The 243,793-nt window shown below is 44.8% G+C and overlaps 1 protein-coding gene and 1 pseudogene across 1 annotated transcript; one reads left to right on the forward strand and one right to left on the reverse strand.

The window, feature by feature from the left end:
* Positions 1 to 12,747: 12,747 nt before the first annotated feature.
* LOC136125653 (histone H3.3 pseudogene) lies at positions 12,748 to 13,109 on the reverse strand (annotated as a pseudogene).
* Positions 13,110 to 19,007: 5,898 nt separating this feature from the next.
* MGAT5 (alpha-1,6-mannosylglycoprotein 6-beta-N-acetylglucosaminyltransferase) lies at positions 19,008 to 243,551 on the forward strand. Its single transcript, XM_065880603.1, has 16 exons — positions 19,008 to 19,248; positions 34,170 to 34,334; positions 92,159 to 92,235; positions 93,262 to 93,351; positions 108,463 to 108,534; positions 110,503 to 110,664; positions 114,028 to 114,197; positions 117,830 to 117,964; positions 131,651 to 131,784; positions 147,323 to 147,456; positions 197,454 to 197,603; positions 206,950 to 207,096; positions 216,232 to 216,348; positions 223,734 to 223,808; positions 236,771 to 236,928; positions 243,353 to 243,551. The coding sequence occupies exons 1-16, from the start codon at positions 19,008 to 19,010 to the stop codon at positions 243,549 to 243,551; spliced, it is 2,226 nt and encodes a 741-aa protein (XP_065736675.1).
* The last annotated feature ends 242 nt before the right edge of the window (positions 243,552 to 243,793 follow it).

Consider the following 243,793-nt stretch of genomic DNA (forward strand, 5'->3'; position numbering starts at 1 on the left):
GGACTTAGATTACCCCCTGTTTCTGTGGCTTCCTTTTTAGGGGCAGACAAAAACAAACTGAGATGTTAAGTGACTCATTCAAAACTGTCCCGAGTCCTGGAACTCTGTGCCTCAGGGTCCCCTCCCTCTGGTTTACAGCTACTCTCCCCAGGTCCCCAGGACTGCAGAGAAACTGGGTATCTCTCTTGCTGTGTACCCTTCCTCAAGCTTGCAGCTTGCAGTCAGCAGCTTCCAGAACTTCTATTCATCCTTTATCCCCCGATGCCTAGCCTGGAGCCTGGCATTAGTTGGAGCTTAAGAAATGAGGGGAAATGAAGGGAAGAGACCCAGTTTACATCACAGGGTCTCTGAAACCTCTGGGGGGCTTCTTTCTCTCCATCTCCTGAGCCCCTGGGACCCCCTGGTGTGGTGCCCTGGAGAGAGCCCTGAGTTCGCGTGTTCTGCACGGCTGTGTGGGAGGGTTGGTGGAGAAGGCACTTGTCTCTAAGGGCAGGGACCATCTCTTGAACCTTCGGTGTCTTCTCCACAACGTGTGGAACCACAGAGGGCACACCGCGTGCTCCTTCTGTGCATGTCTGTCTGACGGAGGTGTTAGTAATCTGCCATTTTCCTCCGGATAGCCTCTGCAGTGTAAGGTATGCGTGTGTTTTTACGCCCTTGCTATATACCTGGATGCCCAGCTCTAATATTTGGAATTATTTTGCTGATCACATAAATTTTAGTTGTGCGTCCTCATAACCTTTGAAATGAAGTCTCCACCGCGAGGCTCCACACTCAGCCCATTCTGGGTTCCCTCCCTGTCGTGAGAGCCAAGACACCTCGTAGCAGAGATGCTTTGCTGGGTGGGAGTGGGGTGGGGATAGGAGTGAGTGTTTGCAGGATCAGCCGGGAAGTTGTTTTCTTTTCTAATCCCCAAATTGAAGCCCAACTAGGATGACTAAAGCAAACTTAGGGGAGGAGGATGAGGGAGGGCTCTGCTCAGGGCTAAATGTTTTGAAAATTTTCCAGATGATTATTATATATCTCCCCAGCTCCTCATTTGAAAAGAGCTGCCTTACAGGGTTTCCTTGAAATTGGGGGAAAACCCTAACGCTCGGTGGAAAGCAGCTGATAATTGATTAAGTGCTTATTGTCGTGGGCCGAGCAAGTGATTTAATCCCTTTGGTTTTTTGCAGACTCACTCCATTTATTCATCAGTGAGATACCTTCGAGGTATGAGGCTCTCTGTTAGATGCTGAGGCATCCGAGAACCATGGTTAAGCCTGACGGCCGGGGGTCTTCAACAGCTCTGCCACCTGGTAGCTGTGTGGCCTTGACTGCTTGGTCGTTCATGCCTCAGTTTCCCCGCTCTAAATGGGGACCTCATCAGCTGAGAGGATGTGTGTTAACAGTGATACCGGCCAGCTCTTACTGCAGTGAGGATGAGGACAGCCCTGCTTTCAGAGAGTGGATAGTTGGGTAGCAACCAGGGTCCAGCAGGGAAGCAGCGTGGTCAGCACATGGTGACATTTGACCCCGTCTGTGCTTTTCACATCTCACCATACAGTCTTCCCTCCCTCTGCACCCCCCATCCATGCCTCATTTGTCTATAAATGAGGAACTCAGCTATATGAATTTATCGAGAAATATCCCCGAATTCTGTATTACATCTTGTTAATGAGTGAAGTGGTGCAGTGTCATTATCGTGAAGATCAGTTCTGGTCAGAATCATAGAGTGATGCTCCCAGGCCCTCCTGAGAGGCTGCTGGCACTTCTACCAAATGGCCCTAAACTGTGGTCCTTTCCTGCAGTTAGTTTCTGTGCTGTCATCTTCATTCACGCCCTCCTGACTTCTAAAATTCCTAATCTCTCACCACTAGAGTAGAACCAAAGGTCACCAGGAGAAACCAAATGACTAGACTTGTTACATCAATATGCTTGGCTTTGTGCAAACAACTTACGACACAGTCTGAGAGTTCTTGAGGAGAGACTGTTGTATCCTTCTGACCTACCCTCTGTCTCCCTTTTCTACTTTTAAGGATCCTTTGATTACAGTGAGCCCACCGGGATAAGCCAGGATCATCTCCCTATTTTAAGGTCATCTGATTAGCAACCTTAATTCTATCGATACCATAATCCCCCTTTGCCATGTAATGTAACAGGTTCTGGGGATGAGAATGTGGACATATTTGGAGGACCATTATTCTATGTGCTATAGTTTTGTTCCTTTTTGTTTAACTAATTACTTACAATATGTTACAAAAAGGATTAAAATGTGTAATACAGGAAGATAAAAATACATTTAAAATTAAGGGGAGGGCTTCCCTGGTGGCGCAGTGGTTGAGAGTCCACCTGCCGATGCAGGGGACCACGGGTTCGTGCCCCGGTCCGGGAAGATCCCACATGCTGCGGAGCGGCTGGGCCCGTGAGCCACAACTACTGAGCCTGTGCATCCGGAGCCTGTGCTCCGCAACGGGAGAGGCCACGACAGTGAGAGGCCTGCGTACCGCCAAAAAAAAAAAAAAAAAAAAAAAAAAAGTTAAAGGGAAACAGATGAGGCAGGGAGAAAATAAGAGGACATTTAGAGTCAGGAATGAGGTTTAAACACAAAATAGACACCAATTTACTTCCTGGAAGTGGACTGTGATTTGGCTTTGAGCTTTTCCTAGCTAGCCACTCTCTTGAAGGGGGAAGCAATGTCAGTTATATTTTACCGTGTCATTGAGTAAGATCCAACCAGTTGTTTAGATGCCCAGATGATACTAAGATGAAAGGGAACTTTCTTCTCTAGGTCCTTCTGAATACAAGAAGAATAATGAGAAAAACCTTTGTCAGGTTTACAGTAAACCCAGAGATATGTTTTATCTGGCCATTTCCTTTTTTACTTTTCTTTTTTTTTTGTGCGGTACGCGGGCCTCTCACTGTTGTGGCCTCTCCCATTGCGGAGCACAGGCTCCGGACGCGCAGGCTCAGCGGCCATGGCTCACGGGCCCAGTCGCTCTGCGGCATGTGGGATGTTCCCGGACCGGGGCACGAACCCTTGTCCCCTGCATCGGCAGGCGGACTCTCAACCACTGCACCACCAGGGAAGCCCTGGCCATTTCCTTTTTTACTGCCTTCTATTTTAGGTCAAATACATACATTGCTTTGAAGATTTCTTCCAAGACATGTCCACTGGGGTCAGGCCAAATCCAGAGATTGGAAATGTCTAGAGCAGCAGTTGCCATGTGATGGTTCTCATGCCCTGGGGGTTCTTGAGGTGTCCTGGGCTTTCATTCTGAATGCTGGTGATGTCCTTTTCACCATTTCTATTTTTCAAAGTCATTAAATAAAATAGATATTTACATATATGAGCTCCGATCCCACTTTAAGATGGAAGAGTTTGAAAGCCTGCCAGCATTTATCAAGAGCTTGCATTGTGGTTAGTAGTTCTGTACCAGCAACCCAGGAAGTTTTTGGAAATGCTATGTTATAAAAATATGTATATCCCCAATGGACTGTTGGTTACAGGCACGAGGCATTAGGAACACTCAGGGCAAAGTATAAATTATTGAGCATTTTACTGATAATTCTGCCGATTTTCCTCCAGATTATCTTCCCTTCTAGCCACAAGTTGGATTCATCTGATCAGAAATGTTTTGGCATATCTTACAGTATTTTTTAAAAAATCAATATTTAGAGAAAATATTTTGACCGTGATAGTCGTTTTGTCTTTTAATTTATTAGAATTAAAGACTCATACACCTGGAATTTGTTATTTGTGGAGAAATGCTTTCAAATAGCTGCCGGAAACCACCTGTCTTATCCTGATACTTAGAAACAAAACATGGAAAACTTAGAAAATAAACTTACGGGGGATTGGAGATGCCAGTTAATCACACCCTTCCTCCCTTCTGGGTTCTGAAGTAGAGAGAATAGTAGAAGCCAGATGAAGATTACAGAACCAGCTTTATTAGAGCAAAGCTGAGTTGGAAGATGGGTCTTGGGTGCAAGACTTCTGATCCATCCTAGATAGAAATCTACACAGCTCCCCTGGTGATTGCCAGGAAGCCTTGGGTGGACTCAGCTGGGTAGGGAAGCCCCGCCTCTTTAACTCCTGCGGGCAGGCAAAGGGGAAGTGCACCTCCTGAGGGCAGGAAGCCCAGCAGTCATGCCTCGCTTCCCGCGCCTCGGCTGAGATGCTGTCCTTCCTCCCCAAGAAGACCTGTGAACACTGATGAAAGAGCAGTAATAGTCTCCTCTGTGGTTCTTTCTGCGAAATGGAGCACACGTTCTGCATGAAAATGTGTCCCGAGGAAGTAAAGAGTCCTCCCTTTATAAACCATTTGATTTGTTTTCAAATTCAGATACAAGAAATCCAAACATTGGGCTGTTTCCTGTCTAGTTTTGATGCTGGGGCCGGTAATTAGATTGCTCTCTGGTTTTGAATAGACGTTGGGTCCCCACGCAAAATGTATACTAATAAGACTGTAATTGTGAAATTGATTTTGTTGACCAGTCATACTTTTTTCTTACATAATTAGATGCTGTGTGTTACATGCTAAATGAGTAAAAGGTAATTTGTCATTAATCATTTTGCACATGAACAAAGATGTTATCAAAATGAATGAACTTCATAAAACTAACATCTCGTTTCAAAAATGAAATAGGAGTTAAGAAAGGATTAGAAAGTTCCTATGGTAGGTGTGCCTATGCGTATGTGTGTGAGAGAAAGAAAGACTGTTAAAGGAGCTTGTTTGTTACAAAAGGTTGGGCAAAGTCGATCAAGAACATTAGATGGATTAAGTCATCCTTCAAATAGTTTCTTTCAGAAAGAACTTAAGTCATCTTTCAAAAATAGTTTCTTTCAGCAAAGCTTTGAAAGGCTTTGCGTGGCCATAAAGTCAGTTAGTTATATGCCCTGGAAGATATCAGAATTAGACGCATTTCTAGAAACTTAAATATTGGTTCACATCATCTTAGGCAAAATTAAGGCCCTGATAAAGGATGCTTACCTGAGTTGAAGGCTGTTTCACTTTGAAGTCCTGTAGGACAATAGTCAGGTTCCTTAAGCAGGTTTTCTAAACTGTGCACTTGAGCAATTAAAAGACAACAAAAGCCCAGTAACCCCCTGCTGATACCTGACTTTGAGCAGCACGGAGTATAAGATGGGTAGTATAAGCACTCCTAATTCACAAGGATAAAACCCTGCTCTCTGCAGATGTCTTTCTCATCTCAGCGGGATGCATCTTACAGTAACTCAAAGAGTGTCTATAAGACAGCCGGTCTTCCTGACATGGCTCCAGTTTATTCAGAAGTAATACCAAATCATTAAGTTCTTTGCACATTATGAAAAGGAGAAGAATTGTGCCGCATTCTCCATCACACACACCCCCACCCCCCCTGGAAAGTAGTGTCCGATTGGCCCTCATTCTTAGTATCCTGGATGAGATAAAAAACAATGCGTCTGGGCTTCCCTGGTGGTGCAGTGGTTGAGAGTCCGCCTGCCGATGCAGGGGACACGGGTTCGTGCCCCGGTCCGGGAAGATCCCACGTGCCGCGGAGCGGCTGGGCCTGTGAGCCACGGCCACTGAGCCTGCGCGTCTGGAGGCTGTGCTCCGTGACAGGAGAGGCCACAACAGTGAGAGGCCCGCGTACCGCAAAAACCAAAAAAAAAAAAACAAACCCCAATGCGTCTCTAAACTTTAATGTGCAAACAAATACCTGAGGATCGCGTTCTTAAATACCAGTTCTGATTCAGTTGGTCTGGGATTGGGCCTTAGATTTCTAACAGTCTACCAGCTTATCTCAGTACTGCTGGTCTGCAGGCCAGGTTTTGTTTGTTTTGTTTTGTTTTTTATGCGGTATGCGGGCCTCTCACTGCTGTGGCCTCTCCCGTTGCGGAGCGCAGGCTCAGCGGCCATGCCTCTCGGGCACAGCCGCTCCGCGGCATGTGGGATCTTCGCAGACCGGGGGAAAAACCCGCGTTCCCTGCATCGGCAGGTGGACTCTCAACCACTGCGTCACCAGGGAAGCCCCTCGCAGGCCAGGTTTTGAGTAGCAAGGTTATAGAGGTGCTGGTTACTAGATGCATTGGTACACATTGAGGCCATTAGTTTAGCCTCAGATAATCTCTCATCTTTGGAGCCAAATGCCAAGGAGAGGTTAATAAAAACCCTAACAGTCCAACAAGTCCTTCCATGGTGTAGAGGTCTAACAGGGCTCTATAGTGGACTAGCTTTTCCTGAAAGACTGCCTCCTTGGGCAGGGCTTCTTGGGCATTGGTCTGAGAAGAGCAGCACGTGATTCTTTAAGGAGAAAACCAGAGTGCCTTGCATGTAGATTGTCTAATAAGCCAGTTCGACTGCATTTGTCCAGAGTAGAGAGTTTATCATTTTAAATACCGGGCTAGACCATGTTCTGGATCCCACTAGGTAGGATCCATAGACATGATAGAAAAGACATCTTTCCAAGAATGTAATAGTTATCATGTTTGCCTATGTATTAAATAAAAATACCCCAGCTTGGGCCACACCTCAGACCAAGTTAATCAGAATCTTGAGGTGTGAGACCTGGCAGCTGTCTTTTTTTTTTTTTTAAAAAAAAAGGAGCCCCGGTGATTCTTAAGTGTATCACGGTTGGGAGGCCTGGATTTCGGCAATCCTTACCTCTGAGGGCAGGGAACTCTCCTGAGGTGCTCCGTTTTAGCTTTGACCTTCATTTATAAATTCAGGGACAAGTAGGCATCTGGTGGTTGAGTTCTTCCCTAAGAAAATTCAGACTGGGGGCATTTGTGACCCAGGTTCTGCCAGAGCCTGGGCTTTGCGTTCCATGGGGATTTGCTATAACCCCGTTTTAGAAGTGATGGGAAATTCATTAAACCATTGACGTTTGATAAGCCTCTGAGTGGCCACTTTCGCTGATGGTGTGTGCATGTTCGCGTGTGTGCACTCATCTTCTCACTCACCAGCTAGTTTTTATTTATTTATTTATTGGCTGCGTGGGTCTTTGTTGCTGTGTGCAGGCGTTCTCTAGTTGGGGCAAGCGGGGGCTACTCTTCATTGTGGTGGGTGGGCTTCTCATTGCGGTGGCTTCTCTTGCGGAGCACGGGCTCTAGGCCCGCGGGCTTCAGTAGTTGTGGCTCGCAGGATCAGTAGTTGTGGCTCATGGGCTCTAGAGCGCAGGCTCAGTAGTTGTGGCCCATGGGCTTAGTTGCTCCGTGGCCTCTGGGATCTTCCCAGACCAGGGCTCGAACCCGTGTCCCCTGCATTGGCAGGCGCATTCCCAACCACTGCACCACCAGGGAAGTCCCTGCCAGCTAGTTTTTAAAATCTTTTAACCTGCTGGTCTTTATCAGATCCCGTGCTTGAAAGGCTGTCCCGTTCCTGCAGACAGTGCGCACTCTTGAGCCAGCCCCAGCGTGTGCTGCTCTCCAGGTGGAGGAGTGGGGTCCTGGGGTGATTGACTTGTAGGGTTCGGGGAGCACTTGTTGAATAATGAGCTTTATCTTCAGGGCATTGTCCTAGTTTTTGGAAGTAATTTTGCTGATTTTTGTGACTCTGGTTTTCTTGATTACCGGGGCCATCTGGGGCCTGTTGTCATTCGTGGGTGTTTTTTTCTACGTATAAGGAGTTGCCGGAAGTCTGATCCTCAGAGGAAAAAAGTGCATTTTGTACTCTTACCATAAAATTCCTTTGTGGCTTTACTGTCCTTTGGCTCTGAGTGGAAGCGAATCTTTGAGTTTCTCATCCAACATCAAGGAGACCTACCTAACGAATATACACACCATGTGATCTTTACACAGACCATTCCTTTTTTCTTCCTAGAGAGTCATCATCGACCTGTCACAATGTGTGTTCATGGTTTCCTGGGCTGGAAGCCAGATGACAGTCCTTTTCTATTTAAGACTGTCGGATGTAGCATCATCCAGCTTTTGTCTTCTCAAAGCCTTCTTCCCCGTACCTTGATTTGTAGACTAGGATCTTTGTGGAGTGGAGCGTCAATGACATATACTAATTAGTACATGGGGGCATAGCCAGCCCAGGCAGGAACTCCGTGGCGGGTGCCAGGATAGTGTTGGCACCGAGGGATGTGGAAGAAAATGAGACTCATGGTCAGTCACCTTGGGACAGCGTCAGGAATCCGCCCTCCTCTCCTCTCTCTGTGGCCTCCAGTCTTAGTTCAGGGCTCTGAGCCTGCGCATCTTCAGGGCTGGTGACTGGCTCCTGAGTTTACTTGGTTTGCTTCTCCTTGCCCTGCGATCTAGTCCTATGGGCTGCCCTTCCCTGAGCCTCATCCTATGGGGCGGGTAAGGTCCTGCTGATGGGCTAAAGCACTGGTTATCAACCTGGGTGCTTTTATCCTTTAGGGAACATTTGACAATGTCAGGAGACATTTATGTTGTCACAGTTGGTGGTGGCGGGTTCTAATGGCATCTATCTCTAACGGTGTGTAGTAGTTAGAGGACAGGGATGCTGCCTAACATCCTACAACACGCAGGACAGCCCCCTGTGACAAAGAATGCTCTGGCCTCAAACGTCAATTGTGCCAAGAATCGAGACACCCTGGATTAAATGGATTTATTTTATTTTTCAGGGACCCGTGCTTTTTTTTTTTTTTGGCAGTACGCGGGCCTCTCACTGTTGTGACCTCTCCCGTTGCGGAGCACAGGCTCCAGACACGCAGGCTCAGAGACCATGGCTCACGGGCCCAGCCGCGCCGCGGCACGTGGGATCTTCCCGGACCGGGGCACGAACCCGTGTCCCCTGCATCTCAACCAGTGCGCCACCAGGGAAGCCCAACCCGTGCTTTTTGTTTTGGTTTAGTAGATGTTTTCAGAATTCTTAGCATTGCTGTGGTTTCATTTTTTTTTGTTGATGGGAAATGCTGTCAACTGTGAACAACCTGTGAGCCTGGTAAATGAAACTTAGAGAACATGGGAAGATTCTTATCCAGAAGTGACAGCTTCCTTCTCACTCCTTTGTCCACCTGCCAATAATGTGCACACCTCCTGCCTGAGAGGCAGAGTGAGAATACAATTCATCCATGTGTGCATCTAACTGTTTTCCCTGCCCCTCTGCTCCCCCTAGTGGACATGACCACATGCACAGTGGCCAGAGGACAGTTGGGAGTGGAGGGTGGGATGGAACAGAGGGGGCGGGAAGGAAGGCCTGTTCTGGATACAGAGTCATTAGCCTTATTACAGTGTTTGAAAATTTACTTAGCTGTTGATGCCAGTTATGGAGCCCTGAACTACACTTAGCAAGCAGTGTAGCTGCAAGGCCGATCCTGCTTCAGGTGGGCAGGGCTGGCTGTTTCCCTTCCCCGCCCACACCAAGAATGCAAGTGCAGCCTAATAAATGCACACTGGGCACAGGACTGTCTTGGTTTGATCCCTTCAAAGGTAAAAGGGATGAGCCGACGACCCAGCAATCCCACTACTGGGCATATACCCAGAGAACACCATAATTCAAAAAGACACATGCACCCCAATGTTCACTGCAGCATTATTTACAATAGCCAGGACATGGAAGCAACCTAAATGCCCATCGACAGACGAATGGATAAAGAAGATGTGGCACATATGTACAATGGAATATTACTCAGCCATAAAAAGGAACGAAATTGGGTCATTTGTAGAGACGTGGATGGATCTAGAGACTGTCATACAGAGTGAAGTAAGTCAGAAAGGGAGAAATGAATATCGTATATTAACGCATATATGTGGAATCTACAAAAATGGTACAGATGAACCGGTTTGCAGGGCAGAAATTGAGACACAGATGCAGAGAACAAACGTATGGACACCAAGGGGGGAAAGTGGCAGGGGGTGGGATGGTGGTGGGATGAATTGGGAGATTGGGATTGACATGTATACACTGATGTGTATAAAATGGTTGACTAATAAGAACCTGCTGTATAAAAAAATAAATCAAACAGAATTCAAAAAATAAAAAAAAATGAAGTAAAAGGGACGGGCCGTGTTAAGACCCAGGCATCAGAAAGTAGCCACCCCTCTCCCCCCGTTTCGAGAATAGCAAAGGTGTGTTGCTTTAGCGGGTGTCTTTTGGTTAGTGACTCAAGATAAGACTTGTTTAGCTGGTTCTAAAAAGAACACGCTGTTTTCACTTCAGATGTGTTTTTCCTGTTTATAAAGGCCCAGAATTTGTTAGAGAACCGAGTCAGGAAAGTGGAAGAGAAAGGGCCCGTCCATACGTGTTCCAGCAGTATCCCCACCACCGATGGTTCCTGGGCTCCTTTGCTCCACAGCTTGGGAGGAGAGCTCGTGGCTAGCTGTCCAGGACTCACACCTTATATTGGGGCTGGCTTCAGTTTGGTGGCACCGAGCCGTCCAGGGAGTGAGCATCTAGCCTCGGAGCATCTTCCCAGGAATTTGGGCTTATTTTGGAAGAAAAGGCTGCTTTGCTTGTCCTTCCCTCCTGCTCAGTTTCTCCTTTTAACAACAGAACACACCATATTTAGAGCTAGACTCCCACCCCAGCCTAGGCCATCTGCCTGCCTTGCACCAGTAATTCCGTGAATGTATGTTTTTCTTCCTTTCATCTGCTGATTCTCCCAGCTAGCTCCTCGAGGTTGAGGGGACATCGCAGTAGACTCACAGTACCTTATTGTCACCAGACTGTGGTTTCTGGTTGGTGTTCCATATTGATACGTCTCTTCCATTTTGAGTTTCTGCAGGCAGCTGAGAGACGCAGCTTGGTGTGGTGGAGACCAAATCGGATCAGGAAGCAGAACTTGAGTTATGGTCTGATTCTGACTCCAGTTGGAAACATAACGTTTTCGGGACCTCAGTGTCCTTCTCTGTGAATCAAGAGTTTGTGCTTGGTTATTATGTTCCTAAGCAAGATCTCATGTAGTGTCCCAGTCTGCATGAAGGTACTTTATACATTTTAATTTATCCTACTTCCTTTTAAAGTCGATGACTAGGCCAGTGAGCTGCTCTGGTGAGCAGAGTTGGGAGTGCTGTGCACTCATGTCAGGGTTAGCACACAGTTGATTTCTGTGCCGCATTTTGGTTGCAAAATAGTGGAAGTCCAGGTTCACCCTGATAGCAGATGTTAATGGCTAGTGTTTTTGTTTTAACACAGTTTTCCAAGCACTCTAAGTTGCTCTTAATGTAAATTTGTACTGAGGCTGGAAAGAGAAGTAGTAGGAAATTGTTTCAGAGTTGAGTCATTAGCATTCTCTAAAGACTTTTATTGCAACTTATAATTAGGAGTGATCAGACACATGTCTTTGAAACTTACAGTTTAGGACTGACCCTCGTCTAGCATTTAATCGGGGTCTCATAGTGTTTTGCTGTTGTGCAGTTTTACATGAGTAGATATGTGGACCTGAATTTTATAAAAAAATTAGCAAACAAGACCACTGCCAAGCGTTAATTTTCCTGAGCAAATTAACGTAGGATTTCAAAGTTCAAACTCCACATACAGAGGTATGTGGAAGTTTTGTTGAAAATCTCTATAGTATAAGACTTTTTCTAACCAGTTGTTCTAAGAGAAGATACTTTAAACAATGGGGAGTTCATTCAGTTACCCCTCATCACCCTTCTGATCTTTTCCTGTCACCATCTCGGATACCCAGTGACGAAACCAACAGCCTCCCCCAGAGTTCCCCTCAACTTGTTTCCCCTCTCATCCCTTGTCTTGGACATCATTTTGGTCCCACAGTCACTGCCCCTTCTAGAATGATCTTCTGAAGCTGTTTTTCCTTTCCTTCCCCCCTTACTAGTACCCATCTACCACCATATCCCCTTTAGTTTAACCCCATCTAGTCAAGGGCATAATGATCCTTCACTGCTATGTGACAGATCCTCGGGTTAAAAACTCCCAAAAGGTGAGGTCAACTTACAGTCTCAGAGTGCCTGGCTTCTTTGTGCTTCACACCAGGAGGTGGCCCTGGAGGTCACTGCTCATTTGTGTTTCATCATCTCATCCCCATCATCCTGTTTTTTCATCTGGCAAACACATAATGACCATCCCCCGTGTGCAAGGCAGTCCCATTCCTGGCACTTCCTGTCTTTAGAGAACTTATGGAGAAATGAAAGAAAAGATCATCTGACAGAGCAGTAGGTAAGCTCTTTAGAAAGAGCACGTACTGCTGGGAGTGCTCCAAGTAGGATGCGCCCTCCTCAGTCCAGGGAGCCAGGGGAGGTTTTAGGCAGGATGTGGGGTTCAGTTGTGAAACAGGGGCGGGGTTTCCAGGGCAACGTGGATGAACACAGCAGACTCAGAATTTCTTTCTTTTTTATAGTTTAACGTATATTAATAGCAAACTTACAGGAACAGCACGGAAGACAGACAGCATTAAAAATATGTACCTGCATGTAGGACACCTCAGTTAGAAAAGTATAGTGAACGGTTGGAATCCACTGTGTGATAAAAACGCTACAAACACCATTTAGTTTCAGTCAACGAGAAATTTACCTGTTTTAAAAAAAATCCAAATGCTGGCACTGTCCAGAAAAATTTAACAGGTTTATTTATAATTGTTACAAGGTTGAACTGCTGAAACTTGTTCGCGGAAACATTTTGACTTGCATTAATGCTTCATGTCCCCGCATTGATATTAAAAATTCACACACACATGAAAATGGAAAAACTGCCAATACCTGATTTCTGTCGCCCCCCGTTTTTCCACTTACAGTCATATACTTAGGTACCTTTTGACCCCATGGGAAAAAAATATCTAACGTTCAGAACTACCAATAGCAGGAAGAAGAGAATATATTTTTTTAAAGAATGAAATGTTTCCCGTCAGAGTGGATTCTTAAGCACGTTGTCCATGTATGCGGCGCGCTAGCTGGATGTCTTTTGGCATAATTGTTGCACATTTGGCATGGATAGCTCCTAGGTTGGTGTCTTCAAAACGGCTAGCCAGAGAGGCCTCGCCTGCCTCCTGCAAAGCACCAAGAGCTGTACTCTGGAAGCGCAGATGTGCTTTGAAATCCTGAGCAACTTCCCGCGCCAGACGCTGGAAGGGGAGTTTGCCAATCAGCAGGGCCTGTAATGGTGAGGTTTCTTCACCCCTCCAGTAGAGGGCGCACTCTTGCGAGCAGCTTTCGTACCCAGTTGCTTCCTCGGTGTTTTACCACCGGTGGATTTGCGGGCAGTCGGCTCTGTACGAGCCATGGTGTATAGAGACCTCCTCCCTTACCCTGTTCCCCTTCGGCTGGAGCTCGGCGAGCTAGACCAGGCGGCGCTGGCGTTGGAGAGCGACCACCGCACGGCGGCAGCTGCGAACACAATTAGGATTTCTTGAATGTTGCCGAGGGTGAGGCGAGAGGTAGGCCCTGACAGCCACCACTAAAGACAGGTGGGAAGATGGGGTGGTCCGTAGTAGGACAGCAGAGGTGTGTGAATGACAGTTCAAGCAGTGCCACCCATAGGAATGTGGGACCGGCAAGCTATGTCGAGATTGTCCTGTGGGCAGTGAGGAAAAGATCACATCTCTCTGGTTGGGGCTGACATCGCTCCTGAAGGGTCGGGCATTTCCAGCCTCATCCACCCTCCGACGACACAGGTCCTGATGTAAGAAGTGGTCCTCCAAGGATGGTGGATGGGCCTCTGAAGGAACTTCACTGCTTCATCAGTCTGGCTTTGACCCCATTGGCATGGGGCTGTTTTTGAGAGCGCCCTCAAGTGGTTTGAGAAATTGGCATCCGGCAGGCAAAGCAGGTCTTGCCTCAGAGGGTGGCCCGGGAGGTTGATCCAGAGCTGGGAAGGACAGCTGTGTCTTATAAACGGGGTGGCACATTTCTCTGTACTTTCCTTCTGGTGCTGGGCCTGTGGTCAGCCCTTAGTAAGGGCACAGCCTTACCTTGGCTGTGCTGTGGGCAGTGGGGGAAGGGTGGCTCCTTGCTGGGGCCACAGTGCGCCCCCGAGGCTTATCTGCCTGTCTTCAAATGCAGCTTCTACCCCAACTTTGGAGGTGGGCTTGCTTGCTTGCTTTTGTTTTCATAACAGCTTTATTGAGATATGTTTCACATATCATCCAATTCTCCCATTTAAAGTATATAATTCAGTGTTGGTTTTTTTTTTTTTAAGAATATCCACAGAATTGTGCGTCCATCACCACAGTCCATTTTAGAACATTTTCATTACCACCCAGAATAAACCTGGCAGGCCTTAGTTGTCACCTCCCAGATCCCCCATCCTCTCAAGCCCTAAGAAACTACTCTTGTAAGTTCTACTTCTAGAGATGTGCCTATTCGAGACATTTCATATAAATGCAGTCATACAATATGTTGTGTTTTGTGACTGCCTTTTTTCACTTAGCATGGTGTTTTCAGGGATCGTCCATGTTGTAACATGTATCAGTGCTTCATTTCTTTTTATTGACGAATAGAACTCCGTTGTATGGGTTTGCCCCATTTTGGTCATCCACTTGTCAGTTGATGACCATTTGGGTTGTTTCATTTTTTGTCTATTATGAATAATGTTGCCGTGAACGTTCATGTATACGTTTTTGTGTGGGCACATGCTTTTATTTCCTTCGGGAGAATTCCTAGGAGTGGAGTTAGCTGGGTCTTATGATAACTGTCTGTTTAATCATTTGAGGAAGTGCCAGACGGTTGTCCATACCAGCTGCACCATTGTACAGTCCCACCCACAGGATATATAGGGTTCTCATTTCTCTGCATCCGCACCAACACTTGCTCTTCTCTGTCTTGTTTGACTATAGTCATCCTAATGCATGGGAATTGGTATTTCATTGTGCTTCTGATTTGGGTTTCCCTAATGGCTAATGATGTTGAGTGTCTTTTCATATACTTTTATTTTTGAAATTAAGTTGCATTTCCTTGCCACAGATCTTTTTTTTTTTTTTTTTTTTTTTGTTTGCTGTACGCGGGCCTCTCACCGTTGTGGCCTCTCCCGTTGCGGAGCGCAGGCTCAGTGGCCATGGCTCACGGGCCCAGCCACTCCTCGGCATGTGGGATCTTCCCAGACCGGGGCACGAACGCGCGTCCCCTGCATCGTCCTTGCCACAGATCTTTGATCACACATTTCATTGAGGAGTGAATGGGAAGGGAGGAAGTGCACGCTGATCACAAGTACTAGAGGAGATGCACATTAGGGTGATTAGTGTCCGTGATGAATCTAGAAGTGTAACATATTAGGAACAGACTTGGTACAAACTTCTTTCTGGAGGAGGATAGATGAAGCCATGGCCCTGGGCTGTCACTACTCTGGTTGGCAACAAGACCTTTTGAGATATACTGTGTAGCCCTTTTTGTGCCTTACTGAATCCAGTTTGGGAGAGGATCCAGCTGTTTGTTAGGAGATCAGGAGGCAGGTAGATTTTTAGCCCGACTGACATCATTTTGATGGCTGTTGTTCTGTGGCCTCTTGATTAATATCATAGCCATGACTGATAATTATCATGAAGTCCTTTCATGGCACCAACGCCCTCTGGTATGGATTGCTGTCCTATTATTGTCCTGTTACTGTTGCAGTTAGGGATGTCTCCCTAATGATGATTTTGAAGAGTCTTTTTAAATTCTTTCTTTCTGGTAGGAATTGTAGAGATGGATTCCAATTTAATTCTGTGTGTGTGTGTGCTGATATAGATGCTGTTATTTCAAACTCTGGATTTCATCGGAGAAAGGAATATTTCTGGCAGTTCTGTAGTCACTTAAAATCTGGGCCCTCAATAGTCAGAACTGTGCTCTGAACTTAGAGATTTTCACTCCAAATTTTTATGTCTCTGAGCTGGAAAAATTTAACCACGACTGGGTTTCTTGACCATCCTTTTGCCCCTCAAATGCATCACCTGGGTGGTCCTGACTGTCCCCAAGGTCAAGGCAGAGAAGCACGCCACCTTGTACTGGGTCCTTGCTTAGTTCTTTTTTTTTTTTTGGTACGCGGGCCTCTCACTGTTGTGGCCTCTCCCGTTGCAGAGCACAGGCTCCGGACGCGCAGCCTCAGCGGCCATGGCTCACGGGCCCAGCCGCTCCGCGGCATGTGGGATCCTCCCGGACCGGGGCACGAACCCGTGTCCCCTGCATCGGCAGGCGGACTCCCAACCACTGCACCACCAGGGAAGCCCCTTGCTCAGTTCTTGAGCCTGGTCTTTCCTTTGATTAAACTTTGCAGCCTTGAGCAGCTTCTTCAGGGGGCGTTCATCGAGGAAGCGGAGCAGGGCTTCCTATCTGAAAGCTGACAGGTAATTCCTGTCTGCACGTGAGGCTGTCTCCTAAAATAGCAAAAGAAAATTACCAAAGACTGTCTTTCTTGGTACAGCACCTCGTTTACTTGCTCTGGGAAAATCCCTTCAGCCCTGGGGTAACATCGGGTAACTGGCGTGGGTTATCGAAAAGGAAGTGCAGACATTTCCTGGGGAACTAAGGGCAGCACCGGTTAGAAGGGTGGCTTCTAAAGCGTCAGCCCCTTGAGGTTGGGAGCCCTGTCTCGTTCCCAGTTCAGTCCCCGGGGCCTGATGACAACAAGTGGGTCCTTGCTCAGTGTATCCTTGTAGAAGGAGTGGATGGCAGGTGCCTTTCATCTGGCCCACGTTAGAGGGGCTGAATGAAGTGCCACAGTGCCTGGGTGACAAGCTCATTCAGTCAACAGGTATTTTATTTGTGCCCCTTGGGTCACTCTCTGTCTCTGAGAACATAAGCGGGGGAGTCTCTTAAAGGATGTCATGGATCCTACACAGAAACTGGTAAAAAAAAAAAGCAAGGTAGACAAGTGTTTTACAACTTCAGACTGGGGAGGAGCATCACAGTGGAGAGCGGTGGACCAGAGGAACTTATGTGATAAAGGGGGGCCCAGAGGGAGCTCCCGCCGCATTGATTGCCAGTGCGGTGGTGTGGCCTCGTGACGGCATCCGTCTGCCTGCATGCAGGCCTCTCAAACTGGAGTGGTCGTCAAAATCACCTGGACGGGCTTCCCTGGTGGTGCAGTGGTTAAGAATCCGCCTGCCAGTGCAGGGAACATGGGTTCGAGCCCCGGTTCGGGAAGATCCCACATGCTGTGGAGCAACTAAGCCCGTGAGCCACAACTACTGAGCCTGTGCCCTAGAGCCCGCGAGCCACAACTGCTGAGCCCGAGAGCCCCAACTACTGAAGCCCGTTGCACCTAGAGCCCGTGCTCCGCAACAAGAGAAGCCACCGCCGCAATGAGAAGCCCACGCACCACAACGAAGAGCAGCCCCCACTCGCCGCAACTAGAGAAAGCCCGCGCGCAGCAACGAAGACCCAACACAGCCAAAAAAACAACAAAAAAAAATCGCCTGGATGGCTGACTGAAACACAGGATGCTGGACACCCCTCCCTGACAGCGTTGCTGATTCAGTTGGTCTGCGGTGGGGCCTGAGGATTGGCATCTCTCACTGATGTTCCTGCTGTTGCTGAGTTAGGGACCACACTTTGAGAACCACTGGCCTAGAATTCAGCAGTTGGTAAACTTTTTCTGTAAAGGGCCAAGAGTGAATGTTCTAGGCTTTTGAGCTACATTACATTTCAGTCACATAGTCTTTGTTGCTTTTCACAGCCCTTTAAGCATGTACAGACCATTCTTGGTCATAAAGAAACTGGGGAGGAAGGATGGCCTTGGAAGGCAGGGTGTGGTTTACTGACTCCTGGGCTGGCTTATCCCTAGATTATCCCTCCTCTGCCACATAGCTGGCTGACCTTTGCCAAGTTAATCTCCCTGTGTCCCTGTTCTTTCATCTATAAAACAGACATGATAACTTTAATAGTTCTTACCGTATAGGACTCTTTCAAGAATTCAATGAACTAAGGCACAAACAGCATCTATCACAGTGCCTGGGACATAACTAGAATTTATTTATCATTTACTATCAGTAGAGGTACTACCAGGTACTGATGACTCTGTTGATAGGCGAGGAAAAGAGTGAGAGAGGAAGACCAAGACAGATCCGCTGCATCGCAGCTGCTGAAAGCTAATTGTCCCAGGATCCCGTTGTCATTTCTTCTTAGGCTGCTTAGGAAGAAGAATCCTTTGATCTGAAACATAGGCGCGCTCTGAACACATCCTGGGTTAGTCCCTCGTAGGAGGTCATGCTCAGCCTTTGCTTAAAAAACGGTGCCATTTGTTGTCCAGCCTGTGCTGGTACCAGGTAGGATCCGGCTGCATTCGTATTGAAACGATGGCTTTTAACCTCGCATTTTGTCCCACGGTGTGAGTGAAAACGAGAACCACAAAAAAGCAGGCCATCGTGTGCCCCGCATTTCCTGTGCTCAAGTGAGCAAGTGAGGAGTGTGGTGCAGCTTTCACTCGTGGTAGCTAGCATGGAAAGACGGCTGGGTACCCCTGGCACAACCTCTCTGTGCTGGTGCCTAGGGCGAGGCCACCTGGTGGCCCCGAGGCATTCAGCTCAGCTGTGGACACTGCTACTGAAAGCTGCCCGTGCTTAAGTAATACGGGGGGCTGTCTCCCCTTTCCTTGTCTGATTACCCGCCAGGGGCGTCCACTTTCTGGCTCACCTCTCCAGCTGCGGGCTCTTGTCCTTGCTAGAGCACATAATGATGACTTTGTAAGTTCAAGTTTCAGAGGCACAGAAGTGCTGGGTGGTGATGAGACTCCACCCTCCACTTGGGTTTTTGCTGACATTCAGTGAAATATCCTTCCATCTCCTCCACCTTGCAGAACAAGCTTCCTGTTTTGAACTTGGTCCAGACTGGAACAGCCCTGCTACACCTGTGAACACGTGCAGACACACATTTCCCTCCTCCGTATTTGTACAGCTTTTCATCACCCAGCCAGATTTCCCCTCTCCATTTACAGATCTCGAATCATAACATAGGATAGGGAACTGGCAGATTAAGAAAAAAGGAAGTTCACGTTTTAGAGCTATTTGGGTGAAAACAAGGGTCTGGTTTATTTCACCGTGTTTTGCTAACTTTCCCCCTTCTTCACAGCAGGATGGAAACGAGGAAAGGAAATCGGCTGACGCAGGAGCCCGAGTGAGACGGAGAAACCCACAAGCCCAGCCTACACCATGAACTTGTGTCTCCTTTCCACACTGTAAGAGCCCAGGGCAGGTGAAGTTGCCAGAGAGCAATGGCTCTCTTTACTCCGTGGAAGCTGTCCTCTCAGAAGCTGGGCTTTTTCCTCGTGACTTTTGGCTTTATTTGGGGTATGATGCTCTTGCATTTTACCATCCAGCAGAGAACTCAGCCCGAGAGCAGCTCCATGCTTCGGGAACAGATCCTGGACCTCAGCAAGAGGTACATCAAGGCGCTGGCAGAAGAAAACAGAAATGTGGTGGATGGGCCCTACGCGGGGGTCATGACAGCTTACGGTAAGCACCACACTGCCGGGGCTCCTCCGTCGAGTGTGGCTTTGCCTCCAAGGGACCCAGAGGCTCTCAGACTTGGTCATGGATTGAGTATATCCCTCGCCGCTACCTTCATGGCGATAAACTGCCCACAGAGGGACACTTTTAGAAAGTTAAAGCTACGCCCTTTGGGAGATTCTGACCCTCTTGTGCACGCTGACACTTAGCGCCAGGAGCAGTGGGGCTTACTAGTTGGTGCTCTGTCGGTTGTATTTGCAGCTGCCTCCTCGTCCCTGGACACATTGCTGGACTGCATGATCTCATCTGGGAGGATGATCAGGGAATGTAGAAAAATCTTCTCATTATCGTTCCCTAAACAAACCTTAATTAGGACTGGTGGGCGTGAGGTAAGGAGGGTGGGGAAGAATGTCCTACGGACGCCAAGAAACTCAGAGCCGAACGTGTGCCTCCCTCTGGCCAGTATGCAGGGACATCAGGGCTTACGTGCTGACTGATAGTTTTAACCTTTGGCTTCCTTAGAGTTTACCGCTGTTGTGTCTTGCTCTGGTCTCTGGTTGCCCTCGCTTTGAAAGAAATCTTTCTGTACTCGTTGCTTTTTTTGTCAGGTGCTTGAAATCCGTTTTGAAATGAGGTTGAGTGAAAAAAAATACACATACGGAGTATTACTTATTTTTCTTTCAGCAAAAGTTAGGCTTAATATAGAAAAGTTGGAAGCTGTAGACAAGCAAAAAAAAAATCAAGTAGAAAAAGGAAAATCACATATAAATCTACTGTAGAAAGTAATCACAATTAACATTTCAGTGTATATCTTTCTGAAATATGTGTATACACACTATATATATATACACATAAACATATGTATATATATGTTTGTGTAAATAAAATATTTACAAAAACATACACACACAAATACAAAACGAAAGTTGCAAATGAAATTTAGATCAGACTGTATTTTGGAGAATCCAAGTCCCAGCCCTCCTGTGGTCACCGAGTATTGGAGTGGACTTAATCCACAGAAGATGACCTTGGTTACTGTGCAGTGACAGTTCTGGTCATTGCAGGGAGACTTCAGTGGCCTCACGGTTTGAGATCTGAGGTATACTATAAATCAGATAGAAGAGTGGGGTTGGGCAGGGTGGGAAAGTTCGATGTTCTACTTTGTGACCCATTCAAGGTCTTTGAAGTATGTAGAGGTCAAATGATGATTCCTGAAAATGTGTAGCCACAGGTTGAAGCTTGAGTTTAAACATAGGAAATCATGCTCAATGTTACATATACATGTTTTCTTTTCTGAAGGATCCAGGAAACTCGGTTATTTTTAAATTATATATATGTATATAATTAATTTAATTTTATAAATATATAGATATAAAAATTATATACATATATTTTTTTTTTCTGGTAAGGAGAAAATGGTTACTTTTAACATACAATGTGGACATTCTTTTTCAGTGCCTACTATTTGAATGATCACACAGTCTGCTTTTAATCTATTCCTTCAAGATTTGTAGGCACTGGTTTTTAATACGTCTAAATAAAATGTCACCTTTTTCAATCTAATGGATCAAAAAATGAGCCTTCTTTGAGAGCTGACCTTGAAAAACAGCTAGGTAGTCTTTCAGAGGGTGCGTTTTAAATTACTCATTGACTTCGATCTTCTGTAATAATTCCCAAATGTTATAGGTAAACCGTCAGAAAAAGACAAAGCAAACTATCATCGTTGGTGTTACCAGTGGGTTACAAGTAAATGTCACAAGTAAAACTGATGCTGTGTTTCAGTTTCTGGTTCAGTGCATTCCACGTTAACATTTGGAGGGAAAGAGGTCTAGTCCTGTAGTAACTTCCTCCTTCTGTTTATCTCGGTCTCTCTCAAACCTTTAACGTGGGAAGCAAGAAGCCACATGAATGGTAAATTTATAGACTTTATTTTTTCTAGTTGTTTCGACCAGTTTTATTTCTTGTGTACTGCTAAACATCTCATAGGGTAGGTTTCCTCCACACTCTTAAAGAGCAAGGATCTGGTGTTAGCTTTTCAGCCTGACCGAGACAGTATGTTTTTTAGAAAGATATCAACAACCCCAGAGTAGTCTGTTAGAATATGAACCACTGTATATGCTTGTAATCAAAGGACTTTGGAGCTCAGAGAAACTACAGAAATTTATTTCAACTTCCTCCGTTTACAGACGAACCTTAGCAAAATAATAATTCTCCTCAAAAACAACAAAGAAACAACCAAACGGCCCCATCGGCACCTCTAACGTATTTTTCTCTTTCATCTCATCAACTCGACATGCCAATGAAAGTGGTCTTTGGAGCTGAGTTTCGGGAATTTAATTGGACTGTGCATTAGTGCTTGAGGTTTGGGGATCGTCATGTGATGAGATCTTACCCAGACATAGGTTTTCATCTCAGCACTATTGATGTTTGGAGCCAGATAGTTCTGAGTGGGGGACTGTTTGTACCTTGTAGGATGTTTAGCAGCATCTCTGGTGCCTCTACCCACTATATGCCAGTAGCATCAAAAATGTCTCCGGGCTTGGGGGGCAAAATTTCCCTCCTCCGCACCTTGGAGAACTATTTGCACGAGGACTGGAAACAGCAGACCCCATCTAACAGCATCTTCTTATGGAAGTCCTTTAGCAGATAACTGGATTTTATTGTTTAAAATTTGCCAGGCTAGTTCTCCCTGGTTCTCAGCTCTTGGTATCAGCAACTGGGATTGAGGCAGATGGTATAGTCCAGAGCCAGTCCTGGAAAGCTGGAGAGCCATTCTGATGATGTGTGCTTCCCCTGGAATCCATCACTAGCAGTTGTGGGCATGTCAATTGCCAGGCAGCCCTGGTGGGTGATGTTACGTGTCAGATGGAAGTATGGAGACTGCCAGATGTACAGTGGTTTAGCTGGGCTGGTGGAGTGGGGATGAGGATGCATGAGCCATTGGTTTGCAGTCTCTTTTTCTGCCATAGATGCAGTCCATGTACAGAGCACTGCCTCGATGTCTGCTCTGGACCAGTGAACAGCTAACCCTCTGTGGCTGGGACCTGTGTCTGGTTTGAATGAATCCAGTTAATAGACCCAAAAAAAAAAAACAAAAAACCCTCTTCCTTCTCCCAACCCATACTGGTATAATCAGAGGCTCTTAATGTGCTACAAATTTGTCTTAAGTAGCTGTGGCAGGTGTTTGAAGAATCGTAGTAGCTGATTTTAGATTAAAATTCCTGACTTGAGATGCTAGGGCAGAAGTGTTTAGCAAACCATGACCTGTGGGTCATATTTGGAGCTCTGCCTGTCTGTGTAAATAAAGTTTCATTAAAACACAAACAGTGCCATTTGTTTATAACAACTGTAATAACAGAGCAACGTGGCAGTACCAGTATTTATTTCACATAACATCTAAGGTGTGATGACTCCATCTTTCAGTAGTCCCCATAGTTCATTCTAAAACACTCGTGCGATCGTGTCCCTCCTTGACTCAACAATTTCCCAGGACTCCCATGGCCTTGGGCCGGATCCTCCTGTTTTCATATGGGTTTGGAACCCAGCACCCCGTGGTTTATGTGTTGCCTGTGGCTGCCTTTGTGCTGCAATCCCAGAGCTGAGTAGTTGCTGCAGAGAGGGCAAAGCCTAAGATGTTTACTGTCTGGTCCTTTGCCAAAAATGTTTGTCAGTCTCTGACATGCAGTTGGTTGTTCGTTTGACTGGTTCTTAAACAACAGCAGAAGAACTTTCAAATGGTGTCCCCCCCGCTCCTCCATCCTCGTTCTGGTGATTTGAAGAGAGACTTCTGACTTTCTTTTGGGATATGGTCTTCAGAAGTAGTGCCTGGAAGATATCCGGGGCAGCCTGTGTGAAACAGTCGCAGCATTCATTCCTGGCGTGTGGAGGGCGTTTCTGGGTGCTTCTCTATCACTGCGGGGAGGAGCATGTGGGGCCAGAGCCGTCTGTAGCTCAGCCTCCGCTGCATCTCCCAGGCCCGCGTGGCAGGGCCATGCCTGTCTGTGATTTCTCGGGAGTTGCGTCCCGAATGGTGTCACTCGCCCAGTCAATGCTGTGCTTGTTTCTGAGGTGAATTGGTCTCTGTCTCCAATGGCCTGACCCAAATTCTGATGCCCAGTGATCACCTCTTATCTAACAGGCCAGGCCTGGTCCACTTGTGTTCTCAAAGTAGCAGGAATAGAAATCTAGGGTGATGAGAGACACCCCTCCCCCCCCCAGGGGTACATCCGCACCTTATTAACCTTGACTTTTCTCACCTACTTGATTCTCTGGGCGCTGGGACGCTCTGCCCTGGGCTGGTCACCAGCTCAGGCTGAAGCAGCCATGAGCCCTCAGCTTCTCTGCCAGCCCCCCACCAATATTCTGTTTCCCTGCTGCCTGGTTCCCCCTTGTCCTCCAGGTCTGTACACCTGCTCTGCCTTACCTCCTGTCTCCTGGTTCCCTGAACTCCTTGGGCCTAGACTGTCCCCGGGATTGGCTCTTATCCTTCCAGCCTGGCACTTTGGGCAATGTCTGCGCCGTGGGCTCGTGTCTGTCAGTGCAGTCGATGCTTTGTGTGTACAGCTGGGAAAAGACTGACAGGGTCTTCTGCTCTCACAGAGGCTGCACTCATTTGGGGGGAGAAATAATAAACAAGAGAATGACAGATAGCAGTAAATTCCAGGAAGAAAAACGACACAGGGAGATGGGATTTTTAAAAAAGTACTTGAGGAGCTACTTTGGAGGAGAAGGTCAAAGAAGGCCTCTCCCAGGAGGTGTCTTTTATTTTTTATTTATTTTATTTTATTTGTTTTTGGCTGCGTCGGGTCTTCATTGCTGCGCACGGGCTTTTCTCTAGTTGTGGCGAGCGGGGTCTACTCCTCGTTGCGGTGCGCGGGCTTCTCATTGCGGTGGCTTCTCTTGTTGCGGAGCATGGGCTCTAGGCGTGTGGCGCACGGGTTTAGCCGCCCCGCGGCACGTGGGATCTTCCCGGACCGGGGCTCGAACCCGTGTCCCCTGCATCGGCAGGTGGATTCTTCACCACTGCGCCATCAGGGAAGCCCAGGAGGTGTGTTTTAGCCCAAATGATGCTCAGGAGCTGGCGGGTGGGGTGGGAGGCGGGAGGTTGAGGTGAAGCAGGGTGTGTGCCAGGTCCTAAGGCCTCACGCACACTCCAAGAGCAGAGCAGAGGCTGCTGCGGCTAGAACAAGGTGAGCACAGGGCAGTGTGGCCGGTGCTGATGTGGGAGAATCAGGAAGAAGGCATGGGTACCGAGGCCCTGAAGGCTGTGGTCTCAGTGTGATGGAAGCAGCAGAGGAGATGAGGAAGACAGATACTCTTGCAAGGGAGCCTGGCCTGGCTTGCCCCTACCTGGCGCCGGCCGTGACCCTGACCTGTTGTCCACTGTCACCTCCACAGGGAGCTCAAGAGGAAGGAAGTTCTTTCTGTTTCCTTAAGGACATAGGGGTGGAGAACCAGAGGAGAGTTTTTAGTTGCTGGCGAGGGGGTAGCAGCTTTGGGCTTCTGTGGCCCTTGTCGGCCTGGCGATGTCCATTGCCAAGACATAAATACCGCTTAGGGTTGGTTCAAAAGTCAGTGGGGGGCCCTCACTGTGATGCTGGCGTGGCTGCCTGAGGCTGCTCCAAAAACGTAGCCCCCATCCTGCGTTGCAGACCTAGGTAACGATCTGAGAGTCGGACAAGAGCTTGTCTGTGTGTTTCGTTCCACCTCTCCTATGAAAAAGAAGAAAACACTTACACTGGATAAGCTTGTGAAGGTTTATTGTTTAAATTTTTTCTTTTTGCCTCTGTTCCTCCAAATCTGATCAAGGGACTGTTTTTTGGAGGGCTGCGTGATGTGGAAAACCACCATCACCTAAGCAGAACCCTTGAGGGAAAAACACTGTTCTTGGAGCGAAACGGGGGGAAAAAAGAGCTGGCCCCTTTCTTTGGTGTGTCTCAGGAGGTTACTTGGTTACCCTACAGTGACGTGACTGGTGTGATTCTGGAAAGGGCTCTCTGCTTTCAAAAGCTTGGACCTACAAATGGGCCTCTTTGGGGCTTGGGGCTTTTCCAGTGATCCTGTGGTAGAAGACCCCCACCCAGCATCCCTGTCAGAGCCAGGCCAAGTTCACGGGCACACTCAGCCCAGTTTGGATGTCTGAGGAGGACCTCGGGTGTGTTTGAGACAGGAGTGCAGTCGGAATCTGGGTCTCCGGGAGGAACTGGAGGCTCTTGCTTGTACTCTCTGTGTTCTCAAGCCCTTTCCTTGCACACCACACCACTGCTTCCGGTCCTGGTGGGAGGAGGGGATACAGGTGTAAAGGGGTTTGCCTCAGAGTCTTGCCCTGAAGTAGGTCCCTCATCTTCCCTGCAGCGCCTCCCCTTCCCAGCGGTGTCCTGGTGCTCTTTCTGCCAGAACTGCTTGGGCAGAGCTCACGGCCACCCTGAAGAGCTGTCCACCCTTCTCATCCTGCCTGGCAGTGCAGCTGTTTTCTGCCACCAGCTTTTGGACAATGGCTGGGCATCTTCCTGCCTCTGAGCTCTGCATTTGCTGTTCCCTCCACCTGCATGCCCTTCCTCCAGAGAGATCTCTCCCTCCCCTCCTTCGGGTCCCTATCAGAAGTAGGGCCGCACCCCTAATTCAGTCTCATTCTTCATGACACTTAAACTACCTATCATGTCGCTGTCTTTATCATCTCTCTCCCCCATTAGAATGGAAGCTTCCAGAGAGCAGGGAGTCCTGTCTCTCCTGTTCCCTGCTGTGCCCCAGGGCCTTAGCACGTACCTGGCACATAGTAGGAACCATGAGTGAATAGCAGCAGTGTTCCCTCCACCCTGACTCTGTCTACTACAGTTATAGCTGAGGTTAGTTTGAAAATCACAGTGGAAACTCCCTGGCGGTCCAGTGGTTAGGGCTCTGCACTTCCACTGCAAGGGGCTCAGGTTCGATCCCTGGTCGGGGAACTAAGATCCTGCAAGCCGAGAGGTGTGGCTAAAAAAAAAACAAAAAGAAAATCACAGTAACACAGTAATGTTTTTAGTGAGACAGGAAACAAGAAGAGATTCCCTATGGACTTGGTGTCCAGGTGGCTCGAAGTAGCTATTATGCACGATCCTGACGTGGGAACCGTTGTTTCTTCTGGAAAGCAGCTGGAGCGTGTTTAGTTGTGGCTTGTGGAAGGTCTCCTTACTAGATGTGTGACCTTGGGCAAGTCACTGATGTTTTAAAAGACTGCCTCCTCTTTTGTCCAATAGAGGCTATAATATCACTGACCTCAGAGGCTTGTTGACCTCATAGGATTGCACGTGACCGAGCTTATCAAAGCACTTAGCTTAGTAATAAGCTGTGGACTGGAGGAGGGCAGGCTCGCCACCCACTGCTAATGAAACAAGATGCCCAAGGCTTGTGCACCAGAATCCCCTGGACTGCTGTGACAGCACCGATGCTGGGCTCCACCCCAGCCGGGCTTGAGACCTGCTGCTCAGAACTCCAGGGAGGTGCTGTTCGGCTCTTCCCTGGATCCCTTTCCGAAGGTGTGTTAGCTCCAGAGTGACCTTGGCATCATAGAAACGGGACATGTGATTGTCATTCTCCTCCCGTTCAAAAGATAAAGCTTGTCCTTTGTGGTGTGGGATAAGTGGGGCGTGGCCGAGCTCACTTCGTCTCTGAAGTGGGCACCACTGGGGCACAGTTTCTGGTGTGGGTAGTGAGCAGGGAGGGCTGTGCTATGGCTGCCCTTTCCCGACAGGGAAGATGCCCTGGAGTCAGTGGGGACTACCGGTGTCAGTGGACTTGACCGTTCAGAGCCTGAGTCCTTTTCTACACAGAGGGCTAAGTCGGCTTGAGTCCTGTTCCATGCAGCTGGCGAAGTGTTAGGAAGATGGAGAGAGCAGCCCAAGAACTCTGTCTGGATGTTTACAGATTCCGTAAAGCAGTTCACTATCCTGCACAGGCCTAGATAGGATTCTTTCTCAGATTCTGCTGCCTAGAAGTTCCTTGAAATACTAGCGAGCCTTCCCCCAGCACAGGAATAGCATTTACTTGCAGGTGCAAATTCAAGTCAAAGCTTAATTCCGTACAGCTAACCCAGAAGAGCACGGCAGTCAGTGCCTCTGAGCTGCTCTTTCACTGGGTGATGATTGTTCCCTTTGTGACCTGGACGGCCTGTGACAGCTGCAGGGGGAAGGGCATATTTGTGAGTTTAGGGGCTGGTGAGTTGTCCACTGGGGGGGCTTGAAGAACCCAGCTGAGATGAGACAGTGAGGGTCAGTGACTGAGATGCTTCTTGGGAGAGGGGAGGGGACATCAGGGTACCTGTGGCCAGTATCCTTGAGTTCCGAGGGTAGAATACACAGTACTGATTGCATTTTCAGGTAGCATTTCGTGCCTTTGTGATTGTCAGAATGATGTGAAAGTTTATAGAAAATTCAGAGCTTTTGGAATATGAGGCTGTCGAAACCTGGGACCCTCCAGGCACCTTTCCTGGGCTGACTTCTTTTTTCTCCCCATGTGAAAGGGAAAAAAAAATCATTTTCAATTCCAGCAGCTGTTTGAGTCACTGTTTCAAAGCTGTTCAACACACGATAAAAGATATTGTCCGTAAAACGCGCAAGGGCAGAGATGATCCCTTGCCCAGCTTTGCATTCTTACAAATAAAGAGATAAAACACTCTTTACCCCCAAACCAGGTAAATTTGATTTTTCTCCATCCTTTATTTAAATGCAGATATATATGTGTGTGTATGCTCATTTTAAAAAACTGGAATATTTTACATAGAGCTTTTTGAACTCATCTTTATTTTATTTCCCCGTCCATTATATTTTTTTAACGGCCATACACTTTTCCTTTTTCATCCAACCATTCAATAAACATTTATTGAGCTCCTGAGGTCAATAGCTTGTGGCAGTAAACAGAGATGACAGAACAGACCTGCTCTCTGGCCTCCAGTCTAGCGATTTATTCCCTTTTAGGAATAGATGGACACCATACGATGTAACCTTTTTGTTGGGTATTTGGGTAGTGTCCACTGCTTATCTATAATAAACAGCACTGTTCTCTTTTATAACTAACACTGTCTCGAATGTCCTTGTACATAATGAATGGACTGTATTTTGGTCATTACTCTAACCGTATTATCGTTCTGTGGAAAGGTCACTTTAAAATTAATTTTCAAACATGTAACTGATGAAACTTGACATTCCTGGCAGTCGGTGGGAATGAGAGGTTGGGGTTAATTCTTTTTTCATTAGCACCTTCCTTTCTCATTAGCACCTTCCTTTCTCATTAGCGCCCTGTCTTTTGCTGGCTTCTCTGGAGCAGCAAGTGAATCTGCTCTGTGGTCCTGCTGTTCCAGCTCTGCTCTGGACTGGGGGGCGGGGAAACACGACCACGGTAGAGAAGGAATTGCATTAGGAACAAGCACAGATGTAAATGATCTCTGGCAGTTCCGCTGTAAGTCCTTGCTTACTGCTTCTGTGCCAGTGAATCGTGGCGGCTGCATCTTCAATGTAGTTCTCGATTGTGTGTGCCCAGAATCCTTGACGTGCAGGTTCTGAAAGTTCCGACCGAGCAGCTTGAGGATGGGACCTGGTACCTCTGACTCCACAGCCAAGCCTGATGGACAGCAGGCTGGAGAACCACTGCTTTGGGAAGCGTGTCCCAGGGGAATGGGGTGGGACCAGCCTTGAGGCACTGCCCTCAAGCACTGACCTTTCTCAGTTGACTTGCTGATCTGGGCAATCAGGGTTTACCACCCAGTCTCACAGTTTTAGCTGATAGACTTATAAACTGACAGATCTTCTTCCACCAGCAGGACCCCCCTTTCTCCTGATATTTCATCTCCTTGGACTCCAGCTAAGGGGGAAGGTGTAGCTGGCAGTGATATCTCCTTGACTGTCCTGCTCAAGGATGCGGCAGCATCTTCCAGCCCCTCTTATCCTTAATGTCATGGCTTTCAGGAAATGAAACTCTACAGAAGCTGCCAGAGCACCTGTTCTGAGATTTTGTTGATCTCACCCTTTATCAGAGAACTCCTGGCATGATAGAAACGAAAAGCTTCCTTTCCCCAGAGGGACATTTTAAATGTTTTTACCTACTTTGATCTCATCTTTATCACGGACAGTAAGTTTGCGGAATGCAGAATTGCAGTAGTAATGTTGGGATTAAATTTTTATTACTGAGGCTTTGAAGCACAAACAAAACTTTAAAAGCCCATTAGTAATTGGGAATTGTAATCCTGCAGAGGATACAGTTTATGGCTGTAATAACTTTAAAACACAATGATAAATATGAAAATATTATACTAGAATTTGGAGGAATGTTTTCACCTTCATTTCTTTATTAAACTGTATAGAAATTATTCTTGGGTGTTCAGTCTTATCAAATATATGGGTTAACATTAAGGTGAAAATATACAAAAATACTCTGGTATTAGTTTAAAATTGCAGTAAAGCTCTTAACAATTTTTGCAGGTTTAGCTGTGAAATACAAAGGTGAGAAACAATTTCATCACTTACAAAGCTATAGTTTATTTAGCCTTCTTTGTGGGAAGACTAAGTGTAGTTCATTTAGTTGTTGGTTCATTCATTCACTCAGTTATTCATTTAGGTAACACACACTTCCTGATTACTGTGTCAGGCACTGTGCCAGTTGGTAAGGATACAAAGATGGGCTTGGGGTCATCTTTGCCCTTGTGTGTTTTATTGACACAGTATCTTTTATCTTGTGTTGGACTGCCTTGAAATTGTGACTCAAGTAGCTGCTTGAGTTGAAAATGAACTTTTTTTTTTTTCCCCCACATTGGGAGAGAAACCATGCCAACTCAGGTAGAGTGTCTAAGGTTTTGATAGTCTTATATTCCATTTTCATTTTAAGGGAGACGATATAGAAAGATAAGTTCTTCATTACGTTGTAGTGTTGGAGCTGCTCGCGGCACAGTGGTGTCACGAGTCTTGAGGGCGGCTGGGATATGGTTTAACAGAAACACGTGGCAGAAGCTCAGGAGTTAATCCCTGCTAAGTGTGTTCAGAAGTAGCAGGTCAGAGATGCTTGCTGGCCGGCAGGTCCATAGTGGTCCTCAAGAGGCATTGTAGCATAGTGGGTAAGAGCTGTTGGGTCTGGAACCCGATTATCTGGGTTTGGACACTGGATCTGCAGACGCGTGGGACAAGCTAGTTAACCTCTGTGTACTGTGGTTTACTCATTTGTGAAATGGAGGTGGGAACGACAGCACGTTTCTCATATTGTCTTGGCAGGATCAGGTGAGTTAATCCGTGGAAAGTGCTTAGGACAGCAGCTGACGCATAGGGCTCAGTACATAGTGACGCTGGTGGTGCTGCTGGAGGAGCAGCGGCAACAATGCAGTAATAATAGTAGCGATAGTAGTAGCGGCAGTAGTAGCAACCTTAGCGATAGTAGCAGCCGTGGTAGTACTGGGGCAGTAGTGGTGATGGGGACCAGCAACACCTTATCATCATCATGAATTCCTTTATTCGCACCATGTCGCAGTCGCAAAAGGTCCATCTATGTAGGGGAGATCAACAAGAGATAGGGGGTCACATTTATTGATGGACTGTATTTTTTTTTTTTTTTTTTTTTTTGCGGTACCCGGGCCTCTCACCGTTGCGGCCTCTCCCGTTGCGGAGCACAGGCTGCGGACGCGCAGGCTCGGTGGCCATGGCTCACGGGCCCAGCCGCTCCGCGGCACATGGGATCTTCCCGGACCGGGGCACGAACCTGTGTCCTCTGCATCGGCAGGCGGACTCTCAACCACTGCGCCACCAGGGAAGCCCGATGGACTGTATTTTAAGAATCAAGGAAGAATGTCTTCTTAACACTGATGTGACAACTTTGTGTTCTACCTAAGCTGTGTGCCATCAGTGACTATCACCAAAAACTGTGGGCTGGGGACTCTGTCCAGTAGTCCTGTTACCTTTTAACAAAAGGGCAAAAGGTTACCAGCCCTTAAGAGACCTGCAGCATGGGCTAGGCTGCTGTCCGCTCCCACCTTCCCTCATTGTAGTTTCCATCATAGTTGTAGCAGTGCCACCATGGAAGTCACACAGAATGCCAGTTTAGTGACTGTGTTCTCACACCTCATTCCCTCTCCCGTAACCCTTCTGCCCGGATTCTCTCTGGACATCTACACAGAAGGGGGCAGCAGGGAAGACAAAGGTTGGGGGAGTGTGCTTAATTCAGTGGTTCTCAAATGGGGTGCAGTCTGGAGGCATTTCTGATTGTCACATGGGGGGATTGCTACTGTCATTTTGTGGCTGGAGTCCAGGGATGCTGCCAAACACCTTAAATGCATAGAATAGCCTCTTCCATCCCCTGCCCCACCCCCGGCAAAGAATTATCTGGTCCCAAGTGTCAGTGGTGTCAAAGTTGAGAAACCCTGAGTTAACCCAAACTGGAGGGTCAGGGCCTCTGCGTCTGGCTAATGACAATTGCTGGTAAGAGTTAAATGCCATTTTTACACGTGGACTCCTTGGCTGATAATTCAGGCTCTGGGCAAAGAGGCTGGAGATGGGGGAGATTGATATCATTTATCTGAGGAGTGGTTTCTTTACAGCCCCCGAGTGGCACCATTGCCCCCGTCTGTGTGACTGTCCTCTGGCAATCTTCAGAGCTCTGGAGAAGGGGTCAGTGCTTTAGCTTCAGTGTAAGAGCAGAGCCGGTGGCTGACTCCTGCTGTCCACGCCAGCCAATGATGTGTCAGGGACAGGCTGTGAGTCATGCTGACTGTGGGACTGCAGCCCCTGGAGGAGAATGATCTCATGACCCTTTGGATAAAACAGTAAAGCTTTGCATCACTCAGGGAGAGATTTCTCTAGGAAGGATGAGAGCATTTTCCAAAGGTTTTATTTTTTATTTATCTATGTAACAGACAGTTATGTAGTGCTTATTGTGTGCCAGGCAGTGTTCAAAACATATTAACTCATTAAGTCCTCATTACAACCCCGAAGAGGTAGGCTTATTCTTTCAACTCGTACAAATAAGGATGCAAAAATGGAGAGAGACGACTCAAACCTAGGAAGTGATTGGAGTCTAATAAGCCCTTAATCGTTATGCTGTGGATGAAAGTCACTGAATTTCATGCTTGGTTTCTTTTTTCAGCCAGGCTCTCGACTTCTGGCTGGTCACACTGAGATGTCAGGGAATTAGGCAGACCTGAGTAGAGTCTGCGTTGCACTTTTGTATCTCTTTAACCATGAGCATATTACTTTCTGTCTGTGAACCTCAGTTTTCTCTTCTGTAAAATGAAGTCATACCTGCTTCATGGAGAATGTGAAGATACATGGAATTCCTTATAAGTGTGCATGGCACGTGATAGGCGTTCAGGAACTCTTAGTTCCCTTCTAACCTTCTTTGTTATAGTCATATTTTTAGCCAATTGCTCTAATGTTATGGCCAGCTTGTCTTACTACCTGTGGGTAAGGTACACACTGAAGAGCCAAAAATAGACCTGGTCGGATGTTTGTTAGAGTGAGTGAATGAACAATCTGCTATAGATCTTAACGTGGTGAAGAAGTCTGATGTTTGGTGTTGGGTGTTGGGTGTGGTGGAACGATTGACATTATGCTAATTTAGCACATAGAACCAGACTTTCAGGATGAAGATGTGGGTTCTGTTTCTGTTCGTAGTTTTTAGTCAGCTTCAGTGAAGCTGTCTGTAAACCACCAAGGATGCAAAATTCCATGTCAATTACAACACACACCTTTGTTTCTGTTCAGATGAGAGTCTCTCTTGGCCTGGCAAAGTAGGAGGCCTGCATGCCTGTTGGTGGAGGGTCATGGGCTGTGCTCTGGGGTTGGTGGATTGATCCAGTGTGTGTTTCTTTCCTGGCCGGATCAGAGCACCTCTTCGGCGCTAGTGTGCTCTGTTCCCAGCAGAATAGAAGGTGACAACTTCCCATTTGTCTCAGTTCAGGACTTTTCTGCATCCTGTTCCCTCCACTTATGTCCTACTCCCCTGGCCCACTCCCAATTCATAAGCGAGTCTGAATTCTCTTCACCTAGATGGCTATCCTGTGGTCCTCCTGCTTTTATCACATGTACAAGTCAGACTATCTTTCTTTGATTATGAGTTTCCACAGGAGAGGGGGCTAACTTAATTTCTCTCTCTCTGTGTGTAGAATACCTTGTATACAAACTTAGTAAATACTTACGTAGGCATGAAGATAATGTGTCTGTAATTTATCCAGAGGGAAGAACACTTCTCTATAACCCACAGCCAGATACATAAGAAAGAGAATCAACTCTTAAATGTAAGCACCAGAAAAGAACAGCGTCCCAGCGTCTAGAACAATGCCTGGCGCATAGTAGTTGTTTAATAAATACGTCTCGAATGAATCTGGTCTTTATTTTAAGTGTCTTCCTAAATTGCATTATAGTTAACTCTGGGTTATCCAGCATGTCTGGAGTCTGGAACTGTAGCTTTTATTAAGTATTACCATGTGTAACCAACAGCAGTAAAGACTTTGCAAAAAATTTGGACATGCGAGAGTCTACAGCACTAAAAAAACTAACAATAAACTTGATCCGGAAGTTACTTCAGGGCCTTGCTACACTTTGGGCTTGTCATTCAGTGTGTCAGTAACCACCGTGCTAGAACGAGGAAGAATTTAACAGAGTGTTCTGGTAGGATGCTGAGTAACGGAGTTTTCTCTCTCAACCTAGTAGCCAGGAATAATTTTAATGTTACTTACCGCGAAAGTTGTCTTACCAGAGCGAACTGATTTGTTTTGTACTCTTTGGGCCACTTGAATGTGGCTCTCCGTCATCTTAAAGAGGTGGTTTGTTAGGACAGGTCTTCAAGTGGTACTTTTTGATTTGCCGCCTTTTGTTCTTCGTGTCAGAGAGAGAAACAAAGGGAGGGTGAGCGTGTGCGCACCAGGCAAATGTGCGGGGACCAAAGGATTTTCAAACTATGTACGTTTTCTTTTACAGATTTGAAGAAGACTCTTGCTGTGTTGTTGGATAACATTTTGCAGCGCATTGGCAAGTTAGAGTCAAAGGTGGACAACCTCGTAATCAATGGCACAGGGACGAACTTGACCAACTCCACCACAGCTGTTCCCAGCTTGGTAGCACTTGAGAAAATTAATGTGGCAGGTAAGGACTGCAATTCTATGCCCTGACGTGAAGTCAAAGCCTGCTTCGAACTCGGAAGAGAATACAGGAGCACAGTGTTCTTATTGGCATAAGATAAATCCCATAAACTTGGTATGGCCCCTGTAAAGCTCATTTTTAATTTATTTTTGAATAACACATTCAAATGCTTTTATAGTCTCTTCATGATGTGTAATATCTGGTGGTCTCCATGGCATATTTCCCATAATGCGCTCCTGGAATTACTTTTTTTTTTTTTTTTTTTTTTTTTTGCGGTACGTGGGCCTCTCACTGTTGTGGCCTCTTCCTCTGTGGAACGCAGGCTCAGCGGCCATGGCTCACGGGCCCAGCCGCTCTGCGGCATGTGGGATCCTCCCGGACTGGGGCACTGTGTCCCCTGCATCGGCAGGCGGACACTCAACCACTGTGCCACCAGGGAAGCCCTTGAGTGCCCTTTTTGGCTTTTCTTTCCCTCTTTCTTATAGGAAATTCACAGCCTTAAGTAGGAGAGAGATTCTTTTCCTTTCCCACCTCCCAGTGTCAAAACGTTTAATTGTTTCACATTAGGCAAGCTTGTTGTATTATGTTTCTGCTGTGTTCTTTGCCCTTTAGCAAGTTTTAAATTGCAAAATATCTTTTTAATAATCCAAAGTATCCCACCAAACAGGTATTAAAAATAACTTTTAATTACAACACAGAGGCAGTGTCGTCTAGGCCATAAATCCTGTCTTCCCTTGCAGTTTCCAGCAGCTTCTGTAATTAGACAAGAAAACCTCCCACTGTGCTGAGCTACTGATTAATAAATGGAACCCATGCCTCTCCAGCCTCCACTCCTCCACCCCTGTTCCCAGTAGGAGATGCTGTTGAGAAGGTCCTGTCTGATTTCATGGCAGCTCTGCTGGACCCTATATCGGGGGGGGGCGTTTGGTGAAGATTGCTCTGCCTCTAACACTGCTGCCTCCCAGCGCCTCTGTCCTGTAGGGCCTGTGTCAACATGTCTGCTGTCATTCTCTTCCTGATAAGGGATCTAGCTGCCTCTGACTGTCTGGTTTGTGTGCCGGGCTCACAGGGAGACTTGGTGCCTGAGCTCCAAGTCTCAGGGTACAAAACTGTGGAATGAAATGGAAGGCAGGTGGTGGCTACTTATTTCAAGTGGGATCCCAGCCCTGTGTATGGAGCTAGTTTACTTGGCTAACACATATCTCTGAGCACATTCTGAAAGTCATTGGCTCTGACTAGGGCTCCTTTAGAGGTGCCACTGGTACTGTGTTTTTACTGATATTTATAGAACCAGAGTATTTTATTTTGTTTCCTTTTGGGAAAAAGGGAGCAAATTTAAAGTTATGCCTTTGATAATTAACCTCATTCTTACTCGTTTGCATCTCTCGTGTGTGTGACACACTCCATACCTTCGGGAGTTTTACTTGGCCAATTAGTAAAATAATACACATGCTTAGAATAACACAAATTATGGTCGTTCTAAGCAGGGGTGACTGTGGAAGGCTTCTGACATAGTCAGAAGGTAAACTTTGAAGGTGGGTAGGATTGAGGCGATTGAGAAAGAGACACAGACTAGAAACGGATTGTGACACGGGTAGAAAGTTGTTAGTTTCCTCTCCTTCCTTCCAGCTAGCAACCATTCAGTAAATACCAGTACAGTTCCGGAGCCTTGGAGGCAACGTGATTTTGTTTACTCTTCTCAGCATCTCAGAGAAGTGGTTTCACACAGGTTTTGTGACTTTAAGCATTTGGGATGGGGTGAGGCTTTGTTGCTGAGCTCAGCTGAAGACCTCCTCGTGCCAAGTAGAGAAGACATTGTGTTTGCTCTTTCTTTCTTGCTTCCACTTATAAATCATCCCAAATGGGTGAGCCTAGAAAAAAATGTGCAACCATTTTCCTAGATGTTCCTAAAGAGCTGACAGTTTCCTGGAGTACTTAATATCCTGTCTAATAAGGAAGTTCTTTATGACTGAGGGTCTGTTTCTTTGGCTGACCTGTGTGTTAGAAAACAAAAAAACTTGTTCCTCTGTGCATGTGGGTGCATATGCATTCCCTGCCCAGACACTGCGTTAGCCACAGTGGCTATAGATGTGGAATGAAGAACGCGGGCATCCTCCTTTATTTCCCCCAGAGGTTGGAGGGTCCTTTATATCTTGTCAAATAACCCACATATTTTTTTTTTTTTTTATTTGCCAGGTCTATAGCTTAGGGTGCCAAAAAGAAGGACAAGCACTTAAGTTCCTAGTCCGAGCTCATGGTCAACCCTTTATGGCTTTTTTTTGTCCTTTTCCTGATCCATGGCTGTACTGGCAGTCATCACAACCCTCCTGTCATAGCAGGAGTGGCTCTTGAGCTGTGAGAGAGGTCGTTTTAATAGGGTTCCAATACTAGTTGAGTGAAGTTTTTCTTTCTTCCTTTCTGCATTAAGACATGTGGTAGTTGCTCAGAAATGTTCTCCCTGGTGTGACTTTACTGCTTACTCTGGTGTCTTATTGCTAACTGATGTTTCTGACTGCTTACTGTTGTGTCTTACTGCTCACTGATAGATCTTCTGGTTGGCTATAAACTGCATCTAAATTGGGTACCATAGCAGTTGAAGAAGAATTCTCTAAATTTATTTTCTTTTTAGGGATGTGTGTGTGTGTGTGTGTGTGTGTGTCCCCTTTTTCTTTCTCTCTTTAGCTGTGTTCTATGTGGCTTTTATTGAAAATGGCTTGTCTTACCAAATTTATTATTGCTCTTGGGCTTTTTTATTATGTGAAAATGAATGTTCTCCTAGATAAATTTAGGTGGAAATGAACTTTATGAAAATCAAGAATCAGATTGAACTGCATGTTTTTTTTAAACATCTTTCTTAGTGTATAATTACTTTACAACGTTGTGTTAGTTTCTGCTGTATAACAAAGTGAATCAGCTATATGTATACATCTAACCCCATATCTCCTCCCTCTAGCGTCTCCCTCCCTCCCACCCTCCCTATCCCACCCCCCTAGGTGGTCACAAAGCACCGAGCTGATCTGCCTGTGCTACGTGGCTGCTTCCCACTAGCTGTCTATTTTACATTTGGTAGTGTATATATGTCCATGCCACTCTCTCACTTCGTCCCAGCTTACCCTTCCACCTCCCCGTGTCCTCAGGTCCATTCTCTACATCTGCATCTTTATTCCTGTCCTGCCCCTAGGTTCCAGAACTATTTATTTATTTATTAGATTCTATATACATATTAGCATACGGTATTTTTTTCTTTCTGACTTACTTCACTCTGTATGATAGACTCTAGGTCCATCCATCTCACTACAAATAACTCTATTTCCTTTCTTTTTATGGCTGAGTAATATTCCATTGTATATATGTGCCACATCTTCTTTATCCATTCATCTGCTGATGGACACTTAGGTTGCTTCCATGTCCTGGCTATTGTAAATAGAGCTGCAATGAACATTGTGGTACATGTCTTTTTTTGAATTACGGTTTTCTGAGGGTATATGCCCAGTAGTGGGATTACTGGGTCATATAGTAGTTCTAGTTTTAGTTTCGTACGGAACCTCCATACTGTTCTCCATAGAGGCTGTAATCAATTTACATTCCCACCAACAGTGCAAGAGGGTTCTCTTTTCTCCACACCCTCTCCAGCATTTACTATTTGTAGATTTTTTTTTGCGGTACGTGGGCCTCTCACTGTTGTGGCCTCTCCCGTTGTGGAGCACAGGCTCCGGACACTCAGGCTCAGCGGCCACGGCTCACGGGCCCAGCCGCTCCTCGGCATGTGGGATCTTCGCGGACCCGGGGCACGAACCCGTGTCCCCTGCATCGGCAGGCGGACTCTCAGCCACTGCGCCACCAGAGAAAGCCCTGTTTGTAGATTTTTTGATGATGGCCATTCTGACTGGTGTGAGATGATATCTCATTGTAGTTTTGATTTGCATTTCTCTAATGATTAGTGATGTTGAGCATTCTTTCATGTGTTTGTTGGCCATCTGTATATCTTCTTTGGAGAAATGTCTGTTTAGGTCTTCAGCCCATTTTTGGATTGGGTTGTTTGTTTTTTTTTATATTGAGCTGCATGAGCTGCTTGTATATTGGAGATTAATCCTTTGTCAGTTTCTTCGTTTGCAAATATTTTCTCCCATTATGAGGGTTGTCTTTTCGTCATGTTTATGGTTTCCTTTGCTGTGCAAAAGCTTTGAAGTTTCATTAAGTCCCCTTTGTTTATTTTTATTTCCATTTCTGTAGGAGTTGGACCAAAAAGGATCTTGCTGTGATTTATGTCAAAGAGTGTTCTTCCTATGTTTTCCTCTAAGAGTTTTATCGTGTCAGGCCTTACATTTAGGTCTTTAATCCATTTTGAATTTATTTTTGTGTATGGTGTTAGGAAGTGTTCTAATTTCATTCTTTTACACGTAGCTGTCCAGTTTTCCCAGCACCTCTTATTGAAGAGGCTGTCTTTTCTCCACTGTATATTCTTGCCTCCTTTATCAAAGATAAGGTGACCATATGTGCATGGGTTTATCTCTGGGCTTTCTATCCTTTTCCATTGATCTATATTTCTGTTTTTGTGCCAGTACCATACTGTCTTGATTACTATAGCTTTGTAGTATAGTCTGAAGTCAGGGAGCCTGATTCCTCCAGCTCCGTTTTTATTTCTCAAGATTGCTTTGGCTGTTCAGTGTCTTTTGTGTTTCCATACATATTGTGAAATTTTTTGTTCTACTTCTGTGAGAAATGCCTTTGGTAGTTTGATAGGGATTGCATTGAATCTGTAGATTGCTTTGAGTACTATAGTCATTTTCACAATGTTGATTCTTCCAATCCAAGAACATGGTATATCTCTCCATCTGTTGGTATCATCTTTAATTTCTTTCATTAATGTCTTATAGTTTTCTGCATACAGGTCTTTTGTCTCCCTAGATAGGTTTATTCCTAGGTATTTTATTCTTTTTGTTGCAGTGGTAAGTGGGAGTATTTCCTTAATTTCTCTTTCAGATTTTTCATCATTAGTGTATAGGAATGCAAGAGATTTCTGTGCATTAATTTTGTATCCTGCTACTTTACCAGACTCATTAATGAGCTCTAGTAGTTTTCTGGTAGCATCTTTAGGATTCTCTATGTATAATATCATGTCATCTGCAAACAGCTGACAGTTTTACTTCTTCTTTTCCAATTTGGATTAATTTTATTTCTTTTTCTTCTCTGATTGCTGTGGCAAAAACTTCCAAAACTATGTTGAATAATAGCAGTGAGAGTGGGCAACCTTGTCTTGTTCTTGATCTTAGAGGAAATGGTTTCAGTTTTCCACCATTGAGAATGACATTGGCTGTGGGTTTGTCATATATGGCCTTTATTATTTTGAGGTAGGTTCCTTCTATGCCTACTTTATGGAGAGTGTTTATAATAAATGGGTGTTGAATTTTGTTGAAAGCTTTTTTGCATCTATTGAGATTATCATATGTTTATTCTCCTTCAGATTGTTAATATGGTGTATCACACTGATTTGCGTATATTGAAGAACCCTTGCATTCCTGGGATAAACCCCACTTGATCATGGTGTACGATCCTTTTAATGTGCTGTTGGATTCTGTTTGCTAGTGTTTTATTGAGGATTTTTGCATCTATGTTCATTAGTGATATTGGCCTGTCGCTTTCTTTTTGTATGACATCTTTGGTTTTGGTATCAGGGTGATGGTGGCCTCGTAGAATGAGTTTGGGAGTGTTCCTCCCTCTGCTATAATTTGGAAGAGTTTGAGAAGGATAGGTGTTAGCTCTTCTCTAAATGTTTGATAGAATTTTCCTGTGAAGCCATCTGGTCCTGGGCTTTTGTTTGTTGGAAGAGTTTTAATCACAGTTTCAATTTCAGTGCATGAGATTGGTCTGTTTATGTTATCTATTTCTTCTTGATTCAGTATCAGAAGGTTGTGCAGTTTCTAAGAATTTGTCCTTTTCTTCCAGGTTGTCCATTTTATTGGCATACACTTGCTTGTAGTAATCTCTTATGATCCTTTGTATTTCTGCAGTGTCAGTTGTTACTTCTCCTTTTCATTTCTAATTCTGTGGATTTGAGTCTTCTCCCTTTTTTTTCTTGATGAGTCTGGCTAATGGTTTATCAGTTTTGTTTATCTTCTCAAAGAAACAGCTTTTAGTTTTATTGATCTTTGCTGTTTTTTCCTTCATTTCTTTTTCATTTATTTCTGATCTGAGCTTTATGATTTCTTCCTTCTGCTAACTTTGGGGGTTTTTTGTTCTTCTTTCTCTAATTGCTTTAGGCGTAAGGTTAGGTTGTTTATTTGAGATGTTTCTTGAGATAGGATTGTATTGCTATAAACTACTCTCTTTGAACTACTTCTGCTGTATCCCTTAGGTTTTGGGTCATCATGTGTTCATTGTCATTTGTTTCTAGGTATCTTTTGATTTCCTCTTTGATTTCTTCAGTGATCTGTTGGTTCTTTAGTGACATATTGTTTAGCCTCCGTGTGTTTGCAGTTCTTAGAGTGTTTTTCCTGTAATTGATATCTAGTCTCATAGTGTTGTGTTCGGAAAAGATACTTGATACGATTTCAAGTTTTCAGAGTTTACCAAGGCTTGATTTGTGACCCAATGAACTGCATTTCTGAGCTCTGTTTATCTTACGGAAGAGGACAGTGAATCAAAGAAATGAAAAAAAAAAATAGATTGAAAAGAACAAAAACCACGTTTTAACCAATTATGATTTCTCCAGGCTTAATCCCTGAAGGGACTTGAGTGTGCCTTTTTCAAAATTATTTATTTTCGGAATGATACTTTGATTTTTTTGAAAGACCGATTCTGCTGTTCTCTAGAGTTGTGATATTAAATTATGAAGTGGAGTGAGTAGGATGGGGTCTGCACTTCTTGGCCATGTACTGACATGGGGGAAAGGTAAAAAGCTACAGGTGTGTGATGTGACAGTGCTGGCCTCCTGAGGACAGTCGGTGTCTGCTTTTATCCTCGTTTTGTCCACTGTGTTGTTCAAAGCATGGCTGTTGAAGGTGTTTAATAAATACTGTCCACGTGGGTTGGATTATGCTGGAGGTGGGTGGCATTTGGTTTCACTTCTGCAAGGGTTTCTCCTTGTTGCTCCTCTTTTCCATTTATATGTATGAGGATTTGCTTGGAATTGGGACTTGGCATTCGTGGTCCTTTCTCGGACTTGAGCAGCAGACACTGCCTAAGAAATAGGAGTTTTTGTCGGTCGTGACTGAGCTTCCCATGGGTGATTTGGTGCTGTGGAGCCTTCCTAGAATGTGATGGTTCCAACTGTAGATTGTAATATTTGAGGGGAATGGGGATATTGTGCAGCTCTCTGTGGTGTGGGGGAGGGGAGGGAGGAACGTGGGCGCATGTGTGTTTGCAAATTTATTCATTTATACTCTCAAGAACTTCTTGTCATTCAGCAGCAGCTGAATAACTGGCCAACATTGATGGTTCACTACAAGGCTGAACATCATGATAGCATCCCCTTCTGTTTTGATTGCTTACAATTGCAAGGTGAATTGGGAAACAGAGCACAACCCAAGAGGATGCTTTGTGTTATTGAGTTCAAACTGAACATGAGGCAACCCTGCATTTTCCACACGTCAGTTTCAGCGTGTAACATATTCTCGTATTTGGGGTTGAAGTGCAGTGTATTTGAACTTGGGTATTGTTCTCAATAAAAGAACCATAATTGTTATTCTTAGCATTGGAAAATTGATAATGAAAAATGTCCCTGCTGAGTCCCAGGGCCTGTATTTGGAAGTGCAGTTTCCCCCCTTTGGCGCTGCTAATGGACCTTGAAATGAAGTTGCCCCTGTGCTGACTCCTTGCTTGTGTCCTCAAGTTTTCAGATGCGTTGGTGTGGCACCTGAAGTGTCCCAGCCCCACCCAGACAGGAGCTTAGCAGGTGACTTTCCCAGGGTCAGGTATTGGCCTGTCAGTGGCACCCCAGATGCTGCCCGAGAGACAGGAGAGAGGTGAGACTGCAGGGGGCTTTTTAAAAATTATTATTATTAATCTGAGCAAGAAACAAATGAGTTCCTTCTATCTATGTGTCCCTTTCTGTTTCATTCTTTGCAAAGGCAGCAATAAGTATTTGGCTGCTTGTGAGAAACAGTCCCTTTGGTATCTTCACAGAAAATGTATGCCATTGTTGGTGTGGTTTTCACTTTGTGTGGTCAAGGGCACTTTTATTTTTATCACAAAGGAGGAGGAAGAGGAAGAAAATCCAGTTCAGAGGAGTGGTGCTGACCTGTGTGCCTGGGTATTTATAGCATTGAATCTCAACTGCCTGCAATTTTGTCGGCCAGGCAACGCTTGGCAATATCTGGAGACATTTCTTGGTTGTGACAACGGAGGAGGTGCTAGTGACATTTACTAGGTAGAGGCCAGGGATGCCGCTAAACGGCTTGCGGTGCACAGGCCAGCCCCACAGCAGAGAATTATCTAGCCCCAAATGTCAGTTGCGCGCAGTGGTTCAGAAGCCCTGATCTATAAAGTATTGTTGGAAACTGGTTTTCCCACTTATGATCAATGCAGAATGATGTTTGAGACATTGAGGCTTCCTGATCAGCCAGCTGGGATCTTCGGTCTCCTTCCCCTTTCCGAGCAAGGCTGTTTGCAAACCTCCCAGTCATCACCGCTTCTGGCTTTGCAACTGGTCTTTGAAAGCTTTAAGAGATTTTATAAACTCCCAGAACACTCTTCTGGAGTTCTGACCTTAAGAAACCTCTTTCCTGGACACAAACCAGTAAAATTTTGGCAATCTGCATTTTACTCTGGCTTATGTAGAAGGTAATTATTTCTTTTCATGAAAGAGCCACTAATTCAGAATAAGGATGGCAAAGTAGTTGGAGAGAGTGGATTTAAATTACCAGAATGTTTTAGAAGAGATTCCATTTTATTAATTTTTAAGCAGAGTATTTAATTATCGAGATATGAGCAAGTAAATAAGTTAAGGAAAATGAGAGGTCCCCAAAGATCTACTTCACAGCGTGAAATACCCTCCAGACCTTATCTGGAGGAACATCAAAGGAGATGAGACTGGAAAGGTGGGTTGGGGGATCTGTGAAGAGTTTTCAGTGTAACACTAAGGAGTTTCTATTTTGTTCTGTAGGCAGTGACAGCTGATGAGGGTTTGAAGCAGGAGGATGATTAGATGAGGTCTGTATTTTCAGAGGAAAAATAATGGCCATGTGGACGCAGGATGCTTGCGAAGGGGATCACACTGAGCCAGATGAGAGTTTAGTTGACTCGTGTAGAAGGATTGAAAGCCATGTGCGTGAGGCCAGGGAGAAGGGGAGGATTTGAGACCCACGTGGGTGGAGCTCATGTGCCGGGGATGCTGGTGGACCGTGGGAGGGGGCGAGGGAGGGGCCGTCATATGATTCCCAAGGATGGAGCTTGAAAGATGACTGGGGTGGTGCTTTTATGGAGGAGGCAAGCCAGCAAAGGCAGGAGTTGGGGAGGACAGTAGCCATGTGTTAATGTGGATTTAAGGAGTGTAAATTGCCTTGCCGCAAGTCATTTGTTTAGGAATATCAGTTTAAAGGAAGTTGGAACATTGATTCTCAGGAGATGAGGGGCAGTGAAAGGCACTGTTTGTAGAGCTACGCTGCCCAGGTTCAAATCCAGGCTCCACCACTTCATACCTGTGTGACCTTGGGTGTGTTGCTTAACCTTCCAATGCCTGCGTTGCCTCTTCTGTAAAATGGGGGAGATAATAGTAGTGCCCATTTCATGGGGGTTGTTTATGAGGATTAAGTGAGATCAGTATACTACGTAGAAACGTGCCTGGTGCAAAGTCAGCACTAAATGAGCATTTGTTAATTACAGTTTAAAGGCTACACATTTAGAATATTGATATAAGAATGAAAATTGGATTGACTAATTATTATTAATATTTATATGCAATATAATATTGACTAGTTATTGATAGCACCATGGTGAAACTAATATTTCTATAGTGTTTTCTGGATTAGAAAATAGTTTCGTACATGTATATTACTTCTTTTGAGTGCCTTAAACTTGAAGTTCCCAAATTGACCTTTTTGTCAGTACGTGGAGACCTTTATTATCAATATTAGAGGCTTAACGGGAATTCCACGTATTTGTCAGTAATCTCTTGGTTGCAAGAGGCAAAAATACTCAAACAGAAATGGAATTTGGGGCCCATGTAATTGGAGAGTTCAGAAGATGAGGCTGAGCTTGTGTTGCTAGATACAGACACAGGAACCGTCTCCAAGAACCTCAGCGGTACTGCCGTGGGCATTGGCTTCATTCTTAGGCCATCTTCCCAGGGTGGTGGCAGAAGTAGCCGCAGGAGGCTCTGGGTTTCTGGCAACACCCTTTGGGAGCTTTCTGTTGGCTTGGCTTGCAGTGTGAGCCTCTCCATAACCCAGTGACAGTGCCCAGTGACCTCCTGATTGGCTAGGCCTGTATCACGTAGGTCACCCCGAGATTTCATGATGGGGGAGGGTCCCTAAAGAGATTCCAAGCAAGCAGATAAAAGAGATAAAGTGATCAGAGACCCTCATCACATTATGGTTTGGATTTCCAGAGTCATCCTAAGCCTGACTCCAACTTTTCTTTCCAGGAGAGTTCAGAGGGCAAAGCTTCTGGAACGCTAACATTTCTGCCCCCATCTTATTTATTTATTTATTTATTTGCGGTACGCGGGCCTCTCACTGCTGTGGCCTCTCCCGTTGCAGAGCACAGGCTCCGGACGCACAGGCCCAGCGGCCATGGCTCACGGGCCCAGCCGCTCTGCGGCATGTGCGATCTTCCCAGACTGGGGCACGAACCCGTGTCCCCTGCACCGGCAGGCGGTCTCTCGACCACTGCGCCACCACGGAAGCCCTCTGCCCCCATTTCAAATGCTGCTGTGGCTGAGTGTGCCCCAGCCCTGCCAGGAACTAGCCCAGCCCACAGCATGCTGTTCATGTATGCCCTGACGCATTGCCATGTTTTTGTCCTCAGCCTGGAATGCCCTCCATTTTTCTGGCTTACCCTTATTTATCATCTGTTCCAAGACTCACCTGAAGCACTCTCTCCAATAAGAAGCCTTCCTTGATGTCCTTCGTACCCCAGAGGTTTCCGGTGCCCTTGCTTTATGTTCCCATGACTGCTGTGTGCATCTTTGGACCTTTCACAGCCAGGCTCTAAGCTCTTCAAAGGCATGGACCAAGTCCCCTACATTTTTCTTTTCATCCCAATACCTAGCTGGGAGCCTGGCAGATAGCAGGTTCTCCATAAGTGTTTGTCCAGCTGAACGCATGCTTCCCTCTCCTGGCCACACAGCAGGGCAGCCACTGTCCTGAAACCTCTAGCACAACCGTGAAAGCCACACGCTCAGTTCTGCATTGCAGTGTCTGCTGCTCGCCTGCTTTGGTAGTTTCCTAAATATTTTAGGAATTCCTGAAAGCACCTAGGAAGTTGACTGCTACGTTGATCAAAAGGGAAATGCCTTTTTTTGCTTTCCTACGCCTTCTGAAAACTAAGCTTCCATAATAAGATAATTTACTTTGTTATTTCTTCACGGCTAATTGTAAAAATGTAAGTAGGATTAAAAAAAAATTCTCACCAGCTACACTCTATTAGGGATTGCTCTGAATGAAGAGTTCTTGCAGAAAAGAGGCAGGGGCCCCACCAATCTCAATGCCTTTGGACTCATTACTGATCCTGCAAGGAATCCGTGGCTGTTTTCATTTGAAAAAGTGAGAGTGAGTATCCCTCTAGGGGACGCTGTGCTTCCCCAGCTGTGTGAGGGGAGCCATCAGGAAGAACAGCCTTTAGGAATGTGCATGGTGGTGTTGGCCTTGGGAACTTGTGTGGGCGTTAGTGTTATTTGTGAAAATGCCTCCGCGCGGGGTGCTTCTGTGGATCGGAGATAGGACATACTGAAATTAGACGTGTTTGTTTTAATCAGAAGGCGACAGATCCCACTTGCTCTAATTTGGCTTTAATGAGGTATGTGTATACAGTTGTGCTATCAGCTTATATACGGTATTGATTCAAAAGACATTCCACAGTGACAGCTCAGCATATGCTTTCCTGAAGACATTCCTCTTTCTTCGCCGTTTCATCCTCTACCTGTTTGCATTGACACGTTCTTTCAATAGAAGCGTTCTAGAGCCTGAGATTTTAAAAATTCAGAAATATCTTAGAATGAAAGCTGTTTAGATGGAAGCAGGGAACTGTCTGTGTCTCCACGTTGTTGAAGAGGAATCTTAGGTTCAGAGGCTTTTGGGGTTTTGAGGAATTTTCTTTCTTTCTTTTTTTTTTTTTTTTTTTTGCGGTACACGGGCCTCTCACCGTTGTGGCCTCTCCCGTTGCGGAGCGCAGGCTCAGCGGCCATGGCTCACGGGCCCAGCCGCTCCGCGGCATGTGGGATCTTCCCGGACCGGGGCATGAACCCGTGTCCCCTGCATCGGCAGGCGGACTCTCAACCACTGCGCCACCGGGGAAGCCCGAGGAATTTTCTTTTAAGCTGTGCTTTTGGCTTTGCATATCCCTAGCTTCTAAAATTAGGCGGCCTCAATGAAAATCAGTTGCTAGTTTGTTTTTCCCATCCTCACTGGATCTCAGAAAAAGAAGAGATGGAGCATATATGGTAAAGGTGGTCTGAAGTTCTTGGCTGAGTTTAGAAATGAAGGAAAGAGGTGTTCAATTCGATAACATGAGGAAGAGAGTTTGAGCTGCCCCACAGTTCGGCCTGCAGACATCATCTCCTGGTGGTCTCCTTTTCCTGTCCCTCCTTTGCTTTTGGACATCAGGCACATCTCACATGCATGATCACAGCCCCCGAGTCCATTTATGTCAGACTGAGGGCCTGTAGCATCAGCAGGGCCAGCCTCGGGGCTCCCGTCGGAGGTCGACAGAGGGTGCATTTTGATGTGCCTTGTCAGAGGTGACCAGCTACGCTCTGAACTGCTTTTTTTTTTTTTTTTTTTTAATTTATTTTATTGTCATTATAGTTGATTTGCAATGTTGTGTTAATTTCTGCTGTACAGCAAAGTGATTCTGTTAGACATATATGTACATTCTTGTTCTTTTCCATTATGGTTTGTGACAGAATATTGAATATAGTTCCCTGTGCTATACAGTAGGACCTTGTTGTTTATCCATCCTCTATATAATGGTTTGTATCTGCTAATCCCAAACTCCCAGACCTTCCCTCCCTCTCCCTTCCTCCCCCTTGGCAACCACAAGTCTTGAACCGCTTTTAAGCTGTCTTGATGTTTCATGTTGGTGAACTTTTCAAGTCAACATCTACAGTGGGGACTTCCTCTCTACTTGGATGCAGCTGGAGATGGGCTCTTGAAATGGAAGAACCGTGGTGAACATCAAGTGAAGGGCTTGAGCTAATGCTTGCCCTGTCTGGCGGGTGTGATCTAACAGCAGCCATAGGTTCTGGCTCAGACTCTGAGCCCTGACTGCCTGGGCTCAAATCCCCACTCTGCCACCTTCTAGCCATGTGTCCTTGGAGAATCCCAGTCAGCTTCCTCATCAGTACTCTGGGATTAAAGTACCTGGGCTGTGGTGCTATGGTGATGACTGTGAGTTAATACATGGAAAACAAAAAATAAGAGCTCAGTAAGTTTTGGCCACTGGGACATGCACTTCTTTTTTTTTTTTGCGGTACGCGGGCCTCTCACTGTTGTGGCCTCTCCCGTTGTGGAACACAGGCTCCGGACGCGCAGGCTTAGCGGCCATGGCTCACGGGCCCAGCCGCTCCGCAGCATGTGGGATCCTCCCGGACCGGGGCACGAACCCATGTCCCCTGCATCTGCAGGTGGACTCTCAACCACTGCGCCACCAGGGAAGCCCGGGACATGCACTTCTTAAGGATGCAGCTCAGGCTTCGACCTGTGACCAGGCGTGTAGCAGATGATCAGTGCTTGTGAGTGTGTAAACTACCCAGTTCTGATGCTGTATTTCCTAGAGGAAACTGGACCTGGGGAAAGGGACTCCTGGAAGCTCTTGGCACTCACAGGCTGGACCATTGGTATCAGATAATCTTAAGCAGAACTCCCAGCCCCCCTTACTTACCCGCTGTTGGCGTTTTGTCACTATCGCTGAGCCTCAGCTTCATTGTGCAAGAGAGATAGTGATACCAACGTTCTGCCCAAGAGCGGTGAGGGTGTGTGAGATAAAGGTGTGCTGAGAGCCTGCACCACGTCTTGTTGCCACATACCGGCAGACCCCGCCCTTTGTGGTTAGTACCCTGTTAGAAGGGAGGGGCCCGAAGATAATACAGCAAGCACTGATGTGCCCTTTATACACCCAGCACTGCCTGGATGGTGCCAGGCCTTGTATCAGGCAGTGGGGACGCAGCCGGGTCAGAAGCTCGGGCTCCTGCTGGGAACGTAGGGCTCGTCGTGTAGCGGAGGAGAAGGAAGCCAGGATCAGCAATGCTCAGAGTACCTTCCTTGACCTTCAACCTCGAGCTTCTTTCACTCTAGTCTGGGAGGACCTGTTGGCTCTGCCTGGGAAATGACCTTCAAACTCTGTAGCCATCTGGGGATAGGGCTTGGAATAACCTACAGGATTTGGCACAGAAGGAATGTCCGCTGTCCCACGGTGGTTGTCATATGGGCTTTGTGACAGCAAACTCAAGCATTCTGGAAACTGTGCCTGACCCCTCGCTACACCATCTCACTCCAAAGCAGGGTGGGGAGTTCCTGTGCTGTAGAGGTCAGCTCTCAAGGGAAGGCAGTCATTAACCTGTCTAAACTTTATGCTAATAGAACTTTCTCAATAATTGCTCTCATTAAGTATTAAGTTAATAGGAGCAGTACACATTATAGCGAGATGAGCTGAAGAGCGGAGTAAATATTTAAGACTTTATTTCAAGGTGCAGTTGGCTTGGGGTAAAGAGAAGATGAGTAAAAGCTGAATCTGATGGTATCCGAGATGGAGATACAGTGGACCACTTGGCTGCGGTTCCGGTGGTTTCTCTTCAGTGGCGCTCCTGAGCTGAGGTCTGGGGCCGCCCATGGGTATCCTCCAGAGGACTGTTATGACCTCCGTTCTCTCCTTCCATTTCTGGCCCCCGTGAGACGGAGTAACGTGGTGACGAGGAGAAACTGCCTAACTGCCTTCCCTGCACTCCCAGGAACGCTCGGAGGGCTAGGCAGAGGCTCTGGCACACATGTCTGGGCCAGGTGGGGGGGACCGCTGTTCACTGAAGACAGGGCCATTAGCAGCTGAGTTGGCCAGCAAAGCCTGTGATGAGTGCCTGCCCGTGGCTGGCCATGCTGACCTGTCATCTGAGGGCACCAGGGGATTCGCTTAGCGTGGTTTTCATGCCTCCAGGCTACCAGTGACCAAAAGCAGCCATGATCTCCATGTTTGAGTTTATGTAATAAGAGGTGGTATTCTCTAAAGGAAGGGCTTTGTAAATAGAACTTGACTTCTGTATTACAAAAAAGGATAACATTTGCCTGCTAGAAATTTAGAAATTACAGCTAAGCACGAAGATGAAAGTACAAAGCAGCAGTTATTCTGTCACCCAGAGAGTGATTGATTTGCTGCTTTCCTAGCAGATACTGGAAGCATGTGTTCTGTGCCAGGTACTTTCTAGGTGCTGGAGATAGAGGGGTGAGCAAAACCAAGTGTCTTCTTTCCTGGAGATTACAGCCCAGCAGTGAAAGCAGATAATCAACAAATACCCAAGCATATACTATGCCCAGTGGTGATAAATGCTATAGGAAACTACGAAGCAGAATGAGGAGACAGCAGGGAAGCGGGGACTGCTTCAGGTTTGGGTGGGTTGGCAGGGCAAACCTCTCTGAAGAAGTGACATCGATGGAGACCCAGATGGGTGAGGAAGGAAGCCATGAGGCCATCTGGGGAAGGTTGGTCCACACACACGGATCGCTTGCACATTCTTCCTGGGTGTATTCAAGAAACACTACTGCACCCTTTTAATCTTTTGCTGCAGAAGATGGTCTATTAGAACCCCAAAAGAGAACATTTACTACCAAACTATATCACTTGTGATTGATGCTAGACTCAGGCCGGGTATTTGAGAGATGGTATCGGAACCATGGCCAAGTATTGTGTTAATGCAGTGGTTCGGTGTGTGATGATCCTAAGTGTGTATAGCAGCCAAGAGTACAGGCTCCATGCTCAGGCTGCTGGCATTTAAATCTGACTTCCACCTGTGGCTCTGGCTAAGTCATTTAGAGAGATCAAGTCTCAGTTTCCTCATCTGTACTGCAGAAATCAGTTCATGGGGACCTTGTGAGGACCTGTGAGAAAGTGTGTACGAAGGGCTGGGAAACAGAAAGTGCTCAGAAAACACTGGTGATTATTATAACGATCAACAAGTGGTTTTGGCAAATGGTAGGTGACTTTGTTCCATAGACGTTTTAGCCAAATTTAACAAGCTTCAAAAGTTGTATTAAAGGGTCGGGGAGGGATGGATTGGGAGTTTGGGATTAGCAGATGCAAACTATTATTTATAGAATGTATAAACAACAAGGTCTTACTGTATAGCACAGGGAACTATATTCAATATCCTGTGATAAACCATAATGGAAAAGAATATGAAAAATGATGTATATACATGTATAACTGAATCACTTTGCTGTACAGTAGAAATTAACACAAATTGTAAATGAGCTATACTTTGATGAAATAAATTTTTTAAAACTTGTATTTAAGGCACCAAAGTGAGGGCAAATTCTATTCGTTTGCCAAGTAGGCTAGATATAATCAAGTCTTTAGCAGAAGGGTCACACATTTGGGGTAGGGTTGGGCTTTTGGTCAGGAAGTGGAGATCAACTTCTTGTCTGCTTTTGCCTGTCTCTCTTCAGATTTAAAACCATTGTTGAAGAATGTAGTGTTTGTTTTTCAGAAACCATTTCGGATTTGGGGATGTGGGTGTGTGACAGCAAGTCTTCAGAAGGCCACAGTGAAATCATCATTGGTCCTATATGGTATTTGTGTGCCTTGACCTACATTGGGTTCTTGCTTTCAGCTTAATGCTTCCTGAAAGACGGTACTTGGATTAGAAGTCATCAGGGTTTATCTGGGTCCAAGATGCAGATTTTCTCACTGGTTCAGTCATCTCCTCTGCTCCCCTTGACTCAAGATGAAATCTTGGACACACGGAGTCATGAGGTGAAAGTCTGGCCCTGCTTCCCAGGCTCCACAAGAAACTCTTCTACAGGTGACATTCAGTCTCTGCCTACTCTGTCCTTGGTCTCCGAAGGAGAGAATCGCACGGATTCTCCTGGCCACTGGGTTCTCTCTGTGTGATATCAGGGATGCAAAGACATGGGCATCAATGCAAGAAGGTTTCTGAGAATACGTGACTGGCTGCCCTTTAGAAGATTTCTGAGTGTAAGCTGGCCACAAGTTGAGGAATGCCAGGCTTGGAACTGTGTGCCACGGCGAAGGAGTATAGGACCAGGGATACAGGAGGTCTGGGTTCTAGACCTACTGCTATCAGAACTAACTGTGAGATCATCTGATTTTTCTGTTTTTTCTTTCATAGCCAGATTTTCGTGGACTTTTAGAAGTAGAAGAGACTTGGATGTCCTAACCTTTCCCCCAAATTGAGGGACTGCAACCTTCTGAAACCCTTGGTGGATGATCTTCTAGCCTAGATCTGACACAATGTCAATGGACCTCATAGTCTATATAAGGGGGTTAGCAGACTGTGGTCCATTCTAAAGTGTTAGAATCCAATTATTTCCATATATGGCTGCTTTTGTGCTACAAATATAGAATTGAGAAGTTGTGGTGGAGACCATATGATCCACAGAGCTGAGAATATTTACTGTCTAGCTCTTTACAGAAAAAGCTTGCTGCCCATTGCTCTAAATGAATGGTGCTCCCTGGAGTGCAGTGCACCACCGGCGCCCCATGAGCTCTGGCCCTGGTAGGGCTCAACCACCGTAGAGGATAACCAGCTGGGCTTGGGGCAGCTTAGTTTGGTATTTTCACTTGCTGATCTTGGCTTCGCCTTCTAGAACAACTCCTGTTCTTTGGAGACTTGTGTCATGTGTTTGCAGAGTGTTCCTTTTCAGGCAGTACATCCTCACCGTCTCAGGTCTGTCACCAGTCCATTCCTGGTGTGTGGTGTCTCCATCCCTTGCCCCAGTGCCCTCCTCTGAGCATGCTCCAGTTTGCCAAGACTCTCCACTTATGGTGGGATGCCACAGCTGTGTTCATTCCTCCAGAAAGTAGCTGAGTAGTCTGGAGCTTGGAAGAAAAGAGGGACCTTACCCTCCTTTTGACTCTTTAAAGTTTTTGTTGTCTTCTGAATTATTAGTTTTTTCTTCCAGGTGGGTCATCAGTATTTCCACTTTGGCTTTCAGTCAGTGAGTTGAAGAGCAGAGGCATGGCGATTGCACTAGAGGCAACTTCTGGGTTGACGTGGGTCCATTGATCAATATCGCTCTGGTGTAATTGCTGGACCAGGTACAAATACAACCAGTTAGTCACTTTCCAATCTTATTCACAAGGCTATCATTAAAAGACTAACGTCAAGATGTCACGTCAGAGGACATTTCACCCTTCCCTCCTTTCCTGATCTGGTACCCCTTTAAAAAGGGGGAGGGAGAGAGTTGTGGATAATGATAGTTTAGTTGGTATTCTAATTACTCTTATCTGTGTAGTAATCTCTAGAATTTTGCCAGGAATGAACAGGAAGCTTATTCTTACTTTTTATAATCTTATTCGTCTACCACATTTGAATGGAGGAGAAACATTCGCTCATCCCTGGTCTTCTCAACAGTTTCTTGATAATGGTGCCAATTTTCCCCATCTTTCAAATCTACATCATACTCATACTTTGACACCCTACAGATTTCGGCGCTAGAAACTACAAGCAGAGTCATTGAAAACACTATTAAAAATATTTAAAGCCCTGATGCAAATAATCACCAAGGTATGCCTTATGTGGATGTAACACCCTGACCTTGGTAAAGGTCAGTCTAACTAATAATGCTCTGATTGATTTAATTTCCAAAGGTACAGCTTTTTGTTATTCACACTGCACATCTCTTGTACCTCTTGAACCTTCATCTGTGATTTGTAAAAAGAGCTCACAAATCCTTTGCAAGTTGATCAAGTTCCCTTGGAGATAGACACTTTCTTAATAAAGGATGAAATTGTAAAAATTTGACACGGTGAGCTAGTCACTGCTGTGTAGCTCTTTGAAATCAGTCTGTCCCTTTGCCTGTTCTCAAACTGAGCACACATGGCCCATAGTTAAGTCTGGGAGAAGGAGTCGGTGAGTGGATGAGTGTGTACTTTCTATCAGTGACTACTGCTAAACAGATTTAATTTGTGAGGTGTTTATAAAATAGAACAAAAAAAATAGCCACCATTTATTGATGGATTACTATGTCCCAGACACAAATAATCTTTTTTTTTTTTTTGCGGTATGCGGACCTCTCACTGTTGTGGCCTCTCCTGTTGCGGAGCACAGACTCCGGACACGCAGGCTCAGCGGCCATGGCTCACGGGCCTAGCCACTCCGCGGCATGTGGGATCTTCACAGACCGGGACACGAACCCGTGTCCCCTGCATCGGCAGGCGGACTCTCAACCGCTGCGCCACCAGGGAAGCCCTACAAATAATCATTTTAAAGTACTTTACTAGTTCTTTGCTCAGAGCAAACCTGCAAAATAATTAACCCAATTTAATAGACAAGGAATAGCAGTGTAGGAGAGAGTGTATAATCTGCCCACATTGGTGAAAGCCTGAGCTGGGACTCAGATCCTGGTTGGCTTGGATCTAAACTTCACATCCAGAGATGCTGCCCACAGCTGGGACAATAGGATTTCACTGACCCTCAAGCCAAAAGGTCACATCCAGGGTGTTTTAAAAGATGAGACCGGTTTAAGGCTCAACAATGGAAGGTAATCGAAGAGACAGGACCTTTATTTGGCGATTCCAATGTGATTGTGTTTCAGGCACCAGACGTACTTTATTTTGTGGGTTTTGATTTTTGATTTTTGTCTTTTTGCCCTTGTGCATTGATTACCCTTTTATTTTTTTCTTAACAATTAAGTATTTCAAGTGAGGTCATTTTCTCTAGAAAAATACCAAGAATTGTTTTCCAGTTTTTATTTTTTTTTCCTGCTTTATAAATTAAAAACACTGTAAAAGTGTTTGACCAAGTGATACAAATTCACTGTAGGAAATTTAGAAGATATGGAAAAGTATAAATAAGAAAGAAAAATGACCTGTAATCTTACTATCTAGAACACATAGCTGTTAACATATACTTGCTTTTTTCTTTTTTCTATGCATATGGAAACTATCCTTGTACTCTGTATAGTTTCTAAATCCTGATTTTTAAAGGCACATTCTATTATTTTTTTATTATTCTTCAAAAGCTTGATTATTTAAGTAACAACATAGTATTTCATTCTTATTTCATTAACTAAATCCCTAATACTTTCTATTGTGAAAGAAATAATAGATCCCCCCTTTTTTTTCTATTAAGAAGATTGTTGCAGTGTACATAGGTCTTTGCACATCTGATTATTCTCCTGGGAGACTTTCTTAGCTATCAAATGGCTAGGCCTAAAGTGTAAGCCTTTTCTTAGGTTTAATTTTTATTTTTATCAAATTAGGCCATGCACCTTTTTTTTTTTTTTTGCGGTATGCGGGCCTCTCACTGTTGTGGCCTCTCCCGTTGTGGAACACAGGCTCCGGACGCGCAGGCTCAGCGGCCATGACTCACGGGCCTAACCGCTCCGCGGCATGTGGGATCCTCCCAGACCGGGGCACGAACCCATATCCCCTGCATCGGCAGGCAGACTCTCAACCACTGCGCCACCAGGGAAACCGCATGCATCTAATTTTAAAAGTCAAATAATACAAGACTTCTACAAAACCAGTCGCCTGTCTTGTATTTATTCATTTTCCCTCCCCCTGACAAATGTAAATACCTTTAACTCTATTTTGTTGTTTCTTCCAATATATATCTTTATATTTCTCATTAACACATATATGCTGCTTTTCCTCATCTTGTAGTTTTCAACGTTATCTACTGGTTTTCTGTTGTGGAAGATGGGAATATAGCTTTCCAACACTACATACCACAGTGGCCAAGAACCCCTTCCACACACAGTTCTCTCCCCATCCTCTAGAATCCTATTGTCTTGATTTTTTTTTTTTTAGAGTTAAATCAGCTGTCAGTGCTTAAGCTATAAAGATACTGAATAGCTCTCCAGTAAAGTGGTATGATACTGAATTGCCTTCCTGATACATCTTTTTGTTTTTCCCAGTTAATAGTTTACTTTTTATATTTGTTTCATTTTAATAGGTACAGTAAATATTTACTAATTACTTTCAGGGTCCTGGGAATACATCATTGAACAAAACCAACAAAAATTCTTACCCTCATCAAAATTCGCCCTAAACTTTCCATCAGAATCCCTCTTAATTTGGGTAGCAGATCAGATAGTGTCTTGGATGCATTTTTATTCAGCACCTTTCTTCCTGGAGCCTCCTGCCCTCCTGTTGCAGTCTGGCCTGGTCTTTCTGGGCCTCCTATTCGGTTGTTGTCTTGGGGCTGCCTTATTTCTAACACCCTGGGGAAGACTCTTTCCCTCTCTTTTGTGCTGGGTCTTCTATTTCTTGGATTCAGTGTCTTTCTAAAATTGGTTTATTACCTCATCCAGGCAAAGCTCAACTTCAGGTAGTTTACTGAGGAGAAGAGGGTACGTAGGGAGAAGATTTTTGACTGTTGGAAAATATACTTTTTTAGTTGACATGTAACTGACATATAACATTAGTTTCAACTGTACAGTGTCATGATTTGATATTTGCATATATTGCCTAATGATCACCACAGTAAGTCTCAGTAAATGGAAAATATCTTCCTTGGACCTTGAATGATAAATTAGTTGAATGTAAAATTAGTTGAATATAAGATTCTAACTTTGAAAATTATTTTTCTTAAAAATTTGAAGACCTCATTCCTTTGTGTTATTTTTGAGAAGTTTGGTGGCATTCTCATACCTGGGTGTGACCTGCGGCCCCTCTGGAAGCTTGTGGGATTAGCTTTCTGCCCTGTTCTCTGCGTTTCCTATGCCTGGTGTGGGCTGTATCTCATCATGATTCCGAGTCTTTCCATTGGGATATTTATGTTTTTCTTGTTTGAGAACTTTTCTTAAACTATTATATTTATAGTCCCTCGTCCTCCCTGCCCCGCTCCCCATTTCCCCCTACTTTTTCTTCTAGAACATTAGTTGGAATTTGCATTTGTGGTTGATTTCCCCTCTCCTCACTTCGAATTTTTCTCTCCTATTATCCTTCTGTTCATCTTTTTGCTCTATTTTCTGGAAGATTTCCTCAACTTTATATCCAGCTCCTTTACTAAATGTGTTAATTCTTCTATTCAGTCTTCGTTTCCAAGAGTGCTTGTTCTCTCAACGTTCCTCTTTTTAAGAAAAAAAAAAAAAAAAAAGCATCCTGGGCTTCCCTGGTGGCGCAGTGGTTGAGAGTCCGCCTGCCAATGCAACGGAACACGGGTTCGTGCCCCAGTCTGGGAAGATCCCACATGCCGCGGAGCGGCTGCGCCTGTGAGTCATGGTTGCTGAGCCTGCGCGTCCGGAGCCTGTGCTCCACAACGGGAGAGGCCACAACAGTGAGAGGCCTGCGTACCGCAAAAAAGAAAAAAAAAAAGCATCCTGTTCTTGTTTCCTGAATCAATATATTTCTTGGTATCTGTCAGATATTTATTATATTTTAAAAATATTGTTAAATCGTTTTCTGTGTCATCTCTATTTCCTCTGAGTTCTTTTTCTGTCCCTTTCTTTCTATTTATGCGTTTGTTTTGGTTTCTTTCACGTTAGAATGTTTTCTCAAATGTCAGGTAACCTGTGCATGTTTTTTCATACTGGAGGGGGAAGCTATGGGGAGCACAGGGCTTGGTGATGGTTGAGGATTGACAGCGGCTGGACCCCTCACAGGAACTCTAGAGGACATTACAAGACGACCCCAGACAAATGGATTAGTCTTTTCTCTCTCTGGTTACTTTCCTCAGAGATGAATCCTTCAGTGCCCAGGGGACCAAAAGCATCACTGCTAAAACTCTGTCACAGAGCTGGAGACTGGGGCCTTTTAAAACTTGGAGTAGGGACTTTATCCCCACTTCTCTACCCTTTCTGCTGTTCTAGATCCAGAACCTTTTTTGGTTCCAGGGAGCAAACCATTGCTGTTTCTGACTGGAAATCTCTAATATGAGCATCTGAAGTATAGCCATTACAAATTACACTCTCACCAATAATGTCTGAATATTCCTGTTTTACATTCTCTGTCTAAATACTTGGTATTTTCCTTTAAAAAAAAACGTTGCCAGCATAATAAATAGAAAATGATATTTTACATGTGTTTCTCTGATTACTAGAGAGGTTGGATGTTTTCCATATGTTTCATGAGACTTGTATATTTCATATATATCCTGTTCATGTCCTTTTTGGGTTTTATTCTCTTGAGCACTCACTGAAGTTTGAATCCTGGTGTGTGGAAGTGAAGGCCTCCTTTATATTTGTTGGCTTTGTGGGATTCTGTCTCCATGACATGGCCCTAGTAGTCTCTTGTGAGGATAGAGGGACCTGAAATGCTCTATATGCATTTCTTATCAGATAGGTCAACAGCAGTTCAACTAAAAACCTAAATGGCCATCCAAGACCTGTTTCTGCCTCTCACAAGTTCTATATATAAATTAGACCAGTGGTCAGCAAATGACGATGGCCTGTGGGCAAAATCTAGCTCACGTCCTGTTATGTAAATACAGAGTTTTACTGGTACACAGTCGTGCTTATTTCTTTATGTGTTGCCTATGGCTACTTTCTTGCTGCTTTCATGGCAGAAGTTGAGAAGTTGTGACAGAGACCATTAAAGTGTAGAATATTTATGATATGGCTCTTCTAAAGAAAAGTTCACAAACCCTTGAACTAGATGTTTGTTAGTTGCTTTGTACTATATAAGTATTTGCAAAGGCTCAGGATGATGGATGGTTCCTTGTTCTTATGAATAAAAACTAATAAGTGGGATTGTCATGCCTTCTGCAAAAACAAATAAGATGACAGTGGCAGTCATCTTTCTTCAAATGGTGTATGTGAGTGTAATACCTGGTCAGTCCACCCTTCTGTGAATTTCCCAGATAACTGGTTTCCAGGAATATTGCTTTTTTTTTTCTTTATTGAAGCATAGTTGATTTGCAATGTTGTGTTAGTTTCAGGTATCCAGCACAGTGATTCAGTTACATATATACATATATATATACACACACATATATGTATGTTCTTATTCAGACTCTTTTCCAGTATAGGTTATTACAAGATGTTGAATATAGTTCCCTGTGCTATACAGTAGGTCCTTGTTGTTTACTTTATATATAGTAATGTGTATCTGTTAATCCCAAACTCCTAATTTATCCTCCCCCTTTCCCCTTTGGTAACCATAAGTTTGTTTTCTATGTCTATGAGTCTGTTTTGTAAATAAGTTCATTGTATCATTTTTTAAAGATTCCACAAGTATGTGATATCATATGGTATTTGTCTTTCTCTGTCTGACTTGCTTCACTTAGTATGATAATCTCTAGGTCCATCCATGTTGCTGCAAATGGCATTATTTCATTTTCATGGCTGTGTAATATTCCATTGTATATATGTACTACATCTTCTTTATCCACTTATCTGTTGATGGACATTTGGGTTGCTTCCCTGTCTGTGGTATTGTAAATAGTGCTAATGTGAACATTGGGGTGCATGTGTTTTTTAAAATTTGAGTTTTCATCTTTTCTAGATATATGCCCAGGAATGGGATTGCTGGGTCACATGGTAGTTCTATTTTTAGTTTTTTAAGGAACCTGCATACTGTTCTCTGTAGTGGCTGCACCAATTTACATTCCCACCAACAGTGCAGGAGGGTTCCAGAATATTGCTTTTATAGCCACATGCTACCTGAAAGCCACCCCAGTTCCCTTTCCACTCTTTTCCCCTACTCCCCGTGCCTCTGGAAATATCACATGTACAGCATGGGCTTAACCTGCTCAAACCTCATTTTGTCACTATTTTCAAAGCATTGCAAAGACAACCAGCAGATGGATGGATGCCAGTGGTTAGCATGTGGAAGCTGACAGCCTCTCTGTATGTTTCAACCACCAGTCTTTTTTGGATGCCCTTCATCTCTCTTGTCTGCAGGGCCCCAGTGTTCCTTCTGTGACTTCTCCACATCTGCCCCTGTGGCTGTCACCTCCACCCACTTCTCCAGGGCTGTGCTTGCACTGGGGGCTGAGCGACCCATGTGGCTGGCCCCCCACTGCACGGCCTGTGCTCGGTGGGACTGCTCTTCTGCAGTGCGCCCCGCCTCTCCCTCTCTGACTTTGGGCGGAGAGCTACTGCTGGTCTCTGTGCACTGGGAGACCTCCTCTCTCTTCCTGGGTGCTGATAACTCCTCTGTGGCTCTTCCAGAGTCCCTGCCAACGACAGTGCCTGGGTAGTGGCCCGGACACAAGGCTGCCAGCTGCTGCTTCCCACCCACAATCCTGCACGTTATGTGAGGCAGGGCATCTTGGCAGCAGTGCCCTGTGTGTCATGCGTGTATAGAGGTGACAGACTTGGGTATGGTGTAGGGCTGTCTATGCAGAAAGGATTCACATTATGCTCCCGAGGCTGTTGTCCTTAGAAAGGCCTGCTTGCAGGGTTGGCCCACGGCTGGCATCTGAGGACTTGGATTTCGGGAGGGTTCTTACCATGTCCTGATAGGAGTGGCTCTCTGTGCCTAAATGACCTGTGCAAACAATGTAGTTTTTGCCAAACACCTGCTTCCCTTCTGGGAGTCTCAAGTCTTGGCTTCTGCTAGGCGGAGGGTCCCTGTGTGACCAGCCCCCAATAAAAACCCAGGGCATCGAGTCTCTAACGAGCTAGACGACATTTCTCACGTGTTGTCGCAACCTGTGGCTGGAGGAATCAACTGAATCTTGCGTGACTCCACCAGGAGAGGACTCGTAAGCTTGTGCCTCATTTCCTTTGACTCAGCCCCCTGCACTCTTTCCCTTTGCTGGTTTTGCTTTTGCTGTAATAGATGTTAGCTGTGTCTTCCTAGCGAATCGCCAAACTTGGGAGCGGTGTTGGATACTGACCCCCAATAAAACGGCTTATTCTCAGGGCTGGCTCTCAAAACGTTCGGAACCTTGCAGGCTATGCAAATTCAAGACAGGCTATCTGGTGTCGGATCATTCTAAACACGCATTCTCATGTTTGCCCACTCTTTCAGAAAGCGTACACTTGAACCAATGAGGTGAAACCAAGAAGAGCTGCTCCCACCAGCTTTACCTTGGCCACTTGATGCACTGTGGAGTGTTTTGAGCTTCGGCTCTTATCGTTTCTAGCAGGAGCTGTCTCCTTCGTATTTCTCTGATTGTGTTGCCTTGGTGTTTTTCTGAGGGTTGTGTGGGAGATTGAAGCAGGTGACAGATCAATTCTACTTGCAGTGCAATAAATATGGGGCCAGTGGTTTGCTCACCCCCCCTCCTCTGACACTCTTCCTTCCTGTTTTCGCTCCACACACGAACGAGGCATCCTTTCCTGTCTTAGTCATGTAATGTTGGGTTTGTACTGATTTCTGACCCACCCCCCCGCCGCCACGGTGTTGGCCAAAACGTTCGTTCGGATTTCCCCATAACATCCTACGAAAACCCCAAACGAACATTTTGGCCAACCCAATAAATTGTTTTTTAAAACCTCTCCCCCTCACCCTTCGGTTTTCCACTGGACATGCATCCGCTGTGGCTGGTTTTGCATTGAAAGGGGTGCCCCCCCCCGAAAATGGGCACCAGCGGGCCGGTCATGCATAGTCAATCACTGTGACAGAGGAATTTGCTGATTCTGTGGCTTCTTCTCTATTTAGTATCTGTTGCTAGCAGAGAAAAATATACTAGAGAGACCAAACTGCAAAGCAAAACCAGTTTCTTCAGCACTTTACAGTGGTGGTAGAAAAGCATAGCAGAGAACACTTCATCAGAGGAACCACGCAGGGCGAGACCAGTTCACGCTTAGATTGGGTACGTGGAGTCTGAAAATTTATTACGTAACTCAATAAGTGTTTGTGCAGCGTCTTCTAGGTACTGGGACATGATGCAAAATGAAATGGACAGGAACCTCCCTTCAGGGAACTTACATGCTAGCAAGTGAGGCAGGCAGTAGATGAACAAGTTTGCATATAATAATGTCACGTAGTGATAAGTGTGATAAAAAATATAAAGCAAGTTTAAGAGAGAGCAAATGACCTGAGGCTGATTGAGAGTGTATTTAGATTGGGTGGGGACGGTCTCGGAGCCAAAATCTGAATGAAGTAAGGGAGCCACTCACTGTCTGGAAGGGCACTGGAGACGGAGGAAACAGCAGGGAGAGAGTCTAGGAGTCGGGATGTTCCTTAGCGTTTCTGTAGGTCCAGGTGAGGCCAGTGCAGCCGCAGGGCAGTGAGTGCGTAAGGGGGAGAGGGATACAGGCTGAGGTTTGAGGGGCCCTGCAGGCCAAATTGGGGTCGTTCACTGGCTGCTGGGAGAATATATTGATGCTAATTGTGATAGCAGCTGCTATGATTACTTGTCTAGTCGATTGTTCCTAACAGCTTATAAAACTTGGGCCCTGCTAGAATCTGTGGATGTTCTGTATTTGGTGGTTGCTCAGGCTTCATTAAGCATGGTGCTTTGTCTCTGCCTGTTTATCAGCAGTCATAGAGTTTCCTCCATTCTGGGACCTTCCATGACTGTTTATCTAGAAGGTTCCCCTCTCAAATTCATTCACCCAGCAGGCTGGGTCAGGCCAGGCTGGGTTGACGTACATACATATCATATTTTTTTGTCTGGAGTTTGACATTTTTAATATGTTGAAAGGGTTGGGCCCCCTTAGAATGAATGAGTAAGATGGAAACCTTCCACTACCGCGGCAGGGAAACATGGCCTCCTTTAGTGACGAGTTTTCGGATCGTGCCTGTGTCTTCACAGAACAGAGTGTACCTCAGGAAGCAGTCCTAGAATATTCCTCCTAGTTCTGTTTTGGAGGACAGCAGGGAGGAGTGTCCTTTGCTCAAGATCTCCCACTCTTTTTTTTTTTTTTTTTTTTTTTTTGCGGTACGCGGGCCTCTCACTACTGCGGGCTCAGCGGCTCCGCGGCATGTGGGATCTTCCCGGACCGGGGCACGAACCCGCGTCCTCTGCATCAGCAGGCAGACTCTCAACCACTGCGCCACCAGGGAAGCCCAAGTTCTCCCACTCTTAACTGGAACACCTGCGACCCGACTCCAAGCTCTTTCTAGTCCATTATCTTGTATCCGGCCACAGGAGAGTTTGCTTCTCTTGCCAGCTCTGCTAAATGGAGTTTTAACTCGAGGATAAGCCAGATTCTGCTTTGTTTACTTTTGGAGTTAGATGATTTGGGTTCTCTCTAAGGTCTTCCAACTACAAAATTCTGTGATTTTAATAGAATTTAGGTTTATCTCCTCCCACCCCCCTACCCCGACCATTCCAGGATCCCAGATATCACTTAGTGTTTTTTTCCCCCATTAGGATCTATTTTCCTCATTATTCTTGGCCTTGGACCATAGCTGGTGGCTGAATTTCTCTTTGGAGTTTCCATGGGCAACTCTAGTACCCACTGGTTGTGCTGTAGGCTCTCCATGCCATGCAGGGGGTCTTTATCAAAGCATATGACCCCCTGTTCTTGCAGCTCTTTGAAAAGCTACTGCAGTTGGCCCAGATACCTAAGTTGATAAGAACAGACAGGTACCTGGAAGGCCGTGTTTCAAGGTGGGTTCCCCAAATAGCTTTCAGGTGAGAGGTCATGAGTCTCCAATCACCCCTTCCCAGATAGGTGCCTGGCTCAGGACAAACCCAGTGTTGTCACTGGTAGAAATAGCAAGCAAGCATGTCTCCAGGGGAGCTCAGGTCCTTAGCAAACCTTCGCACAGGAGAGGTAGCCTCTTCTCATTTAATTACAATTCATTTTGGGTACCACTGTGCACCCTGGCCTCTCCTGCCTGTTTTTATAACATGTATATGATAATAAGTGTTACTATTCATTGAGTGGAAAATATGAAAATTGAAAATGGCTGGTAGATTCATTAAATTGCAAATGAATCCATTATCAGCGGGCACTTGGTTCCAAGCACTAGGCTGGTTACTTGTGCTGTGATTTTAGGATAATAAGTATGCGGGGAAATTACACGAGCCTGTAGATGTTGATGCGAGTAAGTAAGTGCTCTGCTCCCTTCTTTTTCTTCCCTCTTCTTCCACATATCTACCCTTTACTTCCTCCCTCCCTTCCTCTTTTTATTTCTCCTTCTCTCTCCTCCTTTCAACTGAAAAAGAGCCAAGCTGGAAGAGTGTCTATTTTGATAGTGGCTGAGCCCTTGGAAGCTAGGCTGACACGTGGATATGCAGCCACTCCCAGGTCTGTGATCGTGGCTTTGCTGTAATAAGGTGAGGCCCCTTCTGTCCATACTCTCTGTCCCTTCTCGCACGTGATGCCACAAGTGAGAAAGATGGTGGGGAGGTGGGAGGGTTGGACCACACGCTCTGGCAGGTAACTCACTCCCTTTGTTCCCCTCCCAGATTCCTGTCTGCTTGTTCTCTGGGTGTTTCAGTGTCCAAATGGATGGAAGGTACATCTAGCAGGGACTAGTCCTTGGACTGCTTCACACAGCATTTCCCATCCAGCAGAGAGATCCTATGCATTTTTCTGGTCGCCGCAATCCTTTTGCCTCTGAGTGAGGGACACAGAAGAGAGATGCAATTGTGTTCTGCCTTCTTTCATGGTGGCTGGTCTGCACTATTTCAGGCCGTGGTTAAGGGCTGCACCCGCTGTCTAGCCCCATAGACCTTATAAGTAGTGGGAAGATCTCCATGCTGGCAGTAAAGTAACTGTCTTCATTTTAATTTTTTCATTTGTAGTTTCATCTGTTTCCAAGTCTTAACATAGGGTCTCAACATAAGGATTTTATTGGGATGCTGGGTGACTTTGCCTGAGAAACCACTAGGATGGAGTACTCAGGGTAGGGTGCTCATATTTCTGAGACAGCTTAGAAATATATAGTCTAACAAAGGATTTTTAGCCCACGTACATCCCACTGCAGGTCGGCTTCTATGTAAACGGATTGTAATCCTGCGTGCTGAAGGCTGTGGTTTTATAAAAGGCAGGTCCAGATGTATAGTTATGGGTGCCCATACATTGATTGACATTTGGTGGCCCTTAAGGTCTTTGAAGATGCCAGAAAAGAAGAATTGGAGACTTGGAGTGGCCAGAAAATGTAGAAATTATGGATATAAGTTGAATATAGTCACAGGAGAGCCAGACTGTGCTAGAAGTATCTGCTGGAGTCTTGCGGGAGTGGGGGTGGGGATGGAGGTCGGTGGGCCCAAGTCAGTTACGTGGCTCTCTTCAGTCAGGCAGAGAAGATGCAGTCATTTGGGGATCCTCTTTCAGTAATTTCCAAACATGAGAGCTATGAAATAGGATGTAATTGGAAAGAAATCTTCATGGCATTGAAAATATTTGTCCCTCTGTTGGCCTTCTCTTTTATTCTCACTCTTCTCCGCCTTGATTTTGGCAGGTAGTTTTATGATCATTTTACCAAGCGTATTCATTCCATTTTGATACATCACATAGATTCTCTCCAAGTATTATAGGAGCAGCAGTAGTGGCCTGACAGTGGTTCGTTGATGATGTCACTGGCTTCAGTCGAACAGGAAAGGGCCGTTCAGAGTTTCTGTTGGAAGCATCCAGGATGGCTGTTTGGGCAGTTTTGAGACCCCGCAGAGTAATTTCAGGAAGCTTGAGTTACAACAAGGTACTGTTTGTCTTTCAGCTCAGTCTCTTAACCTTAATGCAACAAATATTCCTCTGTCTTAATGTAAATTCTGCCTCAGGATAGGGGGGATGGTTAGATGGTTTCACAGCATTCTTTCCAAATCATAGAAATCTATGGGTTTATGGTTTGTAGTGGGACCCAAAAATGACTGCAAGTGATTTGGGAGGTAGAAAGTAAGGTGAAATCCTTTGGAGGTGAAGAATGGTTCATCTAGTAGTATTTGGTAGCCTCAAGCACACATGTTTGTTCTTATTTGAATTTTGACTCTTTGGACAAAGAAATACTATGTTCTTGGCCATTTAGGCAAAGAGGTGGGGTGGAGGAAAAAAGCGTGGGGAACAGACTAAATTCATTAAATTTTGTGTAGCATGGTAGGCAGAGCCAGTTGTCTTTGAGTTGCTGTGTTCTTCACATATCTGTGTTTCCGGGAATTGGGGATGGACACCTGGTACTCAAAAAACCGTACACAATTTAAAACCATATATAACTGGCTGAACCTGAGAGTCATTTTCTGGAATTTGTGGGCACTAAATAAACACCAAATATTAAATTACTTGGTTTGGTATTGAGGGAGAGTCTGGCTCATTGAGTTTTTCTGAATTTCCTGTTCTTAATATCCTTGGCTTCAAATTTTTGTCGGTAGAAGTTTAAATATTCTTTTTTATTTCTTCTTCTTTGTAGCATAGGACTAGAACTTAAGGTTCTTTTGCTTCTCCTTTCCTTTTGCATTGTTTCTCCTTCTCCCTTTCATCGTTTGGAGTTAATTTTAATACTTGAAAGAAAAACCTACTTTTCTTATTCCTTACAGAGTATGTACGAGAGACAGTCAAAAATAGAGAATCTTTTTACAACTGACCTTATTCTGCAGATGTAACCTATCTATTTCATGTAACCTCTCTTTCTTCTGTCATTTTACTTCGCTAAAATAGATTTGCTATTTGATGAGGACAAGAAAACAAAAATCTGTATTCAAATGATAAGAGCTATAGAATCCAGAAAAGGGAAGATAGATGAAAGTTGATTTCCCAAACTAGTTAATAGGAAGAAATTGCACTTTTATGTTGCATAATATTTGTAGTTCTTTCTGAAGACACCATGTGTATTGGGGTCAGAACTTCCAATATGGTGGAAGGTGTAGCTTGGCAGATCCTAAAAGCAATAATAAAACTGGACAAACTTGTCAAATATAATCATTTCACGGCTTTGGAAACTGGCAAAAGGCATACATCAATTTGAGAAGCAATGACTCGTGAGAAACTCAGGAATTTTGCATTAGAACAATGGGAGTTGATAGCCTTTTGCCTGGAGTTGCTGTTGTTTTCTACCCCAGCTCAGCCTACCAGGGAAAGGCAATGTGAGAAAACCAACAGCTTGATTGATAGAGCGGGGATTGACTTGATTTGAAGCAGAGCAGAGAAAAATCCCATGTCCAGTCAGTAACAGTAGTGATCTTGGCAAATGAATGGGAACACCACTGGCTCAGCTGGATGGAGGTTGCTTCCTGGGTTGGGGCAAGCAGTGAACCAGAAGACTAGCCAGATATGGAGATCTGGGAAATAAGACAGTCATAAGATTTTATGAGCTTTCCACAAATTTGCTCAGGAGAGACCAGAGAGGGCTCAAGCTGCCTACTCATCCTTAGCTGACCATAAACTTGTGTGCACGTACAGGGGAAACACAAGGGGATGTGGCAGAAAATAAAAGCCTGGATGGATTTAAATACAACTGAATATGGAATGCCCTACCAACAGACCAATCTCTGAACAATGTTTGGCCGACTACTAAGCTGTGCAGACACGGGGTGATCCCTAGGACTCTAGGCTTAAAAAATAAAAACCAGATATCAAAAAACAAAAACACCTGAGCAGAAACGTCACAGCCAAATACCAAGGAGGAAACAGATTCCAGATTAAGTCTAGGCAAATTGCTAAACAAACGAAATACTAGCAACAACAACTCCCAGCAGGGGTGAGGTAGGGGGGTGGACAGAATCTAAAGCTGCTACAACATATATCCAAAATATCGAGCTATGCAAAGAAACAGGAAGTGAGGCTATACTTAGGGAGGGAAAAGCAGTTAATAGAGACTCTCTGTTAGTGGGCATAGATCTTGAACTTATCAGAAAAAGACTTCTTAGCAGTTGTTATAAGAACTAAAGGAAACTACGTTTTAAAAATTAAAGGAGAGGTTTCCCTGGTGGTACAGTAGTTAAGAATCCACCTGCCAATGCAGGAGACACGGGTTCAAGCCCTGGTCCGGGAAGATCCCACATGCCATGGAGCAACTAAGTCCATGCACCACAACTTACTGAGCCTGCACTCTAGAGCCCGCAAGCCACAACTGCTGAGCCCATGTGCCACAACTGCTGAAGCCTGCGCACCTAGAGCCCGTGCTTCACGAGAAGCCACTGCAATGAGAAGCCCATGAACCGCAACAAAGAGTAGCCCCCCGCCACAACTAGAGAAAGCCTGCACGCAGCAACGAAGACCCAACACAGCCAAAAATAAATAAATACATTTTTAAAAAAATTAAAGGAAAGCATGATGACAATAACTCATAAATTAGAATCACAACAAAGAGAAAAACTATAAAAAACGAACCAAATGGAAGTTCTGGAGTTTTAACGTGAAATAACTGGAATGAAAAATTCACCAAAGGGACTCATGACAATATCTGAGATGTCAAAAGAAATAATTAGTGGACCTAAAGATAGGTAAATAGAAATGATCCAATCTGAAGAACAAAGTGTAAAAGAATGATGAAAAGTAGTCTCAGAGACCTGTCTGAAATCAAGCATACTAATATACGTTTAATAGGAGCCCCAACAGGATAGAGAGGAAAAGAGGTCAGAAACAACATTTGAAGAAATAATGGCTGGTAGTGAGGTGGATGGACCTAGAGTCTGTCATAAAAGTCATGAAGAACCTAGGGGCAGGATGGGAATAAAGACGCAGACCTACTAGAGAATGGACTTGAGGATATGGGGAGGGGGAAGGGTAAGCTGGGACAAAGTGAGAGAGTGGCATGGACATATATACACTACCAAATGTAAAACCGATAGCTAGTGGGAAGCAGCCTCATAGCACAGGGAGATCAGCTCGGTGCTTTGTGACCATCTAGAGGGGTGGAATAGGGAGGGTGGGAGGGAGGCAGACGCAAGAGGGAAGAGATATGGGGATATATGTATATGTATAGCTGATTCAGTTTGTTATAAAGCAGAAGCTAACACACCATTGTAAAGCAATTATACTCCAATAAAGATGTTTTTTTAAAAAAAGAAAGAATGGCTGAAAACTTCCAAAAATTGATAAAGAACATTAATCTAGTGACCAAGATGCTCAGTGAACCCAAAATAGTATAGACACAAAGAGATTCACACGTAGACAAATCATAGGCAAACTGTTGGAAAATAAAGAGAAATTTTTGAAAGCAGTAAGTGGAAAATAACTCACCCATCAGAAACAGTGGCACTATTGAAGACACTGTTGAACAGAGTGCTGAAAGAGAAAAACTAGCAATTAATTTTCTTTCCAGCAAAACTGTCCTTCAAAATGAAGACATCCCCAGACAAATAAAGACTCAGATTTGTTGCTAAGACCTGCCTTACAAGAAAAGCTAAAATTGTCCTTTATGCTAAAAGGAAATGACACCACATGGTAACTCGAATCTACACAAAGAAATGAAGAACACCAGAGAAAGTAAATGTTTGGGTAAATATGATAGATTTACCTATAGATAGATATACGTATGTTTTTTTCTTTTCTTCAAGATTTTATAAAATAATTATAATATTGTTTATAACATGTTAATGTGATTTATAAGTTGGAATCCTTATATTAGAAAAGAAGGAATGTTCCAATCAATAACTTGTGCCTCTATACCAAGAAATGAGAAAAAGAAGAGCAAAGTGAACCGAAAGCAAGCAGGAATCAAGAAATACTAAAGATGAGAGTAAAAGTCAGTGAAATAGAAATCAAAGCAATGGAGGAAATCAGTGAAACCAAAAGTTGGTTCTTTGGAAAGATCAAGAAAATTGACAAATCCTTAGCTAGACTGATGAAAAAGAAAAGAGTAATGTATTAGTAAATTACCAAAATCATAAATGAGAAAAGGAACATCACTAATGACCTCACAGAAATTAGAAAGGTTATAAGGAAATACTATGAATAAGTTTATGCCATCAAATTTGACAATTTTGATGAAACTGGACAAATTTCTAGAAAGGTACAAATAATCCATACTGACTCAGAATCATCTGACTAGCTCTGCAACAAATGAGGAAGTTGAGTTAGTAGTTAAAGCTCTTCCCACAAAGAGAAATACAGGCTCATATGGCTTCATTGGTGAATTCTATCAATATTCAAAGAGGAAATAATACCAATCTTCACAAACTATTCCATAAAATGTAGGAGGAAGGAATACCTCCCAACACATTCTATCAGTCCAGTGTTACCCAGACACTAAAGATTAGACAAAGATATCACAAATAAAGCAACTACAAATCATGAATTCCTATGAACACAGGCACAAAAATTCTTAAAATACTAGGAACCTAAATCTAGCAATATATTAAAAGCATTAAATATCGTGACTTATTGAAATGTAACCCAGGAATGCAAGGTTGGTTTAACAGAGATTATTAATATAATACACCATATTAATAGAACAAAGGTCAGAGATTACGTATCATCTTAATAAATGCAGGAAACCATTTGAGAAAATCTGACTGATTCATGAAAAAATTCTCAACAAACTAGGGAAAAACCTACAGGTAACATCTTAATAGAGAAGAACTGAATGCTTTTCCCCGAAGGTCAGGCAAAAGGCAAGACTGTCTACTCTTGTCACTTCTATTCAACAATATATTGTTAATTGTTGAAGCTCAGTGATGGGTAGTAAAGGTTTATTGTATCATTCTTTCTACTGTTGTGTATATTTCAAACTTTTACTAATAGAAACATAAAAAAATAACCTAGGTTATATAAAAAAAAACAGCTTTTAAGTCCTTAAGTCTGCTGTGTTTTCTGTTTATCCAAATTGTAAGGTAATGTAAGCAATTTTTTTCTTTTGGAGTATAAATGTGTATATCTTTGTATTAACACTGAATTCCTTGTATAAATAATATAATTGAAAATTTAGAGTTAGAACATTATTTCTATTTGTAGAAATTCATGTCAATTTTTTCTTTCCAGCCCTAAGAATGTGATCAGATAATTGGAGGAGTTATTTATAATGGGAACTGGGCATATAAATCAAATCCTGTAGTTACAGATCCTTGTTTATCAAAAATTAATGTCAACTAAATATAGTTTTCAAGTTTCCAGGTGCTGGAAGCTATTTTCAGTATGACATAAATCAGGAGCACACATGATTTTGGGTAGTCCCTTAGAGTCTCTTTGATTGGATGTTATTGGAAGTATACCAAAGAACTGAATCTAGGCTGGAGATGGGGGAAGGGATGGCTTTTCTTGGTGGTAGTGGTGGTGATGGTGGTCGAGTGTATATGTGTGCCTGGGGGCGGTTTTTGTTGGTTGGCTGGGGCCGTGGGTTGAAATTGGGGCTCGTTGGGTGTAATGTGTAAAGCTGAGATGATTTCACAGCAACAAACATGAAGGCAGGTTAAGACTCTGACTTCCTTCTGAATGAAGAAGGCAACAGAAGAACGGAAGAAGACAGTGACATTTAGCGAAAGATTCTTCCTCTTTCTTCTGAAAGAGTGATGTCTTTATCTGAGAATAATATTTTTGCCTAGGTCTTTCTGACAGCACTCTTCCATCTTGCCCAGAAACACATGAGCTTATCATTTTTTCTTCTCCCCTAAGGTTCATAGCTGACCTTTCCAAGTACCAACACTATCATCACCATCTTTAATTCATAAAACCTGTATCAATTGTGTGAGCCCTTGTTGTTCTCTTGTTCTGGAGAACAGTGAAAGAAGCTGATACGTAGTCACTGACATTGCAGAAGTTAGTCTTACTGACTTTGCAGTATTTTGGGGTTGTGTACACACAAACACACCCCAATTAGAGGACAAAACGAACACAAGACAGAGTTGTAGACTGCACAATATGGAGTGAAAATTTTATAGACATTCACGAGCAGCCTAAGGTATCTCTTTGAGTGGAAGTACTGTTGCAAAGCTTTGCAGATAAGGGAGAGTTTGAGCTCGACCTGCAGGCTGGCTAAGATTTCGAAAGCTACTTGCATGAACTTCATACATTGAATAAATGGAAACAGGATTTACATTTAAGGTTTTGTAGCTCTTTGATTTTTAAAATTCGAGTGTGTCTGCATCAGGATCTTCTTTATTTCAGCAAGCTGAATGTCAAGCGTTGATAAGGGTAGGTACACCCTCTGTTCTGATTCCACAGTGGGAGGACCCAGACAAACAGGAATACCTAAAAGAACTCCTGGAAATTCTCTTCCTCTCTTATCTAGTATTTAGATAATATTTAGATAAATATCAAGTATTTTTCCCATCTCAATCTTTTATTACTCAAGAACTTCAGACTTGATATGTACCGTCTCCAGCCCAAAAAAAAAAAAACTTTTCACTTCAAAGCTGTCTTTCTTTAATCCCAAAGGCCTCCTTGGGCAATGTCCCCTTCCTGTAGCAACCACTCACCCCTGGAACACATAACTTTGCTTCTTCCCAATGGGCTGCTCCCTGGCTTTCTCCTTACCTTGCACTGAACTTGCCTGGAACTCTGTGAATACCTCCAAGCTCATATCCTGCGGTTTTGTCAGATAGTTATAGAAATCATTAGTGGTTACTAGTTGATCAGCAGTTCTGTGGCACAAGTTACTATTAAGTTAGTTTCTGTGTTCTAGTGAACAGAATGGAAGTTAAGTGAGATTCATTCCTTACAGTACTGGTTGTTCGCTGTAACTTTTGCAAGAAGCAATGCTTCTCCAGTCCTTTGGTTTATTACCTCTGCATGATATTGAAGAATGAAAAATTCCTAATCACTCCTCCCGTTTCCCTCACTTAGACCATCTTCCCTTCTCAGTACTTACTTAGAAGCTTATTTTGACAGGCAGAACATCACATGTTACAAATAGGCTGAGCAATCAGGGTTGCATATTGCAAATTGAAGTCAAGTGATTTCTGTCAAAGGCTGCAGTCAGGAGGAGTGAAATCACAGCCTTTCTTCTGCTGAGTGTCTTTCGGCTGATTATTTCCTGGGACTGGTGACTCTTCACTCTTCACGTGTGCCAGATACATTTTAGAGCTAAGGATATTATTTAAACCCCAAGCACCCTAAATACACAATTAACTAGTCTACTGCAAATAAGGGACACCGAGATGCAGTCAGTGACCGAAAAAAACACCGTCCCAACAGATTGTTTTTAACTCCGAGATTGTAATTTCTAGAAGAAAGGTTAAACGTCAGTTCTCTCTGTGCTTTTGTAACCAACCCAAATGAGGGACCCCTTATTATGGCCAGCCATGGTGAAACATGTAATATTAGAGGCCATGGAAGGCACTGTCATTTTGAGATGCATATGAGCTCATTGGAGAGTACATCTTTTCCTCTGAAGGTGGTTGCAAAGGATTAATAAATGGAGATTAGCAAAGGAAAATAGTGTTCCTTCATCTGTGTTCCTATTCATAGAGGGAGCATGCATTTTTAAAAGGAACTTAGCTTAATTTTTATGTGAGAACAAAATTACATATGATGCAAGACACAGATCTTAAGTGTACCATCTGAGTTTTAATAAATGTGTACATCCATAAAACCAGCACTGCAGGCGAGGTATCGAACATATTCCTCAGCCCAAATGTTCCCTCATGCCTCCTTCCATTTAATCTCCCTCCCCTGCAGGCGACCATTGTTCTGATTTCTATCATCATAGATTAATTTTGCTTATTCTTGAGCATCATAAAAATGGAATTGTACAGTATAAACATATTTTGTGTCTGGCTTCTTTCTTCCAGGATAATATTTTTGGATTCATCCATGGTGTTGCATTTATCAGTTTGTTCTTTTTTTAAATCACCAAATGATTTTCTATTTTATGAGTATAAACGTAATTGATAATATCTATTTTCCTGATAATGGACATATGAGTTATTTCCAGTTTTGGACTCTTAGAAATACTGCTGGAAATACACGAGCCCATCATTTTTTCTAAATAGTAAACCCTGTTGCCATAAGTTGTTCATATTCTCTTATGCTCTGAATATCTGTAGGATTTGTAGTGACAGTCCTCTTTTAAGTCATAATATTTGCTCATTTAAATTTTCTCTTTTTGATCACTCTTGCTAGGAATTCTAATTTTTTTTTTTTTTTTTTTGCGGTACGCGGACCTCTCACTGTTGTGGCCTCTCCCGTTGCGGAGCACAGGCTCAGCGGCCGTGGCTCACAGGCTCAGCCGCTCAGCGGCATGTGGGATCCTCCCGGACCGGGGCAAGAACCCGTGTCCCCTGCATCTCAACCACTGCGCCACCAGGGAAGCCCATGGAATTCTAAATTTTATTCATCTTTCCAAAGAACCAAATTTGGCTTGCTTTATCTCTCAGTCAGGATTAAATCAGAAGCAGAACCACTGGAGGTATTTGTGTGTGTGTGTGTGCGTGCGTGCGCGCACACACAAGCATGTGCTTACATGCGTGCATGTGTATTAAGGGATTTGTTGAAGGGTTTTGACCTTACACAGTTGTGGGAGCTGGTTTAACAGTTTCTGTAAGGTATTGACTTTGTGTTTGACACTGGAGCTTGAAATCCATAAGTCAGACAGCCAGGAGGGGAAGATGACTGTTAAGCAGAGGAGAATAATAACGTGCTGGAATCCACAAGTATGAGCTGGAGCCCATGTTGACAGAGTAACACCCATTGTCTTTTTTTTTTTTCCTGCCTCTGACCTTGGGATGTGGATGTTCTGCAGAAGGTTGGTCCCTTTGTCTTGAAATGAAAGAGACTTGGTGGAAGCAAATCATTACTATTCCACCTCCTAGATACCCCCCAGAATTCTCTTAAGTAGTAAGACTGACCGAAGGACTCTGTAAGAAAGGGATTACCAAACTATTTATGTAAAGCACCAGATAGTAAATATTTTAGCTTTGTGATGATCTCTGTTGCAGCTATTTAATTCTGAGGTTGTAGTGCAAAAGCAGCCATAGACAACACGTAAATGAATGGCATGGCTGTATTACAGTAAAGTTTATTTAAAGAAATAAGCAGTGGACCAGATTTGACCTCTAAGCTGTAGTTTGCTGTTCCCTGTTCTAGAGATTTCAATATACCTTCTTACCTTACCACAGTCTACTCAGGGGTTAACATTACAAACTTCATGTTTAATTCTGTTAATCCTGCATGTTTATCCTGTGTACTGTTGTTGTTAAATATCTTACATCTACGTATATTTTAAACCTCACTATAACCTACTATGATTTTTGCATTAGACAGTCAATTGACAAAGAAATTAAGGGAAGGAAGAAGCAATAGTCTTTCGTATTTACCCACGTATTAACATTTCTGATGATTTTCATTCTTTTCTGTAGTTCCAAGTTTCCATCTGATGGCATTTCCCTTTCAGTGCAAATAACTACTTTTGTTTATTTCTTGCCATGCAGGTCTGCAGGTGGTAAAGTTTCTCATTATTCATTTATCTTGAAATGGCTTTTTGGGGACCAGCATTTTTCAAGGACAAAGATACAGATATCTGGTAGAGAATTCTAGGTCGACAGTAGTTTTCTTTCAGTACTTTAAAAATACTATTTCCTTGTTTTTTAGCCTCCATCCTTTTCTGATGAGAAGTCAGGCGACATTTCTATCTTTGGGCTCTCTTATATAATGTGTCTCATTTTTCTCTGGCTGCTTTCAACATTTCCTCTTCATCTTTGGCTTTTAGCATTTTGATGATGGTAAATGTAATTGTATTTATCTTACTTGTAATTCATTGAGATATTGGACCTGAAGTTAATGTTTTTCACCAGATTTGGAAAATGTTCAGCCATTATTTCTTCAAGTATTTTTTCCCCATTTTTTTCTCTTTTCTACCTCTAGGTATCCATTTGTACAGAGTTTAGCCTACCTGATGTTGTCCCACAGGTCACTGAGGCTCTGCTCTATTTTTCTCTCCAATCTTTATTGTCTCTGTTTTTCAGATTGAATAATTTTATTTTTTCAAGTTCATTGATCCTTTCTTTTGCCACCTTCAAACTGTCATTAGTTCCATTTGTTGACTTTTCAGTTTATTTCCAGAATTTCTACTTTTAAAAAAAAGTGTCCATTTCTTTGTCTTCAGTCATATTTATAATAGCTACTTTAAATTCTTTGTCAATTCCAATGTTTCATCATCTTGGGATATGTTTTTGCTGACTGCTTTTCTTGACTCTGGTCCACATTTTCCTGTTTTTCCACATGCCTAGTAATTGTCTGTTATATATTGGGCATTATAATATGTTGTTGAGTGTATGTATTCCGTTATTATCCTCTGAAGAGTTGATTTTTTTGTTCTAGCAAGCAGTTAATTTACTAACTTAACACCTTGAGCCTAAGAAGTTTTGATTTTGTGGTTTGTGGGGTGTGTCTGTTTCAGTTTTTGCCCTAGTCTTAGGAAGTCTTAAGTCCTGGGCCTGATGCAAGGCCTTTCTGTGATTTCAGTGGAAAGCTTGAAATGTTGGCCAAACCCCTCTGATTGGTCAAGATTGAAACTCTCATTACCTACCCCACAGTGAACAGCAGCTGAACCTCTGAACACCTTTAGAGCTTTCCTTGGAGTGTCCCCTACGAAGGCTTGGTTATGGAGTCATTCAAGGATTTTAAGGTAGTTTATATGCAGATCTGGGGGCTCCCCTTCTTTGGTTTCCTCTTTATGGGAGTACCCTACCTCAGTTTCTTGTCATCCTGATGGCCCAAATTTCATCCTAAGACTGTAGTCTTTTGCTTACCTTCTAGTGATCTCCCACCACCCAGAGAGTCCCCTGAAGGGCAAAGCCATTTAATGTGGGTCTTATCCACTGTAGTTCCTTTTTTTTTTTGCCGTACGCGGGCCCCCGCACTGCTGCGGCCTCCCCCACCGCGGAGCACAGTCTCCGGACACACAGGCCCAGCGGCCACGGCCCGCGGGACCCTCCCGGACCAGGGCATGAACCCGCGTCCCCCGCATCGGCAGGCGGACCCCCAACCACTGCGCCACCAGGGAAGCCCAGTTCCTTTCTTTTAAGGTTCAAACTCCTTCTCATTTTGCCCCTTTTCCTTACTCTTCATTATAAGTATCAATACCTGTGGGAAGATTATTCCAATATGAGCTTCTCTGCCATTGCCAATATATATCAATAATTTCTCAGCTTTGCTTTATAAAGAATTCCAAGTTAAATTGATCACACAGTTCTTACACAAGGAAGAACTCTAAAGGAAAGCTCTAAAGGTGTTCAGAGGTTCAGCTGCTGTTCACTGTGGGGTAGTGCAGTTCCGGAGTCTGCCCTGGCCAAGAAACCATCGAGTTATTTCTTATCACTGCTCTGACCTTCTCCTGCCTTTTGGTATATATGCCGGCTCTCTCTTGCTTTCAGCACAATAACCACCATTTCTAGGTTGGCAAAGAGAGTGTTTTTTTTGTTTTGTTTTTTTGCTGTACGTGGGCTTCTCAGTGTTGTGGCCTCTCCCGTTGCGGCGCACAGGCTCTGGACGCGCAGGCGCAGCGGCCATGGCTCACGGGCCCAGCCGCTCCGCGGCATGTGAGAGCTTCCCGGACCGGGGCACGAACCCGTGTCCCCTGCATCGGCAGGCGGACTCTCAACCACTGCGCCACCAGGGAAGCCTGAGAGTGTTTTTTTTTTGTTTGTTTTTGTTTTTTTTGTGGTACGCGGGCCGCTCACTGCCGTGGCTTCTCCCGTCGCGGAGCACAGGCTCTGGAGGCGCAGGCCCAGCGGCCATGGCTCACGGGCCCAGCCGCTCCGCGGCACGTGGGATCCCCCCACACCGGGGCACGAACCCGCGTCCCCCGCATCGGCAGGCGGACTCTCAACCACTGCGCCACCAGGGAAGCCCCGAGAGTGTATTTTTAATGAGGGCTCTCCCTCTCCTGGACACCATGGCTAGAGAGTGAGTGGGTGAGTGCAGTTTGCCCTGGATACTGGCACAGTGGCATGGGTCTTCAGGTGAAGACCTCCAGGTGGTAATCCCACCGCCAGAGGACCAGCGCTGTCGAAGAACTGATTCAAAAACCAGCTTCCCATCTGAGAGCAGATTACTTCCTGTAACAGATTCCTAGGCAGTTGAAAACCTTTGTTTTTCATACTGGAAAGAACTTGTGTTCACATATTTACTAACATTTTCTATTGAGTAGATGAATAGCATTCCAGGGTAAGACAAACATTTAAGTATATGCACATTACTCTCTCAGCCTCGCAAGCTGAGTATCATTGTCCAAATTTACATGTTCTTAAGCAGACATGTTTCCTTTCCACAGGAAGAAGAACCTGCTAAGGGCTGGGAGAGATAAAAGGAATTAAGTTATAAGGCAACCTGGTTTTTGAGAGACATCGCTAGCCAAGGACGTATCTAGCAGGCATAGCATGTATGTGTTACGCCAGTGGGCTTGCAGATTTCGTGAAACTCCAGATAAATCAAATGGAACTAAAAATTAAGTAGCTCTCAGCCTTTCTTCAGACTTGTACCCAAGCGTTTGATGTACTTGGGGGTGTTCTCAATATTGTAGGCCTTAAGCTTCTTTTTTTGTTGTTGTGTTTTATTCTCACTCTGCTTCTTTTTGTAGTACCAAAAACTTATTATCAGGGTGTCATCTTAATTCTAAATTAACTTACAGTTTATTTTTCCATGCTAAAAAGGGAGGAGGGAGACTATAACCAAGCAACCAAAACAAAATGAAAAACTCAGTTCATATGAGTGAGTGAAAACAAAAATTTATCTTGATCTCCCATTAAAAGAATAATCAAAGTACTTCCTCAGTGCCCATAGATGTCTTGATGTCTAATCAGAATCCCTGTCCTTCACCAACAGCGACAAAAAAGTTTGTGACAGGTGATTCAAAAAGGGGCATCGTCCGCATGCCACAATGAAGACCCAGTGTGGCCAACATTAAATAAATGTATGTATGTATGTATGTTGTTGGGAATTCGCTGGCGGTCCAGTGATTAGGACTTGGCTTTTTCACTGCTGTGGCCCAGGTTTAATCCCTGGTCGGGGAACTAAGATCCTGCAAGCCGTGCAGCCAAAAAAAAAAAAAAATGCGGAGGGCATTGTATGATGGGGAGAGAAAACACCTATTTTTGGCAGTTTGTACAATCAAGATAGCCTAGGGATATAGCCAGTCTTCTACAGTTACTAACTCTTCATTGCTTGCTTTTCTTCTTTAGTTTCAACAAAGAAATACAAACAGATGTTCATAAACTGGGTATATATTTCTTTTTCTTTTAATTAATTAATTTTATTTATTTCTGGCTGAGTTGGGTATTTGTTGCTGCGCGTGGACTTTCTCTAGTTGCAGCGATCGGGGGCTACTCTTTGTTGCAGTGCGCGTGCTTCTCATTGCGGTGGCTTCTCTTGTTGCAGAGCACGGGCTCTAGGCACGCGGGCTTCAGTAGTTGTGGCACGCAGGCTCAGTAGTTGTGGCTCGCAGGCTCTAGGGCTCAGGCTCAGTAGTTGTGGCGCACGGGCTTAGTTGCTCCGTGGCATGTGGGATCTTCCCGGACCAGGGATCGAACCCGTGTCCCCTGCATTGGAGGTGGATTCTTAACCACTGCGCCACAAGGGAAGTCCCTCTTTCTTTTTCTTAACAAAATCCAAATCCCAAACGCTTTGACAGTCTGATAAGAATAGTCAGAAATGTGTGAGCTGTGCTTAACCATGTTTTAGAAGAAAAATTGAACCATTTGTTGTTGGAGGGGAGTAGGGAGATGTGTGTGCTCCACGTTCTAGGGGATGTGGCTGTTACAGTATGATAGCTGCAGTAAACTGCATGCGAACAGAGGGAAGTTATGAAAGGCCCTCCCTTGTTTATTGGACAAGGAGAATAGGTGTGAAAATCGCTTTAGGCTCCCAACTTGAGAATATCATGTCGTTTTGCAAGTATAATCTTGAATTTTTAATGTCCGCCATCTACTTCCCAGTATCTTTTCTTAAATCTAAATTGACAGCTGAGGATGCATTAAAATCTGTCAGTACTATATCTTATTTGTTTTATTTGAATGTCTGTATCAATTTTTATTTACTTTTTATTGGCGTATAGTTGATTTATAACTATATATATTCTTCTTCAGATTCTCTTCCCTTATAGGTTATTACAAAATATTGAGTTGAGTTCCCAGTGCTATACAGTAGGTCTTGTTGATTATCTGTTTTTTATACAGTAGTGTGTATAAAACTCATAATTGTTCCCCCACCTTCCCCTTCGGTAGCCGTAAGTTTGTTTTCTATGTCTGTGAGTCTCTTTCTGTTTTGGAAATAAGTTCTTTTGTATCTTTTATATCTTTCTTTCTTTTTTTAGATTCTACATATAAACGATATCATACGATATTTATCTTTGTCTGGCTTACTTCACTTAGTATGATAATCTCTGGGTCCATCCTTGTTGCTGCAAATGGCATATATCTTATTTTTTAAAATATTAAAAACTTTTTAAAACTTTTTTTCTGGAAATACGATACCATTATAACTTTTTATTTTGTTTTTGATGCATAAAACTAGCATTCTCCCAATTTAGGGACTGTTATGTCCATTTATTATAACTGGATACATAAGATAGTAGCCACATCTTATGTTTTATGTCCCTTACATTGTTACTTAAAATGCTGAAGAACATTTTGTTGTAGAAGAAATGGTAACAGGAATTAAGTATGAACTTATATGAATAGAATAGGGGTATATCAGTAGAATATATATATATATATATGATATATATATATATATCTCAATAGAATTTGGGAGAATATATTTCCCATACAGATGAATACATGTAGATTTATGCATGAAAAGAACTCTGATTACCTAAATCATATTGTTCATGCAGTTTTATCTTCCATTCCCAGAGCTATTAGAATATACAGCAGATGCCTTTGTGCTATTCATTTAAAAAGACTTGAACTTTTTTCCTTCCGTAAATTCAAAGCATTTTAGTCACCGGCTGTATCTCACACCTTAGTCACCGGCTGTATCTCACACTCCATACAGTGCTGTGGCATAAAATGAATCAGAGATGGGTAACACACACACAGAGATAGACGGACAGCAGGACAAGTATATTGAACAAATAGGCGAATTGAGTGAACGAGAGCTAGTGTGTAATATTTCAGTGTGACATAGGCATCTCTCTTTCTTACAGCTTTATCTCCCTCAGCATTTCTTATTTGACTTTGAAGGCTGAGGCTGACATGAGGCAGTAAATGAGTGCCAGGTGTGGTACCTGGCACAGAAAGGATAATTCAGATGTTGGAAAATTTTACTGACTCCATCTATTGCATGAAGAAACAGGCTCTGGAAGGTCCAGTAACCTGCCCAGGTTGTCCCCTGGTGAGCAGCAGAGAGGGAATCCCAGTTGAGATCTCTTAGACACCCTGCCCTTTCCAGCACATAATCTTTTTTGGGGGGGGGGGCGGTTGGGAAGAAGTAAAAATATGTTTACTTTCCAATTACATGATCTTGTATATAAGAAATACACCCCCCGACACACAACTAGAACTAATAAATGAATTCAGAAACATTTCAGGAAACATGATCAATGTAAAAAATGAGTTATATTTCTATACACTAGTAATTAACAATCCAAAAATAAATTAATAACTTACAATAACATCAAAAAGAATAAAATACTTAGCAATAAATCCAGCAAAGAAATCCAGTGCATAATGTGTACTCACCTTTTCTCCTGTTTCCACTGCTGGAGTGGAATGTGGTCAGGTACTCAAATACCAGGGCACAGAGGGCTGCTTTCTCTTGGAGCATTTTACAGTGTCAATTCCAGGAGCAGGTCGCTTCATAATGAGCAGGCAGGTAGCATGGTGGCCGAGGAGGGAAGATGGCATTTCATGAGAGGATTCATCTACTATTTGAAGCACGGACAAGACAGACATTTTTCCTTTGTTTTATTGAGATAGGATCAACATACAGTGCTATGTCCGTTTAAGGTGTACAGCATAATGGCTTGACTTACATATATTGTGAAATGATTGCCACAGTAAGTTTAGTTAACATCCATCCATCATTTCAAATAGATATTAAAAAAAAGGGCAGGGGTGAAAAAAATGGTTTTTTTCTTGTCATGAGAAGTTTTAGGATCTCCCTTAGCAACTTTGAGATAAACCATACAGCAGTGTTAACTACAGTCAGAAGACAGATTTTTATAGTTTTACAACTTTAGAGGCTTATGCTGTGCCAGTTTGGAAGTAAATTTGAAAAGAATATACCTATTACCTGCCAAGTAGGCATCAGTGAGAGCTTAATTAAATGTAAATGGATGAAAGAGGGTATTAGAAGCTGCTGTAAATCAAAGAAGGGGTTAAACATTCATAGTTATCTTTAGAGACCCCGTGTTGGAAAAATAACATGGGCTACCTTACTGGTGAAAGACAGCTTTCTGCTCCTTGACAATTTACAACTTTAGGTGTAAACTCTATTCAGCTGTAAAGACTTGATGCATCAGTATCTTTGGAAGTCCACAGGTCAAATTTTCATCCTCATAATGTAGCTGTCACTCTCCTTTTCCTTGGATTTCACGTTTTTCAGCACGGTGCTTCTCTCCTCAAAGACTCTGTTTCTTCCCCAGCGTCATAGCACCCAGCTGCCCGAGTGTACGCAGTGACCTTCGTATTCCCGCACTAGGTGATGGTGTTCTCTGCCTGGAATTTGCAGCTCTCCAGGGTGTGGTGTCAGCTAACCTTTCCAAGCTGTTTCCTCCTTCCCTGCTCTGAGTCTGCTGCTTTCGCCACATTGATCCTCTCCCCTCTCCCACACCCGCTCAGACGTTGATGTTTGATTGGTTGCTCTTACCCACTGGAGGTAGATTTCCTTTCTCAGTAGGACACTCGGGGTTTTAAAACATAGGATAAAAGATCTGTTTTCCATCTCTGGCCTCAAAAAGGATTCTGTACCTACTATTAGCAATCATTAACCCCCTTTCAACCTCCCTTTCCCCCAGCCCGAAGCAGCCACTAACCTACTTTCTGTCTCTATGGATTTGCCTGTTCTGGACATTTTATATAATATGTGGTCTTTTGTGACTGACTCCTTTCACTTAGCTTAATTTCTTCAAGGTTTATCCATGTTGTGGGATGAATCAGTACTTCATTCCCAGTATGGCTGAGGAATACCCCGTTGTGTGGATGTACCACATTTTGTCTGTCCATTCATCCACTGATGAACATTTGGATTGTTTCCAGTGTTCACCTTTTGGCTCTCATGAATAATGCTGCCATGAACTTTTGTGTGGGTCTAGGTTTTCATTTGTCTTGGGTATCTACCTAGGAGTGGAATTGCTGGGTCAAAGGGCAACTCTATGTTTAATTTGTTAAGGAACTGCTAGACTGTTTTCCAAAATAGCTGCATTATTTTCTCTTCCTGCCAGCAGTGCTTGAGGGTTCTGATTTCTCTACATTCTTGCCAACACTTGTTATGACCTGAATTTTTGATTATAGCCGTTTCAGTGGATGAAGTGATATATCATGGTGGTTTTCATTTGCGTTTCCCTGATTGCTAATGATGATGAACTTTTTTTTTTCATGTCACTGTCAGGTGTTTAACCCCGGCTGTTTTCTGCCCACTACACATATGTGTTCCTAGGTGTGTGATGACCAACCTTTTCTGCCTGAATATTCTAAGGAATGTGACATGCTTGTATCAGTAGCAGTACCTGGGGGCCTATCAGAATGGAGGGTGTGTGTGTGTGTGTGTGTGTGTGTGTGTGTGTGTCTGTGCGCGCACAACATTCTTACGGACCCTGCCCCTCCTACTGAGAATCCCTTTTAATTAATTTATTTTGTTTTATTGAATTATATGTAGTTGATTTACAGTGTTGTGTTTCAGGTGTACAGCACAGTGATTCAGTTTTATATATATCTATATATGTATGTATATATATTCTTTTCCCTTATAGATTATTACAAAAGATTGAGTATAGTTCCCTGTGCCATACAATAGTTCCTTATTGGTTATCTATTTTATGTATAGTCGTGTGTATATGGTAATCCCAATCTCCTAATTTATCCCTCCCCCGCTTTCCTCTTTCGTAACCGTAAGTTTGTTTTCTAAGTCTGTGAGTCTATTTCTGTTCCGTAAATAAATGCATTTGTATCCTTTTTTTTTAGATTCCATATATAAGCGATATCATATCAATATGATATTTATCTTGCTCTATCTGGCTTAACTTCACTTAGTGTGATAATTTCTAGGTCCATTCATGTTGGTGCAAATGGCATTATTTCATTCTTTTTTATGGCTGAGGAATAGTCCATCGTATACATATACCACATCACCTTTATTCTTTCATCTGTCAATGGACATTTAGGTTGCTTCCATGTCTTGGCTGTTGTAAATAGTGCTGCAGTGAACATTGGGGTGCATGTATCTTTTTGAATTAGAGTTTTCTTTGGATAAAGGCCCAGGAGTGGGATTGTAGGACCATATGGTAGCTCTATTTTTAGTTTTCTGAGGAACCTCCATACTGTTCTCCATAGTGGCTGTATCAATTTACATTCCCACAAACAGTGTAGGAGGGTTCCTTTCTCTCCACACCCTCTCCAGAATTTATTATTTGTAGACATTTTAATGATGGCCATTCTGACCGGCGTGAGGTGATACCTCATTGTACTGAGAATCTTAATCCTAGATATTCTTTTTAATTCTGTTTTACCCATGAAAGGTAAAACGGTATTAATGTTAGCATCAAAGCTTAATGAGGTGGAAATTCTGCAAAAATCAATGAACAAACAAATGACCCCGGGTATAACAGAAGAAAGCATAAATAATCTAGGGTTATTTGGCTGTTACTGTGGTTTGAAATTTTTGACGTTGATTATACTTGGCGCTGTGTTTTCATAGTCCTCACAACTTCATTTTTTTTACACATTAACGTCATCCTTGAAAAGCTGTGCATGATTCAACAACCGTTCATTGAATATGATTTTCCTGTTGACTTCCATTATGCCTATAGTGTTTGCTTATGGGCAATACTGTAGCTCCAGGTTTTTAGCAAGTTCCTGAGGCCCTTGGAGTGCTTCTTCAGAGACAAGTAAAAACTGATCATTTTATTCTTCAGGGTTGACTCTTTGGATTTCTGGTATAGAGTGTGAATATGGTGATGATGGTGGTCGTGTGCCTTTTAATACCAAGAGCTAGAGTAGTGGAAACAGTCTTGACCCAGAAGACAGAAGCCTGGGTTGAACGTGCAGAATGTGTTGTGCATGAGAGGTAACTAGTGAATTTTATTAAACCACTGAATGCAGAAGGCAGTTCATCTCTCTAGGCCTTATTATGAATCAGGAGAAGTCAACAGCTTACTAATATGGCTTCAGGAGTCCTCTGCAGCTCTGAAATTCTTTGGTACAGTGATTTCATTTCTAGCTTCTTACATTGAAAAACAAAACAAAACCAACAAAATGCAAACAACTCCTTTCAAGGTGCCCAGTGTCCATCCCTGGGAGTCCGTGAGTGTGTCGTGCCCATTACCCGTCATGACTCCCCAGCTCCTTCAGTGGGCAGAGAACTTCCTGTTCCTGTGGGCCCTGGGTCTGGAATATGTGTACATGATTCAGTTATGGAAATTAAATCACTTTTTCATAATGCAAATGTAAAAAGTGGCCCTAAATGAATATTTGCCAACTGAGAATGACTGGTGAGGTCATTCATAATGGGAGATTGTATTTCACCATGGCTGATTTCTGGCCGATTTATTGCTGGTAACTCCTGACATGAGGCCAGCTGATGGATGCGCTGGCAAGAGCATGGTCTCCAGGCTGAGCACAGAGGTGAAGTCAGCTCCCGGCTGGTGCAGTGCTCACGTGGGCACCCTGCAGGGGCCATCTGATAACTGGGGCAGTGTGTTCCTATCGGGTGTTCGGAGAGAAACACTACCTTATCCTACACAAAAAACAGAATTGCTGGAGACCCTTTATCTTTTGAGAGGAAATATGCTTGGGGTACCTCACTCATGAAGATGGTTATCTTAGCTGCTGGCAAAGGAACTGGACCAGGAGATTGAACTCGGTTTCCTAAAACTTCCAGGGGTAGACAGATGGTCACGTTTTTTGAGATTTCTGAGAGATTTTTAAATTTCCTTTTTCATCTTCCATTAAAATAGCAATGGTGAAGAAATCAGGCACCCTTAACCCATCTGATGCCTGTTCAGTTCTAGATAAAAAATTAATGGCACTGTGTTTTACAAGTTCTTAAAAAGAAGTGCCATTTCAAACACGTCGTCTTTGCTATAATTAATATTCAGATACATCGTCTTGGCTATAATTAATTTTCAAACACGTCATCTTTGCAATAATTAATATTCAGACACGTCGTTTTTGCTGTAATTAATATTCAGACACGTCATCTTTGCTGTAATTAATATTCAGACACGTCGTCTTTGCTATGATTACTATTCAGACACGTCGTCTTTGCTGTAATTAATATTCAGAAAAGTGAACCTTGCCAAAGGAGGCTCTCTTGGGAGGGTCAACTTTCATTCTAAAATAACTATCTTCTTTCTGTGTAAGGCTCACAAAACACCTCTCCCCCTCTCCACCGCCTCCCCCTTGCCTCCCACTTGCCTCCCACTAACCACCACACACATCCACTCCCCTCCTCTCCCCTCATGTCCTCACTTTATCATCACCACCCGGGAGCATGTAGCCGAGTTTCTTACAGGTGATGCCACCCACAAGTATTTATAGAATCGGATTAAGGGTGACACCTGGCTGCCAGCCTTGTTTGTTGTGAGCCTCTTTTTATAACCATATTTCTGGAGCTCTTTTGTTCAACAGAGTCAGGAAAGGTTATCATTAACTTGAAATAAGTTTGTAGTAGGTGAGTGTTTTATGGTGCTGCATAGTTGACAGTTGATGACTTTAAAAACAGACAGCATCTCCATGTATATGTATTGAACTTGGCAGCTAAAACTAAAGGTATCCTTGTATGGTACCCAGTGGATCTTGTGTTTGATTTGTAAATGCATCAGGACAGTTAACATACGAGTCATTAAGATCATCTCTCACAAAACTGCAAGCCTCTCTTTCTAAATACGAATAAGGTATGAATATCAGTCATTCACATGGGGGATAGGCCACTTCCTCCCTCCCTGCATTGGCAATGAGTCTTCTTTTTTTTTACATCTTTATTGGAGTATAATTGCCTTACAATGGTGTGTTTGTTTCTGCTTTATAACAAAGTGAATCAGTTATACATATATCCCCATATCCCCTCCCTCTTGCGTCTCCCTCCCACCCTCCCTATCCCACCCCTCTAGGTGGTCACAAAGCACCGAGCTGATCTCCCTGTGCTATGCGGCTGCTTCCCACTAGCTATCTATTTTACATTTGGCAGTGTATATATGTCCATGCCTCTCTCTCGCTTTGTCACAGCTTACCCTTCCCCCTCCCCGTGTCCTCAAGTCCATTCTCTAGTAGGTCTGTGTCTTTATTCCCGTCTTAGCCCTAGGTTCTTCATGACATTTTTTTTCTTAGATTCCATATATATGTGTTAGCACGCGGTATTTGTCTTGCGGCAGTGAGTCTTCTTTCACTGCTCCTCCTTGTGACATTTTTCCTTGTGTGGAGCCCAGATTCCTTTGGCTTGTTTAGTGTGTGGTCCGGAACTCTTGCGTTTCTTTTTCAGAGATTCCCAGTGAGGACCGCCCACCCCCTTTCTTCCGTGGCTCTTTCTTCTCCCTGTGCTTCTCTGAAACTGGGGCTCTTAATCCCTTTGTTACATTTGTTCATCTGTCTAAAAAAATACAATGGAGTTGCCAGGGTGCCAGGCAGTAGGTTGGGTGCTGGGCCACAGCCCTGAGGGTGGGTGGCCCGCCTTCCAGGAGGCTATACCCGAGGAGGGGGCTCTGCTGTATGTGGTCCCTCCCCCTAGTCCTGGGGAGCTCCTCCAGGGTATGGACCATGTCTTTCAAGGAAGGATGCAGCTTTTTTTTTTTTTTTTTTGCGGTACGCGGGCCCCTCACTGTTGTGACCTCTCCCACTGCGGAGCACAGGCTCCGGATGCACTGGCTCAGAGGCCATGGCTTAAGGGCCCAGCCGCTCCACGGCATGTGGGATCTTCCCGGACCGGGGCACGAACCCGTGTCCCCTGTATCGGCAGGCAGACTCTCAACCACTGCCCCACCAGGGAAGCCCAAGGATGTAGCTTTCACATGGAAGCACATGGCCAGCAGCAGGCTTTTGAGAGATGTTCCAGGTGGCTGTGGGCTGAGTTTGGCGGTAGCCGCTGAGGATTTTGAAGCGTCTCCTTTCCAAACTATAAGATGAGGTAATTGTCTTCCTTGTTCAGGAGGATGTGGTGAGTATAAAATGTGCTAACGTGTGTGCCAGCACTTTAGAAAGACTGGTACTGTATCAAGGGAGGTCATGTTGTCCACCTCTGTTTCCTCTATCACCCTTTTCAATTCTCACAGTCCCTCTGAGACTGTCTTTACCATTTACTTCTGCCCTGTACTCTCCCACTTTCCTTCCTTCCTTGGGCAGAGGAAGCCATGAGTTAAAAACAGCTGTGTGTCTGGTTCCATATCTCTTTGTCTCTGTCACTTCCAGATATGTATTTGAAATGCTGTTGTGTCTGTCTCAATCTGTGTATGCATGTTAGGACCGTCGGGGAGAATATGGCTCCACGCTTGATGGGAACACGCTGCTCTGGGTGTGTTCATGGCATCTTTCGTCACTTCTCCTGCTGTACATGTGCTCTTCCTGAGTTGTAAGCATTTTTGATAATAAGAAAAATGTTCTCTTAGATTAAACCTAATATTTGACCTCCTACTACCCTGATAAAACAACAGAGTTTTTGCACCTAGGGTACCCTGCCTTTTTTCTAATAACCTGGTTGACGGTACCATAGAATCAGTTCAGAGGTGAAGTTTTCAGTGCAAGATGCCACTTGGGCTGGTGTATGAGGGTAAGAGATGAAACTGAATTCTAAACAGTAGAAGAGCTGAGCTTCTTTGCTTACATTAACATCTTCCTTTTCCTTTGCCCTTTCACAGTTAAAAAAAAAAGATGACCTGTGTGAGAGGGTGGGGTGAACAGCAGGGAGAGCCTTCTAGTAATGTATCTTGGCGGAATCCTGACACCTTTTGTGGGGAGGGGCCTCATTAAGTTAAGTGTCCCCTGAAAAGCCGTCACGTTAACCTCTTTTGGCCTGATTTTTTGTGGGTTTTTTAACCAACCTTAGGTTGGAGGCTCTTGCAAAGGTAAATGTCTTCTGTGGACACAAAGGAATGAAAACATGATTCATTGAGTTTTTGTCATTGTGATGGAAACAAGGCAGGGAGCTGTCCTGTGGGATGTGCTGAAACTCCTCAGGGCCTGGGAGGTAATGGAGGGTCTCGTTCAGATTACTTACTGGGGGTTGGATTCTGTGAGCAGCTCGGCCCCATGGCACTTCCCGTGTCTCCCTTTCACAGATCCCTTCCACCCCAGAGCCTCAAGTCATCCAACTACACTTTTGGAAGCCACTGTCTATTCAAACCCATCACTGTGTAACAAAATAATGAGAAAATTCCTCATTAGATCATGGAAATGCAGAGGAGCCCCTGTTGGATTAGCTGACACACTGCTGCTTGGAAGAGGAGCAAAAAATGCTGGTCTAGCTGGGGTCTCAGCTCAGTCTCATTCTCCCTGAGCCCAAGGGTCAGGCCGCGGATGGTGGGGAGGCAGGCAGAACATGCGTGTGTTTATTCAGCCCAGCCAACACTCGCTGAGTGCCTGGTGATGGAGCAGAAAGATGTAACCTTCCCACCTCCTAGGAGGGGAGGTGAACAGATGTGAACAAGAGAACAGGATTGCTCGCTGTGGTGGGAGGGCCAGAAGCCGCAGGGCAGCACTCAGCCCTGACTCGGTCCTGACTCAGCCTGGGGATGGAGAAGAAGGATCAGGGCTCTCTTCACGTGGGGATGCTCGAGCTAGGTCTTAAAGGAGGAGGGGCTTTAAATGGGAGGAGGGAACCGGGAAGGGTGACAGGAAGGGCACGCCGGACAGGGGAGTGCCTGCAGATGTCCTTTAAAAAGTCAGTTCAGGGCTTCCCTGGTGGCGCAGTGGTTGAGAGTCTGCCTGCCGACGCAGGGGACACGGGTTCGTGCCGCGGTCCGGGAGGATCCCACATGCCGTGGAGTGGCTGGGCCCGTGAGCCATGGCCGCTGAGCCTGCGCGTCCGGAGCCTGTGCTCCGCAACGGGAGAGGTCACAACAGTGAGAGGCCCGCGTACCGCAGGTCTTTGCAGAAGCAAAGGATCCTCATTTGGGGAGTCTCTTAGCATGGCCAACATCGGGGTCTGTGCCTGTTTTTGTAAATAAAGTTTTATTGGAACACAGCCACACCCATCCACCCCCTGTCGTCTGTGGCTGCTTTCCTGCTACATCCCAGACAGAGACCATGTGGCCTGCCCAGACTAAAATATTTATTGTCCAGCCCTTTACGGAAAAAGTTTGCTGACTCTTAGCATAACATTTTTTTATTTCTTGAAACTCTTAAATGAAGAGGACCCACACTGCCAGCAACTAGGCTTTGCCTGCAGCCTTCACGGACCTGCTGGTTTATTTTAACACTCGGCGATTTCTCTTCGTCCCGCACTGCCATACCTCCAACTCACCTCATTTCAATAACTTCTGGCTCTGAACATCTGGAACTAGAGTAATACCTGTTGTGTGTAAAGAAAGGGGAGTAATTTACCCCTGAGTATCTCAGATGTCTGATTACCCCAACCCTCGGCTGTTTTGGACTCTGCTTAATTTCTCGGAACCTCTGCTGCGTCTTACTTGCTTAAGTAGTAAACAAAATTGGAATTTAAAATAGTGATAGGAGCAGTAGTCATTGGAAAGCACTTCTTTTCTTTGTTGAGGGAGCCCGTCTGTTAGTGGACTCTGGAGCTGGCTGTCCCCGTACACATGAGAGAGAAGGGGAGCTTTAGGGAGAGCCACCATTCAAGCCTGCATTTATTTTAAAAACGAAGAGAATGCATTTCCAGAAGCATGTGCATTTGAAATATTGCTTTCCTGGGTATAGTGAGTGAAAGTTGCGTGGAATTATACAGCAAATGCCAACTTTTAAGCACCTGCCATGGTCTGTGGTATCATGTGATGGGAGTGCCAGACCAGGCTTTTTACAAATATTTGTTATTAAATATTAACTTAAATATTTAATAAGACCTGGATGAAATAGAGGTGCAGTTACTCCGATTTTACAGATGGGGAAACAAAGCCTCCAACAAACTGTCTTCCATGTTAACAACTAACAGACACTGCCTCCGACCTATGATAAGGAGGATATTGATTTTACACTCTAGTTATCCTTAGGTTGATATGTAGTTTGGGATCTCATTTCCGATTAGTACTTGGTGTAGGAAACTGTCAGCAGTGAATAATTGGGACATCCAAGCATGTGCAGAAAATATAGTTGGTCCAAAAACAGAAGCATGTAGGTTTAGGGTTGTCGCCCTTTCCAGCTGTAATGATTGTTCCTAAACAAAAAACTGATCCTAACTATCTTCTCCTTAAAACTTTTCAGTGCTCCGCCACCCAGACCCTTAGTACAAAGACCAGAGTCTTTATTTTGGTGCTTGAGGCCTTTCTGGTTGGGCGCTGCCTCTCAGTACCTCGTACTAATTCACTCCAGTCAGACCAGGTCCTGCATTTGGATGTTTTCCTGAACACCATCTCTACCTTGTCCCTCTACCTGGCTCGCTCCTTCATCTTCACATCTCAGCTGACATGTCACTGGATCCAGGGAAGCCGCGTGTCCTTCCCTTGCCCCGCCCTAACATAAGGCCTTTTACAGTGCTGTTCAGTTGTTTACTGGTTTGTCTGTTGTCCATCACTAAAGCTTCTGGGAGGCATTCTTTTCAGTTTTGACTCTGTAGTTACAAGGAATAGGAATCTACTCTAGCTTGCTAATACAAAGGGAGTTTATTGGGAGGAAACAGTGGAAGAATAAGGAGATCTTGGTGGAAATTTAAGAACCGGGTCTAAGAAGGTACACCTTGCAGATGCATCTTGTGGCTTTCTGAGCACATGGTTCTCTTCGCCTTTCTCTCTCCTGTGGGCTGCCTCAGCTCAAGCGCATGTCTGTTTTGTTTTATTGAAGTATAGTTGATTTACAGTGTTGTGTTAGTTTCAGGTGTACAGCAAAGTAGTTTCGGTTATTTATATATATATATATATATATATGTACACACACACACACATACACATATATATCTATTTTCATCAGATGCTTTTCCCTTATAGGTTATTACAAAATATTGAGTAGAGTTCCCTGTGCTATACAGCAGGTCCTTATCGTTTATCTATTTTATATATAGTAGTGTGTATCTGTTAATCCCAGACTCCTAATTGATCCCCCCCGCTTCTCCTTCAGTAGCCATAGGTTTGTTTTCTACGTCTGTGTGTCTGTTTCTGTTTTGGAAATAAGTTCATTTGTACCACTTTTTTAGATTCCGTAAGTGATAAGCACACGTGTTCAGGAAGCTGCTCATGGCCTCAGTTTGTCCTCATAGCCTAGCCTGGCCTCGCCGGCCCCGTGACCCTCCTAATCTCATGACTTCATTTCCTGCCCCCCACTCGTATGGTTTCTCAGTTTCCCAGTTGCAGATTTTCAGGCAAGCACTCTGGTTGGCCCGGCTCAACCTTTGCGGCTGGGCCATGCATGTCACAGGTCTCTGGCCATGCTGGAGGTGGGCTCTGGTTGGGTCAGGTCCTCCCTGCAGACCAGTCAGAACTGTCGTCAGCTGGAGGGGCTCCCAGGGTAGACTTCTCTTTTCCTTTTCTCTCTCTGACCCTCACTTGCAATAAACTTGATAGTATCCTTTGTTGTTTTTCCTCCTTTTCAGATATCATTAATGGAGCTCAAGAAAAATGCGTATTGCCTCCTATGGATGGCTACCCCCACTGCGAGGGGAAAATTAAGGTAAGGCAGAAGGGATCTCCATTCGTCCCCATCCTCCTTAATCTGCACGAACAGACCCTTGCTTCCCCCACCCTCCCTTCTTCTCCCCAGCAATACACATGGGCAAGCGAGCCCTTTAAGGGAGTCATTTAAGGGGCGCCTCAGTCCTGCCAGTTAAGGGCTGTGGCCATGACAACCCTTCCCTGCTTATGCCAGCTGTGTGGGGTTAGTCAACAATGACTAAGTGGTCAGACTGAAACGGCTGGGCCATTGCAGGCACCTGCGGTGGCTTTGAAGCTATCACTACCACCCCCTTCCCATCCTCCAGCAGGTGATCCTTCAAGGGCCAAAGACAAGGGGCTGCCATTATTTGGTATCCACCTTCCCTCTGCCCCAGGCCTCTGCTGTGAGGTCTCCAGCTCGAGATTTCATTGTCACATTTGCATGTGCTGTCGAGTACCCAGACACTCTTGGCCACTCTTTGACTCTTAACATTTTTTTTTTCATCCCATTTATACGGTCAGCCCTTGGGGAGACCACTCTCCTTCGCAGTAGTTTGCAGAGAACAGTTAGCGTTCAAGCGCCACGTAGGATGGTGAGACCAAACCACAGAGTGTTTACCTAGCCTCCATTTGGGACTCACCGCACGCTGAGCTCCTGCCCTCGTCCGTGCGCTCTCTTCCAGGCGCTGTGCCGAGGCTTGTGAAACTGCAGTTCTCCGGGGAGGGGACTCTGATGCCGGGGCACTGCATTAGGCACTTGGTCTTGATAAAACGCTCCTTGCCGTTGCTTCTCCCGGGCTGCACTGCAGGGTGTGTCTTACGGCCTCTGTCCACTCCAAAGGCCTCTGCTAAGGCCCAGCTCAAGCCACGATCGTCCAAGAGCTGAGCATCTGGTCCTGACCTCAGCCCAGGGATCCTGAGCTTCAGGCCACGGTTTGAGCCACCCCCCTCCCCCTCCGAGCCCTCGCCGTCTCTGTTGGCAGGTGTGCCTGGCCGCAGAGATCAGGCTGCTCATCAGCGTTCTCACCTTCTCTGGTTGTTTCAGTGGATGAAAGATATGTGGCGCTCGGATCCCTGCTACGCAGAATACGGAGTGGATGGGTCCACCTGCTCTTTTTTTATTTACCTCAGTGAGGTGAGTAGCTTCTTGTGGCTTTGTGGGGTGGGGGTGGACGGTCTGTTCTGTAGCTGAGCCTGGAATCTGAAAGGCTGAAAAACGGGTATTATTTTCCCACGAAGGGCCTGTGATTCCCTTCTGCGTGACTCTCCTCTGTCCCCAAGTAGCGTGACTTTTTTTTTTCCCCCCTTGAGGGAAAAATAGTCTGAGTTCACTGTTTAATTTTTTCCCGATTAAAAAAAAAAAGGTAGTAAAATACACCTAACAAAAAAATGTAGTAAAACTTCTTAACCATAAAGTGTAAAGTTCAGCGGTCTTAAGTCCATTTCACACTGCGACCGTCACCACCATCCGTCCATCTCCAGAATGCTTCATCTTGCCAACCTGAGACTCTGTTCCCGTTAAACTGTAACTCCACATTCCCTCCCTTCTCCCAGCCCCGGCCAACACCCTTCTCCTTTCTGCCTCTGCCTCTGACTACTCCAAGTACTCCTATAAGTGCAGTGTACAGTATTTGTCTTTTTGTGATGGGCTGATTTCACTTCGCATAGTGTACTCAAGGTTCATCCATGTTGTACATGTGTCAGTATGTCCTTCCTTTGTAAGGCTTAATAATATGTTCCATTGTGTGTATAGACCACATTTTGTTACCCATTCATCTGTCAAATGGACCCTTGCATTGCTTCCACCTTTCAGGTATTGTGAATAATGTTGTTATGAACGTAGGTGTACACCTAACTCTTTGAGACTCTGCTTTCAATGCTTTTGGGTATAGATCCAGAAGCAGAGTTGCTGCATTATATGGTAATTAAATTTTTAATTTTTTGAGGAACCACCAAACTATTTTCCACAGCGGCTGCACCATTTTACATTCCCACCAACAGTACACAAGGGTTCTAACTTCTCCACATCCTTGCCAGCACTTGTTATTTTCTGGTTTTTTTTTTTTTTTTTTTTTTTTTTAGTGGCCCTCTGAATGGGTTTGAGGGGGTATCTCACTCTGGTTGTGGTTTGCATTTCCTTAATGATTAGTGATGTGGAGCATATTTTCATATGCTTATTGGCTGAGTTAGCTATTTACTTACAGGCTGAATTATTTACTTTTTTCCCCCTTTTTATCTGAACTTCATTTGTACCCTTGAATTTAAATAGCAGCTTTTTTTCCCTTTTTTTTTTAAGGGCTACAGGGCATTTTACAGACCACATGGAATTTGTTACATGCTTTAGGGATCTCCATTTCACCTTTAGAAAGGTTAAGGGGATAGGATGGGGTTAAGACTTTATCAAGCACCAATTACTGGCAGAGAACTGAGTAGGGAATGAAAACTCACCGGCTGCCCACCCCCATTATGGGCAGGGGCAGCAGCCCCAGGGGCTTGTGAAACAGACGCCAGCTAATTTCTGAGGATGTGCACTTGGCAGGCTGTTGACTGCCTTTTTTTTTTTTGATTCGCACCCCCTGGTTTTGGTTCTCTTGCTGTTTAACCAGTAGTTTAATTACAGCTCCCTGGTGATGCCATGCAGAAAGGAGAATGCCTCCATTTTGAAGCTAAATGAAATGTTTTTGCCATAGTTTCCCTTGTGGGATTCAGGTACCTCTTCTCTCTGGTATAAGGTGACAGGGACAGTTTTGGGGATGGAGGCCAAGCCAGTATTGCTATAGGGCATGTGGCCCTGGAGTCTGTGGGGTTTGTCCCTCTTCCGCACCCTTACTTCTCTTTCTTCTGTAAGATCCAGTCAGACTTTTTTTTGCCGAGGTTTGCTCCACGGCCACCCCAGGGCCATCATGGGAACCGTCAGAGTTAGTGACAGTTAAAATGCCTCTTGGAAGCGAAAAGCACTGAGAGGTTGGGTGTGTGATGTACTTCATTAGGTGGCTGCTGGCCAGTTGACTTTGTAGCATGTATTTGAGTGTGTTTGGAGCTTGGGTGGCCTGGGGCTGGCCTCATTTTCTTCTCCAGAGGAGGAGGGCCTGGGGCTATGGGTGAACCTTCACTCTAGTGAGAAGTCAGTTAGAGGCACCTTTCCTGCCCTGAGGAAAAAGTTCCTCATTTAGTTCAATTTTCAAAAGTTTTATTCCCATTTCCATTTGATAGAATTTAGCCAGAGTCTAACCGGGCTCCCTGATGGACAAGCTGAGCTAATTTCATGCCTTCCAGCATCTCGGGGAGGATTGCCGAGGTGAAGGGAGATTGACGTGCTCACTCCAGCCTGGGTCTCCATCTCCCAAGCCACAGCTGGGGAGGTGTGGGAGAATGGTCCAGGTGGACAGGGGCTGTAATTATATATGACCGGATTCCCTTCCTTTGAAACTGCCACCCTACCCCTACCGACAGGGAAGGAAGGACCTAGTTAAATGAGAGAAAAGGGAGATTCTGGTGCAGGTAAACTGAGAGGAGTGTGGGATAGATGGGGCCGCATAAAGATGTGATGGATCATGTAGACTTAATATTGGAGCCTGGGTGTTTCACTGCAGAACCTTTAACTATTATTTCTCCTTTCGAGATGTGGAAGGGTACTTCATTTGCCTCTTCTACTCCCTTCTTATGCAAACGATCAGACCTTTCTTTCTGCAACGCTGAATTCAGTTCAGTGAGCACTTACTGAACATCTATTGTATTCATTGATTGTCAACAATTACTGAGGACTCGTTTGCTTGGCAGCATGCTTCGCATTCATTATCTTTCAAGTCTAATGGAAGAGGAAGCATGGATCCAGGTAATTAAGCCAGGAAGGGGTCCTGGGAAAGAACTAGGAACTTCTTTTTCAAAGTTTTAATCTGAAAATTACCTTGAAACTCTGGCCTTTTAAAAAAATTTTCCATTTTATCAAAGCACCTTAATAGGGACCCTATAAGAGAAGAAAATTTAACCAACATGGCCACTTGAATAGGCAGTACTGCCTTAGAGCCTCGTAGCTGACTTAAGCTTCTGTTTCTAATGCTTTCTAAACACTGTGCTCTTGGAAAAGTTGTCCTCTTTGTGCCTCAGGTTCTTCCTTTATCATATGTTTTAATTTTGTTTTTAAAGGATCCTGCCATGAGAATTCCTGAGCCTATATGGGAGAATGCTTAGAGTAGAACCTGGCAAATAAATGATACTCAATTTGTAAAACTGACACTTTTATGATAGGTTTTTTGGGTTTTGTTTTTGTTTTTACTTCTTTGTGCGGAGTGGTTATTTATTTATTTTTATTGAAATAAAGTTGATTTACAATGTTGTGTTAGTTTCAGGTGTACAGCGAAATGATTCAGTTGTATATAGTTATATATTCTTTTCCAGATTCTTTTCCCATGTAGGTTATTACAAAATATCAAGTATAGTTCCCTGTGCTATACAGTAGGTCCTTGTTTATTATCTATTTTATATATAGTAGTGTGTATATGTTAATCCCAAATTCCTTATTTATTCCTCTCCCTCACCTTTCCCCTTTGGTAACCATAAGCTTGTTTTCTGTGTCTATACATGATAGGTTTTTGATATTGCCATTATCTGAGTACAGTTGTGGGGTGTCACTTAGCCTGTGACGTTTTGTGTGGGACCTTGATTCTGTCTTAGAATTGGAATCAATTTCTGGTTCGCATTCACCAGTCTCATTTCATTTTAGATCCCTAGGCTTCTGGTAACAGAAATTCAGCTGTTCCCCTTGACTTCCTTTGTCAGGATGTGCAACTTGCTCACAGTTAAATCGTGAACCGGATGCATGGAACAGCAGTACCCCTCTGCCGTTGCCTACATGAAATTATTAGAGATGTTTCCTAAAGCCAGTTAATTGTGTTCTAGTATTCTGTAAATCCTGGACAACATCTGTGGCTTTGTGGTAATGTATTTTGTCTAGTTTTTTTTTTTTTCCTCTTGCTTTCTTTCCATCTTTTGTTACTTGATTTAACCTGTATTGTATGCCTGGTTACTCTTGCAATTGGTAAAATGATTGAGAGAGACATCTTCATTTGATTTGTTTACTTGATCAGTGGATGTTACTGGTGACTTTCTTTTCTTAACCCTCACTGAAGAGCCAATTCTTGTTTCCATCTATGTTTAACTGCAGAGCTTTGACAGATATAAAAGAGGACATGAAATAAAATGTCTCCTCTATAGTCAATCACGGGTTGAACTGAGGCATTTAGATTCAGACCAGTCTTAGGAGATAGCGCTCTTCCTGCATTTTTCTTTCCCCCAGTTGTCTCAGTGTGCCAACTCTGCTGAATTACGGGAGTATAAACTTGTGCTTTTACCTTCACCAACTTGTAGTCTCCCAGCCTTTTATGGGAAATCCCAGGAGGTAAAGCCATCAGTGTTTCCCCTTCCATTATCCCCACGGATGCTTGTCGTATGTCTGATGTTGTGTTAGGGACCGGGTGTGATGCTAACAGTCTCGTCATTGCCCTTGTTGAGTGGCAGACAATAAGAATGAAACATGGCTGAGGTGCACTGTGTGCCTGACACCTCAAATACACAGCGTCATTTCAACCTCTCCCCGGCTCTGAGTAGTAGAGAGCCGCATCCTAGAGGCTCCGAGAGGTTAAGTTGCTTAGTGCTTTTGCATTGACCATTCCTGTTTCCCTTTCATGTCAAACGAAAGCTGAACTCAAGTGAAGTCGTTTGTCACCATCGCCTTTGCATTCAGTTCTATGCTCAAATCCACCTGTGTTTGAAATATGGCTCTAAGTTAGCTGGTTTCCATTAATCAGTCTTCATTGCTAGTTTAATATTCATAATTTTAATACTTTATCTCCCCTGCCAAAAAAAAGGTGCCAATCCTCCTGAACATATAACTCATGGAAACCAGGTACTTAGCCACTGCAAGTGGTGAGGGCTGAAAGACTGATACATTAAGCAGCCTTGCATTTCCAGATCATCGAGCAGTTCATTTTCTGTGTCTGTTTTTGTGAGCCATGTAACTAACTACTCCCGTTATAGACACAAGACCCTATAAAGTAATTACTCTAAATGTCATTGTTTCAGGTATTATTAACTTAGCCCTCTGCAGAGCCTTTTACTGCTATCAGCTTTTACAAAATTGAGAATAAATTTCTTTACCCCTATTGATATTATGTTGATAGATGGTGCTGATATATTTGACTCCCACAGATTTTTGCTATTTACACAATTATTCTAGCAACTAGCAACCGTCATACCCTGCCAGACTTCTTAATTTGTTTGTACTGTTTTTTCTAAGCACTTGTGTTGCCACTGGAAGTATAGTTGCTCTGAAATAATCAAATTGCTCAGTGATTGATTGCTAGATCTCAGGATGTGTACAAGCTGTTGCTTCTAATGCCAATTTGGACTGGTTGAGTGAGTGTGTGTGTGTGTGTGTGTGCGCGCGCCTGCCTGTGTGTGTGACTCCCTCATAAAGGAACAAAAGAAGCAATTTCATGCCTTGCTCATGAATCTGTTTCTTATATTTCAGAAACAACAGGCATAGAGTTCTCTTCCTCTTTCTGTTCGCCCTTGGCAATATGTAAAACTAATATTGGCTGAGCGTGCTATTAACCTTGAGTTTAAATTCAGCGTACTTAATCCCTTGATTAATACCAAGATTAATGTCCAGCAGCAAAGGTTGAAAGCTTAAATGTTTGTGAATGTGAGCATGAAATGAAATCCTAATAACCAGTACAATGATTTGGATTTATGGGCTGTGTTGGCTGCTAAAGATATCTTGGAAATGGTGTTGCACAAACTAATTTGTCAAAGTGGGCAGCAGTAAAGAATTGACTGTTTAGGTTGCAGGAAGAAATCCGAATGAGAAAATATAACTAACATTTGGGACGGGTCAGGGAGTACTTTAAAAATGCCACTAGACTGTTGCCTGAGAATACCCACACACACCTTTCAAATGTCTAGCCCTTGACATAGGAAATTCACTTTCTGTGAGATAATAGTTTTTGGTGGTACCGGAGGTGACAGAGATTTATGATCGTGTTCTTTGCACTTCTTGAATTCAGCCTTTACTTTTATCTTTTTCATCTGTGTGTTTTCGTGGCTCTTATTACCTGAATTCTAAGACACATTTAGAAAAAGGATTTTTTAAAAACAATCCCAAGTTTACAGCACAGCATTTCTCATCAGCCTGATTGATCTCTCAATTTCGCCCAACCTCTTCCTTCTCCCAAGTTCATCCTCTTGTGACACCTCCTCTTTGTCCGTAGTTTCATGTACTACAACATTTAGTTTTATATCTTTTTATTTCTTTTTTTTTTTCACCTATTACAACATTTAGATTGAGATTTCTTACTCTGACCTCTACCTTAAACAGAAATTTAAGGGTAAATGGCTGGATTTGCCAAACCCCAAACCAACACCTCTTTGCTGCTTGGAATCTTTGATGCAGTCATCTCCAATTTGTTCTTTTACAAACTTTTAAATATTTTCTCTGATCATTTATTTCTATTATATACCAATAAAATATTTCTAAAGTTTTATGTTTTAAACTGTTTTTAATATGGAAAATTTCAAGCATATGTAAAAGAGATGGGTGTAAGGAACCCCCCCCATGTGCCCATGACTCACGTTCAATAATTGTCAATTCGTGGCCAATCTCATTCACTGACACCTCTCCCAGTTCATTATTGTTGTTTTTTTTTTTTGCGGCATGCGGGCCTCTCACTGTTGTGGCCTCTTCCGTTGCGGAGCACAGGCTCCTGACGCGCAGGCTCAGCGGCCATGGCTCTCGGCCCCAGCCGCTCCGCGGCACGTGGGATCCTCCCGGACCGGGGCACGAACCCGCGTGCCCTGCATCGGCAGGCGGACTCTCAACCACTGCGCCACCAGGGAAGCCCCCAGTTCATTATTTTGAAGCAAATCCCAAAGATCTCATCGTCTGTGAATGTTTCACTACGTACTTTTAAAAGAGGCTCTTTTAAAACTTATAGCTCCTAATACCATTCCATATTTAAAAAATTACGGAATTCCTTAATATCATCAAATATCAGGTTAGTATTCACATTTCTTGTAAATTAAAGTTTATTTATTTGAACAGAGTTTCAAGCAAGGACCATAAATAACTATTGTTGGTGTCTCTTAAGTCCCTTTAATTTAGGTTTCCTTTCATCTCTTATTTTTTTCCTCTTGTGATTTTTCGCTGAAGAAACTTTGCCTTAGAAGAGTTTGTTGTCCTCTGAATTTTGACGATTATATCCCCGTGTTGTTGTATAACCTGTTTCCCTGCCCCTTGTACTTCCTGTAAATTGATAGTAGAGCTGAGGTTTGATCAGAGTCAGGCTTAATATTTTTTTCAAAACTGTTTCATGGGTGGTATTAAATACGTCTATTAAGAGGCAAGTAAATGCCTGGTTCTCTCTCTTTGGGGGATGTTAGCAGCCATTGATAATCACTGCCTGGATTCATCAGGGATTCCTTTGTAATATGTCAGGAATACCCTGTATAGAGAAATGAGTCCTCATCTGATATTTGGTTACCCTGCGGAACAGTTCCTAAGAGAAATCTTGAGTTCTCTGTTGATTTCCTAGCATCCTCCACTGATGACTAGCAGTTTGTTTGTCTGCTTGTTTGTCTGCTTGTTGGTTTTTACCATCATTATGAACTCATTGATTGAAACATATTTGATATGTTTGATCCATTCCAATTATTTTCTTACTAGTTCTCGTATTATACCTTCTTTGACCAGTGGGGGCCAATTCATGTTGTCTTCTGAGTCCTTTTGACATAACCTAGGAGTTTTTAATAGTTTTGATCTTGTCTGGTATGACAAGAGCTTCCCGGTTCATCTTATATAATTTCTGCCCTAGACCTAGAATCAGCCTTTTCTCTAAGTACCCTTGGTTCCTCTTAGTGGGAAATGACACTTAGAGACCAGCATCTGGGTACCAGGGGAATTCATTGCTATTGTTATTTTCTGGGTGCTGGGGATATGACAGTGAACAAAAAGACAAACATTTCTTAAAGTTATGTTTTGTAGGAGGAGACAGGCAACAAAAAGTAAGATACATATCTTGTAGATTACAATAGAGCTATGGAGAAAAATGAAACTGAGAGGGGCCTCATGGAGTGATGGTGTCAGCTTTAGACAGCGTGTTCAGAATATGCCCTACTGAGCAGATGAGAGGAGGACATGTGAGCACCAAATTAGAGGTGAGAGAGTAAGAGGTGCAGATGTCTGGCACAGGTATTTAACAGGCAGGGGGAACAATTCAGTGCAAAGGTCCTGGGGTGACCATCAATATCCAACGTTAAGAGCAAGTATGTGGAAAGTCATCTCCAGAGAGATTTTTTTGTCTGTTTTGTTCACAGGAATAATAGTGCCTGGCACACATATTTGTTGAATGAATAACTCTATTTAAAGCATTTTTAAAAATAGTCAATAGCTTTTTTGTCTCTTTGTTCTAAGTGGGTGACTTCCCCAGCTATCACCTTTCTAATCTTGAAGAAAACGTTATTGTAAATTTGTAACATTAAAATCTGCTAGGAACATTAAATTTGAGACATGAAGCAAGGGCATTTTGAGCACTTATTAACAATTTTAATATAATGCTCTCTAGTATTTTATCTATAAGGGAATGCAGGGGATCAGGTTAGACTATTAGAATGGAACGAGCCAATTATATTGGAAGGCACAGTTTTCTCGCCCAGCTTTTATTCTTACTGTCACTCTGCGTTATTTGCCTGGATCTACGCTTCTGGCAAAGTTGCACGTTACCACAAAAGAGGAACTCTGTCCTTGGTCACTGGAATGTGACTACCTTTATAAGTGGGGTGACTGTGGCTCTTGTGTGCTCAGTGTGGATGTAGGCCCAGTGAGGCCGGTTCTTCCACTGTACAGTGTAAGAAGCATCTCTCTGTATTATCTATGTGATTCACGACCGAGGAATTCGTTTGCTCCCTCTCCTGTGTAAAGGAAATTGACAGGTCTCACCCCGCAGAGATTTGGGATGGATTTTTGAAACTCTGACATCCTGTCGTTAGAACCCCACTGGTTTGTGGTATGTTGAAAACTTACAGCGATTTCTCTTGAAGTCCTGCCCCTTCCCTAACATCCTGAGTAGCCCTGTATCGGATCTCCCCAGCCCTCGGGTCTCTCATGCACACGATCAGTTCCATACTCTGTGATATTCTTGCCACCCCTCCCCTGGTAGGGGGCAGCATTACATATTATAGAAAATATATGGATAGATTGGGAGTTTGGGGTTGACATGTACAAACTGCTATATTTAAAATAAAATGCCTTACATGGAAAAAAGAAAAGAAAAGACATGGGCCTGATTGCCTATCTGGATCCAACTCCTACCTGTGTGGCCTAGAACATTCCCTTGAGTTTTCAGACTGGTTTCTCCCCACTGAAGTCAAGGTAAAGCCTGCCCTGCTTCCCTCAGGGTATTTTGAAAGGTTCTAATGAAACAATAGATATGTGTCATTTAAATGGAAAAGAGTATCCTTATCATGAATATCTTAAGTACTCAAGTCATGTCTTTGATTTTTTTTGTTTTTGTTTACTGTGTAACAAGTAACGATTGAGGACCTGTTGTGTGCCAGGGCCTCCACTGGGGGCTGAGGAAACACGCCTGCTGAAGTTTCTGTCCTCAAGGAACTTACATTCGGATGGGACAGCAATTAGCAGCCAACCCATGGGTCAGATAATTTCCACATGTGGTAGGTGTGCCGAGGAAAAACAGAGTCAGGAGGTAGAGTGGCAGGGAAGGCTTCTCAGAGGAAAAGTTGGAGTATAGTGTGGCAGGGAGGGAGGGAGGGAGGGAGGGAGGCAGGCACGGGAGCTCTGGAAGGAAAAGTGTTTCAGGTAGAGAGAGAGCAGATGCAGAAGCGCTGAGGTATGGGGTTACCAGGTAAAATACAAGATACCCAATGATAATGAATTTCAGGGAAAGAGTGTTTTATTTAATTTTTAACTGCGAGTATATGACAAATACTGCATGCAACATACCAAAAAGAAAATTCATCCTTTGTCTGAAATTCGAATTTAACTGAGCATCTTTTCCCCTCCCCTCACAAACCTGGCCACCCTCCAGAGGTAAGAATGGTCCTGACGTGTGTTTGGACTTGGAAGGGAGTTCTTTGGGGGACGGGGGTAGTGAGGCAGGCAGCGTAAGGTTGAGGATAGATTCTGGGCTTTATTCTGAGGGCGAGGAGAAGCCACTGAAGGGTCTGAGTTAGTGTAGGATGTAATCCACTTTAGGCTTTGAAGCAATCACCCCTGCTGCGCGGAAGAGACATCAGGGGCGAGGGCTGCAGGCAGGGAGTTACCATCACTTTCATGGCCCTTCCAGCACTGCCCTGCAATAGGAGCAGAGTAAACCCTTTCTGAAGGATTTTGTAGAGAAGATCTAGGCAATCATACTCTAATATCAAAGGCTGGACTGTGCTCGTGGGACTGCAGGAACCACCCGTCTGGCTTTTCTGCTAAGTGTACGGCCGTGTGCAGGACAGATAGCACTTCCGTCCCCAGCTGTGGGGCTGCCCTGCACCTCTGTCTTTATCTGTCACGATGGGCCTTGCCCAGAGGATTATGTGGAGACCGAAGGACATGATGTGTGTGAAGCGCTTTTCCTAGTGCTTGGCTCCTAGCATATTGTCGCTTTTCTTCCTCGTCTTCTACTCACCCCACAGGCACAACCTTTCCTAATAAGCAATTTGGCCCAAATATTCATCATCTCAGGTGTTTGATGGAGACAATGAGCCCAGATAGCAGAGCTACTCACATGTGTGGACATCCTTTACCATGTGCATTTCCTGTTCAAAACTTGAGACAGGGGAGTAGGCCAGGGAGGGGAGTGGCGTGGGGTAAATAAGTCTTTTAAAAGCATGCCCCTTAATGAGTAACTACATTTGATATGTCATCAGTTCAACAAATCTGTGTGGATGTATATATGTGTGTATCATCAGTGGATCAAATGAATAGATAGAGTCAATGGTATCCTTTTGGTATGTAACCAACTAGCCTGACAGGGTGATGTCCAATCATCTTTTTCAGATCTTAAAGCTAATAGAATTACTAAGAGGTCACCCAAGGCAGCACCTTCGTTTTGTAGATGGGAAAACTTGAAAGTCAAATGGTTTAAGGCTATCCCCCTCGTTGTTTGTGGAGGTGGGCATAGAATTCATTTTGGTGGATTCCACATTGAGCAGCTCTCTCATCCTCGCCCTTCACTGAGCTTGGCCTTTAAGGTGGCTCTGACTCGTCCTGGTCCAGGAACCGACAGATCTCAGTCATCACCCAGCCCTGCTGCTCACTAGTGAGTGGACCTCGGCAAGTTCTCAGCCCCTTTAAGCCTTGCTTTCCTCACTTGTAACCTGGCAATGGTACCCACGTCATAGGGCACTTCAGGGGATTAAAATGACGGGATGCAGTCAAGTTCATCCTTCAGTAAATGACTGTATGCTTATATAATGTAATGCCTTGAAAACTTATTTGATTAAGAAATGTACATTGTAAAAAAAAAAAAGTCATAATATGAAGATTCACATACAGAAGAAAATGCAAAGCACCCATGACGCCAATATCCAGAGATAACCTCAGACTTTTCTTAGGCATTTTGCGCATTTAGTTTTGATTGCACTTACTCTAGGAAAAGAACAGCATGAAATTCTATGTCAGTGATCCATTAAAGCAAAACCTTTCACATTAAGCATGAGAGAAGAGGCCATAATGGAGTCTGATTATTATTCTTTCAAAAGAACAGAACATTACTACAGAGTTAGGCCAGTTACACCGAAGGACACGCATATATACGTTAAATCTCCTACTCATTTTTGCTATAATTTTCTTCTTTTCCCCCTTTAAATTCCAACTTGACCTGTAGGCATCTCTATAAGCAGTTTCTTTTTCCTTAAATGTAATGAATTGTCCATCCTACGGAACTTGAAAGTAAGGTTGAGGTCTGTTTAGGAATTTTGCTTTGATTCATATCGTATGTGATGAAGCTGCAAAACCTTCTCAGATCAAAGAAGTTTAAATCATTGGGAGGAGGAATGTCAAAAATAAAATTGGCTAATTTTAGATCTCCTTGCTCAAGAAAAGTGATTCATCGTGCCCTCTCTGTGGAAGACGCCTTAATGTTCCAAAGGTCTAGCCTGGCTGGTCTTTTCTGTTTCTGCTGCCTCTTCGTTTTGTAGCCTGAGTCTAGTTCACTAAAAAGATTAGTTCCTGTAGAAGTTTTGCCTTCAGCTCGAAGGTTAATAGAGTCATGGTTCTGCTCCTCTATCGATTGTTGTGTGCGTATTGCCGTGAACTCGGATGGTTTTCAATTTTTAGACTTACTGTGGAGATTTGTGGACTATTTTAAGGCTGTCCAGTCCCTTCCCTGGCAGAGGGCTTGATGGAGGACTTGCCAGCTTGCAGGAGTCTGGTAGAGGTCAGGGTAGACAGTGGGAGGGTCCGGTGCCACAGATCCTGTCCCAAGGAGAGCACCAAGGCACAGCTGGAAAAAAGCATAACCAAGGCAGTAGATGAAGGAAGATGACCACAGGCAGACCTAGGACACTAGGGTTCTGAGAGCCAGGAAAAGAGATGGTAAGAATGAGTTGAAATAGAAGAGCTTCCAGATCAGGAAGACAGTGGGCTCATTCTGGGGTCCAGCTTTCTTGGTAGGATGCTGTGCTGGGTGGTTAGACTCACTGAAGGAGCCAAGGTAGATCAGACAAAACAGCTAGGGATGAGGAGGGTGAATTATTAGCCCTGAGCAAGATTCTCCCTGAGTGTTATTAACGATGTTCTTATTTAGGAATATGTTGCTCATTTGAAGGCTCTTTGTTTCAGTAGGTGGAGTTATTGCAGGTGCTGGCTTTCTTCCAATCCTGGTAACCCTCCGAGGTTTCAGAAAGAAATGTGTTTGTTTTTTCCCCCTCTCCCTGTGGAGTAATTGGTTTATGTATAATTTAATTATTTCGTTCACCAGTTATCCTATCACTGTGTACAAAAACAGCCACCCTAAAAACCCACTGTACCCCTGTGTCAAGATGTTCAGAATTGGTTTCTCCTCCATTATGAGTGAATGTGTAACGCTAAGATTTCTTGCTAAAAGCTAAAATAGGCAGACTCCATTTCCCATTCTTTCAGGGCTGCCCTTGAAATCTTGCCCAGTATTATCCAGTGATTTAAAGTAAGAAGAACTGAGATAAAGATCAGTTTCAAAGAGGAATTAAAGTCTTGAGTATTCTGTAGGGAAGCCATGTTTTAGAAGATCACCTCGGACTGTATTTTCCTGAGAGTAAATTTCAGAAGATTCTTCTAAGGGCAGAGGAGTGAATGTACTCTCCTTTACCTGACCTCACTAATGTCTCTCCTTTGGGTTGGTTTGCTTTATTCATAGTCGTGTTTCATCTTTCCCTATCGTGCTTTTCATGAGGACGTTTTTGATCCTGACATGCTGCTGTGTACCTATTGTTATTTATTTAGTGTGGGGTTGACTACAAATCTGTACCCTGCTTGCGCCTCCTCATGCTTTTTTCTGTGCGGTGGAAGGTCTCACAATCAGGTCTACAATCCATTTGAAGCCTTCATGTTACAAATATGCTTTAAAGCACTGTCTTATTGAGTCCATTTACAAAAATTTAATTTGAATTAAATAATTCAGTCCGGTCTGAGAACACAAGGCACACATGTGTGTAGTGTGTAGGCTGCTGGGACCAGCTGAGGCTTCGTCCCCTTGGCGGCTTCTTTTCTGCTGCTTCTCTCTCACTTTTCTCATTGGTGTCAATAGAGTGCTTTTCCTTGGTGATTTTGCCTTTCATGGTGATGTTGCTGTATAAGGGCTCAGTATTTAGACATAGGCATTCCAGGCAAGTTAGTATTTTCTTTTTTTTTTTTTTATGAGTAAAAACCACGGCAACTTTTCTTATGAGGAGTCCTTTTGAGTCTCTGAAGTCATTCACAAATATGGTCAAGTCTGATTTCACTCCACAAAAAGAAAACAGAATATTGTGTACTTTTCCTATCCAGGAATTCCACCCTGCCCCAAGCTTTTGCCCTCTGCTTGTTACTTTGAGATCATTTGTAGTGGCAGAGGGCTTTATGCAGATTGCCCAATTATTTCGGATCCTAGTCAAAATCACCTTGCTTTAAGAGATATTTCTAGAGTAGTAAAACTGCTTTGTTTCTTTGAAAACTCACCAGGAGCTGGAGGGCCAACCAGCTTGTGTGACTGTGCATTGCTGACCCAGGAGCTCTGACCTCACACACCTCCTTGCCTCCCCCGTGACGCTCCAAGGATGCCCCTGCCCTCTTGTACTCTTCATTTTCATAGGTCCACCTGGCCCCAGAAACATTATTTTCAGCACCTGTTTATTAGCCATCTTTAATAACCTCATATATTAATAAATGGGTGACATGCTATCTTGGAATTATATGGCGAGTTTTGGCAAAGAGGTCAGACATCAGTATTGTTCAGTGCATTTTTCATTTACTAGAAAGTATGAATTTGCCTAATTTTCTTTGTTAACCTTTGTCGAAGTCATTCCTGTAAATTTCCTCCTCCCCCAGCTCTCTAAACTCCAGTGCATTGACAGAACAGTCCATCTTCCAGAATGGCTCTCACAAGATTGCTGAGGCATTTTTTTTTCTTTCATCTCTGTTTCCAATAGGTTTTATCACCCTGTTCCTTGAGTTAGTGTGAAGTGAACAGCCAGAAAATGAGGGGAAGCCTTGATCAGTTAGCCTTAAACTCTCGGTTGCATTCCTAATTTGGAGATACATGATGGAGTTCTGTGGCTCATTTGCCTTGATGTTTCTGTGCCCGCCACACCACAGGAGATAACGAGTCATTCCTGTCCTCTTGCTAAATAGTACAGAGGCACCTTTGCATTCCCATTCCCTGGCAGCAGTGTTCAAGTCTTTTAACTTTCTGCTGCAAGACCCCCTCTCCTTCTGTGTAGAAGTTCGAGGATTAAATAATTAAGGAATCAGTCACTGTGAAGTCTTTGAAGGACAGATGTGAAGTGTCATGATACACTCCTTTGGACCTTGGCTAATTATTGTTTCATCTGAGAGGGGCCTTGCCTCTGGATGGCTAGCTAAAAGTGTGGGAGTCTGACCGATAATAGTAATAACCCACTTAACCCACTTCCTGTGTACCAGGAACTGTGCTTGGAACTTTGCACAGACATTAATTCATTTACAGATGCACCAGCATACTTAGTGTCTCTGATTTCTGTTTTTCAGGTTGAAAATTGGTGTCCTCATTTACCTTGGAGAGCAAAAAATCCCTACGAAGAAGCTGATCGTAATTCATTGGTAAGTGATTTTGGAAACCTCTTACTAGGCTTTTGATTTGAGTATGATGTCAAGTGATACATGTGGAGTCTTCTGCCAGCTGTAATCTGAAATAACGGTAAACGGAAGAACTTCTATCCCCAGCCCTGTGGAAGTCTGAGTGACCAAATCAGTCAACCGGTTAGCATATGTTTATTTATTGAGCAGTTCGCTGAGGGTTCCTACGTGATGGGCTACTGATACGAATAAGACCTGGTGCCAGACGTGGAGGCGCCCAGTGATTTAATAATGAGGGTGATGGTTGTAAATAATGACTGTGTCAACACTGAAACATAGGCCCATGGAAATTAATAAAGAAGTGGCGATCTCAGCCTGCATGGGTCAGGAGAGCATGTAAAGAGAAGATGACCTTGGAGTTGAATTTAAAGCACTGAATGAGTTTATACCAGGTCAAGGAGAGAAAGATGTCTCTGGTGGCAGGGGGACAGGTGCCTGTACGAGAGCATGGCATTTTCAGGGAGTAGAGCCTGGTTCAGTGGGACAAGGCCATAGGGGTTTGGATGAGCTGGAATGAAGATGAAATGGGAAAGGTAGGTAGGGGCTGGAAAAGCTTTGTATTAAAAGCTCAAGTCTTTATTCTTCACCCCAGGGATCAGCTAATTTTTTTCTGTGACAGGCCAGATAGTAAATATTTTCATCTTTGCAGGCCAGATCTCTGTTGCAACTATTCAGTTCTGACCGGTGGCACAGGGCAGCCCTAGGCAATGTGTAAATGAGTGGGCTTGACTGTGTTCTGATAAAACTTTACGTAGCGAGGGGGATTTGGTCCAAGAGCCAGAGTTTGCCGAGCCTCGCTTAGACCATGGGATTCTTGGGAAACTGTTGAGTCAAGGACATTGTCAGATGAGTGTTAGAATGAACTATGGTAACTGCTGAAAGATGGATTTAGTGAATGTTTTATTTAGATGTTATATGAAAAAAATACTAGTGTTATTATTTTTCTCTGTTATTTCAATTGCTGGTTGCATCCAGCTATCTTAGAAAAGTAGTCTTCCTGACTTTTAAGTTATTTTGGCTTGAATTTTTTTTTGTTTAATTTTTGACTGTGTTGGGTCTTGGCTGCTGCACGTGGGCTTTCTCTAGTTGCGGTGAGCGGGGGCGACTCTTCGTTGTGGTGCACGGGCTTCTCGTTGCGGTGGCTTCTCTCGTTACGGAGCATGGGCTCTAGGTGTGTGGGCTTCAGTAGTTGTGGCACACGGGCTTCAGTAGCTGTGGCTCGCGGGCTCTAGAGCACAGGCTTAGTAGTTGTGGCGCACGGGCTTAGTTGCTCCCGGACCGGGGCTTGAACCCGTGTCCCCTGCATTGGCAGGTGGATTCTTAACCACTGCACCACCAGGGAAGCCCTTTTGGCTTGAATTTGAAATTTTATTCAGTTACTGTAGGAAAATGGTATTCCTGGCTTTTAAATTCCTTAGAAAATAATAAACTTCTGTTTGTTTGGATTGGGACAAAACTAGAAGATGAGCATTTATTTCCCTACTTAACTTTGTGGACAGAATGAGGCTTTTTGGCAGCCTGCACAATGGCAGGTAGCCTGTTAATAATTGACTTTAGTTTTCCCAGGAGTCTGCTACCCTGCAGTAGATCAAGGGGCCAGTAAATTCGGGTGCAGAGAATTTCAAGTTGTATCAAGAGCATTCACTGTAAAATATGCATTTTGGACGTAGCTCAGGGCTTTGCACGTCTGTGCTGCTTTTCTCCACTTCTGATTTTTTAATGATGTCCCGTATAGCCGCGCAGCAGTCAAGAGGCCTTTGCCTCAATTTGCAGTCCTGGGCGCTTCAAGCAAAGCTGTTCAGCAGACCAGACTTTTGAAGCCCTGTGTTTAATTGACTATGTCTTTCAAGTTTTCAAATGTCACATCATGAAAACCATTATGCTTTTGGACCTCTTATCTTCTACTCATTTTTATTAAATTTCTGTTTCTAGGCAGAAATTCGTACGGATTTTAATATTCTGTACAGTATGATGAAAAAGCATGAAGAATTCCGATGGATGAGACTACGGATCCGGCGAATGGCTGATGCGTGGATCCAGGCAATCAAGTCCTTGGCAGAGAAGCAGAATCTGGAAAAGAGAAAGCGGAAGAAAGTGAGTTTCTGATTAATTCACTTCAGTTGGGTGCCAGTTTTCTTGAAAATTTGATTTTCGTGGAGACAGACTAAGAGAAATGTCATGTCTCAAATGATATTCCCTCAGGGTGAATCTGTGCAGTCTCTTCTTGTACAGCCATTTTTTGGGGTGTCCTTTTCCCCGGTTACAGTAATTATACTTAGCAGGAACTGGTACACATGTTTCTTGGGTGAAGCCAGGCAGAATATCTGCTTGTAAGATTTTGCTATGAACCCTCTGACTCTGTGTCAGTGGCATGAGGAAATTTAATTCTCTCTTCTTTACCGGAATACAATCTGGAAGAACTTCCTGTTTACATCATCATGACAATTTCATATTCTTGGTATGTGTCAGCTCTGGGATTTGGGCAACTAACTGGTGAGTTTCATTGCTGTTCTCTTTGGTGGTGCTTCTGCTTATGTTCCTATTAGTTATACATCAAGTGGCCATGAGGTTAGATGAACTATTCTGATGAAGAATAAACGAGAAAAGTAAACAATCTGTTCCCATGTCTAAAAATAAATGAAAAATGAGTTTAGTATTCCTAATTTGACTAATTTGATACCTTTGGGGCAAAAATACAGATACACTTGCAGAACCCCAAGTCACAGTTTAATGAGTCAGTTTTGCTTAGATCCCTTGAGTTTATGAGACAGCAGGACCAGACATCCTGGCATCAAAGAGTCCTCCAGGAAAGAGTATGTGGTCATAGATCCAGGTGAGCTATGAAAAGAAAGAGTAATTTCTATATAATCCTCTGCAGTTATCTCCAGGATATATTGTTATGTGAAGACATGGTAGGTGGAGAATAGTGAACATTATTTTTAAAAGGAAGAAGGAATTTATCTATATATCTGTATCTACACCTACATGTGTACCTATAGATATATACATATACACACACATATATAATGTATATATGATATACATATATGCTTCTTGCTCAGATTTTTGTAAATGGAATAGCAAAGCATGCAATTAAAAATAAAGGAGATGGATGGTGGTAATGGTTGCACGACAATGTGAATGTACTTAATGCCACTGAACTGTACACTTAAAAATGGTTAAAATGGTAAAGCTTATGTTATGTATGTTTCATCACAATAAAAAGATGTCTAATAAGGGGAGTCAGAGGGGGTAGTGTGGAGGCAACAAGTATAGAAACTAGACTTCTCTGAATATATCTTGCTTTGTATATTTGACACTGGAATCATTTTACTTAAGTGTAAAACAATTTAATTACAAAACAAAATCATAAGGAAAAAATAAAGCAAATGAACTGACCACGTGTCCACTTTTACTCTAAGCACACGGAGAAGGGCTATTCTTAGTGACTTCAGAGCACAGTACTTTGAACGTTTCTGATGGGATATCACACATGATAAAAAAAAAAATCTGCAAAAATATCTTAAAACAATTTTTCTAATCCTGTAAAAGGTGGTGGTGGTGGTGATATTCTCCTTCCGAATCCATTATGTGTCTTGGAATAAAGCAAATTAGCAATTATGTTAGTGTCCTGGAGAAGTGGAATTTTCAATGTGGGAGAGAGGAAGTAACAGATGTGAGATGGATAATGTTATAAAAATTGATAAAGCTGCTGTAATCCTGGGTTTGAATTGGAAAAACCATTGTGAACGCATGATTATTTTTATCCTTGAGGAGAAATAAATTTTCTAGCTATGTCCACTGAAAAGGCCTGTAAACAGTGATCATCTAGAGTATGCTAGGCACCAGGCTTTGATCTTTAAATACCATTTTCACTAAATGGTCTAAAAGGTTCTTGGAAAAATGGCTGATTAAAGCCTGAGACAGACGTTGTACAAGATGAGCTTGGAACGCCTTGTCGTGTCAGAGAGCAAAGAAACTACTGAAGACTACTAGGGTTTTGTCAAAGAACTTAGAAGCCAACTTTAATAGTCTCCCATTGCCCAAGATGGCACAATTTGGTAATCAGTAAGAAAAATAACTGCAGTTATTGAAACACATCAAATATACTTATATTCATGATTTTATAATATATATATATATTTTAAATCCTCATTGGTCATCATTAGAGTATGCTAAAGATCAAATTAGTTATTTTGAAAACTGTCAAGTAAAAAGTCAAGTATTTGCCAGGTTTTTTCCATGTAAGCTGTCCTTCGTGAGGGGTAGTTTCTCTTTATAGAAGTGTTGCGGCTAATAAATGCAGAAGGAGTGATAGAATATCACCATTTGCAACCCCTAATGGATTATTGCATCTGGTTAGTGATCATCAGTAGCTGCTAACATCACAAAACAGAAACACCCAGATTTTGTTCTCACCGCTGGAAGTACACGGCACCACCTGTGAAGTAGTATTGCCCCAAAAATCAAATACAAATTTGATCATGGCTGCAGATCTGATTACTAATTTACCATAAACACAAGGGACAGAAGAATCTGTTACACAGTCAGCAAAATCTAGAGTGTGAGAGACTCTATTGGAAATACAACCCAATTTCTTTGACAAATAAATTACAAGCCTCTATCCCCCCCAAAAGGATAATCGGGCACCACTGTAGGTTAAAGAAGAGATGTATGAGGCATTACAATTTGTGCATTTTATTTGACTTGACTCAACCAACTGCTCTTGACAAAAGTAAGTGACAATTGAGCAAGTGTATAGACTAACTGGATATTGGGTAATACTAAGGATTTAATAGCTATGTCAGGGGCGTTGGGGTGATGTTACGGTTCTGTTTTTTAAGTGAAAGTTTGTTTCTTTTAGAAATGCCAACTGAACTATTTACAGGTGAAAGGTTGGGCTGTCTAGGATTTGCTGTAAGATAAGCTAGAGGGGTTGGGAGAAAATGAGGTATGTACATTAAATAAGACTTGTCAGGAGTTAATCATTGTTGAAGTTAATAATTGTTGAGTACAGTGGAATTGACTATATCGTCATGTCAGCTTTTGTTAGTGTTGGAAATTTTCCGTGTTAAAAGCTTAAACGTGTTCCAGCTGTGGAGAAAAAGCCCAATAGAGTTAAAAGATACTTTATCGTCCTGCTTGACTCCCCTTTGATTCCAGTTTTCCAAATGTACCCCACTTTTGGAGATTATCTGTCCCTACCTCATACTCATAGCCATACCAAATGCGTGATGACTTTATTTCTCTAAAACAACAATGAAAAATCATGTCCTTCCTTTCTCTGTACCTTCTAGAGAAATTGTTTACCCCCTGTTGAGATTTCATTAGAACGTAAACATGACTTTGGGATTGGTGGTGGCTTTTGGGTAGGTTACTGTGGAGTTTGTACTTTGTCTGACGGGAATCAGTATGTACCTCTTTTTTTTTTTTCTTTCTTTTTTTTTTTTTTTCCAGGTCCTTGTTCACCTGGGCCTCCTGACTAAGGAATCTGGATTTAAGATTGCAGAGACAGCTTTCAGTGGTGGCCCTCTTGGTGAATTAGTTCAGTGGAGTGATTTAATTACATCTCTGTACTTACTGGGCCATGACATTAGGATTTCAGCTTCACTGGCGGAGCTCAAGGAGTAAGGAGATTATTTTTCAATTTTAAAATCAGAATACAAAAAAGAAATTGTAAACTCTTAAAGCCCTCTCTTGGTGTGTAATTTCTTGTGGAGGAAAATGAAAGTGATAATTCACGAAACAGGAGATAAGAAGATTATTTTCAGAAGCTAAATACATACACTGTGAAAAGGCTAATATGTTTTCATTGTAGCTGCAGGCTCCAGAGGCTTGATAAATGAATGCCAGAAAATTCAAACTAAGGAGCTTATTCTTTGCTGTTAGAGGTGCTTCCAGCATCTGCAGCAGGCAACATTATTGACTTTCCTAATTCCCTGTCTCTTGCTGAAACTCATACCCTTCCCCACTCAACAGCAAGCTTTCTAAATCTTCAAACGGGGCAGGTTCCGGTTTGCAATTTAATTTGGATAGAATGAGTTTCTCGAAAGCCCCGATCCAATCCTATTTCAGTTAGCCCACTTTCAACTCTGCCTGGGTTTTCTGATTTCACTGAAATGTGCTTCTAGCTCAAGCCCTCTCTTAATCCCTTTTAGATTGACACGACTGGCTAAGCAGAAATGCTTAGAGCCCCTTCCCTCCTTCTTGAATAACTGCCCATGGAGACTCTCTACCCAACAGCCAAGTTAACATCTAGCAATATGTCAACTGTTCCAAGAGAAATGGTTTGAAGGAACATTCTAGAAATAGAAGAGGTGTTTAGACAATGTATGTCTCACCCTGCTCCTACTTTATTGTCTAAAACATTGATGCCCAGAGAGGTCACTTGTGTTAAGTCTGAGGTCCACATCGGATTAGATGCAGTATCGGGATGAAAGCAGTAATATCCGTAAAATAATGTCAGCTCTCTTTTTGTTAAATGGTTTCCATACACTGAAACCATGAGCCGGGCTTTAGTTACAGTGGTGGTATCAACAGTTACGACAACCATAACAGTGATGATGCCTATTAAGAGCCAACATTTGGGGGTTTTCCCTGGTGGTCCAGTGGGTAAGACTCCACGCTTCCAACGCAAGGGACCCGGCTTCGATTCCTGGTCGGGGAACTAGAACCCGCATGCATGCCGCAACTAGGAATCTGCATGCCGCAACTAAGGATCCTGCATGCTTCACCGAAGATCCCATGTGCTGCAACTAAGACCCGCAGCAGCCAAAATAAATATTTAAAAAAAAAAAAAGCCAACATTTGTTGAGCGCTTCCCGTGCACCAGTTACTAAGTGTTTTACATGTTTTATGTTACTTAGTCCTTAGTGCAAACCTGGAAGTAGGCACTGTTGCTTTCTGCATTTTAAAGATGAGGAAACTGAGATTCAGACCAAAAAAGATTTCCTCAAAGTCCCATGGAGAGTACATGGAAGAGCCAGGATTTGAGCCCTCTGTCTGACCTCAAAGCCTGTGCTCTTGACCACCGGAGCGCAGTGCTCCGTTCAGAACTCGATAAACCTGAGGTCTTCTGAGCTCTTCACCACTTTTGTCCCTTTAACAGCTGCCTCCTGTTGCCTTCCTCCCGCTTCTTTTAAAACACACTGGGGAACACAACGTACGAAGTGGGTGCCTTCATACGTTGAGCGTTCATTCCTTCTGTGCTCTCTGTGGGCTGCTTCTTGGTATGGGACATACAGAGATGACCAGCGTGTGGCCAAGGAGATGCCAACCTTTTGATAATTACCACTGATACGTTGCACAATATTGACACTAATTGCAATGGGATTAGTTCTAATTGAGGTGAGGGTGCTCAGTACAGGGAGTGCGGAATCTGTGAATATTGCTCACCACTGTGTATTGAGCACCTAGAACAGTGCCTGGCACACAGTGGGTGCCCATAACTATTTACTGAACAAATGAGTGAAGGGATGAATGAATGAGTCGGGGGTGAAGAAATGGAGTACAATGGGAGCTCTGGGGATAGGCGCTCCCCAGGGAGCTCCGAAAAGGCGTATTAGGGATCTACCAGGCAGAGACTTAATTTGCTGGTCGAGAAGATGATGGAGGTCTTTAGGCCCTGGTGACAGGGCCAGATGTGTTTTATTTGAGTAGATACTTGTGGAAGCAACATGGAGCAGTGGTTCCCAAACATGCCTGCACGTTAGAATCACCTGGGGATCTTTTTAGGCTCCCTAAGCCCAGACCATATCCCAGACTAATTAAATGACAACCTATGGGGGTAGGACTCAGGCATAAGTATCTGTTGGTGCTTCCAGGTAATTCCAAAGTGCAGGCAGGTTTGGGAACCACTGAATACAGGGTGGACCAGGAGTCAGCAACGATGGCTGAGCAGGCCAAATGCAGCCCTGTGCGTTTTTTGTTAATCAAGTATCTCGGGCCCAAAGCCACACCCGTGGCTGCTTTCCTTCTCCAAGAGCAGAGCTGAATAGCTGTGACGGAGAATGTGTGGCCTGCAGAGATGCAAGTGTTTACTACCTGGGCCTTTACAGAAAAAATTTTCAAATCGTTGGGAAGAAATTGGTTATATGGAACCTACCTCTTTCAGAAGCCCAGTGGAGAAAAGGGTGCCTGGGGCAGTGTCAGTATGGAGCTCTAGGGCAGAGCCCTATTGATGACTCTTGCCCTTTGGAGCAGGGTGTCCATAATCTGGTGAAGGACTGTTACGGGGTGTGAGCAGGGATACAAAGGCCAATGATGACTGACTTCTGGGTGAATGGCAGTATGGGTAGCACTTATTTGCCCCACCCATGTGAAATTGATGTACGATCAAGCATGTTGGCTCAGTAAGGGTGGGTTTGGATGGATGGGTGGGTTTGGATGGGTGGGTGGATGGAAGGAAGGATAATGAAAAGTATAAACTATAGTGTCAGTTCTGTGATTCATTCTAGTCAGAAGGAAAAATTAGACATAAAAAAAATTTGCAAACAGTACAGGACAGTACAGAAAGAAGTTTATATTGTAGAGGCTAGAGATGGAAGACATTTAGGAGGTCAGTAAGGGCTGTATGATAAGAACAGTCTCTGGGTGAAACTAATAGGTACTGAGTATCTAGTATGCATAGGTACTTTCCACTGAATACCTAATTTAACTACCTGAAGAATTCCTGAGGTTGCTGTCCTACAGTCTTCTCTGTATCCAATCCTGTTTTGCGTGTGTGTGTGTGTGTTTTAAATGAGGACAGATTCAGAGAAGTTAAGTTACTTTCTAAGATCTCACAGCTGCTAGACAGTGGAGTGTGATTTAATTAGTCTGGGATATGGTCTGGGCTTGGGAAGTTGGAAAAGATCCCCAGGTGATTCTAATGTGCAGGCATGTTTGGGAGGCACTGCTTCATGTTGCTTCTGCAATGATCTGTTTAAATAAAACACATCGGGCCCTGTCACCGGTACTTAAAGACCTCCCTAATCTTCTTGACCAGCAAATTAAATGGAGACAGATTGAGACCCAGATCTCCCTTGGTTTCCAAGGCTGTGTTCGTATACAACCATTTACTTTTGCAAGAGTCAGAATTGAGGCTTTGGATGGACGTGATGAGTGGGCAGAACTTGGATAGGCAGCTGATTGGGAAAGGCCATGCCATCCTCCCTGATAAGGATTCTTGGGATGTTTATTTACCTATTAAAGTTGCTAAGTGCAGTACCTTGCAGTAAATTGTATTTTTTTTTCCCCTCTCTTCTTGTCCTTTCTCTAGAATAATGAAGAAGGTTGTAGGAAACCGATCTGGCTGCCCAACTGTAGGAGACAGAATTGTTGAGCTCATTTATATTGATATTGTAGGACTCGCTCAATTCAAGAAAACTCTTGGACCATCCTGGGTTCATTACCAGTAAGTGCTACATACTGTTCTTAAGTTTTTAGAGCTTTTTATTTAACAAGGGTTGCATGGTTGCTGGTAGAAAAAGCTTATCAAATATTACCTTTTTTTTCTTTTTTTTAATAATTGTCTCTATTTTTAACATCTTTATTGGAGTATAATTGCTTTACAACAGTGTATTAGTTTCTGCTGTATAATGAAGTGAAAGAGCTATACGTATACATATATCCCCATATCTCCTCCCTCTTGTGTCTCCCTCCCACCCTCCCTGTCCCACCCCTCTAGGTGGTCACAAAGCACGGAGCTGATCCCCCTGTGCTATGCAGCTGCTTCCCTGTGTAGAGTGTTTCTCATTCCTAATTGAAGTTCAGATTCTCCTCGGTGCCTTTTGACTTTCAAGTGCTATTCATTATTTTCATTGATTTCTTTTAAAAATAGAAAACAAATATCCAACCTCCTTTTTACCTTCCCTAACACTTAGCTTGCCTCTGTCAGTCTGTCTACACTAATCTCATCTGTTTAATCAAATAATGATTTCGATAAACTATGGACAGGGTCATTTCTTGTGTTCCTTAGGTTTGAGTTGATGACGTATTTCTCTGTCCCTCTCCCCTATCGGTATTCTTGTCATTCTTAGAAGAGAAATCTGGGCGTAGCTTGTCTGAATGCTGGGGTCTTGTACTTTTAAAGATAAGCCTCGTGCTTAGTATCACCAGAGTGCATGTGTTACTCTGTGTACAGTTTTTATTAGTAGAAGATCTCACTGTTTCCCTCTTGTGGGTTTGAGACCATGGTTTAGTATTTGAAACAATTTTACATGGAACAACATTTGAAACAATTTTACGAGCATGACACTAAATAACATTGAATTATATAATGAAGTTTTTTAATTTTTTCAATTTCCTTTCAATCTTTCTAAAAAAGGCTTCGTTTGATACTACTGTATCTCCAACACTACTTTTAACACTTGCATGAGAGTAGCTGTAAGTCTCAATGCTCAGCAGGCAAAAAAAGTACCTAGTTTGAGTTTAGTAATTCTTATTAAAGAAGAGTAATATGGAGGATTGATCAAGATGGCCCAGGAGGACGATGTGGGACTCACCCCCCCCATGTACACATCCAGAATACATCTAACTGTGGAGCAATTCTCATTGAAAACCAACTGGAAACTGGCAGAAAGACTCCTGTACCACCAAGACCGTAAGAAAGATTCACATGTAATCGGGTAGGAAGGGAAGAAAAGGGATCAGGTAGGGACCCCTGGGAGGGCACTCAGAGGAAAAGGGAGATTGCGCAAGTGGAGACCTGCCCTGGGAAGTGAGCGGTGAGAGCCACAGATTGGGCACCTGAGTCGTGGGGTTATACACAGGGGAAACAAGCCCCCCTTTTAGGTTGGAGGACCACTAGCACCAACAGGAGGGCTGTAGAAGGCCTAGACCCTGCTTGTGAGGAGCATGTGTGCCCTGGCTTGCCCCTGAGGCAGGGCAGAGAGGACGGACAGAGGTTTCCTGCAGCTGTCTCAGCACGTGCCCGCCCTAGCCCAGCAAGTGCTCTAGCCCCACTTACTCCATGTCACAAGATGGCACCGGAGCTGGGGTGGCCACAACGAGAGAGGAGACTGTGGGACACAGAGGCGACCTGTTCCCAGGATGGAGCCTGGGCAGTGGGGGAGGCGGTGGCCATTGTTGGCACTTACTCAAGCAGTGCATCAGAAGCAGCCCAGACCTCTCACGGCAGCCACTCAACCACAACTCACCCTCCGGTACACGCTGAGAGGTCACGCAGGCTCCAACTGCCAAGGGTGCCGCAGCAAGGCAGGGGTGGAGGAGATTGGGGGCAATGAATGACTGTGAGGGGCAAAAGGGTACTTGGACCCAAGGCTGCATCTGAGCAGAGCGAGGGAAACAATTCTCAACATAGAACCCCATGGTAATCACAAATCCCAAACCTACAATAGATACACAAAACATATAAAGAAAGGAACAGAAGCATACTACTAAAGAAAATCATCAAACCACAAGGGAAGAAACAAAAAGAAGAAGAAATGAACAGAAAACTACAAAAAAAACAACCAGAAAACAAGTAATAAAATGGCAGTAAGTACATATCTATCAATAGTTACTTTAAATGCCATTGAACTAAATGGCCCAATCAAAACACATAGGGTGGCTGATTGGATTTAAAAAAGATCTATCTAAATGCTGCCTACAAGATACTCACTTTAAAGCTAAAGACACGCACAGACTGAAAGTGAGGGGATGGAAAAAGATATTTCATGCAAACAGAAATGGCAAGAAATTGGGGTAGCAGTATTCATGTCAGACAAAATAGACTTTTAAAACAAAGCCTATAATAAAAGAAAAAGAAGAGCATTATATAACGATAAAGGGATTGATACAAGACGAAGGTAGTACACCGGTTAACATGTATGCATCCAGTACAGGAGCACCCAAATACATAAAGCAAATACTAACGGACATAAAGGGAGAAATTGACAATAATAGTAGGGGACTTTAACACCCCATTTACATCAATGGACAGATCAGTAAGGCAACAGTGATCTTAAATGACACAATAGAGCAGTTGGGCTTAATAGATATCTACAGGTCATCACATCTGAAAACAGTAGAATACACATTCTTTTCAAGTGTACGTGGAACATCTCCAGGATAAATCACATGCTAGGCCACAAAACAAGTCTCAACAAGTTCAAGAGGATAGAAATCATATCAAGCATTTTTTCTGACCCCAATGGTATGAAACTAGAAATCAATTGCAGAAAGAAAAATGGGAAAAGAACAAACACATGGGACTAAACAACATGCTACTGAAAAAAACAATGGATCAAAGAAAAAAGAGGAAGTCAGAAAATACCTTGAGACAAATGAAAATGGAAATACAGTCTCTAAAATGTATGGGATGCAGCAAAAGCAGTTTGAAGAGGGAAGTTTATGGTGATATGAGCCTTCCTCAAGGAACAAGAAAATTCTCAAACAACCCCACTTACCACCTAAAAGGATTAGAAAAAGGAGAACAAAGCCCAGAGTCAGCAGAAGTTGGAAAATAATAAAGATCAGAGAGGAAATAAATAAAAGAGAGACCAAAAAAATAGAAAAGATCAATGAAACCAAGAGCTAGTTTTTTTGAAAAGTTAAATAAAATTGATAAACCTTTATCCAGGCTCACCAAGAAGAAAAGAGAGAGGACCCAAATAAACAAAAGAAGAAATGAAAGAGGAGGAATAACCATTACAGCAGGGATCCAAAATATCATAAGAGTACTACGGACAGTGAAATGCCAACAAAGTGAACAACCTATAAGAAACGGACACATTTCTAGAAACATACAACACGCCAAGACTGAATCAAGAAGAAACAGACCATTTGAACAGACCGATCACTGGTAGTGAAATTGAATTTGGAAAACAAACAAAAAAAAACTCCCAGCAAACAAAAGTCTAGGACTAGGCAGCCTCACAGGGGAATTCTACCAAACACATAAAGAAAAACTAATACCTACCCTTCTCAAACTATTTCAAAAACAAAATTGAAGAGGAGGGAACACTCCCAAATTCATTCTATAATTCCACCATTACCCTGATACAAAAACCAGAAAAGACACTACAAAAAAAGAAAATCACAGGCCAATACCTTTGATGAATATAGATGCAAAAATCCTCAACAGTATATTAGCAAACCAAATCCAACATTATATAAAAAGAATCATACACCATGATCAAGTGAGATTTATTCCAGGGACACAAGGATGGTTCAATATTCACAAATCATTCAATGTGATATATACCACATTAACAAACAGAAGGATAAAAATCACATCATCATCTCACTAGAAGTAGAAAAAGCAGCTGACAAAACAACATCCATTTATGGTAAAAACACACATCAAATTGGTTAGAGATGTAACATAGCATAATAAAGGCCATTTATGACAAACCCACAGCTAACATCATACTCAGTGTTGAAAAGGTAAAAGCCTTTCCTCTAAATTTAGGAACAAGACAAGGATGCCCCCTCTCGCCACTTCAATTTAACGTAGTATTAGAAGTCCTAGCCACAATAGACAAAAAAAAAAAAAAAAAGAAAAGCATCCAAACTGGAAGGAAAAAAGTAAAACTGTCACTATTTGCAGATGACATAATACTTTATGTAGAAAATCCTTAAGTCTCCACCAAAAAACTATTAGAGCTAATAAATTCAGAGAAGTTTTAGGATATAATATCAATATACAGAAATCTGTTGCTTTTCTATACATTAATAATGAACTATCAGAAAGAGAAAGTAAAAAAAACAATCCTGTTTAAAATCGCTTCAAAAAGTATAAAATTCCTAGGAATAAACTTAACCAAGGAGGTGAAAAACCTATACTCTGAAAACTGTAAAACATTGATGAAGGAAAATGAAGATGATACAAAGAAATGGAAAGATACCCTGCACTCTTGGATTAGAAGAATTACTATTTTTAACATGGCCATGCCACTCAAAGCAATCTACAGATTTAATGTGATCCCTGTCAAAATACCCATAACATTTTTCACAGAACTAGAACAAATATTCGTAAAATTTATGTGTAACCACAAAAGAACCTGAATTGCCAAGCAGTCCAAGGAAAAAGAACAAAGCTGGAGGTATTTCGCTTCCTGACTTCATTCAGTCTATACCACGGGTCCCCGACCCCCAGGCTGCGGACCAGTCCTGGTCTGCAACCTGCTAGGAGCCAGGCCACACAGCAGGAGGTGAGCGGCAGGCAGGTGAGTGAGTGAAGCTTCATCTGCCACTCCCATCACTTGCATTACAGCCTGAACCATCCCCATCCCTGATCCGTGGAAAAATTGTCTTCCACGAAACCGGTCCCTGGTGTCAAGTCAAAAAGGTTGGGGACTGCTGGTCTATACTACAAAGCTTTAGTAACCCAAGCAGCATGGTGGGAAAGTAAATGGGTGTAGCTGCTATGAAAACAGTACGAAGGTTCCTCAAAAACCTAAAAAAGAGCTACCATATGATGCAGCAATTCCACTGCTGTGGTGTATATCCAAAAAAGTTGAAAACACTAATTCAGAAAGATATGTGCACCCCAGTGTTCATATCAGCACTATTTTCAATAGCCAAGGTATGGAAACAACCTAAGGGTCTTTCAATAGACAAATTGATAAAGAAGAAGTGGCATATATATACAGTGGAATACTACTCAGTGATAAAAAAGAAAGAATGAAATTCTTCCATTTGCAGCAATATCAGTGGACCTAGAGAATATTATGCTTAGTGAAGTAAGTCAGACAGAGAAAGACACATGTGGTATGATATCGGTTATATACCATATCTAAAAAATAAAATGAACATATTCAGCAAAAGAGAAACAGACTCACAGATACAGAAAACAAACTAGTGGTTACCAGTGGGGAGAGGAAAGGGGCATGGGGCAAGATAGGGGTATTGTATTGAGATACAAATGACTATGTATAAAATAGATAAGCACAGGGAATTATTTTGTAGTAACTTTTAACGGAGTATAGTCTAAAAAAATAATCACAAAAGGGAAGAATAGTAATGTGCTTTTTTGTGTCTTCCATTTATTACAGTTGATACTGTCTTTTATTTGTGGTCTATAAAAGTTTCCAATAAATTTTAAAAGGTGAATACATTTAACTAAACATCATAATTATTTTTGTTTTTGTTTTGCGGTACGCGGGCCTCTCACTGTTGTGGCCTCTCTCGTTGCGGAGCACAGGCTCTGGACGCACAGGCTCAGTGGCCATGGCTCACGGGCCCAGCCGTTCCGCGGCATATGGTATCTTCCCGGACCGGGGCACGAACCCGTGTCCCCTGCATCGGCAGGCGGACTCTCAATCACTGCGCCACCAGGGAAGCCCCATAATTATTTAATAGTGTCAATGGTCATGAATTTGGGTAAAAATCATGAAATTAGTACCAGCTTTACCAACTGGTAGTATGTATTGACCTACGTTTTATTTTGAATCACCTTCCTAAGAGAGCACTCGGAAATCTTTCAGTTAGTACAACTTGGAAGTCCCTTCATATGTTTCTTTTTTATTGTTATTCTGTAAAGAGATGTTTTGATGTGTTCTTTAACTTAACCAATAAATGCATCTTTAGTGGCCTGACCTAGTTTTCTCCATTTCAGGTTAGTTTATAGTTTAGTACTATTAACTTTAATGTCCAAGGTTATTCCAGATTGGAAGTCCTCTAGAATTGAAAGAAATGAAAATTCATAATATTGTTAAAATGACCATAATACCCAAAGCAATCTACAGATTTAATTTGATCCGTATGAAATAACCGATGACAGTTTTCACATAACTAGAACAAACAATCCTAGAATTTATATGGAGACATAAAATACCCAGAATTGTCAAAGCAATCCTAAGGAAAGAGAACAAAGCAGGAGGCATAACCCTCCCAGACTTCAGACAATACTAGAAGGCTACAGTAATCAAATCAGCATGGTATTGGCACAAAAACAGACATATGGATCAGTGGAACAGAACAGAGAGCCCAGAAATAAACCTGCACACCTACGGTTAATTAATCTTCAACAAAGGAGGCAAGAATCTACAGTGGGGAAAAGACAGTCTCTTCAGCAAGTGGTGTTGGAAAAGTTGGACAGCTGCATGTAAATCAGTGAAGCTAGAACACACCCTCACACCATACACGAAAATAAATTCAAAGTGGCTTAAAGGCTTAAATATAAGGCATGATACCATTAAACTCCTGGAAGAGAACATAGGCAAAACATTCTCTGACATAAATCGTAGCAATGTTTTCTTAGGTCAGTCTCCCAAGGCAATAGAAATAAAAGCAAAAATAAACAAATGGGACCTAATTTAACTTATAAGCTTTTGCACAGCAAAGGAAACCATGAACAAAATGAAAAGACAACCTATCGACTGGGAGAAAATACTTGCAAATGGTGTGTTCAATAAGGGATTAATCTAGTAACCCAAACAAAAAGTGGGCAAAAGACCTGAATAGACATTTCTCCAAAGAAGACATACAGATGGCCAGTAGGCACCTGAAAGGATGCTCAACATCACTAATTATTAGAGAAATGCAAATGAAAACAACAGTGAGGTACCACCTCACACCAGTCAGAATGGCCATCGTTAAAAAGTCTATAAATAACAAATGCTGGAGAGGGTGTGGAGAAAAGGGAACCCTCTTACACTGAGGGTGGGGATGTAATTTAGTGCAGCCACTATGGAGAACAGTATGGAGATTCCTCAGAAAACTAAAACTAGAGCTGCCACACGATCCGACAACCCCACTCCTGAGCATGTATCTGGACAAAACTCAAATTCGAAAAGATACCTGCACCCCTATATTCATAGCAGCACTATTTACAATAGCCAAGACATGGAAACAACCTAAACGTCCATCGACGTATGAATGGATAAAGAAGAAGTGGTATATATTTAAATGGAATATCACTCAGCCATGAAGAAGAATGAAATACAGTAAGTCCACTACATACCAACGAGTTCCATTCCGAGAGTGCATTCATAAGTCCAACAAAGTTAGCCTAGGTACCCAACTAACTCAATCGGCTATATAATACTGTACTGTAATAGGTTTATAATATGTTCTCATCTCTGAAAGTTTGCAACTTGAAGGTTTGTATGTTGGGCACTTAATGGTAATGCATTTTGCAGCTATATGGATGGATTTAGAGATTATCATCAAATCTAAGCAAAGTAAGTGAGAAAGAGAAAGACAAATACCATATGATATCACTTATATGTGGAATCTAAAATATGACACGGGGGCTTCCCTGGTGGCACAGTGGTTAGGAATGCACCTGCCAATGCAGGGGACACGGGTTTGAGCCATGGTCCAGGAAGATCCCACATGCCACAGAGCAACGAAGCCTGTGTGCCACAACTACTGAGCCTGCGCTGTAGAGCCCGCAAGCCACAACTACTGAGCCGGCACGCCACAACTACTGAAGCCCGCGTGCCTAGAGCCCATGCTCCGCAACAAGAGAAGCCACAGCGAGAAGCCTGCACACCACAACGAAGAGTAGCCCCCGCTCGCCACAACTAGAGAAAGCCCGCGCACAGCAATGAAGATCCAATGCAGCCAAAAATAAGTTAATTTTTTAAAATAAGTAAATAAATTAAAATATGATACAAATGAACTTATCTACAAAACAGACTTACAGACATAGAGAACACACTTGTGGTTGCTGGGGGTTGTGGGGTGAGGGTGGGGGAGGGATGGACTGGGAGTTTGGGATGAGCAGATGCAAACTATTATATATAGAATGGATAAACCACAGGTCCTGTTTTATAGCACAGGAAAGTATATTCAACATCCTATAATAAACCATAATAGAAAAGAAAACAATGAAAATTCAAAATATTAAGAATCTTCTCAAAAACAGAGTGGGGGGGGGAACACCCATTGTTGTGGAATTTCTTTGCAGTGGCAGTGATTTTCTCACTGGGCAGTGAAATGGTCTTGGGCAGAGTAAAGGGATTCATTGAGAGGAGACTACCCACTTTTCATTGCCTTTTGGATACACAGGCAGACCTCAAAGATACTGAGGGTTTGACTCCTGGCCACTACAATAAAGCGAGTATCACAATAAAGTGAGTCACACAATATGTTTGGTTTCCCAGTGCACATAAAAGTTATGTTTATACTATACTGTAGTCTATTGTATGCAACAGCATTATGTATTAAAAAAAATACATACATTTATTTATTTATTCGAACATAATTGCTTTACAATTTTGTGTTAGTTTCTGGTGTACAGTGAAGTGAATCAGCTATATGTATACCTGTATCCCCTCCCTCTTGGACCTCCCTCCCACCCACCCCCACCCACCCATTCCACCCATCTACGTTGTCACACAGCACCGAGCTGAGCTCCCTGTGCTATGCAGCATGTTCCCGCTATCTGTTTTACACATGGTAGTGTATTTATGTCAAACCTAATCTCCCAGTTCGTCCCACCCTCCCCTTCCCCCATGTGTCCACAGGTCCGTTCTCTACGTCTACATCTCTATTCCTGCCCTACAAGTAGGTTCATCTATACCATTTTTCTAGATTCCACATATATGCATTAATATATGATATTTGTTTTTCTCTTTCTGGCTTACTTCACTCTCTATGACAGACTCTAGGTCCATCCACATCTCTACAAATGACCCAGTTTTGTTCCTTTTTATGGCTGAGTAATATTCCATTGTATAAAGGACATGTATCCCAAAGTACATACCTTAATTTTAAAAATCCTTTCACAGGTATGAACTGCACAGAGAATATAATCAATAATATTGTAATATCTTTGTGTGGTGACAGGTGGTAACTGGGCTTATCATGGTGATCGTTTTGTAATGTACAGAAATACGGAATCACTGTACTACACACCAGGAACTGGCATAGTGCTATAGGTCAGTTATACTTCGAAAACAAAGACAAACTCATGGAAAAAGAGATCAGATTTGTGGTTACCAGAGGAAGGTGGCGGGGGCAGGGGGAGTTGGGGGAGTGGTAGTCAAAAGGTATAAACTTGCAGCTCTAAGATAAGTAAGTACAACCCAAGAGCTCTTATCACAAGGAAAACAAATTTTATTTTGTATCTCTACGATGATGGTTGTTCACTAAACTTGTGGTAGTCATTCCATGTTGTATATAAATCAAATCATTATGCTGTACACCTGAAACATATTCTGTGCTGTGTGTCAATTATATTTCAGTATAAAACTGGAAAGGGAAAAAAAGGTTTATATACTTTGTTGCTAAAAAATGCTAACCAACCTCTGATGATGCAGGGTTGCCACAAACCTTTAATTCGTAAAAAGTGTAGTATCTGCGAAGCGCAAAAGCGTGAAGCACGATAAAATGAGGTGTGCCTGCAGTTTCATGAAAAAGCAAGCTAAAAATCTGGGTTTGGTCGAGGATAGCACCATACCTTCTGCATCAGGTTTGTCCTGTTTTTTGGTTTGTTGCTTTTTTGAAATCTTCATGAATCATGGGCCACCATAAATGTTCTCTGCTCTATGGGAGTAGCCATATTTCTTGTTGCTAATAGGCCTTGTAAATAAACTTTTTTTTTCTTTTTAGCTACAGCACTGAAAAAAAGAAAGAGCTGTTTTTCTCTGGCGTTTTGTGACTGACAGGCATCTGATAAATGTGCAAAAGGAACTGAGCGTCCCTAGACTTACATATTCTCATGATTAAGAACGGCTGTTTGGGTGGAAATATGTTCTCAGTGGTAGCGTTTAGGTCAATTAAAACGGATGATTTTATTATTAAAATGGTCACCATTGATTGGTATTTGGTTCTTGTTGGATGAAAAGGCATATTTTCTCTGAGGGGATTTTATGGAAGAGTGTTTTATCCCTCCTTTCTTTAATAAATCATCTGTGTTAGTGATATTAGCTGGCAGGAGGTCTGTTAGGACTTCAGTGCTGCCGTCTTTGTGGTCTCATGCAGCCTAAGATCTCCTCCAGAGGCCAAGCAGGTCCTCTAGAAAGTTTCTTGCCCATTTCTTTCCCTTTTAAAGATTAGAAATTGTCGGCGCTCTCTGTATTCATCTTGGGTGATGGAAGATGATAAGAATTCTATTAAATGTAAAGGTATCATTGGGTTTTTTTATTTAGGAGCAAATCTATGATTCCTGTTGATCTTGGGAAAATATTTATAAATTCTGTCCAACTTATATAGGGACCCAGGACATTCGATGAAACATTTATTAAATACCTAAATGCGACTGGTATTCTGCTAGGTACTGCAAAACTCATCCATTTTGCTTCATGTGAGGCCTTTGCTGAGCATGGATAACACACAGGAAAGTGAGATGCAAATAGTCCAAGACATACCATGTTTTACATCAAACTCCAAATTAGGAAGTAGGTCCTGGCAAGGAGGTTGTGAGCGTCCATCTCGTAATAGTGTGGCTTAGTGCAGAGAGAATGTTCCAGAAATCCTTTGCCGTTGCTGCAGCCAGCCCTGTTAGGAGGCCAGCTGCCTCGGGCAGCGAGGCAAATATCTTTTTAAGTCATCAGTCTGTTCTTGATGCTCCAGACACACAGAAGACATTAGAGGAACAGCATCAATACTACCGGCACACACCCAATTCCAAAACACACAGGTGTAGAAAGTGATTGAAGAGGGAAGACTATAATTGTTCAGCCTCCTCTGTCCTAGACAGAGATCAGTCTCCTGCCTTGGGTTTATAAGACAAACCCAGATAAGCTAAAAAAAACCAGACAACTCCCAAACCAAAGCTTCAAGTATAAGCATGTAGAGTTATAAGTATCTCACGCATCCCATCATTCATTCTGTAGCCTTCCGTTGAGTAGAAGCCAGCCTCACGTAGCATACATATAGGCCCCATGTAATAAAAGTCCAAGATTTCAGGAGTTAGGCTCCTGCCAGGCATCTTTACTCATCAGGGTTTGTTTTAGTTATCCACATTTAAAATAACACCACTAAAACTCCAAGTTAAATATAGAGTCACAAGCTAGAGACGGTCAGTCAATTACAAACAAGTGGAGGTAGCCAGAGCCTTCAAGGCAAAGATTTCTCTGATGAGGGTGGCCTGTTTCTCCCTGCTGTGCCTGCTCAGGGCGCTCTCACCTTTGAATCCCAGCTCTGTCCCTCTTGAGGGAGCCGAACCTTCCCCAGCCCCAGTTGTCAGTGTGAGTCCCTCCAGCCCCTCCGCCCCTCTCCCATAGTGACCTTGGCAACATTGCCACCACCATCCCAGCTGTTTTCTTTTTTTTTTTTATTGAAGTATAGTTGTTTTGCAGTGTTGTGTTAGTTTCAGGTGTACAGCAAAGCGATTCAGTTATTTATACATATATATCTAGTCACTGTGAGGATCGAATGTTCCTTGAGAGCCACATGGGAATCCAGAAGAAGGACACTGTTTCTGGGGTCGGTTTGTATTTAACTTTGTGGTCCTGGCCCGCGCTCCTTCCACCTTGCCTCCCCTCTTTCTTTTCTTCCTTGTCTAGACAAATAGTGCTGAGCTCTGATGTGAAAATCATCACACTAAAATGACAATTTACTGTTGCTCTTCCTGGAAAATCCTATCTGGCGTTTGCATTCTTTTTTTCTGCAATATGCATTAATGTAAAAATAATTGGAAGATGGACTTCCTCCTAGTGGGGAAAGGAAGAAAGAAAGTGAATCAGATGCTTAAAAGTCATTGCCGTCATCTGATTCTAAAATGTGGGCTCTATCTTCATTTACTTTTATGCTTATTGGTCCAGTAAGAGCCATTCAGAATTATTACTGATACATAACAACAGAAAATAGTGCTTTTTCATTGGCCAGTCATGAGTTAAATTTACATCAGTGTTTTGAGAATCAGTGATGAAATAAATGTAACCAAAATCAATAAATTCTGTTTTAGTATTGATTCCTTTCTTCCGATTGGTCATTCTTTATGCACTCCAAAACAGTGGTCAGGAGGCTTTTTCTGTAAAGAGCCAGAGAGTAAATATTTTAGGCCTTGCTTGACCATGTGGTCTCTGTTGCAGCTACCACGTCTCCTGCTACTGTGTGAAATCAGTCATAGACGTACAGAAACAAATAGGTTTGGCTAGTTCAAATAAAACTTTATTTTTGAACACTGAAAGTTGAATTCCGTATAATTTTCCCATCACAAAATATTCTCCCTTTTCTTTTCTAACCATTTAAAAATGTAAAGAACATTCTTAACTAGAAGGCCATACAAAAACAGGCGATAGACCAGGTTTGATTGATGCTGTGCTAAGGCTTTTGTCCAATAGCCAAACAAAACATTGTCAGTTTCACTTCTTTTTGAGCTCTGGGAGAAAACAATAATGCCCTCTTACTATCAAATACATAAAAATCACCACTGCCTATTGAGTGAGATTCTAAGCTTTACCTAAAATCAGGTACTGTAGTTAGTTGATGAAAATCTTGAATAGTTGTTGAAGGAGACAGGACATGCCATGTGCTCTAAGCAGTATAAGACCTCCGTCTCAGTCTGCCCAGGCTGCTGTACCAGATCGTCACAGCCTGGGGGGCTTATAAATAGCAGATATGTGTTGCTTACATTTCGGGAGGCTGAAAGTCTGAGATCAGGGTGGCAGCATGGTCAGGTGAGGTCGCAGACTTCTCATTGTGTCTTCATGCGGTGGAAGGCGCTAGGGAGTTCTGTGGAATTTCTTTTATAAAAACACTATTCCCATTTATGAGGGCTCCACCCTCATGACCGTATCACCTCCCAAAGGCCCATGTACTAATACCACCTCCTTAGGATTTCAGCATATGAATTTGGGGGGACATAGTAACCTCTAAACATGGTAGTTCTTTATTTCTTCCACAGTTGTCCATTAGGCACCACTGTATGGTCAGCCCAGGCTAGGGGTACAGCAGTGACCATGGCGGTCTGCAGTTCCAGCTGTTGGGAGCTTTCTATTTCGCTGGTATTGGAGTATCTTCTGTGATTAGTCACCTCCTCTAGAGCAGATTATATGAGCTTTGTGATGGCTCTGGCTCAGAAGCCACGTGTGGGGATGTTTGGTAGACATGCTAGTATAAAACCTCTCAATTCCTGCCCAGTGGCATTCAGTTTAAAGGATTTGTCCATCTTTGGTGGTCCCTGAGGGGGTAGAGCTTTTGTTTCTTTGACTTTGGGGTCAAGGTTGTAGTTTCACCCATGGCGTCTTTTATCTTTCAGGTGCATGCTGCGTGTCCTGGACTCATTCGGCACCGAACCAGAGTTCAACCATGCCAACTATGCCCAGTTGAAAGGCCACAAGACCCCCTGGGGCAAGTGGAACCTGAACCCGCAGCAGTTTTACACCATGTTCCGTGAGTAGTTGTGTCTCACCTCTACTTTCCAGAATGCCGCTGAAGACAAATGGGAAAAGAAATGAGGCCACCTTGTGTTTTCAGCTGTGATTCCCGGAGCCCTTAGCTGTAGAAATGGGTGCTGTGGAACCTTTTTTCTTGGGAATAACTGGATTTTTTTTAAAACCGGAATTGAAAGGCTATGTGAACATTTTGTAAAAAACCTTAGAAATGTTCTGGAGAAAAATATTCCATATGAGGTGTCACTGGAAACCATCTGGGAAAGGACTTTGGATGGACTTTGGCGGGCAGTAAACATGCTTCATGCGACACAGACACTGTTTAGGGTCCACTTGATGATTCAAGAGGGATGAGGTCTTCCATGTGCATACATTTTCCAAGTAATTAAATCTTCATTTTTTAAGCATCCACCTTGGTAAAGAAAAAAAAGTCAGTCTTTTCAAAATGGAACGATTTAAAACTCTTTCATACCTTACTGGCTTCTTAAACTTTGGGCGTAGGATGAAATCTCACCCTCTCTTGCTCACGTGGTGTCCACGTTGCCACAAGCAGTGATAATTTTGTAAAGTGATGTAGTGGACAGGCTAAAAGTAGATGAACCCGCTGGCCCCAACTGTAGCCTTTCAACAATTTTCTGTGTTCCTTTCCCACATTCACCATTTCTTGTTGCTGCCATCAGTCTACCTGCCTGTAGCTTCATTTCTTTATAATTAGCTGAGGACTGTGAAGCCAAATACCAAATCCTGTAGTATTCATGCCAAAAATGAATTTATCATTTAAGTCCATAGACCTTGGTGATTCCCCTTGTTGAGGTGAATTCCTCTTCTGGAAATGAAAGGTCCCCCAAGTTAAGCAGCGTCCATTTGGACACTCAGTGCAGATTTCCATTTTCCTAAATTATTGGAATAATTTTAATCCAGAGATTTCCATCCTAGAATTAGGATCTGAGCTGCGAATCTGTTTCCTTCTTTAAAACCCAAGGCCCTCTGCCGTGCCTTTTCCCCATGTACTGACCCTTCCCCCTCACGTGCAGCCACCTGAAGGTGACCTTTTGTCGGATTCACTAAGTGCAGCAGCGAACCCATTGGACTAATCCTTGGGTGTGAAGTATGAGAAGGAAGGATGAATTAAGAAGGTCTGTGGCAGATGGGGAAGTGATTTTAAAAATCGACTCATGTTTAAATGTTCATTTTAGCTCAGAGCGGTGTTTGAGAGCGTTCTGTATGCATCGTAGACATTATTATTGCCGCTCCTGGAGCTCTGTCATCCTATCATAGCCTGTCACGGGGGCACAGTTCAGGGGACAAACTAATATAGGGCATGGTGGGTGACAGGTGGCTGGCAGCATGGTGACACATGGCTAGAGTTACCTTTGGGTCGACACTGCTGTGTAACTTTGAGGGGCTGCGATGAGGTGACACAAAATAACCTAAGAAGTGGCTTGTGTGTTACTTCACATACATAAAATGTTAGTTGTGTCCAAAATGACCAACACTACTTAAATGACACGGTATATCTATGCCCTCCGTGGGATGGTATTTCCCTATATCTGGGGCGTAGAAATGGAAGGCTTTTCCAGAAAGAAGTTCTCTTTTAGAATGTTGGAATTCAGAGTCCAAAAGAACTTATTTTTATTCTCCATGAATGGAGGATTTCAGCAGTGTTGGTTGATTGAATTGAAATCAATTCACTGCTTACAATATAACTAAAGATGGAAAAATAGATTAATTCTTGTTAACCTGGGAAAGGGATAGTTTCTTAACTGACTCAGAATTCAGCAGGAATCCGGGGAGGGGGTGGGGCGGGGGGCAAAACTGATACATTTGTCTGCCTAAAAAAAAAAAGAAACCTGTATGGCAAAATCAACAACACAAAAAAATAACACCATAGCAAATTGTGTTACAGAGGATTAATATCGCTAATGTATAAAGAGCTTCTAAAAATTGAGAAGAAAACATTCCACAATCCAGTAGGAAATGGGCAAAAGCAGTTCGGAGAAAAAAGAAATGTATTGCCCCCAATATATGAAAACATGTTAACCTCAGTCATGATAAGAGAAATGCATTTTAAAACTGCACCAAGATCCCATGTCCCGCATATCAGATTGGCAAAAGTCTGAAAGTTTGCTGATGCAGCTCTTCCTATGGTGAGACTTAGGGAAGGCAGTGGGAATGCAGCCTGGCTGGCACTTCCCTGTGCAAGGGGATTTGTCACTGTCTAGCATAGCTTCCTAGGCATCCTTCCTTTGACAAGGTCATATCTAGGAATCCATCCCAAAGATAAGTGAGCAAAGGTCAGACATGGTATGTGTACAGTGTGTACAAGGCCATTTATTGTGGCACTATTTGTACTAGGAGAAGACTGGCAATAACCCAGAGGTTCCTAATAGGTGACTGAGTGAATAATATGGTCTATTGATAGAGTGAAGTCATGTGTAACTGTGCAAAAGGGCCGAGGGAAGACTCCAGTCTCTGGAGGGAGATGTCTAGGATATATTAAGCGGTAAAAACCAAAGTGCAGGAAGGTATGTGGAGTCACTCCCTTCTATATAAGAAGGGTATGGTGGGAGGGAAGTGTGTGTACATGTATGAATGTGCTTGTGTTTTCAAAAGAAACAATGGAAGAATAACAAGCTAATAAAAATGATTACCACTGGAGGAGGGTTTGCAGGGACAGGGATAGGAAATAAATGTCTCTTTTTTTAAATTGAAGTATAGTTGATTTACAATGTTCTGTTAATTCCTGCTGTACAGCAGAGTGATTCAGTTATACCTACAGATACATTCTTTTTTATATTCTTTCCCATATGGTTTATTACAGGATATTGAATATAGTTCTCTGTGCTAGATGTCTCTTAACATACTTTATTTTGACTTTGGAACCATAGAAATGTTTTACATAATTTAAAAAGAAATCACTAAAGATTGAAAAGAGATCAAAAAATGAAACAAGAAATCTGTATCAGGTTGGTACTAATCTCTCACACAGATAAAATAATTCTTTCAAGTGATTTTAAGCACAGTCTTTGGACCATACAGTTGTAGTGGGGAATACTTACATTGTTATTTGAAACAATTACAGTTATACTGTAGGAACTACAGTTTGCAGTATATAGGAAGAGGGGAGTGTATAAAGAATTTAAGTAAAGATTGTATAATACTCAGCTTGAATAGGAAATATCACTATGAACTTTTATTTTCTCTCTGAAAAGGAAATGTTTCCTAACTCTGTACTTTGAAAAGGATCAAAAGTAAAGACAATCCAGTGGCAGTGAGTATCCTTAACACTCAGATTGGGATTTCCTAAGTACCTTTCCCACTAAAGGATCCTCTTTCTAAGATAAATAGGTGATTCCAGGTCTAGGGCAGGAACTGTTAAAGATGGGACATCTTTCACGTGGAAGCAAGGAAGCTAAGAAGGACCCCTGGGGTGGAGTCAGAGGGACACAGGAGCCAAAGCTGGGGTAGTTTGAGCATCAAAAAAAATAATGACTGCAGTGGATTTGAATCAAACCAATGGAAAATAATCCATGAATCCAGAATGATAGTCCAAGCAAGAAAAACCCAGAAAATCAATCGATCACCTTTGCGAGTTGCTAAGACACTGACTTCATTACTCTGAAAAATAGATGGAAAGAATCCAGCTTTGATCGTGCCTTTCTAGGACAAATTGTATTTGAAGATAATCAAATAGCTGATGAGAGAACGTTGTTAATTATGGGGAAATCACAGCTAATACATGCAAAAGGAACGAAAAATTAGAAAATCAGCATTTTACAACTCCTAATGAGACAGCAGAGCAAGGTGGGGACCATCAATGGTGGCAAAATCCATCAAGTAACAGGGCGATGGAAAATTTCCTCGTGGCTAAGTCCGGGTCCAGTCTAACTCGGTCGTTGCCACAGAATCTTCCTTCCAGTAAGTGGGACTATTCTCACAGCCTGAAGGGGAAGACCATTCCTTTGAGTAGAAGATGAAAGTGTCAAAAGTGTACCTATGTCTTGTCAATTTTAAAAAAATGAAACAGATTTACTAGTGCTTAATAGATGGGCTGATAGTAATCATTACATAATTGATGTATAATGTGCACATACACTGTGGGTGTACCTGGATTGTTTTCTCTTGATGGGATGCACAAGGGAAAGTTTGGAGACCACAGAAGTAGTGTCGTACTTGTAGAATCAGGTCGTCGTCAAGTCCGGCTGTCTTATTATGGGATTACCAGTGTTCTGGCAGGTGCAGTACAGGGAGAGGGTAGAGAAGGCTGTCTAGAAAGGGCCCAGCAGGAGGATAAGGAAAGAGAAGGACGCACCCACACTGTTCCTGAAGCATGTTTAGGGGTAGGGAAGTGAGACGGATGCTCCTGACCAGGTCGATGCTCTTGAATATTCAGAGAGCACCTCTCACTTTAAGGCTGCTTGTATTTCTCCTCTAACTCATCTCCTCACTAAGTTGGTAGAATTTCTACAAGCTGAAAAGCCTGGCTTTTTTTTTTCTTCACTGTTTTGCCCCAAATCTCAGAATTTCACTAGAACTAGCCTCTCTGTGTGTTCTGTTTGCATTTGGGCATTTTTGTATGTCAGCATAGGCTGTTCCCAGCACCTTGCCAAGCAGCTTCTATAGGGACCAACCGAGTGGTCAGACAACAGTAAGGACATTTAACTAGCTCTTTGAGCAATCAAAGATCGCTTTTTTTCCGGGAAGCTGAGCTGAGAAGTGCAGTTCTTCCCGTCAGGGCAGGCTTCTTGTTCCTTTTCCCTTTTGTCAGTACTCTAGTGTCGCTTCTGAGCTGCCCCAGAGCCAGCTCTGAAAAGCTCAGCATGGACCAAGCTATTCCTCCTCAGAAACCACAGTGCCTTCCCTTTGCCTGTGGGGTCAGTTCCAAAGTCCATAGCATAGCTCTCGGGCCCCCTGCCTTCTCTCCCCTACCACGGCCCTCCCCTGGCCTCCCCAACCTCACTAGACAGTCTGCTGGTCTCTGAAGGTGCCACCGTGATTCCTCACCACCTTTGCCGCCTTCATATCACCCTTACAGCAAAATTTTATTTTTCTCTTGAAGTCTCTATTTAAATGACTTCCTTTCCAATCAAATTAAAAAAAAAATAATAACCCTATTGTAAAAACAAGGAAAGCCTCCCCAAGGAAAAAGTCCCCCATATCTTAATGTAAGCATTATTATCTTTTTCAGGGGTATATATTTTTGCATAGTTATAACACACATACTAAAATTTTATATCTGCTTTTTTTCCATTTACTATATCAAAAAATATTTTCAAGGTTCAACTTTTCAAACCATTGTTTCCAAGGCTGTTTTATATAGTCTGTCAAGTGGACTTTGTATTTATTTGGGGTACTTTTGTTAGTTCTTGTTGAGAATTAATTGTTGCTTTTTCTGGGCTTGCCAGGAACTTGACCCTATATTTAGGCATTATTTCCATCAACAGCCTTTTATCGGCTGTGCGTACTGCTTTTTCTAAACTCCTGAAAGAGTTTAGAAAAAATAAGGTATTCTCTTATTTTTCTCAGTCCCAAACAAGGTGCATCATACCCCAGTAAAGGAATGAAAGGAACCTGCCAACACAGAAAAATCAAATAGAGAAGACATCTGCCTGTACCATTTTACAAGAGAAAATAAACCCCTGAAGTTGGTGTCTTGCACCTTGAATTATCCCGTATTTGAATAGTTCTAATTATCTGCCTGACACGCTCTTTCACAACTTCATCAGTCGTGGGAAAACATCTTCATCTAATTGAGTTTTTTTCCTCTCTTGCCCTGAAGACTGTGGCTGAAAGTAGCAATAGCAGAGATTACCAGCTTCCCCATTCGTAGTTTCAGGCAAGCTGCATCTCAGACTTACATTTACCTCCTGTCGTTGAAAAGTTTCCGTAGCGCTTATTAGTCTGTTTAACAACCTCACCGTTCATATCACTGTAATAGAACATGTCCTATTTTCGAAGCAAAGTCTGTTTGTACTGGTTTATTTTTACTTAAGTGATTTTTTTAGTCCTTTTAAGAATTTGCCTTCTGGGTGGCTCATATCGTGGAATTATAATCCGGGCTGGGAGATGCTCAGCGTTTCTCGATACATGTAGAAATTTGGGAGCTGTGATAGAGATGAGTGAGGAACAGATTGGGGATTCTGGAGGCATTAGAGCCTCCCTGTTTCACCTCCAACCCCTTTGCATTTGTTATACCATCTGGCCTCTGATGGGGTGCTTTCTCCTGTGTAGGCTTTTAGGTCTCCCAGGGTGCCAAGTTCTCTCTGACAGCCAGGCCGTTGCATGTGCTGTTCCTTTGTCTGGAAACCGTGTCCCTCGCTCCCCCCGTCCCCCCTGCTCACCCTCCAGGGAGGTGTCCTGTCCTCCAGAAAGCCTTCCCTCCCTGAGCCTCGGGCTTCTGCTCCTTTCCCCTCCCCCACCCCACACCTGTGTGCCTGCCCAGATGCCACTTTGCAGTCTCCATGAGCATCATCACTGCTGAGTCCTCAGTCCCTGAAGTTGTAACATCACTGGTGATAGATATTGGTTGAATTAAGAAGAAAGAACAGGGGCTTCCCTGGTGGCGCAGTGGTTGAGAGTCTGCCTGCCGATGCAGGGGACACGGGTTCGTGCCCCGGTCCGGGAAGATCCCACATGCCGCAGAGCAGCTGGGCCGGTGAGCCATCGCCACTGAGCCTGTGCGTCGGGAGCCTGTGCTCCACAACGGGAGAGGCCACAGCAGTGAGAGGCCCGCGTACCACCAAAAAAAAAAAAAAAAAAAAAAGAATAAAGAACAAAGTAGACCCAACCACAGAATGGAGTTAATGAAAATGTAAGTAACATCATGACACTCCCGTGCCCACAATGACGTAGCCTCTCACTGTAGAGGAAGATGAGTCACCCCAGTTGGCTCAAGGCCTGGCCCCGCTACCCGCCACCCCGACCTCATCTCTTACTACGTGTCCTGTTGCTCACTACTCTCTAGCCTCCTTACTGTTGTTTGGATGGGCCAGGCACACTCCTACTCGAGGACCTTTGCATTGGTTGTTCCATCCTCCAGGACATTGTTCCCTTAGACTTCCATATCCCCTCCTTCAGGTCTTTAACTCAAATGTTACTTCAGTGAGACTAACCCTGACACCCCTACCTTTTTTAAATGCAACTCCTTTCTCCCCCAACTTCTTATACCGCTTCCCTGCTTTCTTTTCCTCTATAACTGTATTATCACTTAGCATTTATGCTTCACGGACTTTTGTTTATTTTCTTTTTTTCTCTGCTGGAATCTGAGGATAGTATTAGTAGGAGTTTTGTCTGTGTTGTTCATTGCTGAGACTCCAATACCTTGCAGAATATCTGGCACATAGTAGGCATTCAGAAAATACTTATCGATTGAATTAAATTAAATTGAACGATAATGCCTGTTCTATTTTTAGTCCATGCAACAATGTAGGGAAGGGTAAGGAATGTACAAATCTAAGATTACACTGTAGCACAGGGAACTATATTCAATATCCTGTGATAAACCATAATGGAAAAGAATATTAAAAAAAAATGGGGGGCTTCCCTGGTGGCGCAGTGGTTGGGAGTCCACCTGCCGATGCAGGGGACACGGGTTCGTGCCTCGGTCTGGGAGGATCCCACATGCTGCGGAGCGGCTCAGCCCGTGAACCATGGCCGCTGAGCCTGTGCGTCCGGAGCCTGTGCTCCGCAATGGGAGAGGCCACAACAGTGAGAGGCCTGTGTACTGCAAAAAAAAAAAAAAAGAAGTGTGTGTGTGTGTGCGTGTGCGTGTGCGTGCACATGTGTATAAACTGAATCACTTGGCTGTATAGCAGAAATTAACACAACATTATAAATCAACTATACTTCAATTAAAAAAAAATCTAAAGAGTACAGAAGCTTCTTGAAACCAGTGAACTCATGTTACTCTCCCTTGTCTTCCCACAGAAATGATTCACATGGTTGGGTTTTCAAGAGTTGTTCAAATCATACTGGTGGTCGTTGTCATTGACATTCTGACTCTTTGAGTTTCTCCAACGACTTGGGGTTTGCATCCATGTTTATTTGCATGATCAGATGGGAATAGTGGCTTGTAGACCAAAAATTTTGCCTGATGAAACAGGAATTTTAGAAACAAGCCAGTTCCCTTTCATGCAAGTGACAAACATGTTGGCTTCAGCTGAGGATCCATGGCTTCCATGTACGACTTTATTTTCAGGGCCTGACAAGCAAAGGAGCTCTTTTTGATTCAAACAGCGTTTTTGGCCTTTCATTTCACTTGGACCGGGAGGGCTCTTGCCTTTTACATCTGTGCTGACCAGTGAGTAACAGGATCAGCCTTGTAATTCCTTCAGTCTGAGACTCAGCCTCCAGGAGAAATGTTCTTCTAAGGGGTCCATTCCCTCCTAAATTGCTTTTTGACACTTGAAAAATTTACTCTGGTGTGCCTTCTGTCAACAATTCAGATGCTCATCTTTTCAACTCAACTGTACATAATAGTTTCCCTAGCCTGTATCCCAGCCTCCTGTCTCTCAAAGAGCCTAGCATCACTACCATTTGGGAAACAAAATCAAGTTTGATGAAATTTGAAGCAAAGCATCACTATGTGCACATTTTAAAATCAGATGGCTACTTGTGTGATGTAGCTATTTTTCAGTAGAGTTTTTTTCTGTCATGTAGGTTTCGTCATCACCAGAGTCAGCATCAAAATTGTGAGTGCCGTGAGTGACAGCAGCCAGTATTCTTCCCTGTTTTGTTATGAAATTTTTGAAATATACAAAAATGGAAAGAAATGTAAAATAGAAACCCAAAGCCTAGACTCCACAGTTAACAGTTTGCTTTATTCTGTGACCTATCCATCTATATGTCTATCTTCTCTCCATCCGTCAATCCAATTTTTTTTTCCTTTTATGCATAAAAGAACACTTAACCCTTAGATGTTTCAGCATGACATCATTAACGAGAGTTCAATATTGGTCACCAAATTGTGTTTATTTATTTTTTTTATGTACAAAACTAAATTATTTTATTTAATTGTTTACTGTCTTCCTCCCTGGCTGAATATAAGCTCCATGAGGGGAGCTTCATCCATGCTTATCTTGTTCACTGGTATATCCTTAACTCCTAAATTGTTGCCTGGCTCATAGTAAGTGCTCAGTAAATGTGCCGAATGTTGAATGAATGATGATACTGAGAAACCTGTGATGTTAGAATTTTAAAAGCCTAGATCACTGATTTGTTTCCCTTCTTCCCAAATCTACGTTGTGACCTAGATAAAAAGATATGTTCATTTACCTATTTAATAAATATTTATTGAACATCTGTACTATACTAGGCCTGAGCTAGGTTCTAGGGTAGAGTGGTGAGCTTCCTTAGCTAATGATGAATCCTGAGAAGAATGGACTTTGGTTTGGGAGCTTGTGTGCAAAGAACATGATGCTGGAAGTAATTCAGGCGTGACCTCTGCTGCCTAGTAATAGAGCTCTGCCTACAAAGTCAGTCACACCAAGTAATGAAGCATTCATCATTGATTTAATCAGTCGTTCATTCAGAAAATATTTCCTCAGCTCCTACTATGCTCTGGGCTCCTGGAAGTCGGAGGCACATAAAACACGGCTCAGTCCTCAAGGAGCATATAGTCATAAGTGGAGACAGTGATGTGTGATAAGGACTCTAACTCTTCGTGGTCTAAGAGAGCAGAAGAAGGGTACTCACCTCAGTCTTAGGGCGTCAGGGAACCCTTCAACTAGGAGGCGATGAGAGCTGAGACTTAAAGGCAGGAGGAAGTGATAGACATGCCAGACACATGCCAGCATGAGATAAGATGGAAAAACATGGCATTAAAAACCCCGGGTAGGTCGTGAAGAAGAGATATCTGTGGAAGGGTGACCTGGAATGACAGGTGTACTTGGGTGCTGCTTCCCCCTGAGGGTAGTGAAGCTTTTCCGCAGGAAACTGCCATAGTCACATATTTGTTTCAAAGAATACCTTGTCAGGCAACACAAAGGATGGATTGGAGTTAGGAGGCAGTGAGAACGGGACGAAGGGGCAAGGCTGGAGGTGTGGAGACTACTCGGAAATCCACTGCAGAGTTTGTGCGGGTGCAGTGATATTCGATAGTCGTTGATTTATATAGCCAAGAATTGGAAACATCCTAAAGTGGTAGGGTGTATTAGACAGGATTTCGGTCGAACTGGCTTGGTCACAAGGGTTTGTTGGCTCTTGTCACTGGGAATTGTTAAAACCGGCTTGAGGCAGAGCTGGATTCAGGGCTTGGAGGATCTCTTTACCCTCTCCCTATCTCGGCTTTGCATGTCTCTGGATTAGCATCATTCTCAGGCAGGCTCTCCTCACATGGGCACGGAGATAACATTTGCAGCTCTAGACTTCTACCCTGCCAGCTTAGTAACCGTAGCAGCAAGATGTTGACTCCAAAAGCAGCGCGCTCATCATGGAGCAATGTGATAGGCGGGACTTGGATGGTAAACCCATCTTTCAAGTGAGCCTTGGTCGAGTCCAGTCCTGTGGATCATGTGCCCATCCTTGGAGGCATGGGGAGTGGCAGAGGTAAGGGGTCAAGACTGGCACCAGTTCAAGCCACCCGAATGGAACAGAACTGCATGGCTGGTGTGGGAAGTGCAGTTGGTTCCACTAAGTGATGCTGGCAGAACGGAACCATGGGCAATTCCATCCTCAGTCTAGGCGCTGAGGTATTGTGCTGCTTAAACAAGTAGTGATGAGTATGGTTATTACCCCAGAAAGATACCTGTAGCACTTGCTGTCAGAGAAAAAAGAAATTCACAAAAGATCCAATTTTGTAAGACCCAACTTTGGTTTGAGGATTAAAAAGGATCCATGAGTCTCGAAAAAAGGAGCCTAATAGTGGTTATTTCTAGGTAGTAAAATGATGGGTGACATCATTCTTTCCTTATACTGTCTTTATCGTCTGAAAAAAAGGTATACACTGAGGATGTGTTTCTGTTGTAACCAGGAAAACCGTTTCTATTTAAAGAAAAACTTATCTATTGAAGTTTTGACAAGATTTGGTGAGGTCAGAACTAGAAAAGGTGAACAGGAGAGAAGGAGGAGATGGCTTCTGAGAAGCTGACATCCCCTGGACTTGGTGAATTGGATGGCTGTGAGGCTGCAGAGGGAGCCCAGCTGGTCCTTGGTGACTAGGTGGCATGGGGGTCCCCAACACTGCAGGGCTGGCAGACATCTGCTAGAAGGAATTTTGTACTTCTTAAGAGATGTTTAGAACTGACTGGTTGAAAAATAAAGACCTAGGAGAATTTATGCTGTTGAAAGAAGGTTCAGTTTGACTTAATAAAAGTTGTGAATTACATTTCAAACGAGGACATTATAACTGCTTGGTAGATATAGTGTATACCTAACTTACTAAGTAGTTGGTAAGCTCCATGAAGGCAGAAACTCATCTTTATGTTGTAGTTCCTCAATACCTAGCATATAAATGTGGTTCATAGAAAGAGTGCTCTAAAACGTTTGTCACTGAATGAACTATTCCATCTAAACTAACAGTAATTATTCAAAGAAGTCATTGCAGGAGTCAGCTCAGGAAACTCACCAACCTGATTTGGTTTGTAATCATTTGTGAATAGGTGCTTTCCAAGTACTTAAAATAATGCTTTTCTTAATAAGAAAAAAAAGTCCTAAAATTCTTTAAAGATCATTACTAATGTTGAGGAAATCCCTTCCAGTTTGTACCATGTAGAAAAAATCAGCTTGCTTCCACATACATTTAACTAGCTCAAGCTGAGGAAAGTCTCTCCCCTCCCCCTCCCCCTCCCCCTCCCCCCTCCCCCTCCCCCCTCTCTCTCTCCCTCCCTCCCTCCCTCCCTCCCTCCCCCCCCTCTATATATATATGTATATATTTTTAAAGTAGTCTTTTATGTTTATTTTGGTCTACCTTACAATATTATTCTCCTCCAAAGCATGTTTACCACTCTGGTTCACAGAGTCCAGAAAATAAAATATCTGGACTCTGAAGCTGTATATTAAAGTGTTTTAAGGAGCTTGGGCTCTGGAAACAGCTGGTCTGGCTCTGAATCCCAACATTGCCATTTCCTGGCGTGTCAACTTGGGTAGTTTAAGTAACTCTCTCTTTTCTCATCTGTACAAACATGTTATAAGGTTGTCATGAAGATATAATGAAATGGTCACTATAAGGCACTCAGATTGTCAGTTATTTAAAAAAAAAATCACATTTGTTTACCGCCTGGGTTGGAGTGATTTCCAAAAGTACAAGATTTCCTGTGTCTCATTTATGATGGGATTTCTTTGATTTACCTTGAAATGTAAATACCTTCCCTTTGAATACCGTTCCCACAGCTGAAGTCTGTGTTCCCATCTGAAGGCAAAGCAAAAGACAAAGCTTGGCCTGAGGGTAGATCTCCACAGAAAGGTCCTTTCAGATCCATCAGCCTGTACTTCGGCTTTTGGTTTATTTTAAGCAACTTTAGGAAGACTTGTGTTCAGACCAGGGCTCGTGATGGGGATGACACCAGGAAGGCACCCAGCTGCTGGCCGGCTCCTTGGAAGCAATACACACCTGCTCTGTGGGTACTTGCGAATCACCTGCCGGATGAGTCTCAACTGAGCATCCCCTCACGTTATAGACAGTCAGGGTCCTGTGGGTCCTGTGTGGCCTGGGAAGAGACATGGCTGGTCTGCCTGCTGCTCTTGAAACGTGGCAGTGCGTCTCTAAGTGCTACCTCTATTTTTAACTTAAGTCGCACCTGAGCTTCTTAAACTGGTCCTGCAGGTTGTCGATCGCCAAGTTTAATACTGCAGACGAGAGAGAGGAGTTGAAATAAGGTGTGTAGATGAAAACTTAGAGGAGAGCTTGTATGTGTAATTTATTCCTCATACAGTGTCCAAATAGTCAATTTAGTACCAAATGATACTCATAAAATGGTAAAACCTCACCATTCCCCACAAGTTTTTTATTATTTATTTATCCCTCCCTCTCTCTCTCCCTCCCTGCCTCCCTCCCTCCCTCCCTGCCTCCCTCCCTCCCTCCCTCCCTGCCTCCCTCCCTCCCTCCCTCCCTCCCTGCCTCCCTCCCTCCCTCCCTGCCTCCCTCCCTCCCTCCCTCCCTGCCTCCCTCCCTCCCTCCCTCCCTGCCTCCCTCCCTCCCTCCCTCCCTGCCTCCCTCCCTCCCTCCCTGCCTCCCTGCCTCCCTCCCTCCCTCCCTCCCTCCCTCCCTCCCTCCCTGCCTCCCTCCCTCCCTCCCTTCCTCCCTCCCTGCCTCCCTCCCTCCCTGCCTCCCTCCCTCCCTCCCTCCCTCCCTCCCTCCCTGCCTCCCTCCCTCCCTCCCTCCCTCCCTCCCTCCCTCCCTGCCTCCCTCCCTCCCTCCCTGCCTCCCTCCCTCCCTCCTTCCCTCCCTCCCTCCCTCCCTCCCTCCCTCCCTCCTTCCCTCCCTCCCTCCCTCCCTCCTTCCCTCCTTCCACGCAGGGTCTTAGTTGCAGCATGCGGAATCTAGTTCCCTCACCAGGGATCGAACCCAGGCCCCCTGCATTGGGAGTGCAGAGTCTTAGCCACTGGACCACCAGGGAAGTCCCACCCCACAAGTTTTTTGAGTAGATTATTTACTGCCTCTCGCTCTCATTGTTCAAGCTGTGGGGAACTTTTGACACAGAAATATAAACAGATATGAGGTTTTTTTTCTTTTTTGGGTCTTGATGATCATTTTATTTTTGAACATACCTTAGTATATGATGTATTTTTCCAACCTGTTAAGTGTTTTAGATACTAGATTATTTCCTTTTTTAAGACAGGCCCACCTAGAGACTAGATAACTGAACTGCAGAAATGAGTATCTAAAGCATGGAGCTTTAGTCACCACATACATTTTCTGAAGATAAAACCACGATTTCAGAGTTTAAAGTGTCTGATTCTATTTCAGAATTTCTACGACGAATCATAAGTTTTAAAAAGAGATTTCTTGAGCTGCCTTATCGACATTTCAGATGCATGCAGACTCTCTTCCCCTCCCCCAGACCCCTTCAAACCCCCTTCCTGCCATCTCCTCCGAAAGGAGAAAATGAAAGCAACCATTGCCTCTTGTTGGCAGTAGAACTTATTCAGTGATTTACTTTCCAGCCAACTGCAGCCATAGCCATTGCCTCTGGGCACTTGTTCAAAAACGCCGAAATGCAATAACAGATTGGCCAGACCACACAGGACTCTGCAGACACAACCCTATTATCTCCTCATCTGTCACCCCCATTAGGCAGCAGCCTGGGAGACGGGATGGTGATCACGAGTATTTAGGCATCTCCTTCACGTCCACAGCTCACGGCTCTCCACCCGGCTTCCTGGTTCATCTTCCTGCGGGTGCATGAGTGGGGCCCGGGCCTTCAGATCCCTAGAGCATCTTTAAGGGCTTCTGTCCCTGCTTCCCACCTGGGAGAGTCCTGAGAAAACCAAAACAAGACACAGGAACGAGCTTCCTCCGGTTGTCCATTGTCGACCACCCACCGGTGAATGAACAGGGCACGGGCAGCACTGTGCAGACTTTACTGAATATCCAGTCTCTCTCCACTTAAGTTATTTTTAGTCGTTCTATTAAGGTCAGAGTCAAGCCGAGCAGTTGCTTCATTTCATATTGTGAGGCCTCTGCAGGCTTGGTCATCTCCTGCAAAGCAGATTTCTCTGGTCAGATGACTGGATAGGAGAGGAGAGTCTTTGTTTCCTCGAGAGACACTCATTTTCTGATTGTGGCTTTCTGGTGAAATTCCTTTTTAAAATCATAGGCACAAGAGACAAATGTTTGAGAAGGGTATATGGGCTTGCTTTCTCCCTTGGTCGAGTGTTAAAATAGAGAAGTTTAGAACTCAAACAAGGAGCGATCCAAAGGAAAATGCCTCTTCTCTTCCAGAGTCGTGTACCCTGGAGACTAGACACGGTTCCTTAGGGTGGTTGGCTTTTGGGGGGGGGTTCCCCTCCCCTCGAGCTTCACCTTTTATTCTGTCTCCGTCCCATCCATCCGTTCAGTACACGGCCCCAGAATTACATCTGTCATTAGTGAGTGATTCTTGGAGGAGGTGCAGGGTTGGGGTGATGTTGCTTGGTTTTGCCCCCCAAATCCCCTTGTGCCCTACTGGATGGTGAACACACAGCTGGAGTAGATGAGAGCAGCAGGGTCCACTGACCCTATTGAGGACCATGGATTCAGCCCTGCTCCCTACAGATTTCTGGCCACTAGTTGGTAAAACCTGGACGAGGGAGATAGTAGCCTTGGGCTGAGGAAACAGGAAGAAGGGGAGAACCCAGCTGAATGGATTTTAAACAGATGGACTTTCCACTGAAAAAAGCAGGGTTGGGCTTGGGTTAATCCATCCTGGAGAGGATTGTTCTCTGTGAAGGTTGAGCTGGGGCTGGGTGGGAGCAGGCCACCCCTCGCTCCTCCCAGGTAAGAGAACAGGGTGAAGTGAAAACCTTTAAATATGTCTGAGACAGCTTACATGACATTTGTAATCGTTGGTGTTCCTTCTTGCTGATTGAATCCTAACTGCCCTGTCCCATCCTTTCCACACCAGCGCACACCCCAGACAACAGCTTCCTGGGGTTCGTGGTCGAGCAGCACCTGAACTCCAGCGATATCCACCACATTAACGAAATCAAGAGGCAGAACCAGTCCCTTGTGTACGGCAAAGTGGATAGCTTCTGGAAGGTGAGTCCGTCTGTGCGTGCCTCTTGCTCTGAAAAGAAGCTTGTTGCGTAATTTAATTTAACTTTGATCCGGGCAGTAATCAAGCCAAGTGCCCACGGCTTGACAGGGTCTGCTTAGAAGTAAAAAAGAACATGCAGGGATTTGGGCTGATCGGTGTCTGGGCGTCTAATAAAGGCTGTATGTACCCGCTCATCTGTACGGTGGCTGCACAGCAGTGCCCCTCACTCTTTGCATTTTGGAAGTGATGCATTCCGGCTCCTTTCCCATCCTCTGCTTGCTTCCAGAAGCCGGGGCCTCACAGGGGCTGGATACCTTTCTGGAGCAAAGCATTGCACAAGGAGACCCTTTGCCAAGTGACTCATTTCCTCTGCCCGCTGTGAAATGATTTGTAAAGGGAGGCAGCTCCCTTTGCCTGGGGAGGGCAGTGGCCCTTGCATCCTCTTGTCTGTGGTCAGTACTCCACTACGTGGGAAAGGGAGATGCCTGCCTGGGTTGACCACAGGCAGTTTACATGGGGACATCTTGGTTGAAACAACATTCTTGGTCACAGGCTGAGCCAGGTTTTCCAAGAACACTGGACTGTTGGGCCCTGGAGGGCCCCTTGGTCCTCCTGGGTTATTTATTTCCAGGCCCCATCTGGGGAAGGTATGAGAGAAGAGGAACCGGATTGGGGCCTGACCTGTTTACATGGCATGCAAGTCGTTTTATAAGGAAAGTCCGCCTTAGTATGCAAATTTTGCAGTATTTCGGGGGACGTGTTTGTACAAGATGGAACAGTCTCCAGGACTTCGAAAACGTGTTTCTTCCTAAACATAAAAGTTAATCACTTTCTGGAATGCTCAGGAACTGTGCGCTCCTGTTACCCTGTCTCCCTTACTTAGGAAGTTAGAAATCTGATCACTGAGAGAGCACACATGATGTGCAGGTGAAGGATTCCCGGTTCTTGGTTTGCTGACCCCGTGTTCAGAAAAGGGAAAACATTGCCACCCCCTTTGCAGTTCTAAAATGCTAACTATGTGGAAGGGGCAACACATCAGCTTATTTGCAGGGAAACTGATTTATATCCGAGGAAGCTGATTTATTTCCAGATAACCGTCTTTGCTGTAAAGAGCTAGAATCCTGTCTCAGTACAGTGGTTCTCCACTGGGGACAGTTTTACCCCCCAGCGGACATCTGGCAGTGTCTAGGGATAATTCTGGTTGTCATGATCGAGGGTAGGGACCCTGGCATCTACTGGGTAGAGGTCAGGGATGCTGCTAAACATCTAACAGTGCACAGGCCAGCCCCACAGCAGAGAATTATCCTGCAGAAAATATCAGTAGTGCCAAGCCTGAGAAACTAGGGCTGGTTAATAAGATTTATTTCCTAATATATTATTCCACATTTTCTCCTCTCAAGTAGAATAAAATCAGTTGAGATTATAAGTGGTTATTTCAGATGTTCCCATGAATTGATACCTTTGCTTCCTTTGTGTCAAAATCAGCCCTGTGTGAACAGAGCAGTTTTCAGCTGACATTCAGGTGAACTTGGGTTGAAAAGGGCACATTGGATGTTCTCGTTCTCAACTCCGTTGTAAAGAGAATGGATCATGGCACTGGTTTTAGGAAGACTGGGGTTCTTAAAAAAAAAAAAAAATTGTAACTCCCTTCTTCCTCCTGTACCTGTTCAAATAAACTAGTTTGCATGTCCACGTGGACTTGACCTTGAAATTATACACTTCTGTTTGGGACCCAAGTGCAGCTTCTTCCTAGGTGCTTCTGGCAGCTTTTTCAGTTTCCCTAGAAAAATAAAACAATAAATTGGTTCTGAAGGCTTTTTGGCCACCTTCTTTTGGACAAAATAATACTGCCAGTAAAAGGATGATTTTCTTGATGCCAGTCAGGATCCCAAAAGTATTAACCGTGTTGGCCCGAGTGGTTTAGGGTTGGAAATCCCTCCAAAACCCCACAAGTGACCTGACCTTCCCCATCCTGTGCATCACTCAAGTATTACCAAAGACTGAGTAAGTGGTGAGTTGACATTAGAATTTGTTTGAATACCAAAAATCTGGTTTGTGGTTTCCATTTTAATACATTATTATTACCCAGCATTCTTTGATGCGAAAGACCCCAAAAGATGAAAAATACTGTAAAGTTTTCACATCAATTCAGGACATAATCTCAGACTTTGGAACACAGCACAGTATATGAGAGTTTAGTTTCTTTCTTCAAAACTTCCCCATCCCGTAGTACCTAGTGCATAGAAATCAGTCACGTTCAACACTGACTTTAGCTAGCAGGAAGGTTGGTGTATTTTTTTCCCAGCCTTTTGCCCCATTCTCTCCTCCCATCCAACCAGACGTCCTTGGGAAGGGGAGCAGTACTGTCAGTCCTGGGAGGTTTGGGATTGCAGCGGGCGCATGTGGGCTGGCACAGCTTTGGACCAGATGATTTGGGCGGTCCTCCCTCACCCTCAGGTTCTAGGACTCACTGAAATTCTGAAGATAGCTGCTATGCTATCACTCCTCCGCCACTTCCTCCCCACCTGCCGAGGCACGTGATTGGGGAATGCCACCCCATGACCCCTCCACCTTTCGCCGATTGGCCCAGCGGGTTGTCCTCTGACCCAAGGCAGCAGGACTTTGGTGGTTGGCTACCGTGATTCTGGCTCAGAAAGCCAAGCTAGATCAATGGGATTCTTCACTTGACGTTGGAAAGTAGAAGGGCAGTGAGCCGTGGGTGCAGAAGTCAAAAGGATGCGTCCAGAGGTGTGATGAGACCCAAAAGCCTTCCAGGAGTCCAGTGATGAGGAAGCAGGACTGATCTGGAAAGGGAGAGGGTGTTGCTGAGAGGATGGTACAGCAGAACCATAGGGAGGAGAGGTACCACCGTGAGAAATGTGGGGTGCTTTGCAGGGGCCACGTAGGAAGGCAGACAGACAGAAACCACCCATGCAGCCTGGAGAGAGAGAGAGAGAGTAGTTGCTGGAGTTTCTGGAAGCTTTCTTTTTCCAGATCATACATGTCTATCATACTCTGTTCCCTTCTAATATCCTGAGTCGTTCCTGTCCCTTATAGTCATATGAAGGGTATCTTCTAAAATATGTCTTCCCTGCCTTCCAAATGCCTATCAAGAAATACAGTCTGTTAAATATACAGGCTAAGGAGGAGTGGGCTAACTCTTCAACTCCCCGCGCTGGTCCCCAGTTTATGGCTGAGGTACCCTGTGGTCTTGTCCTCATGTTATAATACATAGTAGGGAGGTGGCTGGGAAAGAGGGGACCTTACTGTCTGATTCCAGAACCCAAAGATGCCTACTTGGGAAGCATCATTACCCAAGACGCTTAGCATCAAATGGGACGGTATACAGCCTGATTCCAAGTACAAATCTCTTTCTTAGCCCGATAGCCCACAGTTCTAGGTTCTCCCTATCTACCCTGCTGCAGTCTGGTCATTGGCATCAGCTAACACATGTGCCTAGAAGGAGAGAGGTCTGTCCAGTGTGGCCAGATTCAAAGTCCTTCAACATCCTGTTACCTTAAGTCATCAGGGAGTGAAAAATTAGGCAATTTTGTAAAACTAAGGGATTTTGAAAATTGTAGAAATTAGAAGTAATTGAAATCTTGCTTAACTGTATTCTTTATTTCCATGTCTCTTTAAAAAAAAGTATCCTGAGCACAACTGACGCTTCTGTTGATGGTGGGTCAGCATTTTACATACTTAGGGACCCGCCATGGTGTTCTTAGTACTTCTTGATACACACCTGCCGCTAAAGTAACTGTTCTGAAGGCCTTGCTTTGAGCCCCTCCAGGGAATAAGCATAGCTGCTGAACCACAAACTGGGGTTCCTGCCTTAGCCTGCAGTTCACCAGTGTGAGAAGTAATTAACCGCTTTGAGCCTTAGATGTCTGACCTGGGAAATGGGAGCAGTAACAAGTACCATGTAGAGCGGGGCTTGTCAGCCTTCATAGTGCATAGGAATCACCTGGGATCTTGTTAGAAGCCGCTTTGATTTAGACCTTCTGGGGCGGGACTGAGATCCCGCATTTCTTGAAAGCACCCAGGTGATGCACAGGTGATGCTGATCAAAGCACAAGGCCTTGGGATGTTTGGGATTGTGGAGAGTGCTTGGCCCTGAGTAGCTGGCCAATCAGTGAATAACTAAATCCCTTTTTCCTCTTTACTTTGGCCTTCCTGCTCCTCCTGTCAGGCTGTCAGCTCTTATGTCACTTTTTACTCCTCATAGCGCCTGATTCCAGTCACCCCCCGAGTCTCACTTCCCACTAAGCACATTTCTGTACATTTGCAAACATGGCTACTGCTAGTCTCTGGTGCCTGGCCCCTTCGCGTGGGGCAAACCTGTGGTGAGTAGTGGACTCTGAGAGGAGGTGGGAGGCCCGGTGTCTTCCTGGTCATCTGCCGTCCTGGTCTGTACAGTTGGTGCCTACTGGGCAGTAGGGTGTAGTGGTCGAGAACACAGACGTGGGTTCAAATCCTGCCTCTTGCCACCCCTGCCTGATCTCGGGCAAACTGCTTAAGTTCACTTGGCCTCATTTTTCCTGGGGATGATGGCAAAACAGGGTTTCTGTAGTGATTAAATGCAATAATATGTGTAAAGTGCTTAGAAAATGGCCTGGCACTGAGTAAGTCTAAATAAATGTTTGCTGCTATTACTAATGTCATTATTGGGGTCAGATTGGAAACATAGTGAGAATTGATGGGGATGCGAGATTGGGGATGTGCAGGGTAGAGCCTGTAGGGAACTGGCAAATACAAGCCTGCGCCCAGATATTCAGATTCCAATTTTGAAACTCTGGCCCCTGAGTGAAAAATGTCTTTGTAAATAAAGTTTTATTGGAACATAGCCACACCTATCCATCACCTATGGCTGCTTTTGCACTAAAGTGTCAGAGTCGTATAGTTGTGATAGACACTGTATGACCATCAAAGCTTAAAATATTTATTATCTGGCCCTCTATAGGAAAAATTTGCTGACCCCTGAATTACATCATGTCCCATGTAAACCAAATCTCTCTGGGAGGACACATTTGGCCAACAGTCCCTGTTGGATCTCATCAGGGGTCTTTTTAGCTTGTTTTGGGGGTTCTTGGTTAGGTTCTGTATAATTCAGGCCGATAGATAAGCAATCCATGGAAAATGAAGTGTGATTTTAGTAAAATCTGTTACTATAAAGACAGAGGCCCCAGCCCTGGGCCTCACACCTCTTAGTAGTAGGCAGTGAGCGAACGCTACTACTTATTCGATAGCTAACGCGTTGATAGTAAAAGAGGGCCTTATTAGTGCGGCGTTTACGCTTCTCTGGGCCTTTCACAGCCATCATTTAGGGAGGTGCATGATGATTCCTTCCGAGGAAGCACGGGCAGCCGTTACCTCCTTCACCATGCTGCTTTCTAGAGGAGAAACCGACTCAAGGAGATGGAGGGAATTGGCCGAGGTTCTGCAGCCCACGGCATGACAAATCCAGAACCAGGATCAAGGTTCTGGCCACCACCCCTCTTGGAAACTTGCCTCCCTGCTGCCACTTGCTGGAGGAGCTGTTCTGCGCCCCTCACGCCCACCCCCATCGGTGAGTCCATGCTTAGAGCAGGATTCAGAAGCCGGGAAGCAAGGTCTGCATGTGTGACATAGGTGCACAGCGGGAACCCTGGACAGATACTGGTCTAACAGGTAAAACATTGATCCGGGTGCTCACCACACAGATGAGGAACTCAGCAACAGCCTCGCAGCCAGTTCTGCAGAGGAAATACGCCTGATCTGAGCACTTCCAAGTGTTCCTGGCCCCAGACCCCAGGGTCCTGGCTTGCCCCAGTCCTAGCCTGCCCTGGCAGCAACCAAAGTCAGCTAGTCTCACCTGAATTTAGAAAACTCCTTTTTACCTAGATGACAGAGACTGTGTGTTGTTGTTTTTTTTTTAATTTACTTTTTTTTTTATTAAGTATTGTTGATTTACAATGTTGTGTTAGTTTCTCCTGTACAGCAAAGTGATTCAGTTATACATACACATACATTCTTCTTCATAATCTTTTCTATTATGGTTCATCACAGGATATTGAATATAGATCCCAGTTCCTTGTGCTATACAGTAGGACCTTGTTGTTTATCCATTCTATGTATAGTAGTTTGTATCCGCTAATCCCAAACTCCCAGTCCACCCCTCCCCCACCCTTCTTCCCCCTTGGCAACCACAAGTCTGTTTTTTTTTTTAAATTTTATGGAAATATAGTTGATTTATATACAAGTCTGTTCTTTATGAAAGATTGTGGTTTTAAAGCTTCTCCTAAAATGACATGTAGTCCCATACCCACAGGCCCCAGAACAGGGAAAAGGATGATTTATTTTTACTTGTAATATAGTTTTATTATCACATTTCAATTATTAAGCAATGAAATTTCCAAACAGATATCCCAGAGAACTACCTTTTTTTTTTTTTCAATAAAAATGTTACACTACTATGGTTGCTTCTCACATGCAGTGTTTACCCTATATTCAAGTTTCTGATAAATCAACTGTAAGTTGAAATTCTGTTTCTGAGACATTTCCTGGCATACTAGGCAGTGCATTAGAAAGGAGATGATATTGCACTTAGTCTTTAATAATGTTTTAAGCATCTCGATATAATTAACCGTTCAAAACGAAAGTGAAAATGCACAAATGAAGGAGAACAAGTTTCTAAGCCTATAGTGCATCTTATGGGATATAAATCCATACAACTGCAAACAGCAATGTAATACAACCTTTCCCTTCTCTCATCTTAACTTCCCCGCATTTAAGTTTGTTTGTTTGTTTATTTATTTATTTATTTATGGCTGCACTGGGTCTTGCTGCGCGTGGGCTTTCTCTAGTTGCAGTGAGCGGGGGCTACTCTTCTTTGCGGTGCACAGGCTTCTCACTGCGGTGGCTTCTCTTGTGGCGGAGCATGGGCTCTAGGCGTGCAGGCTCAGCAGTTGTGGCACGCGGGCTTGCAGGCTCTAGAGCGCAGGCTCGGTAGTTGTGGCACACGGGCTTAGTTGCTCTGCGGCATGTGGGATCTTCCCGGACCAGGGCTCGAACCCGTGTCCCCTGCATCGGCAGGCGGATTCTTAACCACTGCGCCACCAGGGAAGCCCCTTCTTGCCCCTTTTAATCCATTTTCCCCACAGTAGCAGCCCATGTGATCTTTTTAAAAATGTGAATTGGATTGTGTTCCTCCTTTTCTCAAACCCCTCCAGTGGCTTCATTGTAAACTTAGAGTATGTTGCGTTTCAGGTGAAATCCGGTCGGTCAGTGGTTGAGCAGCCTCCCTGCAAGTAAGCCACATGTGCTCTGCACCCACTGCCCTCCCTCTGCTCCCCAGGCTCTGGCTACGCAAGGCCTCAGGTGCCACTTCCCCACGCCGGGAGCTCAGCCTCTGTAGGCTGTTCCCTGCCCTGACACCCTGCAACCCTCGCCTCCTAGGGCCCCCTTGTCCCACGTGTATGCCCTCAACCAAATGTCACCTCTCCCCATCTGTATCACAACATCCTCTTCCTTCCTTTTATATGATCTTAATCATTTTGTGATCATACTTATCTTTTTCTGTCAGTCTCTTCTTAATCGCTGAGAAATTCAGTGATTTGAGGACAGGAATCATTATGATTTTGTTCTACCCAGCGTGGTACCTGGCACGTTTGGCATGCGGTAACTAGTGGATGGATGAATCTCCTTTTGATTTCTTTTAACACTGATTTATATGTGGAGTTTAGGGTATGACTTGGAATGCGCTTTGCTTTGGGCATTGCCCTGTGCTCTTGTCTGAGGAACACGGGAAGGAGGGATTTGAAGGGAAAGGAGTGGAGCTCTACCTGTGTCAAGAGGTTTTCAAAACCCCTGGTGAAATGAGTAGTGAGAGGACCTGGGAAGAGGCTGGGACCTGGCTCTGGGCCAGCTCTACCGTCATCTCTGCGATTTGGAGCAGCATCTCCGTCCTCATTTTCCTCCCTTGTATGAATGAAGAAGGTATTGGTAAAAAGGAGTAAATTATTGATAGATCCAACAACATGGCGAACCTCAAAATAATTATACTGAATGGAAACACCATTGAAAAAGAGTCTCTACTGTATGGGTGTGTGTATATAAAACTCTAGAAAATGCAGACTAATCCATGGTGTCGGAAAGCAGATGGGTGGTTGCCTAGAGAGGGTTGAGGAAGAGGGGTGGGTATATCTGCCATCTTGATGGTGGTGATGGGTTCACGTTATATCCATATGTCAACACTTATAAAATTGTACACTTTAAATATGTGCAGTGTTTTCCTTGGCAAAAATTTGAACAGATGACCATGTGGGGGGAGGAAGCAGGCTTTTGACTATGTTATTCTGTACAAGGTGCCTCAGAAACCAAGCATCTGGGAGAGAAAACATTCATTGTTATGATGTTGCCAGAAGCCATTATATTGCCTTTAGAAAGCACATGTGGCCATGGATGCAAGTTTAAAAAATGTGCTGTTTATTATATGCCAATTATACCTCAGTAAGGCTGTTAAAAATTAAATTAAATCAAAGTTGGCAAACAGTGGCCTGCGGGCCTATGGCCTGCAAGCTAAATATGGTTTCTACATTTTGAAAGTTATAAAAAATACAGTAAGTAAATAAAAACAAAGGAATATATGACAGATACCTTATGTGTTCCCACAGAGTCTACAATATTTGCTCTGAGTCCACTTACAGAAGAAGTTCGCTAAGCCTTGCATGAGATAAATAATTATTCACCTGTGTTCCCTGGGGCCCTGGGGACCAGCTCCTGTGGGAAATAGAGGGGTGGCTGCACGATATGGTCCCCACTTACCACAGCAGCTCTGGTTTATCTGTGGCATAGATTTGGATTTCCAGTCAAATTTCACTGGGAGAAAGGGTTCAACTGCTTTAAACAACCAAAAATAAATCTTGAAAGTCTCTAGACTAGGTGACCTCTGAGTCTGAGGTAGAATCCCATACTGAAAACTGTGTCATTATCTAGCTCACTGATTTTGTTGATTTGGGCTTAATTTAAATTAATGCAAAATTGGAAATGGGAGTTGTTTGGAGAAATGCTGTTTTATTTCGTAATAGGGTTTAACTGCTCTTAGTATATTGTTTTAATGAATCGCCAAAGACCTTTTTCACTTAAAGGACGCACTGAAATCCTTGAAAATGCATTTTTGTAAGAGGTTGACTAAACCTTGTCATCCTGTTCTTTAAGGTACTTGGCCAGAATTTCCTTCCCAGATGAGGTAGAGATAAACCAGATACATTTAAACCTACCATCAGTCACATTGGCTTATACGTTTTGAAATAACGAAATTGGGCTCAGTCTTGGTGAGATTTTTCTGGAAAACGTATTGTGATCACAGCTTGCGGTTTTGGTTGCAATTAGAAGAGCATTCAGAAGCATCCCTGTATCTCCCCCAGTTTATTCCCCTTGGGGTCGGGGAGTCCATCAGAAAAGACCTCATCACCATCCGTGTGAGACCACACTGTTCTAGAGGCGGGACTTCCATGTCCCTGTGCAGATGTGCCCCTCCAGGACGGCAGCTGGCCGAGCCTCAGTCCCCTGGGCATGCCGTCCTGCCTGGTTTAGCGCCTGGCCCACAATAGAGGTCAGTCACTCTGCAGAGCCTTTTCCCACGTTCAAGTACAAGTTTGGGGGTGGGGTGGGGGGAGGAGAAGGAAGAGAAACCAAATGGAAAGAGAACATCAGGCATGAATCAATGGCTTTTAAGATTTTAAGGGCTGCAGTCCAAGAGACTTAAGGACTTTTCGAAAATAGCGTGGGCCACGTGCTGACTGTAGCTAACCCTGTGTGGCATCTGATGTGAGCTCGTCAGTGTGTGAAGAGCGAACTTGTGAATTCGAAGCTCAGAGAGCCTTGCTTGGGTGGCCTTTTCCCCATCGCATCATCCTAGCAGTCTGCCTCCTGCTTCAGCCAGCTCTCCGCTGTCACCTTAAAGCCCCCAAGGATTTTTGTTTGTCGATTGTCAGAGAGAGCACATCCTCCTTGTCATCTTTCCCTGTAGGCCCAGAGACACGGATTGGAGACAGTCCGGAGCAGTTGGAGGAACCCTGGGTGGGAAAGCAGATGCCCAGATTCTAATTTCAACTGCACCTGCTCGCTGGCTGCTTGTCCTTGGAATTCATTTGCCCTCCGGGTCTCACTTTCCTCATCTGCAAAATGAGGTAGAGGCCTGGATGTTCTTTGGTTTTGTTCCCCAGAGTTCCATGATGCTGTCATCTGAACTCCGTCTTGGCCTCCTCTCATTCTTTCAAGAGCAAAGGCACAGGGAAAATCACCTCCAGGACAAGCTTATGGGCCGTCAGAAATAGGGCAGCGGGATAATTGGGCCAGGCCAGGCACAGAATCCATAAAACTGACTGCCTGGGGAAAAGGACGGGGTTGCTGGGACACAGCATTCGTGTTTGTAAAAGAGATTTCAGGAAGTCCTTGACGGTAAGCTTATGTGAGTCAACGGTGTGGGGAGCTGCCAAGAGTGGATAACAGACCTTCAGTGGTAAAGAACGAAGGACTGGTGTTCCCATCCATTTGAGAGCACCTAGTGAGCTCCAGGGTGTGGCAGTCACTCTGATGGGGTTCCATCCTGGTTCTGCCCTGACCAGCTGTGTGATTGCAGGCAAGTGCCTTAGGTTCCCTGCGCCTCTCTTCTCTCATCTGTAAAATGGGTGGTAATAATAGCACCCCTCTTTAGCGTTCATAGGAAGATCGCATGAGTTAATAAATACAAAGCTCTTAAAACAGTGCCTGGTATTCATTGGTATCTGTTAGTTTTTGCTGTTGTTATTATCAGCTAGCCAAATTAGAGCCTTTTGATTGGAAGGAGTACCATGTGGGGTGACTCGGAGCATGCTTTAGGAAGACTGCTTGAAGAGACTGGCGTGGCTGGCCTGGAAACAAGCCTGATTGAGGCTGCAGGTGGGCGGGTGAGAACTCCAAAGGGGCGGCAAACAGATGAGGAATCAGATTGGTCCTGGATGACCCAAAAAAGGACAGTAAACGGGCTGCTCGCTGCTCATGAACTTGCCGAGCTTTCAAGGAAGATCAGGCGTAGCATAACAACCGTCAGTGCCGTCCAGACATGAGGCGGGCCTCCTGGGAAGCCATTAACCCCCCTACTGCTGTTGGCTGCAGGAACGTTGGCAGGGCTTTGGAGAGGTGTCACTGGTACCAGGGGACTTCAGGCTGCCTGAAGTGTACTGAGCGAGGATGTGTTCGTTGAAGGCGGGTGGAAAAGGGCAGGAGGGTGGGAGACAGGAGAAGGCACTCCAAGGAGGAAAAGCCCCCACGGACATTTTCTTTAATTTTTTTTTTTTTTTACTGAAGTATAGTTGATTTACAGTGTTTTAGTTTCAGGTGTACAACAAAGTGATTCAGTTTTATACACACACACACACACACGTTTCTGAAAAAGAATATATTCTTTTTCAGATTCTTTTGCCATGTAGGTTACCCCATGAACATTTTTGTTTAGCCATCACAACATTTTTTTTTTTTTCCTGGCCGTACCGCACACCATGCGGGATTTTAGTTCCCTGACCAGGGATTGAACCTGTGCCCCCTGCAGTGGAAGCACGGAGCCCTAACCACTGGATCGCCAGGGAATGCCCAGCACAACAATTTTTAAATTGGGAAATTTCCCATTTGGGAAGGTTCATTCATGCCAGAATCCCCACTTTCTCTTGAAAATGTAGGTGGTGTGGCCCATTGTACTCTTTTTTTTTTTTTTTTTTTTTTTTCCGTTACGCGGGCCTCTCACTGTTGTGGCCTCTCCCGCTGCGGAGCGCAGGTTCAGCGGCCACGGCTCACGGGCCCAGCCGCTCCGCGGCATGTGGGATCTTCCTGGACCAGGGCACGAACCCGTGTTCCCTGCATTGGCAGGCGGACTCTTAACCAGTGCGCCACCAGGGAAGCCCCCATTGGACTCTTAACGCCTCACATGCCAAAGAGTGGCTGAGCTGAGTAGTGGCTACCTCCACGTATGGGTCAGGGGATGTTCCAGGGGCGATAGCCCTTCTGGGGCCATCTCTAACCTCCATGGCCTGCTTGGCCCCCAGAGGTATTTGAGATTGTGACCTTGCCCTAGGGAGGCTAGGAAGAAGCCACCGTTTCTGTCTCCTGCTTTCAGGGAGTAGGTTTTCTCTGAAGAGGGTGAAGTGACAGAAAAAATGTTGAATGGAAGAATGAATTCCACGTTTCATCCGGGCCACGTCATCCTCTGAATGGCCTGTGTGGAGGTCTGCCAAGTCATGAGGCATAAGGGGAGTTTGAGAGGAGGACGAAGGCCATTTGCAGCCTGTGGTTCCAGCGGGAAGCCCAGGTCCTTGAAATCTGTATGTGAGGCTTTGAGCTTTTCTTCTGGTCAGAGCCCAGCCCTGATAACATACTGCCAGAGCTACATCTGCCAAGTGGTCTTGTAGTTGAAACAGAGTTTCAACCTTTGGGTTGAGGATTAGGGCGGCTGGGAAGAATGCATGGCCATCGACTCTGTATCTGGGACTTGGAGCCGGTCAGCTTACTGCTCATGTATAATGTAATAAAGTCTTCAGGCTCCTTCCCACCTGGGAGTGAAAACCTCTCCTTTCAACCCAACTGCTAGAGCCTCTCAGGGCTACAGTTGAAGCAGCAGCTCTGTTGTAGGGCCATGCAGGGACTTGGCCCGGTCCTCTAGGGTAGCAGTGATTTATGGGGGTGTTTTTGCTAAAATGATTTCCAGCCTCTGTTCCAAGGAAACATAGGAAAGCTTAAGTCGGTGCTTAGAATCTAGGTCAGTGTTAAACAAAGCTGCCTGATCATAAGTTCCACCTGGAAATTTGTTAAACATCCTGATGGAAGGGGCCTTCCTCAGAAGCAGAACCTCCAGGGAAAGGACCTGGGAATGCTGTGTTGCTCCAGGTGATTCTTTTAAATAGGCGAGTTTGGGAAACACTGTACTAGGTAGTCAAAATTTTCCTACATCAGTAAAACCTTAATCGCTTCCTTTCCACACATGGTGGACGGCTGCCATGTAGCCAAGAACTGTCTCATGCTGTAGAAGATGTGTGTGTCCTTGTTTTACCAGGCAATATCCTGTGCTCCTAGCCCCAGGCCCCTCCCCCAAGGACCCACCCTCTTATTTCCATGGTAATAGCAAGTTGCCTAAATTAATCCGTGCAAGGGTGCCATCACCTGGTACCAGTTTCAGTTTGAAGTCTCTCCAGAATGCTTGCCTTCTCATCCAGTCATTCAAATAAGAATTTGTAGGAGCTTGAGAAGTTACAAAGCACTTCCACATAACCTCAGTTTTACCGGCGTCAGTTTCACAGGTGATAAAGCCTCGTAAAGCCTCGGAAAAGTTTAGAATAAACCAATCCACCTTAAGGTATGTATGGATGATAGTTGTCGATGCCATTCCTTTTGCTGCAACGTGTAGACTTTGAGAGGTCACCCATGGTCCAAAAGTGTGAACGATGAATGGTGGAATTTCAGACCTTGTCGCAGGTGGTTAGGGAGCTGTTTGAGAGCCCTAGGGATGGAGAGTCGTTTTCTTGGTGCCCCTGCGGAGAACCACCATCCAGTTGCCTACTCTTGTCGGTGACTGGTAGCTCCCACAGAGGCATAAACAGCTGAGTGTAAATTACCGCAGCCGGGAGAAGAAAACATACCAAAGTCTTGTGGGTGAAAAGAGTCCCCTCATGCCCAATAGAGGGTCCCCTCCAAAAACCAGGACTGGCTGGGGTAGCAGGAGGCTGAGGCAGCCAGCCATCATCCTGAGGGTGAGGTGCCTCTGGGAGGTTCCGAGTCACTGCCTGCCTGCTCTCTTAACTCTGGGACAAATTCCTTTGTAGCTCTTAGTAAACACAGCTGTTGTGGTTGTAATTTGCCTCGAGGCTTTTTGCTATTACTCCAACCCTAATAGTTTGGCAACCGGTATGGGAACAATGATGCTTAGGGATGGGTGAAGAAGTTGCTGTCTGAGGGCCGAGAAGAGAGCGTCGGCTGACAGTGGGCAGAAGCCACTGAGCGATGCCAAGCGCGTGGAGGCCATGCTCCACGGAGAAGCAGGGTGACCAGCTGAGCAGCATGGGGCGCGGCCAGATGACCATGCAGAGGGGAGTTACAAAAGTGCTGGGAGGCTGTTCCTTTCAAGTGAAGAAGGGGTTAAGATCATTCTCGAAAGGAGAGAGAGACATAATGACTGTGAATTTATAACAGTCTGAAAGGCGTGCCATTCTGAATGTGAGGCACAGATTTGTAAGAACAACTGAGATATCATATTGATATAATGTTTCCCTCAAACAGAACATTTTTTAAGGACAGCTTCTAGGAATATGGTTTCAGATGAGACTTCTAGGCATCGTTCGAGTTCTTCCAAAAGCGCAGTCACAACTAGACGGCACACATCTGTACTCAGCCACGCCAGGCTGAAGCTGCTTGGGCCAGGAGGATGTAGCTACCCTGTTAAACGCAGAGATCCTGAGAGCAGAGGCTGAGCGGCGCGGTGGTCCCACACACCTGCCTGCAGCATCTCAGCCCAGCTGAAGATGTGCAGTCCCAGGAGACTTGAGAGACGTGCAGAGATTGACCACCGTTCCCCCTCGAGGAAAGCTTCCTGGGGGGAGGAGAACTTGGATGTCTTTGTTTGGTTGAGGAATACAGGTCCCTGAGGCTACCTGCCTTCGTCCTGGGAGAATGAAGTTCATTCCCCATCAGCCTTGCCAGAGAGGGGCTCAGACACAACGAAAAGAGGATGCCTTTACATGGGGTCCCTGTGGTCCGTATATCATCCCTCGTTTAGAAACTCAGCAAAGAAGGCAAACTCACGGCAGTAGAAGGAAGTAGAAATGTGGATTTCTGGCTGTTTCTTGGAGAAGAATGCCAGGTAGAAGTATTGTTTGAAAATGAGGTTAGAAGCCACTCAGAGTATAAATCTGAGTATGGTAGTCAAATAAGTTGATCGAGTGTGTTGGTCTGGTTGCAGGAAGTTTAACTTCTTGCTGGTGCTGTTTACACTGCCACGGGCACCAGGTGTACGAGGTGTCTCTGTGAGTTGGCACCCAGGTGGCTTCCCAGGCCAGCTGGAATCCTCGAGGAATAATTTTTGGTAGGAACTGAAGCTGTGGACTTGACCCTGTATAACCTTCTACATCAGCACAAAGCCATGTCATTGAGACTGTGAAACAGGCCCTGCAAGGACAGAGCTGGTGGAAGGGTTTTATAGCAAAAATACAGATTGGGAGCATCATTTACAGTGTACAGTGTTTCTGGAAGCAGAATCCATCATTTTATTAAAAGAAGAGGTATTAGGACCATTGAAAAACTAATAAACCAATTGAGAAGATTTTTTTTAATGTAGTTATATGTGTGCTTCTCACATCATATTTAGCATCTATATACAATTTCATACTTAAATAAAAATCATATAAGTAGCATATGCTCATAAAATCTGGCTGTGCAGCCCTCAGTACTGAATGAGTCCATCTGTACTCGAGATAACTCGGGACTCCCCCCCACACCACCCTGCTCAAGAATCCTGGTCCAGCCTCAGGGACAGCAGAGCTCCAGGGAACACTGGAATTATCCCTTGTCGATCGGAATTTTTATAGCTGGCTGACCTTTTTGTGTCTCCCTTCCCTGATTCTGTTTAATAAGCTTGAGCTCCTTGGGGAGGTGATGATGAAAATGGCTAATATTTGAGCACTTCCTATGTTCCAGGCATGATCCTCACAACAGTTCTATCAAGTCAGTACTGTTATTAACCCCATTTTCGAGTGAGCAACTGAGACAGAGATTAAGATACCGCGGGAATGTAGTAAGTGGCTGAGTCAAGATTTGAAGTATTGAATACTGCAGCCCCTACACTGGACCGCCTCCCAAGAAGTGGACTCTCCGTAACTCCTTCCTCTTTCTCCTGCCCATTCCCTCAAATCTTAGGAGCCTGACTATATCCACGATGGCATCGATAGATTTCAAGGAAAAGTTCTGTAGGATTCTGTGTGGAGACTTAAAATCCCATATGTAGAACTAGTGGAACTGAATGCGTGAAACCATTTGCCTCTGTCCCAAGTCTAAAGGTGAAACCTGTCCATTTTCATTATATGTAAAACAATTGTTCTAGAACCACTCCTTAGGAACCTACTTGCATATCAGGACTTACAAAGACATGTCTGCTCTTGGGGAGCTTGGAGAGACAGAAATACTGACCCGGGCAAGTGAAAAGTGAGGGAAATTTGAAAACGAAGCTTAGGGACTTCCCTAGTAGTGCAGTGGTTAGGATTTCGCCTGCCAATGCAGGGAACATGAGTTAGAGCCTGGTCTGGGAGGATCCCACATGCCACAGAGCAACTAAGCCCGTGCGCCACAACTACTGAGCCTGCGCTCTAGAGCCCGTGAGCCACAACTACTGAGCCCACGTGCCACAACTGCTGAGCTCATGCGCCTAGAGCCCGTGCTCCGCAACAAGAGAAGCCACCGCAATGAGAAGCCCATGCACTGCGACGAAGAGTAGCCCCCGCTCGCCCCAACTAGAGAAAGCCCGCGTGCAGCAGTGAAGACCCAATGCAGCCAAAAATAAATAATACATTTATTTTTTTAAAAAAGTTTAAAACTAGGTGGCTTTTGAAGATGTCGGGACTTTGAGGATGAGGATGGCCTCTGTGAAGCCTGAGTGATGGTCCATGTGTGGGCTGGCTTTTGGTCACAGAAACTCCTGCAGCTGCAAGCATCCTATCTGTGGTCAAAGCAGAAAGGAGGGTGATGGGGCTGGAGCCAGCCCCATCTGTTCCTTTGTCGGAAACAGAAGCATCCCTGCTCGTTTTCCCCTGATAGGTCTTGTTATCTGACTGCGGTCACATGGCCATCCTTGGGCACAAGGGTGGCCGGGAAAGTGGAGGAACGGACAGTCGTGATTGGCTTTTCAATCAGGATTCAAATATCCTCAAGGGTAGTGGGATTCCTGTAACAAGGTGGAAGGGAAGGGAAGTGGATTTTGTGTCTGTGGCACATTCACTTACCCCTTTCTCTTTATCAAAGTCAGATGACACTTTGGAGGTAGAACACATCGTCGGCAATATTGAGGAAAATAAAGTGAAAAATCTGTGTGCTCTGGGGCCCTTCCTCCCCTACCTGATGTGACTTGGTCATTCCGAGGGCTCCTGCCATCGAAACTGATCAAGCTTTTCTTCATTCGGTCCTCTTTTCCCCACCTGTTCTCTACTCATGTTTTCTAGAGCAGAATGGTTGCCAGCTGCTCTTTTACAGAGAGCTGGCTGATGCTCGTACTGGCCTGATCAGCAGATTTGTCCAAGCAGGTACCATGGGCTTAATTCCAGCACAGTCCTCAACCAAACCCGCGTGGCATCTACGACACCCCATATACAACTAGGTGCTTTTTCCAGCCCTCCACCCTCAACCGCGCTCAGGCCTCTATACAGGAAGTTCCCTGGCCTAGGCAGGAAGGTAAGCCAATATGCCAGGTGCCTGCTTACTGAGGTACAAATGCTCAGGTACAAATTCACCCTTTCTAATCGCTCTGTGACAGTGGATCTGGACCCTGGCAGTATTTCTCCTTTGAAACTGGCACTAGAGCATTATCACTACAGGGTGCGTTAAAGACCTCGCAGGAGGGAAAGGATGTGGCATCTGGTTCTCTAGTGGCTTGTGCAGCACCCAGGTCGTAAAGCGGGAGAGGGGGAGTTGGGGACCATGTTGCTGGGGCAGAGTGTGTGAGCTGGGGGAAACAGAGCCTGTGGCAAGGTTCCCATCTCGTAAAATCAGTCTCTGTCTCTCTCTTATTTACCCTTACCAAAGTCAGATTGAACAGACCATTCGGCCATAGACATGTCTATAGAACCCTAGAGGCAGGACCCAGCAATGACAAGCATGGGCTTCAGACACACACCAGGATTCGTTTCCAGGCTCTGCCACTTAATCACTGTGAGCTCTTTCATCTGACACTGAACTCATCTAAGCCTCGGTGTTCCCAACTATAAAATGGGGAGAGTAACAGACACGGTTATCTGGATTCCTTGAGATCAGTTTTTTTTTCTTAAACATTTCTATTGGAGTATAATTGCTTTACAATGATGTGTTAGTTTCTGCTGTATAACAAAGTGAATCAGCTGTACATATATATATATATATATATCCCCATATCTCCTCCCTCTAGCATCTCCCTCCCACCCTCCCTATCCCACCCCTCTAGGTGGTCACCAAAGTACCTAGCTGATCTCCCTGTGCTATGTGGCTGCTTCCCACTAGATATCTATTTTACATTTGATAGTGTATATAAGTCCATGTCACTCTCTCACTTCATCCCAGCTTACGCTCCCCCCTCCCCATGTCCTCAAGTCCGTTCTCTACGTCTGCGTCTTTATTCCTGTCCTGACCCTAGGTTCTTCGGAACATTTTCTTTTCTTTTTCTTTTTTTAGATTCCATATATATGTGTTAGCATACGGTATTTGTTTTTCTCTTTCTGACTTACTTCACTCTGCATGACAGACTCTAGGTCCATCCACCTCACTGAAAATAACTCAATTTTGTTTCTTTTCATGGCTGAGTAATATTCCATTGTATATATGTGCCACATCTTCTTTATCCATTCATCTGTCGATGGACGCTTAGATTGCTTCCATATCCTGACTGTTGTAAATAGAGCTGCAATGAACATTGTGGTACATGACTCTTTTTGAATTATGGTTTTCTCAGGGTACATGCCCAGTAGTGGGATTGCTGGGTCATATGGTAGTTCTATTTTTAGTTTTTTAAGGAACCTCCATACTGTTCTCCATAGTGGCTGTATCAGTATACATTCCTACCAACAGTGCAAGAGGGTTCCCTTTTCTCCACACACTCTCCAGCATTTATTGTTTGTAGATTTTTTGATAATGGCCATTCTGACTGGTGTGAGGTGATACCTCATTGTAGTTTCGATTTGCATTTCTCTAATGATTAGTGATGTTGAGCATACTTTCATGTGTTTGTTGGCAGTCTGTATATCTTCTTTGGAGAAATGTCTATTTAGGTCTTCTGCCCATTTTTGGATTGGGTTGTTTGTTTTTTTGATATTGAGCTGCATGAGCTGTCTGTATATTTTGGAGATTAATCCTTTGTTGCTTCGTTTACAAATATTTTCTCCCATTCTGAGGGTTGTCTTTTCATCTTGTTTATGGTTTCCTTTGCTGTGCAGAAGCTTTTACGTTTCATTAGGTCCCATTTGTTTAGTTTTGTTTTTATTTCCATTTCTCCAGGAGGTGGGTCAAAAAGGATCTTGCTGAGATTCATGTCATAGAGTGTCCTGCCTATGTTTTCCTCCAAGAGTTTTATAGTGTCTGGCCTTACATTTAGGTCTTTAATCCATTTCGAGTTTATTTTTGTGTATGGTGTTAGGGAGTGAGATCATTTTTAGACGTGAAAACATTTAGTGGAGTGCCTGGCATCTGGTAGTCACTCCGTCAATTGTTGGGGCACTCAGGCTCTCTGTAGGTGACTGGACTGGGTGATTCGTGAGTCCTTTAGACTCTGAATCCACACTCTCATGTGGGTCCACCTGGCTTCAAGCCTCTTGCCTTACCTCCTCTGCATCTCCGCCTTTCTCTCCCTTTCTCTCTCTAGTCTCTGCTCTTTCCTCACTCCCCTGCTCATCCATCCTGTTCTCACGCTTCTCTTGATTCTTTCTCCCTGTTTTTAGGTTGTTGCTGTGTGATGAATTAACAGGGCTCGATGAAACAGTTTAGAAATATTTGCTCAGGGCCTTGCAGAAATGCATATGCGTTTGTTCTGAATATTTTATTTTATGATGACTCGCTAGTGTTACTTGTCTCCAGGGCCAAGTGTTCCCTCTCTAGTTTTTTTCTTTCAGGAATAAGATAAGAAGGAAGCATTATTCTGGCCATGACCCGAAAGCCAGATGAGTCACAGCTCAGGAATAGACACAGAGGTCCCAGTTTAAGCGATTTCTCGTCCTTGGGAGGAAACATCTGTAACTTTTGAGGGCTCCCCACCTCCAGCTGGATATAGAGCTCAAAGAATTAAATTTCACGTAGGCAGAACCAGCAGACGGGGGCAGCCTGCCAGCACCTGGAAACCCAGAGAAAGTGGTTCTGTGGGCGAGTGCTGCCTCTGATGGGATTGGGACTTGTTTTACCAGCAAGCAGCTGTGGGCTGCATGGCAGGCTGCCTGAGGGCAAGCACCGGTGGTCGTGTTCACATTTGAAACTCGGTGCCCAGCCAGGCTCTGGCCACAGTGGGAACAAAATAATCTTTTAAGAAATGATATGTGAACATGTGGATGAAATGGGCCAGGGGAACGTGCTGTTGATTCCACACCCTCTCAACAGGAAGTCCAGCGTTTTTCAGTGAAAGGGAAAAGGGGGAAATGAAAGTGCTTTGCATCTTGCAGTTGCAAGGGATTAGCCATGGGATTCTGGACTTGGTCTTAACTCTATCACTTGCTCTGTGGCCCTGGGCACCTTTAAACCTCCATAAACCCAGCTTTCCCATCTGTAAAACAAGAATGACACCAACAGTGCCTGGTCATAGGGCTGCAGAGATGAAATAAGGAAGGTCAGGGAATGGTTCATTTAGTGTCCGCCACATAGTAAGTTTCAAGGAAGGCTTGTTGGCAGCTTCCTTTCCTCTAAGTCAAGGAAGGTGTCATTTAGACCCGGAGATTTTTTTAGCACTAAGAAAGGGATTACGAGATCATTTTCTGGTCCATCCTCTCCCATATCTGCTCTTTACACAGCAAGTTTTTAAAACTTTATCTGCTAAGCAGGGATCACAATACTCATCTCACAGGACTGTGGAAAGGAGTAAATTAGAAATACGCATTAGCGTAGCTGGCACATAGTAATTGCTTAGTAAATGGTTACTATTATTATCTTATGACATCACACCAATACTCAGCGTTTATGGTTGTACTTAAGTTAGCCTTTTAAAGAAAAACAGTTGTCTCTATCTGGGCTCAGCTTTAGGCCACTAAAATGTAGGTACACCCTCCCTGGCCTTGCTTGTGCTTCAGGGAGTCTATTTACGAAAGGGGAGGGCCTTCCCTCGTGGCGCAGTGATTGAGAGTCCGCCTGTCGATGCAGGAGATGCGGGTTCGTGCCCCGGTCCGGGAAGATCCCACACGCCGCGGAGCGGCTGGGCCCGTGAGCCATGGCTGCTGAGCCTGCGCGTCCGGAGCCTGTGCTCCACAGCGGGAGGGGCCACAGCAGTGAGAGGCCCGCGTACCGCAAAAAAAAAAAAAAGAAAGAAAGAAAGGGGAGGGCAGACCCCTCACCTCCAGCGCTGTAGCTGTCAGTAAGCCACCTGTCTTCTCCAAGCTTCAGTTTCCTCATCTACCTGGCAGGTATGCTGTCAAAATCTGACGAGAGCAGAGTGTAAATGTTGGTGCCTTACCAGAGTGGAAGCCATCATTTTTGCGATTATGTCTTAATTCCATATTGCTTTCACTGCCACGCATATGGTTAGATGTTGCCGTATTTAGCTGCTTTGTGTCTGCCCCACTGCAGCCAAGTGGGTTATATTCAATTTCTAACTTTCCAGAAGGCAACAACCTTGTTTCATTCATTCATTCAGAATAGATGTGTACTGTATGCCAGACAGTATTTTGAGGTCTGGTACTGCAAAAGTAAATAGGTCATAAGCTTGCCTTCATGGGAGTTATATTCTAGTAAGGAAAAAGGCGGTGATAAACCACTAAGTAAATACATAGTATAGTAGTACGGTGAAACTTTCTATGAGCAATGATAAAATACGGTAAGGAAACTGAGAACGATGGACAGGGTACTCTCTTTTTACGTACACCTGCCCCCTCCCCCAAATTCCAGTAAAGTCCTTACAAATAGAAGAGCCTGTGTCATTTTTTGTGGAAATGAGTTTTGAATTCTTCTTGAATCATGGGGAGTTTGAATTCATGTCTTTGGCCTGATTATAAGACTTTCTAAAATGTCTGTGATTCCAGGTACCCAGGTAAGTGTCTGGAAAGAGCGATTGGCTTCAGAAATGCAAACGTTTTTTGAAAATGCTGCCCAGGCTCTCAAATGCATATCTTAGTCTTAGCTTCTTCAAACCTTGCAATCAGCTCTTGGGAACTTGGCCTTTAGAGGTTTGTTCTGTCCATCATTTCAATTTGCTGTTCTTTAGAAGTTGATTTGTAGCTGCGTGCATTCCCTCGGCCCTGCTTAAGTACGAACATAGGTCTTTTATGGTAAAAACACATTAGTAATGTATATTATAATGAAAAATATTATTTGCCTAATAAACCCTGGTGGTATGAAATAAGTTTAGGTTTTGGGGAATTCAGAAGCGTCTTTATGAGCTGGCCCCATCAGTAATGTTAGCCGTGGAGTGTGGCGATGTTTCTCAGCCCTCATTGCTGCTCTTTGAGTTACCTAGACAGCTGTCAAAAATCCCAGTGCCCAGGCCGCCATCCACCCCAGACCAGTTAGATCAGAATCTCTGTCTGCCTGATAAAAGCTCCCTAGGTGATTACAGTATGCGGCCAAGGTGGACCACCACGATTGTGTCTCATGGGAAGGATGAGGCTGCCAGGCAAGGGTGGTTTTCAAATGTAGTGTGCATCAGGATCACCCAGAAACTGGGCAAAAGCAGGTACCACCCCTAGAGATTTGGATGCAGGAAGGCTGTGCAGGGCATGAGGATTACAGATATTCTAGGTGAGTCTGATACAGATAGTAGGGGAACCAAACTTAGATAGAACTTTTCAGCCTCTGCCTCCCAGTTGATTCTAAGGTATTCCAGAGACTTGAGGATATACTGGAAAATTGAGAGTAGAACAAAAGTTCTCTTGACCGGCCCCCACTTCTCAAAGGCCTGAGTAACCTACATCTGCCATTTCCTTGTCAAATGTGCTGAGGCCAACAGCGCTTGGAATTTGAGGCATCCACCATTAAAATTGTGTGCATATCAAACGTCAGGTGTGTCTGTTACCAAACCTGTTTATGCCACATACTTGTAATTACATAATTTCATTAAATATTATGTCAACTGATATATATATATAAATGTGAAAATTAACAATCACTTCTGTACAAACTTAGATTGTAGCTTTGGAAGGATTTGGTCCAAGGGAGTCCTCTGAAAAATGATTCGCTGTTCAATTATGGATGGTTGAAACAATAGGAAAATAATGGGAAAATTCATAAGAGTTTTGAGGCTGCATTTACATTGCTCTACAAGTATTTTTAAGTTTACACAACACTTTAAAGAAATGGTAGTGATTGCATTATAGTTTTAAGTTAAAATAAAACATTACTGGTGTATAGGTATAACTTTTCATTTTTGTGTACTTTAAAGGATTCTTTTAGCTGATCAACTACTTATCCCTCTTTAGTTAAATAAGAAACAATGAACAGTGATATCTGCTGTAAATAAGGAGAGTAGCTGTGATTAGCTATTAACATATTGATACAGCATTGTCTATCTACTTAAACAGTAGTAAATAATTTAGTGAACTTTCTATTTTTCTTATAAAACACAATATCCCTAATTTAAATCAATCACTGAAAGGAAAAATTAGTCAAGGACCTGTTACTAACCTAGCTATTGAGCTGTACTTCACTAAAAGATTTGCTTTGGAAGTTGTCTTCCTGGCTGCCCCAGGCTCTTGTCAGTACTGCCATGGTCCACTTTATCCACTTCGTATCCAGTTGTTATTTATAATACAGTGGTTAATCTCATCCTTAACACATCTCAGAGCTCTGAATCAGGGTTGGCAAATGCTGGCCTACAGACCACCACCTGTTTTGGTATGGCCCCTGAGCTAAGCATAGTTTTTATGTTTTTAAACCGTTGAAAACAAATCAAAAAAGAATAGTAATTTGTGACATGTGAGAAATACATGATTTTAGGTTTCACATGTAGGGCAGATCATACCGGATTTGTCTTTTTCTGTCTGACTTATTATTTCACTTAGCATAATGCCCTCAAGGTTCATCCGTGTTGCCACAAATGACAAGATTTCATTCTTTTTTATGGCTGAATAATATCCCATTGTATATGTATACACCACATATGTGTGTGTGTATATATATATGTGTGTAAAATGTGTGTGTGTATATATATACATATACACACACACATACACACACATATTAAATATACATTCACGTTGTTGTGCAGGCACCATCCAGCTCCAGAACTCTTTTCATCTTGCAAAACTGAAACTCTGTACCCATTAAACAACTCCCCATTCCTCTCTCCCTCCCAGCCCCTGGCAACCATCATTCTACTTTCAGTGTCTGAATTTGACTACTCTATGTATCTGATATAAATGGAATCATACAGTATTTTTTTCTTGTGACTGGCTCATTTCAGTTCACTTAACATCCTTAAGGTGCATCCATGTTGTAGCATGTGTCAGAATTTATGTTCTTTTAAAGGCTGAATAATATTCTGTTGTGTGTGTGTGTGTGTATCACATTTTCTTTATCCATTCATCCATCATTGGATACTTAAGTTGCTTCCATATCTTGGCTATTGTAAATAATGCTGCAATAAACATGGGAGTGCATATGTCTTTTCACATTAGTATTTTCATTTTCTTTGGATAAATACTCAGAAGTGGAATTATTGGATCACATGGTAGTTCTGTTTTTAATTTTGGGGGAACCTCCATACTATTTTCCATAATGGCTGCACCATTTACATTCCCACCAACAATGTACAAGGTTTGGTTCCCTTTTCTCTACATCCTCGCCAGCACTTGTTATTTCTAGTCTTCTTGATAATAACCATTCCAACATGTGTGAGGTGATATCTCCTTGTGGTTTGGATTTGCATTTCCCTGATTATTAATGATGTAGAGCATCTTTTTTTATGTACCTGTTGGCCATCTCTATATCTTCTTCTCTGTATCTTCTGAAAATGTTTATTCAGATCTGCCCATATTTTAATCAGATTGTTGGAGGGTTTTTTCTATTGAGTTGTATGAGTTCTTTATATATATTGAATATTAACCGCTTATCAGGTATATGATTTGCAAATATTGTCTCCCATTCAGTAGGTTGTCTTTTCATTCTGTTGATGGTTTCCTTTGCTGTGCAGAAGCTTTTCAGAGTGTGTAGTCCCACTTGTTCATTTTTGCTTTTGTCACTTTTGTTTTTGGTGTCAAACTCAAGAAATCATTGCCAAGACCAATGTCAAGGAGCTTACCGCCCATGTTTTCTTCTAGGAGTTTTATGATTTCATTTGTTATGTTCAAGTCTTTATTCAATTTTGAGTTAATTTTTGTGTATGGTGTAAGAAAATAGTCCAGTTTCATTCTTTTGCATGTGGTTGTCCAATCTTCCCATCACCATTTATTCAAGAGACTCCTTTTCCAGTTGTATATTCTTGGCTCCTTTGTCAAAAGTTACTTAACCATATATACATGGATTTATTTCTGGGCTCTCTATTCTGTTCCATTAATCTCCGTGTCTGGTTTTATACCAGTACCATACCGTTTTAATTATTAAAGCTTTGTAATGTAATTTGAAATCAAGAAGTGTGATACCTCCAGCTTTGTTCTTTCTCAAAATTGCTTTGGCTAATTGGGGTCTTTTATGGTTCCATACAAATTTTTTTTTTTTTTTTTTTTTTTTTTTTTTGCGGTACCCGGGCCTCTCACTGTTGTGGCCTCTCCCGTTGCAGAGCACAGGTTCCGGACGCACAGGCTGAGCAGCCATGGCTCACGGGCCCAGCCACTCTGCGGCACGTGGGATCTTCCCGGACTGGGGCACGAACCCGTGTCCCCTGCATTGGCAGGCGGACTCTCAGCCACTGCGCCACCAGGGAAGCCCTCCATACAAATTTTAGGACTATTTGTTCTATATCTGTGGAAAAGGCCATTTAAATTTTGATAGAGATTGCATTGAATCTGTAGATTGCTTCAGGTAGTATGGACATTTTAACAATATTCTCCCAATCCATGAGCATGGAATATCTTTCAGTTTATTTGTGTCTTCTTCAGTTTCTTTCATTAATGTCTTGTCATTTTCAATATACAAGTCTTTCACCTCCTTGCTTCAATTCATTCCTAAGTATTTTATTCTTTTTGATGCAATTGTAAATGGCATTACTTTCTTGATTTCTCTTTCTGATAGTTCATTATTAGTGTATAGAAGCATAATGGATTTTCGCGTATTGATTTTGTATCCTGCAACTTTACTGAATTTGTTTATTAGTTCACAAAGCCTAAAATATTTATCTGGCCCTTTAAGAAAAAAGTTGTGAACCCCTGACTCAAATGCCAGCTCTTCCCCAGTCTCTTGCCTTTTTAGCTGTCCCTCTAGGGAGCCACTGCTTCTAGTCCTACCCTTTCCCACTGTCCTTGAGGGCTTGCCTATAGCCTGGCTTTAAAGTAAATGTGTTGAATGTAACTGGGTCAGTTTTTCAAGGGTTCTTTGTTCACTTGTTTAATCCTGGCCAATCCTCTGGTGTGTAAGACCCCAAGCTCCTGGATCTTCCAAAGCACAAAATGTTTGTAAAATCAAATCTCAGCTTTTAAAAAAATTTAATGGATTAATAACTATCTGATTTCTACAAATACAAATTTATTTTAAATTCCTCAATTTACTTTTGGTGCCACCATTACCTTTTTGAAGTTGTATGCACAAGCCCTTGTGCTATATCATGATATCTATATTCCCAAGACATCTCCAACTGCGAAGTCACACACTAAAAATAACAGAACTTAGGAGAAAAATAGGGTCAGAGCAGTCCACTTCAAATCTAAACACTCTGAACCACAGCCATTATAAAAAATAACACTCCTAATAAAAATTGTAGCAGGGTTGAAAAAGACACATTTAGAACCTAAAAAGTAAATACTATAATAACTACCTAACTTTACCTTTAAAAAAGTCAAATCAGTATGCTTGTGCAGGAGGGGAGGTTAGGATGACTTGAGGCTACTTCCATTTCATGGAAGCTCGGTAAGATGCACAGTGATGGAAGAGACCCCATGGGAGCACTTCCCAGACAGAGCCCATGGCCGCCGCCCTGAGCCAGGAGGGAGAACAGGTGTGGTGCGCAGTCCTCTGTCCCTCTGTGGCTTATTGCATGCAGTTGAGTGAGTTTCTTTTGCATTCAGCTGCTGTTAGTGATTCTACAGAATATTAATGTGCCGGGGAAAAAATCGCATATGCGCCAAAGCCGCTAAAGTGGTCTGTTCACGTCATTCCCTAGTTTCCCCCATGTAGGAGCTTATTAATATTGAAGAAACATGCATTTTAGCAGAACTGACTGTACTTCCTCCTTTAGACTCTCTCACTTCTTACCTTTCTCCAAATAATGTTACGTATTAAACAGCAGTATGGGCAGGAGAATCTGAATCCCAATAACTGGCCAAAAACACAAGTGGATATCAAATGAGCATTAAAAATTGCAGGTCAGCATTTATGTCAAGACAGCGTGTATATATTGCAGTATATATTAAATGCAAAGAGAATGAAGAATAAAAGGGTGACTGGAAGGTTATTAAGTACCTAGTCCTTCCTGTGCCATTTAAAGCCCCTCACTTCCGACTCCCAACTGGAGAAATTCTCAGCTGCTGATTGAGTGGCATGTTCAGTTCAGATGGGCTCCATCATGTGTAAATGTACATCCAACAAACTGGGAATGGAGGACAATATTGTTTTTTATTCCACCAAAATTTGAGGTGGTGAGGTAAGCCTCAAAGACCAAGTTCTAGACAAACGTCTATAATTTTTTTAAAGCCACATATAAGGTTGGGTATTTATAAATATATATCAACACATGTATAGGACATGACAATAAGAAAATGAAAAACCCTTAACAATATAACACTAGAGAAAGATAACAAACCCACTGGAGTTGAAGAATATTGAGCAGTCTCAGGAGGAAGAAGAAATACAGAAAATTAGACTTTGATAAATGTGAAAAGAAAGATAAATCTAGCATTTTTTGCTCAGGGCATGTAAAATGAGGTCATATTGGTCCTACTAGAGAAAATATGGAGCAGCTCAGCAGAAGCTGTGCTAAGCGACAGCGGTCTTGTGGAAGGTGAGATAAGGTGTAAGTAGCACCTTGTTAATCTGCCAGAATCACATCACAGTAAACACTGGGAACATTTCAGTATGCTGGCAGAAATCCTCAAAAGGGTGTCAGAGCCAAAAATTGATGCACAGTAAAATAATGGATTATTTCTGTTTGTTTGTTTGTTTTTTAATGTTTGAGTTGACCAAATTCTTTTTTTAAAAAAATTAATTTATTTTATTTATTTATTTTTGACTGTGTTGGGTCTTGTTGCTGCGTGTGGGCTTTCTCTAATTGTGGCAAGAGGGAGCTGCTCTTCATTGTGGTGCGTGGGCTTCTCATTGTGGTGGCTTCTCTTGTTGAGGCGCACAGGCTCTAGGCGTGTGGGCTTCAGTAGTTGTGGCTCACAGCCTCTAGAGCGCAGGCTCAGTAGTTGTGGCACATGGGCTCAGTAGTTGTGGCTCATGGGCTCTAGAGCTCAGGCTCAGTAGTTGTGGCACACGGGCTTAGTTGTTCTGCGGCATATGGGATCTTCCCGGACCAGGGCTCAAACCCATGTCCCCTGCACTGGCAGGCGGATTCTTAACCACTGCACCACCGGGGAAGCCCAATAATGGGTTATTTCTAAGTGTCCAGAATTAGCTTGTGGCCGGACTATAGAGAGACAGTTAAGTGTCAGGGTATGAGCAGCTGTCAGAGGTAAAATGTGAAATGTTTGAACAAGCCATTGATGGAAAATGAGAAAGGGAAGAGTGACCTCAGCGGTATTAGAAATGCCATTCAAATGAGTAACTGCATAGATAAAATGTTGGCTTTAAAGTTCCCCCAGGTTGGAATGTTGCAATGGGTGGGTGTATTAACTAAATTTGGAACTGCATTCAAATGTGAATATTAGATTATACACACACCAAAAAAATAAATAATTTCTCAAACAAATTAAGGGTTTTGTTTTTCTCTAAGTAAGACAGGCAACTTAGGGCTGTTTTAGTGGTCTATCATCTGGGATCCAGGCTGTTTTTGTCCTTCTACTCAGCCATCTTAGTAATGACACCTGTCCTCAAAGTTACCTCTTGATCCAGTATAGGTGCTGGAGCTCCAGCCATTAGGTCTTCAACCCACTTAGGATGCAAGAGGGAAGGATAGAAAGGGTACATCTCTGGTGAGGCAGCCCTCTTTAAAGAGTTCTCTTGAAAGTTGTACCCAGTCTTGACCTACCCCCAGTTGCTAAGGAGACTGGAAAACGTGACCTTTTATCTGGAACTATTGCTGCCCTAAATAAAAGTAGAGTTCTGTTCTTAAGCAGGAAGAGTGTAACCACCAGCTCTTTCTGCACAGAGGAGATATGTGCTGAGCTACTCTTTGTATTAAATGAAGGGTAGGGAGGATGCCCAGAAAATATGCCTGTGTGGGACATCCCCAGATAAACAAAAGTTGGGGTAAAGATAAAAATAAAGAACAAAAAAATGTTATCACAGTAGGAGTATGTCAAAGACCACTTGGCCAGATAAAAGATATGTATGATATACTCTCTTTACTAAATAAGCTGGCACAGACACTACCTTTCATAGAGCCATGGTGAAGAGCTTTTTTCCAATCCTGATTCTGCCATGTCATTTACTAGATGACCTTAGACAGGTGTCTTGATCTCTCTAAGCCTCAGTTTGTTCATCTGTAAGGTGGCAGCAGCAGTCCCTCCCTCCTAAGGTGGTCGTGAGGATTAACTGAAAAGCTGCATAAAAAGTCCCAGTACAGGCAGAGCCCAACACACGGGGCACCACGCCCACTAACGTGGCTGCTAGAAGTCCTGTTCAGCTGAGAACAGAGCAGCTGGCAGGCTCTTGTCACCTCATGCTGGAGGGCGAGGAGGTATCACACTCATCCTGACCCAGTCCTGAGCAACTCTGAGGAGTTGTTTGGTGAAAGAGAATGAGAAGGGGCAGGAATATTGGGAGGAAGGAGCCCTCTCGTAGCCACAGAGAGTTGAGTATTCAGTGTGTACCTGAGAGCTTCAAAGCCAGAAGAAAAACTATGTCTGTGAATGGAAGACTATGCCTGCAAACCCCCAAGGGAAAATGACTGATTAGGTGATTGTTGAGGAATCAGGATACTTCCCATATGTACAATTAATTCTGTGATTATGGCAATCCCAGTGATGAGAAATTAGGAAACACAAAAATCGTTACCTTGACCTCATGGGGGTCAGAGCCTTGGATTTTGGAAAGATGCACAAAAGATGAAGAAAAGAGAGGCAAAGAATTAAAATTTTAGTAAGTTTAGAGAAGTCTAAACCTCAAAAGTTGCCACCTCTTCCCCCAAAAGTCAAGGACAGCAGAAAAGAGTGTTTGAACACTTCAGAGTGTTTCAAAGCTTTTCTCAAAATAAAATATAGTGACTCATGTGTAGTTACCATGGAAAATATCTAATAAAAGAACACTATAATGAGCCCCCATGTACCCCTCACCCAGCTTCACCAATTATCAACTCATGGCCAGTCACATTTCATCTTTATCCCCCGTCCCCAGATTATTTTGAAGCAAATCCAAGACATCTTCTTTTTTTTTTTTTTTTTTTTTTGTGGTACGTGGGCCTCTCACTGTTGTGCCCTCTCCCGTTGTGGAGCACAGGCTCCGGACACGCAGGCCCGGCGGCCATGGCTCACGGGCCCAGCCGCTCCGCGGCATGTGGGATCTTCCTGGACCAGGGCACGAACCCGTGTCCCCCCACATCGGCAGGCGGACTCTCAACCACTGCGCCACCAGGGAAGCCCCAAGACATCTTCTTATTTCATCCCTAAGTATTTCAGTGTGTACTTCCAAAATATAAGGATGCAAAACAATTTAACCACAATACCATTATTGCACCTAAAAATAATTACTAGTAAGTTCTTAACCTTGAATACACAGTGTGCAGATTTCTTAGATTAGTCTCATAATTTTTTCATTTTAATTCAGTCAGGATGCAAATAAGATCCTCACGTTGTGATTGGGTATGTTCTTCAACTCTCTTTTAATGGAAGTTTATTTGTTAAAGAAACCAGGTTATTTATCCTGCAGAGTTTCCCACAGTCTCAATTTTACTAATCGCATACCTATGGTGTGATTTGCCGTCTTTCTCTCCCTACTTTATTTTCTGAAATTGGTAGATAAGATACTCCAGTTTGATCAAATTCAGGTTTGATTTTTTGCAAGGCTACTTTGGAGGTGTGGTTGGGGGTTACCATCAGGAGGTACAGGAGTCTGGTTATCTTGCTTTTCTAGATGTTCTCAGCCATTAAAAATCATTGCCTAGATCCATTAGTTCAAGTTCATTGGTGCTTACAGTGGTGATATTCTAATTAAGTGTCTTTACAAACTCAATTTAAATATAGTGGATGTTTTTCAGTCTGTCGAAGTTATTCCTACTGATATTATATTGACTTTTAAAACTGGCCGATTTAAATTTCATAAATGCTAAGTTTGGGAACATCTGGAAACTCATCTAAGGAAAGAGACCTGGATAACATCTGCACTCAGCTGGCCCCCTCTACCTTTTCCAGATTCGCTCCTTTTTTTAAAGGAAAGCTTTCTCACTTTACAGTTTTTAAGTGGAGTTAAGCCTCAGCCCCTCTGCTGTCTCCATATGCTTTACCAGCTGAACTTTCAGACCTAGCAGCTGGACAGGTTCCCTGGTGATTGTTTTTCCTAGAGACCCAGAGGCCCACAATGGTGCACATATGGTATCTAATGGTGAGTAACTGAGTTAATGGTGTGTGAAGGTGACCTGAATAAATATGAAATGAGAACTAATGTGGAATATGGCAGGCTGCTCCTATAATAAATTGGGAATATTTCTGTTTTTGCATAAGTGGGTATTAGGAAACTCTCTTGTAGAGAAGCTATGTAGCCCTGAGCTCAGAAATTCTGTCAAGGACACAGGAGAGCAAATGCCTTCTCTTTTGAACCTTTTTAATGAGGACACTCGCTTTCCCTTTTTCACTTCTGTTGGAATTTGGGAGATCACGTCATTCTCCTTTTACACTTCCTCTTTCTAAACTGAGAACTGCAAATGACCAAGACAGATGACGCACTGGTGTGGTTTATCAGTTTATTTCCAACCCTTCCTTCTAGGAAAAACAGATGCCAGTAGAATTTGACATGCCCACTTTATTTTGCTGTGGGCCAGTAGTTATTTGCAAGCATCTGTTTAGGGCTGGTTTGCTACCTGGCTTTCAGTTTGCTTTTGATTGTTACAGCCATGTCAATGAAAAAAAATTTGAGCATGACCCCCCCCCCAAATCTACGGATATTAATTTATTGATAAAAATGAACAATACTATAATAATGTTACGTACATTCTAAAAACCTTGAAAACTACAAACAAATATTTTCTCATTTTTTTCTTACATCCCCTGGATCTCCTTGTGCATCCCACTTTGGGGTGCACTTCATCAGTTAGGTTAGGCACTGTATGAGGTTCCAGTGAAGCAGTGGTACCCTCCGGACAAACCACACACCAAAAGCAAAATTCAGCTTCACCTAATTTGTAAAATCAGGAAATACAGAAAGAAATTATTTTCGTTATTTTCAACATAAAAGTTTCTATTGTTTTCAGGAGTGAAATTTTATTTTGAATCACATGGCAGGGCCCCATATCCATTTCAGAGGTGGGACTACTCGAAGGACTTGAATCTGACTCTATTTCCACTAGTATCTGCATGAAAGAGTGTGACTATCACCAAGGATAAAAAGTTAAGTCACGATAAGTATTCTAGCATATGAAAACTCAATCACACACCCTCCTCCCAAAAAATCTAGCATAGTGGTCACTGATTTTTGCTAAAACAGTCAATGCAGAGTTCCTTTTTTTTAAATTTTTATTTTATAGTTGATTAACAATGTTGTGTTAGTTTCAGGTGTACAGCAAACAGCAAAGTGATTCAGTTATACATATACATGGATCTATTCTTTTTCCAATTCTTCTCTCATTTAGGTTATTACAGAATATTGAGCGGAGTTCCCTGTGCTATACAGTAGGTCCTTGTCAATAAGTTATTTGGGGGCCAGGTCTCCCCTGAAGTGGGCCACTTCCCATCTCTCTACATGGTGTGTTTTGCTGGATAGACATCTCTTATTCAGTATGGGTTTTGCCAGTTCTCAGACTTGTGCTTCTCTTTTTCCTGTTTCAAACCCCAGAGGTCTTTGCTTTTTGGACTCCTGACTGTTTCATTTAGCAGATGTCTACTGAGCAACTTCTGATGGTGTTGGTCTACATTGGTGCTCAGAGACATATATGACTAGCTCCTTGCCTTCCCCGGAAACTGGGAATCAAGTTGGGGACGTAGACACACCATGCCCTCGAGCACTGTTTAAGGAGGTGGGACACAATATAGGGGAAAGGATGAGGGTCTGTGGGCTGGGAGACACAGTACCAGGAGAGTGGGGGAGGCAGGTGGTGCCATTAGTGATCTGCTTGAGGAAAGTGTCAAAAAGAAGGTACCATGTGAGTGCATCTGAGCCATGGGCTCAGGATGGAAGAAAGGCTTGATAAGGCTGAGAAGTCCTAAGAAAAATCCCAACCCTGGCACGGCTCTCTGCTGTTTGAGTCACTTGTCCACATCATCTCATGTAACTTTTTTGGGCCTCTCTGGAAGGGCAGGTTATCACCTGAAGAATCCAGGTTCAAGTGGGTGAAACCACTTGCCCAGGAGCACACAGCTGGTAAATGGTAGGGCCCAGGCTGAAACCCAGGCCTCCTGACCCCGGCTCTCTCACCCTTTTCCCCGTACCTCCCTAGGGCAGGTCATGGTGAGCGTTGGTTTGGGGGCAGAGCTTCAGAACTCGCATGGTGCCTGGGAAATGTGTGAGGGGTCGAGGAAGAGGTGTGGACTGAGTGGGAGGGAGGAGGGTACACAGAGCATGAATGAGAGTTTCCAAAGTGATGGACAAGCTTGAGACCTCAGCTTTACATTCCCAGTGTATTTTAATTGTTTCTGTTTTCAAACTCTTCTAAATTGGACACTTTAGCTGTTTTTCTTTCCTAAATGTATTTATTTGCAGCATTTTAGATTCAAATGTGTGTGATTAGGCTGATCCCTTTTATTTTGCTAACTTCATGTTTTCAGAAAGTCAGGAATGAAGGGAAGAAATTTCAAGAGACGTGATTTATTTCAAGGAGAGGGAAGAAGGGTATTTTTAGCTTCCCTCTTAAAATCGGTCCTTTACTTAAACACCAATGGTTAGCTGTCCTTCAAAGGGAACGTTCTCTGCTGTGCCAAAATCAGAATCTTAATCTGGACTTCCCTGGTGGCGCAGTGGTTAAGAATCCGCCTGCCAATCAATGCAGGGGACACGAGTTCGAGCCCTGGTCTGGTAAGATCCCACATGCCGCCGAGCAACTAAGCTCGTGTGCCACAACTACTGAGCCTGTGCTCTAGAGCCTCGAGTCACAACTGCTGAAGTCCACGTGCCACAACTACTGAAGCCCGCGCACCTAGAGCCCGTGCTCCGCAACAAGAGAAGCTACCGCAATGCGAAGCCCGCACACTGCAGTGAAGGGTAGCCCCCGCTCGCTGCAACTAGAGAGAGCCCGTGCGCAACAACAAAGACCAAACGCAGCCATACGTACATACATACATTTATTTATTTATTTAAAACAAACAAACAAACTTCCTCAGTAAGCGCAGACAGATTATGCCTGGCATTGGGAAGGTGGTTCTTGGTTTGATTGGAGCAGGGCAAAGAAAGAGCCCGAGAGAGGAGAGTCCTGTGTTTTAAATGGCCTGGTTTATCACATGTCAGGTCCCAGCCTTTACAACAAAGATGCGTTGACACTTGCCGTTCAGAGGGGAGAGATTATGCACATTATTACCAAAGGACACATCCATCATCATGAAGTCGTGGGTATTAATGTATATGGCACTGGGCTGAGTGCCTGGGAGAGGAAATTTAACAAGCACAGCCCTTATGCAGTAGAGCTGAAGCCTGGAAATTCAAAACAGCAGTGGAAACAAGCCTGCGAGGGCCCACCTGGAGGTGGGATCCCCTCAGTCAGGGGCCCAGCATTGAGGACAACAGACCCGTTGGTGAGTGAAGGATCTGTTCTGTTCTGTAGGGGGACCTTGCACCCTCCAAGGTCCGCGGTGGGCCCTGTCGCTGCCGGGACGAAGCGCTGGGAGTTATTTTGGAGGCCTGCAGAGCGTGGGGTGCGTGATTGTGTGTCGGATAATGTGGTGGGAATTATGACCCCATCACGTAATAATAAAAAAGTCCCATTTGTTTCTGCGGATGCTCCTGTGAGATGATAATAGGGCAGGTTTACTCCTCCCTTATTTTATGGGCAAGAAAACTGAAGCTTGGCTACTGGCCCAAAGGTCCCACAAGAAGTTACAGAGCTGCATAAAAATCCAGATTGCTTCATTCTTGACCCCAAAGTGCCTACTAAATTTTACACAAATGTGGATGGGTCCCCAAAAGGGGCCAAATAACTTCAGATCAGTGCGGGGGCTCTTCACAGGCAATTACCAATTCCCTCCTCTCCGTACTCTGCGTGATGAAGCAGGGCTGGAACGGGTGGCCCAAGTCTGCCATCCATTCTGGGAGACGGGGCTTATGCCGAGTGCCAACTGCTGGTAAGAGCCCCCGAGCGTAAGGATCTTCAAAAAGCCCTCAGCCTTTTTGAAGCGGTGCCGTTCACCCAACATGTAACTGGTCCAACGGTGAAAGAGCTTGTTGGCACATTAAATTATATCTTATTCGGAGATGTCTCCCTCCTGTGCAGACTTTGCAGTCAAGATCTGGGACAGCACCAGCGGGCACATTTGTGACCTGCCTAATCTATTTGGCTTCCCCAGTATTCCCAAAGAGGTGCTTTTGATTATTCATTAAGGCTCCAAAGAGAAGAATACCTCCAGTTACTACCGTAGAATCAAATCGTTTTATTAATTCTCCAGTAATCAGTGAAACACTAAAGGAAACTTGCCTTCAGTCCCAGACTGTGTGTTGCTGTTTCTCTACAACACGGTGGCCTGGTCTTGTGGTTTTTGTAATTCAGAATTAAATGAATGGAGCCAGTCTTGCAGCTCCCCCGACCTGACCCCCATGTTTGCAAGGTCCAAGGAGAAGCAGGTGCGTATTCAGGGTAGCCTAAATCGTGTCCTTGTGTGATTCAGCAAATGCAAGCTTCCCTTCTCATTCCAATCTGGGAGAGGCTAGCAGGAAAGTGAGGCACGTGGGAAACCATCCCTCTTTAGGACGAAGGATGGAGGTGTGCACCGTCCCGTAGATCTGGCTCATATGCAGTTTCTCTTCCTGGTTTCCCAACAAAATAGGGCTGTCTCTGTTTATCCCGCCTCCCAGATTTCTACGTGGTCACTGCATTGAAATGTACCCTTCAGGGCGGCCAAATGTGATTTTGGAGACAGGCGTTATCCTTTTTTTTTTTTTCCTGGCTGTAAGGAAATTACATGTGGAAAAGTTAGAAACTGCAGGAAAGCAATTCCCTTTCATCTTGCATGCATCCAGGTTAGGTGTATATTCTGCCAGCCACCTCGTGTGTGCTTATTCGTACATCTTGCTTCATGTGAAAGAAACTTTTTGAAATTAATAAAAAGTGTTCCTGGATAAACTATGAGTAAAGATAGATGGACAGATACAGCTGCACTGTCCAGTAACATGACTGTACGAAAAGCCCTGATTTTGGTGGAGTCAGTGACAGATCCATAGAAGCTGACACTTGAAAACAGGAAACGTCATGTTGGTTTTCGTTACTGAGAGAGACCAAAAGAGAGACATTTTTCCCCTTCTTGTAGAAAAAAAAATACATTAAGTGATTAAAAAATATTAATCTAACACTGGTTTTCATGCAGTCATGTTTTTGTTCCTTATTGACATGATTGTGTAGATTCTATATACAAAGTTCAGGAAAGAAAATATTCACAGTCTGTGTTTCTTTTCTGTTATTATCACTCATTTTGTTTTGTGGTTATTGCTGAAAATAATCTTTGATCCAAAGGAGCGGGTGTTAACGAATGATCCTCTACAGCCGTCAGGTGGCCCAGGTACACTTCGGGTTTTCAGCTGGAGACCAGCCTCGGTCTGATTCTTTGGGGGAGGGGGAGGGGGAGAGTGAGTTATTGGAGAGGTGACCCCACCTGGAGACAAGGGGTCTGCCTTTTGGAACCCCTGACAGTTAGTCACTGCCCTCTTCAGTAGAGGGCCGCTCTCTGGAAAGGGGTCAGATGTGAGATTAACGATTAGTGCTAAACATCCAGGGACGGTGAGCTGGTGGGAAAGGGGACCTGAGTGGCTGTCAGCAGCCACTCCGCCTCCTTTCCTTTGCAGACGAATGGGTGTTGCCCTTGGGAGAGCAGAGAGGCAGGTGCTTTCAGTCATAAATTTAAAAATATTCCAACTCTTGAGCTCAAAGGACCTTCAAATCATTGGGCCCCTCATTTTACAAGGGAGGAATTTGAAGTTGCAGAAGATAAAGTAGGTTTTCCATGCTTCTCTGGGTCGTTCCAGAAGGACTAAAGCTTATACCCAGATGTCTTGCCTCACAATACTTCACTCTGAATAGCCTTCCACAGCCTCACCCAAGACTTCTCATTGGGTAACTTGAGAAATTCACAAGGGAGAAGTCCAGGTGGCAGGGAGGAAGGTCATGCGTGGCGTTTACAGTTGTCAGCTGCCGCAGGGTGAAAGTGTGGTTGATGAGGACACTTTCCATGCCTGGACTTCGGCAAAGTGAGAGAACACTGAGGGAAAATGTTTGCCCACCTCCTTTTTCTCTTGACTCACCGACCCACCACCCTACCTCTTCCCCCTATCTGCACTTCCCCTGCTCAGAAACGCTTTGCCCTGTGCCTCTTGCCTTTCTGTGTTCCTGCCATCTGATAAAGGGAGGGAAGAGAGTGATCTTGAGTCCTCTGGCTGTGGCCTTGCCACCAGTGTGCTTGGTGGAATGACAGTGTGAGCCTTCCTCACCGTTCCGTGTCCCCACCTGTAGCACAAGGCCCTCTACCACACACTTCTTGCAGGCATCAGTTTCCAAAGTTCAGTCGTCCGCACCAAATCGTGACTTCTGTTATATCCGTACCCCACCTGGGCTAATTAACTGAATATTTTATTTTACTATTATTATTTTTACTTTTTTCATAAATTTATTTTATTTATTTTTGGCTGCGTTGGGTCTTCGTTGCTGCGCACGGGCTTTCTCTAGTTGCGACGAGCGGGGGCTACTCTCCGTTGCGGTGCGTGGGCTTCTCATTGCGGTGGCTTCTCTTGTTGCGGAGCACGGGCTCTAGGCACGCGGGCTCAGTAGTTGTGGCTCGTGGGTGCTAGAGTGTGGGCTTCAGTAGTTATGGCGCACGGGCTTAGTTGCTCCGCGGCATGTGGGATCCTCCCTGGCCAGGGCTCGAACCCGTGTCACCTGCATTGGCAGGCAGATTCTTAACCACTGCGCCACCAGGAAAGCCCTAACTGAATATTTTAAATGAACTCACTTTTAAAATAATTACTTTAGCTTTGTTCTAAGTGATTATTATCTATGAAATCACATGGATATGTTACTTAGGTGTTTCTAAACCACATATAAATAGACTTAAAACTGTTAAACATTTTTATCCATATTTCACCTAAAATCACCTTATATATGTAACCATTAAGTTGAGAGCGTGGGACCCCGTAAAACCCAAGCAAGAAAAACTCTTCTCCCTTGAACTGTACTGTCTATTCTGCCCCTTGGACCCAATTTTGGCAGGTCCTTGCAACTCTCAAATAATCAAAAACCTTTCTGTTACTTTTAGTCCCAAGAACAATTCCAAGTGCAGTAATGGAAGTATCCACTTTAGTTTAATACTTGAAACTCTGAACATCATTTCAAGTTAAGCTCCTTCCCTCCTGCCTCTAAGTGCAGCTTCGCCTGGGAAACCTGAAGGGGAGGTGACAGGTGTGGCCTCTTTGTTTCCCCAACTTGTAGGGCACCTTCTTACCCTCCCCACCGTCCTCCTACCTCCCAAACCAGCTGCTATTTCTCCCAACAGGTACAGTGGGTAGAGGGCCGATGTGGGGAGAGGGCAGGTGAGCTCTTACTGGCACCATCCAGTATGAATGCTACCTACTCCCAGCAGGTGTCTGATGCTGGACCTTCTCTCTGGCAGGACTACTGTGGGTCCTTGGGGTCCCCTTCTTCCCACAGATCACTCATCAACAGTAATACGTTCCCTTATCACAGGCGGTGCCACCTCAGACTGGTCGAGTGGCTTCCTCTTGGTACCAGTTTCTGGTAGCCCACACTCCCCGTGGCCCCTTACGCAGAGCCATTCCCAGTAGGACTTCGTCGGGTGCCCTTCTGTGGGGTCCACACCTGCACCAAGAGAAACCGGCATCCATTCCTTTGAGAAATTCTAGGAGCTCAGGGAGATGCCAAAGCAGGCCCTGCTCACGACTCCTCCTTCAGGGCATCCTGTTGACCCGTCTCCACCCATGAGGCGTTGCAGGGCTTGGGTCTGGCACTGATCTGTGTGCCTCAGAAATTCCTGGGAGTGCACGTGAAGCTCCGCAAGTGGTCCCCTAGAGGCCCTTCTTACCTGGTTAGGTAGCAGAGGGGAACAGCCCACGGCTTCCCCCAGGATGGCCTCCCTCCTTCCCTCTTGGGGTGTGGGGACGTGGGCTGGCTGCTCACTTTGGGGGGCACTTGGTACCCATGTTTGATTGCTGGCCTCTGGGGCCTTGGTATAAGGGGCGAAGCAAGCCCATATGCACACTGTCCCACCTTCCACGGCTGTCCTGCTGCTGTGCCGAGGTGGTGCCCAGCCCAAGTGCTCCAGAAGCCTTCCCTGGAGATGCACAGGACACTCCTGCACAGCGGCCAGGTCGCCTTTGCCACCAGACAGCATCCGATTGCAGGGCACGGGCCAAAGCCCATCAGAATATCATCTCCTCCACTTTTTCAGGAGTGGATGAGTCTCTCAGGTCAAGTCCGTTCCATTCACAAGTCACTGACCCTGTGGAGGTTCCATAGAAAATGCAGCTTCCGGTTTCCAGGCAACCTCTTGGTTTTCTAACCTTCCATCGTGACAGCTCTCTCTTTGTCACGGGACAGTCTGTTTCTGTGATTACTGCCCAGACAGACTGATTAGCGGAGCTCCTGAAAGAGCCTGGTTACACATTTAGGCCGCAGTGGTCTGTTTTCAACCTTTCAGCCTGTTTTCTGAGCACAATCGCATAGTCGGGGGCGGGGGGGGGGGGCTTTGTGGCTTTCAGGCTGGAGCAGAGTGAGGGGTAACATTATCCCTAAGTGACTGCGTCTGCATTGGTGAGGAGACCAGCCAGCTTTACAATTTGAAGACCTCCTGCCCGTCTCAAAGCAGAAAGGAGGTCGTGTCAAAGGGCTTCTTGTTTTTACAAACTGGCTGGCACATCCCCAGGGCCCTTTAAAAGGCATTCGTTAAGTAGCAGAAAGCTCCAGTGCTAAAGGCAGAGAGATCCCGGAAACCTGAAAGTGCTGGGAACGGGGAAGCATACTAATTAAACAACTGGTTCTGAGGGCAGGATCTGGAGGGGGGCCGTTGGGCAGTGACTCGAGGGCTCTAGCCATCCCCGGACTCATCACTAGGTTGTCCCATTTGATGGCTCAGGGCAGTATTAGCACTCTGTGTTTTAAACTAAGAGTATATATTTAAACAGTTTTTACATACATTTCATTATTCCCATTTCTAGCTCAGCACAGATAGTCAGTGTCTAATAGAACTGGGAAGTGGTATTATCCCCTGTTTGTAGATCCATCAAGTTGCAGAAACAGGGCTGATGGCTCTTTCCGCATTACTCATGTATTTAGCCTCAGAAATCTCCCAGTTCCTTTCTTTAGGCCAGAGACCAAAATCTTCACCTGACCAGACAGTGGAGAATAATAAGTCAAGGGCTCTTGAAGATTCTTTCCTTTTCACTCACTCTTTTCTTTTGTCCTCCGTCCCAAACACAAAGGTAGGTAGGCTCTAGAACCACTCCTTTCATAATTGAGGGCAGCCTTACATACGACGAACTATTCACCTACTGCTCTAGAGGAGTTGTAATTTATACCAGGTGAGGTCCAGTCAAGAATAAGTGTCTATTTAAAATAGATAACCAGCAAGGACCTACTGTATAGCACAGGGACCTCTGCTCAGTATTCTGTAATAACCTACATGGGAAAAGAATTTGAAAAAGAATAGATACATGTATATGTATAACTGAATCACTTTGCTGTACACCTGAAACTAACACAACATTGTAAATCAACTGTAGTCCAATATAAAATAAAAAATCTTCTAAGAAAGAGTAAATGTGGAGCCCAATACAGCAAAAAGAAGCAGAGTCCCTTCTTTTTATTGCCCGTGGGCCCATAGCTGGACTGCCGGCCAGGCTGGAGACGAGAGCAAGTTTCCTCTTGTTATTATTCCCCCTGTAATTATTGAGCACCATCTTGTGTCCTAGTGAGGTAAGGATTTGGGGGGAGAAGGAGTGAGGGGTGGGTAGGCTTTAAGAATCTTAGCTTCCTGGAGTCTTCCAGAGCCCTACGAGGCCTGAGTGGGACAGAGCAAGGACCCACACACACCCACCTTAACCTTGGGAGGCTACTTGAAATAAATCAGCCAGGGACTGCAAAGACTTGAAATTATTCTGTAATGTAAATTGTTTCTGCTTCACTGCTGAAATTCACAGAGATTTGCATTTTAGAACTTGACTTCTAATCTTGGAATAAAAGCGTTTTTCATCTTTGTTGAATTTTCGACTTCAGGTGAGGTAGTTTTTTTTTTTTTTTTTTTTTTTTTTTTTTTGCGGTATGCGGGCGTCTCACTGTTGTGGCCTCTCCCGTTGCGGAGCACAGGCTCCGGACGCGCAGGCTCAGCGGCCATGGCTCACGGGCCTAGCCGCTCCGCGGTTTGTGGGTCTTCCCGGACCGGGGCACGAACCCGTGTCCCCTGCATCGGCAGGTGGACTCTCAACGACCGCGCCACCAGGGAAGCCTGAGGTAGTTTCTTTTTGTCCCTCTCTTGCTCCCTCCCTTTCTTTGACCTCACAACTCAAGAGAGAACCTTCTACTTGGTAGCTATGTTGAAAGGAAGATGAATCAACCATGAAATATATCTTTTAAGGTTTGCAACTCTCTGATTTATTTTATTTTGATTCAAATACATCCTTAGGTAAAGTCACGGACCTTAAGCTCATTTGCTGGGAGCGGGTTTTGATGTGGAAGAACTTGGCTCCTGAAACAGGGTGGGAAGGTGGGCGAGACTACAGTAGGTGGGAGGAGATGGGCCATGCCCGAGACATCTTTTCCTGTAAATGCCTTGTTGTTCGTGCGCCCTCTTAAGTCTTCAGGCAGTCAGTGTGGGCTTACCGAGCACCTGCTCTGTGCCAGGTCTCTGCAGTCACAGAACCTACGATGTCCTGACCTTCAGAAGTTCACAGTCCCATTGCGTGGACACATAGAGTGACAGCGCAGCCCAAAGGGGCCAAGCAGGAAGATACCAAGGGTACACAGGAGGTGGTAGCTAACTTCCCCTGGGTGAGCTCAGGAACGCCGACTTGTAAAGGATGAGGGAGAAGGAGTCCATTCAGGAGAGAAAAGGAAGGAGGAAAGAAGGGCGTCTCAGGGGAAGACGATGCAATGGCAGGCCAGACACATGCGAGAGAGCAGGAGATGTTCGGGAATATGGAGTAAGTTGTAGGGGGACCTTAAGCAAAGGAGGAGAGGGCATGGCCGGAGGTAAAGCTGGAGAGCCTGTAGAAGCCCATGGTTGTGAAGATCCTCGTGTGTGCAGTTGGGGAAGTGGTCTCTCATCGCCATGAGGAGCCTTTGAAAACTTTTATAGAGGGGAACTAAATCTTCAGTTTTGGAAACTGTGGCACCGGGGACGGTGGATTGAAGGACCGAGATCCTAGAAATAGTGTCTTAGCCCAGAGCTTCTAGAAAGGGGGCCTGAGACAAAGATTGATATATTACTACTTGTTGGGGAAGGAGGTGCAAGCCCAGGGCTGTAAGGATGAAGGGAAGGGGCCAGGTAAAGTACCAGATGGATCCAGGCTGGCTCCTGCTTCACCAGAAGCCACACAGACACAGCAGCATGGGTGCTGGGCACTCTGGACCCCCTGGAAGGTTTGCAAGGAGGGACTGACTCTACCTTAGCATAGTCTGTAGAAGAGAGAAAAGAGGCTCCCTCCTGTTTCCTTCTCTTTGGCACTGGTTCATGTCACTGGCGTCCCATACATCTGGGGTGCTGTTTGGGGATGGAGATCCCCCCCAACCATACTCCTCATCCCTGGGGTAGCTTCTTCCCAGTCTGACAGCGGAGGGGAGCCTGGCTTGTGTGAGCACCAGCTGAGAAAGAGAAAGAAAAGCAGGCAGTCCGGGGAATCTGAGAAGGCTCGTAAGGGGCGTCACCATTCAGACAGGAAGCTCCGCTCAGAGACGAGGACAGCAGTCCAAGCAGGAGTGGGTGGATGCCAGAGTGAAAGGAGGAGGCTGGAGTAGAGAAAGATGTACAAGATCTTCATTCTGTAGAGTCAACAAGCCCAGCCCCAGCCTTTTGGGGAGATACATCACAGCAGCAATCAGTAAGGGCTTCCATGGCTAGTGTGGGGTGAGGCATACTCTATGGCCTTGTGGTTTCCTAAGGAAAATACATGATTCATCATTGTATATTCATTCATAAAGTCATGGAATAAGCCAATTCTTGTATTTGCCAGGGAAGGAGAGGAAGCTACTATAAAAATGGTTAAAAATCCATGATGCTCAAAATAAAGAATCTGGTCACAAGTGTACTTGTCAGGATTCTTTCTGCTGAAACGGCAGAAGCCCAGCTTTCCTAGCTTAGGATTGGGGGACTCTCAGAACCCAGGGAAGGGCAGGCATGCCCTGGGCAGAGATGTAACTGGAACAGTGGACCAATACCCTGCTGGGACATGCACCCTCTCACACTTGACCTTCTCTTTGTGACGACTTTCTTTTTCTCTGTCTGGAGCCTGACCTTCATGCACCAGGACTGATGCTGGCTTCAGCAGCCTGGTTTCCAGCTCACTGCTTTGGCTCTGGAGAGGGATTGGCCCTTCATACCCATTCAGCCCTTCCTGGGAAGGACGCCCACTGGCTTAGCACTTACCAGGTGCTCTCCATGGACCAACTAACTGTGCAGGGCATCAGAATTATTATTTTTTAAATGGGAGGCCACAAGGTGCCATGTGGATGAGGGGAAAGAGGGTCCAGGAGAAGGGATGTGCATATCTGCCATGGGGAGCGAGGGTGCCGATGGGGAGAAAAGTACATAATGTCCACTGCAACCCAAAGCTCAGAACGCTACCATTCGCCAAAGAGCCTTCCTGTACCCTTAATTCACCAGCTGGAAAAGAAAAGGGCTCCAGATTGTGCGGTTCTGCCTTCTACCTCTCCCCCTGCTAAGGACGCAAGCGAGTGTTGCTTTAGATTGAATTGTTTTCCTAAAGCTCTCGATTCAAGCTCTGAATATCTTACGACCAGTTCTACAAACAGAGCTGCCGCCAGCTACACACTGAAAGCCCTGCTCCTCGGCCCCAGCATGTTCTCTCCTTTTCCTTAGCATCTTCCCATCCCTTGCCTCCTAATGAGTTTCGGTAGACTGAAATTTTAATCCATTTGATTGGTTGTATTTAATGGGAATTTAAATTGAACTGAAGACCGAGAGCATTGAGGGGGGCTGCAGGCTGCTAGCTGGGACCTTTTGGAGGCACATCTCACCCCCAAGACAGGGGTGGTGGCATGCTGCCGATGGTGGTGACTCCCTGCAAGCCCTTTTGGACTGTGTCACAACAAATTTGTAGGTGGTGCGGTTTATGGTGGAGGCGATTTTCTCTGACCGTGGTCCCTTAAGTCAGAGGAGGAAAACTTTCTGGAGAGTGGTATTGATCCAGTTCTTGGATCAGTGGGACCCCCAGTTCCGGGGTGTCACCTTGACCGTGGGCCTGGATGTCCAAAATCAGGAGGGGCGTGGTCCCTGTTGCACACACACCCCTCCCACTGGGGGCCTTCCCGTGGGTGGAGAAAGGCAGGCCAGGATCATGATTAATTGACAAAACTGCGACGCCTTCTCTCTCTTTTTTTTTTCTTAATTTTTATTTTATATTGGAGTATAGTTGATTCACAATGTTGTGTTAGTTTCAGGTGTACGGCCAAGTGATTCAGCTATACCTATACATGTATCTATTCTTTTTTCAGATTCTTTTCCCATACAGGTTATTATAGAATACTGAGTAGAGTTTCCTGTGCTGTATAGTAGGTCCTTGTGGGTTATCTATTTTATATACAGTAGTGTGTATATGTTAATCCCAAACTCCTAATTTATCCTTATTTCTTAAACACAAAAGATAGCATTTTCCATTGAGGAGAGACAGAGATCCTTTGAACCTCTTTTTGGCAAAAACTAGGTCCTCCAGTGAGATGGCAGTGGTGCAAGCTTTGGTGTCATACCGACTGGTTTCTGTTCTTTCTTGATTGCATGTATTTTAATTTGTATATTTCAATTGTGAAATATATCAAATATGCCCACCACCCAGATGTGTAGATGTTGATATTGTCCAATTGTTTTCTTAAGAGAAAAATGATATAGTTCAAATATCATGAAAGCTCCATCCGCCTCCCCAAACCCTCCCTTCCCTCCTCAGTGATCAATAGCTGGAAATTGTATCTGTCATCCGCATGCATATTTTTGTAGTTAACTCCAAATGCCCATATGTAAACATATTGTTGACATGCATAACATTGACTACTACTGCTTTGCACGGTTAAAAAATGGCATCGAGCCATACAGATTTTTTGCAATCCGTCCCAGCACTGCTGCTCACTTGTAGAAACCATGGGCTAGGTGCATCAACTTTCTGAGCTACAGGCAGATTGTTAAGATCCTGGTTGTGTTCATCCTGGCGCAGTCCAGGTGATCAAGGATCAAAGCCTGGAGAGGAGGAGACAATTTGATATTACAGAGGCAGAATCAGCAGGGCTTTGTGACTAATTTGATGTGTGGAATGCCAAGTGTGATTCTGGTACCTGGCTAGGAGACGAATGCCAATCACTGAGATCGGGAGCCTGGGGGTAGGGTTTCTGGTCTGGGAAAGTAAGGCACTGAATGACCTGTTAAGGCGTGGAAGTGTCCGTGGCAACCCAGCAGGGGAGGTTCAGGAGGCAGTTGGATTTTGTGAAATTCAGGCAGTGGTTTGGAGCTGGCGATGCCTCTTTGGGTTCCCTTCGCATCCGGTGAGCATTCACTTTGGTAAGGAAGGGGGCGGCTCCTCCCTGGAATCACCCTGGGGAACCACCCTGGGCAGGTTTCTTCAGAATTCTGACAAGTGGCAACAAGAGACCTGAGGTGGAATCACTTCATTGTCATGTCATCTTGAAAGGTTAGGGTTATATCTGAACCATATCTTTTTCCCTCTAATAACATGTTGTGATTTCCTCCTTCATGAAATTACAGAAATCCTCTCTGAAGGGAGTTTCTGCTTTCAGACTTTACCATGCCTTCTTGTTAATAAGTTCATAGACTTTACCAGCCTTGGCATATACTTCTTTCTCTTTGCCTGAACTTGCCCCCTTGTTAAACTTCAAGGAGCCCCAGCCTTTTCTGGGATGGATGGCAGGACATGTGTCTTCCCAGGCATTTGGTGTGGGAATCCTAACCTCGAGTTTGTCTGCCGTGAGTATTCATCTCCAGGTTAGGACCTGGGTGATCATTCACTGTTCTCCTTTGTCGTTCACTGCGGACCTGGTTCAGGGGCTGTTGGTCCATCCTGACTAGTTAGCAGCTGGTTTTTCACAGGGAAATGTCTCTATTTGCTTTATTAAAGAAAAGATGCCTGCCCCCCGCCCCGTCCCTGCCAAAAGCCCTGAATGACATCCTGACAGGCCTCCTTTTAGATGGGAGGGATCCAGCCAGAGACGCCCAGACAAAAGAGTTGGGGAGGAGTGGGGGGGGAGTTTGCGCAGCTGCTATTATTCTAAGGATCCAGACAGACTCTCGGGCTGATGGGGTGGGACCCAGAAGCACCTCTTGGCCCTGCTTTTCTCCCTTCTGTCTCTCTGCTTTCTTTTCTCTCTCTCTCTTCTCTTCCTCTCCCTTCGTCCTCCTCCTCTTACCTTTCTTTCCATCCCCTCTTCTCTCCTCCCCCCTCCCCCCTCATCAGTCTGTCTCCCCCTCCCCATCTTTCTCTCTCCCTCCTCCTCCTCTTTCCCCCTCCCCTCCTCTTTCCCCCTCCCCTTCCTCTCCCCCTCCCCTCCTCTTCCCCCTCCCCCTCCTCTGTCCCCCTCCCCTCCTCTTCCCCTCCCCTCCTCTTTCCCCCTCTCCCAACTCTTTCCCCCTCCCCTCCTCTTCCCCTCCCCTCCTCTTTCCCCTCCCCTCCTCTTTTCCCCTCCCCTCCTCTTCCCCTCCCCCTCCTCTTTCCCCTCCCCTCCTCTTCCCCTCCCCTCCTCTTTCCCCCTCCCCTCCTCTCCCCCTCCCCTCCTCTTCCCCCTCCCCCTCCTCTCCCCCTCCCCTCCTCTTCCCCCTCCCCCTCCTCTTTCCCCCTCCCCTCCTCTTCCCCTCCCCTCCTCTTCCCCTCCCCTCCTCTTCCCCCTCCCCCTCCTCTTTCCCCCTCCCCCTCCTCTTTCCCCTCCCCCTCCTCTTTCCCCCTCCCCTCCTCTCCCCTCCCCTCCTCTTTCCCCTCCCCTCCTCTTTTCCCCTCCCCTCCTCTTCCCCTCCCCCTCCTCTTTCCCCTCCCCTCCTCTTCCCCTCCCCTCCTCTTTCCCCCTCCCCTCCTCTCCCCCTCCCCTCCTCTTCCCCCTCCCCCTCCTCTTTCCCCCTCCCCTCCTCTCCCCTCCCCTCCTCTTTCCCCTCCCCTTTCCCCCTCCTCCTTTCCCCCTCCTCTCCTCTTCCCCCCTCCCCCTTTCTCTCTAATCCTCCCCCTTTCTCTCTCCTCCTCCCCCTTGCCCTTCCCCTCTCCCTCCCCCCTCCTTTTCCCCTCCTCCCTCCCCACCCCTGCTCTCTTTCTGTCACACTCACAGGGGGAATGTCTAGGTCGCAGTTACTCCAGGTCCCTCTTATTACCCATTATGTATCTTTGTCTCCCTCTCCTCCTTTCAGCTCTTACCTGGTTCTCTTCTCACCCTCACCCCCAAGACTGTCATCTGACTTCCCCAGAACTTGCATCTGGTCCATAACTGCCTGGACTCCCAACACCGCATGACCTTTTTGCTCCATAACCCCAGCCGTCTGTCAGTCATCTCTTTGTGAGCAGGACTCTGAGCTCCTGAGAGAGGGTCTGACCAGCACAGCTCATTGTCCTGAGCCCGGCCACACTGTCCCAGGCTGCCAGCCAGCCTGGGGATGGGTCCCCCTCAGGTCAGACACACCCTGGGCCGGTCAGGAGTGGCAGGGGGTGGGCAGGGTTACAGAAACCCTTGCCTACCTACCAGGGGCTGGGGTGGAGGTAGAGCCCCTGAGAAGGGGGGTTTGTGGGCTCAGGAGTAATCAGGTCCCTCTAGCACAAAAACTGTCATAGACCCCCTCCAGGTAACTCACAGCAGGAAGATGATCCTCAGTTTGGCTCAAGCTGAATGGGAGTCGTGGTTTATAAACTGTTCCTAGTCACCTCTGCACGAATGGAAGGGTATACATCTCTGAGGTAATGAATTTAGCATCTTCCAGCCACGCCGAACGTGGCATGAAATTAGACTTTAATTTGGAAGGTTCATTTTATTCACACAGTAGGGTGCAGGGGTGGACTTGATTGATTCCAAACAAAACAAAATCTTTCAGTGCATAAAATGAAGAATGTGGACTGTACTGTTTTTCCAGTCGTCAAGACTTCGGTTACGGGGTTTGAAACATGTATCCCCCAAAGTTGAGTGCTTTGTGGTGTTCTCACCTGCGAGATGTAGGCAGACGGTAGACCCTGAACCGGGCTCAGGATAACTGGAGCTGCCCTACCAGGTCAGAGCGAGGGCCCCGCACCCCAGGGGTGTTGCTGCCCCTCCTCTCTTCAGAGCCCATCGTGTGCTCTGTGGCTGCTGATGCCACACCCCCGTGTCCCTTGCGGTCTTAAGTCACAAAACCGGCGATTATTACACTTTCCTGGAGTGTGTGAAAACAGGCTTCCAATGGGAAGAACCCTGTCCCACTTTTATACAACTGGAAAACATTACAGCACTTGAATCTTCCAAATGTCCAGGGAAAAAAACCCCAAAAGACAACCCACAAATCCAGCTTGTGCGACTTAGCCACACGGAAACATGAAGAGGAAGGGAAAAGGAGCTTGCTTCCTACTTGCAGGTGGTTTTGATTTAGAAAATGTGCCTCGAAATTCAGTTCCTACCAACACAGAGGAGAGGTTTTGTTTTGCTTCTAAGAAAAGTAAAACTACTCTTGAATGTTTCAGGGCTCATCAAAGTTTCCATTTAACGTTTTTTCCACTTTTGTCTACCTGGATATTCTCATCATCTCTGCATCTGCTGAGTCAATCAGCGTATATTGTGGGAAACTCTCATCCCCCCATGATCCGAATTAGGTGGGATCCAGTTCTGACAACATGAGTTAATCATCACTAGAAATACTGGCAAGAGCTGGGGATGTTTGCATTCCTCGGGGACAGTTTAGCGTCTCCAGATAAATATTCCAATCCAGCTGACTGCCTTCTCTGAGCTTTTCTTCCCCAAACTGACTTCCCCATAAGGAGGACAAGCCAAAAGCAAAGTGTTGGGTCCCCGGTAATTTACAAGGCTAGGACAATACTTCAAAACAATTGGTCTTGAGCCATCGTTAGTATTCAGTAGTATGTCGCTATAGGATATGTTTCTTCTTGCAGAATTGTACAGTATCCACGTGACTGTTTTTACCCTCAAAATCCAGTCAGATTACTTTTGAAAGAAGTTTTAGGAATTGGGTTGCCAAATTCATGCAATCTCCATGTTAATAGCTCCTGTCTCTGTGGCCTCCAGCTATGAGGCAGGTTTTTATGAGAACAAAAAGAGAAATACCTTCTCCTTGTGTCCCCTCTTTAGAATAAGAAGCTCTACTTGGACATCATTCACACATACATGGAAGTGCACGCGACTGTTTACGGCTCCAGCACAAAGAACATTCCCAGTTACGTGAAAAACCACGGGATCCTCAGTGGACGGGACTTGCAATTTCTTCTCAGAGAAACCAAGGTAAGTTTTTCGTAGTTTTGTAAAAATACATCAGTATTGTTGTGCGGAGGTTTGTTTCTCTTGCCATTGCAAATGGGATCAGAATCTTCGGTGCTTTCTTTTCAGTGGTACCATTGATCTTCACGTCATTGCTGGGCAGTGGTTTTCTAGACTAGCTGTAGCTTAAAAGTTAGCAAACTGTGAAAGGAGGTTGCTACCATTTAAAACTTATTTACTGAGGACCTGCTTTGTGCCAAGAAGCATCAGGGTAAGGGGCTGGGGACATGGCGGCAAACAGGAAAAGTAGGGTATCAGACGTTCTCAGAGAGCAGCAGCTTTCCCAGCAAGCCTGGGGCCACTTTTAACTCCTGCACCTCTCCAATCCCCCCTGTTCAAGGAACCCATCCCCCAACTAGCTTTTCATCACACCTGCTTGTTTCAAAACATTTGTACTGGACACTGGAGAAGTTCAGACAAGGGAAGAGTCCTTGGGGGCTCAGGGAGCAAGGAAGGCATCGTGAGAGCTGTGAGAGATGAAGGATGCGGGTGTGGATACACCTGGCATTTGGCACAGATGGCAGTGAGTCAGGTGGTAGAGGTGGAGATGACACACCCAGGAGAGTCAAGAGACCAATCCAGCGAGTCTGTGTGTCGGGAAATAGTGGAAGATAAAATTTGATAAGGGGCTGAGGGTCTGAATGTCACAGATGTAGAATTCAGGCCACGTGGTGTGGGTAGGTGGGTAGGAGCAACTGATGGACGGTCATTTCAGTAGCATGGTGAGCGTGGTGTTTTCACATCCTGGAGGCGTCCACCCAGTGGTCTCTGTCCTTTCTATAATTCTGACATGGACGCACCTGGTGAGGTTACATCAGTGTTGGGCCTTGAAGGGTTGGCTGGCACGTTGATGTATTCCTCATGTTTATTAATAAGCTCTTTTTTAAAAAAATTAAACGTGTATATCTTTTTTTTTTTTTTTTTTTTTGTGGCATGCGGGCCTGTCACTGTCGTGACCTCTCCCGTTGCGGAGCACAGGCTCCGGACGCGCAGGCTCAGCGGCCATGGCTCACGGGCCCAGCCGCTCCGCGGCATGTGGGATCCTCCCGGACCAGGGCACGAACCCGTGTCCCCTGCATCGGCAGGCGGACTCTCAACCACTGCGCCACCAGGGAAGCCTGGGATATATACATTTTTAGTTTTAAAGGTTATAGCCAAAATGGCTCCTCAGATATTACACAGTCTATCAGTCAGTGCTTGTTACCTTTCTCTATGACTGAGGCAGAGCACCTTTTCACATGTTTATCGCCTAGATTCCTGATTCCTGCCTCTAAATGCTACACGTTCTTTAGGTAAAATACTGCAGTCCATTAAAAGGGTTATGGTATTGAACACGATAACATCACAGGTGTTAGACAAATATATCAGACTTCAGTAAGTTATTTAGATAAGTAAAGAGGATTGTAATACATATCATGAAAATTCATGTTTGTTAATAAGCTCTTATGTGTGAATTTTACAAATATGTCTCGAGCAGCTCCTATGTGCCGGGCATCATGCAAGGGATACAGGGGCAAAGAAAACAAGCACGATCCCTGCCCTGCATTATCAACAGTGAATTGTTCATCTCTGGTCCTGACTGCATTTTCATTGTCCAGGTAGAAGGGAGAGACCGAACGGATGAGCTTCTGTGGCATTGTAGCATTTCTGATCAGTGTGTGTGATACTTCAGTGTGGGAAAGCATATTCATAGATGCTGTCCTGTTTACTTCTCACCACAGCCTTCAGAGGTAGGCGGGGCAGGTATTGCTGTGAACTTTATTCTAAACAGGAGGAAATAGACTAGAGAGTTGGGCTTGTCCATTGTCACTGAGGTCACCCTGGAGGTAACCCTGACTCGTGATTTTTTTATTGCAAGTGAAAGCTCTGCTAGGCCCACGACGTACCAGCCTCATGAATAAACATACAAACTTAAGAACATTCAGTGGATAGTCACAAGCTAAATGATTCTGCATCTCCTTTCTGCCTCAGTTTCTCCATAGGTAAATGCATTTGATCATTTCTACCTCCCAAGTCATGTGTGTGATGCCATGAATAAATTCACTTGATAAATTTCTCTCCTTGGCCAAAGGAGAGAAAGTTTGTTTCATTAAGATTTGATTTCCTTACAAGGTCATCTGCAGTCTGATGACGGTGGCCATCACCAGTGCTCCCTGGTTTGCATTGTTTGCTTTCCATTCACCTTCTGTCTTAGGAGGACATTTTAGAATCATTAGAAAGTCCAGGCTCTTTTTTTTTTTTTTTTTTTGGCGATACGTGAGCCTCTCACTGTTGGGGCCTCTCCCGTTGCGGAGCGCAGGCTCAGCGGCCGTGCTTCACGGGCCCAGCCGCTCTGCGGCACGTGGGATCTTCCTGGACCGGGGCACGAACCCGTGTCCCCTGCATCGGCAGGCGGACTCTCAACCACTGCGCCACCCGGGAAGCCCGAAAGTCCAGGCTCTTTACCCGTAATGCTACTTTTGCTTCATTTTACTTTTCCCGATATCAGACTGTGGGAAAAGCTCAAGCTCCTTTAAAATGACAGTTGGCAACGCTGCTTCTCTGTCATCACTGTCCCACCCGCTTCTATTAACCCAGCTGTGTGAATGTCTTACTCAGCCTTACAAATCTTAAAAGAACACTTACTTACAGACCATCCACTTACTCTATCAGAGAATGAGAGATAGGCCGAAGCTAAGGTCCCTGATGTGTGGAGAGCAACAGAGAAGAGGCCTGGAAGTCCCAGGCCATGAGGTCAGAGATTGTCTGAGATTACCCAAGGATTACAGCTGGAATTTTTTTTTTTTTGAGTGTAAGGGTCATCTGTTTATCCTTGAAAAACTGGTACTTTGAGAGGATGTCGCTGATCCCATTTTGTATTTCCTGTTCAGAGGACTAGAATATATGAAAGGACTCCGAGTGGAATTATGGCTAAAACGGTCGGCAAATATGATGAAAATGAGGCCGTGTATTGCTGAGGCTCCCCTTCTACCCAGAACACAGCGGCAGCACTGAAATGAATGAATCTTGGGCTTCGGAATAATGACGCTCAAGACTAGTCAGGCTTTGCATTTATAACCCTTTCTGCCTCTAACTCCTTCCTCGGTGTCTCTGAGCAATTTAAAAGTGATTTATTCCAATCCACATTGGAAGTGCAGAACTGGGGATGCAGACAAGCACATGTGTGTGGAATGAATGGGATTTGCACGTCCCTCAGACTCGTTATGGGAGAGGGAAGCAAGTCGGGTGCCCCTCAAGGTCTAGAGACATATTGAAATGATTGATGCATAGCCAGCTTTTGACTTACTGTTTTTCTTTATGAGCCATCTTTGAATCTCTGCACCAAGCCCAGAAAACTGTCTCCTCAGCAGAATTGTGTCCCTGCGTGCGAGGAGGGGCCCTCATGAAGGGCCCACAGAGCCTAATGGAGATGGGAGGGATTCCGTGTAACTCTCAAGTCGGGGCTCAGGAGCTGGGAAGTTGTTGAATGTAGAAGACTCTTCTAATAGGCATATAAATGTGGATGAATTCATTATTTATCAAAAGACCAGAGATGAGTCATTCGGGCCAGCAAACTCCAGGAGAGCAATTTAAGCCAGCAAATAAGGACTGAACTGGGGTGGCGTGTTTTTATCTTTGGCTTCAGTCCCCATCTTTCTTAATGTGATTTCTTTCTTCTCCTTCCTAATTTTCCCCTCCCTGTGCCCACCTCCCCCAGTCTAACCAGGGGAATTTCCTTACAGATTGGGGCATCCACATCCCACGCTGGCTTGGAGGAGCATTTGGAGTGAGCCCAAACGGGTACCTCCCTTTCTGACAGTGAGAGCCGAGAACAAATCTGGCTGTGGGAAAGCAGAGGAAGAAGCAGCTGCTGCCCCTGCTGTTGCCACACACCTTTTCTGCCCACAATTCTGGCCATTTCCCCCTCCGGCCCTTGGATGGGGCACGGCGGCCCTGTTTCCCTCCCACGTCAGCTTAGCAGCTCAGCTGTGGGACTCGCCTAGAAGCCCGGGCAGGGTTGGAAGATAGGCAGTATGTACCACTGTCCCTGTTCCATTCCATCCTCGGGTCTGACCTCCCCTATCGACCGTGGCTCTTCCCACAAGCTTGGATGTGGTTGCACAAGCTCTGTCAAAAACCCAGGGACCAAGGCAGCCACCACCAGTGGACCAGACCCTCGTGCAGCTCCATGAGAGCCCAGGGGCTCTGCTTATTCTGTTGACAGGTACCTTCTCAGGGCCTGGCTTGCAGAGGCCTTCAGATAACCGGATGAAGAATGAAGGAAGGAGTCCAGAAGAAATCCACTGGCCATCTGGGATCTTGGGGCCATGCCCCTAGGAGTGATTTCTTGCTTTTCTCCTGAATCATGTGCCTAGATCTCCAAGATCTCCCCAACAAGGGACACTGTCCTTCTGATATCCCGTGCTTGCCTCTCTGTGGTGTTGCCCACATCCTCAGGCCCTATGAGAGAGAGCCCAAGAGCGAGCTTACTGCTGGAGCGACCCGCCTTCCGTGTCTACTTCAGGTCCTCCGGTATTCAACCTCAGGCGGTCAAGCAGGTTTCATCCTGGTGACAGGTCCCAAAAGCCATTCCCATTCCAACTAGATGGAAACTAATTAGCATACACTTACACATGCACACACACTCCATCCTCCCCCCTCCTCTCCCACATATGTATATAGAATGTAGAACGTATGGACATAGGATTTATTAACCTCTCCGAATGAGGTGTCAAGAACAAAGGCACCTCCTGACACCCAGATACACACAACCCATTCATATTACCATGGGGCACAACCGTGGGGTTTTACTGCAACAGTAACGACCGTCTCTCTAACCCTTCCCTGTGTTAAGCCCTTTCCATGAATTCTCTCTTCATCCCTAAAGTCCTCTGACCTCGGTACCGTTAGAGCACATCTTAACTGCGGTGGTGAGCCAGGCCTGTGATGCCTCCACACCGTCAAGAGCTGAGGGGTAGGCCTGGTGAGCTATTGGGGTGAGAGTGGTGGTCCGGGACAGCTCCTGCGGGGAGGTGCACCTGAGCTGCCTCTCCGTAGCAGACATTGCATGCTGGCACAGCTGAAGATGGTCGGCATCTGCAGCTGTACATGTATCTGAATGTTCTCTTCCTCTCCATCTCCAGGGTAATATGCTTTCGCAATGCAAATTGCAATGCATTGGATTTTGTGCTGGGGCTTCCAAGTGACCGAAGGGCAGGGACTTGTGATCTTGATGTTGTTGTTGGGTTTTTTGTTTTGTTTCTGGAAGGCCACTTACATAGTGGACATAGCCTGGGAGTCTACCCAGTGAGCTGGTCTCCAGGAAATGACCTTCGATTTAGTGGCCGATACTGACTAACCTGGGGTGCTTAAACATGCTTGGCAAGTATCATTGTCTTTGTCTCCTTTGCCCTTCTAGACCTTTAGGAGACAGTCTTCAGGTAGGGTAGGTTAGGGGCTTACGGAGCCCAGGAGTGGGTGTAGCCAAACATATATGGGAGAGATTTTGGCCACTGTTTTCTCTTCCATCAGCGTTGGGTACGAAAGGGAAGACAGATGTCCAGAGAGGGGACCCTGCCGGCTACACAAAAGCATCACCTATCAGGAAAATAGGTTTTCTCCATACGCAGCCTTGTAGGATTCTTTTTAAAGATATAAAAGGGATACCTGTTATCAAAAATGTAATGATTCCCAATCATTACGTGAAGAATAAACAAGTAAGGCTTAGCCATAGCATGTGGCTCATGGGACTGGCCTTTGCTTGAGGCAGTCACTGTAAACTATGTCCTCTCTGTCTTCTGATGGATGCCTCTCCCTGTTTTTTAATCCAGGTACTTTATGAAACACAGAGAACTCATAAATACACGTAAGCAGGTGCTGAACCTCTTGTAAAACCCCACAACCACAACTCCTGCACAGCAAACTCCAGCTAGACAACAAAAGGTCGTGTATGTGCTGCATGTAAAGTTGAACCTGGGTTTGAACTTGGACTAGCGTTTAGCGAACATTTACTAAGTGCCAAACCTTGGAATACATCCTTTCCATGAAACATCTCCTTGAATCCTCAGAGCAGTCCCATGAAATAAAGCACGATTACTTTCACCACTTTACACATGAAAAGACAGGTTTAGAGAGCTTGTGTTACCTTGACTAAGGCCCATAGCTAGAGAGAATGCATTATCAGTGGACCTCAGATACTCCATAGAGAGAAGCGTATAATAATTTCCCACAGTTACAGAGCTAGGAAATGACCAGGTTTCCAAACCAGGGTTGGAAACCTGGTCAGCCTGACTCCAGAGCTTGTGCTCTTAATCACCACATTGTCCTGATCTCAGAACTACCTTTATCCACCTCTAAAGGATTCTTTGTGAACTACTCCGCTTAGGGGTTTAAAACAATTTCGCTTCTCCTTTCACACAGAGTGAAAATCTGAGTGGTTTAACTAATGAACTCTTTGTCGACATGTAGGGACTTCCCCAATCCTGGAGCTTCATCTGTTCTCTCTTCCTTAGTGTTAGTTCAAAAGTTAAATTTTAGAGCATGTACTTTAAAGCTCTATTTAGAAATGCTCGTTGAGGGAGTCAGAGCTGCAGCCGTGGAGATGTCCCGTCGTCTGGAAGATCCTCGTTACATTCTAGGCTTCTGCAAGCCAGATGAAGTACCGATAAAATATGCTGTGTCCTCCTGAGGAGTTAAGCCTCTGCACTTGAATGAATTCTTGCAGTGTCTCTCTTGCCCCCGTGCTAAGGAAATCTGTCAGCGAGCAGAATGATGGGGGGAGTGGGGAATTAGGGGAAAAGCAATTTAGTGTGGTTAAGGTACCAGTGTGTGGCAAGGCCGTGAGCACTCAAAAGTTCATGGAATACCCTTTGGTGGTGATGAACTCTCTGCCTGTCCTGCTGTCATTCAAACCTCTCAAGTGTGCTATTCGACCTTAATACATCTGCTCCATTATAATGTCACAGGTGGTGAGTACACAGGAAGCAAGAAGGAAGGTGGCTTATTGACAGCAGTGAGAAAGAACTGTTATTTTGGTGTTTCCAAGTAATGCATTTCCTGCGATCCTAATGAGTGTGACGAGAAGACTCATTGCCAAGAAATTGTGTGGCATTTGCTTTAGCTTCATTTTGAAATGGTGAGGCTTTGGAGAGTTAGCCCGAAGTGTTTATATGTACTGAGATATTCGGATGCCAGCAGGGCAGAAGAGGTGGTGCAAGTCGTTAATTCACATATAATTAAACCTGGGTCACATTCAAGTCCATTAAGCAACAGCCTCAAATCCTTTTAATTAATGGGTTCAGATTGGTGGGCCTGAAGGAGCTAATTAAATTTTTTTCCCAGGATTTTCTATTTAAATAGACAACCATTGTGCTTCCTACATTTCCTCCAAAGTTATTCTTTGTAATTTAGTGTTGATGAAGGTATCAACACTTCATGACAGGCCCTGGTTATCAGAGGTCAGAAAACACTGTGGGCCCCTGGTTAAACCCACGGAGACCCCTGTCTGCCTCTTCCAGGATCTGGAAGTCCTGTGCTTTCCTGAACCCAGCCACGGCCTGACAGAGGTCCTCTTTTCCCTGGAGAGCCGACACCTCCTCCCCCAATTCTGCTGGGGGTGGCAGATCACAGAGATCAAAAGCCTCAAGGATAGTAACCCTGGGTTCTTTGTATTTTAACAAAGCTGGGATGTCTTGGGACTATTTCTTCATGCCCTCATGGAAGACGGCTTCCAAGCTCTTCTGCTACCACATTTTCCCTCACCCCTGTGTCTCCAGTTCTTCTGCTCCAGGAGAAATGACCCAGCCAGCAGTGAGAGCTCAGCTGGCTTCTCAAAGCTTTTCTTCCACAGTTCCCTCCTCTGTGGACGCCCCTGAGGGTCAGCTCAAGGTTTACAGGATATGAAAGGTTATTCTTCCCAAACAATAAAAAGGTTAAGTACCCTGTTCTGTGCAGAAGAATGTACAGTTATAGGATAGGGCATCTCTCCAGAAAACCTGAGATTTTAGTTTCTTGCCCCAGAAAATTCCCTGCGGGGGCTTCATGACTCTCCAGTATGTCTAACATGGGCCACGCTGCGTGTTCAGCCCTGGAATTGAGTGCCCAGCACATACGGGTTACATCTTCCAGTGCTGCCGGGGTTAGACTCAGGGCTGTCTAGGCAGAAGTATTCCAAATCATCATTCAATTAAAGCAGCTGCAGAGACAGGATTACTGGGGAGAGGGCCCGGGAGAGGAGACTCAAGCATCTAGCCGTATCCAATTCAGCAGCATCCTTTACCCTTGGGGCATGGCCGTGTGGATGTTCCCCAACGTGATGGCAGAAGGAAAGGGCACCCTGGGACCCAGTTATCCTTTGCCACTTGATGTGCCTGGGAGACTGGAGAGATTTCAGCATAGGCTCCTTCACGTGGGGAGGGAGACCTCACACGTCACCAAGCCTAGACTTGGACCAAGCCCATCAGGACCCACAGCCGTCCAGTGGTGTGAAATACCCTGAGGGGAGGGTACGCAAGGATGCCTTTCTATGAGATGATGTTTCATTTCTGGACCCAGGAGTCAGTGCCACTGAACTGCAGGGAGTCCCCTTGGTCACAGCGGCTCTCAGCCGTGGTCCTTGCGAGGACTCTGAGATGTGTTTTTGCTGCCATCTCTTGTCTGCCGTGGGGACAACTCGTGCTTTACTTGCTGAGGTGGGAAAGCCTTGCCCAGTTACAGCTCTACACCCTCTCCCCACATGGAGGGGAAAATAAAACCCAAGATGCTGGTGTCCCTCAGCGAAAACCCCATTATGAAAACCCATGTTTGCTGACCTACCATCACTTTAATGAGCTCCATGTGAACTGTAATCCAACCGCCGAGCGACCTTCCTGTCCCTCTGCCCAGCATCACTGAAAGGGCCTGTTGTTCCTTTGGTTCAATGAAGAAACCTTCTGTTTAGTTAAGCAAGTGTTTTTGCAGTCATGTCTCCTGGTAAGGTACAGAAAGATTATTGTTGGGTCTTGAGTTTTGTTGCTGTTTTTATTCGGTGAGTACCTCCACCCCCCCAACCCCCTCAGCTGCCCACCCTGACACTTACTGCTTTACTTTTTTACAAAGGAGGGAAATTCATAATGACCTGAGCAGCTTCCTGGGCCCTTAAAGGTCCCTGGTCATGTTTTTCAGGTCCTAGGGTAAGCTGGTTTCTCATTTATCCACCCCCAACCAGGGCCTGGGAAGTTTCCAGAGTCTCAGAGGCATCAGCACAGGAATGGAGCCCAGAAGAGACCCCCATGAGCCCGGGACGCCAGTCTGATTGATGTGTTTACATGTGGTGTGCTTCTCTGTCTTACAGCTGTTTGTTGGACTCGGGTTCCCTTATGAAGGCCCGGCTCCCTTGGAGGCCATCGCAAATGGATGTGCTTTTCTGAATCCCAAGTTCAGCCCACCCAAAAGCAGCAAAAACACAGACTTTTTCATTGGCAAGCCAACTCTGAGAGAGGTAAGCATCTATAAAACTCATTCTACTTTCACTCATAGGAATGGTAGCTATCTATTGAGTGCTAGGAGCCCATTTGAACCTCAGAGCCTTGGACGGTAGGTATTGTCAACTTCATTTCACGTAGTTGGGTGGAAGGGGGAGGGTGTGCAGGGACTCAGAGAGATGGATGACTTGATTACATCCCCTCACTAAGTAGTGGCAGAGCCAGGATTTCGATCTGTTTCCATTCTACAAAATACAGGGTCTTTTCGCCCTACCCCATCTCCATCCTAATTTGAACAGATATCGCCGGTCTTCCAATTAGCTGAACTCTGATTTTGTGGATGATTAGAGTTTATGGAATAAAAAGAAAATCAAGGGGTTACCAGGTATTTTTAAAGAACCTACTCTCTGTGAGGAGCTTTGGGGAATAAAAAGTGGGCCGTGGGCTCCTTCCTTGAAGAATCATCATCCTTGAGAAGAAAGACATATCGGGGTGACTGAATAGTATGCCTGGTATTTTAGCCGACTGTCAGCAGGATGCCATCCTGAGAAGCAATCCTGCCATCGCTCGAACCATTTGCAGAAGCCTTATTTGGATTGCCTTTGGAGGTCCTCTTGAAAATCCACAGTGGGTGATGAATCACCATTGAAGACAGTTGGATTCTATTTGGGACCATAAACTAAAGTCATTTAGAGCATGTGAGTGACCAGGCTGGGTGTTTCTATATCTGGTTAGAAACACGTATGTGCAAGAACCCATAAGATTGATTTCTTATTATTTCTTATTTATTTCTGCACAGTTCGTAAGTGGCTCTCCAGGCTGCTTTCAAGGAGGAAGCCTCTAAGTGTCGATTTGTCCCAGTGCCCTTGTCATTTGGGCCCGTCTACTGGGGAGGACACTGCTGGGCAGCCCTCCTGGGACATGTTTCTAAAGGGTACATTTTTCACCTCTGCTACTTTTTTTTTTTTTTTGCGGTATGCGGGCCTCTCACTGTTGTGGCCTCTCCCGTTGCGGAGCGCAGGCTCAGCAGCCATGGCTCACGGGCCCAGCCGCTCCGCGGCATGTGGGATCTTCCCGGACCAGGGCTCGAACCCGCGTCCTCTGCATCGGCAGGTGGACTCTCAACCACTGCGCCACCAGGGAAGCCCACCTCTGCTACTTTTAAACCTTTCTGGGTCAGTTCTCCTGACCCCATTCCCCCCGTCCCCAAATAGTATATAAAACACATTTTCCGTGATTATTCTTTACCTTTCAGTCAGAGAACTTACCAGTTAATAGAGTTGATCATTCTGAGAGTTCTTTTCGTTGACCCACCCCATCACTGGTAAAAGGGCCAAAGGAGATGGAAGAAGATCAGCAAGACCACAGATTATCCTGAAAAAGATGAACGTATGGCCCAGATAACCTCTGACAAAGGTTAACGAGGCGTGTGTGTGTGTGTGCGTGCACGCTTGCTTTTTCCTTCTGCTGGTATTGTAAATTGGAGTTCTTCATTTTGGGGGGCGGGGGGGTCATTCCTCAGCAACACTTAATGCACACAGTGTTTGGACTTCCTGTGCTGTGGGGCAGGTACCAGAACACAGATCAGGAACCTTCAGTCTGGTACCCAGGAACTTACTCTTTGCAAAGGTTTGAAAGGATGCTCCCCAGCAGTGAGAATGCCTCAACGCAGGCATCTGTGCTTTAGCGTGCGACTGACTCTGAAACTTCGGAGCTCTGGGTAGGAAATGCGGGCTAATAAATCATTCCTGTGTTACGTTTGAAAGTAGGAAATCTCTGAAGTTCTGCATCTGCCTAAATTGGATAATTATTTGTAATTTTCGATGTTTTTTTGTGATACATTACGCACAGTGAGAAACGATGATTTCACCCTTTTTTGAGTGTACAGTTCACTGGCATTCAGTACATTCGCGATGTTGTGCAATCATCACCACTGTCCACTCATAGATTTATTGTTCCAAACAGAAGCTCTGTACGTTAACAGTAACTCTCCGTTCTCCCCTGCTCCAGCCCTGAATAGAAGAGTAACCACTACTCTACTTCCTGTCTATAGAAATTTACCTATTCTAGGTGCCTAATGTAAGTGTCATCGTATAGTGTTCGTGACCAGATGATTTCACTAAGCGTGTTTTCAAGGTCCGTTCATGTTGTCACATGTGTCAGAATGTTTCCTTTTTAAGGCTGAATAATATTTCATTGTATGAATAGCCCACATTTTGTTTATCCGTTCCTCTGTTCATCAACACTTGGATTGTTTCCATTTCTTGTCTATTACGAAAATTGCTGCTGCAAACATGGGTGTACAAGTATGTGTTTGAGTCTTGCTTTCAATTCTTTGTGGTATATATACCTATGAGTGGAATTGCTGGAACTTGCTTTTTATTTATTTTGAAATAATATTAGTCTTAAAGAAAAGCTGCAAAAAGATTGCAAAGTTTGGTTATATGCTTCATGCAGCTTCCGCTAATGGTAACATATTATAAAACCACAGTGTAATCGTCAAAACCAAGAAGTTAATATTGGTACCGTAATATTATCTAAACTACAGACTTCATTTGGATTTCACCAGTTTTTCCACTAACATCCTTTTTCTGGTCCAGGCTCCCACATGGCCTTTACCTGTCATGTCTCTTTAGTCTCCTCCAATCTGTGCCAATTCTTCAGTCTTTTACTGTCAGTCATGAGCTTGACATTTTGAAAGAGCACCAGTCAGTTGTTCTGTACACTGTCCCTCCATTTGGATTTGACTGGTGTTTTCTCCTGATGAGTTTGAGGTTACACATTTTCGGCAAGAATCCCCCAGAAGTCGTGTGGCCTCAGTGTATCATGTCAGGGGGTGCGTGATACCAATGTCTTATTACTTGGTGATGTAACCTTGATCACTTGGTTAAGGTCGTGTTTGCCAGGTTTCTCCACCATAAAGTTACTGTTTTTCTCTATATTGGGGGAAGTACTTTGAGACCATGCAAATACCCTCGTTCTCCTCCAACTTTTGCCCATTTATTTTTACCGTGTATCAGTGGATCTTTCTTGCAACCATTGTTACAGTGATATTCTAATGATGATTTTTCCCTCATGATTTTTTTTCCTGGTTTCCCATGATAATAACCATCTTAGTTAACATTTATTGGAGCACTTACTATGTGCTAAGGGCTCTTTAAAAATGATTTTTTATTGAAGTATAGTTGATTTACAATGTTGTATTACTTTCAGGTGTACAGCAAAGTGATTCAGTTTCATATATATATTTTTTCTTTTTCAGATTCTTTTCCCATATAGGTTATTACAAAATACTGAGTATAGTTCCCTGTGCTATACAGTAGGTCCTTGTTTTTTTATCCATTTTATATATAGTAGTATGTATACATTATTCCCAAATTCCTAATTTATCCCTCCGCCTACCCCACCCTTTCCCCTTCGGTAACCATAAGTTTGTTTTCTATGTCTATGAGTCTTTTTCTGTCTTGTAAATAAGTTCATTTGTATCATTTTTTTAGATTCCACATGTAAGTGATATCACATGGTATTTGCCTTTCTCTGTCTGACTTACTAATGCATGAAAAGCAAAGAAACCCATCAGTTTTCTTACTGCAGTTTCTATATACAAGACTTTGGGAAATGATTTATCAAAAGTATTTTGGACTGACTTGGTACCTTCTTGATCACTAGAATTAGATAATAATTTCAATTTTGATAATTCTGAAGATTTTGATAACACTGTATTACAACTGAGTACTTTTTCCTGAGAAAAATTTAAGACCCTCTTAAACACTATCTAACCCTTTCCCAGTGAATGATGTAATGTTACGTAGATCAGATCAGCCAGTATGAAATTGTTGCGAAAAGTATGTTCGTGCTGTCGGTTGTGATTCTTTAGTAATTTGCTTTTTGTTGAGGTGATAGAGGGTTTTCATTCTTCATGGCATCAAAAGGGAATAGGTGTTGGAGCTGCCGCCCAGGCATTTGGTTCCTCCTGTCCTTTCAGATGGTCCCACCAGTGCTGGAATGAGACTCCAGTTAGAATGGCACTGGGGGAGGCTTTCAACAGCTGCTCAGCAAGTGACCTCCCACAAGTGACTCCATCAGTCCTGGGCTCCCGTGGGAGGGCTGGGATGCAGAGGTCAGCTGACAGATGTTCATTGTATCCCCACAGGGCCTGTGGCACTAAGTCACTGCATTGGGGGAACTTATCAAGACACATTTCCTGTTTCCCAGGAGCTCAGATTTTGATATGGAAGTGTGATAAAAGCGATGCCTAATCAACGGGCATGCATAAGGAAAGAGCTGAGTACATTAAGCAGGGGAAGTTAACTTGGAGTGGTGCCCGGTGGAGGATGTGCTGGGTTAGCTAGAAGGGGATAGTGGGGGAGCTGTGCTTTAGAGGAAAAGAAGAGTCGGGTTTTGAGTTGGAGAAGCATGAATGTTGATGCGTTGGAGGGAAACCCCAAGCAGGTCACGTCACTTTATGCAGGAGGGCAGGTTCCATCTGATGTCCATTTCCTTCTCTGCTGGAGACGGTGCAGAGAGCAGGCTGATAGCCACTGACATGACACAGCTTTGAGAGGAGCCAGTGAACCTGACCTCACGGGCAGGTGGGCCACCCCACTGTGCTCTTTCAGCTCACAGAATCCCCCTGATCAAAGATGCTTTTAATTGGGAAAGAGCTATCAACACTTGTACAGATTTCTAAGGGTCAAGAATCCCTAGGAAGTATCCTTTTTTTTTTTTCCTCAGCAAATAGAAGAATTTTCACCAAAGCGTATATAATTACGTAGCTATCTTTTTGTGCCCTTGCTAATCTTTTGAGCTGAGCAACAATACACCCATGTAAATGGGTCCATATAAATTGCATCTATGTCTCTTCTTTGCCTTCATTTGAAGAGAAGTCTAAATTTTTCTTTGTATTTAGAAAACAAAAAGCTTTGTTTTTATTTTTGCATTAGACCCAATTTTAAAGCCACAGTGTACACACTCAAGAGAAGTTCCATATGCCTTAAGTATCATGTGGTTGGTTCAAGTTACACTTTTAATGTAATACAATTTGGATTTCTCTCTGTATATTGGAAAACATATCAGTAGGTTCTTTTTTTTTTTTTTTTTTTTTTTTTTTTGCGGTACACGGGCCTCTCACTGCTGTGGCCTCTTCCATTACGGAGCACAGGCTCAGCGGCCATGGCTCACGGGCCCAGCCGCTCCTCGGCATGTGGGATCTTCCCGGACCGGGGCACGAACCCGTGTCCCCTGCATCGGCAGGCGGACTCTCAACCACTGCACCACCAGGGAAGCCCGGTTCTTAATCATTATTCCGACATTTTGTAAACCATTAGAAATTCTCTGACTCCAGGGTTTCCTTTTCCATAAAGAGAACTTGTGTTCTTCTTGGAGATTTAACAGCCGCTCTGAAATAACGTTTTATATTTAATAAGATTTTCATTACTTTTACAGACTACACTCCAGTAAATATACTGATTGATATACGATAGCTCAGATCATACGGTTCTCAATAAATTAACAAGGACGAATGGAACATTCAGAGGGGGAATAATCACAAAACGCCTTACTCATAAAATTAAGTAATCCTCCATAAATGTAAATGAACGAAATGATAATGGCTCAGCATCTTGTATTTTCCAAGTGCTTAGAGCAACCTTGTAAATGAGCAGGGACCTTAAAAGGCAGAGGGGAGAGAGACTGCTAAATAGTGACACTGATGGCAACTTTCATTTACCCTGATTCAGTTGGAAGAATTAATTAGTTTGTTCTCCAGGCCACAAAATGAAAATGGTGTGACACTTCACTCAGCTTCAGGAAAGGTCTAATGCAGACATACATTCAGTCCTGGGATTTTGTTTTAGGTTAGCTGGTTTTAAGCAAGTGATGAAAAGGCTGGTGTTTCCATTGAGCTCCTTTTGGTCATTGTCTTAAGAACTCAAGAGCATCCTTTAAAATTGTCATCTTCCGTTTTTGTCAAAAGGTAAAAAGTTGTTGAAGGATCTAGATTTGAATTTGCTCTGCTGCTTTCTAGCTATGTGGTCTTGGGGAGTTGTAAGCTCCTCTAACCCTCAGAATCCGCATCAATGCACAGGAAACCTGATAAATAATGTCTGCTCGGGTGGTGAGCCCAGTGCCTGCCCCACCCGGGGGGCCTCACTGATGCGTGCTCAATCTAAAATACGTGCTGAGGAAAAGAAAAGGATGCTCCCACAGCTCCAGGAGCCTGCGGGCACTCTTCTTCTATCCCTGACCACGCAGCTGAGCAAAAGAAAAAGGGTATATGTCAGAAGCACGGGGAGCTGCAGGCTAGCGAGGGGCGTGACTCTGGCAGAAGAGGCAGGAGCAAAGTCTAGGATACCTGCACCTCCGAATGGCCTGATTTCCACGGTGGGGGCCAGAGAAGGCTCAGAGTGGAGGCCCAGTAATTTAGCTTCTGGGTTTCCCCCCTGAATAATGCATGCACACCATTGGTGTGGTAAGACACGAAGAACGGTGGCCAAGAGCAAGCTGCAGAGGTGCCAGCTGAATCACCCAGTCCTCTGAGTATATTGGGATCTGAAGGAAAAAAAGAGAACCAGCTTGGCCTCAACCCTTCCAGACCCAAAACCTTCTTTTATTCTAAGTGTATTATAGCATCTACTTTTCACTCCTGAAATGAAAAATATACCCTGCTAACATCATACAGAGTGAAGTAAGTCAGAAAGAGAAAGACAAATACCGTATGCTGACACATATATATGGAATCTAAGAAAAAAAAAAAGGTCATGAAGAACCTAGGGGTAAGACGGGAATAAAAACACAGACCTACTAGAGAATGGACTTGAGGACCTGGGGAGGGGGAAGGGTAAGCTGTGATAAAGTGAGAGAATGGCATGGACATATATGCACTACCAAATGTAAAATAGATAGCTAGTGGGAAGCAGCCGCATAGCACAGGGAGATCAGCTCGGTGCTCTGTGACCACCTAGAGGGGTGGGATAGGGAGGGTGGGAGGGAGGGAGACGCAAGAGGGAAGAGATATGGGGATATATGTATATGTATAACTGATTCACTCTGTTATACAGCAGAAGCTAACACACCATTGTAAAGCAATTATACTCCAATAAAGATGTTTAAAAAATCTATTCAATTGCAAGTTTAATCTAAATAAAATCAAAGAGAAATGCGATTATCACACACACACAAAGAATGATTCTCTAATATGAAAGAGAAGTAAAAGGAAAATACTTTGCTATAAGGTAATAGATATTTTGTGTATATGTAGTCCAGAAATACTGTATCATACCCATGAACCACACTAGAAGGCATCATGGTGTCTCATTCCTCCTTACAGTGAATATGTTTGTATTTAAGAAGAATAGGGCTTCCCTGGTGGCACAGTGGTTGAGGGTCCGCCTGCCGATGCAGGGGACATGGGTTCGTGCCCCGGTCCGGGAGGATCCCACATGCTGCGGAGCGGCTGGGCCCGTGAGCCATGGCCGCTGAGCCTGCGCGTCCGGAGCCTGTGCTCCGCAATGGGAGAGGCCACAACAGTGAGAGGCCCACGTACCTCAAAAAAAAAAAAAAAAGAAGAAAACATTGAGCTGAATCTGGTCAGCCCTTTTTACTTATAATTGACATTAAAGAAAGAAGCTAAATAAAAAGGTGCCTACATGTAGACACACAGATATACTCCATTGGCATTACTGTGACAGTTTCAAATACAGACTGGTTTGGGTATGTTGTACTGGAGACCCAGATCCTCTGCGTGGCATTGACTTTGCTGCCATGATTTTTCTGCAATGATAACGGCTTATTGGTGAAATTCCCAATAAAATGTCCCTTGATTTACATGGCAGTTATGTTCCTGGAAAACTCAATGTATTTTCAGACTGTGCCAAAGAGGCAGATTCTGTGAACCCACCTGAGAGCTTGGCGGGGCATGTGAAGGCCTGTGGGGAGTGGACTGTTCTGCCCTGTGCAGGACGGTCACACACATCTCAAGGCGTCTGGCATCCCGGGTCCTCAGCCACGGGTTGGGGCAGCACCCGCCAACTTTGAGAACTGAAAGTGTACCAGAATGCTTTCTTTATACCACAGCCTTAAAAGGATACAAGAATAAAGGTGGGAACAAGTTTGAGGGGTAAATTTAGCTATCTTTAAAAAACGGATTCTTCAAGAACTAAGAATTGCCAATATTCCTGTGGGTTTCTTTGGCCACCCTTTGTTTTTAAAATAAAACCTCCTTTAAAACAAAAGCTACTTTTCCTTGCTTTTCTGATCACACATTGTCTTTATGATTCTTAAGGCTCCAGTGTTATGCTAATTATTATTCCAAAATTCTCTCTTTTTCTGGTAGCATTATTTCCCTTTCTGTCACCTTTCATATGTGCCATTACGTGTCCTTCGATGACTTTAAAGCCTATGAGAACTTTATTGTAATTTCCTTATACTTACCTGTCTATCCTAACCAGTATTTTATAACAGATGCTAGTTTGATCTAGGTGATTTTCAGGGCTGGGATATGACTGAGGGTAAATATTCATTATTTCTTGGTGTGATTTGGGGGGTTGAAGCCATCTGTAACAGCCTCCATGTCACCTGGTTATGACATTCTAACTCTTTTTTCAAAGTGGTACTCAAGGTGAGGAGCCATCCCCGGACCTGCCCTGTGGATGCCGTGGTCTCACACAGGGCCATGCCCTCCTGGGACCCCTAGACTCCCAGGAACCCTTCCAAAGTGCCCAAGATCCCAGCTCCAAGGGTCTAAGACAGCGTAGCCTGGCCGTGTGTCTTTTAAAACATCCCACATGAGCCTGATGGGCACCCATGGGCACTGCCACTGTTGCCAGCCGGGCACACTTGACAGCCTCGGTGTCCTTACCTGAACCCGTCAGGGCTGTGCCTGCTTCTCCAGATGGTCCTGACAGTAGATGTCCTGCTGGTCAAAGCAAAAAAGAAAGAAAGCAAGCTGTGGAATCCTCCCTCTTTTATTGTTACCTGCTTACGGAGTGCTTAGGAGGTTTCGATCGTCAAGGGTCCGAAACAAAAAATGACATTACCTACACAAGTACAACTCGGAACCATAAAAAGCATAACGCTTCACCTAGCACAGAAGGTTGAGAAATGAAAAAAGCCAGTGTTTGTGAGACTGAGGTGTTCTGTTTTCTCTTTTCCAGCTGACCTCCCAGCATCCTTATGCCGAAGTGTTCATCGGCCAGCCACACGTCTGGACTGTTGACCTCGATAATCAGGAGGGGGTGGAGGACGCCGTGAAAGCAATTTTAAGTCAGAAGGTTATTTCTTTTATTCCATTTTCCCCCATTTGTGATGTGAACGGGATCATGTGGAAAGCATCACAGGCCCTTCGTTCAAGTAATTAGAATGGTTCCATGTCAGCTTGACTCTGAAATTTAGAAAATGGCCCAGCTGTAGGACTGGCCTGGGGATTTTTGTGGATGTTCTGTGAAGTGGAATTAGAGCTGATGTCCAGATGCGTGCATGGATTCTACAGACCCTTTCGACATGGCTCCTGGGTCCCAGACACAGCAGTAGAAACTTGAATTCTACTTGTGTCAGTGACCTCATTATGTAGCTCTCCCAAAGATCAGAAAAGATAGACCTGCTCCCCTGCAAAAAAAAAAAAAAAAAAGTGAGAAGGAAAAGGACTAATTAAGGAAATACTGGAAAATGTTTTTTATAGCATCTGTTTATTTGGCTTTTCTACCTAAACATCTTATAAAATTTTGTATAAGTAACTAACATCTCTGGACTCTCCAGAACAATCAGCAGACATGTATTAAGTACCTACTGTATGCAGAGCGCCCTCTGAACCACTCTCAGGGACACTCACTTCCATAAGCATAAACGAGGCTGGCTCCCTGCCTGTAGGAAACTTACCACCCTGTAGGGGATGGGTCAAGTTATCCTCTCTCCCAAACCCGGGACTGCCTTGGATTTTACCAGTAAACCCTGCCCTCTGTCCTCCTCCTATCAGAGCAGCGATTACTCTGTTATAATTTTTTAAGAGAAGCAGTATAGGTGTGGTTATAAGGACAGGCTAGAATCAGACAGCTTGGGTTGGGGTCCAGCAGTGTCCCCTCGGGCAGTTACTTAACCTCTGAGACTCAGTTTCCTCATCCCTGATGTAGGCTAATTTCACCTACTTTACAGGTACTTGAGAGGATCCAATGAGATAATGAATATAAAGTGCTTAAGTGCAGTGTTGATCTCATAATAAATGTCTAGTCAGGAGTATTAAGTCAGTATTGCATATATAATAATGTAACATTCTTTTTTACTGACGTATAGTTGATTTACAGTGTTGTGTTAGTTTCCAGTGTACAGCAAAGTGATTCCGTTATACATGTATATACATTCTTTTACATATTCTTTTTCCATTATGGTTTATTACAGGATATTGAATGTAGTTCCCTGTACTATACAGTAGGACCTAGTTGTTTATCCATCCTATAGATAATAGCTTGCATCTGCTAATCCCGAACTCCCAATCCAACCCTCTCCTGCCCCCTCACCCCCTTGGCAACCACAAATCTGTCCTCTATATCTGTGAGTCTGTTTCTGTTTCGTAGATAAGTTCATTTGTGTTGTATTTTAGATTCCACAAATAAGTGATATCATACATGTGTTTGACTTGCTTCACTTAGTATGATAATCTGTAGGTCCATCCGTGTAGCTGCAAATGGTATTATTTCATTTTTTATGGCTGAGTATTATTCCATTGTGTGTGTGTACAACAAAAATGATTCCGATATGTATATATATGTGTGTGTGTATATATGAATATATATATATTCTTTTTCATATTCTTTTCCATTATGGTTTAATTACAGGATATTGAATATAGTTCCCTGTGCTATACAGTAGGACCTTGTTGTTTATCTGCTTTATACACGGTAGTTTGTATCTGCTCATCCCAAAGTCTTAATTTATCCCTCCCCGCTCCTTTCCCCCCTGGTAACCGTAAGTTTCTCTTCTATTTCTGTCTTCTCTGCTGCTTATAAGGACATCTGGAGAATGCAGCATTGAGTTAAGTCTCAGAGCATGAGTAGGAATCTGCGAAGTTAAACGGAGAAGTGAGCCCAGAAAGACATGAGTTAGAGGAACAGTGAGAATCAAGGGGGAGAGGCTAGAAAGGCGTGTATCCGAGGAGGAGTTGCCAGTTGGCCCATGTAAAGGGCCGCCTTTCCCCTTTGGGGAATAAAGTGGGGCCCTCCCAACTGCCAGTTTCAGCTTACTGAGCACATCTCCTGGGGAACAGGAGTACTCCAGCGTGTCACCCATGTCCCTTTAGAGCAGGTCTAGTTATTGAGCTTTGAGGTAGCTGCTCAGAGCTTCCCATCAGTGACGTGTACGATCTCATCCCAGTCTCGAGTTTAGGGCAGAAGTCCCCCAGACCTCTGGTGGCCAAGCCAAGAGATGAAGTGCCGAGTGGGTGTGGTATTGCTGGCCACCTCAAGTACCTGCTGCATGTCTGCAGTTTCTCACCAGAGGATCCTTCTTGCAGAGATTGAAGGCTCTTCTTTCTTCAGTCTCAGAGTCCTCTAGGGTATTAGCTTCTAAAGCTGCCATAACAAAGAACCACAAAGTGGTGGTTGAAACAACAGAAATTTATTCTCTTACAGTTCTGGAGGCTGCAATTAAAATTAAGATGTCGGCATCTGAAATTAAGATGTCGGCAGGGCCATGCTCCCTCTGACGCCTCTCATGGAGCGTCCTTCCTCACCTCTTCCACCTTCTGGTGGCCCCAGGTATTCCTTGGGTTGCAGCTGCAACACTTTGATCTCTGTCTCTGCTGTCATATGGTGTTCTCTGTGTGTGTGTGTGTGTGTGTGTGTGTGTGTGTGTGTGTGTGTGTGTCTTTCTGTCTGTTTTCTCCACTTCTCATGGAGACATCAGTCATGTTGGATTAGGGCCCACCCTAAATCACTATGACCTCTTCTTACCTTGATTCCATCTGTGAAGACCGTATTTCCAAATAGGGTCCCATTCACAGGTACTGGGGGTTAGGACTTCAACATATCTTTTGTGGGTGGGGGACAGAGTTCAACCCACAACACTTAGTTAAGTGTGCATGCTTTTGAAGAGGAGTAATTTGAAAGCTCACGTAGAGGCAGAAAATCTTAGATCATAGAGTCCAAAACTTTTTAGATAATAGATCCCTTTTGTCAGATAAAAATCTCGTGGGAACGCCTGCCATGTAAAGCACTAAGTGGGTGCCGAGTTCTATCCACTTCTGCATGAGGCTCTGTTCACTTCATGGAACATCTACTGCTCCCCTTTTTAAAACCCTGACCAACGCTTTCCCTAAAACCATTTAAGGCCACTTAAGGGGGAATAAAAAGTAATTGTAATAGTAGGTCATATGTAGGAAGAAGCTCTTTTTATACCTCCAGAATCTCTCTCTGTACATCTTTATGAGCCTTGTCTCATTTAATCCTTCTGCAGATAAGAAAATTAAGGTTTAAAGAAATTAAGTAATTTACATAAAATTGCACAACTAGTAAGTAGTAGAACCTGGATTGAAACTAGTATTTTTGACTAGTTTATTAAGAAAAAAATTAAAAAGAAAAACAGCATTAAATGAAGTAAAGGGAAAGACGAGAGTGAGAGAGAAAGTAAGGAATTAGATTAATACAAAGCCTATTAACATTATAGTCCTTATGCTTGTTATAAATAGGTCAGAAATTTGGTGCCAAGCTTTCTCATATTTAATTACAAGATTTTAAATTTCATGACACTCAAAAAAGCAAGAAAACATGACCCATCATTAAGAGAGGACACCACCATCAATAAAACCAGACTCAGAGATGGCTCAGATGTTGGAATTACCATACAGCAAATTTTAAATGCTGAGATAAATGTATTAAAAGGTTTGTTGGGGACTTTCCTGGTGGTCCAGTGGCTAAGACTCCGTGCTCCCAATACAGGGGACCAGGGTTCGATCCCTGGTCAGGGAACTAGATCCCACGTGCATGCCACAACTAAGAGTTCACATGCCACAACTTAGGAACCTGCCTGCTACAACTAAGACCCCATGCAGCCAAATTAATTAATTAATTAATTTTTTTTTTTAAAAAAGCTTTGATGAAAAAGGTGGACAACATATGTGAATAGATGGGATATTTCAGCAGAGAGATGGGAACTTTTTTAAAAGCCAAATGAAAAAATGCTAGAACTGAGAAGTACGGTATCAGAAATTAACTCTTTCAATGGGCTGATCAGCAGATTATACACAGCAGAGGAAAATAATCAGTGAACTTTAAAGACTTATCAATAGAAATTATTGAAATTAGAGGAAAAAGAACAAGGTAAAAAAGAGCATATGAGATCTCTGGAACAATATTCAAGCAGCCTAATTTATGTGTAATTAGAACCTCAGAGGAGAGAATGGCCAGAAGAAATATTTGTGAAGAGATAATGGCTAAGAATTTTCTAAAATTAATAACATCAACCTGCAGATTGTGGGAGCTCAGTGAAGGCCAAGCAGGATAAATATGGAGAAAAACACACTTAGATACATCATAGCTGAACTGCTAAAAACGAAAGATGAGGAAAATAATCTTGAAAGCAGCCAGAGAAAATTTTATTACATTCGGGGGAATAGCAGTATGAAAGACCACCAGCTTCCCATCAGAAATAATGGAGACCATAAAAGGGTCTGCAGGAGCCAGAGTGTGTAGGGCCTCTAAATAGGCCACAAGAGGGATTCTGGATTTTATTCTGAGTATGATGGGTAGTTTTGAGCAGGGGAATGACATGACCTATTTTACATTTGAAATCATCAAGAGAAATTCCAGGAAATGTCTGACTTAAAATTCTGTGCTTAGTAGATAGAGGAGATAAGGCTCAACCCCTGAACTTCTGGTACCTTCTAAGACCATCTATCATTGAATGATGCCAAGCCACCTGTCAGGTGGGACCATGCAGAGGTTAACTGATATCAGAGAGCAGTTCCCTGTAGAAGTCGTACTCTGACTTAGAACGCTGAGTAATACTAGAGACAGGAAATCCCACTGGAAGGGAGGTGAAGAGGAGAAAACGGAGGAAAAGATGGGGGGTAGGGAACGTTTCCAAGGCCAGCAGGGACTGCATGGTGCAGCCTGCAGGCATCCTTCCTATGGCCATATGAGTAACAGTCCTTTGTCCACCAGCAAGATGACCAAGCACATTCCCCCCTGCTTCTCCATAACCGACCCCACTTGGTATTCTCAGTGACTGGTGTGGTTTCAACATTCCCTTTCATTCACCCCCCAAAAGGCCTTGACTTGTTCCCGAAGTTCTACAGAAAACTGTCACGCACACGCACACGCACACGCACAGTCTGTGCAGCAGATCTGACATCAGAGGCTAGCCAGTGCTCAGTATTCCTAAAGCCGGGGCTCTGGGGAGCTTTCCCCACACAGAGGGCCCTGCTTCTGTACACAGCAGGGCTAGTGGAACTCATGGCAGAGGTGGCTTAAGAATACAAGTTCGTTCTTTCTTTTTTTTTTTTTTGCTTTTCCTTTATAGGAAAATTAGCTTCTTATCTTTTAAAACAGTGAACTGGCCACAAAGCAGTTAATGAGTCACATCCCCTTTGGTTAAACTGGGTTTGGTTGGTAGGACACAGGAAGAGCCATTTTTCTGTGTTCATTGCGTAAGCCCTTTGAATTAATGCACATTCATTTCTAATGGATACCCTTTAGAATATGTTGTAGGAATGACCCTTGAGCATCCAGTATGCTTCCCACCATATAACTGGATCTGTCGGTCGCATGACAGATGGCCCACCGATGTTTATTTACCTCACTCTAGAAATCCTACTTATCCCCAGATGAGCCCAATATGGAAGTCCTCTACTGTACATTTTTAGTTGTTGTTCTTATTCGTTCATATCTTTTCCCACAAACATGGGAAGAGGCATATCTCTAGACAGTTCGAGAAAGCTTCTGGAATCGCTCACAAGGTGATTAAATAAACATTCTTTAAAAGAAAAAGTCTACATTTGGTGGAAAGGACTGTGGTTGGGTTAGAGAAGGCACAGCAAGTGCAAAAGCTTGAGGTGAGAAGATGCAAGCTTGAAAGACGTGAGTCCGTTAAAGCATTTTGAGCTCTTCTGAGATAAACTGTCCAGGAACAAAAGGACCTCAGCTCGTGCTGAGTAGTCCTCCGCTGATAGTACAGTACTTATGGCTCAGCCTCTTTCGGCTCTCTCTGGATGGGTGTGGGCAGGGATGGCCGAGGTACAGCCTGTGTGATGTGTCATCTAATTGTGCATTCGAAGACGTGTTATGAAATTAGTAATCACGGTTGAAGAAGATTTCAAATGTAACGTGTGAATCAACACACACAGAAAACGGGAGAAGCTGCCTTGAGGACAGCTACTTGGCTGCCCCCAGAAGGGTGTCTTCTCTGTCAATTGTCCCATTTTCAGCAGGCCTCAACTCACGGATGTTTTGTCCAGGTCTCCACCCTGTAGATTTGAGATAGGCGAGTGTAGACTTAAGAGGGAGGTGGCGAATGTGCTGATAAGTGCTACTGGGCTTTCTGAAGCTGTAACAAACTGGATTGCTGGCCATATTCTCCCAAGTGAAATTTCCATTTCAGATTAATAATGCCAGCCGGCTGCTCCTGAAGACGCAGGCCTCACAGTGTCGGCACAGGCACTGCAGAGCTCCAACCCGCATTTCTTCCCCTTCCATCAGGTGTCACAGTATTGATCAGATTGCTTCCCCTACCCCAGTGAAGCACCTTCTACGTTGCTTGCTACCCTCAAGTAAAGGCTAGGCTCCTTAGAGTAGAAACCACAAGTCTTTTGTGGAAATCCAGTGAACCTCTTCCTAGCCTGTCTCACCAGTTTCCATGATCCTAGTTCTGTCCTCCTGCTGTCCTTCTTTCATGTCTAATCTCCCACTAATGCTCCCCCCTGGAACGTCTTCCGCATCTTTGCCCTCCTCAGTCTCGGCTTGCTGGAGTCATAGCTGACCTTAAAAGCCCAGCATGAGCAGAAGTTGGCTTTGACCTTCTAGCTTCCTGGGACCCTCTAGCTGAACTCTCTGGGACACTTCATCACTCTGTTTTTGCACCATGAGTTCTTTGGGAATGTGCTCACCTACTAATGCAAAACAAAGCTTTTGTCACTGTCACGGGTCCTGAAAACACTCATCGTGTGCCTTTCTCAGGGCAGGGAGCATGCATTCATTCACCAGATGTTTGCTGGTTCCAACGTGTGCCGCCCCACACAGCACCGGGATGCAGATGAACCAGCAGCCATGGACCCTGCCCCATGGAGCTTACCTTCTAACAACTGACACTCTCCACCTTTTGTTGAGTGCCTACTGTGTGTTAGACACTGAACTAAGCACTTCCTCCCCCAGCCCCGCCCCCCGGGTAATCTTTACCACACGTTCCAAGAAATGGGTTTTTCTTATCACCATTTTACACATGAAGGACCTGAGGCTCAGAGGTGGTAGATAATTTGCTCAGGGTCCCACAGCTGATAAGGAGCAGAATGAGATTGTGAAGCCAGGTCTGCGGACTTCCAAGTTCATAGTCTTGGCCCCTCACAAGGACCCCTGCAGGTGTTGGCACCTGAGTGTGAGTGAATCAGTGGAGGACTGGGTACGTGTTGCATGTCCTGTGTCTTCCTCTTTCATGATACCGTGTTCTGTTTCTGCAGATTGAGCCGTACATGCCATATGAATTCACGTGCGAGGGGATGCTACAGAGAATCAACGCTTTCATCGAAAAACAGGTAAGGCTCTTCAGAAGTCCATCTGTCCTTGCTGTGTCCTATCTCCTGCTACCCCAGAGGATTCTGATGAACAGTTAAGAGTTTACCATGTTTCTGTGCTTATTTTCCTGATTTGGAGGACTCTACAGGCTAGAGAATGGCTTCTTGAAATTCTAAATTATGAACTGTCAAGGTCACTCCAAGGAGTCAGTCTGTCCTTAGGGTAAAAATGTTCTTTATGATGGTGGAAGGTCAACTGGAAACTTAAGGGAGAGACTGGATGGTTAAGATGAAAACGTCCTTCACCATCAGACCTGTGCCCTGCCTGGGTTCTAGGGGCCTTACAAAGATTTGGGTCGGGAGGGAACAGAGAGATGGCTCAATATCTCTTTAGTAATTCCAAATATGTTCGGACTCTTCCGTGATTTTCAAACGTTTTTAAAAATAGGACCCGTTTTCAAATGAAACTTCACATGAAATCCAAGTATATAGAACAGATAAAAGCAGAAGTTCACTTCCAAAGCAGAGGGGAGGGTTCCAAGGGTCCCACCACCCCGAACAGAGTTGGGAAAGTATGTCTTGTGCTCGTAGAAGTAAAGGCCAAAAGTGTCATTGCTGTTGTTTTAAAACACTTTCATTCCGTAGGCTTCAAAAGCAACACAGAGCCAGAAATAGGCAGACTGAGCACCCCCGTGGGTAGGGGAATATGAACTCCTTGACCAGATGCCAGAAATAAGGGGCTTCTCTTAAAAGACAAAGCAGAGCGTCTTGGGGCAGTCATGAGATCTTGACACAATAGCGGGTGAGGACTCTGAAGGCTGAAAGTAGAAATGGCATGTTGAAAGTGGAAGTAGGTGCAGACTGCGGGCCAAGGCAGGTTTCAAAGGAAAGATTTGAGGCCACAGACCGTGGTGAGCAGCAGACAACCGAGTGCAGCCGCTGGACGGGCCGAGCCAGGGGCAGAGGCTTCAGGATGCCAGGTTTGATGTTCTGAATTTTTGTTAGTGGCAAGAAGGGAGTGCAGTGCAGCCAGTCGCCTGGGTTCCAGCCCCTCCGCCAAGACTTTCTGGTTGTATGACCTGGATGTGTTAGTTTCCTCCCCTGCAAACTGAGGATAAAAATAGAACCTCATGGGGCTGATGGGAGGATTCAATGAGCCTAGTACATGTGAAGTGCTTAGAAGAGGGCTAACACATACTGCTCAGTAAAGACACGCTAGTGATGTTACTATATTATACATTATTGTATTATATTCTTGTGTATTATTATATAACATACTATATTCTACAGTATTAGACTTTACCGCAAGAGCTGAGCATTTGAATCACTATCTCAGTCACTCCTCACATGACACCCAACTTAAGAATGACAATATGATCATCCTTACTTGAACAGCCCTTTACGTACAGACTTTATGCCAACACGTCCCAATGCATCATCTCACTTACCCTCCCAGTAATCCTGGGAGGTGGCAATCATCACCCCGTTCTCTGGATAATGGGAACAGAGAGTCTTAGTCGCAGGGCTTAGTCTTGGAATCAGGGTTTGACGCTGGTTTGGTCTGAGCCCAGGCCTGCACCAGCAGCATTGCTGTGGCCCCGGGTGCTGGCACCTGTCCCAGAGCTATACTTCCCATCTTCTTTGATCTCAAGGAGCTGCTGGCCCTTCCTGAAGGTGCAGACAGGGCGGCCGTGGCCTCTGACAGTGAGATTTAACACATCACAGCTTTAACTACCCTCCAAGGAGGCCGGGATCCTACTAGGATCCCTGCAGCTGTGTACGGAACCAATTTCTGCCTTTCCTGTCTCTGCTTCCTCTCAGGGAAAATGGTTACTCACCACCAGGTGTAAAAAGACTTTTTAAACTTTATATTAGAGTATAGTTGATTTAGAATGTTGTGTACAACCTAAATCAATCAGGTGTACAGCAGAATGATTTCATTTTACATGTACATATATCCATTCTTTTTCAGATTCTTTTCCCATGTAGGTTATTATAGAATATTGAGTAGAGTTCCCTGTGCTATACAGGAGGTCCTTGTTGATTATCTATTTTATATATAGTAGGGTGTGTATGTTAATCCCAAACTCCTAATTTATCCCTTCGCCACCCCTTCCCCTTTAGTAACCATAAGTTTGTTTCCTATGTCCGTGAGTCTGTTTCTGTTTTGTAAATAAGTTCATTTGTATCATTTTTTTAGATTCCACATATAAGTGATATCATATGATACTTGAAAAGACTCTTTATCACATTTATTTGAAGACTGTCTTTCTTTCTTCCCTAAGATTCTTGAATCCCAGCCAGTCCTTAGAAGTTATCATGTGGCCTGTTCTCTGTGAATCTATTACTAGGTTTCCTTTCAAACAGGAAGATCCCATTCCCCAAATAGACCTTGTCAAATACTCTGTGATTCAGGGCCACACCTAGCTTGTTCCCCTTGACATCCTAGTGCCTAGCCCTCTGCCTGGCACAGAGAAGGTGCACAAAAGCCGAAGACATGAATAAATGAATGAGAAGGGGAGTGAGTGTGTGTGCTTTTTTCCCCTATGTGCCAAGAACCAGGAGGCTCATCTTGGCCCTTATGATTTGGAGAGCATCTTTTTTTTTTTTTTTTTTTGCTGTACGCGGGCCTCTCACTGTTGTGGCCTCTCCCATTGCGGAGCGCAGGCTCAGCGGCCATGGCTCACAGGCCCAGCCACTCCGCGGCAATGTGGGATCTTCCCGGACCGGGGCACGAACCCTTGTCCCCTGCATCGGCAGGCGGACTCTCAACCACTGCGCCACCACGGAAGCCCCCAGGGATTTCTTTCTTGCCTGCTGTTGTTTATTCATTCATCCTGTCTGAAAATATTTGTCAGCTGGAGGGGGCTGCAGACGGTGCTGGGAGTTGGGCAAGAAGAGGTGTCAAAGGATGAGGCCCTATCCTCAGGTAGCTTCAAGGTCAAGTTCACAGGCGATGCCGCTGACATTGATTACACCTGTCATAGTGACTACCCAGGTGCTTTGGGATCACGTAACTCAGATGCAGGGTGCGGTTGGGGGAGGGGAGGCAGAGTCTGTCTGGAAACACGCTGCGGGAGATGAGTCCTAAAGGCAAAGTCGTGGTACAGAGAGGTCGCAATGCAGAGGCCTGGGGGTGAAAAAGAGAAATGGTGGTGAATTATTGGAAGCTTGGCTGTGACCGAAGAGAGAGATGATGTGAGAGAAGAGGTTGGAGGAGGAGACACATCATGAAAAGATGCTGAGGCTCAGCTGAAGAATTCAGAATTTGTTTCTGGGACAAGAGGCTAAAGAAAGGTTTTAACCCAGGAATAGGGCAGTGATGCTTTCAGGTTGGTGTTTTAGAAAAGTCATTCTAGGAATCTTGTGTTTGGGGCATTTCTTACTCACCATTCTCTCAGTGCTGCTAAATGAGCGATAAAGGGGCCTATTTTGAGTTTATCCCAGGCCTCTGGGGAGGGTTTTGTCAGAGCCATAATGTTCCCCCAAACCAGAGGGAAATTAGGAAGCCAAGACCCCACTGGTTCACAGATTGGGTCTTCTGCCTCTAACGGTTAGCCCCAGGCTCTAGTGTTTTAGAGCTTGGGGTGTTCGTTATTTTTGCAGCCAAAAGAATATCTTCAAAGAGCAATGAGGGGAGAGAGCGGTGTTCCTGGTATGAACAGGAAAGCCTCAAGCTCCGAAGGGGTGGTGGGAGCATAAGCTTCCCATCTCTTAAACTGTAGGATTACCGCAGCCCTAATTAGGCTGATCTCTGCCTTCAGAGTCCTCCATGCGATCTGCTAGGGGAATAAGGAAGCTTTTATCCCAGAACCCTTTCAAGGTTGTCCATCATACTCACCCCAGGCAACAGGAGCCAGAGGAAGCCAATTGACAGCAATTGAGAAAGCCCCAGGTTTCAACATATACTCTGTACAGAGTGGTTGATAGCAGCTTGACCTACCCTACCAGCCTAGGCAGCACCAATGGGAACAAATCTTGGCTTTAGGAAAGCCACTTGCTTCTTCGCTTAATGCCCTCTCTCCCTTTACTGTACTAAAAATGTTGATTTGAATTGCACACACTTTATTTATTTTTTTAATAAATGTATTTATTTATGGCTGCACTGGGGCTTCGTTGCTGTGCACGGGCTTTCTCTAGTTGCGGCGAGCAGGGGCTGCTCTTCATTGTGGTGCGCGGGCTTTTCACTGCAGTGGTTTCTCTTGTTGAGGAGCACAGGCTCTAGGCACGCAGGCTTCAGTAGTTGTGTCACGTGGGCTCAGCAGTTGTGGCGCACGGGCTTAGTTGCTCCGCGGCATGTGGGATCTTCCCGGACCAGGGCTCGAACCCGTGTCCCCTGCATTGGCAGGTGGATTCTTAACCACTGCACCACCAGGGAAGCCTTGCATGCAGTTTTATATCAGCTCTCCAAAAGAGGCACTGTCTCCAGCAGCAGGAGTGTGTGCCCAGAAGAAAAATCCTTGTAATCTAAGATCAGAAGCACTCTTCTTCCCTAACCTGGGTGTGTCCAGGCCTGTTAAGGTTCTCCTTGTGCATTTCTTGGGAAAGACTTAGGTATTTGCCTCAGGCTGGAGAGTAGAGCAAGTTCTTGGCGATGTTGAGATTGATTTCTGCAAACCATGCACATGCTCTTCAGCCCTATTTTCTACTTTCTGTAAAGACCCTGCAAATACTCTACAAGAAGACTCTGCTCATATTATTTTGCAAGGAGCTGTGTCATTTATGTGAAAAGCACTCTGGAGATACGGAGGGGAGAAAAGAGTTAGCTCCAAGAGCCTCAGTGGAATCAGCTTCAGCTCCTGGGAAATCCGGCTCATCGGGGCCCATCCCGAACTCCATGGGGCATGTTCGAGCCTGGCAGTGAAGCTGGTTGGCAGGGTAGGGGGAATGGTGGAGGTGCCAGCTTGCAGGGGAAGAGGAAAAGGCAAAGAAACAGGGAGAAAGTTGGCAGTCACCTAGGAATGTTTCCTCTTTTGAAAAATCAGTGGTTGCTGTTTGCCCAGCCATTCCTGAACCCAGAGGGACTGTGTGGGTAATGATTTCATTGCTGGGCCCTGCATTGTGACAGCCAAGTTCACATCCTGGCTCTGCCCCCACTGTCTCGGTCACCTCCGTCAAGTTTCTAATCTCTCCGTGCTGTTTCCTCTTCTGTGCAATGGGGATAATACTACCTACCCCATAGGGCTGGTGGAGGAATCAGTAGATGAATACATGTTTAAGACAAAGAACAGTGCTTGGCACACAGTAGGTCCTCTGAAAGCCTTAACTACTTGCTGCTGCAGGAGCCCAGAAACCAATCGAGGTGTAGTTTTTTAAACAGCTTCATTCAGGTGTAATTTACAGACCCTAAAATTCACTCCATGTAAGGGTACAGTTCAGTGATTTTTTTTTTTTTTAGTAAATTGATAGACTTGGGAAGTTACCACCACAATCTAGTTTTATAACATTTCCATCACCCTAAAAGGCTCTTTTGTGCCTATGTGCAGTCAGTCTTGGCTTGTTCCCCCAGCCCCAGGAGAACACTGCTCTGTGTTCTGTCTTTGTAGATTTTCCTTTCCTGGAGATTTCTCATCTTAACGTTTGTGAGGTTCATGCACGTTGTAGCGTGTGTTGGTGCTTCATTCTTTTTTCACTGCTGAATAGTATTCCATTGTATGGATAGACCACAGTTTGTTTATCCCTTCTGCAGTTGGGTCATTTCGTCCTTTTAGCTGTCGTGAAAAGTGGAGTGTTATCTTGAACATTCGCATGCGTGTGGACGTTTTTTTTGTTTCTCCCGACAGACGCCTAGTCGTAGAAGAATTTGAAATGTGGGCGGTTTACGTCTGACTCTTTCCCGGGTGAGCTGGTTGGCTCGTTGATTTGCAGTGTAAAGATCATCATAGAGATTAGTCACCACAGCTCAGCTTCACAGCCACCTTCTCTGTTGCCCTTGTGGAAATGTAAATTCGCACCCACTGCTGGGAGTCAGCCCCAGGGGCCACCCGTGGACAGAGTTCACTCCTTTTGAGGACAGCACAGGCTGAGAATGGCGGGCGCCAGCAGGCAACTGAAATGTGTTTAATCCAGTCACAATGTATTGGACACTTTTTCTGTGTTCGGCCCTGGATTTCCCAGCTATAAGGTAGCTGGCTGAACTTGGCGCAAACCCCAGTTTCATGGCCTTGAACCTACACCACCACCCCCTTTTCTTTTTTTTTTTTTGCAAATTCCTGACCTTACTTCCTTTAGATCCTGCCCCCAGACCTGTATCTGAACCTGTCTTCTTGGTTCCAGACAATGTGCGTTTCCGCAGAAATCTACTTGCACCTGATATGTCATGGACGTAGTAACTCAAAGGTTTGGGCAGACCTCCACTCTGGGGGTGGGGGCTTTGTGGAAAAGATCCCACCACATGCCACCGAGAGGGAGGCACAAGCCAGCCCGTCCACCTGGTGCTTCTCTCCTAGGGAGCCGCCTCCCTCTTCCCCCTACCCAGTCTTCTCCAGCTCTTTTGGTATTTGATAAATAACATTTTCTCCATGCTGCTGTTTAGCCTTTGTTATAAAGGCAGCATCCTTACTTCTTTTTCACAGTTCATTGTGTTCATTGGTTCCGAACATTACTTTTTCTTATAAATTTGTTGATTAATAAACCTTTCTTATTATAGTTACTCTAGGAGAATTTCATAGTCAAGCAAATTTAGGGAAATTTGGTGACTGGTTGAAATAATTATTAGAGAGGGATACAGATGTTCTGTGTTCTAAGTGGGCTTGTTAACCAGATTGGAAATTACTCTTTATGTCTCCTCTGGTTGTATAAAGCTTCTGGGTTAGAATATTATTCTTTTCTACTTCTACTATCAAAGCCCCACGATGCCAGAACCCTTCAGTGCAGTTCAACAGCTCTTTATTGAGCGCCAGTTATCTGCAAAGCACCATGTTGATGATAAGCCACTAACTGCTATTTAGCCTACAAAACCCAGCCCAGAAGTCCCTATTTCCTGGAAGCCTTCTCTGATTGCTACCCCTACCCTCCTTCCCTTCCCCAGAGTTAATAATTCTCTCTCTCTTCTCAGTGGCCTTTACATCCTGTTTGGACATCTGTTTTGTACTGTTCTGTCATTTTTTAAATGCCAGCCTCTCTTACTAGATGGAGTCTTTGAACCCAGAGACTCTGTCTCATCCACGTTCTTATTTCCAGCACCCAGCGTAGGCTTTAATGATCATTTGTCAAGTTTTGAATGGGTGCATGAGAAAACCTTCAAAGCCACCCTATGACATGAGCATTTCATGGAGGTTTATTGGACAAAGATGTGGGTCTGGCCTGAGGCCGTTCTCTCTCTCCCGCAGTGTTGCATGGCTTCCCGTCTCTCTGCTTCTGCTTCTTCTCCTGCCTTCCGTTCTCAGCTCAGTCACTCCTCTGCCCAGAACTCTCCAGTAGCTTCTATCTCACTCCAAGGAAAAGCCAAGGCTTTGCATGGGCCCCCAAAGCTCTGGGTACTCTGACCCCCGGGACCTCCCAGACCCCATCTCCGACCCCAGCGTGCACACACTGATCAAGCTGCATGCAACTCCCTGCTCCTCCTGGAACCTGCTAGAAGCTTCGCTGTCAGAGCCTCCGATCTTGCTTTGCCTCTGCCTGTCATGTACTTCACACATACTTGCATGGCTCACGCCTTTACTTCCTCGGGTCTTTTCTTGAATGTCACCTTCTCAGTGATGACTTATCTGAATACCATCTTCCCCCACAGTCCCGATTCCTTTTCCTCACTTCATTCTTATTTAGAGCAATTATCACCTTTAACATATTACATATAATTGATTTATGTTGTTTCTCTGTCTCCCTCACTGAAAATAAGCTCTGTAAAGGCAGGTGTTTTTGGTTCCTTTTTTTTTTCCACCAAGTCACCCCCAAGGCCTAGAAGAGCCAACCCATGGTGTTAATATTTATCATGCACTTTTCTGAGCACTTTACACATTATAATTGACTTAATCCCCTCGACAGCTCCAGGAGGTGGCCGTTGATGTATTCTCCATTTTACAGTTGAGGAAACTGAGGCACAGAAAATTTACGGAGCTAGCCAAGAGCATTCAGCTGCTAGATGGAGAGGCTGAGATTCAAACCCCAGCAGTTCGAGCTCCAAACCCTTATGCTTTTCTGCATCTTAGCAAGAGTATTTTATTGAATGAACAAATGAACGAGTAAGCAAACAGGGAGACAAGGCATGTCGGCATTGCCCTGATAGCTGGTGCTGAGGCTGAATGAAACAGAGGACCTCCAGCTTTCTGCAAGCACCCAGTGGGGCTGGCACCTGGGGGTGAGAAAAGGCTTATGACGGGCTGCTGCGTCAGTTGGGCCCTTCAAGCAGCTGGGCAAAGGGATGGCCCTTGTGGGCAATTGTCATATATAATCCGGGCAACTCAACGTTTCCCTCTGGACCCTGGCAGCAAATAAGGGTCTTCCTTGGAGTATTATCTTTAACATCTGTAGGTACCTTTTTAAGAGTCACGTCTTTTTTTTAATCTGACAGGAGTTATATAAGGACAAGTGATATTTTCTCCATTTTAGATGTGAAAGTGGGAAGAGAGAGCTTGAGGGGCATCTATGAAGTCTCCTAGCTGGGGGCCAGAATCATAACTCAGATCCCCACTCCCTCCTGCCTTACCTGGTGTCATACTGACTAAGGACACCTTCAGGCCTCCATCTGTTCAATTTTCTCACCTTCAGGCTTTCCAGATGGTTCACCAAACCTTAAGAAGGGCCTGCTGCTCTTTGCACCATTTCTTTTTTTTAATTTATTTTATTGAAGCTTCGTTGATTTACATTGTTGTGTTAGTTTCTGGTGTACAGCAAAGTGATTCAGTTGTACATACATATAATAGTCTGCATCTGCTAATCCCAAGCTCCCAATCCGTCCTTCTTCCGCCCAGCTCCCCCTTGGCGACCAGCAGTCTGCTCTATTTCTGTGAGTCTGTTTCTGTTTCATAGATAAGTTCATTTGTGTCATATTTTAATTCCACATATAAATGACATCATATGGTATTTGTCTTTGTCTGACGTACTTCACTTGGTATGATAACCTCTAGGTCCATCCATATTGTTGCAAATGGCATTATTTCATTCTTTTTCGTGGCTGAGTAGTATTCCTATATCTGTATCCATATCTACCTATCTATCGGCCAACCACAATTTCTTTATCCACTCATCTGTCGATGGACACTTAGGTTGCTTCCATGTCTTGGCTATTGTAAATAGTGCTGCTGTGAACATTGGGGTGCATATATATTTTTGAATTAGTGTTTTCTCCAGATATATGCCCAGGAATGGGATTGCTGGATTGTATGGCAACTCTTAATTTTTTGAGTAACCTCCATACTGTTTTTCATAGTGGCTGCACCCAGTATACATTCTCACCGACATATTTTCACTACTTCTGATCCTACTGGCCCCTAAAACAGAGTACTGAGAGGATGCCAGACCGGCCCTCGGTGAGCCACAAGCAAGAGTGCCTGGGGCCTAAGAGTTCACGTGTAATTGAGCTAAGCTCACCTGATGAAGGGAACCTCAGAGAGGTCGCCTGCAACAGTTTATTGAAATGAGCAGGTGGGGCAGATCTGCCCTGCAGCGTAGCTTTGAGGCGCTTCCCCTCCTGCAGACCTCGCAGAGCCATCCTGCCTTAGCTCAGGGTAAGGTGCAGCGCTCCATCTCTCCAGGGCTGCCCCTGCTTCTACAGCTGCCAGTGCTCCAGGGCCTCCAAACCCCGATACGGGGCGCAGGCAGCGCGTCTGCAGAGGGACAAGAGGAGGGTGATGAGCGTTAGGGGAGCCCCCTGCTGTTTGCCAGCTCAGCTCCATCACCCACAGTCTGTTAGCATCACTCTCTACAGACAAGGACCGGACCAGGCAGCATACCCAAAACCCCGCCCCTGGTGAGGCCAAGCCTCAAATCTGGGTGTCAGACTTGAAGCGCATTCCTTGGCCGCGTCACCTCCTATTCTAACACGGCAGAATCTTTCTCCTCGTTCTGGTTGTACCCCTTGGACTACTTCACATAACCACACAAGGCTCACAATAAATAAGCAAAGTTTCGTGAGAGTCTGCCAAACTCAACAGGTGTAGAGATGCTACCCTCGGTTCTAACTGCCTGTAGATGTCATGTAAGGAGCGACATTCTGCAGTGTTCTTACCAGGCTCTTATAGAAGCCAGAGTTTGAGCCTTCAGCCATCATGGGTGTCCAGTGATCTAGATTTCCCCCACACAGTCACACAGTAGGCTTTGGTGTCCATTGGATCATGACTCTCTTTGTTATAATACTTAAAGGCTGTAGAGGTTTTCAGATTTCTCCTAAAGGATTATAGGCAAAGTTGCTTGCAGTAGCCAGCCAGAAAAACTAACAAACAAGAAAAAAAAACACTTAACCTTTTCCAAACATCCGTGCACCCGCTCAGCTTTGATCAGCAATAACTACGTTGATCATTGTGTGTTTTCCTACCAATTTGATGGACTGAGTACCAAAGGCCAGCCAGTAAGTTTCCATATGCTGTCAGGTTAGAGAACCATGGCCGCCAGTGAACACTCAGGGTTCCCACTCAGGGTGCCACGGGTCTGCAGTCATGCTGTCACCCTTAGTAACGGTGTCTAGACCAAAGTTATTTTGCTGCCCGTGCCTTAGCACGTCCGTGTATTACACTCAGGATCATCATGGATCTCAGGAGCCAGAAGACGTCTTCCTGCCCGGGGAGCCGCCTGCCTTGGTCATACCCAGGGCTGTGAGATAGGAAAGACTGCTTACTCTGTCACTTTCAAAAGATTAAACTGGATCCTATTATCTGTAAATAATCCAGTGCGTTTCTATCATCTCTGAATTATGAGACCCTTCTGGAATCTTTTGTTTTCAGCTGATATGAATCCAGGCTCTAGGTTTCCTGGCTACGTGCAGTGAAGGATTTGTTTGTTAACCTTTGAGCCTAACCACTCAGGCTCAAGCACGTGCATCCCTGCATCGCAGGATCGAGTGAGGTGGGGAACGACGGCGGGTTCTCCTTACTGGTGGGGTCTCAAGCACCGATTTGAGGAGACTGGAGTAGAAGCCTACCTGCCGTTTACCTTCCTTAACGGTGTAACGGCGTCACCTCCTTCAGGAAGGAGGTGGAGAGAGGCGGAAGCCATAGGAAATCATCAGTATCATTGTCTTCATTTTTCTGAGGAGGAAGCTGAGGTTTAAAAGAGAAAAATGCAAGCAGCCCAGAAGGGCTCCCCCGCAGATGCAGCTCTGGTCTACATTCTGGAACTGCACCCACCTCACTGCTCAGGGACCCAGCAGGGCCCGGCCCTCCTGCAATTCTCCACGTGACCGGTGGGGGACATGGAACCTTCCCCCGCCAGCACCGGTTCTGAAAGCCTGATAGGATTAATCAGCTCCTCATGCATGCAGAGGAGAGAAAGTAGGCAGGAGGAAAAAGAGAATATTCTAGAAGGACATACATTGAAAAGTAAATTCCCTGACCATTCCTGGCCCTGTTACCCTTTTCCCCTCCTCAGTGGTACCAGAGATATTCTTGCAGGAACACAGGCGTGATTGTTCATACATATCAACGCAAACGGAAACACACTATACACCAGCCTTCAACCTGTTTCTTTTCTTTCTCAGTATGTCCTGGGGATGTTTCCATGTCAGCACATTGGAACTTGTTGCATTTTTTGGTATTCTTTGCATCTAAACAGATTCTTTGCATCTAAATACAGCCTTTAGGTTGTTTCAAGTCTTCTGCTTCTCTTCTAACAATACTGCTGGGATTCCTGTGTCCTGTGTAGGTTTCTTTGCCCAATTGTGTCCCATACGTCTGGGGTGAATTCCTACAAGTGGAATTCAGAGCCCAGGATCCTAACCCTAACCACTGGGTACCCCTGAGGGCTAGCCCGCCCCCCATAAAGTTACACAAACATGACTCTTCAGGGCTCCTGCCCTGACATCATCTTCTGCAGGTTGGGCAGCCCTGGGGATTCAGAAGAATTTTACTAGGGTTCCATCAACATTGTGCAAGCAGAGCAAGCACTGGTTGCCAGTGGTGCATGAGTTTCCACCCTCAGTACCTGTTCAGGGTCGCTCCAGGCACAGCTGAGATGAAAGCTGGGGTCCCAGGGCAGAGAGAGTTCCCACTCCGCACCTGCCTTTTCCCTGGTCCCACTGCGTCTTTCTCCTCAACACTCAGCTTCATAACTAGGCTGCCCGTTCACCATGCCGCACAGGTTACTTCCTGGTCTTCCCCGCCCGTGACTTCCTTGGATGTGTTAATTTCCTGCGCACCCTCTAGATCCTAGGAATGACCACCCAGCCCCATCCTGAGCATGCCACCACCTTCCATGCCTCGGGGCGCCCCTCCCTGCAGGGGATACCAGCTTACTTGACCTCCTATCACACATCCTCAGACTGTTTCTCTAGCCGTTGAATTTGTGTGTTACAATTGTTTTCAACCAGCAAGCACTGAGCCTCTATCAAGACCACGACCCCGCAATAGCCCTCTCCCAGATGCCTGCAGACCTCTCCCAGATGCCTGCAAGACTCCTTGCTGTGCTCCTTTGCTTCCCAAAGTTGAAACCAGCACTCACAAAACAGTGTCATATTAGGTAACCGCCAAATTAGGTAGACACTGAAAATGTCTTTGGAATTAGGGCGGAGGGAATAGAACAGCTGGTGAAGGTGGATCTGGAGATGGGCTTTCAAGCGTTGAGGCTTTAGCTCGATTGCATCATTGTAGGTGGCGATACGAATGAATAGCCCCCGTTACTGGCAGGCACAGTGCTGTGCACAGAAAGCCAAGGCCAAGACCGTGTTCTAGCTGAGCCGGGTTCCAACCCAAGTCTGACTGGTCCTGCCTCCTGCCCCTCACTGCTCTCCCATGACCAGGTGCCCGGCCCCCTTGTTGGGACTAGTTGGCAGACTGGGGACCCCCCCACTTGCATCCCTGGTTCCTTGGCTGATGGTTTTATTGTCATTCCAGGACTTCTGCCATGGGCAAGTGATGTGGCCGCCCCTGAGTGCCCTGCAGGTAAAGCTTGCTGAGCCCGGGCAGTCCTGCAAGCAGGTGTGTCAGGAGAAACAGCTCATCTGTGAGCCTTCCTTCTTCCAGCATCTCAACAAGGACAAGGACTTGCTGAAGTAAGTGCCGGAGCACGGGAGAGGCAGCTCAGCCTGCAGCTCGCCTCTGGGTCAGAGCTGGGTTGCGAGGGATGAGGTTTTCCTTTCTAGGCTCGTGGGCTGTTGGAATAAGATGTGGAAAAGGTTATAGCATGATCCCACCGCCCCCCTCCACCCAGAGAAGGTTGGCCCAGCGCTTTTATTGTTAAGTAGATGAGGTCACCTGGCCTGCTGATATATTTAGAATTCGAATAGGGGTGTTTTGTTTGCATAAATAACGGGAAGTCGGGGCTTGGAGATGGCGGGAGGTGTTCGGTTTGCTAATTGGTACCCAAGAACCATGGGAGCAGAGATGGGCACAGAACCACAAGCACGGACGGACCCGCCCCTGAGGTCCCCTGGCTGTAGCTAGGTCCACAGAGTCAGGGAGTCTGGAAGAAATGAAAAATAAGGGCAGGGAGCTGGCACAGCACTGCCCGCAGCAAATTTCCCTGCCACCTTCCCCTCCTGCAGCCCCATCTCCTTTTGTGCTTTATTACAGCCCCTTTGAGGGCGTGAGCAGGCCTGGCTTTGCTGGGTCCCTGAGCAGGGGTGCAGGTGCAGCAGTGGGATCACAGGCCAGAGTGAGCCAGGAAGGACCTTCTCTATTGCTGGGATTTCTTTTCTCGTGCTGCTTGTGTTACTTGCAGTCACACCATTCATTTCCCTTTGCAGTGGCATTTTGAGTTTGGTGTTTGCACTTTCCAGGTTCCCATGTGAAGTTTCTTCTGGCCTCTGACTCATGCCCCCTGTCAGTGCTGAATCTGTGCCTCGATATTTATCACACCCTCCCTGGGCCACAACCTGGTTAATTACCTGTCACCCCTTCCCAACCTTAAGAACTCTTAATGCGGTGTTTTCCCCTGAGGGGTTTGCTATCCCAACCCTAGATATTCCGCACAGCTGTGGTTCTGCCCCAGTCTTTTTTTTTTTTACATCTTTATTGGAGTATAATTGCCTTACAATGGTGTGTTAGTTTCTGCTTTATAACAGATTGAATCAGTTATACATATACATATGTCCCCATATCTCTTCCCTCTTGCATCTCCCTCCCTCCCACCCTCCCTATCCCACCCCTCTAGGTGGTCACAAAGCACCGAGCTAATCTCCCTGTGCTATGCTGCTGCTTCCCACTAGCTATCTACCTTATGTTTGTTAGTGTAGCCTCTCTCGCTTTGTCACAGCTTACCCTTCCTGCTCCCCATATCCTCAAGTCCATGCTTTAGTAGGTCTGTGTCTTTATTCCCGTCTTACCCTTAGGTTCTTCATGACATTTTTTTTTTCTTAGATTCCATATATATGCGTTAGCATACGGTATTTGTCTTTCTCTTTCTGACTTACTTCACTCTGTATGACAGACTCTAGGTCCATCCACCTCACTACAGATAACTCAATTTCGTTTCTTTTTATGGCTGAGTAATATTCCATTGTATATATGTGCCCCAGTCTTGAAGAGGATGTTTAAGGAACATAGTTGGGACTTCCCTGGAAGTCCAACAGTTAGGACTCCACGCTTCCACCGCAGGGGGCACGGGTTCGATCCCTGGTCAGGGAACTAAGATCCTGCAGGCCGTACGCAACACCCGCCCCCCCCCAATAATAATAATAAGGCACAGAGTGGACTCAGGGCTCGAGGCTTGCCAGCCCCTGTTCTGGCTTCACACCTTTCTAGAGCATGGTTGGCCACTGTGCTCATCTGTGCCCAGTGGTCTGAGCTGGCCTGAGCCTGCCTGTAAGTCTTACTACCTTCAAGTGTAGTATAAAACCCTTTTTAGAGAAAGAGCGTGGTCTCTAGCATCGCGCCTACAGGGATGCTCTCCTGAGTGGGGATGTGGACGATGCTATTTTTTCTCGTTCTTTTTACGTGAAGACCTGGATCAAAGGTGGCCTCGATTCCACCATCAGAATAAAGGCCAGGCCAGCAGAGTCGGTCGGCAGCCTGCTCTGCAGCCAGTGAAGCCTTGTGGCAGGGAACACTGGTCTGATGTCTGTGGAAAGCCCCTGATGGTGCCAGAAGCTTCCGTCTCCAGAGCACGTATCCCAAATTCTAGGTCCAGGAGGAGCTTGCCACTCGCCCCTTTTGCAGACGGCTCCCGTAGCAAAGTGGCTTTCTGAGAACCCCGAGTGTCTCCCTCTGTTTGATCGGAAGTCTGGATGCACTGGGGGCAGACTACAGAGCGTCTACACAGAACTGTCTACATGCAGCCCCTGCCCCAGCGCTGGAGGAGGGAACCCGATTGGGACCCTCAGCAGCAGCGGCCTTCCTGGCTAGGCCGGAGGCGGGGCTCCCGGGGCTCGCTCTCAGAGAGCACGGGGCCCACCACAGCCCGTCCGTCTGCAGGCCCAAGGGCTAGGTCCCGCCGAGGCACAGGACAGGGAACCAAGGAACCAGTTTCCTCTGTCCCCAGCAATGTCCTCACCTGTGAGATGGGGATAGCGCGGGTAATGATGAGAGAAGATGCAGCTGGTGCTGCAGGCAGAGCAGAAAAGCCCTGTCTTGCAGAGAGCTTGGGCAGTGGGGCAGGCCTGAGGCCACCAGGCTGAGACCAGAAACTCCAGTGCCCTGCCCGCCTCCCCCACCCCCCCCCCCACCGCCGTCTTCCAAGCTGAGCCCAGGGAGCAGAAGGCCTTGTTGCGGGGCGGCCGTGGGGTTACTAAACGCCCCTCCCACCCCATCCCCTTGTAGATACGTGGGTTTTCTTCCTAGGAGGCTGCCGTGAACGCTGAGTTTGCAGTAGAGCCACCTGAAGTTAATTTTCTGTTCACAGGAGTCCTGGTGTGAATACCTTGCCTCTGCATTTGTAAATACCGATAACGTCGTGAAAGCCCGGCTCTCTGGCGCGTCTGTTGAAACCCTCTTCAGTGAGGCAGTCCTGGCTTATTCGTGTTCATGGCCGGTTAGCAGCGAGCTGCTGCTCTTTCTTCTCCAGCTTGGGGCCTGGCTCTGAGTTTAAGCTCCTCTCTGTCTTTGGGTGTCCCCGGCCTGTCCTCGCTCTGCAGTGTGACCTGATGTGACTTAAGTAGAGCCCTTTGGAGCGTCCCGTGCTGTCGTCTTGAATCGGGGAGTCAGGCAGGGCGTGGTGGGGGTGATGGAGAGGCGACCACAAACTCCTGTGCACGGAGCATGCGTGATTCGGGTGGCACCCAACCTGACCCGGACCGGGGCCAGAGTGGCCGGGGGACAGAGGCCCCAGGAAGAGCCAGAGTCTGGGCTGGTGGGACCCAGGGCGGGCGCACCTCGGCTTCCGAAATGGGAACGTGCGTTAGCGGCAGGCTTCCTTTGTGATGTTGTGACCTATACAAGTTGTACTTTCTAAAAGATTCATTTATTGAGTGTGGGTTGGTTGGTTTGAAGAACAGGAATTCTAAGCCATGAGGCCTGGACTGTGAGGTCGTGGGCACCTTCGGAGCAGGGAGGTGGCCCTGAGTCAGAGTGGTGACGAGGGAGCTTGGGGAGACTTGGTGGATACGGGGCGGGGGAAGGAGTCAGACCGGCCGGTGGGTCCTGCTTCCATCCCTTCATCCTGAGTGGGTCTGTGTCGGGGGAAGAAGGGTGGGTGGCTTCTCTCCCCTCAGGAAATAGGCAGCCCCACGGGAAAGGGGGGCTTTGCCCCTCTCTTCTTCAAGAGCTATAAACTCTACACTAAGGGCTGAGGGGCCTCGGAAGCCCCAGCTCCCGTCCTGTGAGAGAAGCCACCGAGGCCAGCTGGAGAGAGGTGAGGACCACAGGGGCCCACAGAAAGGAAACAGCACAGCACACCACAGGTCTGAGTGGGGAGTGTGTGTGTGTGTGCGTGCGCGTGTGTGTGCGACACAGACATCCCAGGAACAGAGAGGCAGGAACAGCCACACGCATGCTCTGAAGAGGCGAGGGGCCACGGCAGAGCATGAGGGTATACTCCAGCCATCGGGAAGGTCTCCTCGGCAACAGCTGAGCACTGTGGCTCACCCGCTCAGCAAGGATGCTGGAGGGGCCTTCCCGACCGCCCGGGGCTTGGGGGACAGAGACCTGCAGCTAACGGAAGGGAGAGCTCCCTGGGGTAGGGTCACACCCATGGCTGGCTCCGGCGCCCCTCAGCTAAACCTCTGGGGAGCTGCCTGGGGACGGGTCCCCTGTGGCTCCGGGGACCACCTGCTGCTTGAGTGCTTCGTGGTCATCTCTGGGCATCGGCCCTGGGCTGGCTGACGCTGTTGCAGCCTCGTGGTCATGGGCGCACGTGATCGCACCCCAGGAGGCTGGGCCTGGAGTCTGAGTCCAGGAGACCAGGGGCGGGAGGAGGGTTTCTTCCTGGCTCCTGGCAATTCTCCCCCTTGCCTCGGGGTCTCAGATGAGTTGTGGAGATTTCCACGCTCCTGACGAGCAGTGTACCAGGCAGATGGCTTCAGTTAAGACACAGCAGCTGCTGTAGTTCGCCTAAATAAATAAAAAGCATGAGCATAAATCTGGATCCCAACGCCGCATTCCATATGGCAACTTTCCACGCCCAGTGGAGCTCTGGAGACCCCTTTTTGTGTTGGCCAGGAGGAGTGTCCTGTGAGGGAGCTGGTAGCCCCTGTCTCCGGCTCAGGTTTCCTTAAGACCTCCACGTCCTGCCCTCGCCATGCCCTCTGGGTGCCTCCGTCTCCCAGCTGGCTTACCTAACAACAAGGGGTATCGGGCCACTTAGAGAAGCCGCAGAGCTCCCTGGTGACTGCAGCAGCAAGATGGGCCGGTGCTGCCCTCCTGGGCACCGGGAGCCAGGCAGGCAGCCTCGGAGAGCTCACCAGAAGCCCCAGCAGCTGCACTGGGAACCACCAGATTAACACTGGCAGGAGGGCAGGTGGGCCCCAGCAGTTAGGTGGCGGGAGAGAGAAAAGAGAGGGCGCAGGAGTAATGGGGGCACCACGTGCCCTTCCCCCGACACTTGGAGGCTTTCCAGAGGCAGCAGGAAACCTCAGGTTCCACATCCAGATCCCCTCCCTACCGGCAAGAATCAAGACTTCCGTGAACAAAGCAAAATAGAGATGGTTGGCATGTGTGTAAGTTCTCACTGTTGGGCAAAGGAGGCAGGTGGCGTAGCCCCGCCAGCGTCCGCCGGGGCAGGGTGATGATGGGAATCATGACAGGTCTCGTGTGTTGAATACTTCCCAGAGCTAGACTCTGCCAGCTGCTCGATAAGCATTAATTTAATCCCTGGACCTTCCCTGTGAGGTAAGGATTCTCTATCCCCATTTCACGGAAGAGGAAACAGCCACAGAGAGGCTCAGTCATTGGTCCAGGGCCACTCAGCTCATAAGAGATGAAGCCAGGACTCAAACCCAGATCTGCCTGGCCCTCCTATACCACCTTCTCTGAACTGGTGGGGTACAGGGGACAAGGTGGGTAGGACCCAGGTACCCCAGGTAAGAGGAGAACTTATGTGGCTCTTCTTTGAAATGAGGCCAACACTGTTGGAAACAGAAACATCCGGTTCTCCTTCGCCCCCCCCCACGCCCCCAGGCAGTGGTCCCAGGCTGAGAAAGCAAAGCCACAGGGGTCTCCAGCCCACAGAAAATTCACCTGTTGGGAGACTATGGCACAGGGGCAAGAACACAGACCTGGGATGGTTCGGTCCCTGCTCTGCGCACCCAGAAACCTCAAGCTGGGGACAGGGCTGGGGTGGGGCTGTTACTGTTGCCACCGTCATCCAAGGTCCAGTGACTCAGGTCCAGGACGGCACCTTCCCCAGGAGACCGTCTGACTGCTGTCCAGTGGGGACTAAGGCCACGTAACAGGGGTATCTTTAAGCCGTTAATTGAGAAAATTAAATATAGTTTTTAAAAAACATGTAAATAATGCCTATCTTTCCCCCAGTCTCACTCCTCAGAAGTAAACATTGTTAAGTCTTTAGTGTGTAGTCTTTCATGACTTCTCTCCCTCTCCCCCCCTCCCGCCCCCCGTCTCTCTGTCTCTCTCACTCGCTCACACACACACACACACACACACACACACACACACACACCCCGTCGGTACACTGTACATCCTGTTGTTACCTGCCTTACTCGACGACAGCTCTCATGCTAATGCTTGCATTTCCACCTCTCCTTTGTCAAGGGCTGCATGTAACTGACGGTACAGATGAGCCATAGTTGATTCAGCCATTTCCCACTTGCTGAGTATTCAGGTTATTTCCAGGTTTTCTCCATTATGGACAGTGCTTCACTAAGCAGCCTTGAACACAGCCCCACACACGTGTCCAGGCACACACATGCCTTTCTCGAGCCTGGATTTCCAGAGGTGAGAGAATGGCTGGGCCAGAGGCTGGCTGACGTTTCATTTCTACTGCAGGAGCCCCGAACGAGCTCCCCACGCCTCGGACGGTGGACAGGACGAGGCAGGGGTGAGGACGACCCCTGCATCCCTAACCCCTTTCTCTTCCCCCGCAAGGTACGAGGTGACCTGCCAAAGCTCAGAGATGGCCAAGGACATCGTGGTGCCCTCCTTCGACCCCAAGAACAAGCACTGTGTGTTTCAAGGTGACCTCCTGCTGTTCAGCTGTGCTGGCGCCCACCCCAGGCACCGGAGGATCTGCCCCTGCCGGGACTTCATCAAGGGCCAGGTGGCTCTCTGTAAAGACTGTCTCTAGCAGCCACCGGCTCGTCCCCGCACGCACTCTCCTGGGGAAGACGGTGGCTCCAGCCCCATCGGGGCAAGGCCGGTGGGCAGAAATCATTCGGGGACTTTCGCCGGAGCCTGAACTCTTTTGGCGGGAGGTCTCGATTTGGTATTGCTCCCGCTGTGGTCGGAGGATCACAGCGGAGTTCTCACCAAAACAAAACGAGAGTCGACATCAGGCCGGGAGCCTGGCTTCTCCCTGGCACAAATTCA

Source organism: Phocoena phocoena, chromosome 7, assembly GCF_963924675.1.
Source record: "Phocoena phocoena chromosome 7, mPhoPho1.1, whole genome shotgun sequence".
NCBI classification, from domain to species: Eukaryota; Metazoa; Chordata; class Mammalia; order Artiodactyla; family Phocoenidae; genus Phocoena; species Phocoena phocoena.

Bases quoted from the DNA above. Each gene is read 5' to 3' on its own strand.
- MGAT5 (XM_065880603.1), top strand. From the start codon at position 19,008: ATGGCTCTCTTTACTCCGTGGAAGCTGTCCTCTCAGAAGCTGGGCTTT. The intron at 92,236-93,261 runs GTAAGGCAGAAG...TGGTTGTTTCAG, and splicing joins ACTGCGAGGGGAAAATTAAG to TGGATGAAAGATATGTGGCG. The intron at 108,535-110,502 runs GTAAGTGATTTT...TTCTGTTTCTAG, and splicing joins AAGCTGATCGTAATTCATTG to GCAGAAATTCGTACGGATTT.